This window comes from Blennius ocellaris, assembly GCF_963422515.1.
Source record: "Blennius ocellaris genome assembly, chromosome: 17".
Classification (NCBI taxonomy): Eukaryota; Metazoa; Chordata; class Actinopteri; order Blenniiformes; family Blenniidae; genus Blennius; species Blennius ocellaris.
In genome coordinates, this window is record NC_137666.1 from 10,349,303 (window position 1) to 10,566,372 (window position 217,070).

The window sequence follows — 217,070 nt, forward strand, 5'->3', positions numbered from 1 at the left end:
TTTTTTTTTTTTCCTTTATTTTATTAAAGAAGAAAGTCTTTCCCAAATAATCCACAAGGGATGGAATATTTGCTTCAGGTATGTGCGCGAGATATATTTATTATTTATTGTTTATATTATGATTGGATGCTAGAAAGAAAGTATGATTTAATGGTATAAACATAGTATTTCCCAGCATGAATACTGGAAATCTTTGAGAAAAGATTTTAATTGCATGGTAAAACTGCTTTGGAACTGAATGTTCAAAGTCAGATAATAAATATAGTGATGACAAATTAAAAGCTATAAAAGGTGTATGATAAAACTGTGACTGTAATTGGTGAGACGGTCGTAAACAATAAATATGGGAAGACTGTCATCCTCAAAATAAATGGCGTGCAATTTGCACATAGTAGTTTGTTGACATCCACTTTTACTGCTGCTTTGGGTGAGAAAAGACATGTGTGGGATGAAACCCAGAGTTTAAAGTGAACTGCATGAGTCTCACGCTCAACGCATCAAAGATTTTTGTGACCTGGTTACGCTGCAATTCAAAAATGTTCAAGAGGCAGTAGAGCGCTGCAACGTTTGACGCCGTCACTTCAGAGTATGAAGGCACAAACGCGCTTTCCTCTGTAGAGTTTGCATGTTCTATAAGTGTTTTGGGGAGATTTCTTTTGATAATCTGAGTTCCTGCCAAAGACATGTGTGTGCTGTATAATTAATAGATTTCAGACAACAAACACATAAGCAGAACTACGTATTATCACAGTATAAATCTAAACACCCTCTACAGCTACAGCTACAGTGGCCTTGAGGGTTTTTTTTTTGCGAGGATCTGCTACACAGCTCAGTGTCTTTATGTGAAATTATGAGACGAAGAAGTGGGTTAATGTTGTGAAAAGCCACGCCGATGAAGAGCTGAGGATTACCTCCTACACCTGCATCTGCACCGCTAACTTCACACAGGATGGTTTTACTTTCGCAGCTTTATCTGCCGTACCTACTAAATGAAACGACTCTCTCCCCCCCAGGCAACATCTGGCTCTATTGTCAGAAGTAGGTGTCCGCCTCACACTGCGAGGGACTGTATGTGCACCTCATCGCTACTAATTCTGTTTGCGAATTAGGTGACTTGCTTACTTGTTGACCTGATTTATACATCTGCGCTTCACGATTATAGATTTTGGTCTCAGTGATGTGCACAACATCAACATTTTCAAAGCAAAGGCACAGCAGGTTCTTTCAATATTTTGTTATCTAATCATTCAGTTAAATATCTTCAGAATTTATGATGATAAAACATGTTTCCTTAGACTGGGTTTAGATTAGGGGTGTCAAGCATTGGGCCATCGGGCTATCGGGCCATCAGGCCAAAACAATTTGTTATTTTAACACATTTCTGAAGAATAGCGGAGACAATATTGAGAAAGTTGTCACACTCGCATTGGCTTCAAAGTGATATTGTCGGGGTGAGTTTTAAAAAGAAAAACATGCATAATGCAAAAGTTTGGAGAAGTTTTATTTTTTTACATTTTTGCACATTTCACTGTATTTCGCACCAGAAGCTATCATTGACAGTGGCTTTATGTTAAGATTGTAGTAATTTCTGTAGTAATTGGGAAAATACTGACAAATTAGAAAGAGCCGTTCATTTTCCCATCGCATTCAATGAGTTCTTGGTACTTTTTACACAATGCCATGTTTCAGGCCTGGTTTGAGCCTCTGTTCTAGTTTGTTTTGGTTCTAGTTTTGTGATGTTTAAAGCAGGTGGAGAGGAGTGAGGAGGAATGAACCACGAGCCTTGCCATTTAAACCCACATGGTTTTCTCCTTGAAGGAATGTAAAGTTTAATGGGAACAGTGAAAACTCATAAATCACGTGACCGAGTGCTTTGGTTAGTTAAGCATTATTCAGGGATCCCATCGCCGTAATGTTTCAACTTGAACAAAAAAGTATTTCATTTATCTTTGATCCTCTGTTGCCAGTATAAGCTACTTTTTGGAGTTTATGTCATGTTTAGGTGGTATGGTGGTGAGCACTCTCAACGCACAGTAAGACTATCCCCAGTTTTGTGGGCCTGAATGGAGTTTGCATGTCCTATTTGAAGTATCTTTCACCCACAATCCAGAAACACTCCTTAGTTTCATTGGAGATTTCAAGTTGCAGCTGATATACAGTCCAAAGTAACATGCATGTGAGGTTAATTGGTCACCATAAATTGCTCTTGAGTGTGATTATGGCTGGATGGATGGATGGATGGATGGATGGATGGATGGATGGATGCCCTATAATACAACTTCTCCTCAGTGCACCTTGCCTTTTGCCCATTGTCAGCTCAGGAAGGCTCTTGCTCTTGTTCAATTCGGATAAATGGGGTGTAGAAATTGGACAGACATGCATTTCCTTCTGAAAACCTGTCTGAACTGTTTTGTTTTTAGTTTTTTTTTTTAGTGGTGTTTTATGAAAATGTACTGTACGTGCTGCTCCCAGACACTCTATGTGTCTACTTTTGATACTAATGTGTGGCTGCCTGACACAGTAATAATAATAATAACTTGAAACTTAAATAAAAATCACTGCAGTCCATCATTATGAATGGAAGGGAAGCAACCAGGTACTTTACAATAAATAACATCTACATCAGTGGCCAATGATGAGAAGTCATCATCATCTTGGATGAGGATCTGTCCTGTGACGCATTTTTCACCTGTTTAGAATGCAGTGTTATCGGCTGGTTAACCACCCACTGCCAGCCTTATCTTCCCTTCCTTCTCAGCTCTTCTCTCTATCTTTAGACATGCCTAGCAAACTGTTTCATGCTCTGTCTCCTCGATGCCTGAGACGCCCTCTCCCTCTCCCTTCTCTCCCCGTCTCTCTCTTTCTCTCTGTCAGCCCTCCTGTAGAGAGAGAGAGAGAGAGAGAGAGAGAGAGAGAGAGAGAGAGAGAGAGAGAAAGAAAGAGAGAGAGAGAGAGAGAGAGAGAGAGAGATGCCTGGCTCTACCATTACCTCTTCCTAATGGAAACCTGTTTTGTTTTGTTTTTTTACCAAGCAATATCCCACCAAATAAAATCTCAATTTCAGCAAATCTGCGTCTTCTAAACGATCAACTCTCAGCTCGCACACTTCTACCAGCCCAAACACTTTATCTTTGTGTGTTCAGCCCGTTAGCAGGTCGGGTTCAGGCGGAATCGTGTTTTGATGATAACTAATTTAGCGCCGTTTGTGCCACTACTTGGCATGTATTGGACCAATTAGACGGTTTCCAAAGTAGACAGATAGACTGGAAGGAAAAGGTTAAGTATATCTTAAAGGCCAATCGAAGTCATTTCCTCACTTTGTGCGTGTGAGCGTGCACGTGTGTATGTGTGTGTGTGATTGGCTTTGCGTTATGATGTGAAGTGTGCGGGGGTGGCTGAGTGTTGACATGCAGAGCACAATGCCTCCATAAGCAACAGGATAATGAATGCATTTGGGCTCCCACGTTCAAACACAACAAGCAAGTCTGTTTACTCTTTTAACAGACGTCGTTCCCTGTTTCTCTAATTTCCCTTTGCAAGTGACCAACCAGGTGTGTGTGTGTGTGTGTGTGTGTGTGTGTGTGTGTGTGTGTGTGTGTGTGTGTGTGTGTGTGTGTGTGTGTGTGTGTGTGTGTGTGTGTGTGTGTGTGTGTGTGTGTGTGTGTGTGTGGTGGTTTGGGAGTTCTCCTGAGCTACCAGGCACAGAAACTCATTTAGGCAGCAGCAGCAGCTTCAGATGAGAAGGGGCCCGAGGCGGGCATTCCTCCAGGCTCACGCCGAAGATGGCTCACATTTTTACCCCGTTATCAGAGCTCCTCTCTGGGCTGAGCCTGGCGGGAGACCTGGCTGCCTCGCCGTTCCTCCAGGCAAGACAGATAGCAACCAATCACTGGCACCAAAGAGACCAGCCCACGGCTCTTTGTGCAGACTCACATTAGCATATTCAGGTATGTGTGCGTGTGTGTGTGTGTGCGTGTGTGTGTGTGTGTGTGTGTGTGTGTGTGTGTGTGTGTGTGTGTGTGTGTGTGTGTGTGTGTGTGTGTGTGTGTGTGTGTGTGTGTGTATGTGTGTGTGTGTGTGTGTGTGTTCTAATCAAAATGCAGTTGAGAAGGGCTGCTTAGTGTGCAATGTGTGTGGGCTTACCCTGAGCTTAATTCCGTAGCGTTTGATCATATTTGTTTACTTTTGTCGCCTTTATCATCTGAAAACTATACAGACACACACATGCCAGCACACGCACGCGCGCACACAAATCGACAAAGCTTAATCACAGCAGCTCATGTGCACACCACATTCACCGGTGCTTCTCATCTATCTCATAGCACATGATTTATGTGAAAATTATTGGTGGCTACAAACACACTCGCGCCAGGATGTGCACACGCTAACGCACACAGTCCGTCATCGCATTTATGACAGCGGGAACACTGTGCCAAGGGGATATTGGACTTTCTCCTCAGTTATCAATGTTTCGGTTTTGATTGATGACCTTTATTGTAATTATTTATTGAAAGGCAGGAATAGGATAATTAGAAAAGGTCTGGAGGGGAGGAAAGTGCTGATCCAGTGGGAATTCTGAGGAGGAAACCGGAACGCTGAAGGTGATAAAGTTCACAGATCTCCTCAGAATTCCGTGTCAGCGAACGAGGAGGAGGGAGGGAGATCTGCAGGAGGAATCAATGATCAGAGCTAATGGCATACTAATGATGTAACTACTCATCCATAAAGCACAGGCGGGGGAGAGAGGGAGGGAAGTGGAGGGAGGGAGGCAGCAAGAGGTGGGGTGGAAAAAAAAGAAAGAAGGAAGGAAAGAAATATTTTCTTTCTTTACATCTGTGTATACAAAGAGACAAACATTATTGACAAACAGGGGTCATGAATTGACCACTAATCAAAACAAGGCAGAGGTTTAGAGTGAACCAGAGATCACGCTGGGAAGAGAAAAACAAGAAGAAAATTTAAATGTGCTATTTTCACTCTGCTGGAGGAAATAGACTGATCATCAAATAAATGTGTTTGTCAAAGTCAAATGCCACGTATATGTCAGTAGTTAAATGGCATTTTATCTTCTATATTGCACATTTGGAGCTGTAGTGATTTCACTGTAACCACAAATGTGATGCCAATGATTTTCCCTCACGCCATTACAGATTCACATGATTATTAAAAGTGGGGACATAAAATTAAAGTAATGCAGATGTCACAGCTGGTCTCGGAGCAATCACTGGTGGAGGTCATGACTTACATTTTTCTTTCCTCGACTTGCATTAAGAAACTGAAGCAGCTCTCTGCACAACAGCTCATCTCAAAGCTGGCAGGCTAATGCATGACACTTTTGAAACTACTTTCAAAGCATTAACTTCTTCCCACAGCAGTTAATGTGACATAATGAGTCTGCAGCATGTTCGCAGGTCTCTGAGGCTGCAAACAGAGAGATAACTTCGTACGGCGGCGATGTAAACATGCTGATGTTTAACAGGCTTAGTTTGCCATGCTTGTAATGACAGACAAACCAGTTTGAAGGCGACTTTGAGCTGAATGCCATTAGAATGTCAACATACTGACACTTAAAAGTTGAATGGTTGTGTGTTCGTATGCATTTTTTTTATTTCTTAAACAAGCTTCAGTCGAGAATTAACAATAGTTTGTCGTGAATGGAACCCTTTGAAATCGAGCTCATTTGTTATTCTTCTGCTGAGGAATTATGTATCCTCATGTTGGAAATCTGAAATGTGGCAAGTGGGTTGATAAAAGGAAGCTACAAGGGTTTTGGTGTTTAGTCATGCCTTTGGTTGTTGGTATAGTTGTGTTTATGACTGAAACGTTTTTCGGTTATAAAACATTTTTTTAGACGCTGTATAAATACAATGTCATCCACTTGTATGAGGAGACCAGAGGGATTTGTTAAATCTATAAATTTACATCCATCCATCTTCTGAGCACACTTTATCCAGGCTACAGTCACATGGAGCTGGAGTTTATCCCAGCTGACACTGGGCTAAGGGCAATATACACCCTGGACAGGACATCAGTCCATCATAAGACTAATATGAAAGGACAGACAGTCACACTCGCAAACACATCCACGGCTAATTTAGAGCCACCAACTAATCTTACAGGCATGTTTTTGCATTGTGAGCTGAAGACACAGCGTCCAGTAACCAATTTACGACTCTGCCGATGGTCTCCGTTCTGATGAGGGAGCGCACAGCAGCGGCTGGTTTAAAATGTCTACTTAATGAAACATATTGAGTCATTTGGCAGTTTTTACTGTAGAATAAAGCAATCTTTTCTGGACACCAGCTCCAGATTGGTTTTGAATAGTCACTACAAATGCACTGCAAAAATTACATTCATCCATATTTAATTCCAGACTGTTTGTAAAGGCAGAGGATGGTGTTCATTTTAAGCATATTTGTATCAGACATCAGCCACATTACAGTATTAAGGGTTTATTTCAGGGTGAAAACATAGAATATGTGCATCTTAAGTAAAATTAGACATTTTTCTTTCCTTAATTCACTTAAATCCATAAGGGAAAGGTGCTTGATCTCTATTGCCTACCATGTCTTTGGCTGGTGAAAGAAAACTAGAACTCAGACTGCCTCATTTTAAAATGTCGAATTTGAAATTCATACAAGCAATTCATGAACATATATTTTTCTTTTGTTGGTTAAAGTGCTTTTCTCATTTTCTCTTACTGAAAAGAAGTGTGAAAATAAGAGAAGATGAGTGAATCGAAAACAGTGGGCTCCTACAAAATACAAACCAACCGTGGATACACACCAAAATGAGAAGATATTTGTGTCTATAATGCTTCCTCAATGAGACCCATGGTGTTCCACATCGCTGCAGAGAAGCTTATTCTGGAACAAAGTAGTGGACGTTCCATTTAAAGAATTTTTTTTTTTTTTTTAAAGCCGGAGAGGCTCTTGAAAGAGCAGATTGTGTTCATGATTCACAGGGAAACATGTTTCAGCTGTTGCCCTCTTACAACCCTTCTGTGTCATCATTATCTTTACATGGAGCAACTGGCAATTAACAAGCAATCATAACTCAGCCTAATTAGAGAGGAGCCAAATTGCATAGGTGACCTGTGAAAAAAGTGACTCATTTAATAGAGCAAATCAATTCATATTCCTTTTCTTTTCTTTATTTATAAGGACAACATTAATTGTGCCAGCATTGGCCAACTGGCCTACGTCCAACTGCAATCCTTTGGCATGCTGTTCTGAAACCAGACGGAATAAGAGACGCGTTCAATGCTGAAATCACGGCAACTGTAACGCAATCAACATTTTCAAGGTGGCAAACAAACATACCACGGCAAGGTACTGGCGTGTCAGACTACACTGCTCAATCGGGACAAATATACGCTGCTGAACCTTATTTTATCATTCAAGGATGATATTGATTCATTTGGATGAAACTTCCTTGAAATGTCAAATAAAGTCTGTGTTGACATGAGGATTATTTTCATTATTGGATTAGATATTTGTTTTTCTCTACTGTCATGAACATTTGCATCATTTTTATGTCCCCATTAAAATGATGAGGGATTTTGTGAATTTGTGAAAATGGTGAGAACACACAACAGTTGCACTTTTTATTGCTCCTTCAAACAGAAACGCGTCTATTTTGTCACTTTGCTATTTAAAAACACTGTTCCTCTGATTCTGTGCACCGGAGCTGTGCACAAAATGAGAGATAAAGGGATCTGCCACCTCTCTGGTTTATGTATTTCCCTTTCTGCTTAAATGTTTTGGCACAGAAGAATAAAATATATCTCCTTCTTGTACTGTACATTAAAATCAGTGCTGCTCACTGTCAAGTTTTGCAAGTAAACTTCACAGTATAGAGCCAAAGATCATGCGTGTGTTGTGTATTTATGGCACTTAGAGTCATCTTTTTTTTTTGGGACTGTGGGTCTTTTAGTGGAAATAACACGTAATCGTTTATGATAGTGTATGAGGATTTTCAATGGTTTGACACAAAAATAAATATTCTCATTCACAATTCACAACAATAAGTTTCACAAAAGAGTTTGTTTCACAAATAAACTGTATTTCATCCTAATTCAATTGATTTGAAAAGTTAAACATTTTTCTTCATGTCGGCCAAGTCTTGTTATTGCAAAATAACTGTGGGACCAGTTACTTATGTAGTATATAGTGGTGAGGATGATTGTGGAACCATTTACTGAAATCCAGTAGAGAAATGCATCCCATAAAAGCCATAAAAGTGTCAGTTTCATACTTTTCAACAAGTCTAATTATATAGTGATGCTTGAATAGCCTTAGAAAAAAAAACACCTTCTTATCCTTGTAGTAATTCCTATACGAGGGCTGAACTTCATTGAATTTTTTCATTCATTCTGTTTATGCAACACAGACAAAGCAAAGCATGACAAATAGTTACAAGCCAGTCTATGTTGGGGGTTTTTTCCCCTTCAGAAAAAACCTCCAAACAGAAACTTCCATTATGTGTTAAAAGCTTCCCAGCATTTACTAAAGCAGCGACGTCAGCAACCACAGGATCACCCCAAGCAAACAACCACCGCAGTGATCACCAGAGTCCGCAAGGTCACAGCTCTTCAGCATCACACAGTTATCGACAGCGGGGTCTGTGAAGACCCCTAAAGATGTCCAAACTCACATCACGTGGCAAATGTGGTTTCAGTAGCAGAAAGCAGCTTATTCATTTTGTTGACATTCAAGAAATCAGGTGATTGCAGACAGGTTAAGCTAGTTGTTATTTGATTTATTTGAGTGCGGGGCCAGGCGAGGAGTCTGTGATGCACATTTCAGCAAAAAGGCGATTCAAGCGCTTCGCAAGAACAGACATGAACTTTACGACAAATGCAGAGCAAGAGCAAAGGTTATAGAGTGAAGGATTAAGCAAAGCCCTGGATGAACAGTTTAAACTTTCTTGGAGAGTCAAATGAATTGTCTATAAGCGGATGCACAAGCAACTTAGTAAAGCAAAAGGAGTTGAGATATTTGAGTAATCATGGTACACATGGCCAGACATGTCCCACACGTTGGTCCACTGGTTTGAGTCCAGCTGGTAGACTTTCTGTGTGGACTTTGCATGTTCTCTCACGATCTCAAAACATCCATCTGAGGTCAACTGGTCATTTTAAATCACTCCTGTGTGCGGTTGTCTGCCTCTCAGTGTTTGCCCTACAATTGAATGGCGACCTGTGCAGGTGTGCTCTGCCCTCACTCAGCTGGGATCGACTTCTCATAGCAGGTGGAAGATAAAACATTTATAAATCTCAGCTGTTGAATGACAAAAAAAAAAAATGTATTGCAAAAACAGCTCCGGTTCAAATGTTTGTGGGAACCGTCTTTGAATATGGCATGCATGTGGGTTTATCAGAGAATACATGTGCAGATCTTTTATTGGGCTTTGCCCAGTTTGGGGTCATTGGGTGATGGAGCTGATCGGAGCTGACTGAGAGCCAGAAGGGGACACCACCTCCATCACAGCTAAACACAGAGACGCTCAATCTCACACGCACATATGCGCGCCAACAGCCAAGTTAAAGTCACCGAGGAACTTTCCAAGCATGTCTTTGGAAATGAGAGCCAAATTACATGGAGAAAACTCACAAACAGGGAGAACAAGGCAACTTGTATCCTGTTGTTTGTATATCTGAAGATCATATTAGTGAGTAATCTTTCGTTCATTCATTATTATTTCAAATTTTCTTTCATTGCTTTTGTTGAATTTATAATTAGAACACGTGGAAAAAAGACAGAAGAGCTAATCCGTATTTGTAATATGACACTGTTGCCCCGAAAACATTTTTACTCAAACACCTAGATTAAAAAAAAAAAAAAAAAATAGAATAAGTGTATTTCCACGGGCGGACATCAGGCTTTAAAAGGATCGAATATACACAGTGAATCAAAAGGCCCCGGAGCCTTTTATTTTTCTCAATCATTTTGAATTTGCCAATAGTGGTTCATAACGTGTAGTTTGATGACGAACCAGATGTTCCTGTTCTTTGCCTGATCAATCGGTGTTTAACTGTCATCTGATTGCTGCCATGCTTCATATTGACAAAGGGACATCCATCAATGCTAATTAACTCCCTCTAAAGAGAGAAGGAACTCCCTTTGGGTATCTGATGGCACTCTACTGCTCCATGTGCCTCCTGCGTTCTTTCTTAGTTTGACAGGATAAAAGAATTGAACACGAGGGGGAAAAAATAGGAACTCCCCTCATCTGATTCATGAAACGTGAGAAGGATATGGTTTACAGATCATTTTAAGTGGTGAGCAGTGGACTGATGGAGCAAAGATGTCACTGGTGCATTTACTGCAACTGAAAGTACACATGTGTGAAGAAGATAAAGAATGAAGTTCAATTGAAAACAACGGACCAAAAAACATCTGCTGGCTGCCACACTGCCCACTGTCGCCGTGATCTCAATGTGAAGTCTGGTTTGTGGTCAGACAGGTAGAAGCTAAAAAAAAAAAAACTCCATTCTGTACCTCAGCATAACAATAACATTGCTTAAAGACCTGATATAAATCTCCTATCTGTACCGATTTGCACTAAAGCCTCTTAAAAGAAAAATGCTGATATTGATTGTAATTGCACGTCGAAGGTTTACATATGGTCCTTTTTTCTTTTTTTTTCTTGTGACTGAGTCAATGAAAAATGCTCTGAAAGTAAACAACTGGTACTTGAATCAGGTCCTTTGATTCTTACTGAACCACGGATTTCGTCCTGTCACAAAGCAAACACTAGCCTAATCTCGGCTGAACGAAGTTTACCCCGTGGCAATAAAGAGGTTCATTTACTTTATCTGCAGGGGCACCATAGTTTTGATGATTTCCTTATTGCTTTCGTAATGAAAAAGTGTAGCTACTTGCTGTTTTATGAACTGGGACACATTATTTTTTAATAATATGATGATTTCACAGACTTGAGACAGAAAACAGGAGCAAAACACTAAATTAACAATAAGATGTGGGCACCCTCCCATGCCACAATATAGTAAATAAACAACAAAAATGAAGTATAAACACAATAAAAATCATTAATTTCCTCTGAAACACACTTATCTCTTCAGGAGAGGGAGGTGAGATAAGATGAAGACTGCAACAAAAGAAAATCAGAGAGGTACACCCATTACAGACACGGCAGTAACACAATCACAGTCTTACGCCAAGACTCCCCCCCCCCCCCCCCCCCCCCACGCCCCCACCCCCAATTCTCTGTATGAATGCTTGCTTCCTGAATAGCATGCCTCCATACCAAAACAACTTTTTCCTCATTTTGTTTTATTCTTCCACAGCTTTTATCTGACTCTCTGGTGAGGGAAGGCGCATGTGGCTGCCTCAGTAATGTGACATTTAGACAAATTCACAAGACATACTGGCGGGATTCTCCCCCCACTGAGCACGAATGTGTGCAAATGTCTGCAAATACGCCTCACTGTGTGTGTGCTGCAGCTCTCTGTGTGTGAGTGGTATTCTATTTTTTTCTTTTTTCTTTTTTAATATGCATATGCGAGTTCTTAAAATGGAGTTGACAGTCTACCTTAGTGTGAGGGGTACAGGCTTTGCTTTAGGTGCACACACACACACACACACACACACACACACACACACATACACACACACACACACACACACACACACACACACACACACACACACACACACTGCTTCTGCATTTGGCACTACACACTGCAGCCCTTTTGATGTGGCTGCTCTCGGTGGCAAAAACAGCATTTCTCTTTCAAAATCTGCAGGACCCACCTGTGTTGCTGGACCAGCGGCTATTATCTCTTCGCCACAACATCAATTCAGTGCTTCCTGCGTGTCTTTTGCTCACGCTCCCCACTGTCGCCACAAAACTCCATAACCAGATCAGACTGGATGTGAACCCTGAGCAGCTTGAGACAGACGCCTATGACGTACAGGCAATATGAGCAGCCCGGAAATGTGACAGCCTTCTGGGTCTTTTTGTCTTACGATTGTTTCTTTCATATTTTTTTGTCTTGGTGGCTTGTAAAAACAAGGTTACCATATAACCACAAATGTCTGTTGCAAACTATGTGGCTGAAGTTACACAATTGGCTGCATACAATCCAATTTATAATACTGTTCTTACACCCTACATGGTCCAACCTTTTACTATAGGTTTGAACCAAATATTGTTCCAGTTTCCAATTTCTGCCGCAAGGCACCTTTTGAGAAAAGGTTAGAAAACGTGAGACGCTACCAAGCAGCAATATATCACAAATGATATAGAAGTACACTGCAACGAGAGGGTAAGAAGAAGGCAGGCACTGAGCAGATGGAAATGAGTTCGGATACATCGATAGAGGGGAGACGCATTGCTATGAAATTAGGATCGAGAGGATGACGAAAGAGGACGCCTTAACCCCGCTGAGTGTAGGGAGAAACTTTACGAAGGGAGAATTTCGAGGAAAAGAGCGAGAGGGGCAGCCAAGTGTACCGAATCCAAAGTGTTCGTACCTCAATCAGCGAGAGTTCAGACGGAGGGTGACGCAGAGTGGAGCAAACTGGGAAGGAGGAGGAGGAGAGCGATTTAAAAAGGAAGGAAGAAAATAAGATGGACCAAAGCGGGCGTCTCTCGGGTTATTTTTCATCTTTTTGGAGTCAATTTTACTCGATTGCGTGTGGACTGTTTGTCCTCGACCACACCGCTTTTGAATCATAGCACAGGAAAGAGGCTTGACAAAAATAAATAAATAAAATATAGCATCATGGGAGAGAATTTAATTTCTCAATCTCCAAATTGATTTAAAGGGAACCTACTGCAGGCTACAAACTGACCTCTGAATACGGCTTATTGTGCGTCTGCTGCGCGCTGTCAAACAGACGGGATTTCAGATGAGTGCAGAGTTATGACCTGACCATGCTAAGATGATAAGATGATTAAATATCTAATTCACTTTAGATCATTAACTTTAATCTGCTTATACTTAGAGGCAGAAGAGGCGGCGGGAGGGGGGGAGGAGAGGAGAGGAGGGACTCCGCAGTCTGGCTCGCCTATTTCAATATCCATCAGTGTTATCGTTATGGTTCATCTGACTAAATGAAGAAAACGAATCAGGAAAAGAGGAAGAATTGAGGAAGAAATACATGCAGTGTTCGGTGTTGTCAGCAATAGATTGACTGGAGCCTTCATCACCATGAACCGTCTCATGATTTGTAGGTTGTTTTATTTCTCAAACAACTGTTTCATTAAATTATGTAGCTTGGAGAGGAAAAGTCTCTCACTTTCTGAACTGTGACTCCTTCATTAAAACCACCGACACAGCCTTGAATATTGATAAGTCATACAGTACAGATAAATGAGCGTTTCTGTGTAACAGTTGGATAATTTAGTCGTAAAGGCTGATTGATTATATATCTGTATATGTTGATTATATGTATGTAAATCATATGTGATAGTGGGAGTGCTGACATGCAAGATTTAAGAGTCAACTGCTCTGCTTGGAGTTTTTGTTTTTTTTCCTTTGTAAGTTTTATCCTCCATCAGTGGAACTCAAGATCTAAAGCTGTTCTGAACTCGGCTGTCACAAATCAGACGTCAAAACTTCACTCCAGCCTTCATAAACATCCTTGAAGGATTGAATAAACATGTTGCTCACTGACGTGCGCACCACAATGATGCAACTCTCATGAAAGCTAAACTGTTCAGAGTTATTGATACTAATTTTGGACAGATTTCAAAAAGACTGCCAGTAAGAGAACATGTATTATTAATGTCTGATTCCTTCTGTAACATGTTGTGGAGTGTCCTCTTTAGCTCGTGTCTCCATCCATCCACTTGTCTTCTGGAGCAGGAGTCAATTCCAGATGATGAAGGGCAGACCTGCAACATGTTGTTAGCCAATCACAGGACTCAAAAAGCCACAATGTAAAGAGTGCAATCACCCTAACATGCATCATTTTGGGATTGTGGGAGTAGCCCTTGTGTAGAAACTCCTAATGTAATAATTGATCGATAATGTAATGAAATCATAGGTACATAATGTAATAACTCAAATACTCCATTGCTGCTCAAACTCAGGAAAAAGTGTTGAATACCAACATTTCTACCTCATATTTTTTTAATCAGGATTAATAATAATAATAAATTGAACAGACTTGAACAGACAAATCAAATATATCAAGTTAAATTTGTTGCAGGATACGTTGCGGCAACAACACTGGAATAACTTTGTGACAGAGGGAGTGATGAAACATGTATATATCTTTATTTTCACTTACTTAAAAAAATAAAAACACACAAAACTAAAGCATAGCCTGAAATACCGCATCACTTTCGGTGTTTTCTGCCAGAGTCTCCCTTGTAAATCACTCAAAATTTCATATTTGATTTGGCCCGAGTTTTACACCAGATACATTTCCTGTGGTGATCAATCCAGTGAACATCCATAACCTCTAATCACAATCTTTTCAGTCGTAGCATTCATCAAAGCTAACATAAATGATTACCATGTTAGAAAATGTGATCGTATGCAGACACTGGATCCGGGGAATGCTTCTATTTTTATAAACGCAGGAAGGTGCAGCATGTTGGCAGTAGTCACATGTGAAACTAATCGAGTGCCACATCACTGATAAGGCAGTGCTGCAGACATTTGTTTCCTTGTCCAGAGATGATACCTTGGCACGTTGGTCACACGACCGAAAGCGAGCTTCAGTTACACTGCGCAATCTGCTGATGGCAGAGCGACAACGCTGAAGCCAGATTCTGCTGCTATCTTTGGAACGACACCACATTTACCGATCAGTCAAGGCAATAATATGCAACTGACAAGAGGCGGAAGTTGAGTTAGAGGGCAGGAAGGAGGGTGAAAGAGATGAAACAGACTGAAGGGGGGAGAGGGGGGGGGGGGTGGAACTTGGGATTGTGAGGTGAAAACCACCAACAGCACAGTAATTACTATCCATTTATTTCAAAGGAGATAAGCGGTGTGACAGAGGAGAGTGTGGATTTCTCTCTGTGAGAACCCGATGCCATGTGGCTTCCAATCAAAGGAAGCACGGACGTGATGAGGGGAGAGAGGGAGAGAGAGAGAGAGCGAGAGAGGGAGAGAAAAGAAAAGAAAAGTGATAAAAGAGACAAGGGGGAGATAGAGATGGAGGGAGTAAGGACGAAAAGAGAGTGAGACCGTGTGAGGTTACGTGGCTTCCATTAGTCGTCCGTTGTCTTCCAAGAACTGGAGCAGCAGCTAGATCAGATTGCACTCCACTCAAACAAAGAGCTTTGGTTATTTGAGTCCTTTGCTATTGTACCAGCTAAATTTCCCAAGGCAAATGTTGACAGGGAAAATTGATATTGAGTGCAATATTATTCTCCACCGATCGCGGGGCATTTCCTTCACAAGCGTCGGTATCTATATCTGCACCGGGTTCTTCCGCTTTTTCAGTCTGCCTGCAAAAGAAAAACTACCTTCTGATGAGTCTTTGGCCTGTCATAGAAAAGTAAAAAAAAATTCAAATAAATCATCTGTAACACAAAAACACCACTTATTGACACATTTGCAGTATTGCTGATCTCGTTTTATTTGATGCATACTTCAAAAAATAAATAAATAAGCAGATGCAAGCATTACTGGCATGCCAAAGGCTATCAACCCAGTTATCACCATAAATCAATACACTGAGCAGCCAATATGCAGTGGGCAGTGGTTATGCGCAGCATTTTAAATAAACCCTTAATCATTAACAACTGCCTTCCAACATGAGATCTAATTCCCCATAGACACATGTCCATGGACTTTAATCCCTCAATTTCTGTGAGGGCGAATTAAGTGTTAAACCCACAACACCCATGGAAAACATATGTCTTCTAGTAACAAGTTCAAGGGTCAACCTGTCACTGGAAAATAACAACCCTGCAGAGACATTTACAGTTCACACACGCACAGGCACGGAAAAATGTCAACACTCACACAGAAGAATGTTTGGGCAGAGCCACGCAGATGACAGTGGAGAAGATTAAGGACACATCTGCAGGCAGAAGTGTTGGTATGCATTGTAAATAAACACACACACACACACACACACACACACACACACACACACACACACACACACACACACACACACACACACACACACACACACACACACACACACATACACATGCATTCACTAAATATTCTGAAAATAAACATGTTTATCAGACCTCTCATCTTGCCCTTTGAGGTGACAAATTTCACTCTTAAATGAAAGAATGGACCAGTAGTTTGTCCACTAACAGAAGGGTAAGTTTGCTAAATAGCTTATACAGCTGAACATGCACATTATGACTAAAATTGCACACAAAAAAAGAAAGAAAGAAAGAAAGAAAAAAACAATTAAAACTGCGAAATGACTATCAGCTAGAGCAGTTCAAATAACTAAGTATATCTATAATTAAATGCTAAAATGGTTAATACTTTTGCATAAATATGACATTAAATGTAGAAAATGCTGAAGTGTTTATTTTCATTTTCATACATGTAAGAGAAACTGCAATTTTTAATAACATAATAAAAATTAATCGTGTTAACTGGACTTAATTCAATTTGCTTTGAGGCGCCTCTGACCTGAATAAACAATATGCATAGACATGGTAAATCCATGGTTTTGAATTTAGGACCTCTTTTTGTCAAAAAGGTTGCAACCCTTTGCTACAGTCTAATTCTAAACTTAGTCAGACTTAAAAAAAAAAAAAAAAAAGTCTTTATCCTAAAAGAATATATATTATTTTTCTCCGGGTTAACTGGATTTTTTTTTTAATCCCCTATATTGTATAGCACAAGTTCTCTTTGGGCCGTGGCAATAAATGCTTTTGTTTTCAAGTCCTTACTCACTTCCTCAACCTTGTCTTTACCGAAAATAGTTACTTGACTTTTCTCACAAGGATGACCAACACCCATAGTGCCAATCAGAGGTGGGCAGTCCTATGGGGGTTGCATGTTTTCATTGTCTTGCTGCTTGAATACAATTGAATTGATATTATTTGCTTTTTTTTTATCAGGAACCTCGGCAGAAAAGTTCAATAATGAATCGGTCATCATCACAATGTGTTGAAGCAGAGTCAAACTACTTTTAAAGCGGGCGATAAAACTGATTGTGGTCCAGCGATCTGACAAGAACCTTGTTTGAAACATGTTAACACTTACAGTGAGGTGGGAAAGCTCCCTGTCCGCCTGCGTTAGTGATGATATTGTTTTGGCACAGCGATATTTCTGACTTCAGGGTTATACACTACTTTTTTCTTTATTATTTTTTTTTAACAGATATTTACGGTCCCCTGAGCCTGAATCCTAATGGGTTTGGTGTTCCCCCTGATTTTTCCTCTTGCACCGCCATAAAGCTGTAAATACAGAAAAGGCTTTACTCCGTGATCACATCAAACCCGGAGGCGATGCATCCGTCATAAAAAACCTGTCAGACCGCTTCAAGAGCACAGAGAGACGGAAGGAGAGAGAGAGACTTTATATTTTTATGCACTGTATTACAAGTAAAAGTAAAAGGTTGATAAATATGGGCATAATTATACTTCTGTAAGTAATGTGTTTTATTGTGTGTTTATCACTGAGTGGAAAAACTGACAATGGGAGGCTGATAATGATATTATGGCTGATCTGACACCAGACATGACACCGGATCTGACACCGGATCCACACACAATGATCACATATAGACGTGCAGAATGACGTGGAAGCTGCCCGTGAGCCATCATTCGCATGAACACGGCACGAGCGTCACTTTGCATGCATTACTGACGGCAGAAGAAGTCAAAGCACTTTAAGCAGAGCAGAGTTGCACACAAACGTTTGACATGTAATTTCTGAGTTCCTTGTTGCAAAAGTCATCAGACCAAACAGACCTCCCAATACTTCTGCTTAAGTTACATCAAGCATAAAAATCGGGGGGGGTTCGAATGAGGGGATAAGTTTGGAGGAGCTAAAGGAGTGTAGGAATGTAAGAAATACATGGCGCCCAGTTTTGTTGGTTTTTTTTGGTGTTGTTGTTGTGTTTTTTATATAGTTTGCACGGCCCCCTAAGGTACATCCAAAGAAAATATTTGTGTCTGAAACACCCCGAAAGGTTCATTTCAGGGCTTCATGATGAAAACAGATAGCTAAATCTTTTGACTTCATTTTTCGCCTGTTTACTTCGAAAATAGAAGGGGAAAAAATGCACAGCTGAATTCATACAAAATGAAAGTGAGCGAAGAAAATGATGTGTGTGTGTGTGTGTGTGTGTGTGTGTGTGTGTGTGTGTGTGTGTGTGTGTGTGTGTGTGTGTGTGTGTGTGTGTGTGTGTCTGTGTCTGTGTGCCTGTGTCTGTGTCTGTGTCTGTGTCTGTGTCTGTGTCTGTGTCTGTGCCTTTCAGTACCTTCCTGTTCTTGTTTGTTTGGTGTCTGAAAAGGGAAATAAAGCAAAAACAGACGGAGCCTGTCTGAACACGCGTGTGTGTGTGTGTGTGTGTGTGTGTGTGTGTGTGTGTGTGTGTGTGTGTGTGTGTGTGTGTGTGTGTGTGTGTGTGTGTGTGTGTGTGTGTGTGTGTGTGTGTGTGTGTGTGTGTGTGTGCAAGTGTGCGTGGGTATGTGTGTGTCTCTCTCTCAGACCGGACATTCAGGGCCTGAGAGGAGATCCCTACAAATCCAGACAATGTCAAGATAACATGAACTACATTAAAGAATCCTGTTTGTCTTGCTTCAACAATATAACCCATCATGATCTTCTGCTTGGCTGCAGGGTATTTAATAATACAGTCAATTTCATGACTGTATTTTTGTAAATCTGACTTCTATACCCAATTTATCCAAACCACTGGGACTGGGTGAAGACGGCGTGTACAACCTGGATACGTCACCAATGCACCACACTTCTCGATTGTATAGTTACATGCACACACACACTCACACTAACATGCGAGTCATCATTTCCCCTACCAGTCTTTGGATTGTGGGAGGAAGCTGGTGCACCTGGAAAAAAGAAAAGAAAAAAAAAACTTGCACAACTTGTCCATATGATTGTTGGTTCCTTTTCCCTCACATTCTCCCACCTGGTTTCTCCCTACTTTTATTTCCACTATTGCCCATGTTTTTGCATGAGGCATTGTTGGGTCTTACACTGTAAACGTGCCATGCTATAACTATGTTTGGGTAGACATTCAAAGTCCTCACAGAAAAGGCCACACATGCAAAAGAAAAGCTCCTTTCTTATGCAAATAAATGTGCACGCTGTACGTGTGGCCATGGAGTCGTTGACATCATGTCTTCCATTCAGCCACCTGCCCTTGACAGGTCATCTGCCCATCACACGCATTTACAGAGAATTTGACGCGCACACATTCACCCTGCCGTGCACTTCTTGGGATCACAGTATAGATGAAGGCAGGATTACCTGAAGTCACCAGCAGCCCAGCCTTTTCATATGTAAATAAATGCAATGTGTGACTATGTATTTGCCATCATTTGTCACACGCGCACCTTTAATTTCATCATCACAGGGGCAAATCTCGTTGATAAAAATCTGCCTAAAATACACTTGAAGTATACTAGAAACAAAGAGATACATGGTATGCCTGAAAGACAGTGAGGCAGGACATAAAACACCGCTCAAAGCCCCTAGAAACTGTGTGGAAATATCCATCTAAACGGGATCATTATGCAAAGGCAACAATAAACTGGTTCTGATGATAAACAGACTGTCATATCTCTATACCCGAGCCAGAGGGCAACACACTCTGTGACATCCATCTTCTTTAAGTAACGCTGCTCATAATGGTACTGCGCATGGTGGGAGCAAAGCACACACACACACACACACGCACGTAGACTCTCGCAAAAATCTCCCAGTATTTAATACAACTGGGTAATGCCGGAGGCAAGGCAGAAGTCATAATCATGAGTGTGTTTAACAGCAGTGTGACAGGCGAATGCTGCTTCGGTGTAAGTAAAGAACATGTAAATAAGCCGGCTGAATTATACAAGGCTGCGACCGCCTCACACATGCTGACTGCCCTCACCGGCTCACATCCAGTCGTGCTGGGATAATCTTGAAGGGGGGGGGGGTGTATCAGTCCAAACCGGAGACAAAGCCAGGCAGGAGCTTTATCATGCGACAAATGTGTGTAACTCATGCGACGCGGATGTAAATGTTGTGTTTCGTGAAGTCATGGAGATGCACATGCGGTCTCCGCGAGACTTTGGCTGCTTTCCCGTTGCTTCAGATTTCTGGATTTGTTCATAGATTCTTTTCTTGTAGAACGGATGTAACGACGATTTCTGCATCGTGCCAAAACTGCACCCTTGCCGCAGGTGTGACTGCAGTTGAAAATGCTGAACAATGAGTCAATGAGTGAATCAGCCCTCAGATTGAACTCGGCTCCTACGACTACGACGACTTGCTCACTAATCAGACATCGTAACTAAACAGTGGCAATCGGAAGTGACGCACAAGTTACGTGTCCAAGTCACCAGTTGTTTCTTCTAATGACTGTTTTAGTAACTTGTTAGGTTTATCCACTACTTTTAGAAGATCTAACTTTGAGGCTAATGTTTTTGATGCTGGAAGGATTTCTGTAGACATTGTTTAGTCCGTTTATATTCTATAGGCCTAAAAAGCATTTGAAATAAATAATTCTTTATTGGATATTCAGGGAATCAGATACAGAGACGAACATCTGAAATACAAGATTTGCCAGCTTTTCCAAGCATTGTTTGAGGACACTCAAAAGACCAAATGATGGGCCGATTAAAGTACCTTGATTTTTGATATCAGTTCAATTCAGCACTGGACATCAGAACATCTCGAAAAGTCCAATCTCGTATTATTCACACTCAAAGTTAATCGGTTTTATAAAATAGGGAACCCACTCACAGGCTGTCCTGGACCGTAATTGTACGCTTTTGGCACGTAACTGGTAGGCTATTTAACAAAAGAAAAAACGTACAGAGATGGGCTCATCTGAACACCAGCATTACCTCACAATTCCGTTCTTCATTCCTGAGAGACAATTAAATTTGAGGTTTTTGTGTCAATGTGCAGTGGATTTTCTTGAAGAAGCTGACGCAGCAAATGTCCCTCAATGAAAAGCTTGTGTCATCAAAATGTGGTCCCAAGAAAATCTAGGTTTCTTCATGAAGGGTTTATGAGCGATACCTTGGTTTACTTCTGTTTGATAATTCATTTGCTTAATAAATGTTGTTTCAACTTTCTCTGATTGTTTGTCCTTTATAATTTCACTCCTCTGTCGCCCAGAAGGAATGGAAAGGTCCACTCATGTATCACTCACCAATAAGAATAATCATTATATCTACCGAGTGATAGATAGATAGATAGATAGATAGATAGATTGATAGATAGATAGATAGATAGATAGATAGATAGACAGACAGACAGACAGACAGACAGACAGACAGACAGATAGATAGATAGATAGATAGACAGATAGATAGATCGATAGACAGACAGACAGACAGACAGATAGATAGATAGATAGACAGATAGATAGATAGATAGATAGATAGATAGATAGATAGATAGATAGATAGATAGATAGATAGATAGATAGATAGATAGATAGATAGATAGATAGATAGCTTTTTTAAGCTTTTAGGTATTTTAGCAATTTTATCTAATTTTAGCTGTTTGACATTTACTTTTTCTATCTTTACCTTTAGCCTGCGTGGTAAGAGGTGCAACTACCAACCAGTTCACCGCAGTGCAGCCCAGCATATATGCAAATAAAAACAATTGTTTCGGTGCAAGAGCGCCTGCAGGCTTCCACACTATATATATTGACTTTTTATAGTTGTACATCTGTTTTTCTAATGATTTATCAGCCTCATCATTTTCCACTTTTCTTCACATTTCTCCTCAGCAGGTGGGATGTAAAGCGTCGTCCCTCCCACAGCAGCAACCAAACACTCATCAAGTCAAATGTTTTTTTTTTTCATTTTTTTTTTTTTTTCATCAAGTCAGGCTGTTAAAAGTTGAAGGTTTGGAGGATGATTTCATCTGATAAAAGTTTACTCTCACATAAGAGATCTAGTCCACTCATTCACATTTATATACTGTTAAATACGTATAAATTCAGTCACATCCAGCGGGGTTTAAAGTATGCGTATGAAGTATGGATCTTTTCCTCTTCTTTTTTTTACTCACAAGGGTAAACTAGGTTTTTTTTTTATTTATTTCCTGCCATATAAAGAAATATAACCTAAAACCACAGCTTGTCCATTCATCATTTTATTCTACTGTAAAAAAAAAAAAAAAAAAAGTATGAGTACAAGGTATGAGTACAAGGTTTTTTACAAGACGTGAAAGTTTGGAGAAAAAAAATAATGGCAATTTCAAGTTCGTGCCATTTCTTATGATGACTCCAGTCTCATGTTCAGAAACGATGGCCCCAATTTGCAGATGCTATTTTTTCCTTCGTTTGAATTTTGTTGACAGGTGACTTGTCTTTTGCTGAGGATCTGAAATCATATCTGTCAGAGTGTTTCGTTTCAGTGTGACGTTGGCAATAGTCAGTCACTTCTCAGGACTCAGGAGTGATTCCTGCGCCTTCCAGGGTCGTTTCATAAATTCACCACCACAGCCTGGATTTGACCAAGTCTGTGCTGAATCACATGCGCTACTTTTACGAAAACAGTACAATCTCCACTGAGTATAATAAAGACCGCAGCTCATTTTGAGGAGAAATTAGATTTAATTGTTTTAATATTTAGATGTTTTCTTTTTTCATATTGAAGGTCATTATATTTTTTTTCCTACAGGGAAATAGTTTCCATGCACTCACACATATTAGGTAATTGCAAAACTTCATCATTGTGCCGTTAGTGGAAATTTTCTATTTTGGTTTTTGGAACACAATATGAGCATATGTCTCTCACTGAATATTTTTTGTTTTTTTTCTATGCAGAGATGATTGTGAGTGAAACTCCCAGTAGATCAACAATGACTGAAAAATACTCTGACCAGGCTGTCTGGCACCAACAACTAACCACGTCATGTGGTCCCTTAAATCACCTTCCGTCCCCATGGCCACGCTCGGTTTTGATTTCAGAAGGTCATCCTCGCCTCAATACACTCATTTCCTGCTATGTGATTGGCTGAAAATGTCTTTTAATGAGTATCTGAACAGGTACACACGATAAAGTGAGTCGATATGCTCATTATTAGACAATATGTTCAATGTTTAGATATTTGAGCAATGTTTACTGAAGTCAGCTATTACATTTGTTTGGCAATACATGCTAATAAATTCAGTTATATGCACCGTATGAAGTCAGTTCACAGATGTTCTCAGATATAAAAACAACCACATTTCCCAAGAACGTGTTTACAAATTATTGTTGTTGTTTTGGCAGTGTTTGATATGAATGCCTGATTACTTTGGAGTCAACTCTCTATTATGCGGACAACCAAATTCAGAGGGGGTAAACTCAGTGCTGTCAGATTTTGCCATGTTTGCGAGCGTTTCTACCGGGGTGATAAGTTCAGGTAAACAACCAACGGTTTGGGCCGTATGTTTGACACCCAATCAGCCAAAGAATTGAAAGGTGTTGCTTAAGTGAATATGAAAAGTGTGCACACCTGGGCTGACTTAAAAAAAAAAAAAAAAAAAAATCCACCTTCCATTAATTACAAGATGGCAGGTTTCAGGAGGAGGATGAGCCCAGGCCTTCAGAGATCCTGCTCCGGCATGGGAAATCACGGACTCTGCGACTGTGGGTAAGCACACAGGCAATTACAGCCCGACTAAACACACATCACATCATCAACCCAATCCACTCAAAGTGAAAATATACCCTCATCCCTTCCCTAACCTCATTTGCCACCAGCCGCAGCCAAATGCAGTTTTCACAGCCTCAAGCCTGCTGATTGGACTGATCTGACTGATTGAGCCTCATTTAAACAAGACATGTGGGAATCTGGTACTGCATTTTACACCGCACAGCTATATTACTCTGACCTTACAGAATAAACCTCGGCAATAACACAGATGCATTGAAATGGGAGAAAAGGCACCGGGAGCAAGCGGAGAAGTAATAGAAAAGGCTTTATTTCAGCCCCACCCAGCACTTAAAGCATGTCTCTCTTTTCCAATAGGAGATGTGATTAGTCAGAACATGTTCGACAGTTATCGCCCCAGGGAATCACGTAAACGCTCCTGACAAGTTAGTCTGCAGCATGTGAGGAGGAGGGGGAGGAGGTGGAGGAGGAGGAGGTGGAGAGGTGCTCTTTGCTGACCACCAGCGGGAGCAACGCGAGAAGCACCGCCAGCCTCCGGGGCTGCTTGATCTTATGGATGTCGGATTTTTTTGTTTTGTTTTGTTAGGGGTTGTTTTTTTTTGTTGTTGTTGTTTTTTGCTTTCTAGTAAACGCGCACCAGTGGCCCTTTGACAAACATCGTAAAGGCCAACAGTGGATACAATATTTACTTGGTTGTTTGTTTGTTATTCATTTCAAACACCCTTTTATGGGCTTTACAGTATGTTCAGCTAATTTCAAAATTCAATTCGGCCTGATCAATATTGGTGCATCTTGGAAAAATCTGAAAACAATGGAAAAGCTATGGCCATACGCTCACATAGTGAAGTTTGCATGTCCTTTCTGAGCATGTGGTGCTCTGGTTTCCTCCAAAGGTCCAAAAGAAAACATGCATTGATGACCCAAAATTTGCCATCACGTTGAATGTGTATCTTTCTCTCTGCCTTTGTCCTGCGATGGACTGGAGATCTGTCCAGATCCTTTTGTTGTTTATGCTTGAAAATCCTAATTTGTTCTAACTGAATAACAATTCAAATGTAAAATATATATATATATAGCTTTTCAGTAATAATACTTTTTTTTTTAGATACACCATACCTGCTCAAAAAAAACCAACAACAAATAAATACAAAAGTATGGGATTGCTGCATTCATGAGAATTTTAGAAGTTGATGCTACCTTCTACAACAAGCATTTGTGTGTAGAGAAGTGTCGCTCCCTACAATGTTGTACTATGTAATTCATAGTAAAGACCCAACATTTAACTACCAAAAACATAATCTGCATGTGTTGGAAAATGGCAATGAGATTTGTATTTATTTTCAGATCTACATGAGTCATATATATATAGCTGTGCATTGTCAAACTGGGAACTTTCTAATTGGAAAGTAGGATTTTTCCTGGAGCTCCCAGAAGCTGAAATGTGTAACTTGTTGCGGCAATGTTGTCCATTGATGTGAGAAGTCGTATTTCCTTGTGCTCCACTCCGTAATAAACAAGATTTGTGGCAATTCAAGCAGAAAATGGCCAACTCCATTGTCTATTATCAATAAAGCCTTTGTAAGCATTCCATTCATTCAGTTTGAATGGAAGCTGCCAGACTTTGTCGTCTTAACATCAGATACCTACAAGTACAAGGCAGTCAGAACACACAATAGATTCTCATTAAAGTTGTAATATAAGAGCCATACATGAAGTTCAAGACTTCAAAGTAAGAGATTTGAATGTATTATTGGATGCACATTGTAAATTTTCCTACTTTTTTTCCATACGGTAAATCAATTTGTGTCTAACAACTAATTTAAACAACTAATGTACCCAAAGGCAAATGAGATATGAACTCCACTATTGAGGGACGAGACATAAGTTGACTTGAATTTATGCTCAAGATTTATCTCTTTATAAAAAGTTTGTTTGTTGTACATGGTTTGTATGTGCTACTGTTTCTCTGCCACACGTTTTCTCCAAGTGATAGCAGTTGAAGAGGCTGACAACTGGCTAACAACTGACCTTGTAAAATGCATTAATAAATGCGCAAATAAAAATCTATAATCTTTTGAAAACGGCAAAATAGGCCAAAAGAGATATGATATTTAGCTAATTAGAGTTTCAAATAATCCAATAAAGTAAATTAAATTCACACAGGATATGTTAGAACGGTGTTCACAGCCCTATTGTCACATCTTATAAATAAGCAGTGTGCTAAAATATGTGAAACTTTTGGAGCTTTGGACTTGTTATTAACTTCGACAAAGAAACAAGAACAATTATGGAAGTGACAATGTGACTTATAGAAGGTTAAGATCAGTCCATAGTTGAAATAAGAGTCAAGTAGCTGGTACTGGCTACTCCGATAACAGATGATCTGTGCGCTTGATGTTTTGATTTTAATCTGTTTTTTCGCCTGCTTCATCTCAGCATCACTCGCATTCAGTTTGACTTTTCTATGAAAACCAAAACGTAATTTCTTCCTCTTTCTGCCGCTCGGATCCAGCCACTGGTCTTTGATCACGTTATTATTTCAACATATTATGGCGGTCTGATAAAAGAACAAGTCATGCAAGGCAAAGTGGATTTAGCAGTTTCGCCTGCATGCTTCTACTCCAACTCACATTTTTTAACCTTAGGTAAATATTGGCTTATGTCAGCTAATGTAAGCAGATTTTAGTGGCTGAAATGCCTTTGTCTGTTTGTTCACTCCATGAATCTTTTCTGTTTACACTGCTGTTGTAAATGAAAAATGGACATTTCAGTGGGTTTACAAAGTGCTCAGGGCTCTGGAGTGTAATTAGTGTTTGAAGCCACAGTGACTCACCAGGGGGGCAGTTTGGAGGAAGCTGTGCTCTGCTTGAACAAGTCCAGTTTGAGTTGCTCAATACATCCCCAAACATCCACCAACTTTTACAACAATGTTTGTTGCACAACATTGTTGGAACCTCTTTTTTGGCCACACTTTGCCAAATGACATGACGTGACATGACGTGACATGACATGACATGACGTGACATGACATGACATGACATGACATGACATGACATGCAGTTTTCATGTCGGGCCACTAGTGGGTGTTGTTGTTTGTTTTTGTAATGAAACCACATGCACGCCTGCATACAGAGACGAATGCGCTATAAACATTAACAATACACCGACATTAGTATGGACACATGACAATGTTGGATTTGGAGTAACTTTTAACTACCAAACCACCAAGTTCCAGGACTTGCACGCATGTGCACAACTATTTACTATGGCAATAGTGCACATGTGCAATAGCAGTGGTGCAAAAAGGTGTGTTTTCCCCCAGTTCCATGGAAAAGGAGGTCATGTCCACCTAGAGGCCTGGCATGAAGCACATCATCGTTTTGTGTTGTTTTTGTGGTGTCATTGGACACAGATATTTCCTGCACTGCCGTGTGGACGTAAAGCATTTTAAGAAAGACCCCACTTTGTGCCAAAGATCATTTTGGCTTGTGTGGACAGGGCCTCTTTTTCCATGGAAGCCCTGTCCACACAAGCCAAAATTATCTTTTTTTTCCCAAAAATATATAGAACAATAACAATAGCGTGTGTGTGTGTGTGTGTGTGTGTGTGTGTGTGTGTGTGTGTGTGTGTGTGTGTGTGTGTGTGTGTGTGTGTGTGTGTGTGTGTGTGTGTGTGTGTGTGTGTGTGTGTATATCCTTTAAATAAATAAATTGTAAATAATTTCTTGATATTTTGGGCCAGTTTGGGGTTTTTTCTGCTCTGTCTCATCAACAAATCTAGAAAAACGAAGATTAAATTCCAAAATGTACATTTTCAATGGTCAAAAATATTCATAATGACGTAAGAACGTTATAGAGCGCGATACTGGTGGGCGTTGAGGACAACCAATAAATTAAAGCGACTCCCCGCTTTCACGCTGAGCGGGGAGAGAGAGAGAGAGAGAGAGAGAGAGAGAGCGAGAGAGAGAGAGAGAGAGAGCGAGCGGGAGAGAGAGAGAGAGCGAGAGAGCGAGAGAGAGAGAGAGAGGTTGAAAAGGTAGTCTCTTCGCGCTGCATCCTGGGTAGCGGGTACAGCTCCACTATGATGCAGTGAGTCCTGCGCCGTGTTGACTGGAAGCTGAACTAAAGTAAACGGGGGAGGGTCTGCCGCTATCCGGTGGAGGGGGGGGGGCACGACGGACTGCTTTCAGCTAGTTACAATGCGTCTCTCACGGTGTTGAGCGGGTCTCGGGGAGCCATGAGCCAACTTCGTCGGTCGCCTCCAAGCGGAATGAGCCACTCTTGAACCCCGAAAGCGAGTCGTTGTTGTCGGCGGGCGGGGGGTGAGAGCGAGCATGAAGACGCCGAGCGCCGCGCTCCCTGCTGACGGCTTGACTGGGAAATGGTAGCGTGCCGTGGGGACCGCCGCACTGGGAAGGACCATGGTCGAGAGGAGCAGCAAATTCTTGTTGATCGTCGTCGGATCCGTGTGTTTCATGCTGATTCTCTATCAGTACGTGGCCCCAGGGGTGATCAATTTCGGCTCCCCGCACGGGTACTTCGCGGAGGAAGACGAGGGGGACATCTTCCCCACTCCGGACCCCCACTACGTTAAGAAATACTACTTCCCCGTCAGGGACCTGGAGAGGACGATCGATTTCCAAATCAAAGGGGAGGACGTTATCGTGTTTCTGCACATCCAGAAGACCGGGGGGACTACGTTCGGCCGGCACCTGGTCCAGAATGTCCGCCTGGAGGTCCCCTGCGACTGCAGACCGGGCCAGAAGAAGTGTACCTGCTACCGGCCGAACCGCAAGGAGACCTGGCTCTTCTCCCGGTTCTCCACCGGCTGGAGCTGCGGCTTGCACGCCGACTGGACCGAGCTCACCAACTGTGTGCCGGGGGTCCTCAACAAGAAGGAGAACAAGCAGAAGAATCTGAGGTAAACGCCGGCAGACGTGTGCGTCCCCTCACTTTAGAACCATGTGCAAAGAGGTGTGGGGTTGTGACCTGTGGTTCAGTCTGCAGCAACTCCTTCTCTCCAAAAAAAAAAAAAAAAAAAAATCTGCTTAATTAGTTTGACAAGTCAGGCAAAGGTATGCAAGGTGCAATAAGGTCACTGCAAACTTCCCAGGCTTTGCATGCCTCTATGCAACTTCAACTTATTTCATTTGGACGTGAAACCCAAATGACCCTTTTATAAACGATTAACTACTTAACCATCACTCTTGCACAGTCTATACATATTATTTGACTCATGTATTGACAAGCATATTTGTTACACATAGGTATATCAAAAAAAAAAAGAAAACACCCACGTGACTTTGGAGTTATTTTTGATCCACTTTGCACTACAAAAGTGTAATTAAGGGGCAGAAGCAGGTCAAACAAATCGAAAGGCATTATAATAGCGTGAAAGCGTCATAACTGGAGAAAAAAAAAACCACAAAGACATTTACACAAGTCCCCGCAGCTCATTTAATGACATTATCTCATCGCTATGTTTATAAGATCTTCTCTGGTTGGAATGAGGATTTCACATGAAAGAACAATGGCCCTGATTGTGTGCATCTCTGTCAAATAGTGACTTGTTATTAGATTGCGGCTGGACAAAGGTTGATTGACTGTTTCCACACTCCGCTGTCACAAATGCCACAGGAGCTCAGGAGTGCTTCTGACAATTGTTGATAGGTGCCTGCATCCCACTGAATCACACACAAGAGATTTGGCATGAATTCATTTCGGGGAGAGTGTAATACAACCGGCCAACATTTCCACCGTGTAATAATCCCTCGCTTTGACTGCGAGGTACCCAGACGCGATGCACATTCTTATTGGGCTTAGAACCCATTTCTCCTTGGCTGCCTCCCCATTGTTGTTGCCCACATATTGCGTCGCTCACGCAGATGTATTGACGACTGGATCAACTTCCATTTCACTGCACCCTTGTGGTTAAAGGCTATGCTTGTTGAATGGCTCCCGTGTCTTTGTATTGCCTTCGGTTGCTCGATGTTTTTTTTTGGCTATAGATGATCGATAGGACAAAGAGAGTTCAGAGATGTGTGTGTGTGTGTGGATCCGTCTGTCTGGCAGTCGGGCACGCTGGAGGAGTCGGGGCCAGCTGCCTTGCTTCCCATGGATGCTCAAACTGGGGATCAATGCTTGCAGGCCGGGCTGGGCCTGGGCTGGTTGGGGGGGGGGGGGGGGGGGGGAGGGAGGAAAAAAGAGGGGGACCCTGCGGGTGTTTGGCTCCGCTCTAATCCGGGTGATTATTACCACTGGGACATACACACACATACATACACACACACACCAGCGCTGGTATTTGCTCCTGGCGTCAGTCCTGACTCCTGTGGTTTCCCCCCGGTCAGAGGTGATAACGTGCTCGGCCATTCTGCATGGTGAGCTGAGATATCACAGTGGACGCAGGATAAACGGCCTTTCATCACTTTGTGAGCACAGTTTCAAAGCTCGTCGTTGTGTGTGTGTGTGTGTTTCTGTGTGTGCACATGAACAATCCACAGGAACTAAAACAGGCAGAGCGGATGAGAGAGGTTTGGGTGTATACACGGGCTGGGTACGAGCGCAGCTGAGAGACGATCTCTTGCCTCAGGTGTAATCAAGTATCCGAGCAGTCCTGACAGGCGAAACGAGGAACTGTATGCTTAATAAAACCCTGAAGGAAAAACAATGCTGCTCCCTATTACCTCCAACACCACTTTTCAGTAGGAAGAGTGGGGAATCGGCGAAATGAGAGTCTCTCTCTCGCTCTCTCGCTCTGCCTCTTCCTCTCTGTCACAGCTGTTTGTTCCTTTTTCTGTCTCATTGCCTCTTTTTCCCCTCAATATGTGCTTTTTGTCCTCTGTTCTCGTCGTTGGCTCCTCCAGTGTCGTTGTACTGCACAAACGCGACAAGCGTTTCTCTTGCGGGCAGCGGCGGTGTGGCGAGCAGGCCAAAAGAAGTGTGAAAAGGATAATCTGTGTTCACAGAGCAGCGGCGAGGGATATCTCGGCGCGGCGTGGCACACATAGCTTTCAGATCAGCTGTGAATGTTGTCGGTGCGGTGGCGGGGGGGGAGCAGTATGTGACACGCCATACATCTGCTCACGTCCTTTTGGACTTGAGTCTACCTGCTGGAAACGAAAGGGAGCGAAAGCGTTGTGGCCTGAAAGGTTGGACCGTACGGCTTGCAGCAGCAGCAGGCCCCGCGTTGGGATTCAGCATCTCGCTCTGCAGCTGTGTTCTCAACCAGCTGTCAAGTGGATTTCACACGGAACGTTTCAAATTGTTGCGAAAAATAAAATGTGAATTAGGACCATTTCCATCATCTGGAAGGAGGCACATAAATACGCCTCCTGGCTGTCAGAAGGCACATATCGGCACAGCATGACGGTGAAAATCAAGAATAGCTCGATATATTAAAAAAAATACATAAATTATATATATAGCAATAACAGGCATGTCGCCAGTTGTATTAACTGTATGGGGGGGAAATTGTAAAAGTACATCTTGATTTGTAAATTCGGTCATTTCAAACCTATTTTGTCATTTGGTGTCCGTTAGATCTCGCTCTCCAACTTCAAAACATTACAGTGAAGCCAAACAATGGCAGACACACCCGCTCACCCCAACATACCTCAAAACAAAAGAAATGGGCGTTTTCTTAAGTCATCCGTGTCCACTGGAAAGGGACTTATCATGTATATTTATTTGTATTCTTGTGTAAATCCAATTGATGATAACATCAGAGCAGACATTATACCCCACCCCCACTCCCACCCTACTCAAACACCACATCAGGATCTCTGGCGCACCTCCCAGATTTTGGGTTTGAAAGCCCTGATTTAACAGAATCATCACAAATATATAGTTTATTTTCCCCCCAAAAAATGGTTGAAACAAAACAACAACAACAAAAAACCCAGAAATGTTAAAAATCAGAAAGCAAAACCAATGAATTATACAACAGCCATTTCCAAGTCCAGTCTTTTGAGGTCGGATTAATTATCAATCGCGTGTCCCAAATGTTTCCTCTTCAGGAAGGGGACACCAACATTGTTTTTGAAACAAAACTCTTACTGAATGTGGCGGGGGGGGGGGGGGGGGGGTTTCCTCCACACTCGCTCCATCCCAAATTGTGGCACCGCGACGCTACGATGGATTAGGCTCCGTTTGGTTTTGTGACAAATGTGTCAGCTTTAGAGGGAAGGCGCATTAGGAGGGGAGCGCGAGGCGGCGGCGAGATGAATGGTCGGTAATGGGAGAGACAGGTCCGCCTTTGATTGGCGATTAGATTAGATCGAGATGAACAGTGGCATTGTGGGAGACGGGGGAACCCGCGCGTTCAGCCGAGGAGCACCGCGGGTTTGTCATTCCCCCCCACCTCCTATATCAGTTTTAAAAGTTCCTTACGGATCCCGCGGGACACCGCTAATACACACATTTGCTGGCACGTAATCGTACAAACGCGCGCTAATGAGTGTGTGGAGCAAACAGACCCTTAATGCAAGGCCCAAGATATGGAGCCTCTAATTGGTTAAGGAGGTTTCTATCACTTTAACTCAAATTAGAGCCACATACTCTGGGGGGGGGGGGGGATACCATCTGTCATGTGTGAGTGTGTGTATTTGCGCACACACACACATGTCATGGCTGTGTGTGTTTAATCCCAGTGTGTCATGGAGCATTTTAGTAAGCAAAGCGATGGGGCAAATTTTATTGCCTCGATCTCGGGTCCTCTCTCAGATCACTCCCTGGTTTGGTTTTTTTTTTTTTTTTCCCCCATCTCTCACTCTCTCTCTCTCTCTCTCCAGCCTCCTCGTCCCCTCTGCTCGCCTCCAAAACACTTTCCCTCCCTCTCCCAGCCATCCTTTCCTCCCTCCTTCCGTCTGTGATGGTGTCACTCTCTAATCAAACAGCAGGCTTGCTTTCCGCATGGTGGCTTTATGGCTGGGGGCTCTCTCTCTCTCTCTCTCTCTCTCTCTCTCTCTCTCTCTCTCTCCCCGTCTCACTCCCTCACATTTCTCACTCTCCTCTTTTCTCCCTCTTTCCATCTCTGCCCCCTTGTCTTTCTTTTCACTCCTCTTTGCCATCTTTCTATCCCTCTCCCTCCAAGCGTGACTACCGCATTAGAGGAAATGTCTTTTCATGGAAGATTTGCTGCAATTTCCAAAATGGCTGCTTTGCCTAATGGACAACTGCCTTGGTTCTAATGAACGATTACATGTATGAGTTTGAGGGAAGGGAAGGGGTGGCAGCAGCAGCAGCAGGGGGGGGGGGGAGATGGGAGCGGGGGGGCACCAGACAGGGACACAAGAGAAGATGGAGGCGACGAAGAGCAATATGAGGAAGAGGATGGCTGTGGGACAAGAGAAGAGCTGTCAGGGAATGATTGAAAAATAAAAGATGGAGGGGTGAAAACGTTTAGTTTCATTGCTGGGGAGGGGGTTAGTCAATTAGCACGGTTGTCAAGCACTGGGCATTACTCTTCTTTCAATAGGTCTGTTTCAGATTCACAGCACAAATCACTGCACCCCACTGTGTGTATGTGTGTGTGTGTGTGTGTGTGCATGTCTGTGTATGTGTGTGTGTGCGTGCAAGCCAATGAGTATGTATGTGGTAGCACAGCATGATGCCATCAGCCGGCCAGCACAAATCAGAATCCAGATGAACTCAAGGAAGCCGCACAGGCCTGCCCAGCTGATTGGCATGTAATACGAATGTGTGTGTGTGTGTTTGCAAGTGAGTATGTGCACATACACTTACACACACACACACACACACACACACATTCATGTGTAGTCAGGGCAGGTCGGTGTTAATCCAATCAGATTAGCTGGGTTTAAGCGCTGGCGACTAGGCGCTCCAAAGCCGGTTAGGTCCGCTCATCCTGCGGCCGCAATTGCACCACGTTCCAGCATTCCCAACAAACATTCCCACATCCCCTCCAGTCGGTTCTTCCGTTCTCGTTTACTGGGCTCAAATCGCCTTAAAGCTTCTCTGAAACCAACCTCCAGTGACCTAAAACCCGTACACCGGCCTTACCGCACCTGATTTACGTCCAGCGTGTTGAGAGGTGAAACATACAAACACGAGCAGATAAATCCACGTTTAAATTCATTCTTGGAGGCACGTATGGATTTAATGCTTAACTTTTTAGAGGACACAGACTAAATGATTATGAACCGCGGTGGAGCTTTAGTAAAATACCAAACATATGCTGATGCCTGAACGAGTGGACTATAAAATCATTTCAGTTATTGCATTTAGTTCTCGCCTCTCCGGTCCAGTGGTTCCAGTTGTCAAACTAAAATGTGCACCCCGATAGCCAATGAGCATTTTCTTGGCCGCCGTGTTACAGTTTGTTTATGTACACAAGTTATTACCAGGTCAACGACCCAGTCATTCCTGCTGAATTTTCTTTGAGGTTTAAATTGGCGAAATAAATCGGTGATTTCCAAGAAAATGCAAATATTTAAGCGAATCTAGGTTGTGATTCATCACAGGATTCCCCATGTGTCCTCCAAATCTGTAAGGTCTTTATTATTTAAGTGGCTATGGCTCTTCTCCATAAATTGGTGGTTTGAAATTCCATCTACACTATTGTTTCCCAATATTTTAAAGAAACCTGGATTCTGAAAGCTTTCAGAAATTGTAAACGACTGTACATTTTGATGGAAAAAATAAATTGCTTCTGAGTATTCGTGGGAGGTTCAAACCCCGACTCGGCCTGTCTGAGGATGTGTCCAAAGGCAGGACATTGAGCCAAACGTTGCGTGGCAGCCAAGTCGCCACTGGTTTGTGTGATTGGGTAAATGTGACTAACAGTGTAAACTTTGCAGTTGAGCCTGCTAAAGTAGACAAGATGCTCTTTATCAGTGAAATCGTTTCACCGGCACATGCCACCATAGATTGGGAACCACAGTGCTAAACCTTAAATAGATTTGTACCGTGTACTTTATTAGATAATGAGATTGTTGTGTTTGACACTTGGTACGATCTTAATCAACACAAATTCCACGCTTTTAGTGTTAAATTCTTTGTTTCCATCACAACAATTTCCCATGTTGTTTGAAGCCCGGTGCCAATAAATGACATTTATGCATGCATTTGTATATTGCTCCCGCAAATGACACCCCAACCTGAGACTTCTGCTTTAAATTGAACACCTGATTAGCCTGCTGAGGGCAGATGATATAGCCGAGCAAGAGGCTCGTCAACATTTATGCTCCGTTCCTCACAGTATAGTGAAAGCATGGTTGACTTACATGCAGTCTCCCGCATAAAGGGGTGAGATATGACCCCTATGCCTTTTTTTTTCTTTTCCCTTCAGTAGCTTCAGGCGAGTGTTGACAGGTCTCGCTCAGTAACACCATTGCTTCCTTTTGAATACAGGAGTTCAACTGAGGTTCATTCTCAGGTCATCATAATGTATAACGCAGCCTCACGATTCAGAGTTGAGACTTCGGCTCAAAAGAATTCTGTGTATACCTCATTCGGGGGGTTTTCACATTCACAGGGGCTTTAGGTTTGACTTGATGCCATTGGGTGCATCTGCAAAGCTTTGTCAGCAGACGACAGTTTGTCTGTGGTCAGCCTGCGATGCAAAATGGCCCGATTGAAACCAAACTCTTGGGGCGTCTTGCACTGTAGAAATAAACATTACGCCGAAACCATCCAGAGTACAAAGCTGTACGGTCAAGTTGAGTTCAGCTATTGTGGCCATTGATTAGCCCCAGCTGTTTTACCTCCACGTCTAGTGAAGACGGGGGGGGGGGGGTGAGGCGAGGGATCTACGTGACCGCCGACGATTGCCTCCGCCGGTGGTCTACGAAGGGTCATCGCGGCTCGGTCCTGCAAGCTTTCTTTATGGATTAGCTGCTATGGATCGGTCGAGGCTTTTTCATTCATTGATAAAAGTTGACTGATGCTAGCATGGAGCAGAGTCTGTCCAAACCGATCTGGACGTACGCACAACAAAGAGGACAGACGGGGAGGGCGTGGGCAGGCCGGGGAAAGAAAAGCAAGAGTGATGTGTTTCTTAATCATTACACAGCCTCTGTTACTGTGTGTGTCACTCTCCCTCTTCCACCCTCTGCTGCCGACTGTCAAATGTCAACCCCCACCGCTGCCACCAAAGTGATTCTGCGGCCCTGTGGACAAATAACCGTGCGGCAAATGATTAGCAGACATTTCTATGGCTGGTAATGAGGGGCGTTACGCTGGAGCGGCTCCGCCAACAGGATTACCGCCTATTGATTATCCCGGGCTAGCATTAGCTTTTTTTTTTTTTTGCTAGCTATAACGGACTGATTAGTGCACATTTCTATAGTGTTTAATGAGTCGTACTGCGCAATGCTATGGTATGCTGTCCATGAGAATGGGATTACAGTCTATTAATCAGACAAGAGGCTTGCAGAAGTCATTAGCCGGCCCCGAGGCAAAGTCAGTGCATCTGTGGCTGATCCGGGATTCTAAATCGGGTTTGGCCTCGTCTCCGTCGTCTGGTCTCTTCCCGCACATCGACCCCGAGTGGCTGTCTTTCTTCCACAAACCTCATCCCATGATACCTTATTCCTGATGGCAGCACTCATCCTTTCCCTCCCTTCACGTCCGCCCCTCCTGCTCTGGAGGTGCAGAAGGACAGGAGAGAAGGACGCCCCCCCCTCCCCCCCGGGGACTGCTCCCTGCATCCATTCACAGCACTGTCTTCTCCTGTCCCTGGATGTGACGGGTCCAGACAGGATGTGACCCAGGACCTCATCTCTCAGTCTCGGCACCCCTCATTTATTTGGCAGCAAAAACAATAAATGCTTCCATTTTCTGCCTGCGTGTGTTTATGAATAAATGCAACTATTCACCAAACTTGTTTGTGTGTGTGTATGTGTGTGTGTGTGTGTGTGTTTGTGTGTGTGTGGGAGAGAAGGAGAGAGTGAGGAATGGCTGAGGGAAGCATGTGAATGGCGAGGAGAGGCTGACAAGCGTGTTAATTGAATTGTGGGAAAAATGCAAATCCTTTACTGCCTCTTTGAATTAGGGGGAGGAGTTTCAACTGATTAGGACTGTCTCCTCTATGTGCACACACACACACACACACACACACACACATGAAGCGGGCTAACTTTTTTACCATATCCCCAAAAGAGAGTGAATGCTACATGCCTCCCTCCATCATCATCATCATCATCATCATCCTCATCCTGTCTTTTCCACAGTGCCATCCCAGGACCTCCATGTCTTTTGTCCGTGTGTGAGTGCCTTCGCATGTGCATGAGCGAGTCCCACCCCGACGCACTAAAGTGCTGATGCCATTCATGGAAAGACGGAGTCGCGGCAGGGGGGTGTGGGGGGGGTGGGGGAGGTGAAGATAAAAACCACTGAGATTCCTCGTTCTGCTACACTTGGTTTGTCTGCTTTGCTGGAGGGCATAGCCGTAGATCACCAGAGTTGCTCCTTCTTGAAACTGCACATGTTCTCGGGGAGCGTGTCTGCCTTGCGTTGCCCTCTGCCTTCGTTTGTGCATTCAGGCAGGGCGTTGCATGTGTCCCTCCGTGTGCCGTGCGAATGTGTGGGCCGTGTCATCTGTGTTCACAAGGCTGTACATTGATTTGATTCGTGTGACTGTGCGAGTGTGTTTTTGGTGTGTGTGTGTGTGTGTGGTTAACTCCCGACGAAGCGTGGCACTGTTTTCTCGTGTTGCTCGGCGCGTTCGACCGTTTCTCATTTCTCACAGTGGCGTGATCCGACAAACGTTGTTTGTGTGTTTTAAACTGCGATTGTATTCATATGATCATTTTTTTTTTTTTTTTTTACAGAAAAGCAGGAGAGACGATGGCAAAAATTTTAACGTTTACTTTGACCTTACGAACAGACGTATATATCATCAGGGGAATAGCTTATCTTATTACACGCTTATTGTTGTGTTGGTTAATGTTTTACCTCCTGAGTTTTCAGACTAAAAGAAAGTAGGGTCTTTTTGTTTGAATGCCATGAAATTCAATAAGGACTGCATTATGGCTGCTTAATTATTTCTTTTGTCAGCGTGATTTATATATTTCTTCTACGCTGAGAAAATGTGGTCACTTTGTTTAATTTCCACAAATTATCCTGGTAACTCATGATACAAGATACTAAATGTTACTTTTTGAATGACTGTTTCAAGATTAAATCTTCACACACTTCAGTGGGAGTTTGTTTGACATATTACAAGCAAAAAAACAAAAAAAAGGCTCTGATATTGAACTGTCTGAAGTCCACAGGGGCCAAAAGTCTCCCAGAGTGGCTGTACATCGGCGTTATATAATAGCTCTGGAAACAACAACTGGTCCTAATTCAAAAACACTGAGATCAATAGTTGACTCTTTGGCTTATGTGTGTTTAGTTTGGAGCAGTCCTATCTCCCCCTGGAGGTTTTTAGTCTCAGCTTTAATATGGAGCAATATTTGAGAGTTCTTCTTTCAGTATTTGTCATTGTCCGTGGCTCTCGACTCCATGAGGACCACGTGAGATTAAGGGGGGGGGGGTCTGAGACCTTGCCTGTTGTGAAGTTGACAAATAATATTTTTTACGTGTCAAAGAAACATAAGATAATTGCCACAATCTTTTCATATTCCCTCTTGTTTTTTTTTTTGGTGTTTTTTTTTCTTTTTAATATACATTTTTGGGCTTTCGTATTTCTGTGAAAACGGGTCGTTTGATATTTCACTGTAATGTTTAGTTGAACCAGATCAGAAGAGCCACAGCTTTCCAGAGTGGTGAACCTGGGTGACTGTCTCAGACTACCATTTTGGCCTTTCAAGAAAACGACAAGTCTTTTCCCAAATCTGCCGCTCGACATATTTTATTTGCGTGTGAAGTTTGAGGAGGTAGGATTTAATCAAGTGCAGTAAAGGTCTAACGTCTAAAACATTACTGTTATATCACTGCAGCATGAGAACCAAGACAGCGGCTTGTAGGCTTGATATTATGAACACATTATGTACAAATAGGCCAAGTGGACAAAAATGGAGGGGGGAAAAATTATTTTAAGAATAATTTTCTTATTTTACCTATTTTAATTTGAACTCCCAATTCAGAGATGTGTGTATTTCTTCGACTACATAATCTCAAAATGAGCATTAATAGCTAAGAGTCAATCATGCAGGACGCGAGCGTTCCAGGTTGACGTACATCTTGGTTTTGCTGAGTGTTTGAGTACGGTTCACTGGGTTTGCCGTCGTCTCTGCATTTAATTTCCAATAGCGGTGTTAAAATGTCGTGTGTCTTCACTTGGCTAAGCGGCAGATCTGGCAGGGCAGAAGTTGGCTAAATTGGTCTGCTCACCTGGAAATCTCCACATGGAGAGTTGTAGAGGCCAGACTTAAGAGGTAAAGAAAAGATAGGACAGGTTCTCCTCGATAAGAAGCAATTGAGAGAGCGAGGGGAGTGTCGCCCTGCTGAATAAAGGTCAGTGTTAAAGCTAATCCAGTTATACTATTCTTAGTGTCTCTTCACCTCTTTGTCTCTTGCCGCTCTGCCTCTCTGCTCCTCCTCCTCCTCCTCCTCCTCCTGTTCACCCTTCTTGACTCCGTCGATCTGGGCCACGAGTACGTACAGTTCACCTTTCTCTATCTTTCTCTCTGCCGCTTTTCTTCCTTCTCCCTCTTTCTCTCTTTGTCAGGGGAAAAAAAAGAAAAAAAGTTTTATTTCTTCATCCTCCCTGCCACCTCACTGTCATTTTGGGTCCCTGGTGCGTGTCAGCTTCCTCCAGAGAAAGGAAGTGATGTGTCAGGATGTGCCTTTATCCGCCAGTGATCTGATCTGATGTGAGATTGAGATAAACATGGTAGGAGTGTAGTGTTCGCTCTCTCTCTCACCCTGGGGAACTGTACGGCGGAGAAGCCGTTATTTTTTATTTATTTTTTTTCCCCGACTCTTGACTGCCTTCTCTCCTCAAGTGCGCAAGACAGTAAAATCCGGTGGTCCTGGGTTGATTGCCAAATTACATAGGAAAATTGAGGAATCGCACGCTCCAAACCTGCTCAGCCCGTCAGTTCCTTGAGAAATTTGTTTTGATATTTAATACGAGGCGTTTAAGAAGTCGTTCTGTAACAGCCAGCTCAGTAGTTTGATCCCTCATGATATATAATATGTCTGCCGACAGCCTGGTGTTGTCTGTCAAAGTGTCTTTGGCGAAGAAACTGAATTCCCACCTCCTCTCACTTTTACACCTTTAAAACACTTTCATGCGAGATCGTCAAAAAGGGCTGGATGCAGATAAATCGATTGAAATGCTTTTAGGTGCTTCATTGCATGGGAAGGGGGCAGTGTTGTGACATTCACAGGACGGCTGCACGGAAATGAAAATATATCAATATTTTAGATTTTGCCCGAGGTTGCTCTAACAAGCACTTATATTGGAGGTTTAGAGTTTAATAAAGAGGGAAAAACCCAGTCCCGCGAAGGCTGCGCTGTTTTCACGAGTCACTATAGTATCTTAAATGTGGAAAAAAAAATCCTCTATTTTCTCGTAGCTGCACTGCAGAATGTTTTTCACATGGTTTGTCAAGCAACCCTGGGTATTAGGGAAGTTTCATTTTATATTTGGCCTATAAGGTGATGCAATGAGCAAATAAGTCCTCGCAAGCATTAGTTCACTCCAGCCTTCAAAGCTTTTAAAGTTTACTATATCCAAAGAAGTACATTTTTGTGTTTTAATCTTCACTGCGATTCTCAAACCGAAGTTCTGAACGAAATAAGTTCAAATGTTTCCGGAAAACAAAAACTTTTCTATCTGTTTTGTAGTTTAGTCTAGCAATGAATGGAATGCTTTTTCCTAGTGTGTATAGACACATCTACTTATACTTTTGCTGGTTGAACAGCACAGCCTCTACTGAAACTCCCAATTAATTTTGGGTCGACTCATAACATGACATTTTCTTTAAAGGCCCCGATGTGTTTCTAACTTAACCAAATATACTTGTAAAATACATGCCGCTGCGAATCTATGTATGTACCATAAGCAGACTTTATAAGTAGTTGCACTCGCCTCTCCGAGTGCGCATTACTATTTAAATAATGCAACCTTAAAACACCAGTGAAATATTGTACCATTAAGCAAAGACCTGGTTTCTGTTGGTCGATGGCTTTCAGCTGCCTCAAGATAGCACTGCACCTCCCTGCACCTTATTTTAAGCCCCGTTGTTTTCATGGGTGCTCAGATAGTTGTAAATCACTTCCAGGACTTAAAATGAACACTGGGCTGGAAGACGTCTGCATCGTTCTAAAAAAAAAAAAGAAAAATGTCTTAAGTCATCCTTTGAGGATTCATTGCAAACATCTCCAGCAGGTTGGATTTCCATCCTCTGATCACCATTAAACATCGAAATCTGTCTGATCATCATGCACAGTGTAATGAATGTTTGTTTTTTTCTTGTGCGCCGCCAACTACTCCTAGTCAGTTTAACTAATTAGAGGCATCGGTCTTTTTTTTTTTTTTTTTTTGAGGTTATTGGCCAGTTTCATACAAAACGGAACAAAAATCATCACTATTGTGGCCTAGAATGTGCAATCACATGCATGGAAACTAATCACATGGAAATACTTAGGAGCAAGTTGTCATGCGCCAGCATAGTTTCAGCAGCAGAAAGTCGGAGCCCCAATAGAGCCGAGGATGTAAATTCCACGCTTACGACAGACGAGCGTTATCCTGCATCTTTGAGTTGAGCAGTGGATTATGTGCACTTTTTTTTCCTTTTTTTTTTCCACAGCCGTTTCTTCTCCGTGTGTTTTGAAAATAAATAGAATCTGAAATTTCTACCCTTGTGACTGCCCAAATAGTGATAAGACATGTTTTGGTCGATAAATGAGGAGGCACCAGCAACTGTGCTGACCCGTAACACGGAGAGATATTTTTAAATCATCTAGTTTTTGTTTTGTTTTTTTTGCTGGGTTTTTTTTGCTTGTTGTTAGGATTTGACTTGGCTGAGAATCCCCCTGCCTAATTACTCGACGATTCAAGCCAAAACAATAACTATCAAACAGCCATCTGAAAGGCTGCTTGTCGCCCTGCCATGCGCCGGATTTCTTAAAATGTGCTGTAAAAATCCAGGTTGCTGAAAAGTTTTTGTGACGGGTCAAGCCATATTTAACAAGATCCTGGAGGCATTTGGAGGTGAAAGTGTCATTAAAAGCAGGATGTGTTCTGAGCTTATGAGCCATTTATGCTTCTTTTTTTATTAAGCAAGAAAGACACTCAAACTGACATCTTTATATACGAGAAGTCATTGAGGTTATGGGACAGAAAAAGAAATGATTATGAGTAAGCTAACTCGTATATAGGAAGAAATACGTGTCAGTTCTAAAACCCCAAAAAGACAATTGCTTGCAGAAGGCCATAAAAACCAAAAACCCCACTGTAAATGCAAGCAGAACAACAACAACCCCCACCCCCGTGGAAGTAATCAAAATAGAGTTGTGCTTATTATTTAGAGAGAAAAAAAGAAAAGCATGTAGCTTGTAAGCAATCTGTTATCCTGTGTGTCCAGAGCAGTGACGGAGTGAGAGTCGACGTATTTAAGGCCCATGAAAACTCAGAAGACCTCCAGGCAGTCCTTGTAGTCATGATGTCACTCCATCACTGGGGCTTGGTTATTTCCTTGCTTGCGTGATTTGGCCTTTTTTTTTTTTTTTTTTTGCATCTCGGGCACCACAATGCAAATACTGAGATGCACTCATGCAAAAATGCAGACCATGCTCTCTCTCTCTCTCTCTCTCTTTCTCTCTCGCTCTCTCTCGCTCTCTTGCTCTCTCTTTCTCTCTCTCACACTCTCTCCTTTCTGCTGCACACATTTCACCCCCGTCCCCTACAGACTTTATGGATGTTCTCCGTTTCACGTTTTCTTCTTGTTCAATGTTGAATGCATCCCCCCCCCCACCCCCACCCCCCGCCCGCCTTGCATGTTTTTCTCTTCCTCCCTTCCTTCCTTCCTTTTTCCCCGTCCGCTCTCTACCGCCTTTTGTCCGGCATCTCTGCACGCTTGACCAGCCTTGCTGTGACTCTTGACTTCAAAGAGCTACTTCATTCATCAGTCACTCATCAGCGAGAGAGGGCCATTCAGCGCTGCGCTAAAAGAGAGGGAGGGGACGAGCAGTGAGTGTATGAAAAAGAGGGGGAACGAGTGTATGAAAAGAGGGCACGAGAGAGAAAGAGGATCCGATCTTGACCGGGGGACAGGGGGGGGGGGGGGGGGCGGGGGGGATGGGGGGGGGTCACAAAAGCCAAAACGAGACACACTCCCACACACACTCACCCAGTCGTTGTCACCACTCCAACCCACCATCTCACACTTTTCTCTCTCTCTCTTCTCTGCCCGGTGGTGTGCAGATGCCCCATACATGATGTTTTGGGTTTTTTTTGTCTCACCTTTCCTTCATTCTTTTTTTCTTGAGCTGGCAAATACAAAGGGGCGTCGGGGCTGTTCCTTCCTGTAATCCATGGCTGCACCTGGGTGTGTGCATGAGTGTGTATTTTTTTTTTTTCAAAATCTTTTCCACACTACCCACTCCCCAGTATTGCTAAATCTCACCTTCCTGTATTTTCATTCCCTTCTTGCTCACTGACATTCTCCTGCTTTTTTTTTTTTTTTTTTTTGCCCATTCCTCTGTATTCTTGAGGTGGCTGGCAAAGCGAGTTTTCAGGTCAGTGGGAATTGCTATTGCCTCCCCTCTCAGCTGGAGTCTGACTCACAGTCAACTGCACACAAACACACTCTCGCACACAGATATGCACACTTATTGTTCGTCCCGCTCTCTTTGTGCGAACGGGTTCGCACGGACGTGTGCCTGTGCGGTCTTGCGCGTTTCCACGCTTGCGAGAGCGCGTTGTCTCGTAGGTGCGCCCGGCGCTTTCTCGTCCGCCGTCTGTCGGCTCATTGTTCCGTCCTTTTTATTTGTGTCTTTCCCACAAGTAATAAGTCATAAATGAAAAGTCTTGTCACGCTCTGTGCTTCGCTCGCCTTGCACTTGTTTTTTGTCGTTCTCCTTTTTGGTATGAAGGAGAGAAGGTTTCTTTTATGACTCGTCTCGATTATGTGTGGGTTTGTGCGATTGTAACCTTTCAACCAAATTCTGTTTGTCTTTTCTTGTTTTGCTCGACAAGCAAATTTTGATGTTGATGAAAAATATCAATCCATCCACCTTGTGTACCACTTAATTGTATGGTGACAGGTCGCCAGGCCATCACGGTACAAACACGCAGACCAAGGGGGGGGCGATTTCAGGGTCGCTAATTAACCTCGCATGCACGTTTTTGGAACCGGAGAACCCGCAGGAAACCCACACGCAAACGGGGAGAGCATGCAAACCCCACACCGGTATTTGAACCCAGGGCTTCCCGCCGTGAGGCGTGAGCGCCAACCGCTGCGGCTCGTAGAAAGTATCCGTTTGTATAAATGCGTCGACGCGTCCCATTTAAGCTGCTCCCCCCGGTCCTAAACCGGAAGTGTATAGTGGCATTTATCACACCTCAAGCTCTGGCCTGATAATACTGTCTAAAATTATCTGAGGCAAGAACACATCCATTGCTATTATTCAGGCAACAAAATGATTGGATGAACTTGTATAGTGTTATGTTCAAGATGCAGCATGAACTTTCTGTGCACAATTCTTGTTTTTTCAGCGTGTGCTGACTCCATACTTGACAAGTGTTAATTGTGCTCTTGCTGTGTGTGAGATGTATTCGTTAGCAGCAATGTTTTGGCCTGTTTTTAAAGGTGTTTTGAGTATACATCCACACTTGTGGATAGATACACAAGAGACAAAACATCCAATTGTTGATTGGAGCGACACGGAATCCAGCTAAACTCATTCAAGTAATTAAACGCCTGAACGCGCTGAAGAAGCTTCAAACATATTGGCATGTTGGTGGGTTTTTGTTTGGGTTTTTTTCTCTCTGCATTTTAAAAAGCCAGGGAATGGAAACAAACAAGTGAAAAGTCAACCTACTGGGAATCCATCCGAAACTGGCAACAGATTTGACGTGTCCACACGCTGCAGCGGTTTTGAATTTTGGGAGTCAAATACCATGTCCGGCAATCGTTATTTGGAAAAGCTTCAACATCGAAGGCACGCTCGGGTTCTATCGCGCACCGACGGCCTCAAAAAAGGCTTCAAGAGAGCAGGTGTGGAGGCATGATTCACAGGTCTTAATAAAGCAGAGGAGGTGTGGGACAGCTAATGAAACACCTCGTCATTCACTTGTGTTTGTCACTCCGATTGGCAGAAAGGGAGAACTTGTATCGAGCCGTGTTGTGTGTAGTTGCACATGCACTGTTTTGGTTTTTTGTTTTTGTTTTTTACAAAGTTAACAACAATATCAGTCATTGTACAAATTACCGATAAGTGCTCCGTCAAATGCGGTGAGTCAGTCGACTTCTTGTAAGTCCATGAGACGAGGTACAGACCTGCCCTGGCATGCCTCTGCAATACACAATTGCTTACTTTTTTTCACAGATACACACACATATTACCCCGGCCCCAGCAGAAAGTGGATATGAAAGCAAAAAAAAAGACTGCAAGAAAGCTTTATGAAAGTGCTGCCAGAGGAGGGAGATGGTCGAGTGGGATAATTGCATTGAAGTAGGCAAACAGAAAGAAAGCGCTGGGGAGATGGGAATGATGGAGTGAATAGTTGGAGGTTAAAAAAAAGAAAAAAATGAAGACGTGCAGTAAAAGAGAAGAAAGCAGAGGGCGAGAAGGTGAGGGAAAGTATCTCTTTGTCTCCCCCTCCTCCTCTGATGGAATGTTAATCAGCGTAAAGAGGTCAACCCTTTTGGCGTTTCGGTGTGTGTGTGTGTGTGTGCGTGTGTTTGTGTGATGGGGTGAAAAGGTCAGACATGGTGTTGTGGCCTTTTTTGGAGACTCCGCCGCAATCTTCCTCACAACTTTCTTTACGACACCCCCCCGGCCGCAAAATGTACATAAAACGGCTCATTGATTCCTTTAATTCGATCGTTTTGACAAAGTTAGTGCGACTCTGCATGTACAGTCTTGTTTCAAAAACATCCGTTTTCCGATGACGATAAACTCCACCGATCTGGTTTCTCTCCCCCCCCCCCCCCCCCCTTTCATTTGTTAACTCTTTATTGGGCAAGCAGCTGTATTTACCAACTCCCACATTTCCCTCATGTTTTTTCTAAATTTGCTCAATGCAAATACATCAATCATACGGGCGTTTTTCAAAGCGAGGGACAGGCCATCCTGTTTGGTTCTTTATGTGAAGGAGGTTTGATAACAGTTACGGCAGACAGGAAATCTCGTCGGTAACGCTCAACGTTGAGAGCTTCTGGAAATCCAAAATGTGAGAGAGGTGGAGAACGTGGACGAGAGTTCCAGAACGCCCCGAGAGTTCTGCGACGCGTCATAATTGCAGAATGTCCTAAAATAACCTCCACAGGCAACCTGAGTCCCAAGTATTCAAATGAAGGTTGGAGAAAAGGCGACTGCAGTATTGACAAAACCATCGGTTTTCCCTCCCCCGATTTGGCTGCACCGACTCTCAACTCCATGCTTCTTCTCCATCACGTTCAGATATAGAACGACTCGATGGAAGTTCAGTTGTGAGACGGTGCATTTCAGTCAAATTCTTGGTTGAAGATAAAGTAAAGGCTTTTTAACCAGCATGTATCTTTGTTTGCTGGTCAGAAGAGTGTATAGGAAACTGTCTGAAACAGCCTTTGCATTTGAAAAGAGGAACAAAACAGATAAACGCAGCCTCAGGTGATTCACAATAACGAGAGTACGTGTTGAATTGGCTTTTCTTTATATGATTCATCATGCGGTCCCAGCACAGAGGCTGATTTGAGACGTGAAGGTTACGGTTATGAGAAACTATAAACAGAAGTTGTCTTCTGTCCCGTTCTGTATTGAAGTTATTGAAGTACTGAAGGACGGTACCTACAAACCATCAATATAAGGCAAATTCATGATTAGGGTGAATTTGACCAGTATTTTGTCGGAACAGTTTTGTTTGCTCGCTTGAAGTACAGAAAAAAAGTTTTCCCACACAACACGGTTAGCATTTCATCCATTGTGATGGAGGCATTTCATCCGATTCAAAAGAGCCACATTGTCTGGCGTTTTAATCTGGAGGCTGGATTTACTCGAGCTAATCTTCTCTCACCAACTCATTTCACTCATTTCACAGTGATTGTCATATTTCTTGGGTCACTAGTCCAATGTGCAGTGCCAGTTTGTGTCGGCCTACTCAGCCGAGGTCACTTTTACAACTAAATCAAGCTTCTTTTTTTTTTTCTTCTTCTTCTTCTTTTTTCAAAGCCAAAGTGTTTTTTCAGTTTATTGGTCCGTATAAGAAATCGGGCCGTGTAATTTCACTTGGGAACAAAACAATCAGACCAGGGACCTTGCTGAAGGAGGCTGGCTCAGCTCGTCTCGGCGCGTCTCCGATGCGAGAACGGCTTGGAGCAGCGGCTCAGATCACCGCGGCCGGTCGCCTCTGCCGCGAGGACGAAATCGCGGGCGAAAACATTTGCGACGGTTCAATTAGCGCTCGCACTAACCGTATTGCGAAGCCAAGAAATCGGAATTAAAAATGGGACGGGGTAGTTATTACCGAATCTCATTTCATAAATAGTGGGATAATCCTTTGTTGTACATTAGGGCCACATCAGGCTAAATTTGTTAGGAGAGTGTGGTGATCAGGGTAGCGATCCACGTCGGCAGCAGATGCTGATGCCCCGCGATTGTCGAGCCGTTAAAGAAGCACAGGAATATCTTCCAGAGGAAAGAGGATCAGATGGGCTCCGAGTCTCTGAGTAGGTTTTAGAGTTGAGGTTATAAGTGAATTTGAAATGCACATGGCTTGTTATTAACTGAAAAAAATGAGACGAGCATATGGTGCACACACACACACACACGTGCACATGTGCACATTTCTGTCTTCAGTTACACGTCTTCTGCTTTTGTGCATTAACTCATAATAATCATCTTTTTATAGGTATCAAAATGAGCTTTAAAAAAAAAAAAAAGGAAAAAAAGCCAACCTTCGATTTCATTGCTTTAAACTCGATATTTGGAAGAGAGAAAAATGTAATAACAGTTTTTCATCGTGCTGAAATGGTAAAAGACTTTAGCTCCTTTGTGCAGGTAAAGGTAGCGGAGCACCTCTTTCATGACTACTTAACTCGTTCAGCAGTAAAACAATCCGGCACTATTTTGAAAATTCTTAGTGATATTCATCAGGTGTCCTCAAATTTCAACTTCTCGGGTTTCCGGGATGATCTTTTCTCGTTCACGCTAAATGAGACTGAATCGCCATCGTTTTCACACGTTTCTTTGAATTTCTTTACAAATACGTTCAAAACCGAAAAGGTTTCGCAGTGTTGGCACGATACGCAACGCCAACCTTAAAAAAAGCTGCATACAAACATGTCCTTTGTTTCAGTTTGACTTCTGATTGACATATTTGTTCATTGATTGTGTTTGTTGTTGTTTTGTTTATCACTGTATTCAGTATTAATCGTTAGAACCTTTTACTTTTCATTTTTATCCACAAAACTGCATTAGACACTCTGGCTGACATTTTTGGCCGTAACACCACCTTTTTCACAGCAATCTTTTCCTGCGAGAGCAACATTATTATGAACATACTCAAAGAAAATGTGCTACATTTTTCTGTCTTCTCCACCCACAATGTCTCCGAATCAAGGTTGCACCATACATTCTGTTCTAATTTGTAACAATTTTGCCTTTTTTCTTTGCTTTACCTGATATTAACGGAATAGTTTTTTATGCGTTGCGTCTACCACTGAACAATGTTATCGTAAATAAGTTGCAACTGTCGGGGCGCGAGATTAAACAAAAACAGTGTCACTGAATAAAGGCAACAATTTGCATAGTTTCATTTTTTGTCCTTGAACTGTATTGCTCTGTTCGCAATATTATCATAACTACATTGTAACAGAAGAGGCATTACCTGAACACTTTTGAAAAACAGCCACTGCCGTCTCGTCTCTTCTCGGTGTCACTTAAACTAAAGCGACAATTTTGTCTTTCATTCCACGTTTCAGCTTCTCGGTTTTGCAGATTTCTTCTCTTTTGCAAAAATTAGGCAGTGGCCATCATCGGTTGTTGTGTTAAATGAAAACCACCATTGTTTTTTTTTTGGTCTAATTTTCTCTTCATAGTATCTTTACATTGCATTAGATGCACCGGCTGGAGATTTGGCAGTGTTGCTCTGTTCCCCTGCTTCTGGGTCGCGGCAACTTTGTTGCTCGGAGCAGCGTTATCGCAGTAGAGTTGTTAACAGAGGAGGCGCCGCCTTCGCTCCGTCAAAAAGCAGCCGCCGTCATCAGGTTGACTCCCTCTGACACAGAGTCAAGGACGCATGGATCTTTTGCTTAATTTGATAGTTATATTAATGTTTCATCACCATCTGCTTATCGCGTCGTCTCTCAATTACATCAGGTACACGGTGCAAAACTTTGGCAGTATCACTCTGTTCCCGACAACCTAGATTGTAGCTGCAGAGAACAACGTTATCGTAACTGTGCCGTGACAAAGACGCCGCTATACCCGTGACAAAACCTACACAACTAAGTCCATTTGGCCTTTTTTGATATCCAGTATTGTTTGTCGTCTTAATTCTACCCGTAAAATGACGAGATACCGCCATCAGTCTGGTGTCGTTTCCTCTTCGTCTTATCTTCAAACCACATTAGATACACATGCAACAACTTTGGCGGCATGGCCTTGGTCTTTTGCTCGTGTATCCTTTTAACTTCTGTTGCTTGGAAGAGCGTTATCGTAACATAGCGGGGTTGTAGCAGAAGCGGGTGCTTTACATATTCTGTCGCCCGTTTGACTCCCCTCAGTGTCACCGGATCGAGGCAACGACACGTCCTTCATTTCAAACTCCCATCTCAAGCAGATCTTTGTGCCGGGGCTTAACTGCATTGGCCTGATAGTAAATGTTGCATTTCAATGCGTTAATACATATGCATGGCCACGCACGCGTTCGCCGTCAGCTCTGCCACACCTCCTTCGATTTAATTTGACTTGTTGAGGTGAAAGTGACTCCGTCACGCGCTCGGCTCCCAACCGAAAACTCGCTTCGTACACGCATGTGGTTTCCACGAATGGGATGGGGGGGGGAAGAGATGCAGTCGCTACCGCTTCGGCTCCGTCGTCTCTCGCTCTCTCCTTTCTCTTCAGGGTCTCCCCTCTCTCTCTCTCTCTCTCTCCGTCTCTCCACATCGTACCTGTGCTCAACTCTCGTCATCGCTTCATCTCTCCGTCCCCGTGTGCATCTCCCTCCCTCGCTCTTCTGCTCTCTTCTCCGTCAGATAGAAGTCGACAGCTGCCGTCAGGCTTATTTCAGGCACCGGCACACGCATGTCTGCCCCGTTCTCTCCTCCCTTTTTTTTTTTTTTTTGCGCGCTTTCCCTCCGTTGGTCGCCGTCTCCCGTAATTTCTCCATCCTTTCTGTTTCAGTTCAATCTGAAAGTACCTTGCTTGTCTTGTGTGCATGTGTGTTCTTGTATTGAAGGGTTCTATTTACTTTATTGAATCAAAGTATTTAAGGATTTTTATTTCTTTCTTTCTTTTCTCGAGGGCAAAGGCTACAGTGATTCGGACCACAATCCTCGGTGTGTGGGCCTGTATTTCTAACCTACTGACCCGCCTTGTGAGGTCCTGGAAAAAAACAGGCGCCGACAATGTTTTACATGGTTAAAATGTGGCATTATAGCGAAGGCTTCCAATACATTGTACTTACACGTTCAAGTCGAGATGGATAAAATTAGGTCGAACAGCTCGGCGTCCAGTCAATAGGAAGCTCCCACAAAGATGTTTCCCGGAGTGTGTGTGTCTGTGTGTGTGTGTGCGTGTCCAACCGAGCTGGATTGCCTTCTGAAGCCCTCTTTGGCCTTTTCAACAGTTAGAAGATCTGGACGAAGACCAAAGCAAACTGGGACTCGCTCCTTTCCCACTTCTTCCTATCTCCCCCTCACCGCCTCTACCTGTCCATCTGGCCGCCCACTCCAGGGAGAGGATTTCTCGCCGCGCGTTTGTTTTCTCCCCCAGAGCGTCAGCCTCTTTGAGCACACTTCTCTCATTCATTTATAATGAGATGTCAGGCCTTTTCGTCCCTGTGGCTGCACAGACTCCCTGCGTTCGGGCACGCTGTTTCCGTCGATGCCAATGCGTCTGCGTGTCGCGCTCGTCCATCTCTCGCCCTCCGCCCAATTTACAACATCTGTCTTACCTGTCCGTCCCGTCTGCCGGCCTACCCGTCATTCCTTTTGTCTAATAAATGGTTCATCCAACTATCAATTTTTCCTTCTGACTCGCCTTCCACCATGTCCCTCTTTCCAACTCTGTGTTGCTGTTGACCCCCCCCCCCAATCATCAGTATGTCAAATTAATTCTTTTGCAACCCATAAATGAGCCGCGGCTCGGCATTTTGAACTATTGATTTCAATCTAAGTGACTGCTTTGGGATTTTAGTCAACCCAGTCATTGTTGACACAGTGTCACTCTGGTCTTAACAAGATGCCCCCAAGTGCAAATCCTGACGCAACCTTTTCTCTTTGTTTTGTCTTTCATGGCTGCCCCTTCATCATCAACCGACTTGGTCTTCTTCTCTGGAGCAGGTGAGACTTTCTTTCTTTCTTTTTTTTTTTTTTGCGACTTTGTGCATCATTTCAATTTGTCACGAGACTCAAAACGTGTTGCGTTTGTGCTGGTTTGTTAATTTTCACTTCCCTTGTGATTTTCCGCCCATAGACACTGTGTCCTGTTCCTGAGTGGAACCACACACACACACACACACACACACACACACACATGCACACGCACGCACGTCACACTAAGTTTGTTAGTCTGTCATGCACCCAATCACAGGTCACACACAAACACCATGTGTGTTGATTTACTAAACTAGTTAAATGTTAACACAACTTTGAGGGGCTGAAGGTCCTTGCAGCTGTGTTTATTCTGTGTGTGTGTGTGTGTGTGTGTGTGTGTGTGTGCGTGCGTGCGTGCGTGTGTGTGTTCATCCCCTTTCGGGACATTTCAGCTCTCCCCTGATGGGATTGGTCTCTTCCTTCCTTCCATTCATGCCGCCTGTGGGACTAGTTTTGTATTTGTGTGATTTCTTTATAAGTGTGAACATTGTGTAGTCCATGCTGGTGTGTGTCATCACCTGCAGGATGTTGTTTTCCCTGAGCTGTCTCTTGTGATCTTTTTTTGCCTCTGAAGCACCTCTTCTCTAATTTCCCCATCATTCTGTATTCTCTCCATCCCCTCTGTTTTTTTTCCCCCTGCCATCCTCTCCCTCTAGTCCCTTATCTCTTCTTTGCAGCGGAGCCACGTCCAGAAACTCCGTGTGTGTGTGTGTGTCTGTGTGTGTGTGTGGCGCTCTGGTGCAGTGAAGAAAGGTGTTTCTCCACGTTCCACCGCCCACTCATCTGTTTTGTCCAATTCATTTTTTTTCTCCTCTTTCATTTTCTTTCTTCCTCTCCAGGTTTTACTGTGCCGTCCCTCCAACCCCTCCTCCCTCTCTCCAGTGGTCTTTAGTTTTACAATCGAAAATCTGTGTTTCCAGCTGAGTACTCCACTTCCCTTCTTCACACTCAAGTGTGTGTAAATTCCTCTGCGTGGATTCACCGAGTATTTTCTCAGTCGCAAAATTGCATCCTGGGTGGGAGAGACCTTTCAAGCAGGGTCCCTAAATAACAAAATAAAGGAAAACAGTCTATTGAGGGTACTTTTTGTTTTTCCTGTTGTCTTGTTTCAACGGTGTCTTGCAGTCAGGCCACTTCCTACTCCTACTTTTTAAATGTTTTTTTTTTTTTATCCAACATTAAAAAGAAAAACTAAATTCACACATACACTTATAAATAGAATTTCCAATGCAGCAACAACCAGAAAAAACACGAAAATGCAATAGTAAATCTTGATCAAATAACTAGAAGTGTACTCTTATGCTAGTGAATAAGGTTAAAAAAAAAAACTATTAAATATACATGGATCACATTCATTCTTTTGGTTTGCTTTGTGATGGAGATGTTATATTTCACCCCAAAATGGTTTGACCTGCAAATGCATATTTTTAGTTGTCAGCTTGCACAAGGAGATTATTGAGAGAAATGCAGTAATGGCTTTGTCACTGTTTAAATAGTTAATGAAGAAATGCACTCTCATTCCCTACCAAAATCCCTGAGACAAAATACCGACTCCGGAGCTCATAGGAGTAAGTTCAACGATGCATTTTATATGTTGCTGCTAATCTGCAGGTGCATCATCTACTTCAGTGTTGCAGTCCTTGGTTTTTTTTTCCCATTCATCATTGTGTAATTGGAAAAAGGTTGTGCACGATTATGTGCTCAAAAGACTGTGGGTCCTCTGAAGACAGAGAGCGGGTACGAACGTCAGCCCTTCCCTGATTCAGACCACCAAGCGTCTCTGGTGTTTCAGACAACGTTACTGCTTTTTCTTTTCTTTTTTTCTCTCTCTCTCTTTCTCTCTCTTCGATCCACTAATGTCAGCCCGAATCGATCTTCTTCTGCATCCTTTACGGTTTTCTTTTCCTTAGAAATTTTTTTTTTTTCTGTTTAACTAACCAGAAGGCCAACAAAAACCTGCCCAAACTATCGAGCTTCCATCACCACCGCAGCTAGCCGGAGTCTGTTGCTCCGCTCACCCACCCTAGCAACCAGAACACAGGCGCAGAGCTATTTAATTGTCTCGGCATGTGGAGTTGGGGAAAAGAACAGTCGTCGATGGGGAGCAATGGAGACTTTGGCGGGGGGGGGGACTTCCACAGATACTTTTTTCACAAACTCCTCTTTTGTCCCAATCTTGCTTTCTTGCTTTCTTTTTGTTTGTTTTTTTATTCTTTTTATCCCCCCCCACTTGCCCCTACCTACTGTACACCCGCAGAGAACCAGACGAAAAGATGACCCAGATAGGGACAGGCAAAAGAAAAAAAAGAAAAGAAATGAGGGGATACGGAAGTGTAGTTGTTAAAAAGTGGAATTAAGGGCGGGGGTGGGAGGACGAGGGAGCAGTCGAGAAATTTAACGGCGACACCTGCTTCATGTCAGTGCCCCTTCGAAACCGACACATCCATCCCTCCTCTTCATCTCCCCTCAATCTGTCGTCTCTTCTGTTTTCTCCGTCTCCGTTCTTTCCGCCGCTTGTGAAAAGAAAGGATGAGGGAATAGGAGGGGACAGACGAGAACATGTCACGCCGGGAAGAAGCATCTCGTGTGTGTGTGTGTGTGTGTGTGTGTGTGTGTGTGTGTGTGTGTGTGTGTGTGTGTGTGTGTGTGTGTGTGTGTGTGTGTGTGTGTGTGTGTGTGTGTGTGTGTGTGTGTGTGTGTGTGTGTGTGTGTGTGTGTGTGTGTGTGTGCGTGTGCGCACGTGCGGAGACAGATTCTCAAACAGCATTATTAACTCATCTGTGTTTTACATGAGCCACCTCCCATTTTGAGACAATGCATGTGTACACACACACACACACACACACACGTACACACACGTACATGTACACACACACACAGAAAGCTGCACACTGCATCTTGACAGCTCCCCAGGCTCCTATCCTGGAAAGGCGAGACAGGAGAGCAGCGGAGCATGCTGGGATAGTAGAAGACCCGGACGTTCGTCTCTGAGCCCCCCAGCTCAGTTAATACTTAATGTCCCAGCGCGCTTGCACACTCACACACTCACACACACACACACACACACACAAACAGTCACACATAGACACACACTGCTGATACGCACAGCTCGCTGCATTATAGAGAGTCATAAACATTTATGTGCACACCCATACACAAAGGATGTATGCTCACACACACACACACATGCGCGCGGGCGCACATTCCTAGTATATAAAATATTCAGGAGGCCATGAAATAATGATGAACATTGATGGAATGAAACTTGCTAATTTATCTGGGACCGGCTCCTTCTTTTGTTAGAAGAGGACGACAGACAGACACCGACTTGGTTACACACTCGCTCACACACACGCCGTTCACGGAATTGATCGCAGCAGGAGAAGAAAAGTGACGGCTTATGGGCACCAGAGGGACATTTTCACCGACTGAAGTGTGCGTATAGATATATATATATATATATATATAATTTTATTTTTTTATTTTTCAAACATCTGTCCCATTAGATGCACTGATGTGCGTGAGTGTGCACATGCTCACTTAGTACATATCACAGTGGCAGCATTTGAATTGTACAGTGGTTCGATTGTAAGTATATATATATATATATGCATGCCATGTGTAAGTAGGGCAGCTGTCCTGCTTCCCACAGCGCGGCAGCCTTAGCAGTGAGTGGGATGTGCGGCAGCATTGCTGTAAAGATTAATAATGCTGGCTGCCGTTTGTAGCATTGAGATAGAAGTTTGGTAATCAGTTAATTAAATCAGCTAATTAAATCAGTGTTTGGAGGCGAGCGTGTTTTTCCACATTTTGCTTTTCTGAATGGCTGCAAACAGTGGGAGGGAGATGGTGGGACGGCTCGAGCGGGGGGGCAATATGAGGGCCCGTTGAAAGCTGGACGTCTTGGAACGATAAGGCCACGGGACCCCGCGTGTCTGCGCGCGCTCGCATCTGCACATACGTCGGTGTATGGGGGGAGGCCCGAGTTCCTGCGCGGTCATGTCTGCCTACATGGAAGCGCATATATGTACGTGGGTGGAAGTGCCCCATGCACGCGTGCATATATTCACCGACCATTATTATCGTCTGGACTTCCTTCTGCTCTCGCGTGTTTAACTTCAAGCGTTTCCAGCAGCAACAACCTTACATCCCCCAAGTGGCAAATTGTAAGCGTGCATAGTGCACAATTTCCACCGACGTCAGCGTTCGCATGCGGAATGAGCTTATGGTGAAAGTTGTTCCACCGAAATGCTCTCCCCTATAACAGCCAGCATTAATGCTGTGTTATCCGCTGCTGATTGTGTTCTTTGCTGTGCTCAGCTGTCAGATCGCTGCGGAGGTGAAATAGAATGTTTCCTCTTGTATTCATGACTTGCAATTTAGACAATTACTTGAGTAGCAAGAGTTGAATTACTGTAAACTTCACATTTATTGCCGTTTTCAAAACACGGCTAAGAGCTTTAGACAACAGTGAGGAAAGAAAGCCATTAAGATTATTGGTATAACGAGCTGAAACTGCTGCACATGAATTAAAATCACCACGGCAGGAAAATAATATGTGGGCGCGCGAGTCGGAATAAAACCAAAACTAAATAATGTGAAGGCTTGCCTGTGATAGCAAGTGAATCCAAAGGTGGCACTAATTTCCCCAGCCTCAGCTTCCCCGGGCAGTGCGCTCGAAAGCCTGAGAGTCCAGACGCCACATCTCAGCCCCAAGGCTTATTACTTGCCGCAGTGCCTTCAAACTGCAGCGCATTAAGGCCAAGATAGCAGAGTTTGTATCAGCATTACTCGGTGATTCTATTCGTCATGACCGAGGGCTGTTTGGAGAGGTAACAAGCTTGGACGTTACGTAGGAGAGGGAGCTCAAATTAAATTACACATCCGCCGCGCCGCAGCAAAGGCCTCTTGTGCGAGCGTCCGCCTGCCTGGGCGAGCGTGCACACGTGACGTCGAATTCACTCGGCGAAGGTCTCGTCCGCCGGGCACTCCGAAGAGGTGGGCCCCCCCGCCGCTCAGCAGATTGGCACTCCAGATCTCTGCTTGTGTCACCCCTTTAATCTGTCCCCCCCCGCGTCGCGCAATAATCCCTCCCCCGCCGACCTGCGCTGACAGGCGGAGGTTGCAACGGGGTGTCCTTGACCTCCGCGGCACGGCGGGGCCGGCGTGGGACTAGATCAGACCAGATCGGACCCGGAATATCTCGGAGCCGGAAAGAGCTACAGGTATCAGAAAGGCTTTTTGGGGATTTTTTTTTTTTTTTTTAATTCTCCCGACAGTGAACACTAGGAAACCTCACTGCACCTTGTTTGATGTGTGTACACTTTCAGGCAGGATTCCAACAGATTTAAGTATATATTTTTTATAGATATGCATTTAATATGAATATATATTGCTGTGGGAAATGTTGGCACCGTTGAAAAGTAAAAGCTGAGCCGATTTTATCTTTTCCATTAGTCAAGCGGCAGACTGCAGTGGATCCTGTGTTTGTCCTGGCTAGCTCACAAGCTCTCGTATGAAAACCGTGGATTCAGTCATTTGTAAGATCACATCATGTTTTTCCAGGAGTCTCGTCTGGCAGGGACTTCCATCTCGCTGTCAATGTCAGTCAGTCGACAGTAAGCAGACTAACATAATGCAGAAGTCTTCTGAAAACACTCAGCCCAGGCTCCGAGAAATAACAGTAACACAGCTGCTCGGGCAAAACTAAATTATGGCTTCATGTTTACTCTCTCAGACCATCTCACTGAGACATCTCTGGGAGTTGTTGGGGTTTTTTTTTTTTTTTTATGATGATGTATGGAAATGAAAGAGTGCTGGTTATTCCTCTTTAAAGCACCCAGATATTTCTATTATTGCTGACTGTGTTAAGATCGATATAACAGAGAGGGGCGGCATTTTTCAACAGAGCACCCAGCAATGAGATCACATGAATACCGTTATATTGAGTGATTCCCATTGATGCTGAATAGCAGAAAGACAAAAAAAAATTACAAGAACAGATGGACAATAATGTGTGAAAATGCTTTTCAGCAGTTTTTTTTTTTTTTTTTTTTAAACAACACTAATTTTTTATCATGGTGAAATGTTGTTACTCAGGGGCTTTGCCCGACATGGAATTCGATTAACGTTTCCTGCTCAAAAGGATGACGAGTGAGGCGCAGAGAGGAAGCTCCGAATTTGCTTTACACACATGTGGGACCGCAGCTTCAGGGCGGGACGCAGTCATGATAATAAACATTGGAGAATTACACCACGTGAACTTATCTGTTCATTAAATTAAACAAAAATGACCACCACCACCACCACCCCGACTTGGCCCTCAGAGTCCACACAGTTATTTACTCAAATTAAAAAAAAAAAAAATTTTTTAAAGTTCATTCCGAGAAGCTGTGTAGGAGGCAAGAATGAAATGTTGTTTTATTGGGTCGGCAGCAGTCGAGCTCTTCTGCTTGTACCAGGCATGGGCAATTGTGAAAGTAATTTAAAGCCTTGTCATGGGGCTCGGACTGTCATTGTTGTTATCACTCACTATGATCCCACCTATAAAACTGAATTATTGTGTTAGCGCTTCTGAAGCTGGACTTTGACTCTTTATAAAGGTGGGGGGGGGGGGGGGCATCCAATTGGGGAAGCAGACAGGCTGATGTTCCAAACATAACGCCAACACTACCACTGACTGCATTTCACAAAAACTACAACAAATGAAAGCCCAGATTTTCACGCATTATGAGAGTATAATGGAATGTCATATTAGAGCAGAATAGCAAAATTGGGCTTGATTTCAGGAATTTTAAATTATGTGTGAAAGTGTCCATTCAATGGAAATCTGAAAGCAAAGTTGGACTACCACACCACGATAAAGCAATTGTATTTGGACCCACTCCTGCATATATACACTGGAATGGTATGAAGTATTCTTCTGAAGAACTGCAGTCCAAATCTAGACCATCAAGTGGTGCAACATTTAAAAATATATAGTTTAACTCGGCCCCCAAAAAAAGGCCGGCTGTCTGCAAACACTGTCAATCGTCAGGCCCCTGGCTATAGTTGTGTTCTGTGATGTGGTAGGTCAATCGAAAATAGCCCAATATTGACAAGCTGAGAGTGCAGATCATTATTGAATTTTTGCAGTGGAAAAGTTATTCCGACGATATCGATTCCACTTTTGTCCACTTATGCCGGGACAACTAAAACAGTCCAGTTAATGAATAAATGTGATCCGGTGGAAGAGCGGCGCTGTGGTTACTACTATTGTCTCGCAGGGGAAAAAATGATCCATTGATGCGCTGACGGCCGACGGTTGGGCCGATCTGTGTGGAATTTCCATTCTCTCTTTGTACACGTGTGAGTTTTCTTTTGATATTTCTTGCAAAAAAACCAAGAGACATTCTTGTGAGGTTAATTGGTGACTCAAAAATTGCAATTGGGTATGAGTGTGTGGCAGCATAACTCTGTATTAGACTGGCAACCTGTAGCCCTATTCTTGATAAAGCACATAAATCAAATGGATGGATGAATCTTAAAATAATTTTTTGCAAAGGATTAATTCCGACGTGAGTAAAATGTGTAAAAGCAAGAGTAGGGGTCACTTTTGTTTTGCACATTTGCAGGCTTGGAATTGGAACAGGCTGAACTGGAGATGTCCAAAAGGCAAACGCAAAGAAGAGAAGTAGCTTCCTCAGAAGTGAAAAGCTTAAACTCGTTATCTCTTTGTATATGTGCTCGAAAAGAATTAAAAGCAGTCCCCTCTGAGTCTCTAATGCTAAGCGTGCAATGCAGTGCTAAGTAAGGGCAGTACTTCCAATCGATTGAGTAATAGATTAATTACCTAAGAGTATCATCTCGGGGGGGGCCTGCTGATAAAGATTTCCTTGGCTACATCGGCTACATCTGCTATTACAAAGAATGCCTCTCATTTTCCAGCCTCTGTGCACTGAATGTGAATGACCACGTATAAAGGAGATTAATAAATCCAAGCGCTGTCGAATAGAGAGACTATCCAGTGGAGGCATTGATGGCCACGAGCAGAATAAATGGGGAGACTGTCCTTCAGCTGGGAGGCCTGCTCACGTAACCCCCCCCCCCCCCCCCCCTGGAAAGGGAGCATGCACGTGTCCTTGTGCTCAGCACTTCCAGGCTCTCAAGATACCTGTAGATATCATACGCCACAGTATTTCTATCTCATTGCTGGTGGCCATATCCGATAGTCTCAGAGTCAGACCCACAGTCACCCCCGGAGAACCGAGACTACCCCCTAATAATCACATAATAGACGCCAGTGGCTCAAAGGCTTCAGGCTGCCGCGATAGACTAGAGCTTTTTAAACGTCTCCTGCAGGGGCGATTAGTAATGTGGTCATCCAGTCTGAATTCCGCGACTAAACGTCTGCTGCTTGAGCCGAGGTGTCCTTGTTGCTCAGTGATCGATTCAAATTTTAATTATATCGCTCCCTTCCTTACCTCAGCCGAGTCCTTGCTCATCCTGCGAGCTTGGTGCATTATTGAAACCAAAACAACTTTGCAAAATTAATCCTCGGATAACTGTTTCTTAATTCCCGCCTCAACTGTTTTTTTTTTTTTTTACATGAAGGCTGTCCATCAACTATTTCTATCACGAGATAAGGATTCAAATTTATTTGGTTTTTATTCAATTTACCAGCACATTGTCTCCATAATTGTGGGCGTGGAGAATTGCCGGATTTAGACTTTGGTCAGTGCGGCACGAACCTGTACACTCTTATCTCTCATGATCTGTTTGTCGAGCCTTTAGGCACTTTTTATGCCTGTCTGCTGATTTTCATTGTGTCTCAACAATCTCTTTGCAAGTACCTTCTGGCCTCTTTTCGTCCATAGTTTGTGAAAACAAAACCCCCGGAACCCTGCTTGAAACCTCACTCTGGGTCTCTGTTGTTGACTCAGTAAATGCAGGAAACCCTGTAAAATTCATTAGCCTCATCTTCATCAGCCGACCCCCTGGCACTGAGCAATGAGCTATTGCTTGACTTCCGTCACCCCCGCCCCTTCTATTTTTCCAGCTGGCCCTTTTTTTTTTTTTTTTTTTTCCCCCTCCAGGCTGCATCCAGTCCAGTGACTATGGATTTGTAGTCAATAGCGTCCTGTAGTTCTGCATTTGTGGTCACTTTGTTTTAACCCTGCGGTCACAGCGTTCACGATATAGAGCCCTCGCTATCATGGGATTATTAAAGAATGAATCAATTCAGATCACTGGGAGATTTTCTGTGTGCGTTGAACTGCAGCAAGAGAGCCACATGTGTGCAGTGATTTGATGTAAATTCCATCGTTTGTAACGGTGCGGTTGCTTGCGGAGTTGATGGGGAATCCATGACTTTGTTTTCGAAGCTTAAGTTTCAAGTATCTTCTCTCCCTCTACAGAGAACATGAGGTTTATGGTTTTACCATCATTCCTTTTACCAGTAATGACTTCAGTCTGTACTGTCACTGTTTAGTCTTAAGTGCCACAAAATTGTTCACTGGTTTATTCCCCAAGTATAGTTTTGTCCGAGAGTTTCTTCATTTTTAGCAGTCGGTCATAAATATCAAAAATTCTTGAGTCGATGGAAAAGACTTTGTACTCAGCGACTACATTTGATTTGAAACAGTAAATAAGTCATAATCTTTATCAGAGGTCAAAGTGTTAACCGTAACCTTATATGTTTTGTAGAGCTGCCACATTTGCTCGTAATGGAACCGAGCAGAATGAAAACTACAGGTAGCCTTCATAAACCTCTTTATTCACCATAACTTTATTAATGAACAGATGAAAGCTGCCTGGAGTCCCTGTTAGGCACTTTCCAATACGGTCAGCATTACTTTAATGACTTTCACACCACAGTCAAACTCAACCATCAGATTCAACGGAAACTCCTCAGTTTGCTTTTTGATTCATAATTCTACAAAACAGATTTGAATTCAACTGGGTATTCGTGCTTATGGACCTTCAAGATGGTTCTAATGTCACAGGTCGGTGTCTGAAGATGTTAAATTGGACTTTATACTGTTTGGGTCATACTTCTGTCTCCCCAGTTAGGTAATTATCTGTATTCTTACGTATTCAGGTTTTCCCGATGGCCTTTCTGTGTCTCAAGTGTAATAATGTAGGGTTTTTTTTATTGGTAGTTCCAATATCCAACAACTCAACAATTGACACCCTGTTTCTCCCAAAATGTCATGTGTCATCATTTTTTTGTCCACTTGGGATAAGTAGATGTTGTGTATATGCCTGCATTTTTTGCTCCTTGTGACCATATAATCAGAACAACTTGCAACATTAAACATCACTTTCAGTTGCCTGGGGTGTAAAAACATATATTTGGAAGCACGCCATTTTCTCATCTTTCTTATATAGTTGGGTTTAATGATGCCATGGCTGTACTGAAATGAATGCCAACTCTGTTTAACAGTAGCTTTGTGTAAAGGTTCCTCTAAACTCTGCTTTGACTGGGGGACTGATGAGGCATTGCCTTTTAAATATCCATTGAATAACTAAAATGTAAAATATCTGTCATCAAGTTCTCTCATCAATGTTTGTTTACAAGTTTGAATTTCACCATGGAAACAGCCATGAAAAAAAAACAAACAAAACATTACTCAATATGATCAGACAATCTGAGGCTCCCACCCTTGGATGACATTGTTTTCCTCAACAGCTGGTTCCATAGCCAGATATGAGAGAAACTTGCAGATTTCATTGCATCGAGCTTCCAAATACCATTTTATGTTGTCATGTGCTATTGTTTGATATGTGATACAACAGCAAGCGTTTGTTTCTCATTGCCAGTTGTGAATGGCCATGATGTGTCTATCCTAAAGTTCTTTATGGATTCCCCGTGTTTTCTTTATACTGCTGCCAAACGCTGATTGAACATGCAAGCAGAATGGAATGGAACAGATTAGAAACCTACAGTAGAATTCTAATTCTCTCCATCTAATGGCCTACAGTAGAGTCAGAGTAATGTGAAAAGGATTAACGCTGGGATGAATGCACGAGAGGAGGGAGAGAGAGCCCCAGATTACAATGAGAGCTTTGTTTCTCCGGCTATCGAGCCGAGGTTTCTGCAAGGATCCATTATTCTTGCTTTGATGCTGCTGTCTCAATGAAAAGTAGTTGGCGGCGATGCATTGTTTCAACAGCAAAGGGGATATCACTGCAGTGCTATTCAGCATAATTTTGCCTACCCCTCCCTCCCTCCCTCCCTCCCTCCCAGCACACACCCCTAACTCACTCTCCGGCTGCTTCGTTGTGACTCTGTTCAATTACCTGCGGTGCTAAATCAGAGCTTTGACAGCGGTGGCTAAATATGGAGCTTCATGCCCACCTTCGCCTTATCAAACTTCCAGCGGCTTTGCCAGGCAGGAACCACTCCAAAAGGGAGGGGAGCCCCCGGTAAACCACCCCGGCTACCCAGGACGACAGCTGTCGTGGGCACCGTTTGTCAGCTATGTGGGTTGGTTGTCAAGGAGCAGATTGTCAGAGGCCAAGGAAGTCTGGGACAATTAGAAGATGCGTGATTTATGCCGCGTGGCGAGAAATGGAGCTGCTGCACTGTTTGGTGGGCGTCGACCCGTCCGCGCGCCACAATCCTCAGCCGTGCGCTCCCGCGTGCGTGCAGTCGGGACGTGTTGATTTGTCAAGAGTGTGACGGATATTCCTGGCTTGGCGCTCGCAACATCATTTCCCATCACTTCGCTCTGCACAGATGTTCGACCGTGCCCGCCCGATCATACACTCTCTCACACACACACACACACACACACACACACACACACACACACACACACACACACACACACACACACACACACACACACACACACACACACACACACACTGCACACATCCCAGCTCCAGCTGTTCCAGCAGTTAGAGGGACATGGTAGATGCTTCTATTATTGAGCTGCAAATCCCTACAGAGGTGGAGAAAAGAGATGGAGTGAGTGATGGATAAGGAATGAACCGAGGGGGATGAACAATGACCCCGGTGCTCCAAGCAGGGGAGCAGGGATTGCGCTCTGGCTCTGGCAAGTCTCAGAGCAGACATTCTGGACATTTCTGGATCCCGCTTCAGAGGTCTGAGTCAAAGTGGGGGGGGTTACACACCGCGGAGGCCTGTGGGGGTTTTGAGGAGAGGTCTTGGATCGGGTGATGAATGCTGGCGGAATGCTCCAGGAATGTCGGACGGGGGCTTTTTCGAGGCGGCCTGCTCAACAAGGGCAGATGTGGCCCCAGGGGAAATCACAGGATCATCATTCCACCACTGCTTACCTTTTTCCCTGCAAAACACACACACACACACACACACACACACACACACACACACACACACACCACACACACACACCAAATACTGACTCGCGCACACACACATTCCAGTAGAACTTTCTCCGCTGTGCAACCATCAAGGGGGAAACTTTCAAGGGGGGATTTAATCTCCAGCTGTGGAGCAGTGGTTAACTCCAACCTTTACAGATGGTTTTATTTACGTTTTACAAGGATTTATGTTTGCTAGTTTGAAGCTCCTGCCAGCTGCTGGTAGTACACTGGAGGTTAAATGCTGCAAAATAAACTAGAGGCTTGGCGAAACCCCTTGCACAACAGCAGCACGCCTGACCTTTTCCAGAAGTCTATATTTTACTCATCCAATCCCCCCCCCCCCCCCCCCCCTGTGTTTCACTGTCCCATCACCGCTCCCAAGGGGGCCGGGTGTGAACTGAGAGGATTGCGTAGGTGGATCGACCCCTTGCTTGTCAGACAAGACAACATGGCGGAGGCCAGACGAACAGACTTCTCCTGCAGGCTTTTGTAGCGATTAACTTTCCCTACATGTCTTTGGGGGGGGGGGGGGGGGGGGGGGTCAGTCTTTTTTCAGCAGTTAGTAATGTTTCCTGTTCTACGGGGATGAACCAGTGTGGGTGGATTAACAGATAATAGGCAGTGGGAAGACATGGGAAAAAGACACAGGGAGCTTTCAGCATGGTGACCCAGTGTGGGAGGTATGCAAGCAAGCTCTGATAAGGGCCAGGCTGCTAACTGTTTCCTCCAGTTCCTCCTGAATGCTAATCAGGAGGAGCAGAAGACAAGATTGGCTGGCACCTCTTATTTTCGCCATGCAACGTCTGGCGCTTCCCTCCCCTATCCATCTCTTGTCCTCTCCCTTTTTAGTTCTGTTTTCCTCTCATCTCGTTCCTTCGTCTTCGCTGCAGACTGAGCCGAGATAGCTGTTACAAGGCTTTGCCGATTTAGCATGAAAATGAGGGAGAGTGCTTGGCTCCTCGGTGCAGACAGGTTTTCTGTGTGCGTCGAGTGCGTAGTTGACTCACCATATGGAGGAGCTTCATTAGCATAGTATATTGTTCCCTTGCCACATGGTCTCCTGTGTGTTTTAGTCTTGATACACTCTTTTATAAATGGCACGTGAACATAGAAGCTCTTCACTATGACCTCTACTTACAGCCTGGCCTCTTTTTTTTTTTTTTTTTTTTCCTCCCCCCTCTTTGCCCCCCACTATCACTGCATTTGATCCGAGGATTTGTTTGGGATTCTCTGGGATTCGCCCCGACTTCTTATTTTATCGATGTGCCTGTGCACGCGCCTGTACATGTTTTTCTCTGGCTGGGCACATGAATATAATTGCATATCAGCCTCCTCCCACGCAGTCTTTGATATCTTCCAAGAAGACAAAAAAAACCAAAACGTGTATTGTTAGTTTTAGTGCGGGTAGGATGTGCTGCCACACATTCGCACACACCAATACTATTACTGCTATGCTGACATTCCATTCACTAATATCCGCTCCAAAACATAGGACTTGGCTGTTACAATAAAAGCACAATCCTATTGTTCGGCGCAGTGTGCAGCCTAAGCAAATCAAAAATGAAGGCGAAACCACATGCACACAGTTCAGACCAATAATGTGGCAGATTTTCTGTTTTGATTGAAGCCTATGGCATGGTTTACTTTGATGGGTGTGATGGTATTCATGTGGGAATGAACACATGAGGGAAAACTGACGGCAGTTCTCATAATGAAGCAGGGTGTCATTTTTTTTTTTTTTTCCCCAGATTCCAAATTGTATTTTATTTGAATTAAAATGCTCCCTGAGTTTATCTGTTTTTCATGATATTTTCTTAAACACATTATAAGACCACTATTGGAAATGGTTGAGATCTAAATAGTTTATCTGCTTTGCATATAGTCTGCAACTTCTGGTAGTACACTAAAGATTATTGGTGTCACCCTAATTCTTTTTTTTAAATAATGATTTCTTTGTGATAAATGGAAATAAATGTCATGATGAGGAATGGGAAAAGGCCTCTTAATAATGTCAGAAACATGTGTAATATCTGACTTAACTGCTTCAAATTCCCATCTCATGAAGCAGGGTGTCATAATGATACTTAATTTTATCGTGCGATGACATTTCTCTTACAGTTTGAATTCCATAGTTCTAAGATATAGTGCTCCATTTTCACCGATTTTAAAGGCTTTATCACAAAAACGATTTTTGATCAAGCTATGCACCGATCAGTCTTAATATTATGGCAAATGTTAATTGGTGGGACGTACTTGGCTACATTTAAACATGTTCTCAAAGTGTCTGTTTAAGAAGCATGACGGTTACACGGTTAGGTTAGAGCGACCTCATAACTGCAAGACTTGTTTGGGTGTTCCAGCGGTCAGTGTCTATGAAAAGAGGCGAACTAGTCAGAGATTAATGGGCAGCCATGGCCCATTGTTGCATGTGGTCCAAGTGTGACTGCAGTTGAACTCCCAGGACTTAAAGGATGAGCTGCTAACGCCGTAGCAACACATGACCATGACCCATGGCGTCATGGGTCAGAGTTGTTTCAACAATCAAACGGGGACCAAAACAATACGAGGGGGGTTGGGGGTGTTTGCAGTCATACTTTTTTAGTTTAGGTTATAAAATTAACCTATAAACCTGAATGCATTAATGATTCTACATGTAGCATATCATGATAACAAGTGATATTCATAAATGTGCATTGTGATCAACATTTGTGGCCACATTATTAAACTTTTCCATTTAATCAACAGTACTTTCAGGAAACCCCGTGGCAGATTATTTTGTGTATAATATGTTTTTTCAAGCTTTTTTCCAGACAGGAAGTCAAATGTTACTACTCACTAAAAATTCTCTCCTCTGCCAACAAAAACAACCACATAAGACCCCGAAACACTTTTTATCTATTGCTTATCATTGTAGAAAGTGATTATTTGAGTCATTATCTGGTGGCAGTATTTGTCAATCTATTCATCAATCTTCACTAAAGTATTTTCCAACTTATGTTTGTGGGACTGGAAGCGATCCCAGCTGATAAAGGTGAAGGCAGGGTCGTCAATTAACTTCACGTGCATATTTTTGGACTATGTGAGGAAACACGAGTACCGTGTGAGAGAGAGAGAGAGTAAAAAAAAAAAACACATAACACACACATACCCACACAGGGAGAATTTGCAACCTCCGAACAGAGAAGACCCCAAGCTTTACACAAGAACCAAGAATTTTTCTTACTTTAGGGCGAAAGTGCCAAACATGGCAGAACTGTATGGCCTGGGAATATTAGTTTAAGATTTTAAGCTTAAATTCTTTCAACATTTTCTTCAAGATCTCTTGAAAAAAAATTCAAACGTTTTACTTTCATTAATCATAAAAAAAAAAAAAAAAAAAAACAAGCTCTTGGCTGGTGTCGCTGAAATTGTTTTTTCTTTATTGTTTTGCTTGCACACACCATTTTCTAGCTACTTACCTGATTTTTTTTTCTTTCCTTTTTTCATGTACTGAGGGCTAGTTGGTCCTCTGGCCATTAAAGACAATATTTATTCAATTTCTACTCTATCTTTTTTTCCCCCCCTCTTGAAGGAGCACTCTGGCGTTGACCGTTAGCCTATGTTTACTTTCATTTTACAGTGTAAGATAAGCCTGTCATCCGTGATGTATACTGTTATCCCATCAGGCTTTAACTTGTTATTTTTCTCTTCTTTTGCAAGAGAATCCCGGCACGGGGGCTCAGTCTCTGTCGACGGAACCGCAGCCTTATGCCAGTTTAGTTCTATAAGGCAAACGGCTGGATTTCCTGCCAAATCCAAACAGGTGGCGCAAATTGTGAAAGAAAGGCACATGTAGATGCTGTCAGACGCTGCCAAGTCCTAAATTAATTTAGCATTGAGTTATTGATGTAAAAATGTGTCCCAAATGCAGACGTTTACATTTGTCATGCATTTCACTTCTGACTAAGTCTTTCTGGGTGGGGTCCTGGGCTCAGTTTTTTTTTTTTTTTTAATAGTTACGGATGACGTGATTGCTTATTGGAGCTGTGACACACACACACACACATACATACACGCGCATTCACATGCACACACTTGCCCCCGCATGCAGCTGAGTTGAATGTCAGGGTTTTGATGCCCGGTAAGTTTCTTTCCCGCCCGCTCGCTGAGGAGCACTGCCAGGCGGACAGCTGCTCCAACTTCACATTCCCCCGCATGTGATCCCAGATTGGAAACTCAGGGGAGCGTCTGCCTGGGATGGACTCGCACAAACACACACACACACAGTGAAAAAGAACACATGTACTTGGAGGCCCACATGCACCAGCTTACACACACACACATGCACACATACACACATGTGCAGGGTGGGGGCTAGAGAGGGGAGATGTCATGGGTCTTATAATAGAGGGATGCCCTCTTAAGCCGCTTCACACCAGAGCCCAGAAAATCAAAGTGTCATATCAATGAGCGGCTCACCCTAAAAAAGAGGAGAGAAAAAAAATCCCCCACCCCTTCGTCCTCGCATTTCTCTCCTCTTTTCTATCGCTTTACCTCCTTTTTCTCCACATGCCTGTCCTCAGAGCAGGTTTGAAGTTTTTGGGGGGCTGTCAAATGCAGCTTTTCAATTATTTTCAGTATCATGCCTAATGCTTTAAGATGGAGAAAAGAGAGAGAGAGAGAGAAAGAGGGATGAGACCAGAAGAGAACATAGTATCTGGCTGGGCAGAACTGTTTGTGGTGGCCTAAATGGAGATATAATTCAATTCCAGCCATGTCCAAAGGCCAGGTTCTTTCACTAAAAGCCTGCTTGCATCAAATGCAAAGACAACATCTGTTTTTTTTAATCCCCTTTTTTTCTTTTCAGTCAAAGACGGGGACATCAAAAAGGGCTTGGACTTTGATACCCCCCCCCCCCAACAGCCTCACATCTTCTGTTCTTTTTTTCTAATTTCTCTTTAAAAGGTTACTCGATAACGGCCCTTTCTGCTGCCCTCGATGTTGGATTTTTGTGGAGAATTAACAGCCTTTTTGAATCTCTGAATGCACGGTCAATATGCACCCAACAGATGGTGTGTGGCTCCTCTGCTTTCTCTTTCCCTTTTCTCTTGTCATCCCCCCCCCCCCCCCTACCCCTCCTCCTCTGTACTACTCGGCAACAATTTGCCACTCTGTGTACGTTAGCTGCATGTTGCTCTCCACGTGATTCTTCTGCTCTCTTTCTCTCTTTGTCGCAGATGTAGCCTGAAATCACGTCTGTCACACTGGCCTTAATCTCGGGGTTAGCAGCTGCCAGTGGATTGTGTGCGTGCGTGTGCATGTGTGATCTTGTGTGAAGACTACAATGAGCATTTAAAATCCCCACAGTGCTCCGGTCACCTGAACGTGTAAACGTCTGTTTTAAGCCACTGGTCAGTTCACGATGAAATAAAAATCGCATGGCTTCTCGCCGTGAGGGAAAGCACTTTCTATATTCGAGATTTGTTTCAAAGCCAAAGCCGGGCGTCAAGGTAAATAACAGCATAAGGTCAACGGAAGGGAAATATTTCTAGGAAATAAACAGTCTTTCATAAAAGTCACATTTTATCTTTTTCTCATGTTTATTATTTTTATCAACTATTCAAGATATTTTTGGGGGGCCTTTTTTAAATTAAATATGTAAGATTTTTGTCCAAAAAAAGTTTAAAATAACAAATGCCAATACAAATGTAACATATTTTTTTTATTTTATATAGAATAAAATACAATGACTCTTCCATATTTTTCACCATTAATATTATTCTTATTCAATTATATTATGGGGATATTTTAGCATCATATCTTCCATAGGAAAATAAAAACTGAAAGCAGCAAGTTGCGATTCTGGGGGGAGCTGTGTGTCAAACTCGTTGTTGACTGTGGAGAATAATGTGCCTCAGTCTCAGTTTGAAAGCATGACTTCAACAGCAAGACAAAACTTGCTTTATTATACTTCCTCCAGGAATCTACCCAAGACCGCACTGGTGGGAGACTGCAGGAGAGAATCTGGAGCCATTTTTTCAAGCATGATTTATTATTATTATTATTTCCTTAATGTATTTATTATTATTTCTTCAATTATTGTTCACCCTAAAGACAATTGCAACTACTAATTCTTACTAATCATTGCATCCGACGATCTTTTGTACAGTTTCAACTTGCGCATAGTTTTTTTCGACACGAAATCCAGAGGACCTGGAGGAAAAATCAGGCACAGGGAGAACTACATATCACACCACACCAGTTTAAAATCACAGTTAAACTAAATGTAAAAAAATATGAAACAAACTGCAACAGGAATGTACGAGATATACATGTATTGCAGGCATTCCAACACAACCGCAATTGTTGATTTTGTGGTATAGAACCAAAGACCTTTGCTTGAGTTCTATAGATGGATAGATAGATGGATAGACTTTATTAATCCCGACGGAAATTCAACACCTTTTCCTGAATGAGTCTATTGAGCGACTAAATCATCTCTCAAACAAAACATCCAACTGCTCCTCTAAGAGGAGATTGAGCCTGGCTGGACAGATTGAAAGTGAGAAAGGAGTAATTGAGGACAGAGGGAAGGAAAGAAGTGAGGATGTCACAGCCTCGCAGCTCATTGGAGGCAGAGCTGGTGCTGGAAGCTTGAGTTACACCGCGAGACAATGGGCTTCTTTCACCCAAACTCTCACACAGAGACGCACACAACACACAGCCTTTCTGTCTCTACAACTGTTGTTGCTCCTGTTGCACAATATTTGGCTCTTATTATTTCATTATGCCCCCCCCCCCCCCTCTCCTCACGCTCCTGCTCTCCTGGGCACTAGTTGAATTATCATGGATTCCTCGTTGGCGTGCGTGTGTGCGCGTGTTCGTGTGTGCAATCCCTTGTGACATGTATCTATGCTGTACCATATGATTGCCTATGATAACAAAGGGTAATTTTAGCCGCGAAATCCCTCTGACATTGTGTCGCCACATTGTGGCCGCAAAATGAGAGAGAGCGGCGAAGCACAAAAACCTGGGGAATGTCATCTTTCTTCCCGTAATTCCCTGGAATTTTCGTTCCCGTTTTTCCCCTCTCTGCCTCACTAATGCCAGTCCTTCCCTCCAGGCAGTGCTCATTAGCCCCTTGGCCTTCTCTAAACAGGTGGGGCATGTTTGGCCCAGCCCTCCGACATGCAGTCAGGCTTAATTGGGCTTGGAGGACCCCTTAACCACACACACACACACACACACACACACACAGACACACACACACACACACACACACACATGCATCACTCATATAGCCGTGCCTCCTTCCTCCCCCTTCACACTTTTCCCTCCATTCTTAAAGCGCCAATTGTCCCCGGCCGATTCCCCAGGGTGGGGTAGTGCTTCCTGGGCCGGACAGAGTAAATCCAGCTCCAGGCCCGTCTCCAGGCCCTGCTGACTGACTGACCTCCTGGCTGCCCCTGCGTATCGCCCGTCCTTCCTTTTTTTCTCTGTGAAAGAAGATAACAACCAACCACCCATACTGGCTCCATTGATATGCAGACGTGTCCCTCAAATGCCAACGGGCTGTTCTCCTGCCTCGCCCCCCTCCCCCCGCCTCACTGTTACCTCTCCTCTACCTCTGTCTTCATTTCATTTCTTTTTGTGCCGTCCTTGGCTCTTTCCCAACTAAACTCTTTGTGTCTTGATTGCTGGAGATTGGAGATTTTTTTTTTTAATTTCTTGTTGGAGCAATATTTTCTCCCCACCTTTTCTTTCTGCGTTTCTTACTTTTCAAGGATACTCTGCGATGGATAGTTATCCTCATGTGCCTCTGCTGTTTTGTGTTTGTTTGTGCTGTATCTGTGCATGTGCTCAGGTCTCTGGGTAAAAAAAAAAAAAAAAAAAAAAATGCGAAGCATCGCCGTGCCTATCAATGTCTGCATGATTACAGCCACAACTGCCTGTTAAGATTTATTTATTTATTTTCTCCCCTATTTCTCCCCTTTTTCCTGGGCAAACACTCCACGCTGCCGAGACGGTGTGTTTTCTTCAAAAGAAAGAAAAAAAAAACCCTGTTTCTTTTTTTTTTTTTGTTTGTTTTTTTTTTCTGCCTCCCGTCTTTCTCTCAGGCAAACACGTGTGTATCCTCTCCAACAGTGCTACTGGCTCAGAGATATCTCATTATCCAGTTTATTCATACAAACAAATGGCTTCTTCTTTTTCTTTTTTTTCCCCATCTGAACAAATAACACACGGATAGCCACTCAGAAGAGAGGTAAAGAATCTGATGTTTAAGTGTGTGTGTATGTGTGTGTGTGTGTGCCTTGGTGGCGTTGCGCAGGGCAGGTGGGGAGGTTTGAATGTTAAATGCCTTATCACTCCAATTTCACACTCTCGCCTCCAGTCACGCACACACACACGAACACACACACACACATACACAAACACAATGCAGACTCACAGAAACACCCTGTTGCCTCCAGTCTCGTATGTGACGACTGATTAACAGGGAAGGGGGGGTCACACACGCATACACACACACTAATCCCAGCCAGAGGGGATTTTTCTTTTTGTGTGTGTGAGTGTGTGTTAATGAGTGTGCACGACTGCCTCTGTAATGGGGCCACCTGTCTCCTCATTAGCCTCGTTACCCAGCCTTTTAATTGCCCCCAAACTCTACGTTGTGTCTCCTCCTGCGTCTTCTCCTCTTCTTCCTGCTCCTCCTCCTCCTTTCTCTGGTGATTTCTCCTCGTCGTGGTAAATGAACAATTGGGACATATCAATAATCTGACATCACCGCATACAGAGCGGATTATGTCATAACCTGCAGGTGTGTGTGTGCGTGCGTGCGTGTGTGTGTGTGTGTGTGTGTGACTGGGTGGGGTTGTGTATGTGCTGCATACCCATATGTCGGTGTATTAGCAAAGTGATTGCTTTGACCTCACTGTCACGAGGCTTGTGAACATGACGCAGGGATTTATATGTGCAGTCCCTACGTACATGCAGGGATATCAGGTTGATCTTTTACCTTGAACAACCTAAAAGCCCCCCCCACAATCTCCCTTTCTGGCTCATATTTCCCTTCCTAAATGGCTTGTGTGCCACGCGATTATAAAAAAAAAAAAGGACCCTGATTACTGAATCTCCAATACCGCTGTGCTCACGCTTGTAATCGGAATTATTCATCTCAGCTTCGCAAAACTATACCAGATTGTTTCATTTGATTAGATTTTTTTTTTTTTTGGCTTGGTATATGTTTCCAATTTTATTTATTTCACGAGTGCAAATACTTCTCAGTTGCCGAGAGTCCCCACCAACACCCTCACTGTCTTTGTACTCTCATTCTTGTCCTTTTTCTTTTTCTTTTTCTTGTACCAAATTCAGTTAATAATCACTGCTTTATTACTTTGGGACACAGCTCGAGCCCAAAGGCAAACCTCGTACCAAACTCTGCAGTTATTCCTCATCATTTGTCTTAAAAAACCGAAGATAAACTGAGATTTGGAGGGGGGAATTATATTTTCTGATGTCGCGCTAACGCGTCCAGCTTTTCAGGCTGTAACTTCTGTTCCGCTCACATGGCGACATGAGCTCAGTGTCTCATATTTCACAGATTAGGCATATCCGAAAAAATGTCATTTCATCGAGCAAAATGGACAAACATCAAGAAAGTCAGTGCTGTCTGTCAAATCACTGTAAATATCACCTCCAGAAAGGTGTGAATAAATGTGCGCTTAAAAGTTGACTAATGCACCGGCTCATCTGTAGAAAATAGGAGACCGCATTTCATCCGGAGACGTGCATTTGAGGACGCTCATATTACAGAAATGTTTGACAGTCGTACTAAAATACCCATCGCATAATCAGTCAAACCAGCTGAACTCGGGTCGTCATACTTTCCTACTCCATCAAGTAAAACACAACTTTGGATTGTGAAAACTGTGAATAATGTGCTGTGAGCCTCCTTGTCCTCCACCCATCTCCGTCTCACCAAATCCATCTTCTCCCCTCCCTCCCTCCCTCCCTCCCCCCTGGTTCTCCGGGCCTCCTGTCAGACAGCTCCCTGGGCTGTTGCCAGTCAAGTTACATGAGAGAACAGGCGGCCGTACATTCCTGCTGAACATAACTTCGCACTCGGGGGGGATTCCCTCCTCCTGCCTCACTCTCATTCTTCTGCCCTTTTCTTTTGTTTTTTTTTAGTTTTTTGGTCCATTCCCGTCCCGTAATGTCCAGCTCCGCGAGCCGTTGGCTACACTTCCATCCTCTTCTTGCCCCCTGTTCGCTGCCCCCCCCCCCTTTCTCTTGAGGGCCACTAAAAATAAGGCTTTGTTGATGCCGGAACGCGATGAACCGTGCTGTTTTGCACTCGTCGCATTTGCCGTTTTTCACACGCTCCGAGTTCCGCTGTTCCCCCTTGCATTATTGCCAACTTGTCATTTTTTCTAATGTTTTTTTTTTTTTTTTATCCCAATATGAAAAACTAGCAACATGAAGAGATGAGCTTGAGTGGAAGGACTCCAAACGTTATTAGGATTGAAGAAACCTCACTGTGAAACGATAAGACTCTTCTCTGAGTCGAGCTATTAATGAGGAAACGCGTCTTGATGGCGCTAACATCTAAACCTTAAAGATTAGTTTCATCTTCTTGATCCCATCTGGATTTAAAAAAAAAAAAAAAAAAAAAAGGAATTCACTGTTTTCTGGTTCTCGACCACTCCCTCCACTGACAGTACAACTCCACTGCTAATCTTCGACGTCAATTGCTGTTATTTTATAAGTCAAGCAGCCTATACGATTCTCAGAAGTCCTCACAAGTTCCCCAAAGCCAAGTCGACTACTTTTAATTGCTTGTTTTGCCCAAGAAGTAAAGTTCAAGATATAAAAAGAATGAAGACACAAATGTTCACACTTTAAGAAGCCGAAAATGAAAAGAATCCCACAGATCATTAATTCACTCGGTTTGTTCTCTCTTTCCTGTTTGGATCCATTAATTAAATCGTGAATTGTCTCAAGTTGTTTTGGTTTTTTTTTGTAATGGCCTGGCGCTTTGAGGCAGTGGTCATCAATGTTTCCTCACAGCCAGAAGGTTTGGATGGAAATCCAGGCTCAAGCCTTCCTTTGGGGCGTTCACATGTTGTCAACGTGCATCTGGACATAATCCAGAGAATAACAGGATCTTCTTCCTCAGCCACTAGCATGGGGGTTAAATATTGGTGGACAAGGCCTCTACACTTTGTAAATATAGTCGAACCTCGGATTCAAGGGGATTATAAGCCGTTCCATTATAAATCTACTTATCCGAAAGCGAGTTCAGCATGTGAGTGGATGAAAATGTCCAGTATTTGTGTAAGAATCAGACTTTGTAGAATCTTATTTCCACGTTGATTCAGGCAGTCATGAGAACTTGTCCCCCAAATCGAAAGTGAAAAGTGCTGGCAAGCCATCCGTGCCAAGTATTTGTCTCGGAAAATTCAATTTATAATTATGTAAGAAGCCACAAATGTTTGTTTTTTTGTTTTTTTTTATGCTTGAAAGTATCTGTATTAAATTAAATTTGCTGTGTGGTTTTCATACAAATCAGGCAGCCAGTCACTCAGTTACTCATTTCAGCATTATTAGACTGAAGTGGTGACATTTCTTCATTTCATGATAATAAAGTGTCTAATAAACAGTGACATACTGGATTGATATGGTCTGATTGAGTTGTGAAATAATGACAAGTTGGCTAATAAAAGATATGATTCACTGCTTTCTTGGGCCTGATATTGGGAAGTGTCTATTCTTTGGACCTTTTTTTTTTTTTTTACATGTTTAGTTGGACAAAATCAGCTTTTTGGGAAAAGGTCAAGATAAGTGATAGTTTCTCTTCATTTTCAAAAGAAATAAACTCAAGAGAAATAAATGACTTGGTTAGTAATTTAGCTCTACCTGCCAATTGTAACGTAATCCACGATATCGATTTCATAATTTCTACTTTTACAAAAGTTTTGGAAGACGTACTTTCATCTGTCTTCTCTATGCGTTTTATTTGGACTTGAGCCGACTACTGACACTGAGTGAAAGGTAGAGCTCTCCTCCGACAGGTTGCCAGTCCATCAGAGGACTAACGCAGAGACACAGTCAATCACCCCTTTCACCCCCCCACACACACAAACATTTACATCTATCCATCTATCTTGTATACTGCTTTGTCCAACTCAGGGCGTCACGGTGCTGGATCAGGTCCCAGATGACTGCCGGTGAAGGCAGAGTACACCCTGGACAGGGTCAGCAGTCCATCAGATACAGAGAGACAACCAGACACACTCACATGTGGGAGAAAACCCAGAATAGAAAGCTCAATCCAAAACCCAACTATGTCGTTATTATCGTACTTTTTTTTTTCATTAAAGTGACACTTTTGCCCCACGGTGGGAGGAAAACCCTGGTTTGGATTTGGTGCTTGAGATCTGCTGGGTCGTTTGTTGTTGTAGACTCAGTTCTTTCACGCTCAAACATAAATTGGCTATGGTGGTTATACTTGTATTGATGATGCTGCTGCTATTCTATCCTACCGATGTGTTTCGTGCTGTTGGTCATGTTGGCATGAAAGGTGTCTCTAATATCGTGCGTCAGACACGCCTCTTGACTAACGGAGTTTGGTTCAAGCCAGCTGTAAACCATCATCCGTCATGTATTTAAGTTTAAAATAATGCTTGTCTAGTCAAAATGATATCACTCCTGACGTGGCTCACGGTCCCGCGTCGCCATTTCCTGCGTCTCCACAGTCTTCTCTCTTGCCACACGTCCACGGATCCAGTAGAGTCTGGATGTCTCGCTATATAGAAAATGCGTACAAGTGGAAAATATTCAGAAGTCGTCGCGACTTGGCGAGTTCAGGTTTTCTTTTGCCGCGAGGGAACAAAGACTTTCCGCCTGTGTCCTCATATTTAACCGCACTCAGTTGGATGCTGGCTTCAGTCTGCCGCGGCCCCCTTTTCTGTCCCTGCACTCCCAACACTGTCGCCACTGTCTCCAGTTCCTCCCCTTCTCTCTTAGCGCTCTCTTTCCCTTTTCACCCCGTCTCTCATACGTCTTCTGCGTTTAAGGTCCAAATTGCCGCGGCAGCCTGCCTGAGTCCCCGAGGCTGTTATTGATCAGCTAACAAAGAGAGAGCGGTGCGGGGAGGCAGGAGTGAGCCGGGGCAGGCGGAGACGCCGCCTCGAGAGCTTGTCTGAACCGGAGGGGTCTATTTCTGTCTGTCTCGGTGCGTCATTATGGGCCAGAAGACGCTCCGGATACAAGGGATGGGATGACGGATGGTTAGCGGAGGAGGGGAGGGCAGGGGTAGCACAGGGTGAGGTTTAGTCTTAAAGAGGAGTTTGTGTGTGTGTGTGGGGGGGGGGGGTCACCTTCTCAGAGGGACCGAGAGGTGAACGGGGCGAGTTCCAGTCTGCCGTGGGTGTCTGTAGCCCGAAGCCTGTCAACTCCCAAACAGCTCTGTTTGTTGTCTGATGCCCGAGGTCAACACACGTTCACCCCGGCGGTCTATTATTTTTAGCGCGTATGCGTGTGCGTGTGCGTATGTGTGCGCGTCTGTCCAAATAACTGGCGTGTATTACGGCACAGAAAAAGGGGGAACGGGAAGGAATTACGAGCAGCCTACTAAAAATTCAAGTCCCGACATGTTGCTCCTTGCTCGCTCTTTTCTCAGCACTCACAGGCCGCAACCACACACACACACACACACACACACACTGATATCATCTGCATTTCCAGCCAGCACATTCCTTGGGTCCGGTCCTGCCTCTGCATATAGAGAGGGGGATATCAGGGCTTTCCTTGGGAGTTGCACATGCCTCAAGATATCCGCTGAAAGGTGTTTCAGTTCCCCTTATTGACAGCAGTTTGTGTTCTATCTTGAGTTTTTAAATTTGAAGAAAAAAACTGGATTGTGCTCATAACATTTGTATATCTAATGTCAAACGTTCACCTCAGGGAACTGATATGCTCCGTATCTTTAATTCTCCCACACGCCTTTACAAAGCTAGAACCACATCCAAAAAGCATGCTGTATATTTTCTATAACATACGTTTCACAACTTCCACAGTATTAACTATAGTGGTAGCGATTAGCACTCGTGTCTCACAGTAAGAAGACCACAGCTTGATTCTGTTTTGTTTTGTTTGTTTTTTTTCTGTACATACGTTTCCTCGCACCGTCACCAGGATTGGGTCAAACGACTGTTAAATCTGACAACAAAGATATAAAAGATTGATGGATGAACTGAACTTACCAACAGATTATAGGATGTATGGGGGTGTAAAAAAAAAAAACCTGAAGTAGTGTTTTGTTCATTGTTCACACAATCATTAAGGAAGAGCTTGTATCAGGATGTATCACTTCAGGAACCTGTCACATCCTGTTTTTAAAGGCTCTTTGGGCGGCGCGGCACTTAGTTCTCCATTTGAGTTTGTTTGCAAGTCTACCAAAGTCTGCTTTTTAAGACTTGTCCAATTTTGCACAACGGGGTTCAGAGTGTTCGCACTTAATTGAGAAGTACAAAATTAGTGCTCCTTTGACGAGAGTAAACGTACCCCATATTAACGATTTGTGTGGTCAGCTGGACTTTTCTTAGCTTTTTTTGTTTTGTTTTTTTGTTCTGTTCTGTCTGACGTCTGTTCAGTCTTTTGTTCTACCCTGTGTACTTTAACCACCTGTGTGAATGCCAATGAATATTGGCAGAAACCGGAGAAATCCCATGTGAGTTGTACCTGGTCTTTTACTGAGCTCGCTACTCCATATATAAACAGCAATGATGAATTGGTTCTTCTGATTAGTTTCTTCTTTTTTTTTCGATTGCCAACCTTCATTCAGAAGTCCTGATGAATTGTTGGCACAGCATCGGGTCAAACAGTGATTTAAAAAATTTTTTTATTAAACATTGAAAGAAAAAAACAACATAACCTGCCACCAATGATGAATCTCACTCTCTCGATATGGATTTGAATATTGTCTAGCATTTGCGAATTGAGGTTTCAGTCTGGCACAGTTTCCTATCTGCGGGATTGAACTTCATTCTCCCAGGTGACAAACGTGTCTCTTTCACAGTGTGATGTTTTTCTTCCCACTTTTTTTTTTTTTTTTGAAACTCTTAAGTGGGTTCAGGCTCCATTTTTAGAGGTGGGAAAGAGCTGTGTTGTTGAGTGGATCTGGTTTCAGCAAACATCCGTGGACTATTAATAAATCATGGTTGTTCTATGCAGTGTTGGGGGGGAATGGTGGGGTGGTGTGGGGGGGGGGGGGCTGATTTTGGCGTCACTCTGTTTGTCTGTCTGAGTGCGCGCATACATAAATTGTACAAGCAGCCCCCGAGATTCTATTTAAACAAGACTTCTGAACTTTTCCTCACTCTCGGGAGAATGAACGACTTTGTACCTCTTGTATATCGGAGCATCAAACCGCTCCCCGCGCTGTTTGTGCTTCGACGAGTTCTCTTGTCGCTGCGTATTGCTCAATTTGCACAAAATCCAAAACAGTAATCAACATGCGTGGAATGCAAACCAAATCCTAATTGATGATTCTCTTGTTTTCAGAACCATTTACAAAACAATACCAAAGCATCACAGTGAAATTAAAGTTTGCAGTGCGTCCTTACACGACATTACTCAAATGTTTTGAGATGTTAAGCAGAACTAATTTGCCGGGAGGGAGAAAGCACTGTCATCAGACTCTTGAGGGGGGAAAGGCGAGGAGCAGAAAGTGGACAAACAACAGAAAGGCAAAGATATAAACAGAAGGGAAGGAGAGGTTAAAGAGGGAAGGTAAAGGTTGTAGAAGTGGTGATTTGCGACCAGCTGGAAACGGGCACTTTTTTTTTTTTTTTTTTTGCCCTGAGCTCTTGAGAGCCCATAACAAGCCCAGGCGCTGTGTGTTTCCTCTTGATAACACTAACCAAAACCTCGGATGTGCTCAGGTCAGCTTCTGTGGCGCGACTGTGAGGCCATTAGAGGGCTGATCGTGGCCATTGCTGGGATTTGTTTAACTTTGACTATTGTCTCACTAAAATGGTGAAGAATGACACATATACAAAATTTCCCAACATATTACTTGTGCACACGAGACAAAACTGACAAATGCACCTATTCGTATCTGCAAATGAAAAAAAAACACAACTGTGGACAATAAGGTCAAAAAGTCGTCCAAATGAGAAACAGTCTCATGCTTGTCGTTTCAGTCAGACATTTGGTGTGCTTGTTCCCGCGCGTAAAGCGTCGGATTTGAATTTGGCTGTAGAAATCAGAAATTGAAGGGGTAAAGACAAAAATGTCCTTATTCAGTTGCAATCCCACAGCGGTCCTGACAATAGCTTCATCACACTCTGCCAAGCACTCGCTCCCCCCCCCCGTCAGCATACTCTTCACACCAGATAGGATGAATCAATAAAACGATAAAGCGTCAGCCGATTAGTCCACAGGTTTGATAACTGAAAATACAATTTCGAGGGCTTTTTTGCGAGTTGTGTTTAAAGACATTCCCCCCACTTCTCTTTTGCTGATAACATTAGAAAAAAAGGGGGGGGGGGGGGGGGATTTTTAGGGAAAAATGTATCGCACGTAAACGCAGTCTGCAAGAGGGCCCCCTCAAGGTGCCGTTTCCAGACTGCAAATTCCAGCGCTCAGCTCGAGGACGACGTTCTGAAATCTCGACAGTGAGAGATTGAGCGGCGCGCATTAGCTTTGAAGTTAATTTGACAAGTGAGCATATGTTTCGACTGTAAGCAGTATCACCTGGGGGGTGGGGAGGGGGTGGGGGGGTGGGGGGGGGGCACATGTCGACTGTAAAGTTCAGTCAGTCTCATTGTCTGTGTGTGTGGAGGAAGTGTGAAAGGAGGAAGTGCATGTGTGTGGTATGAAACGCCATTACCTGGGGATCCGAGTACGCGGCCCAGACATCATTAGGCTTTAAGGCGAGAACGTCTCCACGGCACCAGTTCTGCAGTCTCCCTGACCCAGCAGCCACGAGAGGCTGGCAGGTCGTTTAAGATCATTTATTCGGGTTTGCGTGTGTCTGCCCTTGTGTGTGTGTGAGAGTGGGGGAGTGGGTCCGTGTGTGTTATTTATTTATTAATTTTTGCCTGGTAATATGCCTGAGCCTTCATTATAGCAGGAGCCATAACTTTGATAAATCACTTGGGCTTGGGGCCCTCACTGCTTTCACAGTATTAGAAAACTAATTGAAATTCTCTTCCGCCCCCTCCTGTCTCTCTCTTTCGCTCTCCCCCATTCTGTTTCCCTCTCTCTCTCTCTCTCTATTTCACCTCGTTCTCCCTCTTCGCCTCCGTTGCGAGGGCCAAACAGTGCCATGTTTTTTCAGGGGAATGGAAGCCAAGAGGGGGAAAATGTCATCACTGATTTAATAGGCGTGTTCTTACTCAGAAGCACACATCAGCCTCACACACACTCACAGGGAAGCACACACACACACACTGCACTCTGGGGAGTGTTAGGAATCCTGATAATGTCATCATGGGAATCTCCATAATGTACCCCAGTCTCCTGCCGGCTCCAGTTTGACTCTGCCTCCTCTGTTTTTGATTAGATGGGTGGGGAGGGAGGGGGGGGGGGGTGAGATTTTAGGTTTAGGTTGATTGGATTTGGAGTTTAGATACTTGTTTCTATGGCTGTGATCCCCCCTGCTGTCACACGGATTGAGGGTCTGTTTGGTTCGTTGCCTGGGATCTCCCAGCTGCCACTGGATTGGAGCTTTAGTCGTTTTATTGTCCGTGATCCCCCTGCTGCTACTTGATTTGTTTCGTTTGCAGCAATCTCCCGGTGCTGCAGCCCAAATTGAGGGTGGGGTTGTTGTTTGTTTTTTTGTTGTTGTTGTGTTGCGCAGGATCTGCCTTGATAAATTTTGTTTTGGAGCAGTTTTAGAGTCCAGGATCTCCTCCGGCTGCTGGATTTAGGGTCTGGTCGCTTTATGAGCCTCCATCTCTCAGCTGTCGGTGGATTTAGAGTCTGCTTGTTTTGTTGTCCAGGATGTCCCTGTCGCCGCCGGGTTTCCATGAAGGGGTTTAACCAGTTTTTAATATCCAGACACTGCTACTGTTTGCTTGACACTTGGGGCTTTGCTTCCCCACGGCAAAACCCCACTCCTCCTGCCCAGCGAGCTTTGCCGGGGTGAAGCCGAAGATTTAGCGATGAAAGGAGAAAATCTGTGCGTGTTTACGCGAGGCGGCTTGTGTGAACCAGGCGATTTCGTGGAGTCCTGTCAGTACACAAAACTCTCTCTGCAAACATTCCTCCGACGTGATGCGAGCCCAGGGGACGAGGTCCAGCACATGCGCTTCGGACAGGCGACGTGCGGCTGTTGCCCAGATAAATCCATACCATCACACTGCAGGCGCATAGTCACACATAACCACACACACACACACACACACACACTCACAGGTTGACTCTGTGCGCGACTAATGAGACTGTGTTGATTGATTAGACTGCAGTAATTAGCCGGCGTATGAAGGCCTGGAAAGGTCTGGGCTCTGGTGGGAGCGTCCCCTCTGGAGGGACGTTGAACCATCACATTACACACACACACACACATGCCACAGAAACAGTCCCGTCCAAATCTCAGATGCGGGATGAGTCATCTCTCAGAGGCAGACCCAATACTTGGTGCAAGTGCGAAGCAAGAGGAAGGATGTTTGCTTTGCGTGCCTGTGTGTCGGGAGTCTTAAGACATCAGGATGTGTGCGGCGCAGAGATGCGTGTTGCACCGTGAGATGTGCTTGTGCCAGCAGCTTCTCTTCCTGCTCGGCGTGGCCCAAAATGCTGACCCGAGACTTACAAATCAACTCTCTTCCCATTTTCATTTCTCCTACATCTCATTTGCCCTGTGACTTCCAGTGGCCTCCGCAGGTTCCGCGTGCACGTCACTGACCTGCCTTCTCGTAAATGCAAATAATACGGCGCTAAGTATGACAACCCCGGTCTTTAGCCCCAAAGCCAAGGGGGCTGAGGACTTGAGCTGCTGTAGCAAACCATTGCATACACTGCCACCACATGGGCAACCGACGAATCACATGTACATCTAATGAGCTTGTTGCTGCACTTCTTGAGTTTGCTTTGCTCGTCCATCGGCACGACTTGATCTGCGCAAAAACATTGATTTAATGAAAGCAGCAAATTCAGTCTTCTCATTATGGACACCACTTCAGCTTGGATTTCTTAAATGCATCAAAGTAGAAGTTCTTACCCTTTTAGAGCTATTGATTTTGCTTGCATCACTTTTTTTTTTTGGTAAAGATTTTTAATGATTTGTTAATGTGAACCCCCCCCCCCTCCCCTTTCATTCCTCTTCTTTTACCTTCGACCCCCCCCCCTTTTTCTCCACACTTTTCTTTGTCTCCGCAAACAGAAAGTTCTACTACATCACACTGCTGAGGGATCCCGTCTCTCGCTACCTCAGCGAGTGGCGACACGTGCAGCGGGGAGCCACGTGGAAAACCTCACTGCACATGTGCGACGGGCGCACCCCGACGCCCGAGGAGCTGCCCTCCTGCTACGAGGGGTCGGACTGGTCGGGATGCACCCTGCAACAGTTCATGGACTGTCCCTACAACCTGGCCAACAACAGACAGGTACAGAGGAAAACGCTCCGAAATTATGTGGCGGCGACTCCAAAGAGCAACGTAACCGCACAGGAGCTGTGTCGCAGGCGTGTGATACAGAGGCCGACGCAGTGATTAAAAAGCAGCCTCGTATGAAAAGGAAAGAGCGCCCGGAGTCCGCCGCCATCAGACTCCGTTTTTTTAGCCATTTGTGCTAAAAACTGTGTTTTATGGCCCACTCTCAAAGAGCAGCTGATTTCAGCTATTTATCACAGCTACCCAGCCAGCCAGCATCTCTATACGTGACCCGACTACTCCGCTGTCTCATTGACTTTTTTTTTTTTTTTTTTATTCACCATAAAGATTATTGTACAGACACTGTCTGGCAGTACCAGGGAAAATTACGTCTGCGCTGAAAACAGATTAAAGCTTAAAAATGTAATTTTGTCTTCTGTTGCCGTTAAAGGAGGGAAACTTGAATTAGATTTTTTTTTATTTGACTCCTTGCATTCAGACAGGAAAGTGCATGTATAAGATGACGGCCTTTTCCTCAGTCGCCCGCACACAAACACACATTTTACTCGCACACAGGCAGGAGTTCGCCTGCTGGCCATAAACACCTCAAATTCACACCTTCTTTTCTCATGCTATCTCAGTCTCCCACCTCAACGTGTTGGTCGGCTTATCTCATCTGAGCCTGGGGGTGTTATTACTCAGGGTCGTATGACTTATAAATGTGGCACATACACACACTAACTTGAGGGCTCCTGATGGACCCGGCAGGCAGGCTGAGGTGTGCACAGTGTACTCTGGTGAATCCAAAGTGATGGCGTTACTTCACTGTTACTGCAAAGGCTCCTGAATACACTGAAGAGTTTTGGAAACGGCTCCTGCATCATGGAATCCTAATAGAAAAAGTGGTTAATTTTGCTATCATCTCATTGCCCTTAATTTATTAATTTTATGTAAAGAATATTCCAAAACAAACAGGAGTGGGGGGGGGGGGGGGGGGCTGCAAATGAGCCAGAATTAGTCCAAGCCGGCTAGTTTTCATCTGCTGTCCCTGGCCAGTTGTTAAAATTGGCAACCTGGAAATGGAATTAGAACAAAACAAAATACATAAACAGACTACATGCTGACGGATTCCTTGGCTGACTCCGTACATATCCAACAAACGATAACAAATATATTAAACAAACCTATTCAGTACAAAAAAACCAAGTCTGTCAGTACTGAGTAAATCATATGGGAAAATCCTTTCAAAACAAGCTAGGAATTAAGTGAAAAAGAAATGTTTACCATAACTGTATTTGCATGTTTGTGTGCTCCGTTGTCACGTTATAATGACGGTGGATTATCTTGTAATAGTCAATATTCATTTACTTTAACTTTTTTCAATTCAGTTCAGCAGGTCAAAAGTAAAAATTTAGAGATCATCTATGAATCCTCTGACACGGGAACATAGATGGTCAACTTCGATCGCTGTGCGGGCCACAAACATTTCATCATCACTCCCCGAGGGCCAACTTGTGCTCGAATAAGTGTACTGCAGCGATATATCATCATTTTATAAGCTTGTTTGTGGGACTCGATTAAAAAAAGATTAATTAAGGTGTGTGCGTAATTAATTAATTGCAATGAATCACATTTTAATCTTGTCTTGGTATTCAAATCAACGAGCACCATTTTTCAATACGCAATGATTCGGGTAGATGTATGCGAGTCTGTTAATTATTCATTAATTCGTCGTATTGCTTTGTTGCATATTTTGCACACAGCCATGCCCTCATCAACACTTCCATCCAACAGTTTATTAAATTGAAAGTTCCTATTTACCAAGAAACATTTCCCCTGTATTGAGGGGTCTCTGTTGGCCATAACCACAGCGATGCCAAACCCAAGCGTCCAAGGCCATAACTTCCACTATTTGTTTTCCAGCACTCGATCAACTCGCCTCTCACCATCTTTTTCGTGATTTGTATGCTGGAAACTTAAAGGAACTTTTTTTTTCAGTGCACTGGGAAATGGTCCTTGTTGGACTGTCATAATAATGCATGATTAAATGAGTTTCACAAATAAATACAAATGTAGGTGTTTAAAAGTAAGTGTCTATTCAATTATTGGTCCTTCCCTGAAGCCCTTTACCCCCAGCTGCTCAGGCTGCGTCACAAACGACATCTAATGTGAAACACAGCAAGAGGGTCCAAGTTGAAAAACTGGCCAGGGGGTGGATTTCTTGATTTCTCCTCCCACAGTCCACAAATATGCATGTAAGGTTAATTGGTGACACTAAATTGCTCATGGGTGTGAATGTGAAAGCCTGTGTTGTTGTATTTTGTTAGGCTCGTGATCATGAATGGATGGATGGATGGATGGATGCCTGCCTTGTGTCATGGCCTGTGTAACCAATTGTGTATTGATTATTTGAAATGAATCCAAATCATTTCGTGTTTCGATGGTTAATTCATTAGTATGGAAAATGATTAGCTGTTAAATGGTTGATGAAGATGCCCGTCAGTTGCTGCCCTGACTCATGTTTCATCATTTATTTACAAGGCAGCCTTTCTCCTTTGCTTAAGGAAGCAAAATATCATAACGGCGCTCATCACCATTAATAAGTGATATGAAACTCGCCTCGGCCAGACTCCTTCACTTTTATTTTCCCGCCGTCGACAGGTGCGAATGTTGGCGGACCTGAGCCTCGTCGGCTGCTACAACATGTCAACAGTGCCGGAGAAGAAAAGGGCCCAGCTTCTCTTGGAGTCGGCCAAGAAGAACCTGCGGGACATGGCCTTCTTTGGCCTGACGGAGTACCAGAGGAAAACCCAGTTCCTCTTTGAGCGGACCTTCAGGTTGCGCTTCATCCGGCCTTTCATGCAGTACAACAGCACCCGGGCAGCCGGGGTGGACCTGGACAACACCACGGTCAGTGCAACGTCTCACTCACAGCTGAAATAAAGCCAATCAAGACTCATTTGCTTCCTATCTGACACAAGACATGATAACAGTCACGAAGTCGCGCTAATTAAAACTTCAGCTACATTTTCATCATTTAACATAGAAAAAAAAATTGAAATATTAGCATAATAAGATAAGATTACCTGAATGAAATGGCGAAAGAAAAGGAAGGGGGAAAAAAGGAAGAGAGGAACCACAGAGTGGAAACACTTTGTTCTTATGTTGCTGTGAAATGAGTTGGGACGGACTGTCGCCGTTTAAAAACAGCAGCTTCAAAAACATGTGCTTCACACTTTGATTGGTTCAGTGTGGGAGTTCTTAAAGCTCAATTCCCAGCAAAAAAAAAAGAAAGAAAAGAAAGCAAAATATCCTCCAGTGCTCAACAGACTGGTGTTTTATACATCAAACTCAGCTGGGTGGTGAGAAAATGAAGTATGCCCAGTAGAAGGAGACGCTGCAGAAAGGTGCACCAGTGGTTGTTATCACACAAACAGGAGCGTTTGGCTGTGGTCCTGTCAGGCTCCAGCGTGAGCGGCCTTTTGGATTGAAGGCGGGTGTTTTATTCAACAATCATATCCAACCCTTTTAAATAGCCTGTGAACAAAATGAAAGAAAGTCAAATCATTACATCAGCAAGTTTTCAGAGAGTATTTACTTCAGACTTTGTTGCAAAGCCACTGGAAACCCATTCGTGGCGTCAAGATCCCAGCAAGTCGTTTTTCGATTAAGACTGGTTGCGAAATTATTTGACGGCCGCTTTGTTGAACGGTGGCATCTCTGTGACGAGGACGCCGTCTTCCTGGCTCTGTGCCGGCGTCGTCGACCCGCGCCGCTGATCAAACATCTCCCAGTTTTTCCGACATCGGCGGTGCATGTCGCTTCCCTCTGTTGTTGTTGCGCATCGCTCACAAATGATATACAGCTCTCCATCACAGATTTCGAAAGGGATTTTCCTGATTAAAGGCGAAAATTAAGATTAAAGTTTTGCTCGCCGTCTTACAGTTCAGTCTCTGGGGAAGTCATATAAAGCACCTTTACCTTTTCCATACGTCATCAAGCTGATGACGTATGGAAAAGTAATGAATGTAAATGCACTGCCCCTCCAATCGACAAAAGGCCACAGAGGTCGAAGTTCGAGGACTGTAATCATGAAAAACGATTCGGCTTCTGCCGTTTTTGTCCGCTATTACATTATGAATGGACTAATTGAGAGAAAACACGGGAAAGTGCTCATAGAAAAGTGAATCTGAAATGCTAGAAATACTCAAGGCCGACATCTGATCGACGCACAATGGCGAAAAAAAATGAAGACTAACGCTAAGCTGGAGGGTTTTCTATACGTGGCAGATAAGATTACAATACGCCGAGTCGCCATCCAATTGGATATGTTAAATCCTGCAGAGCCCCAACGTTTCTGAACTTTTCAAAAGAACTACATTCCAAATTGGGGGTGGAAAATAAAAAAATTTTAAGAGCAACATCCCAGCAGGTCTTCAAAATGTCTGAGTACAATAGCCACGATTCTCATAGAAAACCAACACATGCAAACTCTCTATAGGCACAAGCCCGAATTTGCACCGAGGTCTTGTTGCTGTGAGTGGTAACCACTATGCCTGTCATATTTGACATTCTGACAAGAGTATACACACACAGACATCGTCCAAAACTCAATTTGTGATGCTCAAAAAAATATGGACATTTCTCGAGTCGTCTGGAATTTCTAGTGCGTATAAGAACTCGTAATGTGCCACTGGTCGTTCTGAAAGTCCCCGACCCTTTAAGGTTGGGACTTCCCGGCAGCTTCCAGCGCTCCGGATCTCCATTTGAAAAGGCAGTGTGACGTGTAACTACAAGCAGTATCTTTAATCGCCGTGAAATAGTTCAAAAAAAGTGTCTCATCCCTGACTCATACGCACGGTTTCATACTGTTGCCAGTGGGGAGGAAGTCACTTTGTTCTTGCGACTCGAAAAAAGGTGCTTAATGATTATATTTGTACTCGAGTGCAAAAACAAATTATCCGGAGGCGTCCATATTGTTTCTCAACTTGTAATGTTGTGATTCGCGAGAAAGCAACAATCTTTTTTTTTCTTTTTTTTTTCTGAGAAAGCGACATCATTCCTCTTTTCGAGACTGGATAGGATTGGAACTGTGCTGGTTCACTTTTTACTCTCTCCTCTGCCTTGCATCGAGCTTGAATCTGCAAGTCGACACATTTCTCATCTGTGCCACCCCCCCCCCGCAGGTCCAGCGCATAGAGGAGCTGAACGAACTGGACATGGAGCTTTACGACTACGCCAAGGACCTGTTCCAGCAGCGCTACCAGTTCACCAGGCAGCAGGAGCGGCGGCAGCAGCGCATCAAGAACCACATGCAGCAGAGCCACCAGGGCCTGGGGCTGGGCGTGAGCCTGTGGCCATCCCGCGGCCGGCAGAGCCTGGTGCCGCCGCCGGAGGACGGCGAAGGGGAGCGGGAGGAGAGGGAGGAGGGCGAGGAGGGCGGCAGGACGGAGGAGGCGGGCAGCAGGCTCCCCACCGAGGACTACATGAACCAGATCATCAACCGCTGGTAGCAGCCGACTGAGAACAAAACAGACGTGCATTTGCAATGTGAAATACACACACACTCACACATATTTACATTTACAGAAAGCGGCGGCTGCTTCAGCGACCCAAAACTGACTGAAAAACAGACTTAACCAGGGAGCCGGCCTGCAGGGATCAGTGTCCAAGTGGTTGCGCTATGGAAACCTGAGCTCGATTGATTGCATCGGCTCACATTATTGAGGTTTGCCCCGTTGTTATTAGCGCCTGCTTGCCCTCCTCCCCCCCTCCCCTCCCCTCCCTCCCTCCCTCCCTCCCTCCCTCTGCGTTTCGTTGTCTCTCCCATCATCATTACTGACTGAGCGGAGGAGAGATATTTTTAAAGTTGCTGACAGCCGAATATCTCGACACCTCTCCCGCCTCTGCTCCTCCTGTGTTCCTTTTCGTTCTCTGTGGCCTGATATGGAGCATGAGGAAATCAAATTACGTCTGTGAATTCCCGCTAAATCCCTGCAAAAAACGGACCAGTCTTGCTTCCTGGACGCTCCAGTTTCGAAAGGAACTGGGGAAAAGTGTGAAAGTGTGCCGACGGCAGGGCTGAACAAAGAAGCTGGTGGGAGTACATGAGAGACTGAGCTTGAAAAGGAAGGAAGGTGGAGAGAAAAAAGTCTGACTCGGTTGTGTAATAAAAGCTTTTTTCTGCTTAAAAAAAAAAAAAGGAAAAAAAAAAGTCGGCCATTTCAAACGTGAACACGCTTCAGTCATGAAATCATGACATCCTCATTCTCATTTTAGGATGATTTCAATTGTATTTTACTTTTTTTGTTTATGCTTTTTAAAAAGCAGAATTGTAATAACACTGAGACCAATATTGCTGCCTAAAGAAAAGTGATTCCTTTATTTCTTATTATTTGTTTTATAAGTCAAAGGTAATGGATCGGATTGATTTACAATGGACCATAGCCATTACTGAAGCCTTGCTTCGTGGGGAGGGAGGGAGGTTTTTTCTTTTTGGAGGGTGTTTCTGTGAAAGGTTCCCATTGCTGCTGTCACTTAAGGAGTTCATTATTTCTCCTTTTCTCCCTGTTGTGTGGGTCTTGGTCCTGCAGAGAATGGCAGCCAATTACAGATCCCAACCTCATACAGGTGCGAAGCAATCAAAGGCAGGGAGCGGGGAGGAGGTGGAGGAGGTGGTGGAGGAGGGCAGGGGGGGTGTCTGCTATAGGTTGTTGCCAGGAACTGTGCAACATGAGCGGCAAGCGCTTTGGGAACCTTAACTCAGACAAATGCCTAAGATGGGAGCGCAGGAACTACTGGTCACCATGGCAATGTAAGCCCTTAATGGCATTTTCAGTTTCTCCCATTTTTTTTTTTTTTTTTTTTTATTTTACCCCGACAGCGTTGTAAAAAGCAGCAGCCTCGTACGAGCCTCTGTCTCACCTGCTGAAAGGGCACCCGCGGCGTCGGTGACCTGCAGTTCCTCCGAGCGAGTCGCGTCTTGAGTTGGTTCACCCCGAAGAACGGACAGGGCGAGGGAGCAGTGCCTCTACGTACTGGGATCATAGTCTGCATACATATTGCCAGATATTTCGTCTGCATTATACTCCAGTAATTTCTCTGACTACTCTGTGTGCGTGCGTGTGTGTGTGTGTGCGTGCGTGCGTGTGTGTGTGTAAATAGTATGTACAGTATGCCTTTGATTGGCGTATGTGTCTGCCTTTGTAAATAGTGTGCCTGACTGACAGAGGATGATTGATGCGAATGACTGGTTTCATGACCAATTATTTTTTCGTATTATTTTTTTGTTTGTTTGTTTGTTTCTTTTCTTTTTGTGGAGGGCGGAGGAGTAACACAGTTTCTCCCGCACCGTGTCACTGCAGCGTGACCATCACAGGGATGCAAGCCAATAATATCCCCCCCCCCCCCCCTTTTCTTGTCTTCTTCCCATTACTTGTGCACAAATCAGGACAGAATCACTAAATTTTCCCGAAAGACATCAATTGTGTTTTAATGAGGGAATAGTTGTCAAGTGACCAGTTCATGACCTTCGAGTTATTTCGTGTTCCTGCAGACCATCTGAAGTAATCAAATTAATATTTTTTTTTTTAGTTATTATTATTATTATTATTCTCCGGCCACAGCTCAAACCCTCTGATGTATTTTTCAGGCTCCAAGAAGGCGAGCTGTTTACCTGGGAAGATAGATTTATGCCCCCCCCCCCCAGTAGACCTGACGTTTTGCCACAGACTGTACTGGATGATTGGTACTTGTGCCAGTAAGCAGGAAGTCTTGAAAAAGATTAAAATTAAATGCTCATTCATTCTGCGCAGACGGTCGCTGTTCCAGATGTTGCAATAGAACAGAGGACGCAACCTGGTTTTGTCTCTCTCTCGTATCCTTTCCGGGTCATAGAGGCCTGCAGTTCTGCATGTTTTAGATGGTGAACCTAATGAATGTGTCGCCATCAAGCTCCTCAAAGCGCCTGATAATGAGACGCTCATTCCAGTTCAGTGTAATAAAGATTGACCTGACTGGACTTGATGGAGCAGGAAAGTGTCAGAAACACGCAGGATGGCGACTCTCCTTGACCAGGATTAGACAACACGAGCAGTTGTTTGGGGTCGTTTGGGGAGTGGGCGAGGTCACAGACGACGTTAATGTGCATGAATTCTGCAGGAGCTCAAATAGATCCTTTGCCGCTTGTCTGGATTTGACCAACGGTCGTCAGAGAAGAGGAGTCACTCTGCAGCGCCGCTCTTTAACTACAGATAGGCTCAACATGCCCAAGCAAGGCTTTCATTCATATAATCAGTGTTTTATAGTAAGCAGGTTTTGAAAAATTGTGCCCACCTTGTATAAAAAAAAATGAGGCGAGATTGTGAACCACAACTGCTCAAGTCGCCGGGTCCGTCCTGTTGTGTTGCTGCAGTTCCAGCTGGTGAACGTCACAATTGTGAAACATTTCTCTTTAACAGGGGGAAAAAAAAAAAAAAATGTGATTACGGATTTATGAGTTTTTATTATTTCCCTAAATGACTTGCAGATTTAATTGGATGCAATATGGGATTTAAAATGAGTTTAATGAATCCCCCCCTACCCTCTATCTACAAAACAAAGCAATAAGACGAGGAAACCAATGATAAAGAGGAGAGGAGATTGTATAAATGGGACGGGAGGAAGACGTGTCACAGCGGGATCTAATTAAACTGAATGTAGTCCAGGTTCAACGTCATTACTCAGAGGGTGCATGTGACAACAGGCTGCTTCGGTATTCAGATAAATAACAATGCAATCCAATTTTAACTGTGGACTTTTTTTTGTTGTTTTTTTTGTCAAAGGAAGACTAAAATAAAAAAAGACAAATTAGCTGCACTTGTTAAATTTCAGCTGATCACTCTGGATCCTCCCACCACCTTCCGTTTGATGATCTGAAGGGGGGATTTATGAAAGTATGGAGAGAAGAAAGAGGAGGATGGTGAAAGATGTTTGGGACACATCCAGAGTATGGTTTTGGGGGTTGTTGTTTTTTTGTTTGGGGCAGAAAAATGAATCCGGAGAGAGAGATCTCCCTTTTTTTTTTCACTTCAACTGTCATTGTTATTCTCGAAACATGGGGACTTAAAAAAAAAAAAAAAAACAGGCAGTTTGCCCAAAACATCATTTTGTTTTTATCTTTTGCAACAGTCCATGTTTGGGCTCCACACCAAGATTTATCTCTATTAGTGGTCAAAGATTGACTACAAATGCAAAATCTCTGTTTTGAGAGTATTTTATTTTCAGTGTTCCAGTTTCAAGTGACCGACAGGCTTCAAGTGGTCCTCAGAAAAAGAAGAAAAAAAAATTTCCCAGTACCTCAACAGTGTGTAAGAAGAAAAAAAAACTCGATCCTTTTACTGAAATGATTCCAGAAATGGTGGCTCTGCTCAAATATTTGGTGTTTCACCACAACGTGTATCTGATGTCTTAACAGCATTTCTTTTTGTGACAATGAAAGCAACCCAGGTGTCGCACCGGCATCATCCCATGCTATTTTTTAGAAAGATGTGTTAAAGAGAGTGTGATAGACTTTTTCTTTTTTTTCTTTTTCTTTTTTTTTTTTTTGATTTGGTGTGCAGTCTGTCTCTGGCTCTTTCTGTATGCATCTCTCTGAGTTTTGTTTTGTATGATTGCAAAAATGAATCATCAAGCCACCAATTAAAATATTTCATTTTTACAGACCTGGCTGTGTTGTGGTTGTCACTGCACGTCATTAATGATGTTTCCTGCTCTGTCAATCTCTTCACAACTCTTTTTTTCTCCCCTTTTCCCATCAAAGGTACTTAACCTGAAAACGAGTCACGCATTCATTTAAGACACACACACACACGTCGATTTTTATTTGACAACTTGTGTTGGGAGCTCTGCCGTCAAGGTTTCTTCACTCTCATTCGTAGACCAGTCTCTAACTAGAGGACATCGCTGCCGTTCGCCTACTCTAACCACAGGGCCGTGACCCCATAAAGAAGTCTGTCCCCCTCCTCTAATGACGGCCTCAGTCCTGTCGACAGTGATCTACAGCCTAATTCAGCCTGCAACACACCCGAGGCCCGACTCACGCGCTCGTATGCACACAAACACTGCTTCCTCCTCTGCCGCAGCGGGTATGGGCTTTCCGGAAAAGGAGAGCGGTAACTTCAGGCCGGTATAAATATCATTCGCTGTCCTTGGAAGATCATACGATGGGAGAGGGAGCACGGCGTTGGGCCTTCACCCTGTCTCATCAAGACGCCAGCGAACTTCAACTTTGGCCCCTGCGGGCAGGGTGGAAAAATAATTTGCCCGGACAGTGACGGGCTGCGGCGATTGGCTGAGGGGGATCAAAGCGGTCACACAGCACGGGCAGCAGCAAACGTGTAAAGGAGGGGAGGAATCAGAGAGGCTCTTTATGTAGGACACGGGGAAAGAGAGGCTGCATTTTTCTTCCCAACATATAGCGAGCAGGATCTCTGGGGGGGGGGGGGGGGGGCTCTGCAGCTTCTCTGGCAGCTGGTAAATGGTGTATTAGACAGAACGCAGTCTTTAATCCTCCCCGTTGCTCTGGGTCGCTGTCATTTCAAGTGCAGCTGGACTGTACAAACAAGAATGGCTCAGCTACTGCAGAGGGCTGCGCAGCTTTTGTTGAGCTGAAACATGCGAGTGTTTGAGAGAAAGTGCTCACTGGCTGCTGCTGCAGGAGTCGAGTCCTGAGTGATTGTATGGACTCTGGCTGCAGTCCACTAATAGGAGGTCAAACCGGCTGCAGGGCCTCGTTGCCGATCCCTTGCTTGTTTCACGCAAACAAAGAAGCTCTGGCATTATTATTGCTTATTTTCAGTGTGGAACTCTGCAGATAAATTCATATTGAGTGCCTCCCTAAACGCGCATCACAGTGAGGCCATTGTCGTCCTGGAGGCTTGCCCTGTTGGCGCTGGCGCTAACACCAGTCACGACGGAGTTTGTTCTTTTGTCTCCTGTTGAGCCATTTCCAGCAGCGGCCAGGCTTAGACCTTCCTCATCAAATATTCAATGTGGAAAAAATCTATGCACAAACAATTTGCAGAGTTTCAATACCACGTTTTTGTCAGAAAGTAAATGCAGTGGGCAGTGAGAGAATGCAGTCCACTGTGGGAGTACTTTTTTTTTCTTCTCTTTTTTTCCTTCTGCTGTAAAATAAATATGATTAGAAGGGACATCTGGGGCTGCGATCTGACCTTCCGCTCTGGGCCTGGTTAATCTCCCAGGTCAACACCAAATCATCCCTCATGATATCACAGGATTGAACACAATCATTGAAAGTCCCAGGCAATGCTCTGCTGACTCCCACCAGGAGGAGTCCGATCTGAGGCACCGCACAATCCTATTACGATCTAAAATGTGTGTTCATTGTGTGTGTGTGTGTGTGTGTGTGTGTGTGTGTGTGTGTGTGTGTGTGTGTGTGTGTGTGTGTGTGTGTGTGTGTGTGTGTGTGTGTGTGTGTGTGTGTGTGTGTGTGTGTGTGTGTGTGTGTGTGTGTGTGCACAAAGCTGTGATCCAGGAGCTCATAAAGAGCTGATCTGCCGCAAAACTTATTAACCTCAACACAAAAAGTCTGCTAAACGTTGACACAGGAGAAATGAAGTAGGACAGAAACCCCGGGTCGAGGCCAGACATGAACTATAAGGCTATCAGCGTACTAAATATACCTTTATTCGCATGTAGTGACATTTACACACGCAAGGAAACATAAAAATGAAAGTCGGACACAAAACGTTCATGGATGCGTAGCTGTTAACATCACCAGCGTAAACAAAAGTGCCCTCCTCTCCAGCTGTATTTAAGGCCCCAGCTCAGACCGGCCCCGGTGTTTGGTGGCTGTAAACGTGGTGAATTAGCTTCATGTTGGAGACCCCGGCTGACCCCCATTATACAGTCAGGGACACATTTAATTAGCAACAACTCACGTGAAACGCCAAAATGTATTAATATTAATGGAGGTTTAATTGAGGTCATTTTGGTCCCCCGCCGAGGCTTTCAACCTCTAAAATGGCTGATGTGTGATAGTGCGAGGCGAGAGAGAGCCCACCACCCGGGTTCGCCATTTCGAATGTGACCCCGGAGAAGATGACAACCGTCTCCCATAATTCATCTGAAGATGTCACCTTCTTGACAGATGAACAGGCCCTGTGGGCAGCGTGCGTGTGTGTGAGTGTGTGTGCGTGCACGTGTGTGTGTGTGTGTGTGTGTGTGTAGGGTGTCAGATTTAGTGATACTGAAGGGGACTCTGTCCTTTTGAAGATTTGATCGGCTCTTTGTTCTCTGACTCTGTTTAATCAGATTTAGAAGTACCAGCAGGGACGGTTTCCTTTTGACGATTCGGTCTGTCCTCACCATGATCAGACAGATTTTTGTGTTGGCATGTGTGTGTGTACGTGCACACGTCTAACACATGTGAGGTGTTCGCACTGGCACGTCAAAGTGAAGGTCAAATCCAACAGGATAATTAATGTGGATGCTTTTTATATAATGTTAAATCAAATCCTGGAACTGCTCCCTCTGGAGGATCAGCTGTCCAATTTAATTTAGGCTGCAGAGCGAGTAAATGAAAAGGCAGGACCCATGTCTCTGCACCCTGGGAATCTTCTCTTTGCCGAGACCACACAACAGGTAGACAGAAGAGTCTGACACGTTTTACCAATATTCTCCAAAGGGACGATTTCTCCTCAAAGATGTCGCACAGTCTCAAGGTAAAGATTCCAAAAATGATCCCAGATGTACATTGGAAAATAAAGGGGATTAACTTTAACACTACTATTTTTATCACCACATGACAAACACTTTTAACCAGGGGGGACAGCTTTTTCTTACTCCAGATGCAGGATTTATTTCCCATGGCTATCACACAGTGCATAAAGCAGACCTTATTTCCCATGAGTTACTATTCAAATTAATACCTGCAACCCCTTAATAGTCACAATCACCATACTGTTGCATACACATGTAATTACTGTTGTGGGTTCTATGGACTCCGGTCCCCTATAAAGCCGTGCTTCCAAGCCTTTTTTCTTCTTCTTGGAAACACCCCACAGATCGCCTCAAAGAGAGGTTGAGGATAACTACGTACCTCCACCTCTGATAGTGAAGCCAAACAATAGCAGCCACGCCTGTTTTTACAATTGACAGATTTAAGGCTCCTTGCCGTTATTCAGATCTGCTGGAAAATGTCTAAAAAGTTTCTTTTTAATTGTGGTTTCTTTGGCATGTACAAATATGTGGGGGCTCTTTGGTTTGAGCTAAAGATGAGCTATCTTGATCATATTGTACCCACTCGTGTCAGACAATGTTCGACGTACTATGTTTGTGTTGATTTCCATTCTTCTTATTAGTTTGGGTTTTTTTTCAGTTGATACTCAATGCACATCTGTACATAATGCAGAGAGTGTATTCCTTTCTCATTTCCTTTACTTTTTGCACACCAGGAAGCAGCATATTTCCATTTGTTGTTTTCTGTTACAATTTCCCGGTTTGAGATCAATAAATTTTGAAAAATAGGAGATGTGTCTGTATTAATAAGGTACTGCTAGTTTTGAAGGTTTGTGCTTTCTTCCAGGGCCTTGACTGCAGAGTACCAAATCCTAAAGTGTGTACATCTGTCGCAGCTTGAATATCAACATACTTTTGTAAGTTACTTTTCAAAGAGACCATTGTGGATCTCTTCACGGGTTATGAAAGGAAGATTAACATTGATGAAAAAGGGAGAGCACTCATCCTGTTTTTCTTCAATGTGAGGCAAATGTGTTTTTATCCCTGTTGTCGTTTCAGCTCTTCTTTCTTTAACAAGCACCCACTAACCATCTGATGAGGGTAGTTTTTATTGTGAAAGGTTTCTGCTTTGTACAGGATTTCAGCTGTTTCAGCAATTTCAGTCTCGTTTGGGTGAGTTTGATCACATCTCTTTAAGTCAATGGCAAAGACAAGAAGGTGTCAAAAATTAAGATACCCATAAAAAGTTAATTATTTTGTCAATTATTTCTAAACTTATAATATGTCAACCCAAAACAATAAAATAAATATAATATGTGTTTTTCAAAATGTTAATTGTAATAATTATTGATTTCAGTTCAAAGAAATTGCATAAACAAAAACAAATGTTTGTAATAATAGTGTCACATCTGCAGATCAATCTCACTTGAAATCAACAATATATTTCTGATGAGAACATCAAAAACCTTCTTCATATTTTACACAAATAGTGTAAATAGTGTAGTGTTCTTCCTTTAGTCCATTCAGTTTCAGAGCTATAGGCTCTTCCCTTTTGTCAAACAAGTGCTGCCAAAAACAATCCATCCTTTAAACTTACTTTAGGATCATCGGGCACTGGATCCATCCTTAGGCGATGTTTGATAAGAGGCAGGATACACCCCAAACATGTCAGGACACTGACAATCATGCAGGTGGAATGACCAAATAGCTGTGCACAGGGAGAACATGAAAACTCTAGAAAGAGCCTTGAATCTGCAATCAGACTGGGGTGGTTTATTTATGAAGTAGGAGTGCTACTCACTACACTGCTGTGACTTTTTTTAGAAATAACAAGAATTTACAATTCAATTAATTAGAAATTGTTTATCCTTGCTGCTGAAAATTTTAATTGTTTGAGACCATTCCGCTATTCACTCCAAGCATTTTGAGGGAAAATACTGCCCACATGTTTACTTCTTTTTCTAATTATCCGTGCTGCTAGAAAAAAATGTTATCTATAGTGGTAAAGTGGATTTAAACCAAATTGGGTTTTTTTTTATTCAATTTTAATTTGTTTTTTTTCCGAAGCCAGTTTGCAAGCCAGAGGTTAGGCAGGTAAAATAATTGCTTTTTAAGGTTCCTCTCTTCAGGTTTTAATTATCTTTGGGTGAAATGAATTGCTTTGTGGTCAGGTCACGTCACAGTGTTTTTGCACAGGATGTCGGTAGTTTTGAACAGGCAGCGATGTGGCCGCCTAAAGCCGCCTGGCAGGACCCTCCCTCTCCCAGTAGATCATGGATGCAGGAAGCTCCAGAGCCGGCTTCGGTGAGCACAAATCTCTCTTTATTTGGACGTTTCCATCGCTGATAAGGGCTGCACTCAAGGCGGGGCATTATTGTTCAGCGGAGGATATGGTATTACCTTCACTTGGTGAACGGGACCTCTCTAAATCGTTTAGTTTCTCCTTAGTGCGGATGCAGTTAGCTGCCGTGGCTAATTTAGCTAGCGTTGAATTTGAGGTGTGCGTTTTAAAGTCCAACAGTCTCTGGGGGATAAAGTAACGGAGTATTACAGCTTGTTTACGGCAGTGCAACCTTAACATGTAGTGATGCCGGTGGGATAAAGCACGTAGCTCACGATTAGGGCTAAAGTGACAGCGCTGGGTCGTCATTGAAACCCTACGGATGTCCAAAGCGAGCGCTCATTGGACAGTGGAGACACGCTGAACGCTCCTATTGGATGAAGCCGTTTGTTTACGGTCGACAGTCAACATTGATGCCCGGATCGTAACGGGTACCAAGCGGATCCATGAAGTTGGCTGCTAATTTTATTTATTTATTTATTTAGATTGTATGGGAGGTTTGCACCTCTTCCCCAAAAACATGGTTGCACAATTACTTGCTTTCACTTTGAATCCAAGTCATTGTTTTAAAGAGTATTAAGTGATTCTTTAGGGGAGCTACCTTGTTATCGTTAATCAGCTAATGCTAAATTAATTTAGAAAATGTTGAACCCACAGACAAAAAAAAAAAAAAGTATTCTTCTGGAAAAAGGGAGAGTTATTTTGGATTTTCCAGCACATTACACCTGAGCCTCAGTCTCCAAATCTTATTGTCTATGAAGCTTTGAATGGACTCAGGGCTGAATACATCTCAGATTTACTTGTAGAATATGAAACATCCAGACCACTGAGGTCCTCAGGAAGAACTTTATTAAATGCCCCCAGAGTCAGAAGAAACAAGGTGAAGCATCTAACGGTTCCTCACTTTTCAAATAAACTTTCCTCAACAGCTGAATAATGCTGAAACTCTCATTTCTTTTAACTCAACCCTTAAAACACTATTATATGCACAGGCTTTTCATTAAACAACAGATTTTACCCATTTAATTACCTTTATCTCACTAAAGCTTTAACTTTATTTATTCCCCTTTTCATGCCTTTCTTAATCACTGTGTTTTAATGTGTTTTTAATCATTGTAATCACTTAAGATTAACATTCTTAATCTTATTTTAATGTATTTCTTTGTAAACTTTGTCTTAATGGTGCTATAGAAATACATGTCCCTTGCCTTCAGAAGGCTTTGCTGAAGGTTTCCCTCTTCACTTCCGTCTTCTATTATAAACTGCATCAGTGTATTATTAAAAGATTATACCTTGACTAATATGAACCGATCCTATATTGTAGCAGTTTTTACACCTTCACATTTTCCTTTTCAAATGTGAAGCATCTGTAGAGTAACACAGGGACACATTAGTAGAAACGCGACCATGTGTGAGCAATGATGAGCGAGAGGAGCTCACCACTACTGGTCTTAGAATTGGTCAAATATGGAGAATTTAACAATTTCCCTCTGGGATTAAATTAGTTTTTTTGTTTTTCCTTTTCTCTTCTATGATGGTGTTCAGGCACTCGGCCCAGTTGCTATCATTCTGGACAGCCACTCCTATCACTCAAATATTTACATTAACTGCTCTTCATCCGAGCAGAGTGTTGCTGTATGTGTTGTTGCCACATTGCTAAGCCTTTCTCAAGATACTTTCAAATTTCCAATGTAGAAATTCTATGTTGAATTTGTCTTTAATATCCTACCATTTAAACAAGTCTTGCATTATCAAGTTTAACTCGGGTGACACATGATGTAATTACTTTCTGACTGCAGAAATTGGATGAAAATTAAAGTCGTAACATTCACGTCAGTTGGCCACCTCATTCAGTTGTGTAAATACTAATATGTCAATGTTTACCTATAAAAAGATTTTGAATCAGGAAAACATTATGAACTCGGAGCAGGATTACTATTGCAACATCATCAGTAGAGTAAAACGAACCTGTCTCACAACGGTCTAAACTCAGCTCACGTTAAACTGAAATCTCTTTATAAAAATAAATGTTTGCAGCTGCACATCAAGTCAGCGTTTTCCCGATTAATTTGGAATTTGACTAATGTTGCTTCTGTTAATCATTCAACTAAAAAATTAACAGCTGCTGCTTTGATAAAGCCTTAATACTGTTATTTGTTGAGGGGGGAAAAAATAATGAAATATTCAAGCTTCTAAAGTAAAAATCAGTTGCTGTAAAAGGGTGTATAACCAAGCACGTACATTCTGAAAACTAGTGATAATAAAAATGCTGAACTATAACATAAAATGCTATTCAAAATTAATTAGTTTAGATTGAGCATTGATCGATTCTTCTGAAGATTGCGTTGATTTACAAGCGTCTCCAGTGAAAACCGATCAGCAGACGCAGCCTTCTGTTTCCATTTGTTTTATCTGGATACATCACTGCTGAATAGAAACACTTGCACATTCAGTCATACAGCTACTGAAGAGGATTTGGCGGCCTGCCGTGGGTGAAGGCTTCAAAACCGTGTTGAGCAAATTGACAGTATCCTACTGTGTTTGGCAAGTTTGTCATGTTGGGCATCACTGCTGGAGCGCCATCACAATGTTAATAAGGACATTTTGTGACACTGATGTATATCAACTGTTGAAGCCAACGGCAGATGTCCCGCTCTTGTGTATTGCATGAATCTAAACTAGATAAGATACGTGGAAGGCAAACACTTGTTTGTTTTGGGGGGGAGGGGGGGGTTGCATTTAACAATTTATTAAAAGCACAGACTTCTTTAATAACAGAATAGGATTTTAAACTGATGAGAAGCAGAAAGCTGATAATAATAGTCAGAAATGAGCAGTTTGCTACATATTTCCATCATGATTACCTTTGTCCAGTTTTCACAATTAGTTTTTGGAAGGTGACATGATTGAGGCTGGTGGAATCTTAGATAGATAGACTGAGGTGTTTGTTTTTATTTTGTGGATTCCCTGGAACCTTCTTTGGAAGACTTCAGATAGATACTGACCAGTGCAGAGCAGGAACCATCCAGGAAAAAAAAAAAAAAAAACTGCACTATTTTGGCGATACTAAGGCCGAGTTGAAATTTCGCCTTGCTGCTCGTACATGTATCCTACCCCACTGGCCGTCATTGATCACAATGTTTTGAAAAGTTGGTTTTGCATGTGTCAGAGGGCGATGGGCAAACGAGTCACCATAGTAACGCACCGATCTCACTACAAAGGAGACTTGATTCTCTTTGCTAGTAGGTGGGAACAAATATGTGCAGATATCACTATTGGCAGTCGGCCAAAGGAGTTTGGAAAATATGGGCATATCGAATATTGGCCCAAAAAAATTGTGGCTCCTGACTTGGAAGCTGAATGCTGTTTACTTGCTGTGCTGGAGAAGAACCCATATGGAATTGTGTTGAGAGCAAGAAAATGTGTTTTAAAGCTAAAGGGGAGGGAGCCCTCCTATTCTGCTGCTTAAATGCATTTATTTTGTGGTATATATATATATATATATTCCTCTTTGAAAAGAATGGGGTTAAACAGAGAGATTGTTGCAGACTGTGGTTTGCATGCTAACTGGTTGTGTGTTGCTTCGACCGCATCGTGCTTGTTCAATCCTCGCATCTCATCCCCCGTTTCTCCGCCCCCCCCCCAGGTGGAGGACTGAGGATGTGGCTCCGGTGCGTCGTCCTGCTCTCGCTGTCCTCGGCAGCGTCCGCCGGCGCCGACTCAAAGGCTGTCACCACCACTCTCACAACCAAATGGGCCGACACTCCGTTGCTGCTGGAGGCGAGGTATGACTCCGCACCGCTCAAGAGTCGCCGTGTTTTGGCCGCGGCACATCTGACGTTAAATTTGGGAAGCAGATAATAGATAAATCGACGTCCTGAGGGTCATTAGAGAGACTCTCTCCCCCTAAGTGAGTTTAAACTCGCGTCGCGCTGACGCGTCCTTGAGCAAAGACGCTGAATGCTGAAGAGCGTCAGACGCTGTACACTTCGCTGGCGCTGACACTGTCCTCTGAAATGAAAACTTTTCCTCCCACAGTGTGTGTTGCATGCGGTTTATGAAACTGCCACCTTTGTATTTTTTTTTTTTCCACTCCTCCTCCCCAGTGAGTTCCTGGCAGAAGAGAGTCAGGAGAAATTCTGGGACTTTGTGGAGGCCAATCAAGACATAGAAGGAGAGCACGACGGTAAAGTGAAACACTTTCAGACTCTCCAGAACCGATTTCACTTTTAGTGTCCGTGCTGTGAGCAGCTGAATTTATGATGCGTTTGCAACGTCTTGGCAGTAATTGCAGTGTCAGTGTTTTGCCCGAGCAAGCAATAAGACGAGGGAGAGGAGCAGCAGACTGGATTTTGTTCTGTTGATTTGCGTGATAACCGCATTTACACCGTCTTCGATACGAAAGTTATGTCTAAAGGTAGAATTTGGAATGTTTTAGTTAATTGGAAATTAATCAGTGGTGGGGCTTGATTTAAAAAAAAAAAATATATATATATATATATATCAGGGCTTTGTAATTAATTTAATTGCTTCTCAGAATTAAAAAGGGCATTCAACATGTTTTAAGTGAAATCAAATTTGCTAAACATTTGAATCAATAATTACACTTTTTTTTTTTTAACCTCCAGTGTTGCGAAAACTATGTGTTGTTTAAGTATAACTTCATGTTCTATTTAAACACAGATAGCCATGTCCAAGCTCGCAGATCCATATTTAGAATATTTAAGACTTGCTTCATTGATTTTTATGCACAATGATACTTTATATGATACTGGTGTAATCCAAGTGATTACTGAGTTTTACATTTACTCATTGAACTTAGTTTGGACGTTCAAAAAGTGCTGCATAGAAAAGTTTCTTAATCTTCGAAGCATTGACGAGGCTGCTGCCTCTCGGTTTCATATATTGCACACATTCTTCATTCCAATAGTTGCACAAAGTTGGACCTTTTCTGCTGAATTTCACAAACGTTACTTTTTTATGTGCGCAGGAAAAATGTATTCAAATGTTTAATCATGCGCTAATATTTCTTGAATGACGGTGTAATCGGTTTACTACTGTGGTAAAAAGTGTCATATATATGGGATACGAGGCTGTAACACCCCCACTGTTCTCCTACTTCTTGGTCGTGTCAGTGTGGTAGTTTCTTCTTTGTAATATCATATTGTAGAATATTAAACTAAGAAATTATTAAAATACCCCCCCCCCAAAAAAAAAAAATCACAATACATGTACATTTCACAAGTGGGAAGGCTTCAGTTAAAACAAATGTGATAAGAGAGGCTACAATAAGCTGTCGTCTGTTTAAACTTTTATAGCTTAATCCCGTGGAGTCATTTTTCTTGGTGATTGCTAAAAAAAAAAAAAAAAAAATCAGCATCCAAATGGCCACTTTGTAATTGCTTTTGATTTTCCTCATTTTGGAATGTTATAATCTTTCTTTTTTTTCTCTCTCTCTCCTCAATTCTCAAACACAAAAATAATCCTATGACCAGGCTGAACCCTCGTGTTTTCCTCACACAGACACAGATCAGGCCTACTACGAGCTGATCGTCAAGAAAGCCGGCGCCCTGCTGAGCTCCGTCCAGCTGAACATGCTGAAGTTCGCCCTCTCGCTGAGAGCCTACTCCTCCACCGTGCACTCCTTTCAACAGGTGACGGGGACGGTTCCCAGATAGTTTTTTGACAGCAAATGTCCACGTGTTAATGACTTTGCCCGTCCGTTATGTGTTCAGATTGCCTCGACTGAGCCTCCGCCCTCTGGCTGCTCAGCTTTTCTCAGCATCCATGGAGTGAAGACGTGCGATGTGAAAAGCTTGGATGCACTTTTAAAAACTGCATCTGAAAGGTAGATACAAATAAAGTGCAAGAGATTAGCTGAGGGGTGAGAAAGTCTGTATTTCATAGACGATGCCATGGTTTGTCTTCCAGACCGAAGCCGTACCTCTTCAAAGGCGATCATAAATATTTGCAATCGAGTCCGGACGCTCCTGTCGTCATCGTTTACGCCGAGTTCGGGACGCCACACTTCCAGAAGCTCCACGAAGTCGTAGCGTCCAAAGCCAACGAAGGCTCCGTGACCTACGTGCTCCGCCACTACCTGGCCGTAAGTGATTCACACGCAAGCCGCGGTTTTCTCCGCGTTGATCCAGCGGACGCCGTCAGATTTTGCTTTTCTCTGGCTTTTGTATTACACCTCCGAGTGCATTTTAATGTGCAACCTTGTTCTCCTCGGGTCGGAATTTCATGAATAATAAAGACTTCACTTTTGGTAGAAGTCGTCACACCGAGAAAACATTAGTGCAGGCATCAGAACCGTAGTTGTATCAGCAGCTCCTCTGGTTTAAAAAACAAAAAACCCCGCAGAGCTTCAGACATCACAGTATATCATTTACATAAGAGCAATACACTCTAGGTGTAGCTCCATTTGGAGAAGTTGTCAGACAAACTATCACCCCCCCCCCCCCCAAAAAAAAACAAAGAACCCTGGTGGGGTTTGAAGAGTTGTGAACATTACACAGATCAACATGGAGGACGCTCTGCAGATGAGCACTTGTTTACTCCCGCGGCGTCTCGTGACTGAAAGGAATTTCAGCTGCTGTTTTGCTTCTGATGACCACCAGTTAAAAAAAAAAAAAAAAGGAGGATTTAACAATGCAACTTTGCCAAATTTCTTCGATGATTTCGTAGTGCGTCTCCACCAAACCACCATTCGCTGTGCACGTTGACATTTTGACGGCCTCGGTCACTTCTGCTGATCCCTTCCTCTTGTATTTGAGGCTTCCATGCTGGCGTGATGGAAAAAAAAAGCTCTCGTTATTATCACAACAATATAGTAACATTATTGAACGAGCGCCCTCTTCCAAACTACTTTACTACATTTTTGACACAAGTGAAGTCGTGGATGTTCCAGTGTGAATTGCCGTAATCTCCACGGGGACGTTCGCAGCTCAGCTACACATTCTTATCCACTTTTGCTCGAGCACACTTTGCTCATCTGCAGCCCGGTTTTGCATAAACCTTTAGAAATATTCAAAGCAAAAAGCCGCTGCATGAGGGGAACACCGAGTCGGTCCCTGCTTTCATGAAAAGTAGTACCGCAGGATAGATACTCGAGTAAGAGAGAGTCTATTTTGACGTGAGTTTTTATCGGTAAATCAATTCTTTTTTTTTCTTCTTCATGTTCTAAGTACTGCTTTACTTGTAGCTAGACATTCATCTGGTGACGAGCTTTAAGTTGGCCTCGGGGCAAATCGGGGGGGGATGGAACAGATGCTGCCGACTCGCTCTCGACGGCTCAAATGAAGGCGACTATCAACATATTTACTCTGTTTTTAAAAAAAACAGTTGTGTTTGAGCGGCGCCCACGTGCGAATGTACTTTACGTACGTGTTGGTAAACACAAGACGGAACGATTATTTAAGAGCTCTTGTCTTTTCTGTCATTTCCCATCTTCTTCAAAAAAACAAACAAACAAACTTCTACATTATAATTGAGCTCCTCATTTACACCTGGGATGCAATCCACGTCTCCACTTTTCACAAGTTGATGTTGGATTGCTTCTCCTCTCACATGCAAATACAGTCAATAAGTTTTTTTTGTTTTTTTTCCCCTCTTCTGATTATGCTAAATTATGCTCGCCATCTGTCTGTTAAGCACGAAGTCCCAGACTCTAGAAAGGCTGTAACACTTAACTCTTCCTCTTTACTTGGTAGCTGAGGGGCCAACGAGGGGACAGTGAGGGTCTTCAGTACTTGGCGAGCAACAGCTGGTTGTCTGCACTTGAAAGCTGTTGCTGGAGTGAGCGGGCGCATGCTTATAATACAGAGATTTTTTATTTTTTTTTATTTTTTTTTTTATTTTTTTATTTTTTTAAGAAAGTCGATGGAGCCTTTTGGAATCCCAGAAATATTGTTAAGTCTATCGTCATTCCCGCTGCAATAAAATGAGTTAGTCTTACCAACTTAGTAGAGTTCTTGCCTTTTGACTGCGTTTATGCACGTATTAAAGCTTTTTTTGCATTCCGCAGCAGTCTGTCGAGGAGTTTAAGCGCTTGTGGCAAAGAGAAAGACGACTTCTCTCCATCTCTCTCTCTTTTTTTTTTTTTTTTTTTTACACTTTCTCTATTTTTCCTCCAGAATTCAAGTGAAAAGAAAGTCTACCTGTCGGGCTATGGAGTGGAGCTGGCCATCAAAAGCCAGGAGTACAAGGCGAAGGATGACACGCAAGTCCAAGGTGTGCACTCCCACAGAAAAACGCAGCGTCGATGCACGCAGGGCGTACGTTAAGGCGGCCCCAGAGGAGTCCTGATGTGAATATCGATTAAATTGATTGTGGTTTCAGGGGCGGAGGTGAACGCTACGGTGATCGGAGAGAATGATCCAGTGGACGAGGTCCAGGGATTTCTTTTTGGCAAACTGAAGTAAGTCACTCTGTGTCAGGCCATGATAAAAAAAAAAAATAAAAAAATTCAAAGCTTGGATTTTATCCAGGATCTGCACTCGCTCAATCCATGCTTTTTTTTGTTTTTTCTCTCCCTGCAACACATTATTCCCCTGAAGCACTGACCATATATCTCTGCTCAACTCACCTGAAAATGGCTAAATCAATCTGTGGATGCGACTATTCTCTTAATTAGAAATGTTGTCATGTAAGCAGTTGTGCTTACATTTTGTTGTCCTGCTTTTCTCCACCCCCCTGCTCCCCCCCCCCCCCCCATACTCTTTCAGGACAACCTACCCAGAGCTGAAAGAACAGTTGAAGGAGTTGAGGAAGCATTTAGTCGAGAGCACCAATGAAATGGCACCCCTGAAAGTCTGGCAAATGCAAGGTGGGCTTCCTTCCAATTCGTCTTCTCTTCTTACAAGCGTCAGCAATTTTTCTGCCGTTTCCTGTCGTTGAAAAACAGAATTTGTCAATACAGACTCGCTCTCTGTGCAGGTATCAGTTCACGGCGTCACACTTGTCATAAATAATAGTACAACAGACAGAAACAAACATATCCAAAGGGATAGCGGCAGTGTCTTGACAGGCGACTGAAGACTGGAATCCGAGGCTCTGTCTTTTTATAGCTGCCACCTGTGGACATTATTTCTATCACTTAACTTTTAGGAAATCAATTTTATGATCACATAAATACACCTGCGGGGCTCGGACTCGGTTCTGTGTCTATTATTTTCACAGCAACGACGGACAAAAAAGACAATTATCTGACAGTGCAACTCCAGGTCCACGTTCCCATCCGAATCAAATTAATTCTCCCTTGACCCAGAGACCTTAATGTCCCCACAATTTCATTAAGATCTGGTCACAGAGTACGTTTTAGAGATACCTTGCCCATTTCCAAAATGAATGGGCACAATGAAAGCTTCATTTTCTTTTCTTTCTTTTTTTTTTTCCTTCTTCTTTATCATTTTCTGCACACAAGAGAATATTTAGGTCAGCCTCCCTGATCATTTGCATATGGTGTCTTATGCATATGATGCTAATTTAACAGGAAGAATCAGAATAATTTGGGTTTTTTTTTTTAAATAAATGAGTGCTTCCCTTTTCAGTTGGTTTGTTTAACTTGGCATGGCAGTTTCCACTTGAATATCATATCCAAGAGACAAATATTTATTCTATTCTCTCATAGAGATTTACCAGTAACATGCCACACGTTGTAACATTGTAGTCTCCTACCTTCATTGTCATTTTCATAACGACACGCTGTATATAGTTGTGAACGTGGCCGTGTCACTCCCAGAGAAGATTAACACCGAAAAGTTGTTCGATTCCCATTTTCCCTGTACGGGATCGTGATGATGCTGAGTGACTGAGGTATGTTTACCATCTATTGGTAAACGGACACACATTATTAGAACCCGGGATCTCGTATCTTTAAACTCCAGAGTGACCATTCCCAGCTTTAGTGCAGGAGGCATCAACCTATCTCTTCGAAGCCACAGCCATCTGGCGGCCTTCTCTGGCAGCTTTGGAGGTTCTGCTGATGGTTTTACTCTTGCGTGGCTCAGTGGCGCTCGGGAGGCTGTAGGTCTTGCAGGGTGATCTATCGGCAAAGCCTCTGCTCTTCACTTGAGTGGCCATACACCCAAATGCAGCGATCTGTCACTGGGTCTGTGTGGTTTTCCACTTTTTTTTTTTTTTTTTTTTTGCTGGCGTCCTCCAGCCTGTCTTCCCACGTCACTATTATCTCAAGCATGACCACTTGTTGGGGGTCGCACAACATCTGGCCAAGACTCTTGTGTGTGATGTCTTCCGGGAACTTGAGTTGTTTCCCCTCTGTTCACCCTCTTCTCCCAGTCGTCTGCCCCCATCAGGACGTTCTCCACTTTGAATAAATGATGGAGGAAGCTGCATGCTTTGTATGGACTCAGCCCCCCCCACATTCAGCACCATGAGAGAACCGTGGACTCTCACTTTTAGGTGCTTCACACTCGGCAGCAAACTTTTCTAGTAGAGCCAACCCACCCCCCCCCCACCCCTTATACGCTCCTGCGTTTGGCTGCGCCTCGACTCTCAGCTCAGCTTTTGGCGGCGTGCAACACCCACCGTGAACAAGTCCCGAGTTGACGCCAGGTGTTGTGCACACCGCAAGCGCAGTGACTGGATCGCATGCAGAAGAGGTCCAGGTACCTGGAGGTCGTCTCAGGAAACACACGACTTAAACTTTTCCATTTCTACAAAATACTGGTACACAGGATTATCGACATGAAAATCCCAGGCCGACTCGATAAACTGCAAGTAAAGTAACTATTATCTAACTCAAAGACTCCATGAAATGAAAAACACAACTTTTGCTAAATATTTACAGAGCTCTTTATTATGACAAATAAGTGTGAAACAAAAAAAAACCAAGATTTATTTTGACATAGATTATATTTTGTCTTCCTGTTCAACAGTGTACCAGATCTGATCGCTCATTATGCACCTGGGGGCAGAAACTATATCCACTGGAAACACTTTGCGGAATAGTTCAGGTGTTTCTTCTGCACATACTTGAGATTTCAGCTCAAACCTTCTGTTGTGAAAAGCCCATTTGGTGCAATTCGCTGCACGGAGCTCTGGAACAGGATCCGTCTACTTCACAGCAATTTCACCAGAAATTAGTCAAGTATCGCTCCGACATTTTTTTCACGTGGCCTTTCAGGACCTCGTGTCGGAGAGTTTAAGTGCTTCTATGTAACTGTGTGTCTCCAGGATGAAGGCTTGAAAGGAAAGGGGGGCCTGTTCTTAGAGTTGATTGACATTTTCAATATCCAATCTCTCTGGATGTGCGTTACTTCACCCACAACCAAGTTCAAGCCCATGTCCAGCGTTAGTGCAGAGGAGACACCAGCAAAACTGTAGCCAGATCTATCAGATGCGGTTCGTGTGACAAGCTTCATCAGATATTTTACATTGTTTTATTTGACTTATATTTCGACTTATAGTGCAGATTTATAGTAAAGCTCTTTAGGGTTATTTTGCTTTTAGTGTCTTGCAAAGAGTCCAATATAAACACATAGTGTTTTACAGAAAGACGAAGTAAGACGATCAAAATAAAGTTATTTTCCGATGATGGTTATTGACACATCAAAATATAACAGAAAAAGGCCATAGAAACAATCAGAAGACTGTTAAAAATCAATTTTTTGTTTCCCCCACAGTCGTTTTGTTTTGTGTGGGTGGAGAAATCTAGCGTGTTTGTCTGAATGCAGCACTGACCAATAGCAACCAATACATCATTTGGACATTACTGTATTTGATCTGCTGTATATATGTGGTGTGAAACATCGTGGTGCGCCGACTGCATCACACATGACGACGCTCTGAGAGGCAGAGAATCTGCATCACTGTGGAAGCCACTTCTTTCTTTCGCTTGATTTATGATATTTTACTCTTTGATCACAAACAAAATTTACGATATCTCCTGTTGCTATTCCAGTGATGTATTTCCATCAGTAAATTGAAGTGGTCGAGTCGATCGGGGTCTTCTTGATCCCTCTGCTCTCTAATATCTTAAAGATTTGACAGCTTTGTCTGGCTGCGACATAAAACCTTGATTGATTCGCATTACATCAGCCGTGGTTACATCACTTGTTGCAAATTCAAAGTTCTAATTGAGACGCTTCAGGTTTCATCTTTTGCTTTCTTCTCCTTCCTCTTGCCCACGTACTCGCGCGGTAACTGCTTCTAATTGTTGCCGCAGTTTGTAGCTTATCCCTGTTTATACAACGCACACATGAATCATTTTATTTCTGTCCTGAGGTGTGGTCAACATGTGAGCGCGGCAGCTTTTGATTGTGGGGAATAAAGCGCGCGAGGGGCGGCGGGTTGAGCTCGGCTGTCAGGCCGTCACGCAGGCGTCTGTCTTTATCTTCTAACCCACTGGGGCTCATTAGCTCAGCCTGTTTACAAAGGGGGGGGGGGGGGCCCTCCGGGGGCTAATAATCACACAGGCTACTACACCATTACCGAGATGCTCGGCGCATCGAAATAATCCTCGCCACAGCCGTCCTAAAGCTCCGTACGCCCTTTATCTCTTTCTCACACAAGAATGCCTTCAGAGGCTTGTGTATACTTCCACAATTTGAAAAAAAAAAAAAACTTATTCCAAAGTTGTGATGGGTGTAAAATGTAAATAACAGGATTTAAAGATTTGTACACCATATGCTTAATTCCAAATAGAATATTAAACGTTTCATGACAGATTTTAATTATGTTGATCAGTCACTCGTACCAAGAAAGTTTAACAAACATTTTACTATTGTTATATTTCCCACATTTTATTGGTGTTGTTTTTTTCTTTTTGCATACAAGTAAGCCAAAAAAAAATTACAAATTTACTTCACAAACTGGAACAATTATCAAACAAAATGAAATCACATGAACGACTGGTTGTTTGGAAACTTTTTCATGATCATTTATCGAGCTGGTGTCACTTATTTGATGTATCCGTCTCTTTAGAACACGTCACCTTTTATAGCCGTGATGTGTCTCAGTCTCTGCATGGACATTTTAAAAGCCACCAGGTAGATTCTATAGTTTTGAGAGAAAATAAAATGTACAAGTACTGCTTGCTTTCAATAATGTCAGCTTTTGTAATTGATTACTTGTATCTCTTTTTATTGGACATAAATAATTAGCATCTTTTTAGCATGTCTTTTGTGTTCAATAATTCACCAACACATTACCACTTGTAACTGGAGTAAATGTGAATACTGTGGGTTTTCTGTGCGTTTCAAGTGGCGCAGGTATTTGGAACGGCTCGTAAAAATCTGTTCCATCTCTCTTTTTACTGCTGTGAACATGCTGATACTCAAAATTCGATTCCGATAAGAATTATAGTTGCTAAGCATCTGCTTATTGGCCCAGACTCTAGTTTGAGTAGTTCGCAAAAAAAGAAATCACTGCTGTGCTGAGGTTATGCAGTTTCCAGCATGAGTCCCAACTCTTTCTCTTAAAAGATGAGCGGTGCTGTTGCAGTAACAACCGGGGTGCTTTTTATTTTAAGCTTCGGCGTTCGTGAAATTTGAGCCCCCTCTTCATTTAATACAAGTGCAGACACTGACAAATGCTTTGATTCTTCTTCCCTCTTTCATCGCATCCTCTTGTGTCCTCTTGTCTTTCCTCTTCTCCTCGCCGCTTCTGTCCGCTCAACTCGTTCCCACTCTTGCCCTCCGCGCCTGCCTACCCATCCGCCCACCTTTTCTTTGATAGATCTGAGTTTCCAGACAGCGGCTCGCATCCTCGCCGCTCCCGCTGTGGATGCCCTCAATGTCATGAAAGACCTCAGTCAGAACTTCCCCACCAAAGCCAGGTAGAGAGAAAACACTCGCTCGCACATCACCGGCTGCAAGTCGGAGCTCTGACTTGTGTGGATATCGACTCATCTGCAGTTTCACAGCTCTCGGTCTGCTCTTTACTTTTTTTTTTTTTTTTTTTTCAGGTCCATCACTAAAACGGTGGTGAACGCCGACGTCCGCAAAGAGATTGGTGAGAATCAAAAGGTACATGTTTGCAATTTATCTTTTATTTCTTCGACAATCAGCCATGTTTGAGTTTGTCCCCCCCCCCCAGTTTTTTTGGAAAAAAAACTGCCAAAAGGACAAAATAAAAAAAGCATTTAAGTCTCTTAGTACTAATTAAACTATGCACTAAAGCAAAGGAGTTTTGTGTCTGGTCCATCATTTCTTGTTATTTAAAAAGTTTGTTGGCAATAAATCTTATACCTTGTAGCTTGTTTTCCTTTTTCAATAGTACTACATTTGTTAAGAAACAAGCATTTGTGGGATGAGCAGCAGAGCTCAGAATGTGGGTTATATATATATATATATATATATTATTTTTATTTTTATTTTTTTTTAACTGCCATAACAGATGATAGAAAGCAAACAAAAACAAACTCTACAAAAGTCAGGTGTCAGCATCTGGGGTTATTCGGCATAATTGTCTAAACTAGTAAGATCAACATGTGATGGTAAAAATAGTGCGTAGCTCCATTCTAATAAAGACATTATTTGTACAACATCTCACTTTAGCTGGTTGTCGACATATGTGTTGCAAAAAGTAAGATTTTTGCCATATGCTGGTATTTTCCGCTGGTCGTCGGAATCATACACATTGTGATTAATAACTTCTTATTCCTTCATATTTCTGCCATCTATTCTGCTCATGGTCACCGGCTAAGAGACGTAGTGCTCAGGAATATTTTTAGTTTAGCCGTCTACCAATATAATCCAATAAAGAAGAAAAATAAATGAAAACAGCAAAAAAAAAGAAGAAAACAAATAGTGTTATTGCATGCAGCCACAACCGTAGGCCCTCAGCCTCTTTAGCTTTTGTCTTCGGGGAAATATCTCAAAATGAGAACTGCCTTTCCTGTTGTTGTTTTGCTCTTCACCTTTTATTACGTGATAAACTGCAAACAGCATCTGACTTGAAAAGCGCTCACTTTTTGACAATGTGTTTGGCTTTGCTTTGCTAATGGAATAGGTAATCACCCCCGTTTTCTTGTTAGTGATTCTACCCCCCCTCCCCACCCTGCTGACGCCGTGTTTGCATTATCTTGGTGTGCAGACTTGAGTTTGGGTGGGTGTTGGGGAGAGCAGACAAACGTCCTAATTAGTGAATCAGTGATTCATTCAGCAGACGCACTGAGTCCTGCAGCGAGAAATGATTATTGATTGAAGGAGTTTGGACACGTGCACTTTCACGCACACGCGTGCACATGCACAGACACACACACACACACACACACACACACACACACACACACACACACACACACACACACGGACAACGATGCCGTTTGAGTGGGATGAACAATATTTGTGTTAATCATGTCTTTTTGTAATTGCAGTGTTTGGAGTGTGATTAATCTGATGTCTTTGTCTTTCTGTAATGAGATTTGACGGCAACCAGAACGACTTTGAGCTTTCCCTTTTGCTTGTGCACGCACGCAGACAGTCGTAGTTTCTCACACACGCACACACCCTTTCTCTAATAATTAGATTTGTTTAGTGTGGGGTTTGATTGCTCTAAACAGAGTGACTTTGAACAGAGCTGTCAGTGCTTGTTTGGAGCTGTCAGCCCGTCTCGTTGCAGCTTTGTGTCGACTGTTGCTTCTAGTTTTATAGTATAATTAACTGCATGGCGGCTGGCTTTGACGGTACGTGCCGCGCGGTGTGGCACTCTGCTCGGTTGGTGCTGAATGGAGAGCTGAAGGTGTTGACGTCAACATGATATTTAGTCCCAATTGATGTTTGTTTCCCTGCACAGTATTTCAAAGGGACTCTGGGGTTGCAGCCTGGAGATTCAGCCCTCTTCATCAATGGCCTGCATATTGATCTGGACACACAGGACATCTTCAGGTACTCGCACTTTATTTTCATTCAGGTGATCAACTCTCCAACTTTCCTCTTGTAGTCATAATGGCACAGAGATGTTGCAGCCTATAAATACGCTGAGAGAAATCCTACTTGAAATTAAGCAAATGTTCTTATATGTTTTTAGACTTCTGTTTTAAAGCAGCATATCTGCCAATGGGATAAGCAGAGATTGTTTGGCGGAGTTTGCTCATTAGCAGCAAAGGAGTCCTGGATTCATTTGGATTTTGTGTTTGTAGAATTGTTGTCAAATGTCCAGTGAGCGAGCACTTCAGCCCCTTTTGTTAAGATGACTTCAACTTTCAATACGGGCAAAGCTTTATATAATATCCTTTATATATTCTGCTCTGCAACTTTATATTGAGGAGCAATTTAAATTACGAAATATACTGGTACGTACTATCTGTGATCACTGGGGAGCATTTTATGACTACAGAATACTGCTACAGTACCACAGAAAAACCTCCATATTTGACTGATTGTTCAGGTACAATTTCACTAAAAAGAAGGGGAAAAAAACTACATCGTATCCAGAAATTAAAAATATACATATATACACTGCAGAAAACCAAAACGGAGCAGCTGAAATTGAGTTAAGGCTTTTGAGGGACTGTATTAGTATTCTTTATTTATGAATAATCTGCCCATTGTAAATATATTTAAATGTTATCAATTGTGTTTATATTATGTATCAAAAAAAAAAAAAGTTTGACACTTGACTGCACGTCGCAGAGATTGTATGTCATGTCTTATTTTCGCTGAAACGACAGACGTGTGAAGGCTTTAGCCTCAATGCAGGTCCCTGGATGAGCCTCCCTCTTTGCTCCCTGCAGTGTGTTCGAGGTGCTGCGCAGTGAGGCCCGCGTCATGGAGGGCCTGCGCTCTCTGCAAATCGAGACGCCGTTCATTCACGACATCCTGAAGCTCAACGTTCAGCCTTCCGACTCCGACTACGCCGTTGACATCCGCAACCCTGCAATCAGTGTAAGAACACACACGCCGACTGATCTGAGCAGTCCGGGAAAATTCGTCGCATTAAATGAATGCACTTAAATTGTTTGCAAAACCCTGTTTTTTTTTTTTTTTTTTTGGTTGTTGTTTGTCCCGTATCCTTCTCCTCTTTTAGTGGATTAATAACCTGGAGACGGACCACAGGTACAGCTCGTGGCCTTACAACGTGCAGGAGCTGCTCAGGCCAACGTTCCCTGGAGTCATCAGGCAAATCCGCAAGAACTTTCACAATATGGTAAAGGAATATTTAACCCCTTGTGACGTAAACGTATCTGAATCCAGGTGCACTCCAAAATACTAGAAAAAGGCTGAATATTGATATTTCTTAAAAGAAAAATGTACCTGGCTAGAAATGTAAAATTTTGACTGGAGATATTTTGAAACTGAAGAAATAATAATATAGATATGGGAATGCTACTTTTTTTTGAAGAATAAGTCATTGCTTGAAATCAATGTAAAAACATCTAGATAGGATCTTAACATCTTTTATCACTAGATTGACTGGATTGATTTGTATTTTATTGCTGTGGAATTGACATAAAATGCGCAGTAACTGCGATATTTGGCGGTGATTCAATATTGCTGCTCATGTTACAAAATGTATGACGTGTTAATGACATGTTTATGGGCACAAAGTTCTATCTATTCACTTTCTTGTAGTTTTGTTGTTTTTTGTTGGGGTTTTTTTTTATTTCCTAACTCTTAAATTGTTTAGGACTCATGGTGACAGGGTAAGAGAGAGATGTAGTCATGCATAAGAAAACAAAGTGAAGCTGAACATTTTCCAGTTTTAATTGTCTCGCTGTCGCTTGTTGCCAGTGATTTCAACACCAAACTGTAGTGACTCATTAGGATGAAGTTTGACTCAAGTTCTTAGTTTAAATCAACTCTGTTGCAAAATTTGCTTGTCTAGAAGTTTTTTTCTTTTTTTAATGGAATAATAATGGGGGGGGGGGGGATTAACTTTCGTATAAAACTTTTTTTACGCCCATTGAAAAGTACCAACACGTACGTGTCTGTTGCAGGTAATCATCTTGGATCCGACCCAGGAACACGCTGCTGAGCTGCTGGGTGTTGCGGAGATGTTTTACACCAACAACATTCCTCTCAGGTCCGTGTTTGTGTCGTCGGGTCAATTGATTCTTTATTATATTCGACCGGAACTCGTCCGCCTGTGGCAACTGAACTTTCCGGGTGATGAGAAATTATGATACAACGGAAAAGACTGTTTCCCCATAATTTAATTGAAAGTGTGAAACTTCCATGTATTTTAGATGCATTGCACATGAGCTGTGTTATCTCGTCATCCTTGATGATAGTGAGAAGAGCAATTTTTCTTCTTTTTATTTATAACCAGAGGCCATAATTATTCCAGCCTTGTCTGGTGAGATTGGGATTATGTGACTGAAATTCTGATCGGAGGAGGGGTTGTAACCCTGTTTGTGATCTGATCAGAGTCCACATGAGCAACACATTTATTATTTCCCACTGTCGGGCCCTTTGTGCTCACGTCTGCAGCTTCACCGTGTCAAACTTCACGCGCGATGTTTCGAGGAAAAACATCATCTCTTCCTGATGAGGTTCTGAACAAGAACATCATTTTCCTTCGGTGTCGCAGAGAGACGAGAAACACAAGCTTGCCTGTTCGAGTGAACAAATTCTTTCTTCACATCTTTAAAATCTGATTGCTTCATTTAGAGTTGATGTAAATCCGAGCCCTTGATGGGATGAGAGTTCGATCGGATTTATCGATGTAAATCCATTTATATTTAATTTCTTTGGCTGCACCTGTATGTTATTTCTTTCATTTAAACACACATCATAACATTTTTTTTTTTTTTTCTCACTCCAGAGTTACTGCACAGAGCAGAATACTTGCAGCCGCCATGTGTAGTTAAAATCCATTTTAATTTTGGAAGTTTTGTCAGGCACTTTTGGAAGACCTTTTGAAACCTCGCTGCATGTGGCATCTGGGGAGGGTCAGCTTGTTTGAATACTGATGAAGCCGGCGCCACTCTCGCTGCATTTTAAACCCCGATCTCCGGACACTTATTTCCTCCGCGTTTGTGTTTCAGGATCGGGTTCGTGTTCGTGGTGTCCGACGATGACGACATAGACGGCATGCAGGACGCGGGCGTGGCGCTCGTGCGAGCGTACAACTACATCACGGACGAGGTGGACAGTCAGAGCGCCTTCGAATCTGTGTTGTCGGTGAGTTCGCTGTCGGGAAAAAAATCGTCCGAATCCAACTCCCGACTGCTTGCGAAGCAAAAAAAAAAAAAAAAAAAAACGCAACACCAACAAAAATATTGTGTGTCTCTCGTTGAATCCCGCAGATGTTTAACCGCGTGCCAATCGGTGGAAAGCTGAGCGTGGGGGATGTGGTTAAAGTTCTGGAGAAAAGGTTTCCCTACGTGGAGGTCAGCAGCGTCCTCGGAGCCGATTCAACCTACGACAGCAACAGGAAGGTGAGTCGGGCCCGGATGTGGCGCCACACTGGATAAAACATTCTCACGTTTGCTTAAATCGTTGCTTTCATGACACGTGTTTCCATATTTAAATTATGAATCGGTACCCGACTTGGCACTACAATAAATAAATGAGCAGTAATGTCTTTTCTTAGGGACCCCCTGCAGAGCAACTGAAGTGTTTAGATAATTGGGCGGTGTTTCCTTGAATGACCCTTTTTTCATTTTATTACTACAATGCGTAAACTATCGCTGTGCTACATATCATTTGACTTTTTCATCTGTGAATACTTCTTTTATGTCAGATCCCGATTTTGTTTTTAGCTTTCTTGCAGTATTTTGTATATTCCCGCTGATCATCTTTGCTCATTACTTAGGTTGGTTTGGGTTGTGGCTATTTCTGTCCTGTTTCATTTGAAGTGCTGCCTTAATTCCTTTTTAGAAAGGATCAGTAAAGTTTTATCCTCTCTAAGCTATTGTTGACGCACAACAGGCAGATAAAAGAACAATTACGGAGCCCTAACATCAAAGTCATACCGAGATGGAGGATTAAGACAAAGGAATAAATGCTTCTCGTGTGTCTTTGTACGAAATATCAACCTACAGCTGATTAGCACAGAGAATAAACCTTGTTTTTTTTCTTTTGTTCCTCATGAGTGTGGCAAATGATTAAAAAAAAGCAACTAAAAGGCAAGTGAGATTACAGAAAACAGTGAAACTGTTATTCTCGGTTTTGAACCTGCTCACCGATGGACTCCGTTTCTACATTATTTATGTTTATTCCAAGTGTGCGTCATGCATTAGTAAAATGGAGCTCGTTTGGTTTTTGTACTGATCTCACCAGATGACACACGGCAAATGAGCAAAGGGACTTGGAAAGGTTTCTGAGGTGAAGCAAGTTTAAAATAAATAAAATGCCCAGGAAAAAAAAAAAAATTGGTTTCTTTTTCTTTGACTTACTGAAAACAAATTCCAAACAGCGTGAAATGCTAACACGGTCCCCACAGACCCAGTGGATCAATACAAACATAACTTTTTTGAGAAAATGTCACCATGGTGATCATTTGTTGAAAAATGTATTTATTTGAAACAAGCCGAGATCGAACATTAATAAATATTGTATGGTCAGATCTGTATCGCCTGCTCTTCACACACATTTATGGTTATTGTCATGCAGGGTGAAACGCATCGCCCTTCCTATTGCTCTGGACCCTTTAAGTGGTTTTCAGAAAGATTGATGGCCCTGGGTATTCTCATGTTTGGATTGATCTAAAAACAGACCGTTACACGAGCCTAATGGTTCAGGTGCATCGTACACAGCCTGGTGTTTGTATAGTTCTGTAATCACATTTTAATTTAATTGTTTTGTGGGGGGGGGGGGGGGGGGGGGAGAAGAAAAAAAAAAAACATCTACTCATTGATTTTTGAATCTTAAGTGCCATGAAAAGACTGATGGTGGTGTATAAATAGAACCGAATTGAATTGAAAATCCTATTTTTGTTCTTGTTCTCTTTCAGGAGGGACGGGCGTACTACGAGCAGACGGGGGTGGGCCCCCTGCCCGTCGTCATGTATAACGGTATACCTTTCCAGCGGGAACACCTCGACCCCGACGAGCTGGAAACCGTCACCATGCAGAAGATCCTGGAGACCACCTCCTTCTACCAGAGAGCTGTTTACCTGGTCAGTAATCGCCAACCATAGCTAGAAATACAGTACACACACACACACACACACACACACACACACACACACACACACACACGTCTTTCTAGTCTGAACCTTTAGGCGAATGTGACAAAACAGCCCTCGTCTGTGTTTTGCTGCCTGATCCCTGACATTTCTGGTCCCGTGAATCCAGAATCTAATTCATTAAACCTGAATAGCAAACGCAACAAAATCTGCAGCTCTGGGTGGCACAGTGACTCTGTGCTGCCTCCTCATGCACACAAGGGGCGTAACTTAAAATGTCTATCTGCATGTTTCGGTTTTTCACGCAGCGAAAACAAGTAAAACACTTTTAACTCATTAATACCAGTAATGTACCTCCTCTGAACGTACATGCAGACCAGTTCATACTGTATCTGAATACTATACTGGCTTTTGATCTTATACGTGCGGATTTGTGTTTTTCTCATTTGCGTTGCAGCATTTATTGATTATAAAATAAAATAAAACATTGAAACAAAAAAAAAAAAAAGATTTCTTCCTTTTAATCTAAAGTTCTCGAGAAGGATATTTAGTGCCGAGACGATGTCCAGGATGTTCATGATAAGACAAATACCCTCTCATGCAGGACGTCTGTGAGCATGCCATCTGTCATTTTAACTCTTTTAATGTTCGTATTGAGCCAAATGTTCGAATTTGTCCTTTCAAAGTATTTCCAAGGCGTATCAGTGCACCGACCAGTCTGCAATTTCATCACTCCAGCAGTTTTACTCCTCGACGTGGTGTTAGTCATCACATGTTTTCTCCTTTTCAATGTCCAGTTGGAACGGAGAAAGACCTCCTCCGTCACTGTCGGCTCGACTTGAACAGCGAACAATGTCCCCGCCGACTTTTCTCGTCTTTTACCTCCTGGTTTAGTTTTTTTTTTTCTAACCCGGTATGGCTCCTCAGGGTGAGCTGGCGACAGACCACGACGTGGTGGACTTCATCATGAACCAGCCCAACGTCGTTCCTCGCATCAACTCCCGCGTTCTGTCCACCAGCAGGACCTACCTGGACCTGTCCGATACCCGTGAGTACCAGTGGAGAGAAAACCCAATATGTAAATATGTTGCGAGTTCGTCACACCACAGAAAGTGGTGTTATTTTACCACCCGGTTCGCTTTGAATAATTAAAAAAATAAAAATAAAGCGGTAATAGAGAATATAAATTTAGATTTAAAGACTTGTGGATGTCTCGGTTTATTTGCGCTCAGATTGAGGTGGCAAAGTAAAAAAAAAAAAAAAAAAAAAAAAAAAAAGTCACACCCCAAACACCTATCAGCTTAACACAGTTTAGCAAAGTGAGGTATCGGCTATAATTAGAACGCACGCAGTGTAATATGTCAAACATGCGGCCCGCGGGCCATAACTGCCCTGCAAGACGGTTTACTTTGCAGAGCAAGAAGACATTTCTCAGTGTAGAAAATCTCTATGGAAAAAAAAACGAGAAGAATTTAATAAACGTTATAAATTAAAGATCGTTTTTCAGTCTTTCAGAGTGAAAATCGGACGGCAGCCACACTTACAGAAGAGAATCAGAGAGACTTCCTTCATCTGCAGTGCAGCACACGATATGAAATTAAAGATGTGTGGCATATTTTTAAAACGTTTGCGCTGTTTTCATTGTTTAGTTTATTGCTAGCTAAATATACTGGAAGTCAGTCGTCCAATTGGAAATGACATTTGTACCGACACCTCACTTGTTTTGGGTTTTTTTTTTAACTCTTCTGTTTGCAGACAACCACTTCATCGATGACTACGCTCGCTTCTCGACCCTCGACACGAAGGAGAAGAGCACCGCTGTGGCCAACAGCATGAACTACATGACCAAGAAAGGTGCACATCATGTGACTCTTTTGCTGTTTTTTTTTTTGGAAGATAACTTGTCCATCCTCAGGACCTGAACTCCTTATGTACTCTCCTTCTTTCCTCTCCTCCTGTTCCCTTTCTTCTTCCTCGTACACATGCGTTTAAAAAAAAAATCTCCCTCCATCAGGGATCACCACCACCAACCGGCATGGTAATCACCCTTTTACTCCACGGTTTTATTCCCTCTTCTCCTCCTCCTCCTCCTCCTCCTCATCATCACTTGATCTTTTTATTTTTCCCCTCTTATAACCTCACGGTTGGCAATGTTTAGACGTGTTTGTGAATCCGCCACCACGCCTCCATCTGTGTTGCATTTCCCAGTGGACACAAATGACTAATTATGCATGTGATAATTGTGTTGCAAGGTCCAAGTATAAATAGCAAAACGTGTTTACCCAACGTTCTAACATTGTTTTGTTTTTGTTTTTTTTCTTGAGTTTTTCGAAGCATGACAGTAGTCGTAGCTGCACGGACGGGCGATGGTTAAAAAATGGCCGAAACTTTGAAGGGAAAAAATTTGCAGCAAAAATAATTGTCTTTTATTTCTCGCAGCTCCATGTAGATTTTTTTCTTTTTTTCTTTTTCTATGTACATTTATTGAGGTTAACGTGATCTGTTTGCCTTCGAAGTTCACTGAAAAGCACAACCACGGACTCTTCCTCTTCTTCTGTGGTTTGTAGACGACGGCTACATCCGCCCCGTGACCTTCTGGGTGGTCGGAGACTTCGACAAACCCTCCGGACGACAGCTCCTCTACGACGCCATCAGACACATGGTACAAACAGGCCGCCTCCTTGTCAAACTTGGTAACTTCAGTTGGCGTTTGTTTGGAACAGTTGTAAAAGTATTTAAACCTTTTTTTTTTTTTTTCTTTCCCATAAATTGGTACAAAGAGCTGTCTGGTATTTGTTTGTGGGGGGGGATTTACAAATGCAGAGGAGATGGTTATTCTGACAAAGATGTGTTTGGTGTTTTCTGACAACCTGTTTTGTGTAGAAGTAACCGCACCCGCCCAATAAATAATCTTAACCCCCCCCCAATAAAACCACAAGTGGACATTTGAACAAACACGAGGGAGCAGGAGGAATTTTAACCACTTTTGAACTTGATTTAAATTGTGATGACAACGTGATTGTGTTTATTGCCGTATTCATTTCAAGGTGGAAACACACATCGCACGCTTCAAGGACAGTATGTGAACAACAGAACGTTACATTATTTCTTTAAGCTTTTTGCTCTTTGCAGTGCAAAACAGTTGAGCTCAGTTCGAAGTAACTTCAATTAATTTAGTTACTTTCTATCCAGTCTACTGGTCAGTGTGGCCACATTTTGACAAAATACACACCGTGTCTGGTTTTCAACACAGTGAATTTTATATTTATTGATTCATTCATTCATTCCACCGATGTAGCTAAATCTGTACATTCCATATACAGACATGCATATATATTTCCATATATAAAGTTCATATTGATCATATAAAGAAATAACTTTATATTGTATAAAATCTATTAAGACAAATTAGATTATATTCAAGTTCACACATAGCTACTTCTAAACATGCATACATCCTATATCTAATGCCTGAAAACGTATCTAATCCTACCCCTTCTCCAATGTTGGATCGTGGTATTATATAATTATCTTTCTTTATTGAAAATATTGTTAGATAGATATAAATGAAATTAATCTGCAAAATAGTCATAATCCATCTCAAATAGGCAAGTAGTTCATATACATGATTAACTACAAAACAAATTGCTCGGGATGTAATTCTCCTCTGACCCAGTTTGATCAAATGAATAATTTGTAATTGATGTCATATAACATTTTTTGAGTTTTTAACAGTAAATAGTATTCAAATCTGTTTAAATAATCACTTTGATCGTATTTATCAGCTTTTGTCAGCACAACGGGAATTAAAAACTCTCCTGTCAAATAGTTTAAATCGGCGATGATTGTAAACGCATGTTTGAGCTTGTAAACACATGTTGTGGGGGGGGGGGGGGGGGGGGGTGAAACAAAATAAAATCTGAAGTTGTCAAATCTTCACAAACAGAAAACCAGCAACAACGTCCGTCTGGGGATGATCAGCAACCCGTCGGAGAGCCCGTCTTCTGAGACGAGCCGCGTGTCGAGGGCGATCTGGGCCGCCATGCAGACGCAAACCGCCAACAACGCCAAGAACTTCATCACCAAGATGTCGAAGGAGGAGACTGCCACGGCCCTGGAGAAGGGGAACAACGTGGGAGACTTTGCTGTCGGGGTGAGGATGTGACCGACTCTGTCCTGCTGGCGAAGACGACAGATCTCATGATCTTACCCCCCCATAATTTATCCTTTCTATCAGATGGCTTATAAACACATGGATGTAATACTTTATAAGATAAGCAGCTACTGCTTGTTATAGAACCTGAGGATTTTACACACACACAAAAAAACCAGCCCTATGAGGTGAAACTAAACGGTGTAAAGTGGTCGCTGCAGAGGCAGCTGCCGATGCAGATCGTCTCCATCAACGCGGCTTTTCAACCAAAATGAATCCTCTTGTTAGTTGTTTGAGAGATTTTTCTCTCCAGGCAGAGTGATTCACCTCCACGCATTCATGTTTCACTCCTAATATCTGCTTTTACCAGCTGCCTGCAAGTGATCTGTTCTTCCTCCAGGGTATGGATTTGTCATTGTTCAAAAGTGCGTACGAGGGTCCCAAATTTGACTTCCTGCTCTCCCACGCCGCGTACTGCCGAGACGTGCTCAAACTGAAGAGAGGACAGAGAGCAGTTATCAGCAACGGAAGAGTGAGTCACGGCTTCGCTTCTTATTGCAGTGCAGGACTTGTATAGCAAATATAGCGTCTTCCTCACGAGGAGACACGCACGCGTTCCCACGTTCACTTGCGGCGGCCCGTTGGGGGTTGTTTTTCTTGCTGCAGATCATCGGTCCGCTGGAGGAGGAGGAGGTGTTTAACCAGGACGACTTCCTGCTCTTGGAGAACATCATCCTGAAGACGTCCGGAGAGCGCATCAAAAGCAAAGTGCAGCAGTTTGGGATTGAGGAGGATAGGTATATTTTAACCTCATTCTCACCACTCAGTCCAACCTTCTTTTTTTAGTTTTTCACGCTCCTGTAGCGACTTTTTGCAGGTGAACTTTTTTTTTTTTTTTTTCCCCCGATTGAGTATTTCTGAGTGAACTCCGAGTTCCTTTCAGGGCCAGTGACCTGGTGATGAAGGTGGACGCTCTGCTCTCCTCGCAGCCCAAAGGAGAAGCCCGGGTTGAATATGGCTTTGCAGATGACCGCCACAGGTACAACTTGCAATTCCTGCACATAATTTGGGGGCGCAAGCCTCCGTTATTCCATGTGGGGAATGGTTTAAAAAGTCAATTTTCCTCCTGGGGGGGGATGTAACTGCATTTGTATTCATTTTTAAATTTGGAAAAAGTAGTCCAACTTGGGGAAATGGGTTCTCGTCGGATACGTACACCTTAAAACTCTGAATCATTGAAATCAACTTGTGTTCTCTGGACACAACACACAAAAACCTTTTTGTTTACTTGACTTCATAGTTGATTGTTGTTGTTGTTTTTTTGCAGTGCTGTGAAGATCCGCCCCAAAGAAGGCGACGTGTACTTCGACGTTGTTGCCGTGGTGGATCCAGTAACCAGAGACGCACAGAAACTCGCTCCGCTCTTATTGGTAGGCCGGCGGCGGCGTCCCATCAGACAGAGGGACACGTCCTCCGTGCCCCGTCCGTCCCTGTGAATTTATCAGGACTGATATCGGCTCGAGTTACATAAGTAATCCCATTAAATGCTGATCCGATTACAATCGCAATCATGTAAATACTTCTGATCAGATTGGGGAAGGCGGCGTAACGCTCCTCACGAGCTGATCAGATTCCACTTGAAGCTTTTCGGACTTCCCGCTTAAAGCTGGCTGTGACATCACGGTGCAAAGCATTGTGGGTTTTGAGCTGAATCGGTTACTCCGTGCCGATAAACTCCCACATCAGTCTTGATTCGTCTCATTCAGAGTTCAGCTCGCGATCTCGTAAAGTTCCACTTGTGAGCCGTGCCTCTCCGTGCCCTCTGACCCCCGCAGGTCCTGAAGCAGCTGGTAAACATCAACCTGCGGGTTTTCATGAACTGCCAGTCCAAGCTGTCAGAAATGCCTCTGAAGAGGTGAGCAGACACTTATTTCCTCCTTCTCAGGTGTTCCACTCACCTTAGTTTTCACTTGACGTCTGTGATTCACCATCTTGGTTTTTTTTTTTTTAACTCTAAATGAAGCACAGAATTGGTGGAATATTATGAGGTTGTGTTAATACATTGAAAATGTGACTGGACTTGTGTGATGTTTGCAGTCACACTATAGATGGTGTATAATATCATTATAGGGTTACGTCCAGATAATTAAAAACTAAAGAACCTCGTTTGCATTACTCAGTGGCAGTGAGTCCGTCTGCTGCAGGAAACATAACTTTCACATGCAAATTAGTTTGAAAACTATTCCTAGACATTTCTTTAAAAAAAACAAAAAAATTTTAGACATATTTAAAGTCATCTCTGAGCTGGAAGCAGTTTGCAGAAGTCGTGGAGATGCAAACTTTGTGATCGTTAAACCATTCATCTCTGTCACTTTTGGACTCGACAGTTTAGGATCCGGAGCAGCTCAGTTTTCACCCCACAGCCAAAAGCAGCGTGAATATAGTTTAAATGATACTACATACATACTGCAAAATAATGCTGGGATGTTTTACCTGAAGGAGGCAAAATTATCTGCAAACAGAACAAGGACATGTACATAAGTGAGTTTGTAAAACTTCAGAAACATCAGAAAACTGCAGCCGAAAACTAGTTCATCTGTTTTTCATTCATTGAATTCTTTAGAGGTTGCTTAAACTTCACATTCTGCTCCAGTGTTGCATTTAAAGTTTGATTTCTGTTCATTTTAAATAAGCGTCGGGACAAACGAATTGTTGAATTGTAAAAGTAGAATAGTTTTATGTGTGGGAATTTATTTAATCCCACTCCTACCACATCAGTCATTATTTATGACAAAAAAAAAACCCTCTTCTGAAATTACAGTTGAATTTATAGCATTTTTATATATAGTTGAGCACATTTTCAATCATCCTGTGGTAAAATCTTTTTGTTGGTCATGTTTGAGTTCAGGTTGTTTTTTTACTTAAATATCACTATAATTATTTCAACTTTATTCCTATACTGTGCATACATTAAAACACAAATAATGATAATAATAAAGCAAAAAGAACTTTATTCTCACTATAATTTTTTTCTTCTGTGGAATTTTATAGTCTTTATATTGTTTATATGGAAAACTATCAACAGCTTCAGTCCACTCAAGCACAGAAAAATCTTTTTTTTTATTATTATTATTTTCTGTGATTCAACTAAAATATCATCAATGGGTGTCATAGGCATAATATATTAAAATTAAGTTTTCATGATTCCTGAAGCCAAAGATCTTCAACAAACAACTTCCGGAAAAGACGAGTTTCCTTTCACAACATTGCCATCTAGTGGTTGTAAGGTAGATTACACTAGGGATTGAGCAGGATGAGGCCATAGAGCAGTTTTGTTTGTTTTATTATGACAATTTAACCACAAATGAAGCTCAAACATACAGTTGCAGAACCAGTTAAAGGTTTAAAATCCAATTGATTTGTGACTATTAAAACCAATTGCATCACGTAAGTAATAATTTATTTATTTAGTCATCAAGGCTATAAATTGGAGTGAAATCAATCAGGATGGTATTTGTTCCGTTCCCTTTAGGATCTTTGCTGGTATTTAACATTTATGTGCAAAGTATTGAACAATATTAACTCAGGACATGGAGCTTTTAAACTTTCTACTTTATTATCTGATAACGTTAGTCAGTCTTTGTAGTATAATAAGATTACATAGCAAAAGTAAACCTAGCAGAATTTCACATCAACCACAGATAAAGGTTTTATTTTTTCTGTTATTTTTCATTAAAAAAAATTCTGATTTAGTTTTAGAGCAGAACCTTTGAATGATGACTGGTTGTAGATTTCTTGTTTATCATGGCAACACAGCACCACCTACCGTTGGTCAGAAATCCTGATTTCAGAATATTTTCAAAATGCAAATTTTCCCCTTATTGTCACGATAGAACTGAAAAAGAGAGGAAAAGGATTACTTCGAAGTTTGTTTTTTTTAAAGATACGACATGTTTATTATAACACGTGACGCTACTTGGAAAATGTAGGAATAACTTGTTCCCTGGTCATTTCTAATGATCTCTTATGATACAAATGTGATGTTTGAAGACATTAGATTGGGGGAATTTTCACTTTTTGAATTGGCTTTTTTTTTTTTTTTTCTAATTATTATTTCAGTTTTTTTTTTGACATATTTCTCATGGCTATGAGAGAGAAGCGAGCTCTGCAGGAACTGGGATTTATTATTTATGTAACCTTTTAATATATTCTGTGGCTGTAATGTTACAGCTGCCGCCCAACTCGATTTTGTCGTATTCTAATAGACTGACAATAAAGCTGATTGTTATTATTATTATTATTATTTTTAGAAGTGGCTTTTTGGTATTTGGCGTCCAGCTCTGAAGTGAGACACACGCTAACGTCGCAAACAGTCATAAAGGGTTGAGCTCAAATGTTGCCTCGGGTCTTTCGGGGCTTTCGGCTGCATCACGCGGCCTCGAGCTGCACTTTGCGTGTCACACATTCGCTGTGACTATTCGTCTCACGGCCCATATCGTTCCGTACATTTCTCTTGATTTCCTTCCTCCTGCCATCATATTTTATTTTTTACGTTATTTTCTCCTTTCCCCGTGTTCACTTTGTGTCTGCCAAAACAAATTCCTCCTCGGTGGAACCTCCTTTTTTCAAATAAACGCCGAGGTACGAAACGTCAGCCGGCGTCTCACCACACGACTCGCCCGTCGTCTCTTGCAGTTTTTACCGCTACGTGTTGGAGCCGGAGGTGGCGTTTCAGGCCGACGGCGGTTTCTCCCCGGGGCCCCTGGCCAAGTTCCTGGACATGCCTCAGTCGCCGCTCTTCACCCTGAATCTGAACACACCGGAGAGCTGGATGGTGGAGTCGGTGCACACCCGCTACGACCTGGACAACATCTACCTGGAGGAGGTACGTTTCCTTCGCACAGCTTGAGTTCTGGAACTCTCACGAGAGGATTTAACTGCAGTCTTGCGCTTTTCACAGACAACTTGAGGTTGAGTTGAGCCCCAGCAGCCCCACAAGCTTTTACCGTCTCTAATTAGCGTCGGTACAGTTGTTGTTATACTTGTTTATTGGAGTTGCTTGTTTTCTTCCTCTGGCTCCGGCTGCAAACGATCCCCGAGAGAAGGGATCTCTGTTTGGATTTTCTTTATTGCGGAGAGGATTCAGTCTTTTTTTTTTTTTTCTTACCCTTAATGGGGGAAATTTTAAGCCATTTTTCGATGGAGTGCGTGTCTTGTGTTTCCAGGTGGAGAATATCGTGGCGGCCAAGTACGAGCTGGAGCACCTGTTGTTGGAAGGCCATTGTTTCGACGTCAGTTCTGGCCAGCCGCCGCGCGGACTCCAGTTCACCTTGGGAACGGCCTCCGAGCCCGTCATGGTGGACACCATCGTCATGGCCAATCTAGTAAGTCGATGCTTTGAGCGGCGCCGGAACGCAACGGGTATGAAAGAACGTGGCGAAATGCACGCGATAGTATGAACCGCCGTGGCACAAAATGACATTGAATATTCTGATACCATTTCATTTTCATTTTATTATTTATTTCATTCATTTAAAACAATGCAACAACAGCATTTCATATGAATGAAAAGGAGCAGAAAGAAGTCAAACTTATAATGTCTGCCCCTTATCAACACAAAAAATCCTTTACAGTTCCAGTTCATTTCATTTGAGTGTCACATGCAGCCGTTTTTTTCCAAAACATCAAACACAAAATAAATAAATAAGGTTGATCTGCTACTCCGCAGTGTCGTATTTCTGTAACATTGATAATTCAACAAGTTTCTTAAATACGTCAATGGATTTAGAAGTTTTAATTTTACAATCAAGACGGTTCCACAGACTGACTCCTTCCATTGAGATGCATTTTTCCATTACGGCCGATTGAAACCTTTTGTTTTGTAAAAACCTCAGTTCCTTTCAGTTCCTATCTACTTTTTCTCTTGGCGAATCTGTTTTGCAATTTGTTCGGTAAAATTTCCAGATGAGCTTTAAACCATGGTTTTTAGAAGGTTATACTCCACTAAATCTTAAAATGTCAGTGTTTTTAGTTTTTAGTTGTTTTTAGTGGTCATTCATGACCATACAGCGTGGACACAGTGGCGTGGTACACTTTACGCCTCCGGCTCCGCTCCGCAGGGTTACTTCCAGCTCAAGGCCAACCCCGGCGCCTGGATCCTGAAGCTGAGGAAAGGACGCTCTGATGACATCTACAAGATTTACAGGTGAGACTGTGGGGAATCCGTCGGCCAGCCGCTCCACACACACACACACACACACACACACACACTCTCGACTCTGCTCGAGCAGTTTCTCCACCATTCTCTCCGTCTTCCTTTGCAGCCATGACGGCACCGACTCCCCCGCAGACTCCGACGACATCGTGGTGGTGCTGAACAACTTCAAGAGCCGGATCATTAAAGTCAAGGTCGGTCCACCGGGGCGGAGGCGACGCCTCGACGCAGTTTGCTGCTTGTTGACGACGCAGTTAAAATCACGCGGTCGACATTAGCGTTGTCGCCGTGGCGCCATGTTGGAAGGAACAGCTACTGAAGGACGCTGCAGCATCAGATTGCATTCAAAATACATCCATTCAGGGGAAAATGAAGTTGGAGGATTAATATATGTGTGTTTCCAGTTCTGTTTTCCTATTTTCCTACAGTTTGCACTTGCATTTGCACAAATTTCAATCTAAAACCAAACCATGTTTCCTGCAGTTACGTAACCACAAAGTTACGCCAAATTGACGTTTTTAAATCATCGTCCGAATTTTCTGCGTTTAATTTTCTCCTCATGTCCTGATATTCTAATACTTTACTGTATTAGAATACATGTCACTTCATTTTTATGTTTTATTGATCTTTGCACCTTTTTACCTTCAGTCTTGACATTGATGGCCGTTAATGCCGTTTTGTTTTAGTACAAAGACAACGTCCTCTATTACCACTGTACTATAATAAAGACAACTTTATTTATTTATCCATATACTAATCCATATGAAACTATTCTAGTTGTGTTATTAAAGTGTGTTAACAGACCGACCTGGTGAATCTCCACTGGTAACAAGTTCATATAGAAACGGAAAACGCCCGAGGATTTTCGTTCATTGCAGGAGCATTTCATTACCCTTCACTCACATTTCCTAAACTTGTCAATCCGAGGCCAGAACGGAGAACAAAGTGGATGAAGACTCGGTTTGAATTGTGTGTCCGTCAGGTCCAGAAGAAGCCGGACAAGTTCAATGAGGAGCTGCTGAGTGACGGGACGGAGGAGAACGACACCGGCTTCTGGAAATCCCTGGCCAGGTACGACCACCAGGGCTGGAGTGTCCGCTGAGGATTTACCAACACCTAAAGGGCTTTTCATTCTTTTTCCCGCCTTAGTGGCAACGTGCGACGATTACTACATTATCTTAGGTGGCCATTTGATTTCTTCTTCTTATTTTCTATTTATTTCTGCCATTTGCTTCGTCCAGTAACTCGTCCCACGCCGAGCACACCAAAGGGAATAGGTTGCTCCGATTTTTTGTTAATGATTTGGCTAAAATCTGTGAAAAAGTGTCTCACACAAAGCGGATGGGAGAGGTGCCTCCAACGAGGTCAGCGTCTGTTGCCGTGGAGACGCTGAGATCTAAAGACAGTGAGGCAGGTATACAGAATTTCCTCTGGAATTTTCTAGCTCCCCCTCTTAAAGTAAGTAAAGTGTATTAATAGAGACAAAAATCCCAAAGTGCTGTCGGGAGCGCTAAAAAAAAAAAAGCATAAGAATTTCATCAAATCTTTCTTTTAATCAGTTGCTGATTTTCAGACTTCTGAGCTGTCGGGCGACGACCTGTTCCATTTCCCTCTTTCAGAGGATTCACCGGCGGAGGCAAGGCGGAGGAGCCGAAGCAGGACAAGGACGACGTGATCAACATCTTCTCCGTGGCCTCGGGGCATCTGTACGAGAGGTTCCTCAGGTGAGCGTCTGAGACGTGACCCCCCCCCCCCGGACGGCAGAGAGCGCTTCGCCGAGCGACGCCCCCCCCACCCCCCCTCCCTCGAGTGTGAACGGAGCCTTGATCGACTCCCCCCTCTTCTCCTTCCCTCCCAGGATTATGATGCTGTCGGTTCTGAAAAACACCAAAACGCCCGTCAAGTTCTGGTTCCTCAAGAACTACCTGTCCCCGACGTTCAAGGTAGGGTGTTCCGTCGTGGCCGCAGCGTTTTGAGATGAGATGTTCTTTTGTGACGCGCGCGCGCGTGGCGCTCTCGTCTTCTCTCAGGAGTTCATCCCCCGCATGGCGAGAGAATACGGCTTCCAGTACGAGCTGGTCCAGTACAAGTGGCCGCGCTGGTTGCACCAGCAGACGGAGAAGCAGCGGATCATCTGGGGCTACAAGATCCTCTTCCTGGACGTGCTGTTCCCGCTCGCCGTCGACAAGATCCTGTTCGTGGACGCCGACCAGGTCCGTCCGTTTCAGGACCGGCGGCGCGCGTCGTCGTAATGCTCGGCTATTAAAACTCGCGCGTCTTCCCATTCTCCCCCCCAGATCGTGCGCACGGACCTGAAGGAGCTGCGCGACTTCAACCTGGAGGGCGCGCCGTATGGCTACACGCCGTTCTGCGAGAGCCGCAGGGAGATGGACGGCTACCGCTTCTGGAAGTCGGGCTACTGGGCGAGCCACCTCGCGGGACGCAAATACCACATCAGGTAAGGCCGACCGCTCAGCCGCCACGCCGCTTTTAGCTTTAGGTACTTGGACGCACTCTCACGCGCCACAACGTGTGAGAGCGCGTCCAAGTATCTAAAGCGAAAAGCGCCGTTCGGCGCTTTTCGCTTTAGATACTTGGGCGCACTCTCACACGGCGATTCTGCTCCTTTCTTCTTCTTCTTCTTCTTTTATTTCAATCCCGGTGTGACTCGTCCGCAGCGCTCTGTACGTGGTCGACCTGAAGAAGTTCAGGAAGATCGCCGCAGGAGACCGACTCAGAGGGCAGTACCAGGGGCTCAGCCAGGACCCCAACAGCCTCTCCAACCTGGACCAGGTGGAACACTCGCCGCTCTCTGACACTCCCCCCCCCCCCCCCCGCTTGACTCTTGTCTGAGATCTGTCTGCTGAGTTCACGTGAAGTCTTGAGTTATCTGACCTCACCGGTAAATCAATAATCGATCAAGTTCACAACGGGAAGAGTTTTGGACTTGAGGCCTCATCCGCAGGACAAAACAAAAACCAGGTTTCCTTGTTTCTCGTGTTGTTGAAACGATTTCATCCCAACCTGTCGAGCCTTACGGGTTGTGAAGTATTGTTACACTCGGCCGTTTCTCCAGGTTCCTTATCCATTTATTATTTACTAGTTGCTTTTCCTTGTTCTTTCAGGATCTTCCCAACAACATGATCCACCAGGTGCCCATAAAGTCTCTTCCTCAGGAGTGGCTGTGGTGTGAGACGTGGTGCGACGACAGCACCAAGAAGAGCGCCAAGACGATAGACTTGGTAAGTACACACCTTGTGTGGAGTGTTGTTGTTGTTTTTTGTTGCAATACCTCTTAATGGCCACAAGAGGGCAGATGTCTAGCTGTGTGTCGTGGATGCATGTGGGAAGTGACAACAGTAAACGATAAGAAAAATGGTACACAGAAGGGTTGATGTTCTACCAATTGACACTGTTTTAAAGGAACAAAGCAAGTTTTTTTTTTTTTTTTTAATGATCTGAGCCTTTCAAACTGCTGTTTCCTCTCCGCCGAGTTCACTCAGAAGAAGCGTGGTCCATTTCAACGGCTTGGTCTTTTCTCCACGTCAGTGCAACAACCCGATGACCAAGGAGCCCAAGCTGCAGGCGGCGGTGAGGATCGTGGCCGAGTGGACCGACTACGACCAGGAGATCAAGCGCCTGCAGACCCGAGTGCAGGGGGAAGTGAGCCACACGGCGAGGAAGACCAGCACAGGTATCCAGGGAAAACTGCCACGCCTGAAACGATTCCTTTGGCCTTTGAATCCGTGAAGCTCTTTGGCTCTGACGAGTGACGATGTGTGTGTGTGTGCTCCTGTCAGACGGCCACACGGAGCTGTGAGGAATCCACCGGGACCAGTCGATGAACGCTTGCTGCTTGAAGGGAAACCTCTCCGCTGACCGACCGGCTGACCACGTCCCAGCTCCAAACCGCGTCGTCGTCGTTTGTCGATGATCTTTTTTTTTTTTTTTTTTACAGGTTTATGTGTCTGTGTGAGTGCAACCAATGAGAATGTATTATTGTGAAGCGAGTCATGATTATGAATTCTATTTTTTTTTTTTTTTCCAAGAGATGGACATGAGTCTGTTAGTTTGCACTGATTGGGGTTCTGGTTCTGGTTCTGGTTCTGGTTCTGGCTGTGGTTTAAAGCACAAAGGGTAAAAAGAGGACGCGAGATTAAATCACGCCGCAGGTTCGCCCTCCCGGGTTTTTGCTTCTTCAAACCTCCGGGACTTTCACTCGCTCGGCGGGGAATCTGAGAACTTTTCACGTGTTTAGCGGTTTCCGGGGGAAAGAATTGAAGATCGAGAAGAAAAAAAAAATTAAACCTCCAGTTTTCCTCCCCGTCACTGCGTCTCTCAGGTCGAGATTCCCGAAACTTCTCGAGTCGCCGCACAAAGTACGAAGCAGCAGAGACGGTGTGTGTGTGTGTGTGTGTGTCGGACAGCACACAAGAGGATTTTCTGTTTCTTGTAACAGTCATTGGTTTGTTTTCTCGTTTCAACTGTCACATTTGTTTTGTTAAATGGAAAAAAAAAATTCCCTCAATAAAGAGACGATCCCGTCCCACTCACTGTGTTTTCACTGACGCCGCTACAGTTTCTGCTTTTTAGTGACAAATGTTGTCGAATCTGGAACGATTCCCTGATAAAATGCATCATTTTTATTTACGCAGACTCAAGAAACTTAAATATTAAAATTGGCAAAACTGCTTGTGCTAAGAATGATAAAACAAGAAAAAAGTTAAACTACCTCAACAGAAGGCAAATAACTGTAAAGGCTAAACTATTAAAAATTCCATTACATGTCCACATTTGTTATTTACTTACCAAAACATTGATTTGTGGAGGTTTGGAAGGTTTCATACTTTTATTGTGATCCATTTGAAAAAGGGTTTTACAAAAGTAACATTCAATTTTTACACCAATTCATTTAAAAAAAAAAAAAAAAAATCACTTAAAATAAGGTTTCGATACAACAAATTAAAGGTAACTAAATAATGGCTTCTATAAACAATGTGAAAAATAATATACATGTAAAATGAATGCTACAAACATGAGGACAAACTGAGGAGGGGGGGGGGGTGGGTTTACATTAATTCAAATTAAAACAAAAGACAATGGCATGATTGTTTTGCTTTCGTGGGACATCTGGTCAAAATTACCAACCGAGCAGTTTTTGTGTTTTTTTTTTTATTGCAAAATGAATCCCACATCATCTGGAGTCCAACTGGAATGTTGAATGACAGAAAGTCCCCCGCCACCCCAGCACACAGCCGCTTCCAGGGGGCCAAAAGGTTTGTTGCATCCGTTTTTTTTCTCGATCACAATCATGTGGCTTTGATTCAGAGGAACACCGGCAAAGAGATGAGAAACAAAAAGCAGAATGTACACATTTAAAAATGTAAAAAAAAAAAAAAAAAAAACGGCTAAAAGGAGAAAAAGACTTTGAACGCGGACGAGCGGCGGACGGCGCGCTCAGGGAGGACGAGATGGGACATTCTGCTTGGAGGCTGGAAGAAGTTGCTGTTTTCCTCTTCTCGGCGCGGCTTGCATCTCGTTTCCGCCGACGGCGGCGCTGCTGTCCCGATGCTCGAGACTCCGCCCATGGGGAGGGGGGTGGGTGGTGGTGGTGGTGGTGGGGGCGGAGCCATCATTTGGGCCAACATCTGCTGCGTGATTCAAGAACGAAAGTGTGGCGGAACCTGTATGGCTGTGTGGGGGTCGGCAGTCGTACCATCGACGTAAAGACAAAACATCCATTGAGCATGATTATGACATGGCGGTGGCGGGGGAGGGGGGTGAGTTAGTTCCGAGAGCAGCAGCTGGTTAGACGACAACCTTCAGATCTTCCGTTTCCAGTCTCGCTGTTGATGGAAAATAAAAAAAAAAACTAAAATAAAGAGCAAAAAATGCTGAACTGTTCCTTTAAAAAAAAAAAAAAAAAAAAAAACCAAGATGGATGCAACAGGTTGGCGGACGCCGCGCTGCACCAGACAAAGCGCCCCATTTCGTCTGAACTGTCCCAGAGAGGTTCAACCACTTCCTTCTCCTCTTTTCCAGAAGATTCTCCTCCTCCGTTCACAAAGTTTTCTCCGTTACAGTTTACATCTGCAAAGCTTAAAAAACACATGCACCTCCAGCATTTTATACAAGAGTACTATACAAAATAAGGCATTTCATCGTGTTGTCGTGTTGCGAGTGTTAATGTGTGTGTGTGTGTGTTAACTGTGTGTGTGTGTAAAGTGTGTCTATTTACGAGTGTGTACATAGCAACCACATTTTAATGTTATTTCATTTTGCCCGCCTATAAAAAGACTGCAAAAAACAAAACATAAAGTCAAGATAACTCTTACTTAAAATATATATATTTGTCATATATATTTACGTATATATTCATATGTAAAAAATAAAACAAGAAAAAAAAAATTAAAAAAAAGAAACAAAAAAAAAAAAAAAAAAAGGTAAGAGAGGGGAGAGAAAAGCCCAAGAGGTCCCTGTGATAGGCCAGTTCTCAGAGCGCTCGCTCGCTCACTCCAGCACCTCGCCGGGCGCCACGGTGACCAGCTGCAGCGGGATCTCCTGATTGGCTACGAGGTCGTGGGCGGCGGTGGCCTGGAGGATGAGCGTGGTGCCGTCGGCGGTGATGAGGGTGTCGGTGGTGGGCGGGGACGTGGAGGAGGGGACGCCCTTTTTGTTCTGGTGAGTCTTTATGTGCTTGGCCAGGTGGTCGCTGCGCATGAACCTCTTGGAGCACTCCATGCACACGAACTTCTTCTCCCCTGCGAGGACGAGCACACGGTCAGACGGGAGTTTGAGTCTCATTTGCAGCCTAACACTACCCATCGTCGCCCTTTTTTGACACCGATGTTTTTAGTGGAGACGATGCCGTAATTTCCTGCTGGGTTTTTGCCCGACCGGGACAAAGTAAATTACAATGAAGGCCTGACAAAGAGAAAGACGAGCTCTGTGAGGTCTGAGTTCAGTTTGCGTGTTCAGGAGCCCAGGAACATGGGCAGGAAGTGATTCTGTGTGTGAGGCTGTTTTAAAAGCAGGGCGGAGCCCCAACTCCTCTTTAGCGGTGCAGTAATGGAAGATTTACGAGGGTCCTTTAGCGTACCGGGCGGCGGAGCTTCTTTCCGCGTCGTTAAAAGTTATTTACTGCCTTGTCAACAAGGCAGGATTAAATTAAAGCGGCGCCCGGTATGAAGCAGCCAAAGGCCACGGCTGACTTCCTGTTCGTGGTGCTTATTGTTTCTAAATAAAAGCTGGAATGAAAATGTGCCGAATGCTTCTCACAGGTTCGGTTGTTTCGCGTTGATCAGGCGTGGCTGGCGTGGAGCCAGAAGAGCACCTAGCTGGTTCAAACGGCTACAGAAATGAAGCCGGTCGGTTTGATCGGGTATGAAGAGAATTAGATGGGAGACATGAACGGCTGAACGATAGTTTCTTCTTTGCGATCATAATGTTTGTACAGCTGCAGAAATGTCACTAATTCCTCAGAGGGATTTGTCCCCAAGGGATCAATAAAGATCAACCTAATCTAATAAGCATGTGCTTTATGTACAAAAACCTTGTTGTGCGGTGAATGTTTCAACCCCCCCCCCCCCGACAGGTCGGTTCATCTCTGCGTAATCCTCGTATTCACCTCTGGAGGTGAGCGGGGAGGGTTTTAAGGGAGAGCGTCTCACCTGTGTGTGTCCTCCGGTGTCTCTGCAGCTCGTCGCTCCGGGTGAACCTCTTCCCACAGAACATCCAGTTGCAGACGAAGGGCCGTTCCCCGCTGTGCCAGCGCAGGTGAGCTCGGAGGTGAGACGTCTTGCCGTAGACCTTCCCGCAGCCGGCGATGTGGCAGATGTGCTGCTTCTTCTTCCCCATGCCCGAACCCCTGCGGGACGGAAAGCAAGGAGTGAGTGAGCGAGTGAGCGAGCGAGCGAGCGGCAGAGAGATAAAAGGGCGGCGGCGGCGGCGTGCTCTCGGGACACTCGCCTTCCTCCGGACTCTTTGCAGTTGGGGCATGTGCAGGCCACCCTGCGCAGCCGCTTGCCCTCCCCGCTCGGCGTCTCCATGTCCTCGTCCCCCATCTGGACGCGCAGGTTGTTCAGGTCGCTGGGATTCAGCGTGGAGTCGCCGCTCAGCTGCCACTCCTCCGAGTCGGGCTCCTCTTTGATCTGAATACCTGGGAGAGAGACATTTGGAGGAGGAAGTCAGATCGGAAAGAGGAGAATGGGCGTGTGTGTGTGTGCGTGTGTGTGCTCGTACCACACGGACTGCCCGTGTCGTCTCCCTGCGAGTACTGAACTCCAGCCTGAGTGACGGAGTTCACGGTGACCGTCTGGAGGTTGGGCAGGCTGACCTGGCCGCTCTGGCCTATCGGGAGCGTCTGGACGGGGGCGAGGGTCAACTGCTGGGCCTGGCCCTGGCCCTGGGGCAACTGGAGCCCCTGAAGAGACTGGACGCCTTGCACCTGGGGAGAAACCGGGATGATTGCCGCCGTTCGGAACAAGTCGCCGCATCACCGCGCCGACCTGCGACGCGTCCCGAGACTCTCACCTGGAAGGTCTGCCACTGGATCTGACCCGTGGCGGTGACGGTCTGAGCCTGGATGAGGAAGGTCCCCGGGTTGACCAGCTGCACGCTCTGCAGGGTCTGGCCCGCCGCCGCGTTCATGTCCTGGCCCTGAGCCACCTGGGCTACCTGGGCCTGGCTGTCCCCCGACAGGTGCAGGATGGGCTGCGAGATGGTGGAGGCGTTCGAGGCCGACACCTGCAGGGTCGGGGATTTCAATCAGGAGACACGCTAACATGGAAACCAGTTTTGGTCCGACAGGCAAACAATGTGGAGGCGCGATGATTTGCTGCTAACAAAGCGACTGCACGGGAATTCAAAACTAAACGAGACGTGCGCATCAGTGAAAACCCACATCACATGAAAAGATGTGATGTAATAGAAATATATCAGTTGTAGAGTGAGAGAGCTTTCTGTGTTTGCGACTTTTTGCGCCTCAGGCCGTCGTGACGACGACGGCTCTTCACAGGAAGCTGAAGACTTCATGTCGGAGAACGAGAAGACTAATGAACGCAGTCTGGATCTTTCACTGAATATTAACCAGGCTGGATCATTAAAGAGACTAAATAGATTAAAATGATACACTATGAGGGCCGGATTCGGCCCAAACGTTCGATAAATAACCAATAGAATCAGTTTGTTAATGCAAAGTGTGATGAAATGTTTACATTATATGAATAAAGCTGCATTTCCTTAAAAACTCAAAAGCTGCCCTGAATAAAAACCAACCAGCCAGTAACTGTGTCTGACACAGGAACTGAAACGTTACAATAAACGTCACGTTTGCTTTGCGTTTCAGCCGTTTCCTTGCAAAGCAGATCATCTCCATGAGGGTTTGACCGGATTAGACCGAGCATTTGTGGGTCAGGGGTCACGCTCAGGGAGTCAGAGTTGAACCAGCAAACTTCCAGTGACAAGCCTCTTGAACAAACCCAAGGTTTTTTTTATGATTATAGTAAGTGAAAAAAATCCTGATTTTGTACCAAATGACACCAAACCTTTGCATCCGTTCCTGATTTCCTCTTCGCACTTTGTACAAAATAGGAGTCGCTTTGTATTTTAATGAGCAAAACATGGATCTTGCAGTCTGGCTGGAAATGTTTCAGCTATTTTCCTCCCCGATTTATCGAGTTTCGATTGCTGTGAAAGCTTGAGTGATCACTGTTGCACTCAAACTCCAAAATAATCTACATCTGTACATTAAACAGAATCAAACTGCACGGAGAGCAAAACATCAAAAGCAGATTACAGTGTTTCTCTGTACTGGAATACCATCTAAACAACATGTTGCATGCAGGAAGTTTGAAATACAACAAAATCCTGCAGAATATCATTGCATCTTTATGTTTTTATAGCGTCATTCTCATCCCAGTTCAAGCTTTAGTGAAGAACAACAACAATCAACGATCAACTACTTTCTCAACAACAGATCTGCTCCATGGTGGGACGTAAAGCCCGGAGGTTTGACATTATTGCTGTTGAGTAAATCATCAACCTGCTTCAAAGTGTGAGCACCAGAGGATGAAACATTAACACCAACACATCAAAGAAAAGGCTGTTTGTACTCCGAACCTGCATAGTATATTTATAAAGAAGCCCAAAAGCTGGATTTCATTCATCACTCCTGTGCATCAGCATTTTTTTTTTTCTAAAACTGTGCTTCCATGTCTTATTATTCGGATTTTTTAATGACTGTTCATTACCTAAAATGTCATCAAGTTAGAACTCATTAACTGTTCAAATATGTAATCTATTAACAGCTCTGCATCTTAAGTACTGCACAAGTACAGATGCTTTGTCTCGGCTATATTTGCAGTGTGCATAGAGAAGTGTGTGTGCTGGAACGTGCAAAGGTTAAAGAAATGAAATGTCATTAATGAAAGAGAAAAAAGAGAGAGAGAGGCCAACCTGGATTTGCTGCAGGTGATTGTGGGAGTTGTAGTTTTCCGAGGACGAGGGGTCGGACACGCCCGCGGACACGGCGGTGGCCTGGGTGAGCACGCCGGTGCCGTCGATGGTCTCGGGCAGGTGGGAGGAGTTCGACGAGGAAGTGGTGGTTGGCACGTAGAGCTCCTGGTTGGCGTTGGGGTTGCTCACCGTCACCAGCGGCTGCTTGGCGCCGCCGTCCTGGCCGCTCATGATGAGCTGGCCCTCGGGTGTCACGCCCGTCGCGATGGGCACCGTATGGGTTCCGGTGAGCCCTAACGACTCCAGATCCAAACTGTTTATTGGGACGAACGTTATGTTGCTCGACAGCCCTACGGGCAAGCCCCCGCTGTACGCCGAGCCTCCGGCCAGCGAGACGCCCTGGATCTGCCCCGCCTGCGTGAGGAGGTCCGTGGTCGTCGTCGAGGTGCCGCTGATCCCGATGCTCCCCTGGCTGCCGTCCTGAAGGAGATGGATCTGTCCCGAGCCGTCGTCCAATCCCTGTGTGGAGAATCCCGCAATTGTCCCATCTGCGTTTTGGATTTGGGGAATGACCTGGAAGACGGGGCGCGATCTTTAAAACACAATCCTTCACTTTGACCTTGTCCGTGTCCAAAATGTTGCGATCGACTTTACCTGATACTGAATGCCCGACAATCCATTCGCTGTAGCCTCGGTCCCAGAAGCCGTGACGTAGATCGGCTGGCTGGGAAGGTTCCCAATAGGGAGCACGTACTGCCCATTGGACGTGACAATCCCAGAGTTTGGAATGTGAACGACTCCCTGGTCCTCCTTCCCGGTGGAGACGGGAGTTAACACTTCCCAGCGGTCCGTGCCCGTCAGCTGAATGGCCGACATGTCTGTCGTCTAGGAGGACAATCGGCACTAATCAACAAGGACGTATCACACTTCAACCAGCAGACAGCACTTCACCTCATGCCTGGATAAAAGGAGAAGGAAACGAGTTGCCCGGCTATTGTCTGCAAAACTGTTATTGAGCTGATTGATCAAAAGCCCACCCACTGTGGGACGTCTTCACCGGTAGAAGAAGAGAACAGAACAAGTTATTAATGACACCGAAAGACGGAGACCTGCCTAAGTGAAGCATTTTACGACATGACAGATGATTAGCATAGTGTCTGTAGCTGAAGCAGAGTTACAGACACTACAGAGAAATATAGAAGTTAATCCATTCATCTTCCATACACACATTACCCCAGTTAGGGTCACTAAAACAGAAGAATGTCCCCGACAACAGGGTGCAAAGATGAGCTAGCATCCAGGGCAGGGTGCAGGTCTAACCCAGGGCAAGCACCGACACACACACCGACAGTTCTGACTCCAACAAGCCCAGATACATCATGTAGGTTTCATTCACAAAGACTCCGAGCATAAGGCCGGATGCATGAAAACGTATATCCTGAGACTGATGACGATTAACTGGAATAGGTTTCAATATCGGCGATACTAACATTATAATAATGCAGGAATAGAAGATAGATGCAGTGGTGAACACTGGCTTCATAGCGCGATGGTCAAGTCTGAAGTGAATGTGTGTGTTTGCCCTGTGAGGGACCAGTAACTGTGTACTCCTTAAGTTGTACAACGTGGTACCGCATATGGATGGATGTGAGCAGGGACAAGGAAGATCATTCAATACTTTTTATACAAGTTTTTTTTGGGTGCATTCCTGATTCTTCATATAAAATTAAAGACGAGTATAAATGTACACAAACAGTTCAACCTGCAAAGGGTTAAAATGCCTTTGCTGATAATATGCTGGATTCAAGGCACCATAACATGATGACTATAATTAAAAGGTTCAAATTGAAATGCATAATTGTACAACAAGTCCACCGAAAATGACCATAAATTTAGCTAGCCTGGCACCGTGTCCTATAAATAATACGATGGGTATTACAGTAAGGCTGCACATCGGGGCAGACATTTAACATCAGCCTTTTAGTGTGTTTCGTGTTTTGACTATCCTGTGACGAACTGGATCAACACAACAGATTCGTGATCCTGTGAAGGGGCTTGAGAGATGCAGATCGCGATGGAAAGAACAAACGATCAAACCATCCAGAGGACACGCAGCAGCAGCCAGCAGATCGCGGGCTGGGAGCTCGGTGTGGGGGATGGGTGGCTATTACAACACAATTGAACGCCACTTGTTCCGATTATGTGCAACCGTGTCCCGCGACACTATCGCAACTCGTGCGTCCTCCGAGCCGAGACGCGGCGGCGATCTTCCCGGCGAGCCGACCCGAGTGACTGCCTCCAGTGTCCTACCCACTATGGGCGGGTTTTACGGGGGTAAAGTGGGTGGCCGTTATTGAGGGGAACACAGGAAGTGTACGGCGTTCACCCCATGCCATCAAAATGTTAAAACGTGTGAACTCCATGCTCTCACAAATCACAAGCAAGAACTCGAAAGCGAGCGAGAGGCAGACGAGCGAGTGAGATGCGGTGGGGGGGAATACCTGTGTCTCCGCGGCGCCGCCGGCTTGCAGAAACTCGCTTTGACTGCTGTCCACGTCCGCGGACGCCATTTCTCCTTGTTTCAGAGGCTGCTCTGGCGCTAGCAGGGAGAGAGGGGGAAACTCAGCAAAACTCTGTAATCTTCAACTCCTGCCTGCCAGAAAAGCTCGCAAAGCATCCCCACTCTCCAGTCCGAAAGGCGTCGAATGTGAAATGCAACTTTGCGGCGGAGATGGTCGGGCGGCTCGGGCCCTGGTCGACTGTTTACTTTGTGAACTCCGTGGCTAGCCAGCTAGCTCGCTCAGCTAACCATATCGGGCTAGTTAGCAGCGGAGCTGAGATAAAAAAGACGCAGCTCGCCGCGCCGTAGCTCCACAAACTCACCGAGTAGTCGCGCGCTTCGATGCCCTAAATGTTTACGTACCAGTCATAGCGTGATTGGTAGTAACCGGGAGGATTATCGGATCAACTGAACTCCGAACATGATTATTTTATCAAAGGCGGGCTAGTGTTGATCGGTGAATTCGGGTCGATTTTTTTCTATTTTGATTGACGGTGCGGGAAACACAAAGAGGCGGGACAAACGCGCGCTCGCCGACCAATTTGCATCACATTACAGGAAGTCCCGCCCTTCTTCTCTGAGGCGATTGGCCAATCAGGGCACTGCTGTGCTGTGATTGGCTGAGCGCGACGCCAATCGGATTTTTTAGCAGCGCGTTGTGTTTCCTGTTTGTTGAAGGAATGCAGCTGTCGTGTCGAAATCCCAGCAGAGTTACCTGGAAAAAAAGCGCCTTTTCTATTCAACTTACACACCGAATTTGAGCCAGAGTAACGACATATAGCGACGCTGTATGTGTCTTTGTTGCTGGTGTAATTTGTTGTTTCTATTGCGGCAGTGTTACACGTAAACGCCTGTGTTTGGTCGTCTTAAGTTTTGAGTTCTTCGTCACTGTTTCACATATCTTGAGGCAATTACTGAAACCTCAGCTCCACAATAGTTGGTACACTTTGTACAAAATGCTCTGAAAACCTAAACATATCGAGGGGACATCATTTAAACTCGAAATATATTCGAAGATGATAACGCCAGTGCAAAAGATGCATGTTATTGCGAACGTTTGTATAAAACAGTCTAATTACAACTTTCGCGTTTCAACTGGAAACTGAGAAAATCTGTTTGTTTGTCATAAAGTTCACCAAGTTATTATATTAAACCTACATTTCCAGGTTCTGACTCAAAGGAACAGTTTAAACATGTTTTCTGAGTCATTTACACTTTTATTTGAATTAAAAGTACTATAATCGACAAAGTAGATTATTTTCATGTTATAGACTCGTAAATAAAAGTCAGAATGTATTGCTTGTTGGGTCGTCTAAAACTGAATGTGATTTGACACGCATGAGTCGGATTTCTATTTGATGGTAGACATGTTGACATATGTACATGCACAACAAAAGACTTCAAAAGTTGTGCAAAGTACTTGGTAGAACAGAACTGGCCCACAATAGGCACATATGCAGTGGGGGGTCGGGCCCAGACAAGATTAAACTGGGCTGTATGGGGCCTCTGAACTAAAATGTGTTTGCAGGGTTCGAATTACAACGTGGCTTTCGGGGGAGCCCTATTTTCCGATCAGACCTCTCAAGTTTGTAGAATAGGTATGCCGCATGTTTTTAGAGCTCCCCCTAAATTTTTCAAATTAGGCTTTCAGGGGAGCCCAGCTCCCCTTAGCTCCCCCGTAATTCGAACTCTGTGTGTTTGACACCACTGTGATAGAACCCTTGGTGTTACCAAGAAACATAATAGTATCTTGAAAGACACAAAGGTATTACAGAAGTGAAAAAAAAACTTTCTCAAGGGTCGGGAGGGGTTTCTACCCCTTAGAAGAATGACCAGGGAAGAATCTAGAAAGTTTATAAAACCATAATACTGTGAAATATATAGTATAATAAAAAAAAAAACATTCCACATTGGATGGCTGTCATTCTCAGGCCCTAAAGATGCACTACATTGTAGACTACAGTGACAAGTAGAAATGAAAAAGAGCCAGAAATGCCATCTCCTCTGGCCTTGAAATGATTTTAGATAGATATGAGAGAATAGGAAATCACACACTTCCATCCATCCTTTCATTTTCTATACCATGAGTCAATTATACCGACAATGATGGACTGCTATGATGGGCTGAATTAATAAATGTCAATATTTTATTTTATTATGTGGATGTCTTATGGAAGCATATGTTCATAATTCTTATGTGTGATACAATTAAAGCCAAGCCTGTGATCCAGTAGGCTATTTTTGCTCATCACCATACAAGTATGTTTTGACGTGTCTGCTGGTATAAACGGTTTCAAAGATCCATCAAACAGTTTACATTCAATATTTCACCCTCTTGAGATTTGTGTGAGACACAAGGAAGATTGAGAAGCACAGAAACCAAAGTCCTACTTGTTTCCTTTTATTGAAACATGCATACTGTGAAAAATGATCTTTATATCTTGGGTCCTTTCGGGTTAAAACAATTTGATTCACAATGTGAGAACTTCTTTGACGAGTAGATGAGTTATTGTGGAGGCAGTGAGGGAAGGTCAAACCGAGTACTTTGATGATGTGCAGTCTTGAAAATCCACAGCGAATCACTGTTGTTACACAGACTGAGTTCTTAATATGAAGTGCCTGGATTCTTTCTTATGCCAGCACATAGCAAGTCAATAAAATCTGTTCTATCTGCATCACTGTTCATGTATCTGATGAGGCTCTATCAGGGAGGCTTCAATCTAAAATAATATTCCTGATACTCGGAACACAATCCCATCCAGCTCCCAGTGAAACACTGATGGCCTTCACGCTCTCTGAGAAGCAAAACAATCGGTTTTAGAACACCACATAAACTTCACCTGCTGCAACCGTTATTACAACGGGTGGTTTATAAATCATCTATAAGCTTTGCACCGATTAAAACCTTAATTAACCACTATGGTGACAAATGTCAGAAAAAGACTGAAATGCAGGAATAAAAAAAAAAAAAACCCAAACTGTCCAACTCAAGAAATGTCAAGGAAAACTCTTTAAAATGAAAGTGTTGTGGTGTAAATGATTAAAAAGGCCTCACGTGTTCAAACACAATCATAGAAAAGCACTGCATACGTTTGTATTCTGTTTTCACTTCTTGTAATATTTCCATCAGTTACACTTCTTCCTTGATGTAGAAATGCTAAAACATGATGAACTAAAAACAAAAGGGATTTCTGTTGAAGATCTGACGGTATCATGTGATTAAGAGAAAAAAAATTAAGCAGTGGCAACAAGTTGACGCTTTGTACTCAAAAGAGGATGAAAACAATGTGCAACACTGGTGGGGAAAAAAAACCTGAATTGTACTCGAGCGAACTCCCCTGAGATTGCGTGGCCTCTTATTTCTTTTTGGGTGCGTTGGGTGTGTTGAATTTGAAAAAGATAATGTCTCCGTCCTCCACGACGTAGTTCCTGCCCTGTTGCCTGTACTTCCCTGCAGCCTGGGAAAGAAGTGATGAAATCAAAGATTAAAAAAAAAAAAAAAAACACAGATGAACTTTTGCTCGTTTACCAAGACGTGAATCGTCAGCGCCACAAATTTAACAGCTTCGTCCTTCTGAGCTTTCGATCAAACACCAACCTTGGCGGCAGTCTCGCTGCCCTCCTCTTGGAAGTCGCTGTACTTCATCACCTCGGCCATGATGAAGCCTTTCTCAAAGTCGGTGTGAATCTTTCCTGCAGCCTGGGGAGCCTTGGAACCTTTCTGTTGGGAGGACAACGAAACATCCCAAAATATATCAACACAATCCCACCTTAAGGTGTTTCAGCGCAGAGAAGAATGTACACGATGAGGAGCTCAGAGAAAAAAACTTGATCTTATGAAAAGCCTTGAAACAAAAGGCCATGCGATATTAAAAATCTGTCTCTTTTCCACACTGTACCAGCAACCTTGCCAATTTACTGGTGAGTGGGCTGCTTTGAGAACTCTTTTGCCTGTACAGCTGATTATTTTTGTGAAATGGAGCAATAATTAAAAAGGAAATAACCTGCAACATATACTTGATGTGCATAGATCAGTCATAAACAATGTTTACACTGCATGCTAAGCTGCACTGTAATGGAGCCACATGGATTAGAGGACATGCAATCCCTGAGAAAAAAAGTAGTGAATCGAGTTGAAATGATGAATTTAAGTTAAATATTTCAGGTGTTATGGTAACGCTCACCCTGATGGTCCATGCTCGCACTTCGTCTGGTCCGGCTGTGAAGAAATACTCGAGCTGTAGCGCTGCGTAGCCGGTCTTTATCAGTTTGGTCAGAGAGCTGCAGAGTGACACCAGGAACACACGTTAGCAGAGATGACAAGGTTTATGCTAAAACGTCAGCATTTAAAGCTGAAATTTCGTTCAACATTTGGGGTGATTTTAGTGCGTTGATCAGATTCCCTTTGACATTTTGTGGATTTGCAGCTTCCGTTGCTGTAAAACTAACCGCCTTTGTTTCACGTCTACATCAAACCATCACTGGCTTCTGGAAAAGTGTAAAATTAGATTTCCTTGTTAAGAGCTGAAAATAAATCACAAACAAAGTCTGACCTCTGTGTTTTATGTTCTTCGCAGAATTTGTTCCTCTCGTCCTCCTCCATGTCGAACAGTTTGGACTCCACGGCGCCACTTAAAGGGATGACCAGCGAGCCGGGGTCATGAGCATCAACCCACTCCTTGATTTTTGCCAACCTGAGACAAAAAAACAACAACAAATAAAACCAGCAAGCAGCAAGATGAGCTATTCTGAGTAAACTTGAGCACAATCGGGAGCTTTGGATGGACGTAGGAGGATGCAAACACACCATTTGTTCTTTTTCCTGATGTAGTCCTTCTCGGACAGATTAACCAGATAGATCATGGGCTTGGACGTCAGGAACAAGTATTTGTTCAGCACCTCGATCTGTGGAGACAATTTGAAAAGCCATTAGTCTCAATAACGTTTATTCAACTGATGAATACTCTGCCGTACACCCGCTTTCACATAAACATTACATTTTAAACGCATGTATGCATATTCTGCCAGTGTTGAAAGGACGGGAGTATGTCTAGTAATCAGAAATCATAAAGGGTTTAGGATATGGAGAAAGTTCTGTGCCCATATATTAGTCAGCTCTGAGATTTCTGGAGTATGACTGTTAAGAAAATTCAATAGAACGTAACATAAGCTTCTCCTTGTTGACAAGTCTACAGCCATAAAATCCATATAAATCCAATCTGGTAGATATAATTGCATTAATTGGATGGTTTTCTAATAGTAAATACACAAAATGACAGGAGGAAGTCTATCACGTTAGAGTGAGTATCAACTCCATGTTGGTTTTTTTCCCCCTAGGTACTCCGCTTTCATCCCGTGGTTCCAAAGCATGCCATTTGACTTTTAATTTCCTGCAAGCGTGATTCTGAGTGTGTCTCTGTGCGTTTGCACAGTGATGGATTACCAGGGTGGAATCTGATTCAACACCTACACTCGACTGTGTTTGAAGAGGTAAACCCATGTCTGATAGGGCCGTATAGAAAACTGCCGCCGCCTGTTGGAAGTCTGACAAAAAGATAACACACAAACCCACTCAGAGGGCTCACATCATTACCTCCTTGTCATTCCAGTCGTTGTAGAATCGGATGTGTTTCTTCTCCTCGAACACCCAGTTCTTCACCTTCAACATGATGTCCTGAGGAGAATCAATCAACAGATTGCTGACCTGAATCTCCCTCCACCTCCTCCTCCGGCAGAACGAGTGGGAAAACTCTACGTACATATTCAGGTTTGAGTTTTTTGTCTCCTCCCCGGACAGCAGTTTTCTCCAGCTTGTCAATAACGGGAGAGATCAGCTCCTCGTCTTTTAGCCGGAGCTCCTCGTGAATGATCTCAATGTCCCTCACTGGGTCAACGTTTCCCTCCACGTGGATGATATCCTCATCATCAAACGCACCTTCAAAAAAAATTTACTCACGACGTTGTCCACAACAGTTAAATCAATAAACAGCTACTGTGATATGAACCATGTTAAAATGGCTGAAATCTTTGATAAAATTCAACGCAGCTGTCTGTTGGAGTTGCATTTTTTTTTTTTTATCTCATCATACTGTGTATAATTGTTTGTGATAACTGAAGCACTTGACTTAAACCAAGTTGCTTCATGACAACTTATTGGTCAGAGAAAATACTCAGAGCCAGCTTTTCAGAGTAGCACTTGTGAAGATGTGTTTTGAAGATTTTAAATTGCCAAGCAAAGTCGGGCTCACCAGTGACACCCAGTGGACAAATATGGAATCATACCGATTTCCACTCGTACATTCCGGCTGTCTCAGACGAATAATGAACAATATAACGAGGACATCTTTGATCAAGGTGCTAGGTCATACAGTAAGACTGCCCGAGATAATGTACTGACGGTGTCTGAAAACTCACAATCGCTGCCTCACGTCACTGCCCAGTGTGACAGCTGCAGTGTGCTATAACAACCCAAGCAACAGCGAGGAGCGCTGCACCAAAAACAATCGTTTGCAGATCACTTATAAACAAACTTTTTTTTTCCTCTCTGTGACAAACGTCACTGGCACAGCTGAATTATTGGTTCACTTCACTGATATATTTACTGAATACTCAACTTGCACAATCCAACAGTCACAATAATGAGACTGTTGAAATCGCAAAATTTCGGAATATTTACAGACTGTACCTTTAAATGAATTATACTGATAAACTGCGGTTCTGTTTAAAATGCGACAGTACAGCTGATTTCACAGGCGCCCATCCCATTGGTGTCTACAGGCCTACAAAAAAACAACATGACTAAAATCCTTTAAGTGAGCCAAAATTGAGAATCAAGAATCAGCGAGTGTGAGCTGAAGCAACTCCAACAACTCACGAGTCATGTGGAAGATGCCGTCACAGGCACTGATGTGGGAAAGGAAGGCGTTTCCGAGTCCCTGTCCCGAGTGCGCTCCTTTCACCAGACCAGCAATGTCCACAACATTCAGGAAAGCAGGAACTTTACTGGAGAGACAAAAACAAAGACCGTGAACGCAGGGTCAACTGCAATTAGCAACAGAGATGCATATTGACAACACTCACCTGGCTGGTTTGTGGTACTGGCAGAGGAAATCGAATCGCTCATCAGGAACAGGCACCCTGCTCTCGTTTGGGTCGATTGTGCAGAATGGGAAGTTCTCTGCAGCGGCTTGGCTTTTAGTCAGCACATTGAAAAATGTAGATTTGCTGCAAAAGAGTGGGCAGTAAAACAATCAGGCTTGATTCATTCTCTGAGTTACTCTATGAAACTTAAAAAGGGTTATCACATACTCATTGCAATTCATAATTTTGTCTCACATCCTACTGTAGAAGCATGTTAGATTCTGAATACAGGGCTAATTTATTTCAATTGTATAATATGAGTAAGATTTTCAAGATGAGCACCGTCAGCTTTCAAGTATTTCGTTTGGGGGTAAGACATATATAATTGTTTTGGCACATTTTAACCTATTTCCACAAAATCAGTATAAAAGGATGAGGTGTGCTTGATTGCATTTTGACCGTTTAGAAAAGATTATTATGTCATCGAGCAATTATCTGATTTGGATTAAAAAAAATTTAATTAACATTTCCCTCGCAAATGCTAAACCAGTTTTCTAAAACATTGACAAAATAAGTAAAAACAAAAGCATTACGTGTCATATAATCAGTTCATATTATGAATGACGTTTTGAGACTTTTTTTAGGGGGGGGGCGGTCTTTTTTGGTTGAGCTATATCCATGCGAGAGTGTGTGGAGGAGATGGTTTCAGGCACTCCGATTTCCTTTCACAGTAGAAAAACATCTGCTTGGGGTAGGTTGGTGGCTCTTAACTGTTCGTAGGCGTGAATGTAGTTGTCTGTATTTGTCCTGTGAGGGACCGGTGACCGATCCCAGGTCCACCCGGTCTTCAGCTCCAGACCACCCTCACCCTGAGTTGTGAAAAAGTGCTACAAAAGAGGGGTCTTTCACATTTTGCCCTTCTTTTTTTGTTGTTGCAGATATTCCATCAAAATCTGAGTAAACTTCACACAGGGTACCTAAAAGTGCAACTGAGCTCCATGAACACATACCAAAAATACACATCATACATACCACCTACCTATCATGCACACGAACCAATGGATCTCCCCTGCAGCAGTTTAGAAAGTTTAAAAACCGTCTTGTTTTGGGCCCATACTCACCCAACATTGGGTAACCCCACGATTCCAATTTTCAGAGATGTACCAAACCGTCCAATTAATGGGGGCTGTTTCGGGGCTTCTGTCTTTTTTGGTGGCATCTGCAAGAATTAAATCAAACCGTTTTATATTGTAACATCTGCGTCAACCTGTGGCGAAGAGTCTGAGAGGACCTATGTTCGTATTTTTAATCGCCATTTGTCTCCTTCCCACCGATTAGGCTCTGCTAAAAACGTGTGACTTCACTCATTGAAACATGCTAATGCTAGCAGGCGGCTAGCTGACACCGCTCCTCCCGAACCGAGAGGTAAAAATAACACAGTGGACAAACACTGCTGTCAGAGTTTAAGACTGCGGAACTGGAGCCTGGTCGCTTCCACACGCAGAGTGACTCCTTAGTTACCTTTAGGTTTGTTTTGAGCCTGTGGGCTGCGTGCGGTCCACTCCTCTGCGAGTTGATCTCAGCGGCGGCTCCACTGGAAAGACAGGCTGAGAGCACGGCGGAAGTACTGTGACGTCAGTCGTCGCTGATTGGTCAAAAGGGGGCGAGCTGGAAGACACGTCAGACAAGCGACAACTAAACTATGAAGCACGTTTATTAACTCAGATTTATTCTCAATTGTATGACCGATACTTATGTTATTTTTGCAAGAAATGTTTGACTACGCTCACTCTGTCATTCCACGTGAAAAAGTAGAGGGTGGCGGTGGTGATGCAGGTCCAGAAGTTAAAGAGGTCCTATTAATCCAGCTTTTCCTTGATTTTCAGTCATTTGAATACTGCTGCTGTGTCTGTGGGAACTGGATTGTCTCCCTCTGTCCACACATGCCCATCTTGTGAAGAGGAGGAAATACTGGGGCCATCTGCCAGAGCAAGAATGCTCAATTGTGGGAGGGTCAAAGGGAGAGCCTATCTTGATTGGGATTGGCTAAACCCTGATGACGCTGTATAGGGTTTGATTTCCGATTCGCTCATTGCAGCACAAACCTTTTAAAAACTTTAAAAAAAAAAATCATTGTAGCTTTGAAGAAATTTAAAATGAGATGAAACAGCATTTTCTTATTCCCAGCTGCTCTCTTAAATTGTTGTGATTTGTGGGTAGAATACTGTAGTCTGAAACATCTCTAGAGAATTAAAATTGCTTTAAACAGACTCCACTTTTTCACCAAGCTAGGAAAAAGGATAAACAAAGTGTGATATATCAACACAATCCTAACTTCCATAATAATTTATGAGGTACCATAATTTATGACGGCTACCAACTATGCGTAAGAAATCTCAATTTGAAGCCAAATGACTTAAATCAAACTCATACTTTGCATTTCAAACCTGCCTAATCCAGACTACGGTTATAAAGGGCCTGAATGTTTAAACTGGTAAACCGGATTAATAGAGCAAACATTCTAATCTCTAAAAGAGCATCGAGTATAATGGAGAATTAAAGTATATCAAGACAAGTACATGATAAGAGCACAAAACCAATGAACATTACTGAAGAAAACACCGATAGACAGTCAGGGAGTCAAATATTTTATTGCTGAAATACAACCAAGAAAAAAAAATGTACTTTCAACTAGGCAAAACAATAAAAACAGAAACATGCTATTTTAAGGTACTGAAGAGGAAACTAAGATTTCAATAGTTTCAGAAGACCCCCACACACAGCAGGCAAATCATGACACAGACAGAAATTCCTGCCGATAAAACAAAGTGTTGAACTAAATAAGCCCAAGGTTTCATTTACCACTGCCAAGCAGACACGAAGAAGAAAATCAAAAACAAAAACATAATGCACATTGTATGCAGATCTGAATCACAATTTAAAACCCACCAAATTACCTTTCCGGCTAATGTCTTCTTCTTGACACTTGCTGCAAACTTACAAGTAATTACTCACATCGCAATGCTCATACAAAATTTGCCTTTCCAGATTTTTTTAATGTTTTTTTTGTTGAATGTTTGATACTGAAAAAGTTTTATCATCACATATATATTATGGTCAAAACATGAAGAGAAAGAAGTATCCAATCGCACTCTTCTCTTTCTGCTCAGTAGTGACCTGAAAAGAGAAACGACAGGATAAGAGATTAGATCATCTGTTCTGGTGACCAGGTGAAGGTTGTATACGATGATACTTTGGCCCTTTCAGAACACTTGTTGAATTATTTTAAAATCGAGTGTTTTCATGACTACTCTCTACATCTTAAGAGAAAGTAGAAAGGAACACCAAAACATTTACAGTGTGAAAGTGAACCAGGCAGCATAATATTTCATAACTTAATTCTCCAATACTAATCACTAGGGGGGGGGGGCATCCGGAACAGATGGCCGAGCCACCGCAGCTGGCTCCTCTGGACGTGGATATATATATAATAATATATACACAAATATAATAAATTATAAGGGAGTTCTTTTATACGATCACTTGCAGAATAAAGAATAAATAAGTTGTTAAATAGATTTTTTTTGTTGTCTGATGATTGAAAAAAAAAAAAAGAAAGAAAAGGGGTTCAAACTTACGTGGGGAGTAGGACCGTGATCGAGATCGGGAACGGTACCCTCGACTATAGTAAGGAGACGGAGATCTGCGCCTGTGGGGAGGAAAATCACAATCATTAATTGCTTGTCAAGCCAGACTGAATCTCGAAATGTTTTTTTTTTTTTTTTTTTATTGTACTGATTTTGTTAAAATTCTGGGAATTAAAGGCAACGGGAGACCGAGCTCACTTGTATGAACGGTACTCTCGATCGTCGTAACGGTCATAGTCACGATCGTAACCTCTCTCATAGCCGCGGTCGTGGTCCCTTGGGAAGCGGCGCGATCCACCACCACCACCGCCACCGCCGCCACCGCCGCCGCCGCCTCCTCCTCCACCTCCGCCACCGCCACCACTGGAAGCACACAAAGATTACAAACGTTTTATCACCATTGCAGACAGGGGAAAAAAAAAAAAAAGTGTGCTGTAAAAGTGAAAGCATACTATGTGGGTCGTCCCATGTAGATTCCAGGAGTGGGAGTGTGAGCACGCTTGGTGATCGAAAAGTCCACTCTGATCTGACGTCCATCCAGTTCCATTCCGTTCGCGCGCTCCTTTGCCTAAAACACAGTTAAGACTTTAACTTGTGGTGTACTGATTTTTGGATCCTCTCTTAAGAAGAGTTACTAAAATAAGGTTTATAATCACATCTCTACTGGATTCTTGTTTATGTCAGCAAAGAATCCAAACATCGATTAGAACAGGGTAAAAAAAACAACAAATTTACAAAAATATTCAGGCAATCTTACCTCCTTGGAGTCCTCAAAGTTTTCGAAGTAGACAAATGCAAAACCCCTTGATCGTCGTGACTGCTGGTCATACACTATGTTGACGTCAGTGAGGGGGCCGTACTTGGAGAAAACGTCCCGCAGGTCCCTCTCAGTGGTGTACAGGCTCAGTCCAAACACACCCAGACAGTTGTTGGGATCAGGGTTGACCTGTGGGGTTAAAAAGAGCATAACTCATGAGTGATGTGTAGAAATGGTTGGCTGTGTGTTAGTGACTGAGGAAGTGAAGTGCTACTTTATTATGCAGTATACTTTGCAGAAAATTGTAAGCAGTGTGTGCATTATACTCTGTTTCCAATGTGTCTACGACGAGTTGACATTGGGGAGCGGCTATGACTTCTACGCCGACGGTCATCGGAGCTGCGGGATCGGCTCCTGGAGTGGCGTCTGCGGGAGCGTGAACGGGAACGGGAGTAGTGCCTACGTGAGCTTCTGTGAGACCGAGACCTGTGGACACCATTTAAAAAAAGAAAAGTTTTAAGTTAGTCATCATTTTAAGAAGTTCTTGTCATCACACAAACACTGGTGATGTCTTACCTGGATTTGGACCTGGATCGGGACTGAGATCGAGACCTGGAACGGCGTTCTTTAGAGCGTTCAGGCGAATGCCTGGTGGATTTCACCGAGCCTCGGAGAGAGGCACTCCTCGAGTCAGCCCGCGAGTCCTGAACAAATTACACACGCCAAGTTGAGGAGCGCATTGGGAAAACAGTGTCTTACAGTAAAAAAAAATAAAATACAAGGTCGGGAGTTGACATCGCACTGTGCCAACATGCCCCTTCCGTAAGGGTTTCACCATACTAATGCATTTAGCAGGATTGAAATACATATTTTAAAATATTGCACATTAAAAACATTAAGGGAAAGACAAGATAGATAATCAAAGAAATTAGCTTAGCTGAAATCCACAAAAAAAAATGAATTTAAGAATGGAGATTGACCAGTGATGTGGCTGATACGAAGAGGGGAAAAATTGAGCATGCTTAAGAGAAAGCAACAGGATGACAAGTAATAACATAGCAGGCTATTAGGAAATTACTCATACCCTGGTAAACTTCTGATCTTAACTTCACAACTTCATAACAACCCTTCATTTCTTCTTTCTTCTGTTTGAATTTATGACTTCTTTCTCTTCCTCTTCCCCCATTTACCAATACAACACTAGAAGCTGGGGACAGATCTGGATCGCTTCTTTTCAGCATCCCACACATTAGCATGCATCAACACCATCAGCTGCAAACAACAACAACTTCACATCTGAAAGGTCTTCCGCCTTTTTCTTTCTTCCCACCTCTGCCTTAACAAAGAACAAACAGGAATAAGGCATGTTGGCTTTATGAGAAAACCAAGAGGCACAAAGAAAAACAACAAAGGCAGCAAAATAATTTTCACGTTAGCTTGATTAAAATGACATCAACATGGAACATTGGGATAACTAAATGTGAACTTGTTTAAACTCTACTGAATGTGATGGTTAAATTTAACAGTAATGACTATCAACTAGTTCAATAGGCAGCAAGAAAAGTCAAGGATCGCTGAAGTTGAAGTAACGTAACCGGTGTTTCAGATTAACTGGTTTCCCAGATAACTGGTGACCGACTTCCTTTATCGCCCGTCGACGCTGCTAATAACTGCAAATGTTAAAACAAAAACTCACACGACGTACGACAATTAGAATGATTATTGTAAATGCGGCGTGCGCCTGGACAGCGACAGATTTTGGTCGGTTTTTTTCTTTAACGTCTACTGTCTCTCGCAGTAACAATGGACGCTAAAGGAAATCCGTCACCAGTTAACGGGGAAACCAGTTAATCCGAAACGTCTTAGCAGTCTTTTAACAGGCGCTAACGCCACCTTTAACACATTCGCGTTCAACAGTCTTAATTTCAATGTATCAACTTTACAGTTAACTTTTAAAGCACACATTTTTATCATGTATATGAATAATAACGGCTCCATTTAACAAATTTCTACTCGATACAAGACCTACAAAGCAGCTAACTGCTAAGCTAACTTCTTCCGAGACGACATTTGATCTTAAATTCGAAACTCACCTGCTCCCTGTACTCTTTCTCGTTGTTGCTCATTTTCAATCAATGAGTGGTGTCTTTAAAACGAATTACTGTGAAGCGCAGAGGTGATAACGACTAAATAATCCGTCTGCCGAGCGGATGAGCGCTAATGCTAGATATGAAAAAATTATCACGTTGCCAGTCGAAGGCGCGACTTCCGGTTCCGCTCTTTCGTAGAACGCGGGACTTCCAAGTTCCTGTTCAGCTGCAGGAGTGCAGAGCAAAAATATAAAGATCACGATCTGCGAACAAAGAGCGCCGTTCAGAAATCCAAAAGGCAGTAAGCTGGTCAATCTTGCTTGCTTTGGAAATAAAAAGAAATTATAGGGCGAGTGTGTTCAATAGTTCACTCCTGTGGAAAACCATTAAAACACTGGAGGCCCCGTGATTGGATCATTTATTTGTTTTTCAGGTTATCTATCGATCATCATAATCAGGGGCGTTTCTATACACCCTGGGGGCCGGAGGCAAGAAGGACTATGGGTTCTCCTGGCCCTAGAACAATGATGAATGAAGTCCAGCACGACTTATCAGTAAAGAAATACTTTATTAAATAATTAACATATAAGATACATATTTCAAACTTAAGACACACAATATCAAAATGCCAGAAAAACAAACAACTGAAATGTGCAAAATTTTAAGTATGATAAAAGTGCACCCAAGCAAAAAAAAACAATAACAAAACAAGGGATTGAAGTGGAAAGTAAGAACTGTGACACCTTGGTCTTATATCTATTGTCCACTTGTAGTGCAATGTTTTTTTTCTTAAAACTGCTGCTTGCAGGCCTTGGCTTCTGCAAATGCAGCCACAATATCGTCCATATCGAAGGACCTTTGAACATCTGTCTCTATGGAAACCAGTGCTGGTCCTGTGAGCCTCTCCTGTCACAACAACAACACTTATGGCATACTGTGCAAGCAAAGCTGGACTACTTCTTAAAATAAAGTGATTAAAATTGGTGTAAAGCAAGAATAACTATGTGCTCTAAGTTTGACATACCACAGAAGTGTGTTGTTATCCATGCTGTCAAATTTGAATGATTAATATATACATATATACACTCTTTCTGAATGTATTTAGATCCTCGTGATGTTGAAGCATGTGATTCAGACACATCCAGAAATAAAGTGAAAGGAGCAGAAATTCACCGTGCAATGTCCAAGTGTTGAAAAATAAGCCCCAGCATCATTTATTTATGGTAAAGAGGGAATACATGAGTCGGAGCTGCTGAGACTTAGATCCTCTCTTTTTGGACCAAGGTGAGTTTAACATGTCTGTATATCGAAGGTCACAACCCACCCATCTGTACGTTTTCCTGAAAACATGGTGAGGGAGTGGCGTGAGCAGGGAGGGAGTACGTCAATGCAAGGTGTAAATGCGTGGCCCGCACACCACGCCTGGCGGTGAGCGGTTGCGTGCATCATACATCGCACAAATGGTTCAGTGAGTTGTACGCGCTCACAACATCAGATCTCCGTGCATTAATTGTTTACAGTCTCTACAAGCTAGTCACTGTATTTCCATTCAATTTAATTTACGTGTTCGTTGTAAAAAAGATTTAAAACCCTACATTTAAGGGAATTGGCAACTTGCAAAGGACAATGATTTTACTTTGTAAATATATTTTGTCTTCCAAATGCTAACCTCTCAGATTTGCATACTGTATAAACCATCAATTTGCCAGCTATGTAACTATTTAAAATTGTTTTCCAATCCGCTGGCTGCTACACGCAATAAATATATGATTGTGTTTTAAAAAAAAAAATCACTGGCGACTTCACGCTGAATGAACACAAAAAATGCACAAAGAAGACTACTTCCTGTATGAAGATCCCGGGACTCTCTGGGTGTGTCTGTATAGTCCCTACTATCTCCTTTCCTATCCACTTTTCCTTAACCCCGTGGACGACGCCACGAAGTTAGGAGACTTTCTAAAGGCGATCATGTGGTTTTGACAATGGGAGCGCAATCCCACCAGTTATTCTAAGGCAGATTATTCCATTGAGTAACTTTACATGACAGTCAATTTCAATCATTGCGAGTTTCCCTGAATGTTAAATGTTGTCGCCGCAAGGAATTGTGGGGCAGCATTATCAGGTCTCCTTTAGTAGAGGATGCATCAGTGTTTCCGAGGCTCAAGGAGATTATAAAGGAAGCATTGAGCCTCCTTTCCTTATCTTCATCGTTGCCGCCACTTAAACACTTCCAGGGATTAAGGAAAAGTGGATAGGAAAGGAGGTAGGAGTGACTATTCAGACACAACACCGGTGTCGAGAGAAATGGAGGTGCAGTAAAGCTCTCTTGGGAGTTTCCTTGGTTTTTTTTTTTTTTTAAAGACATCAGAATTGTATTTTTTTTTTTTATTAAGAGATATTTTGATTGAAGAATCATCCTAAAAAGATGATCATTCTGCTAATATACTCAGGGATCAATACATATTTCAGGATGCATTACGGTTATCTTGAACTGAGGCAGTAGGGTTTATTTTTATACTTGTCACTTTACTGTAAAACACACTCTTGTCACTGTAAGAATTGATTGATTCACTTTTCAGTCATACTTAAACAAAATACTTTATTACAGACAGGGAAAATTATAATCTAAAGTTCCAAACATAAGCACAAGCATGCTTGAGTGTAACAGTAGTTCACTATGGAGTAACTGATATTGTAGCTCTCTGTAGCAATCCTGAATGTTCTCCTCCAGTGAGGTCATTGGAAAAGAATTCACAGCTCTCATTTCATTGCAGACTCGAGGTAACAACTAATTTTACTCCAGTCAGAGGAACAAAACTACACACACACACACACACACACACACACACACACACACACACACACACACACACACACACACACACACACACACACACACACACACACACACACACACACTCCTACTCAGGCAATCCATAAATAAAACAAACGTGTTATTCTTCAATAACAATTTTCAATCATGCCGTTCTTGTAAGAAAACTGAGGAGATATATTAATTTTCAATACTTTACAGAGAGATTAGGCTTCTTGATGGAATATTAGTGTAGCTATCTGTCATTCATACTGCCGATCACATGAAGTGTCACCGTCCCACAGCAGTCAAATTCAATGTGACGATTCTTAAATCTGCTGCTGGGTTGTACATGGCAGTAAATCCCCCCCCCCCCCCAAAAAAAAAAACAAGACATGCTCAAATCAGAGCTACGGGGACGAAGGCACTTCGGGCAGAACTTTAAACAATAAAACTTAACAATCCCAAATTAGCATAACAAAAGCCATTCAGTCAGTAGTGCCAAAGTCTGTGTCGATAAACACTTCTTACAGACCAATAATGTCTCTAAATACAACTCAGAGATTAAAAATGTCCCCGAAAAAGAGACGGAATCCTTTCTTAAGACTGTTGACGTCTCCAGACGAGTCGAGTGAGACCGTGTCACATTTCAATCCGAAGCTCGCTTCCTTTGGCCCATTTCTTGTTTTCGTCTTTTCACACAGTCACTGTACACAGCCGCTGCTCTCGTAGACAAAGTCCCTGAAGCTATACAATTAACTGGAGATTAATCTTATCAGTCATAGTAGCTTCTTATTGAGGATTTCCCACATCATCAACTTTCTGAAGAGAGGCATGTGGCACTGTGGAGACAGAGGCACTGGTTAACTGCAGTTTGTTAGAACAAAAGTAGAAACAAAAAAAAGATGTGACCATAATGACATGCATTTGTAAACCCAAGACATTTAATTTCAATTAAATATTTCGGAAAGAGTGAAAGTGATCGTCACTTGCAAGATAAAGAGAGAATTGGAGTTACAAGTGGCTGCCATATTAAGTCCACTGATCAACGATTAGCGGGAACATGCTGACATACACCACTAAACACGTCAGAAGACGGCAAGCAAGTGAAAGGTGAAGAACGATAGGTACATTAACATGCAAATGTTTAAAGTAAAAATGTCAAACAGTTCCCGGAGAGCCTCTGTCCTGCATGTTTCAGGTCTTTGTGTGACAGAGACAGAGGATCTCCAGGACTGATTTTTTTAAAGAAAATATAAACCTGGAAATCCAACTGAGAAGCTTGAAAATACGACCCATGGTTCCCCCTCATGCTTACTAAAAAATCATGGAAATTTTTTTCTTTTGATTACCCAATGGAACCCTCCCTTGTATGCATGCCAGTACCTGTTTAAATGTGAGGGGCCTTCCTCTTGCGATGTAGTCGGCGTATTTACAGGCAAAGACACCGCAGTCACTGCCATTTTTCTGTTGAGGGATTTCCTATAGAAATAAGATCATGAGTCTCACAGTCAAGAGAAAACAGAACGGGTCTATCAGGGGCTTTCAAAGTGCTTGAGGATGAGTTTCCTGACACAGCTACACTGCGACCCCCAAATCTCACGACGAGCAGTCATTTTTGCATGATTGCCAGAGTTTCTGCTGTTTTTCATATAATAATTTAGCTAATGGCTGTTGGGATCTATAGGAAATAGTGAAAGCATAACTCCACTGGAACTTGTTGGATGTTTATTTTGTATTTGTAATAGTCTGTTGTAGTGATCACATTTATGGTTTTACACCATTTATTCATATTTTGCTGGTATTTAATTGAGCCGCAAAAATGTATCTGATAAAAAAATCAAATATATATATTTTTAATCCTTCGAAGTTTGCTGTGGCTGTATGACACCCTAATACTTCCTGGTGCCCCCTAGTGGAGGCCTGCCCCACACTTTGAAAAGCCCAGAGGTGCGTAACATTCAAGCAGTCTGACTTACTGAAGCCCTGAAGCTTCTCACAGTCCATTTGGCGCTGTCGAGCTCTCTCCCTTTCTTTGCTTTGTGCTCCTCTTTAAGATAAAGTCTGAAAAAACCCCAAATATGAGAATCATAACCAAGTTAAAACGAACACAATGAGAAAAGTTCCTGGTGGTCAGACTGGAGAAAACTGGACTCACAGTAAAAGACCGCAGATGTCATCGTGCCTCTGTCCCATGGAGTCAAACGACTTCACCGTCTTTGTCTTAAAATCGATCACCTGAGAAGAAAATAGTGAGCGTGACTAAAACCAGCAGCGCTTCATGAAGAATACCCAGCTGGTCGACACACGAAACTGAACAAAAAATGTGGTTCTCAGATAATATTTTGGTGGGGGACGGTGGCCTGAAATGTTAAGATGATAGATTTACACTTGAACCGAACCGTGTGAACTCACAGCCAAAGCCCAGTGGACCCCGAGGTGCAGAGGCACCAGGAGGAGATCGAACACGAAGAGGTCGACGGACTTGGTCCAGCGCTTCACGGCTCCGTGTCCCCCGGGCTGTCCCGCTCCGCCGCCCTGGAGCTTCGGGTAGAAGAAGGTGCTGAAGGAGTAGACTCGGAACTGTCCGGCTTCGCCACGGCGGCGCTCCATGACCAGGGAGAGGTAGAAGTTCATCACCTTGGGCGGAGAGAGAACACGAGATACACCGCATGAGTATGTAACAGACAAAATGTTCTTCGAAAGTGGGCAGCACAGAAACATGCAGTCCGTCAATCGCAGACACGGGCCAGACAGTGGAAATCCTTTTGGCCTCCAAAACACTCCCAAGCACACCACACTCGCGATCTCACCTCGTCGTTGAGCCAGCCTCCTTCCTGCAGTGTGGCCAGGTCCCTCTGTGTGATGCGAAGCTTGAAAGCGGCGCTGAGGACAAGGTTGGGGTCGCTCTGCGAGAGAGCGCCACTCACCTCCGCTGCCATTTCCTACAAACGGGTGAGCACAAGTCAACGTTACGTTCTGCACGTTTCAAACATGACGGTGCATCTTAAACAACGTGGCGACGTCACCTTGGTCAGCCGAGGAATGTCCTCATCACCGTGCCTTGCGTGCGCGGAATGTGTGTCCGGGGCGCCGACGGCAGCGTCCACGAGATTCAGACGGGTCGCTACTTCGGTGGACAGGTCCAACTCTGCCGTTTGATTCTGCTGCAAACCAGATCGACGGATTGTACGAGAAATTTAAACTGGTACGAAGAATTAGGACTGCATTAAAGCGTTGACACGTGAGGAGAAAGAGGGGAAGCTCGACCTTTGTGCATCGGACAGGCTGTACATCCTCAAAGGAACCGCTGACCGGCTTGGTGAAGGTCAAGCCCCACCTGGAGAGAAAACAAAATTACAAAAGGAGAGGAAGAGGACATGCACTCTAAGACCTTTTGAAAAGCAGAACTCAGCCTACTTCCCGAATGCATTCTGTGCTAATGTGAATCAAGTCTGAACAGTTTATTTTACTTAATTTAGTCCAAAGTTAAATCAACACAAAGTGTAAAACGTTTCCTTTTTTCAAAACCTTTTTTCTTCTTCTTCTGGACTGAACGACACACAAATTCAAAAGTGATACGACACCAACCTGTCCTTGGGCGCAGATCTGTTCTTCCACGTAAAAACATTCGGCGTCGCTGAGAAGATAAGACGAGAAAATACCATAAAACAAGGGGATAAACTGATAGCAGCAAAGATGTTATTTGCAAACTTAATCTGGGCCTACAACTGAGAAGTAACAGCAGTATTTAACAATTAACAACATTAATTTTTCAATCTGCTCATATTTCATACGATATAAAAAAGTGTCCCACCAAAGTGCCCCATCTTTCTTGGTACTGGTTCAAAGGTTTTTCCTGAGGCAGCGGTTTTATGATCAACCTGTGACAGCGGCTTTCTGGAAACAAAGGGAGAACAAGTCAGACGAATCCTCTGAAGTTTCCGGGTGCGATTGGCCTTGAAACGGCTTTTAAAGGCCACACGTTAGGACGAAATCTACTTACTCTTGTGGCTTGGTTTGATTGAAGGGTAGTGGTTGGGTTTTGCTGTATTTATCCGACACCATCTCCAGCAAGCGCCTGTAATGCTCCTTATCGTTTTGCTTTATGGCCTACAGGAAGACACAAGCATGACAAGTGCAGGTGTGAAACCTCTAGATTCCAGCTTCGAAATAATTCATGAAATCTTTTCACGGTGCAAACGTGCACTTTGCCTGAGCCAATACTACATTCATCTAAAGTTAAACCAGACGGCGTTACATATTTGTTTTTGAGCGCAAATAAGGAATCGGTAAAATTTGCATGATGCGATTTATGCAAATTATGGTGTACTTCACCTCTTCCACTGTGAGGCTGGGCTTCGAGCAGCGACTGTGTCCAAAGCTATTGTAGACGAGGTCAGGGTGAGCTGCTCCTATCCTCACTGCAGACCGGGTGGGCAGCAGCGGGAGGGAGCCTCTCCTCTCCCCATCCCTCCCTCGTTCGGAGAGGCCTGTAGGGGGCGCTGCTCCACTGGAATTAAATAAGAGATGAGCAAGTTGGTAAGGGAGTTTCATCAAAAGCCTTCATTCATTTTTATGCCAAACCTAAGTGAACACAAAATAAATTGATAAAGTTGAAAATCTAGACAAAAAAATGTGTTTGTAAAGGCGTAAGAGGAAGCAAAAGCAAATTAAATGCACTCTTCAGTCAATCCATTTGTAACACTTTTTTCGAAAACCGAAACGATCCATGAGATCACACACACCTGTACTTCCTCATTATGGGTAACGAGCTCTGGAAGAGATTCTTCCCACCCCTCTCATTTACTCCGCCAAAGGGTTTATCTAGGAGCAATCACAAGTACAGGTGACGGATGACTCCACAACAAAGAAAAATGTTGGCGACACAAAAGAAAAAAAAAAAGGGTTAAAGGCTTTTCCTGGTGGATCATCGTCCCTCACTTACCCATTCTCCAGTCAGTAACGTTCGGCCGTGAGGTATGAAGCTCATCTATGCCCAATAAAGTCACAGCCTTGTAGGGCAAAAGAGAGAATCGATGGTCATAGAACATAAAAAGTGAAATTAACAGGTCCATAATTTAAAAAACCCAAAAACAACAACATAGTCAATACAACGATCACTATGTGAATGATAGCAGCACCCACCCGCTTCTCATCGTACAGCCGGGGCTTCGGACACTTTGTGTTCTGAGGTTTGCGCAGCCCGAACAGACCTGCCACTCCAGCCACAGTCTTCTTCAGAAAGCTGATCACGACATCTGAAAAAGACAACAGCCAGTAACATTTATGCCACAGAGTTTTTGGGGAAAAAAAACTAAACATCAAGAGGCTTTTAAGAATTGTGAACGAACCTCGCCGAGGTCGTTTCACCTCGACCTGTTCGCTCTGGGAAACGCCGTCTGCAAAATGCACACTGAAAAAAAGGGGAAAGCAAAGTTTGAGGTCCTCTTCTCACTCCTGCAATGCTAAACATTTGTCCACATAGAAATAACTTGGATTGTGCCTGTCAATTTAACGGGTTACAGAAAAACAACTGCAAAACATAAAATCGTTGTCTCGGTTTGCATGCTCTCTCCATGTGTGTCCCGTGTTTTCTCCAGGTATTCTGGTTTCCTACAACAGTCCCAAAATATGCACGCGAGGTTAAATGGTGACCCGTGATGGACTGGTGAGCTGTCCAGGGTGTATTCTGCCCTCGACCATAGTAAACTGGAATCGGCTCCAGGGCCATTACCCTGAACAGGAATAAGCGGTATAGAAGATGGATGGATGCCTGGATAAACAGCCTCTTTAATCTTTTAATTCTGCAATCATTTATATGAAGTACATCTCATACCACACATCTCAAGTACTACCACTAATGACATAATAATTTGTACTGATATCATTTACTCGATGTATTGTCCGTTCTGATTATCATGTTTTGAATTTAGAAAGAAAAAAAAACCCCATAATTGTGAAATATTGCAATAATGACCAGAAAACCTAATCATCTCACGTTATTCGAGCACTCAATATGATTGAATACGATTTCTTTGGGGTATTTAGACTCTAGATAATATATTGTACTCATATGAAGAGGTTCCATTGACCCTAACATATTACAGGAAAAAACTTTAATAGTACCATCATTTTTAATGGTACCATAACTTGTAGTACTATTAAAATATTTCTAGATTTATAGTTTATCGACATGGAGTTGAAATTAATTTCAGCTTGCTAACTACCTTTGGTTTTTAATTGATCAATAACAATAATTAGTCATTTAAGACTGAGGACAACTTCCAGCTAAATATGCTGGGAGCGACCTAATGTAAACAATACGGACTTTTAGTTTGATCAAATGAGGTTGTTTATTCAGTTGCTAATAACTTGTGAATTAGTTTTTAACGTACGAGGATTTGTTTAAACCAACACGATATCTAATGCCGACGTTGACACAGGTTGACGTTAGCTAGCAATTAAGCCGTTTAATCAGAGGCAGACAACAACTCTTAAAATCACTGGGGGAGGAAGGTGTCGTGACCGTAAACTGTTCAAAACCCCCTCCGACCACCGACCTCTGGTAGCTCCGTTTCGCCGGTCTGCTGCCGCCCTCCTGCCGCCGCGGTCCCGCTCTAGCGTAGGGACGCGTCGGTATCTCTCCGTTCAAGTTGCCGTGCGAGGACCACTCGGCTGGGTTTTGCCCCGAAACGGGATCAAACAGCGATGAGAATCCGTCAGCTATCCATCCAAACATCACAGACAAATAGGATAAACTTGAAGGGAGGTCCTCTTCGCGGTCCAGGACTGATCTCGACGTTAAATAACGATCTACGACACACCGACTCCTGTTGCCTTAGCTTAGCATTAGCATCAGCGTGCTACGCAAGGGACGTGCGTCACCCCGTGTTGATGTTTGACGGAGTGCGAGCGTAAAGTTCCTAAACAGGGTCCGGGTGGGCGGGGTTTCTGCGCGTACGGCCTAAACAGACACACTTGTGCCTTGCCGGCGTATGCGCATGAAATAAACAAACGCATCCGTGACCCAGAGGCCAAAGAGCGTCATGTGCAGCTCGGACTCTGATTGGCTGAAACTGCTCCGCTCAAGTACCAATTCTCGTTACATAATTACGCCGACCTGAGCTGGTCCGTCGCTCGCACTCTGGGAAGTGCTGAGAAACGGGTAGAAAAACACTCATCAATTTCAGACACTCGAAATATGACTTAACTCAAACGTTTTATTGCCATACATATTTTTTGCTTAATTATGCCATAATTAATATTCCGTTTCAATTTCATCTCATTGGGTTGTCTCTTACCATAATTGTATTCATCATATATTGAATGAATATGCGTCAAGACGTTCAATTACGTATAGCACTTTGAGCTTTTTATGATCAAATGTTTTGTGATGAATTCATTGCAAAACGTATACTCTATTCATTGGGATCACCAAGAACTTGAGTATCTATAAAACAATGCCAATCAGTAAATGCGTTAATTGTAAATGGATCATGAAACTGACCCCCCTAACCCTAACCTAAATTAAAGAAAACAAAAACATTGGTAAAATGCATGTAGTAACAAGTTATTTGTAAGTGGTGGCATTTGAGCTCTGCAGTTCTTTTCATATCCCAGACTGCTATATTTGATCGTTTTGTAAATTAAACTTGAAAGTGTTTGACTATGACTCCCCCCAACCAAACTTTAAAGACCCAAGTGACACTTGTTCCCACATATTCTCAATGAACTGAAAGATTTAATTGTCAGAGCTTCATCTATATAGGATCCTACATCATGTGTGCACATTGAGACACAAAATGAGTCCAGTCTGGCAAGTAAAAGCAATTAAAATATTTATTGACTCTGGTAGAAACACAGATAATACAAAAATGCATATGATTCACATTTGTGCAATCAAACACCTACTGAAATCTGTACAAACAATGAACACAATGTACTATTTACATAGCACAAAAAGATAGAAAACAATTACAAAAATAACAACAGTACTATTTAAAACAACCAAAAGCATTTGTTCTTCCAGCATCTCAGGAACGACCTTCAAAATACTGAGGTACAGGGAATAGAAAAATGACATGGGTATAAAAAATAACTTATGCGTTTAAAAAAAAGAAAGAAAAAGACATTTAATAAATTTTTCAAAGCACATGTAAATCTGGACACGTTTCTACATGGAGGATAAGGCATGGACGATTTCATAACGAAATGCAGGCAGGCGACATTCAGGCGTTCAGTGGTTAGACTACTTCGGGTCGGGCCGGAGAGAAGATGAACCTGGTGAGACACAAAACACAAAAGCAGCATGTAAGAAAGAGGAGGAAAAAACAAAACAAAACAACAAAAAAACCCAGAAACGTGATGATTTCTGGATTGTATACATTTAAAATACAAAACACCACTACAATTGCTCTGACTTAAATTTGCGTAATGATTTCTTTTTTTATAAACAATGCCAGGGAAATGGCACAAATCATAAACATTTTTATGACAACTTTTAGTCCATTTACTAAAAGATCATGTCACATTAATAATGCTACTATGTACTTACAATATCAAAAACATTTTTACAAACAAGATCTATAGGTCAAAAATATTTTACCAGCCAATATAATCAAACTTGGAAAAACCAACAGAATGCCATGAAACAATCAAAATATATTTATGTTATCTTTTTAAAGCCAACAGTAAGAGAAAAGTATTTATTTTTTTATTTTTTTAAAGAAGATGCTGGCAGGGAAATCTTATTGATATTTCTCTCCAAGTAGCCTAAAAGCAGTGAAACAAGTTAAGTCATAAAATTGAGAGGAAGGGAAAAAAACAAACAAACATGTAAACAAGATGTATGAATACAGGAAACCAAAACGTATAACAAAATTGTAATTCGGCTCAATTAAAAGGCATAAGTCAGAGGAAACAAAGGAGGCATGTGAAATGCTCGTGTAAAGAAAAAAAAAAAAAAAAGCAATCACACTCGGGACACGAGATGCTGATGTTCTGCAGGAGTTTGTTGATTTGACCATTTTTATCCACGGCAGTTTGCTCACGCTCATTGTAGCATCACAGCCACGTTTCAAATGAGAGGGCGACTTAAACCAATTGATTTGACAGGGATAGTGTGTATAATTTGGCGGCCTTGCATGTAATTTGTATCAATAGCCAATGATCAACGTGTCAATCAAACCTGCAGCACATGCACTCCAGACCAGAGGGTCATCACCTGTAACGGCTGCTGAGAGCAGTGGCAGTACGCCGTGCTGCTTTTTGTTGTTGGTGGAGTGAGCGTGCTACACTCACACTCACCTGTGCCGTACAGGTAAAGGGGCGACAGGCAGCTCAGGTACAGCCACGTCCCATTTTCCTGCAGCCAGCGTTGCCGATACCCAATCATGTCGGGGGAACAGGCGGATTGTATCCTCCTTTCCTCGATCGGGGGCGGGGCTAAACGAGACTCCCTTACTAGGTTGGGAGATGATGGAGCGCACAGGGTTTGTTGCTTTCTGCCTGACACGGTCCCACAATGTAACAGACAACCCAAACCACAAAATCAGATTCTACTTTGAGAATCTGAGTGAAACTACAGAGGCTGCCAGACATTATTAATTGAACCTCAGTTTGCCGTCTCATTAGCCCGTGTGCGCAATCAGAGAAAACCCAAACTTTACAGATTTTTATACATCTTTTTATATCAAATTAAAAAAAAAAAAAAAAATTAAAAATCAGAGTGACTTTTTGTAACGTGAACAGGCGTCTACTTTATACAGTCTAAAATAGAACGTCATCCCTGCAGCATTAAGATTCATGTGCCCAGAAACCAGTAAGTTAAAGTGTGACAATACTGCAGCGTGAGCTCAAATCCTACATCTTGAAGTGCTGGACACCACCACCACCACAATATTTGCTTTGTAAGAAGAATGTGAACACAACAAGTAAACACAACGCTGAGCGTGCATCTTGTGAAACCCCAGAGTTAAAAACACACCAGGAATAGAGTCGAGTGCACTATACGACACAGAAATCATTCTGAACAGCGCTCACCTTGTAGCACTCCTCCCAGACGCTGCTGGACTTTCTCTAGATGATGGATGTATTCTGTCAGCGATGGCTCGGGATCCTGAGAGCACGCACTCGAAGCTGCAGCCACACTGGGTAAAGACCTGCAGCCAATTAAAGTAACAATTCCATTTGACAATCTTTAATATGGAATATTTTTTGTAATTTTTTTATAAAGTAATGTTTTGAAGAGGGAGGGAGGGAGGGAGGGACCTGTTGTGCAATCTGAAGGGAGACTTGCTGGGAGGTATGAGAGCAGAGACGCTCTCTCTGTGGACGGAGTCTCTCCTCTGTGGGGACTCGGGACTTGATCTTGGCTGCTGCTGTGGCCTTAAAACCTCTGGTTTGTGCCCTGTCGTATGAAAATGAATAAAAAAAACCCCACCCATTCACATTACAACACAGCGACCTCCTGCAAATTAACATCGATTATGTCCACAGTGCTGACCTGGGGCATGTCCGTTGACGGATCCGGTTAATGAAACTCTTCTGATTGCTTTTTGCCATTTCCTCGTCAGGAATCTCATCCTGCAATAAAAAAAAAAAAAAAAAAGAACATTTCAGAGATGCATTTTGTTTATATGCTTAACACATGGACAACAAAGCCTTATGTACTACCCCCCCTTGTTCACCTTAGTTTTGTTTTAAATGGTGTTATGGCATTTTATACAAAATACTGAGTTCAGTCCTACCCTTGGGAAACATTTGCCAATTTTAAGTGAACGACGTTTTCCTCACTTCTTTGTCTCCCTCCTCTGTACGATTGCTGATTCACAATTCTTTCTCCATGCATTACCACAAACAACTGACCATGTGGGGATTTGTGTCCCTATGTGACGCATACTTGTTCCGCTTCCGATTTCTGTCCCAAACCAGCCCTCTGGAAAAGCTTTTGAAGCTTCTGTGGCCCTCCAAAATGATCAAAGCTGCTCGGCGGTAGAATGAATTCATCATCGTTACAGTTCATACCTCGACACAGCGATGACAACTTGAACCACGGCCCTGAAACGTCCGAGGGGTCGGCGTTGGGCCGAGGGAAGGGGCGATGGTCGCACCCCCATTCGGGCAATGAGGCACAGCGTGGCCTGCTCGCATTCCTGGAATCCTCCCAGCAGCAGCAGCAGGTAGCGCTTCTGGTACACCAGAGCTTTCCTGAAGCTCTCAGCGCGCAGGTAGCGCTCATACAAACGATGTCGCTGCAAAATGTTACACAACTGAGTTATTTTAAAGCGAGCAGCCTCTTGTTATACCTTTCCCCATTTTTGAATCCAAATTTTTCAGAATGCCTTTTGTTCTGACAAATGTAGAACAAGGAAGATATAATAGGAAAAGTAAAACAATGTTTATGTTTTAAGGCAGTTTGAATTCCCTTTTTGCTGAAATGTGCTATTCTAATAAATTCACCTTGCCACACAGGTTCTAAGTCATGGAAAACTGGTGCACGAACAACTAATACGACTACTATATACATGCGTTCCTTACTGACCTTGCTACTGCTCATCACATCAGTGGCGGGTCTATTTTCGGTTTCCGAGGTGACCGTGGCGAGTTCCTTCTCAGTGTGCCGCAGTTGTCGCTCCAGGCCGGTGACTTTAAGCTTGAAAGAGGCTCTCTCCTGTCTCAGTGACGTCACGCGCTCCGTCAACTCCGAGTTCTCCTTCAGCAAGGTCTCCAACAAGTTGGACGACGACGTGGATGGCTTCTGTGGCGAAAAAGACATTTTACAGTGCATTTATCTCATTAAACAAGGGGCGCCGGCGCAGAATTTGGAGCCGGCACAGTGACAAAACCTGCGAGTACCTGCTGCTGCTGCTGCTGAGGGCTGTTGGACAGGGTGCAGTCGGGCTGGATGAGATGCTGAGAGGCAGCAGCTTTGTGCGGCTGCCCGCTCTTCCATTCCGAGAGCCTCTGTGCAGCCATCTCCCTCTCATCTCGCTCAAGCTCTGCAAGAGTTTGCTGCAGCTCCTGCATGCGCCGCTGGTCCTGCTGCCTCAACAACTCCAACTCGCACTGAAGTCAAAAAGACATAATCAGCGGCCTTTGTGTGTGCATTCAAAACTATCTTAAAGCTGCCCTAAATAAATATATTACATGGGGGAGGGCATAGCAAAACACCTGTATCGATTATGACTTACCAGTTTATTATTGGTTCTTTCCTGTCGTCTCTCCCGTTCAATCAGCTCTTGCCTCCCCTTCCTCTTCTCTCTCTCCCACTGCTCTTCCCTCTCCCTCTCTTTGTCCTTCAGCAGTCGGATTCTCTCCTTCAGCTCCGCGAGTTCCACCCCTTGGCGCCGAGACTGCTCTCGCGCCACCTCTAGTGCACGGTTTGCCTCCCGTTTCTGCTCCTTCAAAGTCTCCGCAGCAACACGGTGCCGGGTGGCGGCCTCCTGCTCCCTCTGGAGCTCGGACCTCCCCGCGCGTTCCTCTTCCTCCCGCTTCCGCCTGCTCTCCATGAGCTCGGCCCGCAGCTTGTCGGCCGCGGCCGCCAGGTCCTCCCCCTGCCGTCGCTCCTGCTCCAGCTGGGAGCGCAAGTCCGAAATGAACTTCGCGTCTCTGCCGGCGTCGGCTTTGTGTGCGTGGCTGAGCTCGTCCACCTGCCTGGAGAAGCGGTTCCTCTCCGCGTCGAGCTTCCTGCGAGCGTCCACAAGCTCGGCGTGAACGCTGGCTGAGCGAGACTCCACTTCATTCAGGAGGCGTTCCACACGGGTTTTGTCCTGCAAGCTGAGCTCCTGCAGGTGGGCATAACGCTGGCGTTCACCTTCGAGCTCCTTATGGGTGTCATCGAGGCGTTTCTCCAGCAGCACGCTCCGAGACTGTTCAATCTGCAGCTCTTGTTTCAGATTGCTGTAGGCCACCTTCTCCTGCTCCACTTGACCCGTCAGAGACGTGACCTCTAACTTCTGCTTCTCAGACGACATGTGTACAGCCTGAAAAGGGAGAGGAGTTATATTTCAAGGTTAAATAGGGGAGACTATGATCTTTAAATGGACATGAAATCTATAGGGGGAACGAAGGGAGTATATACAGACTCTTGAAAATTAACATTACAAACAGAATAAGTCTTACTTCTCTTCTTTCCTCGTCTTCTCTGTCTTTACGGAGACTCAAAGCTCGCTCCTGCTCCAGTTCTTGTTGAAGCTCCTGGACTCTGGCTTGTTCTCGCCTCAAAGCTTCTTCACACTTGTCTACAGTCAGCCTGAAGAACACCACAATCAATACTGAACCTCGTTTTCAGTCTTGTTTTTTTTTTTTGTGACGAGTTACATAAATGGAGCAATGCAAGATACCTGAGTGACATCATCTTATTCTTCTGCTCCTGCCGAGTATCGTGAGCACATTGGAGTTGTTTTTGGCTCTCCTGCAGCTCTGCTCGCAGCTGGGATTCGACTTGCCCATCAGTCTGTGACTCTCTGTGCCAGTTATCATGGCCTCTGTTGTCGCTCTGGAAATATCAAAGAACGTCATGAAGACATATTCAAGCCAGTGAATGGATGGAATGGAAGTAAAAATTTTCTCATCGTTTTATACTCAAATAAAAGGCCATAACTATTAGATCGCGTGAACATAATCTTGAATGAGTTGAAAGACCATTCCGTTTATTGCTCATCATCTTGAAAATAATTTTCTGGAAACTCACTTGTGTGTCTCTCTGTGCCATTCGACAGAGCAGCTCTCTGAGAGCGACCACCGTCTCCTGCAGTGCTCGCTTCTCCTGCTGCCAGCTCATGGGGGGATTAGATGACGATTTATCCTGGTGGTCCAGTGGAACAGACTCGTCTTCAGAATGACGCTGCGACTGACTCAATGCAAAGGTTTTCAGGTCTGCGACGCGCTGTTGGGATGAGGGGGGTACACGACGCTGGGACAGAGTGAGGATTCTGCAGCTCTCTTGATACACTTTCTTGAGCAATTCCTGTTAGAAGAGGAAGGGACACAGTGAGATATGTGCTCACTGATCGACAAAATTAATTTGATGTCAGTTTTATGTGACGTCTACCTGAAGCTCTGGTGACAAAAGGTCATCGCTGTAGCTCATGCTGCCTGCAGCACTGTCCGTGTTCGCTGTGGGATTCATTCCTCGACAGCGGAGGTACTCGATGAACTGGGCATCCAGTCGTTCAGTGTGCTCCAGCTCCACTCTCAATCTTGCACCCAACTCTGAACTGACATCTGAACCACAAGGAGACAAAGGATTTAATCCTAGAGAATTTCTGGATTATAACCTGAGACCTTGGGATTACTGAAAATATTTTACATAGAAGCAGTCATATGGATGTCAATACTCACTGCTCCCATATCCATCACTCGCCCATTCTGCTGGTGAGAAGGACGAAGTGGAGCCGAGTGGAGATGGGGGTGCTGTTAGGTCGTCAAGTCCTTCCAATTCTCGCATCTAAAGCAAACATTTGCAGAAATGAAAGAAAGTTTAAGGCCGGAAGCTTGAGACACATCGAGAATGATAATATAGCATCTATAAAAAGTGTAAACTCCATACTTTGTCAGTGTCCAGTGAATCGATCACAGAGAAGTTATCGGAGATGGACACAGAGACCGGAGAGTGCGTACTCTGCGTGGCTGGATCTGGAGTGATAGTTCTAGAGTGTGAAGACTCCATTACTGCCCTCGGAGAGGTTTTGATCCGGTGAAGGTCCAGGCCGGTGCTATTCAGGGCGCTGAGCATAGACAGACGAGAGCCGAGAATGGAGGTGTGGAACCGCTCTGGGAGTCGGTCCTCGGAGGTTTCGAGCCTCCTCAAAATCTCCGGAGAGCTCAGGGAGACTTCATCACGGGAGACAGCCACAGCACTCTCAAAAGCTCTTTGAGGAACATCTGATGGTGAGAAAAAAAGAAGATAAAACGTCATCGACTTTAAAATAGATGAACAATACCACCCAAATGGGTCAAGTCCAAGTTATTATAAGCTTGCGTATCGCAGTATTTTCTCTACAAATGACTTGTTTTGTTGAAACACGACCACTCAAACCTTTTGTATCCGGTATATTTTAGAATTGATGTTTGAATCGGCTCCAAGCTAGGCGATCCCCTCTCCATACCAACAGAGGAGGAAAGACTTGCATTCTTTTACATCCTTGCTGCTGATAAGAGGATTCTACGTAACATCAACAATCTATATGCGAGTAGAGATAAGAAGTACACACCCTTCTGTGGGTATTCCTGAAGGTGAGTGTGTGTGTCCTGTTGACGCCACCGTTGTCGGAGCTGCTGTAGTTCTCTTTGTTGATAAGCTAGCTCCTCCTCCTGCACAGCCAGGCTGTCTTGAAGCCTTCGGAGCTCTGCCTTCAGTCGCTGGTTGTCTGTTTCCAAGTTGACGAGCGCCAGGTCTTTGGTCTGGCACAAAGAAATGAGCAACAACAACAAAAAAAAAAATCCATCCGTCACAGAGAAAGTACTTCGGGCACAACAGATTATCTTCCGACTTCATGAAGCTAATAATTCTGCTCTGATGATCATACCCGTGCTTCTTCCTGCAGTTTTTCTGCTCTTTCTGCACTGGTGCTCAGCCCCTGTTGCACTGCAGTCAGCTCGGCCCCCAGACCCTCTTGTTCTGCCGTCAGCCTGCCGATTTCTGCCTCTTTCTCCCTCAAGGCAGCGTCCGCTTTAGCAAGGGTCACCTCTGCGTGGGTCTGACAGAAAAGGGCAACAACCACAGTATTAGCAAGTCTAATCCCAACTGCACTTTGCAAACAAATGATTTGGAACCCATGAGCACTTTAATAACTTGATTTAAGTGATGTCTTTGTAATGCAACAACATCAAAGTGACATATGTCGTACACGTTGCTGACAGCTTATACATATGTAAACATTTACATATACTCTCAAAAATTCCTGCGGTGCATTCTAATGAAGCAACAACATTCCCCAAAAGCAGCCGTGAACGAGTTAAAATGAAGTTCTACAGAATGCAAAGCTGCAGCCCAACGCTGCAACCTTCCAGGCTCTACTTACAAAAAAAAAAAAAAAAAAATACCTTACCACATCCTTCAAAGACAGAACCCCCCCCCCAAAAAAATAAAGTGCAACAAAACTTTAGTACGACAGTCTAAAACAAATTCTCCTTGTCCTTCCTCATTTTAATGTCACTTCCTCCGTGTGAGTAAGATTCTGCTGCCTGACTGCCGGAACACGTCATTACAGCGACGCCCCCTAACTATAACCAGATGTGGTTCAGCCTGCAGTCATCAACAGCTACGTGCAAAGAAAGAGGGCAGAAACACCAGAACTTGAGGTTTTTATGGGCAGTAAGTCGTGTAAATACAATATATTGTAGCAGAAATGTTTGAATCTATATGAAGAAAATCTGCTCGAAACACTCAAAGTGACGTAGGCATTTTTCGTTTGCTTTAAAAGTATTTAAAATGTTGAATTTTAATCTTTAATCGTTTATATAAACACCAAAAGTAAAAGTGTAATTCAATAAACAATGACTAGCTGAAAACTGTCAAGCACCGTTTATACATTTGTGAATGTTAAAGTGCTAAGAGATTAATCCTTTCTGAAAATGCAGACAGTTACAGCCTGAACAATAAAATGCCGACATTTGATTTTGGATAGATGCTAAAAGTAAAACAAATTTATACTAAAAACAACAAAACATAACATTTAGACTCACCAGCACTTCTTTTTGAGCCTCTTCTTGACTGGTTTCCTTTTCATTTAGCTGTATTGTCAGGTCCTGAATCAGGCCTTTCATTGAGGTTGACTCTTGTCTTAGCTTTTCAATTTCCTCTTGGAGCTGAGCCTCCCTCCTCCCGAAAACCTCGCCTTCAGCGGAAAGCTCCCCTTTCACGGTCTCGAGCGTTTCAACCTTGGTCCGTTCGACAGAAACGAGCTCCTCCATGTCCACCACCTCTGCACGCACCTCCTGGACTTGTCGCTCCAGAGTGAGACTCGTTTCTCGAAGGACCTCGATCTCCATTTTCATCTCATGCTCTTTTGTTCGGAGCGTCTCGACCTCCCTTACTCGGCCCAGTTCTTTCTTCTGCAGCTCCAAAACCAGAGAGCTCAGCTGATTTTTCTGCTCACTCAGGGTGCTGCTCTCCTGAGCTTGGACCTTCAAACCCGCCATCTCTTCCTCCGACCGTTTCCTCATCTTCACCTCATCTTCTACCTGGGATTTGACCCCCTGCAGCTCCGCCTCCTTAAGGATGAGCAGACCTTGGAGTTCCTCGGATTTCTCTCTCATGGCTTTGACTCTCTTTTCAAACTCCTCACCATGACCTCTGTACTCTTCCTCCTGGGTGAGCAGTAATCTTTCCAGCCCCTCTTTTTCGGCCACGGCAGTCTCCAGCTGACTTTGGAGGGCTTTGAGGTGAGACTGAAGGGAATGAGAGGAGGAGGCGGCGGAGGAGTGAGTCAGACTGAGCTCGTGCTTCAGGCTATTGGGCCCGGCCGTCCTCTCCTGCTCGGCACAGTGGCGGGGCTCAGGGCTGGGAGCCGGTGAAGGATTGATGCTATCTCCATCCTGGGAGTCGCTGACTTCGAACAGGTTGGGGCCCAACGTGGCCAGTTCCGCTTGCAGTGTACTGATGACCTCGTGAAGGCGTTCCACCTCTTCCTGTTTGTCGTGGCGCACGCGCGTGACTTCAGACCGGAGATGTTCCACCTGAGAGCGAAGATCCTCCAGCTCAGCTTCCAAAGCCTTGTGTCAGATAAAGAGTAAATTAATACCGTTCTGCAAAGAAACCATGGTTCCATCTCGCACATACACATTCCATCTGCCAAAGTATTGGATACATGCCTTCACACCCACACCGTTGTTCCCGCTATTCTCCAGCTCTTGTTCCAGCTTTTGGATTTCACAGTTTAGGTGGTCAATTTCTTGGTTTTTCTCCTGAAGAAGTGCCGAGGGAAGGGTCTCCTCCTCAGTTTCCTCCATCACCTTCTGTCCCTCTTTGTCCTCCTTAAGTACAGTGAGGACAGACACATTATCCTGCAAGAGAAGACGTGCATACCAAATAATGTTAGTGTTACTCAACTGAGAAACTGAAGATCCACTGAAAGGACTGAAGACTAAAATGAAGGGATGGAAAATACAAAAACAGCCCCAAAAACAACTGCTAAACATAAGGTCTCAAAGTGATGCAAGTTTTCTACTTTTATAACAGAAAACGGCAAATAATCACAGCTAATTTGAATTGCCTTCAACCGCTTTATATCGCATTGTTACAAATCCCCTGATTAGGTGCGTAATAAATAATGTGATAAAGGAATAAATACACCGTCTGTTACACTTGTTAAGTCAACAAGAAAGTGGGTCTCACCTTCAGGGCTGCAATCTGCTCTTGAAGCTCACCAACACGCTCCACATTTTTATCTGTTACAAGCTCCAGCTGTAGTGTGAGGTGTTTGAGCTCCGCCTCTTTGATGCTCAAGTCTCTCTGCACGTTTTCCAGTTGGCCAACCAAGACATCAACCTGAAGTATAATAAACAACATTGCTTAACATACAATTACAGAAATCTGATGGCGTTAGTTCTTTATTTTAATAAGCAGAGGGGTGGCAGTGCTGTCAGATAACTTAAAAAAAAGCTAATCTGAATTTTCATACTTCTCCCAAAAGGTGGCACTGCAGTCTAAGGTGTTCATCGTCAAGCACAACCTCGTCTAAAAAACACTGACCTCCTGTTCTTTGGTTTGGAGACTTTGCTGAGCAGCATCCACAGCATCCCTGAGCTCTTGGGTGGGGTCACGGACATTGTCGTGGTAACTGTGTCTCGTCTCATCCACTTTGGACTGCAGGGCCGAGATCTGAAGCCGATTGGACAGCTGCTGCTGCTCCAGCGCGAGCTTATCCTGACCGAGAGAGGACAAGTGACGGCTTGAGAGACAACCAGAAGTATGCACACCGACACGTCACCCAAACTTAAAAGTGGGTCTTACTTGTGTGAGCTCCTGTTCTCTCAACTTTGCCCTGTGCAGCTCTTGTTCTAGTTGACCGACACATCTATTGCTGTCTGCACTGTTGAGCAAGGCCTGCTCCAACTCCCTGATACGCCCGGACAACTTGTCGATCTCCTCATTTCGCTCGGCAAGATCGCGCTGGGCTTGCTGGTTGGAAGCAAGCAGAGAGGCATGCTCGTCGGTTTTATCTCTAACGGCAGCTTGAAGGCTCTCCACCTGTGGAGACGGGAAACATCGCCAAGTTCCAGAGTTATATTCTCCATTATTGGTTTTGCCAATGGGAAGATTACACTGAAGGACTTTAATGACACAACACAAAGTCAATAATTAAAATGAATTTCATTTACAAATGACGATCGTTTATCATCATGAAATATTTGGTCCAATAGGGAGCATGTGATCACCCCCCAAAAAATTGGGTAAAAAAAAAAAAAAAACGTGTTGTTAAAATCCTTCAGTATACATGATTTAATGCTAAACAAGCAATTTCCAGTTCAGCGGCCATGGATGCAAACACAGAGGTTGTCATTTAGGAGAGCGGTGATGCAAAGACGAAAGACAAACGAAGTGTGAGAAAATCTAATGACTATTAACAGATGGATGATGAAATGGGAATGAATGTATAACTCATGTCCAACAGATCAATGCAAGGATGATTGTGCAGAAATAATGACGCAGAGCACACACCATGCAATAGAGTCAAAGGAGCTAAGAGAAGTACGGTACAGTTAGAGGTCATACCTGCAGAACCAAGTCCTCAAACTACAGCAATCCAAACAGCACGGGGATAAACACATGGCAGTGGTCAGGCTCATTGGCAAACAGACACGCATTCATCACTTCAACCGTGTTAAGTTCTACCACAGTCTTCAGTTAATCGGTTTATGATCCAATTACCAACACTTTGAACAATCACAGCGGATGCATCGAAAGCCAAGACGCCATACACGGCAACCTTTTACCAGCTTTACTCTTTAATCTTGTGTTGAAAACTATGATTAAGTGTGATAGAATATTTGATTCCAACTGCTTCAGGATTCACATGTTAAACTGAACATGCATTGGTGACACTATTTGTAACGTCACCGCTACTGGATTCAATCAGAGCGTCCATCACGTAACCATGAAAACCAGATTCAGCTTGTGGCTTTATGCCTCTTTTGCACAAAGAATGCTGTGTAACCAAATTAGAAAGAAAAAAAAAAAAAAGACGACGGGGGGGCTTACCCTGTTTCCTTTGTTATCTACAATGTTTGTCTGTCTGAGCCGAGCCTCCAGCCGGCGGATCTCCTGCTGGAACTCGTCTCGCTCATGTTCGCGCTCCACCGCCTGCTCCTATTTGGTGAAGAAATTATGTAGATGTGTTGTTTATCAAGCGGCAGCATGACAAATGCTTTTTATACTCTCAAATAAATCAACCGAATAAACATCCCAGCTGTTAAGTCAAATGAATATTCAGCTAATGAGGACTTTTAAAGAACAACCAGTTGTATTGGGAAATATTTCGAACGCTTGTATTTCAATCGAGAAGCACGCACTTCTATGAAGTGCCGATCGTGTTTCAGCTGTTTCTCCAGCGCGTGGACATGCTGACTGAGGTCCTCGGTGTGAGTCTTGTGCTGCAGCTCTGCCTCTAGGCCTTTAGTTTCCTGCTCCTCGAGTTCTCGTTCCAAGTGTCTGAGGCGCAAGGACAGAGTCTTGTGGTCTTTCTCTGCCTGCCGCTGCAAGTCCAGCCTGTCCCGGGTCAAACGCTCCGTCTCTGTCAGCAAAGCTTTATTTAAAAAAAAAAAAAAAAAAAAAAAAAGGAAAAGAAAAAAAGCGCTTAGGTTCAGAGTATATACAAACATACAAAAGTTGGACGTCGACAAGACATAAATGTGAAGATTAATACCTACAATTACACATCTCGAAAGATTGAACATGACAGCACTCGCAAGCCAATGGTAATTTTTCTTTTTTTTTTTTTTTTTAAACAGCAACCACACACACACACACAGCACTGCAAATATACTGCATAGTCACCCCCCCTTTTTCATCACACACTCATTCCACACTCTGACCCACAAACCTGACTCGGGATCTAAATTGAGCCAATGGCCTACGGAGAGAAGGCACATCTGAGCACAAAGACGTAACCTAAGTGTACGGTCAAGATCACGTCACATTTTCGGGTGACAAGACATTCAACTTTGGTGCCGCTCACACACCTTTCTCTCTCTCCCCAAGTCCAGCTGAGAGATGCTCCTTCTGACGGAGAAGAGTTGCATGCTCCTCGCTGAGCTCTTGATGCTTCACTCGGAGGCCCTCCAGCTCTGCGGCGAGGCCCTGCATCCGATTCAGCTTCACCTTCAGGTCCTCCAGTTCCTCCACGAGCTTCTCTTCCTGAATTTCCTTCTGCTGCAGAGACTCCTCAAGGACTGCCTTTTCAGCCATGTACCCTTCACCGAGGCCTGAATGCAACATCATGAAAATGTAAGATTAAAAGAAAAAAAAAAATTCTTTTCTAATAGTCATGGGCAGCCTGAAGGCGAACACAGTTTAACAGTACAGCCATGCATTTGCAGTGAATGAAGCATTAATGAGTCACTTTCGATGTAGCAAACGCGTGTCGAGTGCTCACCTTGCGCTTTGTGTAGCTCCAGCTGGAGTTGACTCTTCTGCTTGGCCTCCTGATCGAGTTGCTCCAATAGGAGCTTGTGCTGCTCAAGGAGCTGGGTGGAGTCTTCCTTGCCTTGAGAGAACTTCTCCTCCAGAGAAAGATGGACGTGGTGAGTCTTTTCCAGCTGAAGACGAGTGGAATAAATGTATATTACACAGCTGACACCGTAAAGCCGGTATGAGTGCAATGTGCAGACATTCAAATCTCTCACCTGTGTGTTGGCTTGGCTCAGAAGATCCAGCAGTGCGTCGACTGTGTGCCGTAATCTGCTGCACGCATTCAGAGTCGCCTCTTCTCCTTCAGGATTGATCTGAGTATCTGAAACCAGCAGACTCTCACAGAGCATGTGGGTCAGCTCCAAGTCCTCTGAAGACAAGTCTGCAGCTGCAACACCTGAGAAAGAGCGAATCAAAAAACATTTATATAAATAATGCAAAATATTCCCAGAGATAACTCATGAAATCTGAACCACAACAGACCCGATTCTTTGGCATCCTTGTTCCCAGCCGAGGCTCTTTGTTGGGTTGCTTTCAGGTCCAAGGTTTTGGTTCTGGCACTGATCTTTTGTCCAATCAGCTCTTCGGTGGCAATGATGCTGCGCAGCATTTCAATTAGCACCTTTTTCAGTTTATCATTTGCGTGGTGGAGTCTGTGCCTAGGATAAGAGTGACACACCAGTTATAAATGTATATATACACACACACACACATTTGCTCCTGTGCCACAGAAAATTCCAGAAGAAAATTTGTGTGCCTTTTGTGTCTCAATAGCAACAGATGCTGATCTCCTTTTGATCTCCTCTATGAGACACCTCTCCCATCCACTTTGTATGGGACATTTTTTTCTGTTGATTTTGGGGATTTATTTGGAAATGATTAGCCAGATTGTTAAAAGTTGGAGCAATAGATTCTTGAACGTTCCTCATAATTTGATAGGATAATCTTTATAATAATCGAGTTTTGTTTTCCATGTCGGTCATCTATCAACAAGGTACATTTATATTCACAGCACCATGTGGACACAAGTCAATTAAAAGTGCAATTAAAATGATGATTCAGCCTAGATTACTCAGACTATGATACAATAAATATCTTTGAGCATTTATAAGCCACATGATATTAAGTCTTAAGTCACTGATTAAAATGTAGCAACTGAAAACCCACTTCATGAAACTGAACAATTAGTTATACACAAACAGGGCAATTTGGTGTAAGAGGACATCACTTACGTTTCTTCTTTGGCAATGTGCAAGTCATCTGTGAGCATCTTCAGAAGGTTTCCGCCTTCCTGACTCTCTCGTTCCCGGCGTTGAAGGAGGGTGTCGAGGGTCTCCATTTCTGACCGTTTACCTTCCAACTCTCCCTGCAGACACCCGACTTCGGCTCGCAGCTAAACAAAAGACAAAAACAATCATCTTTTTAACACTACAAAAATGAAGCGACACATGCAGAGACAATTACAGAAAGGGCAAGGGTCATAAAGACATAATTACAAAAAAAGCACAAAGACACCCACATCCTGTTTGAAGCATAGAGAAATAATAAACTTTACAAATACTTTTTGATCTTTCTCTACCGAACTCTTCATTACATAACCTTAAGCCTTTTCACATCGAGTACCGACGTGAACCAAAATGGTCAGAGTCTCAGATAGTGAGACTGCACTCACTTTATTCAGAAGTCACAACCCAAAACACTCGATGCATCTTCTGTAAAAGAAACCCTGAACTCACTCCTTTCCCTTTAAAACCAATCTAAATCTCTCAGACACACTGACTTTAATCACCAAGCATCCTTGGCAGTAAATGCGCAGCTTAAAAACAAATTCAGTGCAGCAGAGCTGAAGGCCGGAATCGCTGCCATGTAATCAAGAGTAGGAGTGCACAAGATTTATTCCACGTCGCCAGTTGTTCTTACCATTCTGTCCTTCTCCTCTCACCATGTCTTCCCTCTCATTTCCCCTCTCCCTCCCGCGTCGGCCCAACAAACGCGTCTCTCACGGCCACCTGCCTCAACTAAACAATGATGTCGCCATGACAACAGTACCCTCCCAACCCCTCATAAGCTCTCCTTACTAACCTCGTGGGGACATGGAGAGTGAATGTGCGTTATCTCGCTAAATATTGAAGCTGGGCAGGAGCCATGGAAACGAAAACATACAAGCATTAATAGAGGCGGATTATCGGCGCAAGAACTGCTGGAAGCTGCAGGTTTATGAAATTAATCTATTGCAACAACGGCCTTTTATACACCCATTATTCTTTCTCCAGGCGGATTGAATATTATGCACATATTTAAGTTTGCTTAACACTCAATCAGAGCACTAATTCTTTCCATCTTTCAGAAATAGCAGAATTTTGTATAGTACAATATAACAGGGCAACCAATTCATACATCATATTTGATCATGAGAGCATTTACTTTCCACTTCTATGCAGCTAGAATATGGACAATCCGTCCGACTTATTTAATCGATTCATTGTCACCGTCTTCTTATGAGAACAATGTGACTGGAGAGAATACTGAAATACTCAAGATGTGATAATCTTTTACAATATATCAGAAGGGTACGGGAGAAATAGTCATTAAATAAATACACTTCAGTCACTCTTAATTCTTGCACTTTCATTATATGGGATATACCGTCCTTTAGCTGCCTTGAAATAAAAAATTACTTCCCAAGCTCGTTTTCTTGCAACTAATGTAGCAGATGACATCAGATTCAGTTTTTTCCGTGAAAAAAAAATAGAAGCTAAAAACACATTGCTTTATCTTGTACCTGGGCCACCACAGCATCAAGTTGCTGCAGCTGGGCAGTGAGCTGGCTCATTTTGGTGGTGTAGCTCTGTTCCTTTTCCTCTTGTTCCAACTTGAAGCTCCGCCTCAGGCTTTCAAGCTCCGCCTTCTTCTGCTCTTCGGACCCGGTCTTCAGAGAAAGCAGTGATGGGAAAGACAAAAGAAAAGACGCAGATGAGCTGAAAGGAGTGCCTGACGGGCACTGCAGGTTCCCTCATCCATTAAATCGTCTTAGATTTCACTGGCGTACAAGTCGGCTTCCACATTTCAGCTGGGCAAAAGCTAAATGTCCGAAAAATAAAATCACCTTCGAGCTTAAAACCTTCTGCATCAGAGGATAAAAAGCTTAGATCCATCCCATTTAGCCACTGTTCAGATGGTGGCAGCAATACAAATAACATGCACGGCCCAGCAGCATGCAGCATGCAACAGAGACAGACGGACATGAACACTTCTACATATATGATGGTGGGATTATGAGGAAAAGTGGGTTTGAATAAAGCTCCAGTGGGACAGGTTCCAAAGGGGGGGGGGGACAACCCTATCCTTAGGAATGTACTGGTGCAGCTGGAGCTTAGAGAGGGCAATGCCACCCGTCACACACACGGCTCTCAATAATCCAGTGCGATTACATAATCATGCCACACACACACACACACACACACACACACACACACACACACACACACACACACACACACACACACACACACACACACACACACACACACACACACACACACACACACACACACACACACACACGTCAAAGTCAAGTACATAACTTCAAAAATCATAACAGACAATTGCATAGCCACCTCAAAATCAGTTTCAATTTAAAATGTGTCTAATCTCATTTGAATCACCTCATTAAGCAGTCTTATTTGTCTTTTTCGAAACTATGTTCATTTACCTTAAACTGATTAATTCGGCCCTGCAGACGCTCCTCTGATTGGACTTTGAGGAGCTCCACCTCTTCTACAAAGCGTTGCCTTTGCCTTGACGACTCTTCTTCAAGCTCCCGGCGACATGCTTCCAATTCCCGTGCAGATATGCCCTTCAGTTCCTGCAGCAAAAAATGAGAATTGCTTAAATGCCACAGTGAGCGGTCGGTGAAATGCTCACAATTTTAGTGCTTCTGGGCAGAAAATCCAAATAAATACTGTGCCTCAACACACAGACATGCCATTATAAAGGATGAACAATGACTCAGTGTAATCCCTCTTCTAATGGGCTCTAAGAGTCACTGAGACAAGAACTGCGTTGCAACTATTAAAAGCAACTCGCATTTTAAAGCGTGGGATGTTCATTCACCGTTATGGACAAACAAAGATCACGCTGACTGAGGCACCGTGATGCTTATTCATGTATTAAAACTCATACCTGGAGCTGGACTTGATGCTGCTTCATGAGTTTGTCTTTTTCAGCTGCGGAGGCGAGTGAGAGCTCCTGCAGGGCCGTGCTGTGGTGCTGCTCCAGGGATAAAACCTGAGGAGGAGCGCAGGATGTAAAAACACCATGATGAGAAAAGGGAGAACTAAAAAGCTATATATCTTTTCAATCCATCAACACAAAACTCAGATAAAGAAAAAAGTGTGCTGTTGTACGTGTGCTCAGACTAAGGCTATATGACAAACAAATGCTTAAAAAAAAAAAGTGACAAGAATTCCAAATGTTATGTACCTGTTGTTTCAGTGTTTCCAGGGCGTTGCAGTGTTCATCATCTAAGGCCTCTTGAAGAGCATTGAGCTCAGTCTACATGAATAAATCCAAAGAGTACACAATTAATATCCGCTTTCATTTTCCCATTTGTTTGATAATTAATAACTTCTTTGGTAGGAGGCAAGTCTTTTTCTCACCTTGTGGACATGGTTAAGCTCTTCAGCCATGGCTTTAAACTTCTCCATGTGTACCTGAGCCAGCTCTTTCCTCAGGTCATCTCTGAGACGCTCAGTGACCCGTTTGTGTTCGGAATTGCAGGAACTCAGGTCCCGACGATGATTCTCTTCAAGCCGAACCAGTTCATCGCGTAGCGTCTTAAGAGTTGAAAGCAAAGACATTAAGAAATACGAAAAGACATTGAAAATATATTTTGCAAGCCTTTTAAGAAGCCCTTCGTGACATTAATGTTTGATGCGTTCCGACTTTTGTGTCTTACTTGCACTTCTTTCAGGTATGTGGCCTCCAAAGTGTCCATATTTCCCAGCATCCTCTTTTCAAGTTCATCCCTCTCTTTCTGGTGATTGCCAGTCAGTTCAGCTTCCAACGCCTCCAGCCGAGTCTGATTGGTCTCCTGGAAAATGGCCTTCAAACCTTCCAGGTCTCTCTTTTGTTTGGAGTTGAGGGCTGCCTCCAAGGCAACAAGGTCATCGTTGTGCTTGGACTTGCGCTCAACCGTCAGAGCTGCAAGCTGATCTTTGTGACTGGCACTGAGTGCGTCTAGTTGTGCTTTGTGTTTGGCATCGAGTGTGTCCATGTCTTGGGAGTGTGTGTGCCGGAGCACTTCTCTCCCATGTTCCAATTCTGCCTTGTGTTTATTTTCGAGCTCTGCTATAAAGACTTCAGATCGCTCGACCAAGCGCTGCTCCAGTTCTGTTTTCTCCTCTTGGAACCTGAACAGACAAAAAACAAGTACACAAAATTATTAAAGAGTTTTCAAAAGGGTCTATCAAGTCATTCTTTCCCCACAGACCTTCGATAGTGTGTGTGTGTATATATATATATATATATATATATGTATATATATATTCATTCAACAATTATTCTTCAGGATTCAAGTTTTAAAAAGAAAAAGAAATCCTGAAAGTAAACTGAAAGAAAAATCCTCAGTCCAGATGCTCATCTATGACACAAAACTAATACTGGAAAATGTACTTTATGAGATCCCTTCCTACTAAGACACACATTTTATGGTTCTCATCGGAGTCAGACCTCACCTTTGTTGTGCTTGATGTAGCCGCTCCTCACCCTGCTGCTGGAGCACAGCAGTCAGCTCCTTAATTTCTAAAAACACAACAAAAAACATTGGATGGAAAACCACCCCTGAAAATAGATACATTGTGCAAAAGCTTGTGATCCGAGTGACATCTGAAATCTAAAAAAAATGTCTTGTTGACTTACGGTCATCGTTGTCTCGTGTAACCTCAAGAGAGTTTAGTTTCTCTCTTTTATCATCAAGGAATTTTTCAAGAAATGCTTTCTCTTTCTCCATCTCCTGGTGGAAGTTCGTCCTCAAGGCAGACATCTCTGCCTCATGTTTCTCCTTCAGAATCTTTATGTCCTGCTGCACAAGCTTCTTCTCTTGTGTCAGAGCTTCCTCAAGATGGATAACCTCCTGGGCGAACTCCTGTTTCAGCTGCAGGCGGTGACAGGGAATGCGTTACAATACCATGACTATTATCAAATGTCTGTTTTATATTCCTCCATTATGTTTTTAACCTTCTTGGTGTTGTGCATCTCAGCATCATGCAGTTTAGTGAAGTCAGCCAGTCGACTCTCCAGGGTGTGGATGGTGGTTATTGCCGTCTGCATCTGCTCTGTGTGACACCATGTCCTTTGTTCAACCTCAACCTGATCCCCAAATAAAAGTCACAAAAGCATTACATTATATAAAATAAGAACCCGTATAACTTCAATCCCAATGCTGAATAGCTATGCGTCCAAATATGTCTTCTCACCTCAACCTGCCGTGCTGCCTCGAAGCGGATTTTGGTGAGATCTATGACAAAAAAAAAAACGTATAAAGAGTCAATAGATAACACATAAATAACAAATGAAAAACCTGTAGTTTAATAAAATGACATAGGATACACACCTCGCAAATGGCCGTCAGAAAGTTTGGCTCTGAGCTGCTCGAGGTCGAGGGCATGACGCGTCTTCATCTCCTGTAGCTCCTCGTAGTAACGGTCAGTGAGGTCCGAGCGGGCCTGATGGACAAGTAACGCAAAAGAAGTCAAAGAGTAGAAGAGCAACATTCGTATACGCTTCCCACTTTGATCCTGTGAAATGTGTCGGCATTTAAACAATGAAGGGGTTAATTATTGATCAAGCAGCTGACCTGTCGGAGCTCCTCCTTAAAGGAAAGTGTCATGGACGACTGCAAACTGGAAATGTCCTCGGCATGTTTCTCCTCCAGCTGAAGCCTCACGGTGTCAAACATTTCCTGTTCAAAAATAAAAGACGACTCAAATATTAGGTAAGAAGTACTTCTATGTTGTTTTCGAGGTTAAAAAAAAAAGTAAACTTGAAAGGAAAGCAGCTCATCCATTACAGCATAGAGCTTACCTCTGAGGTTTCATGCTCAACCGCTGAATGATCCAATTTTTCCTCGATATCGTGAGCCTGAGACATTGTACTGAAACAGAAGCCAAAAATGTCAATCCCAGACGGCAACTCATGAATCCTATTTTGCATGTAGACAAACAGACATACCTTTCATATGTGATATTGTGCACAGACTCCTCCAAGGCACCTTCAACCAGCCTCAGCTGCAGCAGAGCAATTTCCTCTCTGTAGCTCTCCTCGGCTGCACACAAGCGTTTCTCAAAGTACCTGCAGGAGTATGGAGAGAAACATCATTACTTTGGTGAAAGAACACAGCAACAACAGGCTGAGGCCTGTATAAATAGACCTTGCAATGCATTAATATGCAATAAGCTGTGTTTGTACTATGTCAATCCACCTGGGTTTATGTAGTGTTCTGAATAGCCAGTCAGGAAGCGAGATGATGTTTTTGTGCAATTTTCACAATCATGTCAACAATGACAGGATAGCGATGTGAGGGTGAAAGTGCCAGTTTGTGCTCTCGTACCTTCTCAAGCTTTCCATCTCCGCCTCATTCTGCTCTTTAATCTCTCGTTTTTGTTCGTTAAACTCAGTTTTCAGGCGTTCTATATCATCAACGCGAGATGTGCGGGCAATAAGCTGCTCTTTAAGCTCTGGAAGGGAACAAGAGTGGACAAAGGCCAGAAAAAGTGTAAATATTAAGATTCAAATCAATTCAATTTAAATCAATTCAACAAAAGTAGCTGCAATAAATTCTACCTCCCAACTCTTGTCGGCTGGCTCGCATGCTCTCCAGCTGGGTCCATAGCTGACCTATTTCTAGTTCTGAGCTCTGCTTTTGGGACGACATCTCCTCCTGGAGGCTCAAAACCTGGCAGCCAAAGAGGAAACATGACCGTTGTGAGAAATGAACTCATTTCAGATGTCAGTCGATGCAGATCCTGTGATCTGAGACAGGGGATAGCTCTAAAAGTAAATACTGCAAGTGTAATGGTGAACCAACTTCTTGCTGCAGTTGATGTTCTTTCTCCTGTAGTTGTCGGGCTTGCTCCTCCTTCTCCTCCAGCGCAGAGGTGTGGCTCGAAACCAAGCCCTCTAAAGAAGCTGAGAGGAAGGAACGCATTAGAACTTGAAATCATTTATGGAAATTGGATACAAATGTGCATTCAAATCTGGAGACTGAATTAAAAAGATGAAGTCTGTACAGTTGTTTTCGTCAGCGTGATCGTGTATCATGAAATATTTGAATCCGGTGGTGAGAGATCAACAACTGTGGACTTGTTTTAGTCATTACAGGTAAAAAAAACAAGGGAAGGGAAGCAACCTACATTTAGCAGCAACTTTGTCGTCCAAGGCTCGTTTCAGCTCCTCTTGTAGGTCCTCCAGCCTGGCTTGAGTTTTCTGCAGCTCTGACTGAGCTTCAGTTAAAGCATCATTTGTCTCAGTGACAGAGGCCTGCGCGCTTGTGAGTTCCGTTTGTGCGTTTTCAGCTTTACTTTGCCATTGTGCACTAAGAGCCTGAAATCAAACCAAGATGAATAGAATTTTTTTTTTTTTTAAAGTTGCAATTAGGGAAAAATATATTCCTTCTACAAAAGTTCAAAAATATGGAATTGTTAGAAGGCTTCACCTGTATGTCTTTGGCCTGGAAAGCTCTCTCCTCTGCAACCTGAGTCTCCCACTGCTGCGTCAACTCATCTGAACGTGCAGAAGAAAAAAGAAAATTTGCCAAGTGCAACCATTGTGCATGCTCTACTTTTATTAACGATGTAGTCAAACTATTACGGTCAATCATCCACGGTCAAACCAAATGTACATGCCAAGCGTTCTGTGTGGGCGAATAACACCATGTATACAAATAAAACGTCTGCACTCACCCATTTCTTGACGATGCTTTTCAACCAGTTTGTCCTGCAGCTCCTGGTTCTGCCGTTTGATCAGGTCCAGTTCCGACTCATGGTTGGCCTGAAGTTGTGCCATTTCCTGGGCCGACGTGTCATTCGTGGAGGTCTGGACCTTCGCCGCGTCAGACAGCTCCAGCTGCTGTGCCGCTTGGATTGCGGTCATACTGAGGCGCAACGCTTCGAGCTCCAAGTTCTTTTGAGCCTAAGTGAAATCACACTTTATTTTACTATATTGTGAAAGATAATAATAAAAAATAAAAAAAAACAGTAGGCGAGGAACCAAAATGATGTGGCTGAGGATGTGTTTGCATTTAATTTACCTGAGCTTGCTGCAGTTCCACCTGGTGAGCGGCCTCCATGCTTTCCCTTAGCTCTAATGTCACCTGGGTCCTCAGCTGATCGAGCTCCTCATCGTGCTCGTCTTTCAGCTCCGACACCATCCTCTCGTGCTCTCGCTCAGTCACCTGAGCACAGCATGAAGGAAAAAAGACTTGAGACGTTTTACTGGACGGGGTAAAAATCATGCAAGAACTTCAATCTTGGCAAGAAACACTGAATATGCGCGTCATTATACCTGTTTGATGAGGCAGAGCTGTCGCTTTTGTTCTTCTTCCATACTGGCCTGCTGCTTCAGAAGCTCTTTCTCCAGACGAGCGTTCAACTCTGAAACCTTGGCATTCACACAGATTAAAGTATTAAAAACAACCTCATACGTATTGTAATGATTAAACAAACACATAACACCGGTTATCAACTTATGGCATTATAAATTCCACCTCTTGCTGATGTTTCTCCATCACGTCCTTCATCTCCTGCAGGTGAGACGTCTTCAGCCGTTCTGTAGCCTCCTGTAGAGTCAGGGCCTGCGTCTCCACGAGAGCCTTCGCCTCCTTTTCCTTCTCCTTCATTTGAGCTTCTAATAGAAGTCTTACATCAACAAGCTCCTTCTCCTTCTCCTGCTGCTCGTACTCCCACTTCTCCCTCTGTTCGGCCAGCTGCAATTGATTTCGGGTTTGAGGCTTACGACTCAACGATTTGCAAATCGGAAGAACCGAAACGGCAAAAATTATAATCTTACCTCAGCGTCCTTTTCTTTCAAAATGTTCTCAAATTGTTCAAGCTCCTCCTCGAGGACTTGCTCGATTTGTTTGATCTGCTCGTCCATCTGCTCTTCCTTTCTCCTGTGCTCCTCCCTGTCTTGTAGAGACCGAGCATTGTCCTCCTCCAGACTGACCAGGTTCTGTCTCAGACGGGAGATCTGGGATTCCAGCTCAGTTTTCTCCTTCTCAGCACACTCTACCCTCTTCTGGCTCTGCTGGAGTTCTTCCCGCAGCTGCTCCACTTCTGTTCGGACATGTTCAACTTGCCCACGTGAAGTTTCAAGCTCCTTCAATAGCGTGTCCAGCTCAGTGGTCTTTTGATGCAACAGGTTTGAAATGGTTTTATGCTCCATTTTTGTTTCCTTGAGCTCTGACAGGAGCCGTTCACATTGGACCTATTAAGAAAAAAAAAAATGGTTTAAATCTTTCATGGAGCATTTTGTACTTATGAATGCATAGCTTCCATTTGAAGCCCAGCATTTCATACTCAGGAGGTTGTTAAATGAGCAAACCTGCTTAATATATCTGTGCACCTGTAGTGTTTGCAACTGGTTGTCCTCTCTGAAGAATTCTGGGCTCTCTTTGACAGAAACAGCAGCCTGCGTTCTCTCCTGCAGAGAAGATTCCAGCAGCTCCCGCTGTTCGTGTTGAGAAGAGAGTGTCTCTTTCTCCTGCTCCTTCGCCAGTTTATCCTCTTCCGCCGATAAAAATGTGACAGGGACAAGCAGGGACGTGTCGTCCATTTCTCCCGTCAACATTAATATATTCTCCTTTCCTCTTCCCTCCAATAAGGCACCGGTTTTGTTCTTAAGGTTGTCTTGTTCTGCGTCTTTCAAGCTCGTCTCCTCCTCGGAACTTCTCTTTGCCTTTTCCTCTTCAAGCTCCCACAGAGCCTGCCTGAGCTCCTCCGTTACCTGGGACCACCTGAACAGACAGAGGAGACCAACATATTCTAAATGAAACGTCAATACAACACATATTAAGTGAAATAGTAATTTAACTACTTACATTACAACAGTAAAAAGCAAAAGCAGGAAGTTACCATGAGTTACAGCACATTTACATTAGGTAAACAGCTTTTGGAGTAAAAATGTAATTTTTTTTTTATTTCACACTTTTGGGGGTTTCTTTTCCCCCCACCTCAAGTCTGATTCACTCGAATTGGCTTAAAATATAAACACTAAGCGATATTAACATTAGAGTTGAATACTTTCAACCTTGTATATAGACTAGGGACAGTGTTCATCGACTGTCATTTTTAGATCACTGCATATTTTTAAATAAATCCAATGAGACGTTCAAACAGTGTTTCTTTTTATAAATAACCTTGGAAATGTTAAACTTGGTATTCCTTATACATCCTTCATATAAATGAGACGGCAATATGGCTATCTACACTCACTTTAAAAAAAAATAATAAATTAAAAGGGTCTTCAACACCACCTTTAAAAACAAAATCCACATTTTCATCCAACAACCGCTCTATGAAAGGGCTAAAGGACAATATAAGAAATAGGAGCACAAAAGAGCTACATTAAAACTACATTCAATAGTTGTCGGGGTTAGCCACCAAAAAAAAATAAAAATCTTTACCTGCTTCTTGCCTCCTCCAGTTCTTCGGCACTTTTAACAACTTCCTCCTTCAGCACATCCAGGTCCCGCTCCTTCAAAGCCAGCTCGTCTCGCAGCTCCTCACACTGCCGAATCAGCAGTTCTTTTTCCAAACCGGCCCCGTCATAACGCTGCTCTGAGTTTTTGCTGAACTCCATTTCACCGGCGGTGGAGTTGTGAAGCCACAGAGATGGGGACTCGTTGTTGGACTTGTCAGCAACGGGGGAAAACTGTTGTGAGCCCGAGGCGTCGTGGAGGTCGTCGTCTACTTCATGGACTCGATTTGAAATTGACAAGAGGGGCTGCTCTCCGAACACGTCGCTGTTCAGCTCAAAACTGAAAAGATGGGACACAGAGTCAATATTGGCAAATAAATGACCAGGCTGCAGAATCATAAAGTCTTTATGAAAAAAAGAAAAGTACATTTCTAACGTTTTTCTGACCTGTGTTCTGCCGAGATGTCCAGCTGACTGCCGTGTTCAAAGCTTTCACCCCCCACCGATGACTGCGACTGTGCAATGGGAACCGACGACAAGTAACGCTGCATCAAAATGTCACCGGGCATTGATGCGTCTACACCATCTTGATCAAGGTCGCTTTGCAGATTTGCTTCTTCTGCGCTGATCGTCTCGTCGGAGCCAAAGCCGGCTTTCGCTTGGTTCTGCTTGTTCTTCGATGCTTTAAGACTGATGACTTCTTCTTCTCTGAACTTTAGTTCCGCCTCTCGCTCGTCCAGCAGCCGCTGGACTCGCCCAACCTCCGCTCTGTGCTCTTCTTTAACCCTCGTCAACTCCTCCTCAAGACCCTTGGCACGGCTGGCGGTGTTAATAACCTCGTCACTGAACTTGCCGATGGCGGCTTGTTCCTCCTGGAGCCTTTTCCTCAGCTCCAACACCTCCCCGTTTAGTTTCTCCTTTTCCTCTTTGTACTGCTGCATTGCAAGGCACTGACTTTGGATTTGGCTCAGTTCAGTCTGGAGACACTGCAGCTGTGCCTCCCTTTCTTCCCTCCCTTGCTTCTCCTCCTCGAGCAAAGAACACACGCGTCGGTTTTTCTCAATCTCTTCGGCTAAATCGGCAAATATGCGCTGGCTGTTCTTCCTTTCCTCGTCCAGCTCAGCCCTCAGCTTGTGCAGGACAAAATCTGTCTCGGTGCCGACACTCTCGGCATCTGACAGGGAGACGGGGCTTGTACTTCCTGAAGCCTCTGGCACGGCACCCCTGTGATTTGTGTTCGTATCCTGGGAAGAAAGTCCATGTCGCGGCTGTTGTCCATGACCGCTCACAACTTCTGCTCCCGATTGGCTTTTGAGTCGCTGAAACCCTTCACTGGTCTACGAGAAAACACATTGACGGGATTATAAAAATGCAAATGAACAACAGCAAATCCCGAGTGGTGCCACATATTTAGATGTATTGAGCAGCACTTACTTGCTGGAGTTGTCTCTGCAGAGCCTGAATCTGTCCCGCGAGTGACTGCGCCTCCTGCTGTACCTGGTCTCTACTAGCCAGTGCCTCTTGCAAGTTGGAGCTGAGTCTGGCAATTATTTCATTGCGCTTCTCCACAGCCTGCTGTAATTGCTGCAAGAATAATACAAAAGTGCATGTCAATTTGATTAAATTATGGGGGAAAAAAAAAAAAAAATCCCCGTGTGGCTTAACAGAATCAAGACATATGTATAAATATTATATTAGTCAGTATTAAATATACATGACTCTTCAAATAAAATATCAGACGGTATTAGAGAAAACCATTTAAACTCAGTTTGCAGACAACGTACAACATTTCCAGGCCTTGGAAACACCTTCATATTAAAGGGAAAAACTCTGCTGCAGTTTCATATTGAAGCAGCCAAGCAGTCATGCAGAAGAGGGGAAAGTTGCATTCCCCCAAGGGTTGTTGATGCTACAAAAATTCACAAATGTTTGTGTGTACATGAAGGCCACTAAATTAAAACAAAACCCAAGTACAGTTGTGCCAACCACAATCACATTAAATTACTTCAGTGTGCTCGCAGAGGATTAGAATAAAATGGGCAAAACCAGTTCTGCCAGTAAGCTCACATCACATAGACCAGTCAATATCACATACAAAGGCATAAAGGATGGGCACGATACACATGCGGCCCTCTTCTGATATGCAATTGTACAAACAATTGAATGTGTCTACCTTGAGCTGCTCTCTGTCAGTGAGCGCAGCGAGCTCCTCGTCTCTCAAGCTGGCTACGGGGGAAGGACTTTGCTCTGGGGTGAGGCGTTGATCCTGCTGTTCTTCATTCTGGTGACCCTCGCATTTCTCTGGGTTCTGAGCTCCCTGCAGGATGAAATCACATTTCATTTACATTGAAAATAAAAAAAAAAAAAACCGTGAACAATAATATCAGTACAAAGTACAGCTATGTACCAGAAATAATTTTATCTGTTGTTGGTAAACCCACCCCTGAAAAAAAAAAAGCAATAAATACTCATATAGTTTATCATGAATGGGTTGCTATGACAACCTGGCCAACAGGCAGTATGATGGCCAGTGACCCATTTCTGTACGTTTATCAGACAGGAGGTACTGACAATGTGCAAACAACAGCAGACATATGCTTGGAGGTCTGGTGACAGTGAACCGTGAAGAAAATGTAGTGCAGTCTCGGGGTAATTAAATATGATGAAACCAGAAGTCTCATTTTCTTGTAGTCCACACGAGTACGATTTTCACTGCCTTCCATCATAATTCAGTAACTAATGCATGGCTGATCCCTGTGTCAATACAAATATACCTCATGGATGGTCTCGAGGTTAAGCTCTGAGGGAGGAGCCGCATCTACGTGGCAGTCTTGCGCCGAGCCGTCATTCTGCGAGTCATTCGGGCCCTTCCTCTTCGGCGTCTTTTTCGGCGCCCTCTCCCCGTCGCTTTTCGCCCGCTTCTGTCGGTAACTAGCAAGCTGCGCAGGAAGGACAGCGAGAGGTAGACGGACACATAGGTCAGGACCACGGAGCACCACCACACCACCAGCATGGTGATTCTCAGGGAGCACAGGCGGGAATAAACTCAAGTTCAGGGTTATTTTCCCAAGGTAGCGGAAATCATAGAAGGCATTCGAATTATTAATGTGAAACAATAGTTGTTAGTCCAGTGTGCAAGGAGGAAAGCATTGAAAGTCTTTATTTTGATGAGTCAGTTGTCCTTAAAGAGAGAGAGCGAGAGGGAAAAATAAAAGCCCAGCCAAGTTCAAAAATCAAAAATAGTATCCAAGTTCAAAATGAGGTGACCGTGCTATATATTCTCAAATCTCCAGAGAACTATCACAGGCCCATGAACATGCAGATTTTTGTGACACAGATTAGAAACATCTCTTCTGAACAGGTCAGAAACAGAGTAAAGTAAAAACACACATCTGTCACTTCATTAATGGCATTTCAACAGCCTGAAAAACACAGATGTGGACTTGAGCTTTCAAAAACAAATTGAAGGCACGGAAGCATAAAACCCGAGGACCAGAGTCTGAGGCATTCACCTGAGAAAACTATATCCACAAGAGAAAAAGCATACTTCAATGTATAGATTGCTTTAATTCCAGAACAAAAGATATGCAGTAAATTAATCCAAGCTGTTCCTCTTTGAAAAACACTTTTATTGCTGTCTCTCTGTCTCCAAGCCTGGTTCTTCTTTAAGCAGATTAAACCAGATTACAGCAGTTCACAATTGTCAGATATTGATGGAGAGCTTCATGAGGGTCCCTGTCAGTCAGGCTGCTGACCGTCTTTCTTGCTGCTGGTTAAATCTATCAATTCTTCCTCGTTATGGCTGCTCCTTTATCCTGTCCTGGTTCAGATCTTGAAGCCTGCAAGCAGCAGCACAGCCCGACGTCTCATCCTAAAACTTGCCACCAGAACCAGCGTGCAGAGCAGAGGGATCCACAAAGTCTGGAGAGAGGATGGTATCTGTCTAGACTGAGGGAAGAGGGTGGAGACTGGGAGATATATCCACGCGCAGAGGAGGAGACAGAGCTCTGTGGGTGTGGAGAGCAGCATCAGATTGTGTGTGCTCAATTCAATTTGAGATTACAAGGCCCCCGGAGACCTACTTGTTGCTTTGTGCGATGAGTCACATACATGCTTGGCAAGAACGTGTGTGCATGTATGGTGATGCTTGATCATTTATAATGTGCCTGATCATCAAGCCACATAATGGGCTCTGATTTGGACGCATCCACAACCCAACAATAATCCATTTTCACTCCTGGGATTGAGTGGAAAACTTATAAAAACAATTGTTCCTCTCACTTCAAGCCGGTGTCTTCAACACAATCATTTTTCATTTAAAAAATCTACAAATCCTTCATTCGCCACTGTTTTCCCTGCCTCTGTCTGCCACTAAATGCATCACAACTCAAAAAAAAATATCAGCCAGATGAGCCGCGTTTAGCCCAAGGCCACTTACGTTTCACTGAGTGTCTGACTAACTGGCTGGAGCTTACAGACAAATCGGAAGCAACTGGCTGCTGCACCCTGCTACTGTGTTCACAAACACTAAAGGCAGGGTCATGGCATGCTGTTGTGCTGAATGTGGGTCAGTATTTTGCCCCCATCCATGTGTGAACTGAATTTCTAGACATGTGGACTCCTTTCAATGTGGGAGAGAAATCAGAGCCGTTTGATGCAGCAAACAGAGCAACGGAAACTGACAGTGCTGTATTACCATAGCAACATCATCCATGTGAGAAGCAAGCGCAACATATTCAACCTCATTAAATCCCTTGGGCACACTGCACCACCTGATGGCCTGCAACCAGCATGACAGTGCAGTGAAGGTGAATCTTCACTTGCAGCATTCATAATGCAAATTATTCCATGATTCAGAGTAATAACAGCACAAATTATAAACCATTACTCAAAGAGGAGGAGGATTGATCAACAGAAAACCACACCATAAAGCAGAAAAGTAGCAGAAAGTAAAAACTTCCCTGCTATTACATACAGAACAATTAGAAGGCAGAAAGAAAACAATGATTAAAAAAAAAAAGACCCAAGCACCAACAACATCTCGACAAAATTAAGAAGCTACGCCAGTCATCACCCTGTCTACTTACCGACTGGCTTCCAGGTATGTTGGAAGGTTTCTGTCATGAGGAATATAAATGTCAGCTTCAGAAAAATGACGTATGCTTATGTACAACCCAGATCTTCTGGCTCAGCTACACTCTGTGCTGCAGCAATCACATAAATTAGCTACTAAGATCATGTGACCCAATTCTTAACCCAGTTGTCAGACAATGTGACTTGTGAAGAGATGGTCATTGTCAAGTATTGACCATTAATAATATGGCCTCCAGCTTAAGTAAAAACACTGGTTTTGGTTTTCTGTAATGTCAAAAGCACACTACCAATGCTCAGCCGAGATAAATACTTCATAACCTCGCCCCCTTCTCTTAAAGAAATATCAACAACGTTGTCAAATGTAACAAATACAGTTGGAACATCACTTGTTTAGACAACTAAAATAAAGAGAGACGTCACAGCAAACAACTACAATTATCTTTCCCAATTCTCTAAAATTTGGACACTAAATTGTGACTTAATATTTAGGACCTGTGACTGTGTATATATAACACGTCCGTAGCTTTAGTTTTATACTGAATAGTAAAAACTAATTTATCTTAAAAGATGGAGTCAAAACTAAGCGTGTACAGGCTAATCAGTAAATCAGTGTAGAATTAATTGATATTGGTTGATGCTGGAAGATGATATTAAGTCATGTGCCTCCAACAATACATTCATTGGCAACACCTGAACTACTACTCGTAGTAGTAGTAGTAATAGTTAATTCAGTCAACCAAATACAAAATGCAGCAACATAAAATGAAACAATAAAAAGAAAGGAAAAACAGAGGAAGACCAAAAGGTTTAGGCTGAAGTTTAACTTGTATTGCCAAACCCACTACAATTCATCATGACTCAAAGACAGCTGGCGCAAATCGCCATCTAAACGAACTTTCAAAAATTAATAAAAATGTTGCCCCAAGGCTTACAAGCAGATAAATTATAAACTAAGGGTTTAATAATTAGAGACTTTGGTGACTTTCAGTTGATTGCACGTACTCGCCACTTAACTTGGTCAACAAAGATTACTTTGCAGCGTGTTACGTCCAACAATAGCGAACACGCGGAGATCCGCACACAGTTTGGCTGCTCTGGGCCAGGCAGATGGACTCCAAGCAACGAGAAACACAACATATTTTAAGAGGTGGGTGCAGTTAGCAGCCAACAAACGAACGCTGTGACAAAAGAGTTCGCTAACTGTTAGCCGCCAGTGTTAGCATGCCTTGAACGTTAGCAACTAACCTTAGCTCTCCCTACGTCTATTTTCCTCCGCCGTTCATCTTCATCCATGACTCGGCTTCAATGAAGTCTTCAAAAGTTCAGGACATATGTCCTAATTCGACTGAATCGCACAACAAATCTCGACTTTAACAATAAGTTAGCTGCAAGAAAATCTTTGAGCTGCCCTGATGCACAACTGTCAACAGACAACATTCAGTATGGCCGCCAAGCCAGTTTAGCTCCGCCCTTATCGAGGTGCCGTGGAATAAAGGTCCAATTAGAGTGCGAGGTCATAGCGCTCTCAGCCAATAAAGTTCACGTTTCACCTCGAGATTCCCGCATAATTCAAAAAGAGCTCCTGCGTCTTCTCCGTCTTTCAGCGCTCGCTTTGATTGACAGCTCTTACAGCCAATCAGAACAGGCTAAACCACTGGCATACCTCTTGTGTTTTGAAAGTACAGAAGTAAACGAAGGACTTTTCCCTGCTCAACAATGGAAAAGTTTTAACTGCGCTGATGCTCAAACTACAAAGCAATTTGTGATTTTTATTCTTGTAAGCTATCTTTAAAATTATTAAATGTTTTAAATATATGGCCCAGAAGAGCATTGGTAGAGTCGCTCATCTGTAATGAAAGGAATTTTTGTGGAACTTAAATACATTTTTTAGGTATGTGATGTTATATATACACTATATGTGATAGTGCTTAAATAGTGCAGGACTTTAGACCTTTCAGAAGATTTGGTCATTTTTGGCACGATTTCTGAATTAAGCCTCAAATTTCTCAGAGAAAGTCAGAATTCTGATTGTAATCTCAAAATTCACAAACTGTATGACTTTATTGAGAAAAAGAAAACGTAGTTTCATAAATTAATTCCAGTTTATGAAACTTTGGGTGACACAACCAAAGATATTACATGCATCCCACCATTAATTTAGACTAGCCAGCCAAGCAAAGGGAACAACATGAAATGTTGAAGGCAACTTGGATTGTTTTAAGATACCTCTGATCTAGATACAGTAGAATATGAATTTCTGACTTTAATCTCAGCAATCTGACCTAGATAGCAAACATTTGACATTACTTAATCTCAGAATCCAATTAATTCAAGGTCATTTTCCAAATTCAATGCAGTCTGTTAGATAACTTTTGGGAAGAGACTCATGGGCTTTTATACCTCCCCCTCCAAAAATGTCATTTGTTTCTCAGTGAACAATTCCATGTTTTTCCTATATTATTTGACAAGTCTTGATAATAATGCTGATTAAAAAAGTGACACTTTTTGTGGGGTGACCCTAATGCTTTTTCACACATCTTTGGTGAGGTGTGTGTGTGTGTGTTGTCTTTATGCCAAGTAGGAATCTGGGTTAAAATCAGCTTCCAATCATCAGTTCTTTGTATGTATTGACTCTTTTTTTAACGACGTTTAAATGCAGGTAGGTTTTTTTTTTTTTTTTTCTATGTGGCTGACATGTTTCGGCTGCAGAGCGTCGGGAAGAGGAAGGCCGCTGCAGACGCACCCGAAACATGTCAGCCAGGTAAAAATCCTTTCCTGCATTTATCTGTCGTTAAAAAAAGTCTATACCTATTTATTTATTTATAACGACAAAATGAATACAATTCAACTATCAGTTCTGTGTGTTCTTTTAATGGAAATCTATCAAAAAGCTACACACTCAAAGTGAAGGATCCATATAAATCTTACATTTAATGTACATTTACGAGTATGGAGATGAATAGTGTGTAGCACTTTGGATATAGTAACTCCAGGAAACACTGTTGCTCCATCACGAATGTATTTCTGATTCAATTTAGATTAACAATGCATGTTAAATAAGAACAGACGTGAAGTGTCGTTTAATAGGCGTCGCGGTGTTACAATAGTCGTGTAATTTGAATAGCTAAAACTGGCAGTCGCGTTTTTATTTTAAACATTAGGTATCAAAATGACTGAATTGACGAGGGGGAAAAAATATGTTCGCCCGAACAGGGACTTGAACCCTGGACCCTCAGATTAAAAGTCTGATGCTCTACCGACTGAGCTATCCGGGCTCTGGCTTGCACACGCGCAATGTCGTGTAACAACCTCTATCCGAATAACGGTTGTGATACGTGTTCACCTGGGGTGACGACGTTCGCAGTCCCAGTTTGAGTAACAATTTGTACTTAAGCCGATCAGAAAAGCAGCGAAGTCGATTTAAGCTGTCATTTCCCCCGTTTCCATTTTCTATCCCCACTCCCTTTCGCCCCTCTCTCCACGAAAGAGACAATCGTGTGAGCCAACTCAGACGACCAACAAAAATGCCAAGACATGTCACATGGCTTTGATTGATAGCTCCTTCAGCCAATCAGAATAGGCTGAGCCAACCCATACACCCTGTGTTTTGAACGTAAAGTAGAAACAGGACTTTTCACAGCCCAACAATGAGAGGTGTTTAGAAAAAAAGAGGACGTACAGCAGTTTTCAGCTGCACTGATGCTCAAATTGCAAAACAATGTACGATTTTTATTCCGGCCCAAAGTCGCATTCCGTGCGTATCTCAAAGTTTAATAACACTAATTAAAATTTCTGTTAGCACATGGGATTACCATTGTAACCACAGATTCAGCCACTAAATCACGGGCTTTGCCTAAATTATTGAAATTCAAGAAGAAATTTCATTTAAGTGGATTAGAAAGGCAGCTCGTCGAAAGAAACTGTCAGCTCTTTTTCTCCCTTTTCTCCTCTTTCCTTGTCCTCCTTTTCGCCCCCCAACAGACTGTCCTATGTTCCTCATATATTGATCACAAAAAAGCATGACAACACACAGAATCGTTGTATTATCTTTAATAGGTGGATTTACAACTGTACAAAATGATATTTTACAAATTCCCAACAACGATTTCCAATAATATAACGATACCAAACTGGATCGCTGCATCTTCCACCGTGATATCAGTTTGACAGTTTTTCCTTCATCCAAGTCTACAACACACAACACATCCCTGATTCCCGAACTGTCAATAATCATGGCACTTCCCTTTGATAAATAAAATAATTTAAAAATATGTATATCGAAAAATATCCACACATTACACACAGTCCATGTTGAGTGACACCCGCTGCTTTGACAAATTACTAAAGTGCATCTTGGAAGAAATTGGTGAAAGGATAAAGAAAGTGCTGCCATGTTGTGGCGAAGCAGCATCTGGCACAGTGCATTAATTTCCCTGGGGATTTATCTACTTTTGGTTGTCGGAAGGATGAGTAGATTATATTCATGCACTTGGGTCTTTTTTGTGTGCCAGAGAAGTCAATATTACATGCTTAAAACTTCCTTGTTAGTTTAATGAACCCTGCTGAAAAAAAATAAGTAAATGGTGAACAGACAAAAGAATGAAAAAAATAAATGCTTGTATAATGCAACTCTGGTTACCAGCCACATGACACTGGCCTAACTCCTACGCGAGTCTGTTTTAATTTGAAATATACCATTTGGCTGCTGCAAAATAGTCTGAAAACATTTATTTACACAGTGCATGGGTGTGCGTGCAGAATGCCATGATGTTCTGTACAATTTATCCTTCAAAGAAACATCAACCTGTGCAAACAGAGCCAGATTGCAGGAAAAGTTTAGTAGTTTAGTTTAAAAAAAAAATTTTAAATCTCCTTGGGAAGCAATGAAGGCAGAAAAATTAAGATATAATGTGTGAGTTTTACTCAAAATTTGCTCTTGGAAAAAGGCCAAATGCAAGCTAAAGTACAGAGCACAGCATAGGATTCACAGCCCCCTACTATTGGAACAAAAACATATGTTATCAGCAGATTTTAGTGTTAGTGTTTTTCTTGTCAAAGACAATGTTCTCGTGTCATCAGATCTGTTTTCTTTTTCTTCCTATGGGTAAAGGACCAGGCAGGTCTCCATGAATGCTGAAGGTTCGTAACATATTCATGACACAATCTTCTCTGATGAACAGTGATTTACCCTGTACCCATAAACGTCACTGTTTTTTTATTGGCCAATGGCGATGTCAATCGAAAGTTGTCCATGTGGTTTCAGTACTTTAAAGGACCACCTGACACGCTTCTTGCCCATTTCCATTATCTGACAAATCAGACTGTGGCGGAAGGTCCATTCAAAGATGAGGATGTGTTTAGTGAGTCATAGAAGGTGAGAGACACTGATGCTTTTTCACTTGACTTTGTTATGTAACCTGAAGTGGGAGAAAGAGGACAAAACGGCGTTTTACTTGCAGTGCACACAGGCCACACTGATATTGTCATTTGAGTTGTGTAACAAACATTCACCTTGTGCATGCAAGGAGGCATCTCATCCTCTGAACTCTCTTCTGGAAGTGCCTCATGGTGTCGCGGTGCAGCTTGACCCTCCTCCGCCCAGCCTCCCATCGGCATATGAGCAGACCGGACAACTTTTCCTCCTGCTCCAAGTGAGTCTAGAAAAAAAAAAAAAAAGATGTTCGAAGATACAAGGTGAGAGGATTGTAGCTGCAGATTGTACCTGTGAAGATACTGTGTAGTGATTTGTCTTATAGTTGATCTAACCAGGTTGTGTGAATTTATCGAGGAAGACTATTCACTTAGTGAAGATTCATATGATGTTTTGTATTAAAATATGAACTAAAAACGGGCAATAATAGTGAACAAAACCTGTGGAGGGTCCACTGTGCCGCCGGTGACTACTGCTTTGTTTCGCCCCCTCCTGGCGCAGGGTGGTATTGCCGGTGTCTGAAGCCGAAGGGGGAATGGTACTCGGGCTGGGGGCCGCGTTGGGGAAGGTGTGCGAGCGGGGGAAATTCCTGGAGTGAGGGTTTGGGTCGCTTCTCACTTCGTCAGGGACGCTGTCACTGCTTTCGTCACTTGCTTGTCTGTGCCATGTGTGGCGGGACAACTCGCCGTGGGCTTGCTGCTTGTGGAGCTTTTTGGGAAGACGGAAAATAATGGCGAGTTACATAGAAATTCAAGACCAGCGAAATATTGCGAACACCTCTGACATGTATATCCACATTTACCTCATGCATGTAAAGTGCATGGATGCTCATCTCAGTGGAGGCGTACTCTGATAGCACCAAACTGGTGAGCTGACCCTCCCATGCACTGCTGCCTGAGCTCACAGTGCGAGCGTCAGTCCTGCAGGGGGAGGAAAATGTGGAGGAAATTGCATGAGAAAACTGGATAGGGCAGAGGAATAAGAAAGAAAAACACAAATCGCTTGAATTAAATTACTTTTCATGGAGCAATACGGTGAGTATTGTTTGGAGTTGAGACAAGTTAGAGCGTTTTCTTACCCAGAGCCTGCCATTGATTTGGCGGTGTGTCCAGTGCTCCTGTGAGCAGCACTTACACTTCCTCTCAGGTGAAGACTGGCACTGGTTGGGGAGAGGGAGCGCAAGGCAGACGCCCCCTCGCTCAATCCAATGGCATGATTGATCAGCGAGCAGTCGCGGCCAAAATGAACAGAAGCCAGCGTCGAGGGTCCTGCCAAGAGGTTTGCAACCAGACTCCGAGGCTAAAAGAAAGTGCAATGTATGAATTTATTATTGCCTGTAAAAAAGATGCAGTCAAGTTCATTTACATTTAAATTTCACCCCAGTGATACTTGAGCGTGATTGCGAGTTTGGCGTCATACCTCCGACTCTGAGAAGGACATTGGATGCATCTCCGAAGGAGCCGCCGTGGCTTCTCTGTGCACTCTTTCTTTCAGCTGACTGATGAAGTGAGTGGTCTCCCGAGGCGGCTGCCACTGAGGGTTGGTTATGGCAAAGTGCATCAGCGATAACTCCGTCTTTCCGTCCTCTGCCTGTTGGTAAATCGATGCCTCCGTCTTCCCCTCAGACATCCACTGCAAAAGTAGAATCGACTGGCCAATTAATCAGATCCAAATCATGCCATTCATTCTCACAACACATGTCTAGAGATTGTTTGTGTGGCTACTCTTGCTTACCGCAGGGTGTCCATGCTGCCTGATGTCCATCTGGGCAAACGAGCAGGTGTCTCCTACCCCGACCACCTCCACAGTGAAGTTCCTGAAGAAATCAATGATCTCCAGAGACTTTCTCCTCAGACAGAAGATAAGGATGATGGGAGTCACCAGTGGACTGAGCAACTCCTCCAGAATACACACCTTGATTAAAACAAAATTGGAAAAAGTTCAAACTTTACACTCACTGGAGCAGAAATGTGTAAAAAAGGCTAATTTATTCAAATCTTTTTCAAATCGTTCCTACTTACTGCTTTGTACTGAAAGAGCTGGGAGAACTGGTCTCGGGTCTCATATCTGTGCGCATTGCCCTGCCAGTGGTCAGGCATGTAGTGGATGTGAGCCAGGATGACCCGCAGCAGCTGCTCAGGACAGAAGACCATGTGCTTATCGGGAATGAATGACCTGCAGAGACAGAGGAAGACAGATGCGGGTGTGAGAAAACTTAAGTTTGCACCTTCGGCTCCTGTCAGATGAGACAAACAGGGTAATGACAGGTTGTCATCGCAGCATTACGACATGGGCTCTCTGAAAGAACTGGATTAAATTCATTGTGCACTATAACTCTGAGCCTTAGCTTTGAGCGACTGAATTATCTAAAATTGTTTATAGAACATACATAGATTAAACTACTTAAATTATGTACTTGTTAACGGCTTAATAAAACCAGACAGTTACAATGAAGGGATGCAAATATTTGTTTTTACTCCTAAATGGAATAATTTCCCTTTTGAGTCAAAGTAGAGTTCAACATGTCAGAAGCTACACATGAAGGGGAAAAGTTCTTACATCGAGCATTCAGAGCGCCAAGTCAGCTTCTAAAGAGTATCAACGGGATTATGACTGGCTTTAAAAGTGCAGTAACAATGGCTCACAGTTAACGGTCAAACGTGCACGTCGTTCCACACATTTTATAGCCGAATCAAGTGTTTGAGCTATCTGTTGCACCGTATATTTGAAGCAGCAAGTGGGTGAATTGTGATGTATTTTACCCAAGGTTTACATAACTGCACTGCCTTCGTCTCACTCCTCTGCTTCCTCTCTCTTTTGAACCACGATGGAAATAGACCTCTGGACTTTGCAGGGTTAATTTAACAAATTATGAAGTGATCATTTTCTTTTTTGAAAGACATGGAGGAATACAATTTTTCAATAACTGATGCAGAAATAATGCAATTTAATAAAGTAGCTTTTTCTTTTTTGATTTTGTTTGTATGTTCATTTGATTTAGTTTTCATACTTAGATAAAGGCAATTGATAAAAAAAAGCCAACCTGCAGACTGTGATGCACACTCCGAGCAGGGTGATCGATGAAAGAACGTGTTCCACCGCAAGTACATCCTCGTCGTAGATGGTCAGGGCGATGAGTACAGCCAGAAGAGAGCCGGCGAAAAAAGCTACATTTTTAGCGATCACAGTCAGCAGTGGTGAGAGGAAACAGTTCATGTACTTGGATGCAGCCTGAACAAAACAGAAACAAAGGGGGAAAAAAAACTGAAGGAATCAAATAAGCTGAGCTTTGAGCTTTAGTCAGGATTTATGGGTTTCTTAAGTTTTGATGATTATTAACCTCTATTCTTGAGGGGTGCACTGACCTTGTAGCCTTTGCTGAGGCGGGACATGAGCTCATGGTCTAACTCGTTGAAATGGCGCAGGTAGCATCGGCCATAGAGAGACCAACACCTCGCCCCAAGAAAACCAGGCTCTCGCTTTATAACCTATCGACACACAAGACGCCGTCACATCTTGTTGTACCGACAAGTAGAGAGATGGTTTGTTTTGTTTTTGGATGAGTGTGACACGTTTACCTCAGTGTAACTGAAGAAGGCGTAAAGAATCTGCCACACCAGAATGACTGGACACAGCAGCAGATTGGCGATGCCGATCCACAGGATGCGGGACGCCAGTCTGTCTGCGAGCTCCAGTCTGTTACCTCCTCTCTTATACTCTGGTTTTAGACTCCACTCATTCTCAAACAACGAACCTACAGCGTGAAAAGAGAGGTTAAAAAAAATGGCTTCTTTAAAAATCGCTGTGGATGTGGATGTATACATACACGCTGGGATCACATTTCCACACAATAGACACATGAAACAGACTCAATACAAATGAATATACCTGGTCCCCAAAAGAAGATGAGCTCAAAATTATATTTCAAACCCCGAGTGTAAAACACAGAGTCCCCAAGAACAGGAAGTCGAAATCGCACAGGAAGGAGTGATTTGTTCACCATGGCAACCTAAAAACACACAGGAAGAAAGTCTTATTTATACGGTCGCCCCGTGTCTTTTTGGATCCGTGACTCACTTTGTCAGACATGGAGAATTCAGTTATCAGTTGCAAAAAAGCTCACTGCTGATAAACACACCATGTAGTTTTTGAAGCGGAGGATACGATGGTAGACATCGAGCTCCGTCAGTTCTTTTTTATGGATGCAGATCTGGTGTTCCTTCTGAATCTCAACTATCCTGGCTTGGACCTCCTGCCATGTCGCATAAGGTAGCTCGGACTGATGCACACAAAACACAGGTCAGATTGTAAAGTGAACTTGAGAATCATTCCGATGTATTTTTTTTTTTTTTTTGGTGCATCTCACCATGCTCATCTTCAAGGCGTTGATGTAAAACGATCGGATCTCCCAGTAGCAGCAAACATTGTAGATGAATTTGATCAGCCGATGGAGCCAGAACACCCCAGAGATTATCAGCACGAAGATCACAAATGCGTTGCCTCGGATACTGATGAGAGAAAATATTGCGGGTCATGCGACGTAAACACGTTTTATATTGCTTTATCATGAAAACAAACACATTTGGAATTGAATTATTTGCGTGGTTGTTTCCCCCCCCCCGCCCACTAAAAAAGTACAAGGTATTTTCTTCAGTTGCAATCAATTTGAAATCGTCTTTAAAAAAAAAAAAAAATTCAAAATGCAGCACTTTCGCCACACAGTATGAGACTCACTGGGCACTGCAGACTTCCACGGGGTAAATCGCATCAGGCAACGTGACTTTAGATGAATTAGTGTGATTTACAAGTTTGTTGGCAAAGAGGACATCATAATCCACACAGTTAGCGAGGAACACCGTGAAACCAACCACAAATAGCAACTGACTGTACAAGAGGAGAAAAAAAAAGAGGGAGAAAGGAACAAATTAATAGTAAACAAACATGCTGTTCAGACACAACAAACAACAATCTGAAATATACGATTAATACATACACCAGCTCAAAGAGTTCTCCCAGTAACATACAGGTGAATCCATTCTTCTGATGTAGATTATAAATGTAATGGACATTAAGGAAGATCGGATTGCCTCTGGAGAAGGAAATTACTTTTGCAATGTGAGGTTCACTGCACAATGAGGGAAGACACAATTCGCTTGGTAGGAACAATCAGAACAAAACACGCAAGAGAGCCAAACAAACGCCACGCAAAAGGATATTCTCTGGAAAAACAGATCCAGGTTCTCTATGTGGTGCCATTGAGCTGCAAAAGATTCATTTCATATTAGTCATCACTTTGTTGTCAGGAGGCAAAGCTGCTACTATGGTCTATTAGTGCCACTTACATTTGGAGCCTTCAGGCACGTGCATCAACAGGTTCTCCTCTCCAGGAGGAGAGTCACTGTAAGACGCCTCCAGCGGCTGATACTCGGTGTCAAAATGTGCCATGGTGACAGCAGCTTCAGTCTAGGTACAGGAGCCGATTGCTACAAACTGGAGGGAAGAGGGGAGGGGGTAGGAGGGTTGACGTGAACGTTAATGACCATGAGACGGTGAGGAGGTCGTTGAACTCTTATATTCCCATAATTTACATTACGTGATTACATTACAAAAGTCTTGTAGTACAAGGTACATGGCACAAAAGACCCTAAAATCAATATTGCATGTGGCTTGACTCCAGCAACTCAGCAAGTCAAGAGCTACAGTCATGCTGACGAAGACGTATTTAGGGTATATTTCCTCATTTATTAATAATAATAAAAAAACACACTGAAAAAACATTTCCAGCCAATTGTATATCTTTACTGTCAATAAAACTGTAAAACCATTAAAAGAAATCCACTTGACAATGCAAACTATTCAGTTAAAAAAATAATAAAGCTAAAAGCTTTGAGATTGAACAGACACCCTCCTTGCAGTTTTTGGCAAAAATATTATTAATTATACATTCAAAGGGTCCAAAAATAATTGTAAAAAAAGTTTAGAAAATTGTACATTTAAAGGAATTCGACAAATTCCCTATAAAAAGGGGTCACAAAAGAGATTCTCACTGCTGTGGCGAATTTTAATAGCTGTCTGCTTGTGTTTGCAGCCTGTGATCTTTATAGAATTGCTGTGTGGATATGCTTTGAGTGCGGATTTTTAAATTTTTTTATTTATTATGAATTTAAGTAAACGTCTGCTCTCGTCAATGCAATTACATGAGGTTAACAAGTAGACAATGTGTTGCGTATTATTTATAACATCATCACATCTTGAAAACACATTTCCACTACTCATCAAACCTCTGAGCTAACAGGTAATATCTAAAAATATATGTATTTTGTCAGCTTACTTCCATGTCAGTGCTGCAGGTCGCTTCCAGATGTGGTGGTCAGGCAACATGTCCAGCTGCAGAAGAAGGAAACGACGAATCTGACTCATTTTCGAATGTAGGACCACAACGACGTGAGACTCCCGTTCACAGCGTTGAAAACGTCAGCTAAACTTGTCAGATCTGTGTATATTTGTCAGGTAATTCGCAGAGACGTGAACACACGAAGCAGCAGCAGCAGGAGGACTGGTCCAGGTGTTGTTGTTGTCGTGTTATTATGACAGCACAGGCCTCCCTCTCCCCGAAAAATAACATGACACCTCTCAGACCGTCAACAAGCCCTTACCGTGTGGCCCAGCCGCCTCCGCTGTGTCAGGTGGAAAAGACTCGGTCCTGCTCACCGTGTTTTCTTGTACATAACTGTTTTTATTTTCGTTTTCTTGCCCGTCTGAGTAACAAGCGAGCCAGTTTCATTTTCGAAAAAGCTATCGGTGAGGCGTCCCGTCACCGCTGACGGACAAGGGCGACATCCAATCAGAACGCACGTCTTTCTGACAGACAATCCTAACAGCCAATCAGGTTTGTAGAAAGGCGGGCTCTATGGGCGCACTGTGGGATGGGCAGGAACGCCCTGGATGAAGTCTCGGATGCCTCACGCGCCATTCACGATGTTGGTATGATTGCATGGGAGTTTACTACCACCGCCTGGTCGTTTCTAGTAGTACTACAGTCTTGTGAGTGATACAGTCACTCACACAAGTAGTGAAGCTTGCATGGATCCGTCCCATGCTCATTAAAACAACGATTCTCTGAGAGAGACAAATCCACTGTCACATCAGACCAGTCAGACGCAACACATGCCTCATCTGCAGGTGGTCATAAAGTACATACCAACTTCAGAGCAATAGTAATGGGTCGACTCGAGAAAAAGGAATACATGATCTAAAATAAAATCTTTGCAGAATTAAATGATAACCAAACAATAACACAGGCTATAGTTTAAAATCACACGTTTAATAAAGTAGATATTGCCAGCTATATGAAGACAATCATAGCTACTTTTAAAGGTAATGCTTGTATACCCACATGTCAGCGCATACTTGTCAATGGATCACAATGAAGATTAACATTAGTATATTGTATTATGAAATATTTTAGGTTATTTTAATTTGATTACATAAGAAGGCATACTGACTTGTGTCCTGTCCTCACCTTTATCACCACCAGAGGTCTTAAATCCATTAAACAGCACTGATACCAAAGCTTGAGGCACAATCACATGATTAAATTTAATGTTCACTGATTGTTTAGGTATACAACTGACAACATTCTTATACCTTACTTGCACATACTTGACTGAACATTCAGACTGAATGTTCAGTTAAAATTGGTGTGCATTTTCAAAGCGTATCACACATTCAATCCAAACATGAAAATAGGAATTAAAACATGGATAACATGTCTATCTGCCTACATGTCCCTGCTTTAATGTTGCATTTTCTTTTAATGAAGAAATGATATGTGGGTGAGATGGAAGCAATGCAAGATTTCAATGCTCTTTGCCAAACGTTGGGGTTCTGACTGATTGTCCTGAAGCTATAATGCAGCCTCAGGATGTTTCAATGCTCCTACAGTGAATGAGGTGCAGATGCTGACTCCAGAGAACAAAAGTGATAAAGCCAAGCTTTCCTTCTGTTGCTGTCTAAAGTGATGAATATTCATATATGACTGTTAAGCCTCTAGAGTAACAGCTGGGCTTTTGTTCAGTGTGTCACTGCATTTGTTACACTGTTAACACCTCTGACTATGTTTGTGCCCCCCCGAGTGTTAAGCATAGTAATGAGGATTTCATTAACCTAACCCGTGTAATCGATAGTTAAGGAACTGTACAGGGACCACACAAACGTACAAGACCCCAAAACAGATAAAGTCATTAAGATCTGCAACTTTTCTATTTTTGCATTTACATTTCAACTTTTTATCTTCTCATTCACCTCCACCATTCCCATCCATCTGATACAATGTATCTTCTCTTTCTCATCAATGGGTGGAGATGTCTTGAGTCAAGAAGGGAGTCTGTGTGATCCACTTAGTATTGTGATCTGGGTAATTTAATCTGTTCTGATTGGGATTAGGATTTTTCTGATTAACCTGGTCTGTCACAATGAATTTCAATATTTGATGAGTACTAAACTTTATCTGTGATCCACTGCATCTTCAAACTGTAATTCAAACCAGTGTCTCTGAAACACACATCGCTAAATCTGTACCTGCTGTTCCACAGCTTTTACACCTTCATTTGATTGTATTTTATTAAATCAATGATACTTGTACAGGAACTGATTTGGAGTTGCATCTGAGGTGTTATAGATGATTTGAGGAGATGTAGAGAATTTCTAAATTAATTATTCTTATTATAATTAAGCTTTTACTGTTATTTATGACATCACAATGAATATGTAATGAAAACCAATTCTGATTCATTGCTCGTGCACAACCACCAGCATTTGCATTGGGCTGCAGGCAATAGTTCACTGATAGAATTACCCTCCAGTCTGTTGGGAATTAGGGAGGGGGTTGCACTGATGGCTAATTTGGACCAACGATGTGGCTGTGCAACCAATGGGTGGTGCTCTCATAGTGGGATGGGGGTGGGGAGTGGCTGGTGGGTGTGCTGGGATGATAGTTTGAGTGGGGGCAGGAGAAAGGGAATCAGGATGAAGTCATCTCTGGGAGTGACTTAATTAGATCGAGCTTCTTCCGGGACATGCACCCATGTAAACCCAGCACAGCAGGTATAAAATCTCCACCCGAGGGCATTGATGATCCACACTGGATGCAACACAACACCCCCAAATCTCCCTTTGAAACACAAATCATTGATTGCACTCCTGCTTCTGCTGGTAGCCATGAATTAGCTGTTGGGTTGCACTGTGTATCTTCCAAATGACTATTCAAAAATGACGTTTTTGTTAAATAATTTTTACAGCAGAGCTTCTAACCTCAACTGTAATTTTTGGTTGCAACAGAACTGCATTGAGCACAAAAAGATATCAGAAGTCAGGATGAAGTCAATCCAAATATTCAGAGACAGAATCTGCTCAGCTTTTACACCTAAAGGGAGTTTAAATAAGCTATTCTTGTATTTAAAATCCTCATTAGCTTCATGTAATTTGTAAAATAGAATCGGGAGCACAAAATAAGTTGCAGTTTGACATCAATTTTTCGTCTGTGTTTTATTCATACGGTGATGATTCCTATCAAATAACTGTGAGAAGATTAGTTATTGAGTGATTATTTTATCTGATTGTTTCTGGCGCATGTGAGTTATGCGTGCAATGAAAAGAAACCGGAAGGAAGGCTGAGGATGAACGAGGCCGACATGAAGGGCGGACTAATTTTTGTGGAGCAAGATACAATGCACTGAAGGGCACAAGTATTAATCACACAAGTACGATAAGCCTTAAAAAAAAAAACTTAGCTCAGTGAAAAGTTAAAGAATAAATCTTTTGAGCAGTGGTATCACAGTAAAATGGGTGAGGAAAGAAAGGTCAAATGTTTAATTATGATTTGCTCATAATAGCTTTGTTAACACTTTATAAACCTAACACCTTTATTTTATGAAAATAAAGGCTTGTTTATTTTTACATTATTTGGTTCCTTTTTGTGTTTTCTGAGAAGTGACTTCATTCTATTGCTAGGGCAAAAAAAAAAAAAATGTTGAATGACTCATTCAGAGTGAGTGACATCATTGTCACTGTATGTGTGTGTGTGTGTGTGTGTGTGTGTGTGTGTGTGTGTGTGTGTGTGTGTGTGTGTGTGTGTTACATCATTCTCTGTACGAGCCCCAGCAGAGTGCACTCAGACATCCCACCATATAAACTGTCCTTCAGAGGGACTACACCGCCTCAGCACAACTTCCTATTTTTACTACCCTTCTGTATATACCATTAGCCTCACATATCTCTTGGACAGCCACTTTTGTACTGATTATCGCAATTTAAAGTGCATTAATTATGACGTTCACGATAAACCCTAAAAAGAGAAACAGAATCGGTCTTTCTGAATATAAATATCAATATTACTTTTACTTATCTGACAGAAATTCTAAAGTTTGACTGAGCAGATTTGATTGTTTTTATTGTTTTCATGAGCAAAAGTTAAAGCAAAAGCTCTTCTAACAAAATACATATTTCTTCCCTAACTAAATAATTTAAATGATACATTGATGAGGACCTGATTACATAGAAATTAACTTTTCCATGTGAGTCGATATTGGACTAAAATCACAGTGGACAAATACTCATAGTTACATTTGTGTGTGTTTGGTGGCAGTAGCTTTGAAGTTTGTGTGAGTTTACCAGTGTTGTGTGAGTTTAAGGTTGAAATGCCAGAGTTTCTCTCTGGGTGTGTTGACAGCTCTGCTTCAGTTGGATGCATAAATCCATCGACTTGATATATTTTGTCCGGTCTACTGGTGAAGTGGCTTCAATCACTGTGAGAGGGCGATAGGCTTAGCCCTAGCATCCCCCTCCAAATGCATCCCCTCCTTCAAATTTAATCACAAACTGTCCGTGATTATATAGTTTAGCAATAGTAAACTTTGTCTACTGATGGATAAATAACTTTGCTCCTTTAAACATGTTTGATATCACTGAAGTAACCCCCTCAATGCTTTTTTTGAGTCCATGTATCAGTATTTATAGAGCTCGTTGATAACCACATGTTTCCCTCAGGCCCTCTTTTGGATTGTCCCATTTCACCAGTTAACCAGCACAGTGTGAGGTTGATGAGTAATCTGGGCATTTTACCCTGATTAGCTCTGCACCGCTTCCATTCATCACATCCTCTCAGACAGCCATAAACAGATGTGTCTGGAGCAAGAAGCCACAGGAGAAGAGTGACCGGGAGAGAAGGAGGGTAATGAAGAGATTTATGGACGCGCTACTCATAAAACCGACGGACTGTGACACTGTGAGTGATTCCTATTAGAACGTCCAACACATGACAGACACACACACGTTTGCTCATGCACATACAATTTAGACACATGCAGTAAAATAAATTCTTATTAGCAGTGAATACATGCGTGTTGATTGCATTGATTAGTAGACGTGCAGAAATTAAAACTCATGTATGAGGGATGGGAAGGCTCAGCTGGAAGTTTATTCACACACACACACATACACACACATTCAGAGTAACAGTAGCAACAGAAGGAGACATCAAGGAGAAAGTGAAAGAAAAGACAGAGCACCGTGGGCAGATGAGTAAGCAGAGTTCTTCTCCTGCCTCTCGCAGGAACCAAAATACATCCCACCATTCACCAGCAAGGGTCACTCAGTCCTAGTGTTGTCATGGTAATGACAATTTACGAGCCCAAGCTTTCCCGTGTGTGTGTCTCAATGTGAACGTGTTCCTATACACACTGTCAATGTGAAATGAGATGTCTGTGGGACTGAAGGTTTTTAACCCTATGATTCACAATACACCATGAAAAACATTCCGATGTTAAGGTTGTTGATTTGTTTGGCACTTATTAAATAAAGGTTCAACAGTATGTGTCCATAACTTATATTATTTTGTGTAGCTGTATATGACTGATACACGCAAGACGAGTAATCTATTCAAGACAATGAGTTACAGTTTTGACTTTTCTCTCGCCTGAAATGAAACGATATCAGTCCTTCAGAGCACAGCCTCATTAAACTTTAAAACAAGCAATCATGGGAAAACAGAGATCATTTGAGCATCTATTATCATTTGTAAGGACGGCTACAGATAGCCTAATCACACTGAAGATGCTGTAACCTCTGTTAGTCCCGTGTCAACAAACTGGCACTGACATCCGCAAGCATCTCCAGCAAACAACTCCTTCTATCTTGACGCTTGTTATTTAACCATTTCACAGATTTTGAATACAGAAGTTCGCTGGAGATGGAATATGTGGGAAGGAAGGGACAGAATGGACATGTCTCCAGTCCACCAGAGGACAAACTCAGAGAGACAGTCGCACACACTCCCACCTGCAGGAAATGTAGTGTTACCAAGCCTCTTTTTTTTGTATTATGGAAGGAAACACCAGAAGAAAACAAACCCAGACAACATGCAAACCCTATTCAAATAGTTCCACCCAGACTTGAATACAGAAGCTGGCGTTTTCAGTTTATGTAGCATTACGTTTGCTTACAGAGATATACTGTACCATCCTGTGGTCCCCTTCACTGTATGATATCCTACCTTGAGCCATTGTGAGTCATGGTGTGTGTGTGGAACATCAGATCAGGTTTAATTCCATGAAAGACTTTTTAGCCTATGTGGGTATGTGTATGTGTGTCTATAGATGTCAAGTATATGACCAGGGCGCTATTTGTGAAAGCAGAGATGGTGAGTGTGTCGTCGGACAGACATATCTACCCTTGCCACAGAAGAGGGGCTCTTTTGTTGGGTCTAGCTTTTGAACTGTCTGCCTGATGAAGATGGAGTGTACAGCTAAATAATACTTCCAAGCGGCCATATAGAAGGCACGCCCCCACCTCCCCTGTACCTCCAGGGCTCTGCGAGGGAGCAGGCTGAGCTTTTACAATACTTTACCCCAGAGAGGCCATCAGCCTGCTGGGCGTCTGATGACTGCACCTGGCCCCTGCAGCCCCGGCCTCTGACGGGAAGAATAAAAGCACACACGGTCCACGTCACATGAACCAGCTGTCTGTCTGTTTCCACCTCCGTCTGATAAACTTGTCTTTGGGGACACGAAGTGTTGTTCTTTGTGATTTCAAGGGCTTTTCCCTCAACTGTTCTGGTTATGTGTGTGCATGGGGAGATATCATCTTTTACACTGCAGCAGCACTGACTGACCCTGTATTCAAAATTCTTTCCATACAATGAAGGTTTTTTTTTTTTTTTCTTCTTGGGAGAAAAAAATTAACTCTTCCTCTGTGTGTTTGCAGTCTGGTTTTGGGGAAATAGTTGGATTTTTGATATTAGAGCATCTTATTTGGCAGTTCAGGTGTCATTTCTTTTTCTTTTTTTAAAATAATTTCATATTTAGAGGTTCACCTCGCCTATTAGCACGAAGTAATAGAGTCACCAACAAATTAGTTTACACGAAAAGATGAGCCCCCTCCTCAGATCTTGTACTACACCATGCTGTTATTCTCGGAAATGTAAATAAAAGCCAAGCAACAGTTTCACCCGGATCCTGAGAAATACCTCTTCCAAGTTAAACATGATGATGATGATGATGATGATGATGATGATGATGATTACTTTCCATGTTTTGTAGCAGTTATTGGGAAAGCTGATTCAATAATATTTGTCAGATAAAGTAATTTGATCTTGTTTAGTTTCTATTACAATGGTCTTTATATTTAAAAAAAAAAAATGGGAAGCTAAAGCTAAAGTATATCATGATCATGTAAAGAAACATTAGTTATAAAAAAAAATCAGATTTTTATATTTGCAATGATAAAAAAAATACTTAAATCGTTTTCTTTCTTTCTTTCTTGTGAAGTAAAGTATCTACATGTTGGTTCACTATAAACAGTGAGCCCACAGCTGTACTTATGCTTTGCTTTCACATCTGCATGTGTGTCCTGCTGTAACCGTGTGTTCTGTACTGGAGGAAACTGTTTCTGCACCTCCCCGCCGGTGTGTTGCGCGGAGGGCAACGTCAAACACGTT

The 217,070-nt window shown here is 43.2% G+C and overlaps 8 protein-coding genes across 8 annotated transcripts; 2 read left to right on the forward strand and 6 right to left on the reverse strand.

The window, feature by feature from the left end:
- The first annotated feature begins 28,014 nt into the window (after positions 1-28,014).
- On the forward strand, positions 28,015-88,992 carry hs6st1a (heparan sulfate 6-O-sulfotransferase 1a). Its single transcript, XM_080513119.1, has 4 exons — positions 28,015-28,687; positions 83,125-83,347; positions 85,994-86,242; positions 88,519-88,992. The coding sequence occupies exons 1-4, from the start codon at positions 28,188-28,190 to the stop codon at positions 88,843-88,845; spliced, it is 1,299 nt and encodes a 432-aa protein (XP_080369245.1). The 5' UTR covers positions 28,015-28,187; the 3' UTR covers positions 88,846-88,992.
- Positions 88,993-98,343: 9,351 nt separating this feature from the next.
- On the forward strand, positions 98,344-134,363 carry uggt1 (UDP-glucose glycoprotein glucosyltransferase 1). The gene is made up of 40 exons (XM_080513501.1): positions 98,344-98,377; positions 102,061-102,199; positions 102,521-102,600; positions 103,938-104,068; positions 104,150-104,262; positions 104,346-104,520; positions 106,553-106,649; positions 106,758-106,836; positions 107,144-107,244; positions 112,116-112,215; positions 112,345-112,405; positions 114,177-114,268; positions 115,117-115,267; positions 115,410-115,529; positions 116,320-116,405; positions 117,370-117,505; positions 117,631-117,762; positions 119,280-119,444; positions 120,381-120,501; positions 121,209-121,307; positions 122,021-122,115; positions 123,400-123,606; positions 124,007-124,138; positions 124,273-124,403; positions 124,550-124,645; positions 124,934-125,036; positions 125,442-125,521; positions 128,302-128,491; positions 128,832-128,990; positions 129,726-129,811; positions 129,930-130,014; positions 130,803-130,891; positions 131,440-131,544; positions 131,679-131,763; positions 131,851-132,033; positions 132,118-132,278; positions 132,499-132,613; positions 132,946-133,062; positions 133,370-133,514; positions 133,621-134,363. The coding sequence occupies exons 1-40, from the start codon at positions 98,347-98,349 to the stop codon at positions 133,638-133,640; spliced, it is 4,593 nt and encodes a 1,530-aa protein (XP_080369627.1). The 5' UTR covers positions 98,344-98,346; the 3' UTR covers positions 133,641-134,363.
- A 1,914-nt stretch (positions 134,364-136,277) lies between these two features.
- LOC308142434 (transcription factor Sp3-like) lies at positions 136,278-142,898 on the reverse strand. Its single transcript, XM_080512825.1, has 8 exons — positions 142,777-142,898; positions 140,930-141,160; positions 140,276-140,848; positions 138,353-138,565; positions 138,062-138,266; positions 137,789-137,978; positions 137,491-137,687; positions 136,278-136,581 (listed from the first exon to the last, which is right to left on the reverse strand). The coding sequence occupies exons 1-8, from the start codon at positions 142,843-142,845 to the stop codon at positions 136,331-136,333; spliced, it is 1,929 nt and encodes a 642-aa protein (XP_080368951.1). The 5' UTR covers positions 142,846-142,898; the 3' UTR covers positions 136,278-136,330.
- A 2,322-nt stretch (positions 142,899-145,220) lies between these two features.
- On the reverse strand, positions 145,221-151,522 carry LOC308142845 (obg-like ATPase 1). Its single transcript, XM_080513435.1, has 11 exons — positions 151,437-151,522; positions 151,037-151,134; positions 149,916-150,059; positions 149,710-149,837; positions 148,595-148,770; positions 148,429-148,509; positions 147,643-147,740; positions 147,389-147,529; positions 147,020-147,116; positions 146,434-146,556; positions 145,221-146,293 (listed from the first exon to the last, which is right to left on the reverse strand). Exons 2-11 carry the CDS (start codon positions 151,132-151,134, stop codon positions 146,192-146,194), a joined length of 1,188 nt encoding a protein of 395 aa, XP_080369561.1. The 5' UTR covers positions 151,437-151,522; the 3' UTR covers positions 145,221-146,191.
- Positions 151,523-152,550: 1,028 nt separating this feature from the next.
- Positions 152,551-156,566, reverse strand: LOC308142898 (transformer-2 protein homolog alpha-like). The gene is made up of 8 exons (XM_080513508.1): positions 156,413-156,566; positions 154,896-155,023; positions 154,646-154,805; positions 154,320-154,508; positions 154,015-154,130; positions 153,761-153,925; positions 153,554-153,624; positions 152,551-153,092 (listed from the first exon to the last, which is right to left on the reverse strand). The coding sequence occupies exons 1-8, from the start codon at positions 156,443-156,445 to the stop codon at positions 153,082-153,084; spliced, it is 873 nt and encodes a 290-aa protein (XP_080369634.1). The 5' UTR covers positions 156,446-156,566; the 3' UTR covers positions 152,551-153,081.
- Positions 156,567-158,988: 2,422 nt separating this feature from the next.
- On the reverse strand, positions 158,989-166,044 carry senp2 (SUMO specific peptidase 2). The gene is made up of 17 exons (XM_080512359.1): positions 165,785-166,044; positions 164,576-164,637; positions 164,370-164,482; positions 164,170-164,236; positions 163,970-164,048; positions 163,560-163,734; positions 163,228-163,334; positions 163,039-163,121; positions 162,813-162,861; positions 162,492-162,561; positions 162,251-162,388; positions 162,035-162,166; positions 161,637-161,861; positions 161,380-161,459; positions 161,201-161,285; positions 160,608-160,703; positions 158,989-160,063 (listed from the first exon to the last, which is right to left on the reverse strand). Exons 1-17 carry the CDS (start codon positions 165,961-165,963, stop codon positions 160,001-160,003), a joined length of 1,803 nt encoding a protein of 600 aa, XP_080368485.1. The 5' UTR covers positions 165,964-166,044; the 3' UTR covers positions 158,989-160,000.
- A 1,036-nt stretch (positions 166,045-167,080) lies between these two features.
- Positions 167,081-198,939, reverse strand: pcnt (pericentrin; the record flags this gene model as incomplete). Its single annotated transcript, XM_080512626.1, has 62 exons — positions 167,081-167,504; positions 169,266-169,384; positions 169,494-169,632; positions 169,729-169,808; positions 170,250-170,476; positions 170,767-170,982; positions 171,081-171,290; positions 171,416-172,207; positions 172,347-172,476; positions 172,568-172,722; positions 172,918-173,193; positions 173,278-173,450; positions 173,568-173,673; positions 173,776-174,110; positions 174,440-174,629; positions 174,755-174,925; positions 175,914-176,942; positions 177,054-177,233; positions 177,565-177,717; positions 177,922-178,095; positions 178,183-178,419; positions 178,945-178,965; positions 179,431-179,538; positions 179,742-179,974; positions 180,272-180,301; positions 180,411-180,653; positions 180,824-180,986; positions 181,074-181,255; positions 181,342-181,517; positions 182,091-182,251; positions 183,641-183,787; positions 184,571-184,723; positions 185,041-185,145; positions 185,341-185,412; positions 185,517-185,693; positions 185,816-186,269; positions 186,594-186,660; positions 186,778-187,012; positions 187,096-187,227; positions 187,335-187,375; positions 187,472-187,583; positions 187,715-187,819; positions 187,942-188,011; positions 188,089-188,208; positions 188,468-188,594; positions 188,701-188,812; positions 188,945-189,045; positions 189,270-189,459; positions 189,572-189,639; positions 189,819-190,047; positions 190,166-190,309; positions 190,420-190,515; positions 190,622-190,840; positions 190,924-191,340; positions 191,479-191,869; positions 192,539-192,892; positions 193,000-193,889; positions 193,987-194,136; positions 194,726-194,869; positions 195,327-195,491; positions 197,640-197,669; positions 198,892-198,939. 62 exons carry the CDS (start codon positions 198,937-198,939, stop codon positions 167,473-167,475), a joined length of 12,306 nt encoding a protein of 4,101 aa, XP_080368752.1. The 3' UTR covers positions 167,081-167,472.
- Positions 198,940-201,681: 2,742 nt separating this feature from the next.
- On the reverse strand, positions 201,682-209,873 carry atg9a (ATG9 autophagy related 9 homolog A). The gene is made up of 20 exons (XM_080513349.1): positions 209,734-209,873; positions 209,409-209,464; positions 208,420-208,567; positions 208,292-208,337; positions 208,071-208,133; positions 207,812-207,961; positions 207,444-207,585; positions 207,216-207,356; positions 206,966-207,086; positions 206,656-206,831; positions 206,443-206,565; positions 206,121-206,308; positions 205,099-205,252; positions 204,812-204,991; positions 204,497-204,709; positions 204,156-204,376; positions 203,880-203,997; positions 203,518-203,785; positions 203,158-203,303; positions 201,682-203,063 (listed from the first exon to the last, which is right to left on the reverse strand). Exons 3-20 carry the CDS (start codon positions 208,520-208,522, stop codon positions 203,055-203,057), a joined length of 2,562 nt encoding a protein of 853 aa, XP_080369475.1. The 5' UTR covers positions 208,523-208,567; positions 209,409-209,464; positions 209,734-209,873; the 3' UTR covers positions 201,682-203,054.
- Positions 209,874-217,070: the final 7,197 nt, after the last annotated feature.

Bases quoted from the DNA above. Each gene is read 5' to 3' on its own strand.
- LOC308142434 (XM_080512825.1), bottom strand. From the start codon at position 142,845: ATGGCGTCCGCGGACGTGGACAGCAGTCAAAGCGAGTTTCTGCAAGCC. The intron at 138,267-138,352 runs GTGAGAGTCTCG...GTTTCTCCCCAG, and splicing joins TCCAGTGGCAGACCTTCCAG to GTGCAAGGCGTCCAGTCTCT. The intron at 137,688-137,788 runs GCGAGTGTCCCG...TCCGTCCCGCAG, and splicing joins TGCAAAGAGTCCGGAGGAAG to GGGTTCGGGCATGGGGAAGA.
- atg9a (XM_080513349.1), bottom strand. From the start codon at position 208,522: ATGGCACATTTTGACACCGAGTATCAGCCGCTGGAGGCGTCTTACAGT. The intron at 207,586-207,811 runs GTGAGTCTCATA...TTCTCTCATCAG, and splicing joins GTGGAAGTCTGCAGTGCCCA to TATCCGAGGCAACGCATTTG. The intron at 205,253-206,120 runs GTTGGCTTTTTT...CTGTCTCTGCAG, and splicing joins GTGTGCATCACAGTCTGCAG to GTCATTCATTCCCGATAAGC.
- senp2 (XM_080512359.1), bottom strand. From the start codon at position 165,963: ATGTTTGGATGGATAGCTGACGGATTCTCATCGCTGTTTGATCCCGTT. The intron at 164,483-164,575 runs GTTCGTTCACAA...TGTCTTTTTCAG, and splicing joins GGTGAAACGACCTCGGCGAG to ATGTCGTGATCAGCTTTCTG. The intron at 162,862-163,038 runs GTGGGACACTTT...TTATCTTCTCAG, and splicing joins AAGAAAGATGGGGCACTTTG to CGACGCCGAATGTTTTTACG.
- uggt1 (XM_080513501.1), top strand. From the start codon at position 98,347: ATGGATGCAGGAAGCTCCAGAGCCGGCTTCG. The intron at 115,530-116,319 runs GTAAAGGAATAT...TGTCTGTTGCAG, and splicing joins GCAAGAACTTTCACAATATG to GTAATCATCTTGGATCCGAC. The intron at 116,406-117,369 runs GTCCGTGTTTGT...TTTGTGTTTCAG, and splicing joins ACCAACAACATTCCTCTCAG to GATCGGGTTCGTGTTCGTGG.
- LOC308142898 (XM_080513508.1), bottom strand. From the start codon at position 156,445: ATGAGCAACAACGAGAAAGAGTACAGGGAGCAG. The intron at 155,024-156,412 runs GTGAGTTTCGAA...TAATTTGTTCAG, and splicing joins AGAAAGAGTACAGGGAGCAG to GACTCGCGGGCTGACTCGAG. The intron at 153,926-154,014 runs GTATGCTTTCAC...GTGTGCTTCCAG, and splicing joins TACATGGGACGACCCACATA to TGGTGGCGGTGGCGGAGGTG.
- LOC308142845 (XM_080513435.1), bottom strand. From the start codon at position 151,134: ATGCCACCAAAAAAGACAGAAGCCCCGAAACAGCCCCCATTAATTGGA. The intron at 148,510-148,594 runs GTACGTAGAGTT...GATTCTCCTCAG, and splicing joins AAAAACTCAAACCTGAATAT to GACATCATGTTGAAGGTGAA. The intron at 146,557-147,019 runs GTGAGCGTTACC...TCCTCCCAACAG, and splicing joins TGCGAGCATGGACCATCAGG to AAAGGTTCCAAGGCTCCCCA.
- hs6st1a (XM_080513119.1), top strand. From the start codon at position 28,188: ATGGTCGAGAGGAGCAGCAAATTCTTGTTGATCGTCGTCGGATCCGTG. The intron at 28,688-83,124 runs GTAAACGCCGGC...CTCCGCAAACAG, and splicing joins AACAAGCAGAAGAATCTGAG to AAAGTTCTACTACATCACAC. The intron at 86,243-88,518 runs GTCAGTGCAACG...CCCCCCCCGCAG, and splicing joins TGGACCTGGACAACACCACG to GTCCAGCGCATAGAGGAGCT.